This window comes from Protomyctophum bolini (genome assembly GCF_963924005.1).
Source record: "Protomyctophum bolini genome assembly, chromosome: 22".
NCBI lineage: Eukaryota > Metazoa > Chordata > Actinopteri > Myctophiformes > Myctophidae > Protomyctophum > Protomyctophum bolini.
Window position 1 is genome coordinate 6250954 of NC_137883.1, and position 252500 is coordinate 6503453.

The 252500-nt window shown below is 43.3% G+C and overlaps 4 protein-coding genes and 1 long non-coding RNA gene across 6 annotated transcripts in view; 4 read left to right on the top strand and 1 right to left on the bottom strand.

Annotated features, from left to right (window-relative positions):
• The window catches only part of igsf9a (immunoglobulin superfamily, member 9a), a 66239-nt gene extending 55848 nt beyond the window's left edge, over nucleotides 1-10391 (top strand). Inside the window, exons 17-21 of the mRNA XM_080755505.1 lie at nucleotides 869-1036; nucleotides 2796-2832; nucleotides 3368-6088; nucleotides 7347-7432; nucleotides 9382-10391. Of these exons, the coding sequence (XP_080611631.1) occupies nucleotides 869-1036; nucleotides 2796-2832; nucleotides 3368-6088; nucleotides 7347-7432; nucleotides 9382-9512 (3143 nt within the window). The 3' untranslated portion in view covers nucleotides 9513-10391. The remainder of the gene's footprint in view (nucleotides 1-868; nucleotides 1037-2795; nucleotides 2833-3367; nucleotides 6089-7346; nucleotides 7433-9381) is intronic.
• Nucleotides 10392-38564: 28173 nt separating this feature from the next.
• On the top strand, nucleotides 38565-217193 carry LOC308310283 (leucine-rich repeat transmembrane neuronal protein 4-like). The gene is made up of 5 exons (XM_080756558.1): nucleotides 38565-38690; nucleotides 61329-61457; nucleotides 113159-113254; nucleotides 165919-167690; nucleotides 217027-217193. The coding sequence occupies exons 2-5, from the start codon at nucleotides 61391-61393 to the stop codon at nucleotides 217090-217092; spliced, it is 2001 nt and encodes a 666-aa protein (XP_080612684.1). The 5' UTR covers nucleotides 38565-38690; nucleotides 61329-61390; the 3' UTR covers nucleotides 217093-217193.
• Nucleotides 118747-121455, top strand: LOC308310390 (coiled-coil domain-containing protein 39-like; the record flags this gene model as incomplete). Its single annotated transcript, XM_080756734.1, has 1 exon — nucleotides 118747-121455. The coding sequence occupies one exon, from the start codon at nucleotides 118747-118749 to the stop codon at nucleotides 121453-121455; it is 2709 nt and encodes a 902-aa protein (XP_080612860.1).
• A 7978-nt stretch (nucleotides 217194-225171) lies between the features above and the next one.
• Nucleotides 225172-227417, top strand: LOC308310156. The gene is made up of 4 exons (XR_013963464.1): nucleotides 225172-225236; nucleotides 225353-225505; nucleotides 225942-226034; nucleotides 226680-227417. It is a non-coding gene; the product is annotated as an uncharacterized lncRNA (long non-coding RNA).
• A 5065-nt stretch (nucleotides 227418-232482) lies between these two features.
• The window catches only part of LOC308310284 (putative flavin-containing monoamine oxidase A), a 103937-nt gene continuing 83919 nt past the window's right edge, over nucleotides 232483-252500 (bottom strand). The window contains exons 11-12 of one of the 2 annotated variants that reach the window (XM_080756559.1): nucleotides 239959-240059; nucleotides 232483-232900 (exon numbers count right to left, since the gene is read on the bottom strand). In XM_080756559.1, the coding sequence (XP_080612685.1) occupies nucleotides 232510-232900; nucleotides 239959-240059 (492 nt within the window). In that variant the 3' untranslated portion in view covers nucleotides 232483-232509. The remainder of the gene's footprint in view (nucleotides 232901-239958; nucleotides 240060-252500) is intronic. The other variant, XM_080756560.1, reaches the window with a different exon arrangement.

Consider the following 252500-nt stretch of genomic DNA (forward strand, 5'->3'; position numbering starts at 1 on the left):
ATCCACAAGCCCACACCACGACGAAGTTCTGCGTCTTTTGCTAGTGCGCCTGTAATCACTTAACACATTTAGTACCGGAACTGCATCAAAATAAAGGCGCTGCTTGCGCCGGAGTAATCGCCAGAGTAGTGATCGCTTCCATTTTGAAAGCCATGAACCGGAAATACTTTCTTAAAAAAGTTGACTGACAAAGTGCCATCACAATCTCCGATCATCTTAATATATTTATATACGCTACAAAAAGAGTTCATATTTTGCGGGAGAGACGGATGAGGAGCAGAAACGCAGCGCCAGCATATCGATCCATTCATCACCACGGAGAGCGCCCTGGATGAGGAGATACGAGTCATTCTTTCCGCCGCGCTAACATGGGAGTCAATGACAAGCTAATAGTTTCACAGAGCGTTAGCATACGGCAAGCGAAAAGCGAAATGCCAAAAAAAAAATAAGTAATTATTCTGAATATTATTATCTCGCCCCCGCGTCGTTTTGGACGTCGCTAGGACGTCCACAGACGTCTAAGGCACCTCTCGGTTCCAATCCTTATGACGTTTCAGGACGTGTTATGTACTAAATGTGTTAACCATCGCGTTCACTCGGGGCAGATTGCAGTCTATATACCATTCATTGTCAAAGGAATCCACTAGTGGATGATCAGAAGCAACGGAAAAAACACGGTTTGTTGGGTCGCGTCTGTAAACGTTCAAATTGTCACCAAATGGAAGCATATATAGGATTAGGAGACACACACACACACACACTCTCTCTCCGCTCCGCTGAATAAGCCTTATACACCAACGGAAGCATGATGAATAGGCCTCATACAAATAATCGCCGATTATTAATATTATTATTTATTATGTCACAGGAGTGGAGATCTATCCGGCCTCCTCCTCCCGACTCCTCCTTCCGTCCTCGTTGCTGGCCGGCGTGGTGGGCGGGGCAGGACTCCTGTGTCTGGCGTTGGTCCTGGTGCTGGGGAGCGCCTGCGTCCTCAGCCACAAGAGAGGACGGCGCCGCGCGAAGGAGAACGACGGTAAGGTGGACACACACACACACACACACACACACACACAAACTGTTTTACTTTTACAGTAAGAAAGACACTAGTTCAACAACTCATACTACCAATTCTTGATTATGCAGATGTAATTCATCAGACTGCCCCTAAAACAAACTTCTTCCCTGGGAATTCAGTATACAACCGTTTATGCAGATTTGTCCTTGACTGCCCATATTTGACCCACCACTGTACCTTGTACGAAAATCATCTCCCACCTCAAGAAGACAGCAGCACTGGCTGCAGTTCATCTTTAAATGTATTCATTTCAATTATCCACAGTATCTGAAACAGCTTATGATACCATACACTTGTACACCATTCAACTTAGACATTGCTCACAGGTTTATTTCAATATACCCACATCAGTTGGCAAAAAATCATTTATGTTCAAAGCTCCTTGTGACTGGAACAATCTACCTGTCCATATTCGTTCAATGACATCTTTTCATTTGTTTAAAACTGTGCTGTCCTCTCATCTGGAGACTATACCTGTTCATGTTTTCACTAATCATCACTGTAGCAGATCCATGATGCAATGATCCATGTGTTATGTCTACGTTAATTAACTAATTCTACAGTGATTTAGTCGGGGAAAAAATGTATTTTGGCGGCCTTGACGGTGTCGCAATGACTGTTTTCTTTTTCACTTGCTGAAAATAGCAGATCTACAAGCTCGCAACGCGTTGCAGCGCTTGTAGATCTGCTATTTTCAGCATGTAACTAATTGTAAAATGAATAGTCCATAGTCCCCTTCACTAACGTTTTAGGCTAGTTTTTATTTGTTGACGAAATGTCAGTATACTTAATCTTTTAGTTAGTTTTAGTCATCATAGCTTAGTTTTGATTTAGTTTCCATTTAGTTTTCGTCAGTGAAAAAAGGTAGTCGACGAACATTCTTTGACACACACACACACACACACAACACTACACACACACACACACATACACAAACACGTACACGCACACACACACACAACCCCGCACACACCCCTATAGCAATGACTCCTTTTGATGAACTACAATCATCGCACGTATCATCATTTATTCAATAAAATATCGAAAGCACTTTCAATCCGTGACATAAATCATAGCTCTCGTATGTATGAATTTGGCTGGTTGCACTTGTCCCCGCCCACTAATCGTCCATTCAGTTATTGATGTCATTTACATTACTCGCTAATTAGGGTCATTTCTCATTAGTGGCTGATGAATAGGAGTGTAATTAACCCATTTTGGGCGGGTACGCCTTTTGGTGTATTTAAGCATTACGTTTATGCTTTAGCTGTTGAAAAATAGCAGATCTACAAGCTCATAGCGCGGCACCGAGTGCCGCGCTATGAGCTTGTAGCTCTGCTATTTTTTGAAAAATCGTGCAAATGTGTCGCAATTTAAAGCAACATGTTCTTGCGCCACACGGCGGCCAATTACATGTATCTTTGGGCTCCTTGACATTGAAAATGTCTGAGAGAAAACACTGACACAGAAACCGTAGGATGTTTCAGAAAACTGCCAGGATTCAGGAGACATCTGTGTAGAATCGTCCTCGCGGTCCAAACGGGTTAACTTTTGGACACGGCTCGGTGCCTGGCGGGCCTTGTAATGGGATCATATTGGTGTTGTTTTTTCTTTTCTTTTCTTTTCTTTTCTTTCCTCGGTCACCGTGCTCGTGTCGTATAATGAGTCTGTGATACCGTCGTCTCACCCCCACCTTTTCTGCTCCCTTCCTTCCCAGATCCGCCCCCCGCCGTCTTCACACGTCCCCCGACCATGTGAGTAATAAATATCTCCATTTCTGTCGTGTCTTCGTAGCACCACCCCCGCTCCACCCCCGCCCGTTGTCGTATCGTATCTTCTTATGCCTCCTCTTGGAATTAAAAAGTTTGAATCATAGCTCTTGTCTTATTTCCCGTGACGTGTTCTTTCCCACTTCTTTTTTTTCTTGCTAATTTTCACACATGCGCACACACACACACACACACACACACAGGCACACACGCACACACTCACACACTCTTAACCCATTTTGGTGTTAGCATTTTGTCAAGCTTTAGCTATTGAAAAATAGCAGATCTACAAGCTCGTAGCGCGCCACTCGGTGGCGTGCTACGAGCTTGTAGATCTGCTATTTTTTGAAAAATCGAAGAACGACTGACACGGAAACACAGCCTTTTTTACAGAAAACTGTCACGATGTAGAAGACAATTATTAGAATCTGATCTCAGGTCTGCAGAATGGTTTAATAATGTTTCCCCCTCCCCCATCCTCTCCCCATCTCCCCTCTCTTCTCCCCCCTCCCGACACCAGGAACGCGTCGCCGCGTCCCGACAGCCCAGACAGCATGCTGAAGCAGAACCTCCTCCGTCCTCACCACCACCACGACAACCTCTATCCGACCACCTCGTCCACAACCTCCTCCGCCGCCACCGCCTCCTCCTCGTGCTCCTCCTCCGCGGGTCACTCCTCCTCCTCCGTCGACAAGGGCGGCCGCCGCGACCACGAGTATCAAGGCCATGAGCGTCGCCAGCTCCTCCTGTCTCCGAGCGACGGCGGCGGCCATTACCGCCACCACCACCACCAGCCCCAGAGGGTCGCCCTCGTCCGCCTCCAGAGGGCGGCGTCGTCTCCCGTCTCTCCCCCTCTGGAGTTCATCTCCCGGGGTCCGGACGGACGCTTCGCCTACGACGGCCGCATGTCGTCCTCCACGCTGAACACCTACACCAGGAGAGGCCTGAGGAAGGAGGACTCCTCCTCCGCGCAGAGGTCCATGTCCCTGCACTCGCAGCGGGGACGGGGGGACGGCGGCGGCGGCGGCGGGAGAGAGCCGCCGTTCGTGCTCTCGGTGGACCTGCCGCCGTCCCCGGACCCCGCCGCCGCGGGGAGCCGCGACGTGCAGCCGCGCGACATGGCCGAGTACCTGTCCCTGCACCACCACGACCGCTACACGCTGGAGGACGAGCTTATGATGGACGGCTACCCGCCGCCGGCCCCCGACCGGGACAGCCTGTACTCGGACACCACGCAGAGCTCGGCCTTCCCCCCCCCCCCACAGCAGCACCCCCCCGACGGAGACGTCTGCCCCCCCGGCCCCCTGCAGCCCTCCACCACCATGACCGCCAGCAGCCTGGTGCTCCAGATGGAACACGAGAGGGAGAGAGGCAACCTCAGCCGCTGTCTGACGCTCGCCCGGGAGAGGGAGGAGCTGGAGATGGAGCTACGGAAGTACACGGTGGAGAGGAGCGGGAGAGGAGGAGGAGGAGGAGGAGGGGGGGAAGAGAGAGGCACGACTGCCCTGGAGGCACCGCGAGGCAGGGAGGAGGACGAGGAGGAGGAGAGGAGAGCGTCGGGCGGAGTCGTGTGGCAATGCAAGGGAGACACCTTCCCTCACGGTCGTCCCCAACGCAGCCGGGGAAGCCGTGCTCTGTCGACGGTCCAGTGGGAAGAAGACCCGGCGCCGCAGGGCCCGCTCCACCGGCCCGTGTCGGTCGGCCCCTCGTTGTGTTACGACTCCGTCGCGCGGTCCTCCGATCCGTCGTCGTTCACCAAACGGACCTCCTCCTCCCCCCACGAATCCCACGAGGAGGCCGGCGGCGGCAGACAATCGTCCTCCTCGCGGAGATTAGTTCTCCCACATCTCTCCTCGAAGCATCGGAGACATCACGGCAGGGTGCCGCCGGCAGAGCCCGAGGGCTACAGAGGCTGCGATGATAGTTCTCCACCGTCCTCAGACCCGGTGGAGATGCAAAGGTGGAACGATTCGATTCGCTCCGGGGCGTCGTGGAAGCAAAGCGATCTCGGCCGCGACGGCCGCTCGTCGCGCTCACGTTCCTGCGGCGAGAAATACGACGAGATGTGTAACTTTCCCATCACCGCGGTGATGCCGGGGCCTTCGACAGCAGAGGCGGCGGTCCCCGGAACGTGCGTCGAGATGAGCGTCGACGGGCCGGAGTCGGCGGGCTCTGTGACGTCGCGCGCGGAGCCTCCGATCCACCAGAGCGTCGCCCGTCGTCGTCGTTGTTCGCAGGACGACTCGTTGACTCGGAGAGCGCCGTACGAGGGAATTAGCGAAACGAGCTTTACTCGACGCCAGAGCCCGACCCCCGAGGTGCAACTCCAGAGGAGACGCGCGACGACGAGGCCTAGCGGAACGCCGTCCTCCTCCCTCTCTCCACATCTCTGGAAGCCCGTGAGCCGAGAGCCGAGCTCTCGGAAGACGGACTGTTACCACCAGCGAAGCAAGAGCTTAGACTCCAAGAGGCAGAAGAGTCGCAAGAACTTCCTGACGCCCGACGCCTGGATAGACTCCCTCAGCCAGGAGAACTGCTCCTTCGCCTCCTTCAGTTCGGACTCCGCCTCCGCGGCGTCGTCGGCGTGGGCCCCGCGGAGCGCCCCTAGCTTGGAGACTAACCCCAAACCCGGAGCCGATGCCGGCGCTCCTCCTCCGTCCCACTCCGTACCACCGGAACCCCCTTCCGCCTCTCCTCCGGGGGAGAAGCGATCCCCCAGAGACCCTGCAGGCAGTGGGGGGGGTCCACCACCGCCACCGCCACCACCGCCGCCGCAGGAGGCTTCCGCGTACGACGAGGGCCTCAGCTGGCCTTCCCCCGAGGGCCCGGTGGACTCCCCGCCGCTGTTCCCCCGAGCGGGGGACAAGGTGAGAGAAGAAGGCGACAAGGAGGCGGAGGTCGGTGGCGGTGGTGGTCGCGGTCACGGTCACGGCGGCCAGGAGGAGGGTGAGGACGTCGCCTATGGGCGCGCGCCGGAGTCCGGCGTTGGCTACGGCGGCTGCTATGGGCGCGCGCCGGAGTCCGGCGTTGGCTACGGCGGCTGCTATGGGCGCGCGCCGGAGTCCGGGGGTAGCTACAGCAGCTACGCCAGCAGCGGCAGAGGGAGTTTGGAGCCCGCTAATGGACGCCTGTCCCTCTGCCTGTCGCCCACTCACACCATCTCACCGGAGACGGTAGAGGAACGTCGGGAGGAGGACGCCACGGAGGACAAAGTCCCTGACCACAGGGATCCACGCAAAAGGTACCAGATAGATCAGGGGCTGGGCAACTCTGACGACGGAGAGAGGCCACTGTGTGTCCACACACTCACTCCAGAGGGCTGCATTGCATGTCGTAGCAAAAATAGCCGATCTACAAGCTCAAAACGTTTTGAGCTTGTAGATCAGCTATTTTTGCTATTTTTGAATTGAAATACTGAATAATTTTTTGCTTTTTTTAAATTAGAATCCTAAAAAGTTACCTTTTATATTTTTAGTTATGATAACTTTATGAACTAAATACAAATTGTGCACAAAAAGACAATACTACCAATACTAGTCGTTAAGTACTAGTCATTTAATACTAGTCATTAAGTATAATTAAAGCGGGGCATGTTTGCATGTTTGGAATTGCAACAGCTGAACTCAATACTATATCAATTCAGTATTCTGATATTAACCTGCGGGCCGCATTGAGTGAAGGTGGGGGCCGCACGTGACCCCCGGGGCCGCCAGTTGCCCACCCCTAAGATAGACATGTGGCTCAGGAGGTACAGCAGGTCGTCCAATGGTCCCTGGGTCGGCGGTTCGAATCCCGGCTCCTCCTGTCCACATGTGGAAGTGTCCTTGGGCAAGACACTGAACCCTACCTTGCCTCCAATGAGTCGGTCGGTGTGAGCTCGGCCACCGTCGGTGTGTGAATGTGGGAAGTGTTGAGGACGCTGGCGTCGACTGTTCGCCGCTTCACCCCCCGACGTATGAATGAACGAACCGTTGTAAAGCGCTTTGAGCACTTGGAAAAAGCACTATAACAATGCATTTCATTATTACTAACCAGATACATTTCATTTCACCCGAGAGCATTCTGGCATCTCTGTGTAAAGAGAAAAACATTAAAGAGCATCACTGGCATTGTACAAATATAATACAGCAATAACAGCATTGTAGGAGAGAGAAATACTAGTGCCAAGTCGTCTGCACTGTTTAAGTCTGGGGTTAGAATTATTCATAAATATAACGGAGACGTGGAGGAGGAAGGAATCTAATTTGTGTAGTGTGAGTGTAATTGACGTCTGTGTGTGTGTGTGTGTGTGTGTGTGTGTGTGTGCCCCCCTCTCTACAATGATGGGGTGTGATCCATCACTCGTGTGTGAGTGTGTGTCGCGCCCATACGTGCATGCGGCGTGCATGTTTGTGTGATTACCCGGTAAACGTATACGTAGTACTGACGGTTCACTTCACACCGTTCTTCACGTCGTGCTCTCTCTCTCTCTCTCTCTCTCTCTCTCTCTCTCTCTCCAGAAGGCCCTCCGTGGACGAGAACTACGAGTGGGACGCTGAAGTCGACGTCTCCTCGGATGCCGGAGGCCTTGACGACGAGGAACGAGGTACAGCTGTGCTCAAATTAAATGTGCTTTGATTTCGGAGCAAGTACTCGTTCATGTCCAGATCCGAGAAGGGCAACTATAGCTCTGCAAGGCTTTAACAGCCTCCTCCTCCTCCTCTCCATTCACACTTGACCCATGGCAAACGTGATTGGATTTCTTTCTGGGTCTCTTCTCTTCTCACTCTGAATTTATTACATTGCCACAGTATTGCATGTGGTGTGAATGAGAAACCCGGCAGATTAGTGCTGGGGACTGGACTGTGGCGAGCGCTCGAGCAGCTGCACTGCAAAATTCATGACTGCTCATTTAAAGGAGACTTCCATGCTAGAAGGCTTTCTCACCTTTATTTGTAGTTGTTACGTCCCCCACCAAAGAGGTCCAGGTGTCATTTTGTGCAAAAGCGCATTATTGGCTATTTCCCCTAATTTTAGCCCTCAATTGGGTTTGGGTTTCTGTGCTAATTCGCTTATTTCCATCGAAATAAGTAGTAAAGTGTGCCGATTGGGATACTATTTACATTATGAAGAGAGGATATATAAAAAAATTAATAAAATAAAAGATTTATGAGCGATAAACACCCCAATGCCCCATTCAATTAATTGAGGGCTTATATTAGGGGAATATAAGCCCACCGAATTTGCATACCAAAGGTGCGAGGTTTGCAAGCCCTATAATGCGCTTCTGCACAAAATAACACCCGGACCTCTTTGGTGGGGACGTAACAACTACAAATAAAGGTGAGAAAGCCTTCTAGCATGGAATTATCTGCTGGTGTAGAAATGGTCCCTGTATAATATATACGCTTCGTTGACTGGGGGTCCTCCCAGGGGTCTATACTAGTTCATCCTTAAACTAAAATATTTTGAAAATATTTGTATTTAATAGTTCAACCAGCCGATCTACATCGACACGTTGTGAGCTTGTAGATTTCCTATTTTAACCATTTTGGGCGGGAAACCCTTTTTAGTGTTTTAAGCATTATGTTATACTTTAGCTACTGAAAAGAAAAAATTGTGAAACTGTAGTGCACTTTGAATATATATATTCTTTCAGAGCGCACGTTTTAAAAATCTTTGCTTCTGGGGGAGGTCCCTGGAACAACATATTTTCAGATGGGGGGGGTCGGCAGCCAATTTACATAATAATCTTGGGGGTCCTTGACATGGAAATGTTTGAGAATGACTGACATAGAAACATGGGTTTTTTCAGAAAATAATTTTGTAGAATCAACCTCAGGTCAAGAACGTTTGTCAACATAGTAAAAAGAAAAAAGGCAAAGTTGTTTAGGGATAAGGGGTTTAGCATGGACGAAAACAGAGCCCCAGATCTCTTTGCCGGAATAGCCTGATTGATTGATTGATTGAAATCTTTATTAACAGTTTGCAGAATTACAGTACATTTCAAGCACAAACTCAATACAAAGACTGTTAACTGTGAGTGGACGACCCAATTAAGCCTTACACTTGTTTACAACAGGGTCCACATTGTTCAATTCATCAAAACATTTAGAGACAAACAAATATACACTTCTATGTAGTCAAAGAACAGAACAGGAATTCATCATATAGGAAGCGAAAAGGGAAAAAAATATATATACAGTGAGGGGAACAGGGGGATAAAAGAAAACGAAAGACAGTGTAGGGCGCCTGCACACAACACCATGCGTTGATGCCATGTGTGCATATGTGCAGGCACCCGACACCACGTCCATACAAAAACATAGTACAACAACATAGCCCATCTGTGTTGTGAGCTTGTATAGTTAATGCTATTTCTGCCAAAATGTTAGCCTATTATTATCGCCGAACGCTTGCCCATTATGAAATGCCCAGAATGGGGTAATTCCTAGGGTCCATGTTGTTTTACTAACACTCGTTGCTACGATATACGTGCTTCACTCCACTGCACCATTCAAAGACAATCTCTCCGGTTCTCCTTCGACCATACAGGCGTGCGACCCTCCTCGGCGCCGCGACTGCAGAAGTCGGCCAGCATGCATTTCTCGTCGTCCTCGCCACCCCAGGGGAACGGTCAAGCCTACTTCTACGCTCGGCCCGAGACAGAGACCGTCATGTTCTGACAGTTCTGAGGCCCCCTCTCGACAGCCGGACATACGGGCGGTATGATGATGATGATGTGACATTGGCTTTATTGATTCATATCATTCACTGCCACGGACGTTTTGACTGTGCCCGTCTCCCCCGCGGCGTTGAGCCGTCGACCTACTTTCTGTTTTTTTTTTTTAGCCCTCCCAGAAGATGCAAAACTTGGAGGCTTTCCTGTAAATATCTGTAGAACAATGTTGGCTGTCGTTTGTCTGTCCCAATTAATAGAAGTCACCGTGATTCCCGGGGGCATATTAAAGCAAAGAGAATTAATGTAGATATAAACAACCGTTGTGCACTTATGCTGAACTCCAAACATTTTAGAGTTGTGGTCCGTCTATACGACACCACGATGTTATACTGATTTAATATTTTATATCGAGACGGTCTTGCCAAGACTTAATGAAATTGCCTGTATCTCAGTTTGTCCAATTTTCTTTTTTATGTAGATTCTTTTTTTGTATTCATTCGTCCAATGCAGTGTGACACTCATGACTTCATTACTTATAATATCTTTACCCCCCCCCCCCCACCAAGCATTAGCATAATAATGCTGCAACCCTGGTGATGATGATGACAACAATAAGAAAGGACATTCATTGAAAAGAAAAACATATATATATTCAAGAGATTGAATGCTAGTGTACATTGTCTGTGCCGCCTCCTCCTATTTCACAGGTCATGGTTGGCAAAGGAGAAGGAAAAACGTGTGGAAGAAAAATGCATTTTCTATTTTGCCTTGAATCCTTTTTCTCGAAGGAACTCCTGAAGCCTCAATTAGTATATGGGTCAGTTAGTTTACAAAGTGTCAGTTAAAAGAATGCCTCCTACTGTGGCAAGTGATTGCTGATAAAGTTCCATTTTCAACCGTTTGTTGCCACTTTTAGGGCCATGTATGGCCTTATTCATCCAAAGAATCGACCCTGCAGGGTACTGCAGGCTGCAGGGTAGGGTACTGCAGGGTAGGGTACTGCAGGGTAGGGTACTGCAGGGTAGGGTACTGCAGGGCACTGCATGGCATCCATGAGCGTTTAAATCTGATCAGTGGTGGAAAAAAGTACTCTGTTGTTTTACTTAAGTAAAAGTACCAATAGTGCAATTTAGAAGTACTCCGTTACAAGTAAAAGTACGGAATTGGACATGTACTTAAAGTACTAAAAGTAAAAGTACTCGCATTGCAGAATGACCCACTTCACAAGTTCAAAATGTGCACAAAGTCTATTGAAAATAGCCGATCTACAACAAGCTCACAATGCGTCGCGTAGATCGGCTATTTTCAAATGGCCGAAATGTATAGGGTTGAAGTGTTTTCTAATCAAAATTAAAATCTCCAAAGTAACTAGTAACTCAAGTTTTCAAATAGTTGTACTGAAGTAAAAGTACAAATTTTGGCTTTGAGATGTAGTGGAGTAGAAGTAAAAGTACTGGAAATTGGAAATACTCAAGTAAAGTGCAAATACCTCAAAAGTGTACTTAAGTACAGTACTTAAGCAAAAGTACTTCGTTACTTTCCACCACTGAATTTCCCCGAGTTCACGAATGATCAAACTCCGGAAAGTGCTGCCCTTTTGCAGAGTTTAATAATTCACCAAATAATAAGGAAAACAAGTTAGATATCGCTGTAACAGTTTCTGTATCTGGGATCAGCTTGTTCTTCTTACAGTATGAAGTAATGTGACCCTGTTCACAGTTATTGATATGGAGACCCAGCAGGGAAAAAGCCTGAATGCCAGGCTTGACAGCATTTCCCCCCTGGCCGGCAGCTCATATTTAGATTGACTGTCGCTGAACTTCTTTGGCAGTGTGTGTGAAAAGTGAATTTCAATTTTAGTAAAGGGTAATTTCATTGGGGGGGGGGGGGGATGTCTGGGGCCCGAAACGTATAAACTGCTGTGTAGTCAGGGGCGGATTTAGAGATGTTTACAATATGTTTATTATGTATTTAAACTGCCATTTTACCTCCTCCATCCTATACAATAAAAAAAATATTATATAATATTTTTTGTTGTGTGTCGTGCACATCCCTTGTGAACCTTTGCTGTGCATTCTCCTGCCAGAGTTTTGGCTTGTACAGTGTACAACAGTGCTGTTCATAGCTCATAGCTATGAGCTATGAGCTTGTGGGTCTGCTATTTTTGAAAAATCGTAAAAATGTGTCGCAAATCTTTGAATATATATTCTTTCAAAGTGAATGTTTTTAACTCGGGTCTAAATGGGTTAACTTTGACGAAGCGGTTTCTTTTGTATGTCACACATTATATAAACAGAAGGAAACAAACTCACCCACTTGTGAGTTGTTGGCAAAACGGTAATTTTGTTGACTATAGGATAATGTCTGAATGTTAATTTTTGCTTTGAAGCAAAGTGGGCTCGCTCGAGACAAGTCTTTTTTTCTTTTTAGTTTTTTGGCATTTGTTGCTTTATTAGATAGTAGAAATTCTTCCAACAAAGCTGTAGAAACATATTCATGTTTCTGTCAGTGAAACATGACCATGAATGACGAGCTGATCGATGCACAGAATCTGATTTAGGGGAGAAAAAAAGAAGTCAGAAACCTGCCTATGTTTATTTCATGTCAAGGGACCCCAAAAATGATATGCAATTGGCCGCCGACCCCCATGTGAAAATATGTTGTTCCAGGGACCCCCCCCCAGAAGCAAAGATATGAGTTAAAAACGTTCGCTCTGAAAGAATATGTATTCAAAGATTTGCGCCACATTTGAGATTTTTAGAAAAATAGCAGACCTACCTGTGTGTGTGTGCGTGCGTGCGCGTGCGTTTGTGCTTGTGCGTGTGTGCTCGCGTGTGTGCGTGCGATTCCACTGCTATTGACAATGATTGACTATTATTGACTATGTGCTCATCGCGCATTCAAATGGGATTCATATTACCCTTTGGGGTTATTGGTTCCATAAACCAGTCACAGAGATTATCCCCCAGAAAATTAATCAGGATAATGTCACAGTTTACCTGTTTCATCATTTCCACTTCAACTCTTCACATTCATATACATCCGTGCATGAAGACATTGTGGAGTGGAACAACAAACGTATTTATTTTGTGCGGCTTGTTTGTGGAAGACGGAATTATTATGACAAATAAAGACAGAGCTGAACATGCAGTGATCTGCCGGCACAGTGGCACTGTAATGGGGTTGTTGCAGCCTATTCATTATTCGATTCATGTATATATGGTAGCCTACATAACTGTGGTTTTTCCTGTTGAAAATGAGCAGATCTACAAGCTCATAGCACGCCACCGAGTGGCGCGCTATGAGCTTGTAGGTCTTGTAGGTCTTGTCGTGAAAATGTGGTGCAAATCTTTGAATATATATTCTTTCAGAGCGAATGTTTTTAAACTCAAATATTTGCTCCTGGAACAACATATTTTCATATTATATATATATATATATATATAGAGTTAATACAAATAACAATAATTGTGTTTGAAATGACCAAACCTGATGAATATCACTGGTATAGGCATGTTTCTGAAGTGTCCACAGCATAGACGAAATGGTACATACTGTATAAATGTTATAATGAGCATTAGTGAGGACCATTTATGAAGATTGGTTGAAAAGAATAATTGGTGATTGATTTGTGGTACATTTAAAGCAGTGGTTCTCAAACCTTTTTAGCTCAAGACCCAAACGTTAAATTAGACGTTTGCCCAAGTACGTCGGGAGAGGCTTATTGTCGGTATCTATCAGCCGGTATGGAATTTATTTTATTGTTTTTCAGAAAGAATATTATCTGTACATTCTTCCGTCGTATGTCCTTTAGACCTTCAGCTCCGTTGCAGCAAGCCAGTCCAGTGTGTCATTTATTGTCTAGGACCATTCGGTGGCCCGTATACTGTCCAGGTGTTGTTTAAAGGACAGTGTTCTGTTGAGCTTCACTTCGAGGCATGTCGGGTGAGGACTGGGACTGTATAGCCGGGCATCGTCAACACAACATTTCTGTTGTATGAGGGGCAGTCGAAACACAGCCGAAAGCTGTACGACAAAAATGTTGTGTCAAACCATGTGACTTCCATTGGAAATGCATTGGGAGCTTGCATCAGTAAACAAGTCTCATACATCTAGCATGCATCAATGTTGTATGCTAGATCGAAAGGTGTGAGTCAGGCCCTAGAAGGTAATTGATCTGAGTGAAAGTGGAAGGTTGTTCCAGTCAGATGGAGCTTTGTAGTGGAATGAGATATACTTTATTAATCCCCGAGGGGAAATTGAAGTGACCTGCTTCCAGATTCCGAGAATATCCTGTTGGGAACATGAGATAGGGATGTTGTGTGAGATAGGGATGTTGTGTGTGTGCCTAAGTGGGTATGGGGATGTGAATGGTTTCAGGGAATGTCTCAGGTATGAAGGGCAGTTGACGTGGAAGGAATATAGGTACCAGTGGTGTTGCCTTCTAGCCTTAGGCTGCAGCCAGTCAAGTGAGCTGTACAGTTGGCAGTGGTGGGTTCTGTGTGGGCATCTAAGAACAAGTCTGCACAGGTCCTTGTAATGATATGAGCAAATCGTATTTAACCTGTTGTGCTCCTGTTTGTAACTTGCCTCATATTATTATTCTTGCAGTAAATGACGTCTACTCTTTTAAGAACGCTGTCTTATTGAACTAACCCACAAACACAAGATATTACAGTCCTCAGACCTCTACTGCTTCCCAGAATGGTTTGCTTAGCAGAATGTTGAAGGCTCATTCTGCAACACTGCACCCGACTAATGGATTTGTTTGGATGCGATTCATTGGTTTCTTTCTTTATGGAAACCCAAAATGTAGCCCAAAATGCAAACACATTTGCAATATTGTGCCTGGAAAATATAGTAATTGAGGAATTGTCATTTAAGAACGGGTGATTAAATATACTCCAGATCTAGATGGTTAAATCATCTTCATAACAACATTCTAAAATGGGTTTTGCATGGATGGAGGCTATAGCAAATCCACCAAATTGAAAGCCCGAGCTTTCAATTTGGTGGTGTATTTGCTAGCGGATATATCTATAGCCTTTCAAGTTGTGGCTTTTTGATGTGATCCAAACTAAGACTATAGGTCTTTGCAGAATGCAGGGGGGGCCTCTGTATAACCGTTTGAACCTCAAACTCCTTGGAGAATTCTGTCCAACTGGGAACGGCGCGGACTCATTACATGCACCATGACTCTATGATGAATACATAAATAAATAAAGGAAGTGAAACAGGGGCTCGTGCGGTATTATATTCTCTCTTCGACCCGATACTGAAAAAGAAGCTGCCAGGTCAAGGCCTAAAAAAGGACTAGAACATCACACGGCCTCCATGTCGCTAATGCTCTTTTATGATAGCAACAACACTTTTAGAAAATGTTAACCACTCAAACCCCAGCAGCGTCCTCATTGTTTCACAGAGAATAGCAGATCGACCAGCTTAGTGACGCATTGTTAACCCAACTGCTATTGAAAAATAGCAGATCTACAAGCTCATAGCGCGGCACCGAGTGCCGCGCTACGAGCTTGTAGGTCTGCTATTTTTGAAAAATCGTGGTGCAAATCTTTCAATGTTATATTCTTTCAGAGCGAACGCTTTTAACTGAAATCTTTGCTTCTGGGGAGGTCCCTGGAACTACATATTTTCAGATGGGGGGTCGGCGGCCAAATACAAGTAATGCTGGGGGTCCTCAGAAACGTAGCTTTTTCAGGAAACTGTCTTCTAACTGATTTAGAAGAGAAAAAAATTGGGTTGTCGATTTTCTGCGGAAGCTTTCCCTACAATAATCGAAAATACACTACTATAAACTATAAAGCCCTGATGGACTCCGTTCAACCATAATGGAGTTATGTCATTCTCTGTCAGACTTTATCTCGTTACTGGTGAATCTCCATGCTTTTACATATAAATAATGGCTAGAAGAGCACAAAGAAAACGTTGGCCTTTTGAAAAAGTTTCTGAGGCAATATGGGTTTTACAGTACTTTGCTTTGCTTTTTGCTTCTTCTTTTTTTTCCTTCCCCAGCTGTCCAAGTATAGCAGGTATTATGTTTGTATAAAGGAGGATGCAATTAGTGGCCAAGGCGCAGCTGCTATTATCTCCTGCCAAGTGTAAAATGAGTACATTGAGTACAATTGTCGGCAATAGAAATATTGCTGTATTGTAATTTTTCGATCAGTCATTCAATCACGACATTCCGAATGAGGGCCTCGAATACACAGCGCGACGAGAGACATTAATTACCTCGCACAAAGCCTCCTAGCAGATTGGTGAAGTGCCAATTGGAAAGAAGGATCATTTAAATTGCTTCCAATGGTTGACAACAACAACACAGCATTCCACTTTAACCCCCTCTTTTTTTTGTTTTACTCTCATTGAAGATGTGCTTTTTGGCACTGACATTTTAAGAAATATCTGCTCGTAATGTTATCTCAAAATCAATAACCTTATACGGAGTTTCATAGTTCTGTTTCCAACCCCATTCCAAATGTATTGACTCAAACAAGTCGTAATGGAGTGTTTTATGTTTGCCCTCCCAGCCCGGGCCGTTAGACTGATAAGGGCTTATTTGTCCTCCGTGTCTGTTTTACAGAGGCAGGTATCCCGAAAGTTCTTTCGGGATTAAACTGACTAAATACGGTGGCCTTTGGGCAAAAACCTTTTTATGATGTCCTTTTAAAACCGTTGCTTTGACGTAATGGACAGGTTAACCTGTATCCCAATGGGATCCAATGTAAGCCTATTTATTGTTATTTTGTATTATGTTTTGTCACAAGCTGTCTCACACGCCTCAACCTGGCAAGTTTGGCATCTAAATAATAATAATAATAATAATAATAATAAAACTTTATTTGTATAGCACCTTTCATGACATGAAATGCAGCTCAAAGTGCTTTACAGAGCAATGGAGAAAAAAAAAGAAAAGCAAGGCAACGACATTAAAAAACAAGCAGTAATGCAATACAGTGAGGACATGAGTGACAAAAAATCAAAGATCAATTAAAAGCAATGTTGTAGAAGTGGGTCTTGAGCTGTGCTTTCAAAATGTCTACAGAGGCTGCCTGTCGAAGGTACAGTGGGAGCTTGTTCCATGCCGTCGGCCCGTAGAAGCAAAAAGCTGCTTCCCCGTGTTTTTTAGTTGCCATTTTTTAGGCAAAGCGAGCAGGCCAGCAGTGGAAGACCTTAGGGGGCGGTTTGGGACACATTTAGGCAGGCAGTCATGTAGGTACTAGGTAGGAAGGTGCGAGACCATTGAGGGCTTTATACACAAGTAAAATAATTTTAAAATCAATCCTAAAAACAACCGGAAGCCAGTGCAGTGAAGGCAAAACTGGAGTTATATGTTCTCTCATCGTAGTTCTAGTTAAAACTCTGGCTGCTGCATTTTGGACAAGTTGTAATCTGTCAGTTGTTTTCTTAGGCAGTCCTGAAAAAAGTGCATTGCAGTAATCAAGCCGAGAAAAAACAAAACATGTCATGTTAATGTCATTAAAATGTTCAAACTTTACCTTTTCATTTAGGTTTAAAGAGAAGTGTGCATGAGTGTTGCATGCGCACGCCGCTTAAAGACCTACACTACAGGTCACATCTTTTTGGCATCTACCACATGAATATGTGACTTCACTTGATTGAGTGACATCAACTTCAATACCGAATAGCCTATTTATTATTGTGTGTTTGTAGATCTGTTCAAGCTATACAGACAGTGTTGCGGCTGTTGCCAAGTCTGCTCATTATAAGCTACTTTGGGCTTGTTTATCTGTAAAGTTGCTTTACAATATTGAGGGTCTTTGAAATGAATTTCTTTGAGAACCACATGCTGTGACTGCTTTAAAACAACGCTCTAAAACAATAAAGTTTGACAGTCCGCCCTATAGTTGCTTATTTTGGACTTAGTTTCATGGTTGCTTGTTTCTCTCTCACAGCTGGCAACGGAGCTGTTTGTTTGGTTAGCTTAGCAGAAACACTAGCAGTCACCATGAGGCTGCTGCCAGTGCTGTCATGAATACATTTTTATATATTTTATAATAGTTATACAGTGTAGTTTATAGTGCTATTTGCTGTTCAACAACTTATGGATATGTGTGGCTGGCTACCATCGCTGCCTCTTTCTTTTCCTCATCTCTTCAGTTAGTAAGTAGTTTGTTTTACTTTTAAAATGTAGGTGTTTCTTTACTGTTCCATGTGAGCACTGTGAGGTGTGCAGCGCTCCTCCCATGCACACACACACACACACACACACACACACACACACACACACACACACACACACACACACACACACTTGCTCTACTCCTAATAATAATAATAATAATAAAGCTTTATTTATATAGCACCTTTAAAGACAGCGTCACAAAGTGCTTCACAAAATAAACAATAATAGTAAAACATCACACAAAACAGGACATTTTAAAACAATGTGAAAGAGTAATTCAAATACAAGCAAACAAACAATTAGGTAGACAATAGTAAGAAGCTTATAAGGCAGAGAAACAATCGGTAAACACAATCGAGAGAGATTAGGATTAAAAGCTAGTCTATAAAAGTGAGTCTTAACTCTTAAGTAGCGATTTAAAACGTGGAACCGACTCGGCGAGCCTGATTTCCTGGCATTCCAGAGGGTCGGGGCCCGAAAGGCAACTTGTGCGACGTGTTGAGTTCAGGGGCCCCTTTGGTAAAGCGCTTTATTGGAGGATGTCAGACTGCGGGCTGGTATACGTAAGGGGGCAGTAGGTCTGAGATATAGGCTGGAGCAAGACCTAGCCTGGCTTTAACCCATTCTGACCTGAGATCAGATTCTAAAAATGTCAAAAAGCCATGTTTCTATGTCAGTGGTTCTTCGATTTTTCAAAAATAGCAGACCTACAAGCTCGAGCTTGTAGATCTGCTATTTTTCAATAGCTAAAGCATGACATGATGCTAACACCAAAACGGGCTGTGGTGAATAGAATTGTATAATGAATTCTAAATTCAACTGGCAGCCAGTGCAGGGATGCTAAGATAGGTGTGATGTGATCATAATATTTTCTTCAACGAGTTAGGAGACGGGCAGCGGCATTTTGGACTAGTTGAAGACTGTGGATGGATTTTTTTTTTGAGAGACCGACGTAGAGAGAGTTGCAGTAATCCAAGCGGGAGAAGATGAAGGCATGCACTACCTTTTGTAAGGTCGGAAGTGGTCAGGAGTGATTTGATTTTTGAAATATTCCCGAGGTGGTAGAATGATGATTGAACGACTTTCTTTTTGTGTGGATGGAAACTGAGGTCTGGGTCAAAGAATACGCCTAGGTTTCAGTCAGTGGGTTTGAGGTTATTATTAGCCTATAGTTTTAAAATGTAACAAAATGAACTGAAGAAGACTATATTGAGTTGAATAAAATTCAATTTTTTTTTTTCTTCTTATAACTCTGAAGTACAGCCACTGTACTTCTCATAAGTTATAAGAACAGTACATGAATCAGAGCCTATTATAGAGCCTAAAAGTGGAGCACATTTATCTTTGGTCAAGTTGTTGAACCAGAACGAACAATTTACTTTCCTTGACTCCAGTCTGGGCTCATAGGTTTTTAGTTCTCTGGTGTGCTGGCTCTGGGAATGAGTCTGAGTTATTCTTATTCACAATGTGAACACATTAAAGTGTTCCCTCGACTGCACGAATGAAAGATTAAATCTGAATTGAGTCTTATTTCCTTTGACAGGAAAGCTACCTCTCATCTGGCTGAGTTGCTAAGGTGATGGAAAAATAACAAGATACAAGAGCTCCTCTGAAGAAACATTCCAAACGTATTTTGAAGGTTTTTTTTAGACAAATTTGCCATTATGCAAAGTAGTGGTGACGGGGTGTGGTTAAGATATTTCTTTTTTTAATGACATTGTTCAATTGTGATATCATCAAACAGATCATTTCCCAAAATTCTTGTCAGACCAGACTAGTTACTTTGTAGATTACAAAACATACAGTAACCACTTCAGCCGTATATGTATACATTTCAGCCATTTGAAAATAGCCGATCTACAAGCTCACAACACGTCACGATGCGACCCATTGTGATCTTGTAGATCTGCTACTGTATTTTCAAAAGATTTGTATACGTTCAAAAACATTCCGCACAATGCTTTCACTTTTAGTACTTGAAGTGCATTTTGAAGCCAATACTTTTGTATTTTTACTCAAGTAAATGTTGAACTCCGGACTTTTACTAAGTAACAAAGTATTCCTGTATCGCAGTATTGATACTTTTACTTAAGTAAAACAATTGAGTACTTTTTTCCACCGTGCACTGCCTACCAGCAATAAAGAATTAATGACCAGAGGGGAGGAATATCAAAAGCGTAGACAACTAGCTCATTTTAGGCAGGAAGCATCATGCTATGCTTTAGCTATTGAAAAATAGCAGATCTACAAGCTCATAGCGCGCCACCGAGTGGCGCGCTACGAGCTTGTAGGTCTGCTATTTTTGAAAAATCGAAGAACGGCTGACATGGAAACATGGCTTTTTCAGAAAACCGTCGGGATTCAGAAGACATTTTTAGAATCTGATCTCAGGTCAGAATGGGCTAGACATGTACCCCCCCCCCCCCCCCCCCCATCATCTCCTCTGCAACCCTGCACCTAGAGTACCGTGCCCCCGCTAACCTCAAATTATATCCCTGCATGCTGCAATGAACTTGTAAAATGGATTGTGTCTCGCCTGGTGTGAGCTGCATATAGTTACCATCCCCTAAGCTGGAGGGAGGAGGGCTGACTCACTGACTCACCTCGCCGCAGGAAGCAAGTTCTGTGTTGGCGGCCCGGTTCACAGCCGCCCGCCCACGCCGGTATATCCCTCCCGGCGCAGCTGACACCGCGCCGGTGACCCACCATCAATTCCTGTTAACCGATTTTAGACTTGAGCATACAAAATGTCTTCTAAATCCAGACAGTTTTCTGAAAAACCCCTATGTTTCTATGTGTCGGTGGTGTTCAATCTTTTTCAGGGCCCCCAGAATTATCGGTATTTTTGGCTATGGACCCCCATCTGAAAATATGTAGTTCCAGGGACCCCCCCCCCCAGAAGCAAAGATTTAAGTTAAAAACGTTCCCTCTGAAATAATATATGTCGAAACATTCGCACCACATTTTCACGAATTTTCAAAAATAGCAGACCTATACAAGCTCGTAGTGCCGCGCTATGAGCTTGTAGATCTGCTATTTTTCAATCTAGCTAAAGTATAACATAATGCTTGGCAGTTTGGAACACCAAAAGGGTGTTCCCGCCCAGAATGGGTTAAGAACAGTGGGAATGATGTGCACGGCAAGAGTCCATTTGTCTCCCAAGTTATTTCAAGCCCTCGGTGCCTCAGTGGCTGCTCTATACACAGCATGGTAACACAGCGTCCATGCTTCGCACCTGCACCTCCAGTCGTGTAACACATGTTAACCCATTCTGACCGGGCACCCGTTTTGGTGTTGGCATCATGTTATGCTTTACCTATTGAAAAATAGCAGATCTACAAGCTCATATCGCGCCACCGAGTGGCGCGATACGAGCTTGTAGATCTGCTATTTTTGAAAAATTCGAAGAACGACTGACATTTTTAGAATCTGATCTCAGGTCAGAATGGGTTCATCAGACCAGTGTGTGTCCAGTGGAAACCTCGTATGAATCTGATCTCAGGTCAGAATGGGTTAAGGATGCCTATAATTGCTCACAACAACCCCCACCTACTATATACACACACACCACAGTATATAAAATAAAATAGTATTACATTTTGTAGAATGTTTTTATGCCTCCATCATGTCCGACGTGTGGATCCAGATTGTAATCGAGATTGTAATCTGATTTGTTTAAATCAGTCTAAACGCAAACAAGTCACATTGTCACATTATTACTAACCCTACCCCAAACTTCACTTTATCTGCAAAAAAAAGCCGCTTGCGGTGGACACAAAAAGTGAAGGCGTGAATAGGATTTGAACCCACTCAACCCAGGAGTTATACGAATTAAAAGTCTATTGCCTATAAGTAACAAGCCATGCTACAGGAGCTGGCTGCTGGAACACATCTCCAGAGTCTAGTATATTATAACACGCCCAACTGGTGTAAAGGAAAAGGAAAAAAACGCCCAAAAACAAGCAACCATGAAACTAAGTCCAAAACGCCCATTCCCTAAGCCCTAACCACACCAAAGGGTCACCAATGCAACTCCTTGGGTCCAAACGGTTGCAAGGAGTTAACGCTAAAAACCGTCTCTACCCTTTGGTGTGGTTTAGGGCCGTTGAATTCCATGCGTTGAATCCAGGGGGGCAGTCAGAAAGATATTTTGTGAAGCCACTAAGGAAATCGGGATTTCCTGAAAGTTCATATAATGGCCTGTTGTGGCGCTGTCATTGGGCCCAAAAAAACCCATAGCCCCATAGAAGTCCATGTATTGGGCCCAACTTCACCTAGACTGTATTACCTTAATAAGCATGGTCATGAATACTTTCTGCTTCCAGTCACTATAGTTTAAAGTCTCATTTCTAATGTCATAATATTATTTTTGGAAAATGATGGTCCCATTTATAAAAAAAATACCATAAAGTCGCGTATGTTCTGAGGGGCGTGGCTACCGTTACAGTCTATGATCGGGATTCCCCACCCACTCGAGTCAAAATAAAAACCAACGGAGAAGAAGGGGGGGGAAGTCCCGCCTCGTTGTCTGGGCCAGCCAATGGCCAGCTGGGCCCAAACGGATCTAGAAAGATGGCGATGTACAATTCAAGGACTGACTGGCTTCATTTTACGTTCATGTTAGACCCGCGGAACGCTTTGTCCATATTTTCTACAGTCTATGGTTGAATCACTATAGGGTGCAACGTGCGACAAGACATATCACACCGCAGGGACAACGCTAAAACCGTCTCGACCCTTTGGTGGGTTTATAGGGCTTTAAGGCCACCTCCCGATAATCCCTGATCCTCACTCAATGGACAACTAGACCTGAGGGATCCAGGGAGCCCAGGGCATTTAAAGTAGGATCTAAAAATATGTTGTTGCCAGCCAAGGTGCCTGGACCACTGAGCAGATTTTGATGCTATATTAACTAATTTTGCTGCATGGGGGGCCCACTGGGATGCCCTCAAGGACCCCTGGGGGTCCATGCACGGACCGCAGATTTAAAGCACACCTGACTGAAGTATTCAGGTGCTTATTATGGGATCTTAAAATCGATTCCAAAATGTACAGGAATATGGTGCAAAATGCAGCTGATATAGACTTTCATCATTGGTTATATCAGTGAAATATACAAAATAGAGTTTAAATATTACTTTTAGTTTTTAACCCATTCTGAACGGGAACCCATTTTGGTGTTCAGCATCATGTTATGCTTTAGCTATTGAAAAATAGCAGATCTACAAGCTCATAGCGCGCCACCGAGTGGCGCGCTACGAGCTTGTAGGTCTGCTATTTTTGAAAAATCGAAGAACGACTGACATTTTTTTAAATCTGATCTCAGGTCAGAATGGGTTAATCAGACCAGTGTGTGTCCAGTGGAAACCTCGTATATGAATCTGATCTCAGGTCAGAATGGGTTAAAGCCCCATAATGTATTATAGCTCCACATTCCATCATTGATGATCTGTTTTATGTTCTTCATTTTACTCTCAATTGTATTTGATTGTGGTTATTGTTTTTATTTACTTATCTTTGCAGTTTTTTTTTTTTTTTTTAATTTCCCATCTGCCTCTTTTGGAAAGCACTTTGGATGAGCTCCTGTGTAATAAGTAAAACAAAAAGATTATAATAATAATAATCAACAAGTACACATGCGTGTGCCATTGCGTGGGCCATTGTAATTGGGCTAAAACAACATCATAATTTAGAGCAGGACAATGAGAGCAAGATTGAGAGCAAGATTGAGCAGTGTGCACCTGATGTGCGTCATGCATGGCAAAGCAATATGTAGCCGTGGCTACTTACAGTACCCTATGCTACACTTTCTACCAGGAGACAATGGAGAGGTCGAACTCATAAAAGCATGGCTTCAGCATCGAAATAATTAAGAGGAGCAGCCAGCCAAGCAGCCATTATCGACCCATTTCCAAACTCCCTCTCCTGTCTTAAGTTTTCAGAAAAAGACGGTTCTCAGTCAGCTGCTATATATATATATATATATATATATATATATATATATATATATATATATATACACCCTATCTCCATCAAAACTAGAACAGTTCCAATCAGGTTTTAAAGATGGCCACAGTATACGGAATCGGTCCTTTCTGAAAGTAACCAATTAGTCTGCAGCGAGAGCGCGCGAGAGAGAGAGAGAGAGAGAGATGTCAAACAGGGGTCCGTGGCCTAAAACTGGGCGTTGAGAATCACTGCTCTAATGTCTTCATTATACTTGTTAGTTTTGGCTGTGCAGCAGCTGGCTGCCATGTTGCAGCTGATGCACTCGCGTGCTGTTCCTCGCCATCCAGGTGTAGCGTGAAGAGACGCGGCCGCAATCGCATCACCGGTGGATCTGTTTTAATGATATGCACATTGCCATTAGGTTCCAGTGTGGCAGGCAGAATGTAACAAAAACATGTAGTCCTTTCTCAAATAATTGACCTCATCATTTTCAGGATGATGGTCACAAAGTCTATAGCCTAGTACCCAGTCATTCATTCATTCAGGCATGCTTATGGAGTGCCCATGGGGGGACACGTCAGCTCAACTGTGGACATCTTGAAGCCTGCGGGGACCGTGCACAGCCTGCATGGCGAGAGGGAGAGGTTGAAAATATCATAGCAAACACTCCCGGGCAGCTGGTTCCCACAGTCCTCCACACACACACACACACACACACACGCTCTGAGGACACGGCCCCTGGGATGCTCTGCGTATAATACGTCAGCCTTCCAGGGGTTCAGTGAGTGGGCTTTGCCTCCTCAGGTGTGGGCCTGACGTCTCCTTGTAGTTGTGCTACATATTCGTGTTCGTCTCAAACCAAGTGACGGATGTGTGTGAGTGTGTGTGTGTGTGTGTGTGTGTGTGTGTGTGTGTTCAGATTTCACTTTGTTGTCACACAGTGCAGGTTTACAAGTGTGAAGAGAAGTGGGATTTTTTTTTTTTTGTGTATAAGCTCATCATCATTTTGTTGAAAGGAGGGGGGGCAGAGAGTCGAGGGAGGGCAGGGAGAAATAAAAACGTCAAAAAGAACAATATAAAATAGGCAAACTTGATCCTTGCAACTTAGGGCTGTATTTTGCGTGTCTTAAGTACCAGGTCTTTACTTAACTTAAGACCTGGCTGGAGGCGTGATCAATGCCATTTGGCTATTCTGAGTGGCCAAAGAGCATTGACCATGCCTCCGCAGGTCTTAAGTTAAGTAATAAGACCTGGTACTTAAGACACACAAAATACAGCCGTTCGACTCAACTTGACTTTGTTCAATGCTTGATACTTCTTGCAGATGAGTCGAAATAATAACGTCCCATACTCTCCTTGGCCTCTTCTGACTCACCATGTTTACACACGTGTGCACGCACGCACGCACGCACACACGCACGCACTAGAAGTGAGTAGCTAAATTATTGCTGTATAGCCTATCTTTTAAAGTGCTGCATGGTCATCAATCTTTTAATTTTATACCACGTCTATCTATACATGAAAAGATGCCTGCATTGGGATCTGTTCACAGTGTCTGCCTGTTATGACAAAATAGTGCTGCCTAATGCTTTTTCTGCTGAAAATGAAGAATGAAAAAGCGGGCGGCACAATGCCCATTTTGTTTCCATTATTCTCATAAAATTGCTCACACAATTTTAGAGAGAGACCATCAGCTCAGAGACTTGTGGCTCTGCACACAAGTCTGTATTTTAGGTGGTATTTCGTCTAATACTCTTGCCTATATGGCCGCATGGCCATGTTGAATAATAAGAGAAAAAAACTGCACTCGCTTTTGGCCTTTTATTGTTTGGGGCCATGCAGAAGCGGAGAATATGCTGTTGGGAGAATGTGAATGACAGCGCGGTACAGGGCATATATATCAATAACCTTGTCTAGAAGCTGTCTGAAGTCTGGACGAATCTCTCTATAGTCTCTAGGCAAAGCAAGGGTCCATATATTTCATAACCTGTCATAAACTATTCTCAGCTTTTGAAAGCATTCTGCTTGTCCAAAACTATAGAGCTGAACTGACTGGCGCTTTTGTGTGTGCTATATTATGTTGTCGGCTTTTCATCATTCGTTTTAAGCTTTTAATGTAAAAAAAAAGAAGAAAAGATGACATGAACATGCCCTTATTGAATCTATGATAAATTATGGATATTAGCTCAACGGTGCACGGTGTGAATTAATGTGCATATGGCGTCTGTCAGTGTCAATTGACTGTCTCTCTGTTTCTCTTTCTCTATATCTCTCTCTCATACACACTTGCTCACGCACAAATGCATGGATCCTTTGTGCAAATATTCTTTCTAAGTAAGTATATGGCATATAACTACGTGTAGGCCTACAGTATGTTGACACGATCATCATATTACAGTACTCAAACATTGCTCAATAGTCTTCTGAGCCTCCTAATGTCTCCAGTGCAAGCATCGCACATGGCCATGAGACGGAATAGATTATCCTTGACATAGCCTATACTGTTTGACTTTGCCAGGTGATATTCATACCAGATAATGAAATGTATAATTTGCAAGTGCCTACTCTCCGCCGAGTGTATACTATAGTGCACTTGCCTCGATCAGACAAGGCATTTCAAAGGCATTTCCGTGAAGACCAGAAAAGTGCGCTGCAGGTCTCCACCAGGCCGGGTTGGCGACCCAGGCCTGTGTCAGTCGTCTGTCGTCATAGGTGCAGCATGTCCCTATTTTGGGCTTGTCAAAATCTGTCAAAATGTGACTTGAGATGCAATCTTCATTGACTTTTCTTCATTTTGGCACATTCAGGACGGGAACCCCTTTTGGTGCTTTATGTTATACTTCAGCAGAGCTATTGAAAAATAGCAGATCTACAAGATCTACATGCTTGTAGATGCTATTTTTGAAACATTGTGAAAATGTAACGCAAATATTTGTACATATATTCTTTCAGAGCGAACATTTTTAACTCTAATCTTTGCTTCTGGGGGGTCCCATGGAACAACATGTTTTCAGATGGGGGTCCGCGGCCAAATACAGATAATTCTGGGGGTCCTTGACATGAAAAAGGTTGATCACCGCTGACATAGAAACCGTTTTTTTTTTTCCAGAAAACGTTTAGGATTTAGGATTCGAACGTGCGTGTCTGCGTGTGTGCGTGCCTGCGTGGCTAGTCTGGCCTCAGATGACTATATCCTGCATCAACACCAACCTGCAGCTAGGGTGCCATTTGTCATAACCTTTGGCTAACCATTGACTTCACACAATTCCCCAAACAAACAAATTGCTAAACGCAACATCTGTGGTATCAAAATTCAGGGATGATGGCTCGACCACATCAAATTATCAGGCACCTGAAAATGTGCCTGGATAGGTCAGTCACTTGGTAATGTGAAAGATAAAGATGTATGCTTCTATGGATAAAGAAGATATGTAGAGAGGCGTGTAAAAGCTTGCGTCGCAGAAGTGATGCGTCGTGAGCTTGTACAGTAGATCGGCTATTTTCAGTGTGCGACACCTACAGACAACGGACCATTAATTAGGTATTGGCACTTACTGTACCCTGTTGTGTGTTGGTTGATGGTTTCATGACATCATTGTAAAATATACCATCTCCACCTTAGATACAGCATGACTTTGTAATTACGACCATGTCCTCGATTGTAACCCGGCCAGCTGTCTCTTGACATTTTCAACCCAAAAGAATTGTTTCCGATTCTTGACTCTCAAAAGCTAATAATCATCTCTGCGGGACAGTCTGATGAAAACACCCACTCTACGTTTCGTGGGAATCTTGAGTTAATTTGAATGCGTACGTTTGATGCCAAGAATGTATAATTAATGATGCCAATATGGCACAGTTATATATCACAGATGGCATTGGCAAGTGAAGTGATGATCACTTTATCTAATTTTGCATGAGGAGGCCAACATATCAAGCCCCATCAAAGTATCCCTTCCCCCCTCAGATATGAACAACTATTTAATTCTGACCGTGACCTCGATTGTGACCTTGAACATTCAACACAAAAGTTGATCACCTATTTTGGGCTGATCATTCCCTCCAATTGTTTCATGAAAATATGGCCATGCGTTAGTTTGCTAACACACACACACGCACACGCACGCACGCGCGTGCACACACACACACACACACACACACACACACACACACACACACACACACACACACACACACACACACACACACACACACAGAACAGTGGCAGATCAATTCTTTATTGATCCCCAGAGATCAGCAGGCCAGTGTTGTTTTGGCAGCACATTTTTATTCCATAGTTCTCATTTAGTTTTAGTCACATTTTAGTCACCTGGAATGTTTTAGTGTTTACTGTTTTTACACTACAAGCTTGTAGATCGGCTCTTTTCAGCATGCAAGTGTAAAATGATTTATACTGGATCTCTTGTCCACTAGTCCCTTCCTAACATTTTAGTCTAGTGTTTATTTGTTGACGAACTTGTTGTCTTAGTTTTAGTCGTCATAGCTCAGTTTTTATTCAGTTTCCATTTAGTTTTCGTCAGTGGAAAAAAGGTAGTCGACCGACGTTTTTCGTCGTATAGTTTTAGTCGACGGAATCGACACCAGTGTTGATTTTGTCGACTAAAACTACGTCAGCAGCAGCGACAGCAGTAATGAGTGAAACACAGTATCAGGCAGAAGATAATACAATCCATAGACTTATAGAGTCTGCACCGCGTTATGCCCGAGTAAACATAATGTATATTCTATCAATAAATATTAAATATAAATGTGCAATCTATCACCAGGTATAATATATTATGCATGTATGTACTGTACAGTATATCACCAATGGATATGTGAATGGATATATTATACCGTGTGTACAGACTATTAACCATACACGTTACACTGATATATACAGTGTCGACCGGCATTTAACAGTAATGGATACGATATGGTGTACTGTCAACAGTGAATATAATGACTATACAGTCTTTCAACAATTCATATTATAAATACGGGCGTCCGCTGCAGGCCTAGTATAGCCTCGGAAACACAGACATCTTTTATTTCCAGGGAGAAAACCGGCCTAGTGGTCCAGCATGATAGGCTCTGACCTGACTGCACGCATGTCTCCTCTCCCCTCCTCTCTCTCTCTCCCTCTTTCACTGTAACTACAGTATCAATAAGGGCACAAAAGCCAAAACCTGCAGCGTGGGTGCAGGAGCTTCATTTCCATCCACCAGCTGTCTTAAAAACCAGGAAGATATACCAATACCGACGTACGTCTGCCATGAGCGGCTTTTTGCCTCGCATGGAAGCCCAAGTGTGCTTATACACCCTGTCTGGAAGCAGTGATTCCCTCACCCTCTCACTCTCCCTGACACCCTCTCACTCTCCCTGACTCCCTGTCACTCTCTCTGACTCCCTGTCACTCTCCCTGACTCCCTGTCACTCTCCCTGACTCCCTGTCACTCTCCCTGACTCCCTGTCACTCTCCCTGACACCCTCTCACTCTCCCTGACTCCCTGTCACTCTCCCTGACTCCCTGTCACTCTCCCTGACTCCCTGTCACTCTCTCTCTCTCCTGCCATATTTTTAGTGGGTCACAAGGCCACCTGTCAACGGTCACCATGTCTACGTGTAAAACCGTAAAAGTGTCGCAGAGCAAGACACTTAATTCCATTTTGGCCAGCTTCGCAGAAACGGAATCCCCCCCCCCCCCCCCCCCCCCCCAGCATTTACCCTACCTCCAGGTCCTAAGTTCACGTGTGGGGGTTAGGATTTACTGTATGTGCTTTATACCAATTACATATCATTTACATTCCTCAGTGGAGCGGCTCCGTTCGTCACCTTGAATGATGTACAATTCTCAGCTATTTATCAAATCCCTAATCTCTCCTGGCAGATGAAATCCGACTGGAAAGTAAAAAAGCAATTTTGTTCAGTGGCTCTGAGATAATCATGCCAGCATAATACAAATATTGTAAGCTAATGTGAGTCTGGATGTGATCGACCCTCAGGACAGAGGATTTCAGATCCGTCATAATTCAAAGCCGGAATACACAGCAAAGTGATGGCAAGTATTATAAAAAAGAAAAAAGAAAAAGCATAATAATTATGCTGATTACATTTGAAAGGGATAAGAAGAACAATGAGAAATTGACTGGTTGACAAGATATCCATAAAGTTTATGTCACGAACAATAATTAACCTGAATTCATGCTAAACTGTTCTCAGAGTTTTTAATTTTCACGACCCACAAAACTCTGAGAGTATGCATCATCTCGTTTTCGAGGGGGTCCTGCAGCAACATACTGTACATAGTACAGCAAATACAGAACAATACAACAAATTCATTCATGCATACATAATCAAGGACAAAACAAACAACAAAGCTCTCCTAAAACTAGCCGCTCCCAGCCCACCTAATCACCCGCGACATAGTATCAATAAATCAATATATTCATGTAATGATATAAAGATGATGAACAATACACCGGAAGCACAAAGACAGGCCAAAAACCATAACAGACATGCAAATGCGATATCCTGCATTATATTGGAACCAAATTGGGCCATTATTGTACACTCTTGGAGTTGTATTGTACACTCTTGGAGTTGCATTGTACACTCTTGGAGTTGTATTGTACACTCTTGGAGTTGTATTGTACACTCTTGGAGTTGTATTGTACACTCTTGGAGTTGTATTGTACACTCTTGGAGTTGTATTGTACACTCTTGGAGTTGTATTGTACACTCTTGGAGTTGTATTGTACACTCTTGGAGTTGTATTGTACACTCTTGGAGTTGCAGGCCTGCAAGGGTCCTCCCTCGTACATGCTGCTCTAAAGGAACATTAAGCTTGGTAATAAAATTACCTGCAAGGTCACAGTTACATAATTCCCACAACAAGTGCTTGCGTGGCACACAAACATTACCCGTCCATCGCCACAGAGTCTATATTGTCCGACTATTGAAGACGGGGACGTGCAGAGAGCGCTAGAGAGGCAGGGGCAGAAATCCCGTAAGGAGGGCACTTTTGGACAAAAATAGCAGATCTACAAGCTCACAACGCGTCGCGCTGCGAAAGCAAACCAAAGCAAAGTTCTTGGTTTACCCAGGGAGGGAAGTGGACTAAGCTCGAGATGCAGCCACACCCTGCTCATAGAACATTTCATGGTAGGGGTTCAATGCCTTGCTCAAGGGCACTTCAGCGGTGGTCATTTTAACGTGCCGTTCCGGGGATTCGAACTGGCGACCTTCCGGTATCAAGACCACTCCGCAAACTGTTCGGCCATCGCTGCCTCAAGCTCTCAACGTAACACGTTGAGAGCTTGTAGATCAGCTATTTTCGGGTCACAACCCCAGCACTCTTTATCTACTGGAGGTGTACGACACAGATTTCTAAATTTTTTTGATGTTGATGTTAGTGGAAATGTACAAGGTTTGTCCTTTCAGCGGTCCTCTAAGCTACATATACAGTAGCCTCACCTGCCCCAGAAATGCATGGAGAATCAGTTATCACTGTACACCATTATTTAAAACCATTATGAATTGAATTGTATATGCAAAGCTTCTGGGAGTAGGCTAATTCATTCATTCAATGTCTGCACTAATGTTGCAGGTGCTCTTGAAATGAAAATCAAAAGTCAAAGGAGTCATACAAAGTGCACTTAGGCACACTTACATTTGATGCAAATGTTTTAACCACTCACTTCAGGACACACATTAAGAGTAAATGAACAAGGAAATCCATTTTCAATATATTTAATTAATTTTTGACAACATTTCAACTAATTGCCCCACTCTCATGGAAGCAGTGCACTCACTGCACCAACTATGACAGCATTACAGCAATTTATTTATACTTCAAGAAAGTCTTCAAAATAAGTTGTTTTTAACATTTTTATTAACGTTTTGCTGCACAATGACTCTCATTTTGAGAACTAAATAGACCAAATTGTGGCAATTGAATCTTGATTGCTTAAAAAAACAAGACACATTTTAAATTTGACACGATTGATGATTCGATGATGATTGATATTTGGTCAAACCGAACACAGATTGTCATTGGAATCTTTAGGATTAAAAAATATATATATATATTTAGTACTATTATAGTACTGTATGGACATTCTGTTTCAACTTTCACAGACGTGTCTCTACCCACTCAGCTACAGTCGCCCCATAGATTTAGGGCATCCAGCAGACACAGCATGCTCAAATTATCACATTTTGAAATGTGTTATTCTGGCCAAGTAATGGCTTTCCATAAGTGCTGATATAGAGTATATAAACAGCACTTAGATTTGTAGCACTCTGCTCCAGTCATTCTCAACAGGATTTGGGGGTTGTCCCCAGATGACAGTGAACTGAGTGACAATGTTATTGACTTTTGACCTTTTTAATAGGCCCCACCTTAAAAAAAAAGAGAAAAGACCATTACTGCATCAAAGTTAATCAACAAACTATGTATAGGTCAAACATTGGCCAAATTGTCAAATAAGAAGACAAACCTTATGAAAATAGCCAATCTTTTTTTTAATGTTTTTTTTGTGGCTTTCGCCTTTATTTTATATTTTTTATATAGAGGGACAGACAGTAGGCTGACAGGAAATGGGGGAGTGACATGCAGTAAAGGCCGTCGGGATCGGGAGTCGAACGCGCGGCACACTGCCAGGCCCGGCAACGGCCAAGGCCTCACAGCGCCTCACATTTGTGAGGAGGTGTGAGCTTGTAGATCGGTTATTTTCACGGAAGTTAGCTGTGGAACCGAGTCAAACTAAATGTACAGTAATACCTCAATATCTACATTCCAATTGACATTGCTTGTCAGGGCGAGGGGGTCCCCTCACTCCCCTGCACCCCAGTTCACATGATCATTTTGGGGGTTTCCCCAGTTCACATAATTTGATTATTTTGGGGGGTCGCGGACTCGCGGCCTGAAGATGTTGAGAACCACATGCCTATAACTACAGTAGCCCCAAAGTAGAAAGCTATAGTGTGCAGGAAAACGTTTGCGTTGGTTGCTTGGCAACAGTCAACTCCCCAGTCCAGTTGTGGAACTATTTATGTTAATAACCAATACATAGTGCTTGAGAAATGGTGCCTATATCACGCTCAAGGTGATGATTACTTCCGGCACTTGGCCTCGCGGCATGCCCACACAACTGAATCACAGCAGCGTATACGCCCTCTCATGTGACATTGCTTAAATGATTACATCTATCCACTATTAGAAAAATCCATTAAACATCTCTCTCTCTCTCTCTCGCCCTCCCCCCTGTTGTCTTAACCTTAAACCCAGCCAGTCTGTGCGCTGTGCACGCTGTGAGTCAGTCGGTGATTTATTTATTTATTTTTTGCCAATCACTGTTCCCCGCCTCTTGGTCTGCCTCCACCTGGGTAGGCCAGAAGCCATCCCAATGATTTCCTGTCACAGGCACTGCCTACACACAAGGGCCTCATCTCTCTCAGTAGTTGCTTGTAATTTTTCACCAGACACAGGAGTCCCTGCTCTATTAGGAACATTAATGCTCTCTCTCTCTCTCTCTCTCTCTCTCTCTCTCTCTCTCTCTCTCTCTCTCTCTCTCTCTCTCTCTCTCTCTCTCTCTCTCTCTCTCTTCTCTCTCGTTTGCTATATTTTTACTACAAGATGCTTAAATGTTGTGTAGAGTGTTGTGTGCTTTTATACTTGAGCTCGGATTGAGCTCGGATTTGAATGAAAAGTTCACATTTGAAAGAAAACAAATTATCCAACAGGTCGTTACATTTGTCATTCAAAAAATATGTTTTTTCAACGATTTTCTTAGTTTTAAGGGTAACTGTTGTATAATTGCAATATTACACTTGAGGGTGTGGTTTAACGTGATTATTGCCATGACAGTGAGTCGTAGTCGAGTTCCACAAGCATCACTGAACCACACCCTCTCGTGTAATATTGCTTAATTCTCACATTACCGGTATGCAAAGTTATGCATGGTATGAATTCTCTTCCTATCCTCTTTATATCTGCCGTCTGCCGGAGTTTAAATGGACAGGTTGGTATCAGTCAAAAGGGAGACATCCAAGAGGAAATACGTTTTGAAATGTCTATGGGAAAAATGCATTGGGATTAATTTCCTGGGCCACTCATCGTTCTGAAAGGGGGCGGGACTGCGATGCTCTGGCATATCTTCTCCAGCCAGACAGTTATCCTGTCATAATATGCAGAGGGGACTCGTGTTGTAGTTTTAACAGGACAAAAGTAGCCCTATACAATCATGGAGAGACCATTTTCTAAATTATATTGTTGTTGAGAAAAGTAAAGACCCTTTTTGTTTGGCACAAACAGAGGGGGGAAATACAATTTACTTTGAAAAATAAAACCATGAATGTCTCTTTGTCTATCTCTGTTGATTATTCTGTTATATTAAATTACAGTAAAAAGCAGCAAATTTGAACAAAATGATAGTTTTCACAACGTGCGCCCCTACTCATTGTGTCCTACAGAGGGCAATGTTGTCTGCAGTACGTCCTGAACGTGACGTCACCTGCTACCTGTTCCGGTGTCCGATCCGATGATGATGTTGTGTTGATACTACAGAGCAGAGCGGCAACACAGCCGTAACATTGCCGCCTGATACATTAATATGCCTACAAGGCTAAAGATAAAGTCTACCGGGTAAGAGTTCTATTAAATCTCCACCGTAACGCACTATGCTGAACAATAATATTGCCCACAACATGTATAATTGCCCCTATCTCAACAAATTCCAAGAGCGAGGTTCAGCATCAACACGCAGGTGCAACACATTGTTAATTAGCAGGCTGCGGTGTCTGGCGCGACATTTCAAGATTCTGTGTGGCAGAGAGAAAGAGAGTGCACTGCAGACTGAAGTTTGAACAATTGTGTTTACACTTGTGTTTCAGCTTGTACACGTGAAAAGGAAGCAACCCCAACCCGCCCTACAATGGCCATATCCCGCCCTATCTGTGTATCTTTTAGAAAAAACTTTGCGAATGCCCCAGCAGCAGCAGCAGCAGCAGCAGCAGAAGAAGAAGACGACAGTGTGACGACTTCATTATATGAGCCCCCGGATAACAACACCAGCAGCAGCAGTGTACAGGTAAACAATGCTACTGCTAGTGCTAACCCTGCCCTATGTTATTTAACATTTTGTATTATTGCAGATATTGTAGTAGCCATGCATACAAACAAACAAACAAACAAGTTTAGTTAGCGCAGTGTTAGTGGTGCTTTTTGTCAGTGGTGGAAGAGGTAGGCCTACTTATTTTTTCCTTGAGTAAAAGTATCAATACCACAATGTAGAATAGCCGCAATTTGCAACTCTAGATTTTTTTACAATTGGTTGAATCTAGAGTTGCAATAACCTCCATCGACTTCCTATGCATGTTTTTTGGTTTGTGACCTCCTGGTCTTAAATTACGTTAAACTCACCAACATTGCAGCTGTAGTCCAAGCTTGAATTATCCTCTTTCAATCTGGTGTCGCTTGTTTATCATAAAAGTCCCCATAAAAAAAGTTATGAGCTACTTTCTGTCCAAAATATTCCACAACTATTATTCCGAGCCGCCATCTTGGATTTTTTCAACGTGCCATAAAACAAGACGTGAGGGGGAGCGCTTGTTTAATAGCGTCCCTCCCTCCCTAGGGTGTCGGCCTCTTCTTTGGGTGTCTTACCTGCGCAGGTAAGATTCTATTAAACAAGCGCTCCCCCTCACGTCTTGTTTTATGGCACGTTGAAAAAATCCAAGATGGCGGCTCGGAATAATAGTTGTGGAATATTTTGGACAGAAAGTAGCTCATAACTTTTTTATGGGGACTTTTATGATAAACAAGCGACACCAGATTGAAAGAGGATAATTCAAGCTTGGACTGCAGCTGCAATGTTGGTGAGTTTAACGTAATTTAAGACCAGGAGGTCACAAACCAAAAAACATGCATAGGAAGTCGATGGAGGTTATTGCAACTCTAGATTCAACCAATTGTAAAAAAATCTAGAGTTGCAAATTGCGGCTAAATGTAGAAATGCTCTGTTACAAGTAAAAGTCTGGTATTCAGAATTTACTTGAGTAAAGTATTAGCGTAGTGGAGTAGAAGTATAGCTAGGCTAATTAAAAGGATTGGAAATTATTAATACTTACTTTACACCACTGCTTGCACAGGAATATTTTGGGAGATGCTTATAAAGTATAACCCTTGCAGTTGCTAAACTCTTTATTGACCCTGACCAACTGCTGTGCATTTATCACTTATCTTAACCCATTCAGGACGGGAACCCCTTTTGGTGTTTTAACTGGATTATGCTATTCTTTATCTATTGAAAAATAGCAGATCTACAAGCTCATAGCGATGAACCAAGTGCCACGCTACAAGCTTGTAGATCTGCTATTTTTTTTAAATCGTCAAAATGTTGCGTATATATATATTCTTTCAGAGCAAACGTTTTTAACTCAAATCTTTGCTTCTTGGGGGTGCCTGGAACAACATCTTTTCAGATGGGGCCCCGTGGCCAAATACAGATAATTCTGGGGGTCCTTGATATGACAAAGGTGGAGCGGCACTGACAGGTTTTTCAGAAAACTATTAGGATTAAGAAAACATTTTTGTAGAATCGTCCTCAGGTCTAAATGGGTTGAACCAAGAGATGAATATCTACATGTATATGTTGGAAAGAGAGGATTTCCCCTCTGGGTGATCAGTGCATGGAGTCCAGTGCAGCAGAGTTAATCTCTTAGATTATTACGGAAATCCTGATTACCATTTTATTTGATCCCCTCTGTGTGAATATATACTTTACCGTATTCTCACAAAGACTTTAAGCTTTTTCAATAACATGTATATGATAAGTGTAGTTTGATAATTTTCTACACATGCCAAACAATACCTTTCTCTCAAATATTCTCAGTGTATGTCGTCTCCACTGTGATAAAGGGATACAATTTAAATTGACAAACATTTTATTTATTGCATACAATACAAATGAATAAAGAAAATAACGAATGAATAAAGAACAGGTCAGCTCCATATATGGAGATCTAATGGTGGCAGCGAGGGAAGTGTCTTGAGTGTACAGGGTTTGATGAGTCTGGCCATATATTGAGCGTGTCTTTCTTGAGTGTACACTGACTGTACAGGGTTTGATGAGGTCAGATCAACAATGGAATGTCAGAACAGGTCAGCTCCATATATGGAGATCTAAGGGTGGCAGTGGGGGCAGTATCTTGAGTGTACAGGGTTTGATGGGGCCCATGTAGCCGGGTAGGGCCGGGCCTTAATTTCGGGCCTGTTGAGAATAATTCCGGGCGTCACGGCTGCACTAATAACTTTGCAGCGGGCCCCGATAGAGTTTGAATGGACGGGTATCGGCACGTGTGTGCTCCTGTCCGACACCGAGAGTTGAGATACTTGGGCAAAAACTGAGAAGTTCTGAAGCAGCAGACGGGCAGAGGCAGATCTTTCGGAGTTCCATTTTTATTGCACAACACAAATGCATACAGTTTTGACCTCTTACGTAGGACCAAAGGGCACAGTTATTTGTGGGCACCTCCTTGAAGGGACACGATCATCTCCACATGATTGACACCCTAACCTGCAGCCTTGGAATGCAAATAGCCCTCTGTCTTGGTCAGTGGCCGTTATCGCTATTTACGATGGAATACCAGCTGGAGACCCCTGGGCTGTCTAAACTCCAGTTGGTCAACATCTAAAGTTAACTTTAGCCTATACTTGAACAGTCATTAAGACCTATGGATGTGAAATAGCAGTGAACGGCGGTTCATTTATGAATAATATATACTTCACGCGTGTGCTTGTGTGAGTGTAGTCAGTGTGTGTGTGTGTGTGTGTGTGCTCAACAAGTACACCTATCACCATTAAGACGCCTGAGGGCGAGAAGCTGCAATCCAGCTACATTGGAAGTGACTGTTCATATATTGTACAATGAGATTTCTTTAACAATTAACACAATGATTGATGATGACACTGAAGTTGCATTGTGTCTGTCTGTCACCTGTCTCCCCTCTGCAGTGCTGGCACTCCTCTCTAGATTGGAGGGTGCTGTAGAGGAGGAGGGGTGTTTGTTCCTGTCTGTATTATGCTTGGTCTTGTTTATGTTGGGTTCTCTAAATGAATTGGACCTGTGAAATTGAGTGTAGTTGTACATTTAATATTCCTAAAATATAGTAGTGTGGAAGAATTACTCGTAGGCCTTAGTTGGCCGTGTGGTTGAGTTAATGAATGGCCTTGCTGATTAGAGGATGGTTTGCCCCACCTGTTTAAGAGCAGGATTGCTGCAGGTGGAGGCAGTTCAGTCTCACTTGAGGCTAGGTAAGAGACAAAGGGGGGGAACTGCCAGCCAGGGAAAAGCCTGTAACAGTTCCTGCTTGTCTCTTGAGTGTACATAGTTTTGAAGTGTTCATTTTGTTTTACTGGAACGTTGTTTTGGCCAGTATTATTTATATTTTGTACTTTGTCGCCGACTTGCACTGCACTTTCAAGGTAAATAAAAAGCCTAAAATGTTCTTGTGGACCTGTCAACTTCCTGGAGCTTCTGGCCGAAAGCCGTGTGTGTGTGTGTGTGTGTGTGTCTTTGTTTATTTTTGTGATACTCTCCCTATGGAATTAACAAACAACATTGGACTTTGTCTCTCAGTGCTCTTCCCTGTTTTCCCCTCCGTCTATCATATCGAGTCCACTTCTCCCCGTCTCTGTCTGTAGATGTGAATATCATGAGCCTCATAAAAACAATTGTGTCCGTCACCTCACCTCCCACGGTGTCCCACACTGCCATCTCTCTCTCTCTCTCTCTCTCTCTCTCTCTCTCTCTCTCTCTTGCTCGCAAAGCATACAATGTATATAGACGGTTCATAGGCTACACTCCTGTACATACTTCATAGGATATACATTGCTCAGCCGCTCTAATATTGGTGTCATTGTGTGTCTTTGCAGCCACGGCAGAGTTGATTGACGTTCCGACGTACAGTGTTCCATCACCGTGTCTGGTGCAGATCCGACAAGGTGGGAGAGAGACCGTGGGAGAAAACGGACCATCACCCCTCGACAGGACAATGACAACACCAGGACAGGTGAGCGGGTTGAGGGGGTTGCGTGTGTGTGTGTGTGTGTGTGTGTCTGTGTGTGTGTGCGCTCGCGCACAGACATGGCAATGATGGCGTCTTACCTCAGCAGTAGACATTTCGGTTCTTTATGTTCTGTGTAGGATGTGCGTGTATCTGATCCAGGAACAGATTAACCCATTCTGACCGGGCACCCATTTTGGTGTTAGCATCATGTTATGCTTTAGCTATTGAAAAATAGCAGATCTACAAGCTCATATCGCGCCACCGAGTGGCGCGATACGAGCTTGTAGGTCTGCTATTTTTGAAAAATCGAAGAACGACTGACATTTTTAGAATCTGATCTCAGGTCAGAATGGGTTCATCAGACCAGTGTGTGTCCTAGTGGAAACCTCGTATGAATCTGATCTCAGGTCAGAATGGGTTCATCAGACCAGTGTGTTGTCCAGTGGAAACCTCGTATGAATCTGATCTCAGGTCAGAATGGGTTAAGACTCACAGGGGCCCCTTGGGCTTATTATCTATCTCAGGGCCCTCTCAGTGATGCCCAGAATAGGCCAGTCGGGTGGACTCGCAAACGCAGTAATCGGATTGTAAGGCATTTGTTGGTCAAGAAAGCTGCTGTAGAGAACTGTTTACAGGACTTACACCGTAACAGGGTTCGAGTGTAATGGGTTTGATGAGGTCAGATCAACAAATGGAATGCCAGAGCATGGTCAGCTCCATATATAGGAGATCTAAGGGTTTGATGAGGTCGGATCAACATTATGGAATTAATTATGTACTGGCCATGGTGCACGCATACGCCTGGGTGACGGCAGACGGAAGACTGCCTAGGCGAGCACTGGTGCTTTGGCATGATCAACATATGGAATTATTCTGTTCTGGCCATATATGGAGCGTGTCTTGAGTGTACAGGGTTTGATGAGGTCGGATCAACATAATAATGTAATGTCAGAACAGGAAGGGCGGGTGGGGAGGGATATGGAGATCTAAGGGTTTGAGGTCAGATGTAGAGTTGCTGGCCGGCTCCTGCAGTCTAGGTGATGATCCAGTCTTCTCCATGTATGGCTATCCAGGGTTAGGTCAGGTGAGGTCAGTGTCGCGATCTTCATATGGCCATATATGGTGGCGTGACGTGACGTGTCACGCGGCATGATGTCATGGAGATCTAAGGGTCTCCGTGATGTCACGTGATGTCACGAGGCGTGACCATATATGGTGACGTGATGTCACGAGGCGTGACCATAACATGGAGGTGTGGGTGACTACTGACTAATGGACGGTTTTCATAGTAAATGCGACCTTCCGTCACAACAAGTTGAAATATGGAGATAGTGATACAAGGTTTCCTCCCGACAGCGCTGATTATTGTCTTGGTCGTAGTGATGGAAATAAAGATGGACTCCGCTTGCCTGTGGTTCATTTTCACATGGTCAGCCCATTAAGTAATGGGCACATGGGAATCCATTTTCCAAGCTATTCATATCAGTCAATTTGACCATGACCATTTAATTTGATAAATGGGCTGCATTATCTGTCTAATTTCTGAAAGCGGCAGCAACTGAGTCTATTTATGCCAGGGGTGAAGAAAAGGATGAATACGAGGGGTAAATATGTTATCGTATCAATCCTACTGGTTAATTAAAACGTCTATAATATATTCATATTAAAACGGATTTGTTTTGCCATCGTCGTCCTAGCCAGGGCAGAGCCATGGCTCACTGAGTGGTAGAGCAAGGGCTGTTGTTGGCAGAGCTATTTGGTGGATCGGTCTGAATCCACGTTAGCCTTATTATATAGGCTCGTTTTGAATTATGAATAAATGCACTGCCCTCCGCTCTCCCCAACTCGTGCGTGTGCGTGTATGTGTGTGTGTGTGTGTGTGTGCACCGTCAAATTACAAGGAAGGCCATTGTCTGCCCATGGTTATCTGTGCAAGCATAGGCCTATAAACGTAGACGCCCTTTCCGGCTCTGGAGCGTACATGTGCTCAACGGAGGTCTGTCTGTTAGTGCTGCACGATTCTGGCTCAAATGTGAATCTCAATTTTTGAAGAATTGAGATCACGATTCTCACACAATTCTCATTTTTTTCCCCATCAATATTTATAGAGAAATAAAAAACTTAAATGAATCGGACAGCCAACTAGTGCTGCACGATTCTTCACAAAATGAGATTGCATAGGTGTCTGAATCTAGATCTCGAACTTTTTTCAATTAATTGTGAAGCGCGTGTCTGTCTGCCTGCCTGCCTGTCTGTCTGTCTGCCTGCCTGCCTGTCTGTCTGCCTGCCTGTCTGTCTGTCTGCCTGCCTGCCTGTCTGTCTGTCTGTCTGCCTGCCTGCCTGTCTCTCTGTCTGTCTGTCTGTCTGTCTGTCTGCCTGCCTGCCTGCCTGTCTGTCTGTCTGTCTGTACTGTGTGACATCAATAGAACAATCAGCAGTAGTCACAATATAACTCAGGCTCTTATAGTCTCCGTGCGAGATACAGTACATCCTACAGTATGTAAACAATTTATTCACAGCACTGTTCTTTGATTTGACATTATGTTACTCCAAATGTACACTAACGGCATACTGTACATGTCTTCTCCAAGCAAACTCTCGAGCACAACATGCAATGACTTATTTCAGTTATTATTGGCCTGTCTCCAGCCCCTGAATCTCTAGCCATGCCCATTAAAAGAATATGTTCTTCTGGCGATGAAGTCAAACTAAATGTATATTCAGCCTGAGCGTCGGGCTAAGTTATTACCATCATTTTAACTAACTGAAAGAACCGTTGTTTTATACGGGTCTGATGGTGGTTTTAACACATTATGTTACATTAATGTGATTGATTAGAAACCCAACTCATATACCATGCAATACCATTCTGGGGGGGGGGGGGGAAACAATGTAGAACTTTTTCAAAAGTGCCTATTTTATCTACAAATGCCTAGTGGCTTCCCTTCCCCTAAGGGAATTGATTCATAGGAAGAGGGACAGTGGCCGTGGCACTATAGGTCAGACTCCAGAAGGCCCACCACAGGCAGACCACCCTCAAGAAAAGGTTGTTCGGACTGGCACCGTCTCCCAGTTGCCCTAAGGGTGAGCCCCACATTCTCAGCCTTCAGAAAGGACTATTAAAACAGTGGTTGAAAGATGAACCAGACATGTGATGAGATATTTTTTATAGACTATAGCTAAAGGCCCACTCTAAATTAGTTTTTAATTTACCGGTATGCTTGTTGTTGATTGTTGATGTGCCTTCAGTTAACTTATGTTGTATCGTTGTTGTAGTGTAATCTTTTTTTCTGGGGCAAATGTTTGCCGAAAATAGCTGACTAGAACTCTGTCTACTTGGCATTACTCCAAAGTATACCGTGTTGCTTGGATGACATTAATTTCAGTATGGTATAGAAACATGCTTTTAACAGTTCATTTATCATTGTGTTAACTTTTAATGTAGCCTATTTATTCATTGGAAAATAGCCCCCATGCGATAAAAGGTTCTATTTTATTTACTAAATTAAATTGTCCTTGGTCTCATTAAATACGCCATGATGTTTTGCCAACATTGACTCGATTATATCAGCGTTTTAATGACTAGGGCGAAAATGTAAACAAGCTACATCTAAAAAATAAAGCCATTAACAGGAGAAGGCTGTGTACTTATATTAAATATGTTTATGGGGGACGCTGTGACTAGACAGTGATGTACTGTATATGGTCCGTCACATCTCTAAACCATTTACTTACCTCGCATCCGCGGCGTCCTTTGTGTCATTCAGGGCCCTTTGGGGGGTACAGACGATGTACCGCAGGTCCGCAGCACTAAACATCTATTTGCCCGCAGGGTTTTTTTTTTATCTGCTGGGAATTCATGCATCTGCTTTTTACACCCCCCCCCCCCCCCCCCCCCCCTCTAGTCATGCATTCTTCATTCATAACCGATGGGGACATGTTTTATCCCCGTTTCTGGTCAGACTGAATGCATTTCCTTTTGGGACACGGAAGACTGATATGTTTGATTTGTTTTTGTTTTTTTTTGCTAGGCCGATGCCTGTTGGGATTGGGAACGATGGGAGTGCATGCCCCTCCGGTTAAGCATTATCCTACCCATTGTGCCCATTATCAGGTGCAAACGAACGCACTCTCTCTGGTCCTTTCTGCGCCATGGACAAATTCACTCACACATTTGTGGAAGAATATATAGAAGGATCACATCTCAATTCAACAATTTAATATGTTTTTTTAAAATATTTTTAAGGTGTGTGTGTGGACTGTGGGTGGGTGGTAAAGTGATGGGGGGCCCCGAGGCTCTCTTAAGCCTCTTAACATGGTTTTAAGAGGCTGTGATGAGTGAAGGGGTGATGGGGTTGATGGGGGGGGGGGTTGCGGTGGCGGTGTGGGCGGCAGTGACAGAATGGACAGTTGATGGGCTCTTCAGTTGACATTGAAACGCCCTCTCTTGTGAGACGGAAAAAATCCTGATCTATACTTTGTCAGCCAACCGTTTTGCAAGTTTTAAATGAGGCATAGTAAAGTGGACGGTTTGATCTGATGCTCATACTGTCCAGGTCGTAACGCACTTCTCATCAGAATCCCTATAGCAAGAGCCTTTCAAAAGGTTTCCCTGTCTCATTTCGGACCGAATACACCATCTCCCTGCTAACCCACCATTGCATCCATGATCCACGGCAACGCTCCCTCCTACCTCAAAGAATTAAGTCACCCTTCAACCCTCCACCCTGCTCCCTCCCTCCCTCCGCTCCTCAAACACTAACCGCCTCAAACCCATTAAGACCAACGACGTGCGCACCATGGGTGACCGGGCCTTAATTCTGCTCGGTCGCCCCCGAACTGTGGAACACGGCGCCCTGCTCCCCGCCCACCTGCGAGCACCACAGTCTGTTTGTTGACTCATTTAACCCATTCTGACCTGAGATCAGATTCGCACGAGGTTTCCACTGCACACACATCGTTCTGATGAACCCATTCTGACCTGAGATCAGATTCTAAAAATGTCAGTCGCTCTTCGATCTTTCAAAAATAGCAGACCTACAAGCTCGTAGCGCGCCACTCGGTGGCGCGCTATGAGCTTGTAGATCTGCTATTTTTCAATAGCTAAAGCATAGCATCATAGCATCATAATGATGCTAACACCCAAAATGGGTTCCCGGTCAGAATGGGTTAAGAAGAGAGGAAGACTTTCCTTTCTTATGTTTTTGTCTTTCTCATTTGCTCACTGTAGCACTTTGAAATTCCAACGAATGTAAAGTGCGTTATGAATCAAATCTATTATTATTGTTATTGCTGTTATTACTGTATAGGCCAGTTGTTCTCAAGCTTTTCATGCCAAGGACCCCCAAATTGATATGAATTTGGTCTCGGACCCCTATTGAAAACATTTTGGTATTGTGCCAAGGTGAAAAAAAATCATTCCACATTTTTCAAAAAACAGATTCGAGACCATTTTGGCTAAATGGGAGGGTCAGCGGCCGCGCCCTTATTCTTGTCGGGGACCCTCTGAAACCCGCTCGGCGACCGTTGGGCGGTCCCCTGGCCCCACCTTGACAAGCACTGCTGTGGGGCTGGCTGGGGATCTGTAACGGTGGCTGGAGCACGCGGTGGCGGGCCAGTATGCTCTGCTCTGTGAAGCATGTTAAATCATTCTGGGCGGGAACCTCATTATGTTACACTTTAAGCTTCTGAAAAATCAGATCTGCTATTTTTGCTCCTGGGGTCTGAAACAACATATTTTCAGATGGGGGGGGGGTCGGCGGCCTTTTGCATATAATGTTTGGGGGTCCTTGACATGAAATATTGAGAACCGATCGGCACTGATAGAAACATACAGGTATTTCGGACAATTTGAACTGATATTTAAAAAAAAAATGTCAGGTCTAAATGGGTTAAATCATCCTCTTCAGCAGGATATTTGTTCCTCAGTTATGTCACCCTGCTACTCTGGCAGAGTGACAGCCTGCCATCAATGGGTTTTATTAGTGCAGTTATCTCCGCCTGGGAGCTGAATATTTCCCCCCTTTGTGTCTACAGTAGCAGTAGCTCAGCGATAAAGCTATCAGCAGAGCAGCACACTTCTTCTCCCCCCCCCTTCTCCATGCGGGCTGAGCATTTGCCACATGGTCATACATCATAAGGGTGAAGAACTGAAGATGTGCTTAAGAATGCGGCAATCTTTTTGACAACTTGTTTTTGATTATGACAGTGATGACACATACTGCAGGTTTACTTAAAGGGACACTTCACCCCTTTTTGCAAAAAAATATATGTTAATGACGTTTAGAAGCTTTAGATCACTTTCCTGGGGGTATTTGTGTGTGTAATATGTGGTTTTAGATGTTTTAGATTGTAGCAGTGGGCCTGTTGTCTCTGATGTCATGGACACTGGTCTCACTACCTTCCTGGACTACAATTCCCATAATTCTTTGGTGCACTGCTCATCCTTGTGGATAGGGGGGAGAGCTGTCTTACTGAGACAACATGTAGTCCAGGAAGGAAGTGAGCCCAGTGTCCATGACATCAGAGACAACAGGCTCACTGCTACAATCTAAAATATCTAAAACCACATATTACACACATAAATACCCCCAGGAAAGTGTTCTAAAGCTTCTAAATGTCATTAACATATATTTTTTTGCAAAAAGGGTGAAGTGTCCCTTTAAGGAAAAGAGCAATATGGGGCATGACTTGTTGACTGATAATTTCTTCCCGCAGTTGTTTTTGTCCTGTTGTCTCTCTTGTGACATTATTTAGTTGTTAGTTGGGACATTCTTTTCGTCAAATAAGATGTGCATTTCGGTCTTGCTCCGCGTACTGCATACATACTGCATTTACTAAGTGGCATTTAAAATGAGGCAAATTATAACCATTGAGTCGAGTAGCTAAATGTAATCAATGCACACAGAAATAGTTCAGTTTGCTTAATACTTTTTCCCAAGGGGAGTTGAATTTACAGAGTAATTAGTTGAGTAGAATATACCCCCCCCATTTACCCCCAAGCCTGTCTTGCTCTCATCTGCAAAGTTTACATTTGGTAATGAATTAAGAGCCTTGTGTTATTAATTTCTTTTTTCCCTTTTTTTTTTGTGCTGACATCTCTATAAGCTAAGGATAAGCTAGGCCTAAATCAGGAAAAATGCAGACAAAGCACATCGCAGTCCAAGGAAATCTTAGTGAGAAGAGCTTTCAGTGAAAGATAACGGCAGGTATATTTTTCTCCCTTTGTATGGTTCATAAAATGTCCTGGTTTTGTTGTAATTATGTAAAAATGCTTTTAGGGGAATCTTTATCACATACATTTCTTTAAAAAAACAAAAGTTTTGACATTCACATGTGTACTGTATAAAACAAAAAACAAGTTTATAATGTGCTAGAACTCCTTATAAAGCAGTAAAAACAAGAGCGCCATGGGTGCATTGTATGTTAACCATGACAATCGAGAGGACCATTATGGTATTACTTGGTTTGAATGTGCAGAATGATCCTGAAACATGAACTTGTTTGTGTTAACTTTGTACCGAGACCCCTATGAAGCTTCTTTAAACCTTGGTAGTCAGACCAGTGAAACATTATATACTGTTTTTACCGGTATACAAAAAAATGACCTTGGACTAAAGATTGTGCACAACATACTGAAACTCATTCAGGCTGTCTTTGTACTGGACAGTTCTATGACGTTTCAATAAAGTTGTACTGGATGGGCGGGCAAGTGGTAGTCTCGTGCAGCCAGACAACTATACGTACTACAGCTCCCGAAATCCGAGTAAGGAAGCTGCCATTTCTAGTGTTCACGGAAATATCTTTTAAAATATCTTTTAGAGCTCATTCAGTCCTTTTCTGCTAAGCAACAAGCTATATATGCTCAGATGATTTCTATTATGTTGGGATACATTTGCGCGACTGTAAAGACGAAACGGAAGTGGCGAGGAGTCTCCACTTCTGCTTTATATTTGACTCATGACGGCTCTTCCGTTTCTCCAGACTGTATGACGAAAGCATTTGGAAATTGCGTCTGGTAACGCGAGACTAGGCAAGCGGGGGTACAGACAGACAGACAGACAGACAGACAGACAGACAGACGGCAAAGTGTTCCACACTGTTCCCCACCGAAGTTCTGGAGCCTGGTGCTCTCAAATGAGCTTATAGCAGGGGTTAAGTATTCTACGGTAAAACACAAGGTAATAGGCTGAGGCTCATAGTGTTTCAGAAGACCTTCTGAGGGTGAGAATCTAACAAAGACTGCGAAGCTCACAAATGACTGCAGACGAATGCCTTACAGTATCTATCTACCAGATGCAGGTTCTCTTAACCCATTCTGACCTGAGATCAGATTCATACGAGGTTTCCACTAGGACACACACTGGTCTGATTAACCCATTCTGACCCGAGATCAGATTCTAAAAAATGTCAGTCGTTCTTCAATTTTTCAAAAAATAGCAGACCTACAAGCTCGTAGCGCGCCACTCGGTGGCGCGCTATGAGCTTGTAGATCTGCTATTTTTCAATAGCTAAAGCATAACATGATGCTAACACCAAAATGGGTTCCCTGTCAGAATGGGTTAAGCCTCACACCAGCATGCCATGAAAGGCACTGTGTGATCCCTAACGGATAGACGGCATCGGATGCTTGCGTCGAGAAATGCTCCCATTGCTTTTTTTTTAAACGGCTGCAATCAAATTGCAAGAGGTGTCAGTCAGGTGAGTGCGTCAAAACCTGTTGACACGTCTCTCAGAGCTCGGTTCTATTTCGAGCGTCAACGCGAGGCACAGAGCACGAAAACACCATCTGTGTGTATTGACTTTCGCTGCATTGGTGACTCTGTTCAGTCTCGTAGTTGCAGGGTGGTGTATAATATATGTTTTGCGTTTTAACCAGTGTTGTTCAAGTTTAGTTATAGTTACTAGTCTGAAAAAGTAAGTAATTACTTTACTAGTTACTAAATTATGAAAGTAACTAGTTAATATTGTTACTTTACTTTACTTTATAAAACAAATATAAGACTTTCCAATTCAGACATTGTTTTCAAGGAAAAAATATTCCCTAATGTCAATGGTCCAGTTGTGGTTTGTTTTAAGCTCTATATAACACTTATGCCAATAGTACAATATCCAAAATCACAGACAATATCCAGCTACGAGCTTGTAGGTCTGCTATTTTTTGAAAAATCTTAAAAATGTGGCGCAAATCTTTGAATATATATTCTTTCAAAGTGAATGTTTTTAACTCGGGTCTAAATGGGTTAAGGGGCAAAAAAGAGCGGATCAAGTACAGAGCCGACCCCGGTCAACTAAATATTTATATTAATTATTTTAAGCCTGGAACCAAGCCTCATGACAAAAATAATGGTATTATATACTGTAGTATATCATATCATTTAATATTCAAATATGTTTTGACACAGAATCAATTGTTTTATGGTCATGATTGAACACTCAGAGTTACAGACCTGTAATTGTGTTTTTTGTTGTTTTTAAATGTGTTACCACTTATGCTTAACCTCATGTAGGCTACATACTGTACTGCATCTACGTACTGATCATACTACAGTATGTAGATATCTTCATTTTTGTTCTTGATGTTCTCTTTGACATGCTGATTTAATGTTTTCCCCCTGCTCAGGCAGGAATACTTAGTTGGAAGGACTCAGATTTGTCATAAACGGTTGTCTCTTTCATGACGTGACATTATACTAGTAATATGCTCATTATTGTTGAAAGGTCTTTAAAACCTCACCTGCAATAAGCTGGGCTGATCCTATCTGCAACGTTGCACTGTGAAATGACAAACATAATACAATACATAATACTGGAAATGGTGTTGAAATGTATGGCAACCTAGCATGCAATAGCCTACTGCATGTTCCCGGGGGAAGTCGACACTCCAATAGATGAAATCACTAGACTATGTGGCTTATTATTCCCCCACAGTCAGTGCCAGTGTTCATTGTTGTACACTGTTTTTTGTGTTGGAACATACATATACTTTAGGGCAGTGGTTCACAAACCTTTTCATGTCGAGGACCCCCACATTGACACCAATGAGCCCGCAGACCCCCATTTGAAAAGATATGCCAGGGGACCCCCATAAGAGAACATATTTTTACGGATCTAGCCGTGATTCTCAACCATTTTCATTTCAACCCCACTTTGACCTGAATTATAGGCTACGGACCCTCATTTAATGGCATTTATTTATTTATTTATTTTATTTTAAGACAAACAGACATTATACAACAAATTTAATGGCATTTCTATCTCTGGGACTGACGAATGTCTGACGAAGCACTGACGAAGGTCCTGGGACCGAGACGTTTGCTTTTTAATTGCACTCTTTGAGCACAGAGCACTTTAAGAGCATGATAAAATAAAGTCTCAGTCTAAGGAGTTTTTACTTCCATTTTCTATACGGTGAGCGACTCTTTTCCTGTCAAAGTATCTCTGGGACCCCAATTTATATTGTAAAATCAAAGTAAATGTAACTCAGTGTACAACGGGTCCATTTGGAAATACTCAAGTAAAGTAAAAGTACAAATACCTCAAAATGGTAACTTGCATGGTGATCACAGATGAGCTATAGGTACATTTTATACTAATTCAAATAATTATAATTAAATATTTCTCAAAATAAATAATGCAACCGGCTTATTGGTATCACAATAGATTCTTACACCGCCAGAACACGTGAGGGGGAAATCGGGGGAACATTTTTAAAACCCACCACGTCCGCCAGCCTCGGGTGGTAAATAAGGGAACAGAGATTGTTGCGATGTGGTCATAATTATTATCATAATGCAGTGGCTAATTAAAGGAAAGAGTGACTCGTATGTGCTTTAACCCCCCTGAACCATTAAGTGACCTGAAGCACTATCGTTTACTGTTGTATATAGACCGTTCATTTATTTATATGTAGCATGGTGTACGATTTCATGCAATGCTGTACATTCCTCCCATTTGTTGGCAACTGTGTAATGTACAAGGCTCCCACGAGGCCACGCTTCCAGCATGGCATACTCTGTATGGCCCTCAGTTCTGCGACAATAGTGGGCTCATCTGTGTGCTTATGTAACACCGATAAGCATACGTTCTTCCCGGCTGCTACTACATTCTCTCGCTTGTGCAACGGCACATATATATATATATATATATATATATATATATATTATATACATCACCCTGGGGCTGAAAGAGAGTAAATTACATTTGTTCCACTGTTGTGGCAGATCTACAGTTCTCTGGTCTGGTCTCGCTGGTGTTGTCCTGCCACAAGAGCACATGTATTATGTGCTGGATCTTTGTACCGATCCCGAGTGCTCTGAGAAAGGGGGAAGCGCTTCGAGGTAATTCAGTTGGCATTCAACCGAGTCTTTCCAACAAATACAGATCTTGATCTGACTTCCGTTTCACACATTATAGCTGAGGTTGAGTTCGCCTGCCGGTGCATGGAGATGCTACCGGAAATAATAAGAGCAAAATGACTCCAGCCGTAGCTGTAGAGAATCAACAAGGCTTGATTTATTCCTCATAACGGATACAAGCAACAAAAGGTTGGTGGGACATGCCGGATGCACCACGATGGATCTGAACCGACAACCTCCGCGGGCAGACACTTTACCACTGCGCCACCCAATCCTGTCAAAAAATGTCTGCATGGAAGATCATTGAACAAGCAAATATAAAGCGGACTAGCACGCTGAAAATAACCCTGTTATAACTGTTATAATGACAGTATAAATTAAGCATAAGAAAGTCTTTGATTTTAAAATCTGCAGTCATACCTCTCTTTTTTTCCAATTGTATTATTTCCAACTCTAAAGTGCCATTCACACTGAGCACTATAGTATAACTATAAAGATGATTTAAGCATTATGTTATTCTTTAGCTATTTTTGGAAAAATCGTGAAAATGTGCCACAAATATTGAGTCACAGTGAATATTTTTAACTCAAATCTTCAGATGGGCAACATATTTCAAATGGGCATCTGCGGCCAAATACATATAATTCTGGGAGTCCTTGACATGAAAATGTTTGAGAACGAGTGACATGGAAACATTTTAGAAGGCATTTGTAGAATCGACCTCCGGTCTAAATGGATTAAGAGACAATTGACTAAACTATTCAGGAAGATTTATTTTCAAGGTTTCCATCAGACACATCTATATTCCCCATGGGCTACCTGTTTGTATTTGATAGGCACTATCGTTGGAAACCTTCTCTGCATTATTGAGTAATGTCCTTAACAAAATGTCTGCTATACTTTTTGTAGCCTGGACAAAGTACTCTCAGCCCCAGCAAAGTATAGATACTTCTCTATTAAACTTCTGGTCAATTCAAGTGAAAGTTTCTCCGTCAAATTTTACTTGAGTTGGAGTACTTTCTTTTAAATATGCTTGAGTATTCAAAGTACTCAAAAGTACATATTTTTATATACAGTAAATAAATTGAAAGTTAGGGGAAAAAAATATAAAATATATAGTGAAATATAGCAGATACTTGTATCTGTATCTATACTTGTACTGTATATCAGCATTCAGTTAATTCATAACTTATTCATGTACATTTTGGTCTTGTCCTAAATTGGGAGAAAAAAGGGGTCACTCCTAATAAAAAAGGACTTTCAGAAAGATGGGAAGAAAGAGCCTGAGTTTTACAAAGTGAAACATCACATCATAGATCAACATCTAACTGATATAATCCATTCTCATATACAGTATGGTAATGATGCAGCAGCATTCCGTTTGTATTTTATTCCAAAGTATTAAGCTTCTTTTTTTCTTTTTTTTTTTCAGATACTGAAATACTGTTGAGCTCACTTATTATGAGAATGATAACATCAATTCAGGCATTTAGCAGACACTTTCATCCGAAGCTTGCAAAATGCAAGAATAAAAAGTGCATGGACCCACAAAATTGACAGGGTAAATGGCAAGTAAATAGAGTGGGAAGAAATTAATTGCCCGTTACCTTCCACACTTCTTTTTTTTTTTAATGGAAAATAACTGGTGATTTATATCAGTCACTATACTTTTTTACTTTGACATTTTTAAACGCAATTTTTTTTTTGTGGGCTAAAATTGAGTTTCAACTAACGGCTCTCATCAAACAGACTTGGGGAATAAAAATACTTTTTCTTCCTCTCTGTACACGAACTACTGACAAAAATACTCTTCTACATGCCACAAGAAACAATGCCACGGAACATGGGTCTCTGCCAGGTCAGCTAGGTTATTGTAGGCCAGCAATATTGATTTGTATTATGGACTATTGGTTGTCGGACTATTGGAATAGTGGCACTGTTGGAATAGTGGGACTGTTGGTTCTCTATTGGCTGTCTGACTATTGGCTGTCTGACTATTGGCTGTCTGACTATTGGCTGTCTGAGTATTGGTTGTCGGACTATTGGTTGTCGGACTATGTAGTCTGTACTGTACTGCATTTCGAGGGGGTGGGACTGCGACGCTCTATAGACATACTGTGTACTGATTTGCGTGATGTTTGGACAAAATCTGTAGGAGTATAATAAGTAAGACGCCCTGAGGGCGAGAGGCGAGGTCGCGTGCACACATCCGCGTGGGTGACGGCAGACTGCTGGGCGAGCGCTGGCGCTTTGGCATGGGGGGGGGGGGTCAGATCAACATATGGAATGAATTCTGTACTGGCCATTATATGGAGTGTGTCTTGAGTGTACAGGGTTTGATGAGGTCAGATCAACATAATAGGAATGTCAGAACAGGTCAGCTCCATATATGGGGGTCTAAGTGGAGGTCATATAATGGAGGTCTAGAGTGTCTTGCGTGTGTGTGTGCATGCACGCACGCACGTACGCAGCTTATGCAGTATACTGTATACAAGTAGTATACGTCCAGTATGTAGGCCTGGCCTGTATATTAATACCATTTTTGGCAAAATGCCCAAAATAGGGATGCCAGATTGAAAGTGGTAAAAATCACAAACAAAACCATCGGGACAGCAGTATGAAAACATGGGCATTTGCTTCCGACTGACAGCAGCTCTCTCCTAAAAGAAGACATTCAACGGTTGGGAAAAGTCATTTCAGAGAGGTTGAGCAGCTGACCTGAAAATAAGAAGCTAGCTCGGCCTCTTCTTCCTCTGTTGTAGAACCCTCTGTGACTTGTCATGGCCTGGAAAACAGATCCTGACCACACTGTCTCCAGCTGCATACCACAATAGTCTAAATAATGTATTGATTTATAGATCATTTATTTATTATTATTTTTTACTCACTGTTTGAGAGTGGCTGAAGGGCAATAGCAGGAGGCCAAGCTGGTTGTTGAGACTTTGACTTTCTCTGTCTGTTAGTGTTTGCAGACTTTGGGAAGGGAAGATGTAAACTGTCTGTTCACCCAATGTTCCATTTAGACCTGAGCTCGATTCTACAAAATGTCTTCTAAATCCTGACAGTTTTCGGAAAAACCCATGATTCTATGTCGGTCATTCTTAAACATTTTCATGTCAAGGACCCCCAAAAATATATGTAATTGGCCGTCGATCCCCCCCCCCCCCCCCCCCCAACTGAAAATATGTCATTCCAGGGACCTCACCAGATTTTTCAAAAATAGCAGATCTACAGGCTCATAGCACTTGGCGTTCCCGTCCAGAATGGGTTAACTGATCGGACTGATTTGATTGTATTCACCTTGACATGTCTTTTACAGTCTATTGTTTTTAACTGGTATGGGGTACACTGTCAGCAGGGGTCGGCAAAAGGCGGCCCGTGGGCCAAAACCGGCCCCTCAGAAATTATTTCTGGCCCGCGAAATTATTTTGAGAATTATGACAGTCCGACATATACGCTATTATGGCTATAATGTCCAAATAGATAATATTATTATAATAATATAATATTATTAAACTTTGAGGCGCGCAGAGCGAACAATGGCCTGCAGTGCACAGCTCACATGGACCTCGTCAAAGTGCTTCGTCTTTTGGGTGGAAATGTAACATTCTGAAGGTGATATGACTGCTATCCATGCTGCCTTCAACTTGTTCTCTAAATTATATTCTTTGCAAGCAAGCAGCCAAAATGTCACGGGCACGGCAAAGCCTTTGTGTAACTTCAAAGCGGCTTGGCATTAATATAAGAGACCCCAGGTAGGATAAACACATCGTTTACTGTCCACATTCCACTATAAACGGCCTGTTTTCAGTGTTTCAAAATGTGTGGCACTGTGGCAAAATGTTTAGCGCAGTCTTTTCATGCACAAGGCAGCAGTGCAATCATTCTATTAACGAGCAATTCTCTGCCATTCAGCGGTGTTGCACACTGAATGTCTGAATGTCTGTTTCGGCGCTGTAGTGCCGAAATGATTTCGGCTCGTCAGAAAATTTCAGTAGCACCGAAGAGCCGAGTTTAGGACGATACGCGCCCCCCCGAAACTCAAATGACGTCAAATTGTAGGCTCTACAGCGCTCTAAAATAGGAGTATGAATCGGCCCTAACTCATGCCGCCCGTCTTTGTGAGCTTTTAGATCTGCAAACTATATGAATCTCATGCTTTATGTATAATTTGTAGCCTACTTCAGGCAGAAGAGGTAGTTATATTTAAAATTCTAATGATTTGTAATGAAAAAGAAACAAATCAGCTACAGTTGATTATGCCACAATGCCACATGCATTTTATTTTGATCCATCTCTGCCTCTCCGGGTGTGTGGTGGTGGTGACCCAACTGTGCCACAGTGCCAACCCCCCCACCCCAATGCCGATCACTATTCAAAGTAGGCCTAATGCAGAGAGAGAGAGAGAGAGAGCATGAGGAGGCCGACAGTGCAGGGAGAGCATGGCATCGGTGTAAAGCTTGTCTTTAATGTTTAGTCTTTTAATGTTGAGATATTATATAAGTTGACGTTTTGTGACCGGGCCCCACAAAAATGGTCCTGGACAGAACTTGGCCCCAGGCAAAACCTAATTGCCTATAGTACAGTGTGGAGTACTCTGCTTTAAGTGAGTTTTATATATGTTATTCTTCTAACTTGACGCAACTCGAGTGCACTGAATGTTTGACTGTCAATAAGAATCCATAGCCAGACCTTCATCCGGTCAAATGGATGTCAATCTGTGAAAAGCTGCCTCCCAAGTTCTCACTCAGTGAGTGGCATACTGTATCGGTCCATATCTTTCCAGACTGACAGTTCCGTAACGAATGAGGAGGACCAAACAAGAGGGGTTACAAAATGGAATTGCTTCCTTGGTTCAGTAGACTGGGATCAATTTGTTGCAGGTCTAGCGAACACAGACATGCAGGTCTGTGTTAATGTGTGCAAATTACCGGCGGATACAGTAGGCAGGCTCTGGATTCAAGCTCTGAGCAATAAATGGAGACCAGGCTGGTGACGTGAGGTTATGGAGGAGATTTGCGGGGAATGTACAGTACTGTATGAACGCTTGTGGGTGTCAGGGAGCTGGCCACAAATTCAAAGACCCACTGGTGACCCACAATGGTCACCTTTAAAGCTGCTATAAGCAATAATATGTCAACATTTTAATGACTTTGTTTTTTATTTATTTATTGGTATAGGTATTCAGACAGCCAGCAATGAGTAAAACACTCCCAGAAAAATGTTAGGAAGGGACTGGTAGACAAGTAAGACGTGTGAACGCAGGAAGCGAACGAAGTGTTGTGGCAGTCTGACGCGCAGTCTGAGAAGGAGGCAAGCTGAGGTGGTCGGAATAGCTCATCACTTGTTCCCAAATTGCACACGCTAGTGGGCTACCTAGATACATACATGTTACATAATGTAAACAGACTGGCACAAGCATGCACACATTCACTTCCACGCAGCAAAAGACTACAGAGAGAGAGAGAGAGGACAGTGTATCCAATGAAAATGACTGGCCGTTTTCGAAATGTGCAATTGTGCAAAAGGCATACATACATGCCTTTGTTTTATTTGATTTCGTAATGGATGTTCACAAACACCTGTTATTACCTACAGTATGTGTACTGTCTTTTATCCCCGATGACAGCTACATGCCAAAACATTTTGGTTATACTATTTTGTAAAAGATCAAGTTATATCCCAGTATACTACGAGTGTGGATGAAATTCTGTCACGGCACGTGAAAAAGTATGGGAAACAAAGTCACCTGTGGAAAAGTATGAACGCTAAATTCTAGTTGGTAAGAATGCTGAATTACCTGTCCTGCAATTTAAAAAAAAGCACCTAATCTTGTTGTACCTTGGAGCCAGGGAGCACTGCTCATTGGAGAGGCTGCGCCTACAAGTTTTGACTGCTAATCTAATTCAGATTTTAATTAACACTCAGGATATTACAACTAAATGTTTAATACTTTCACATCTCATGAGTTTAACATGTCTCAGAGGAGTCTGTGAGGAGATGTGCCTCATCTGTATCTTTGCCGTTTTTCTTTGTTCAGTATTGAGATTCCGGTGTGTGAGGATTTATTTGTTATTAATCCCATTCATGGAATGATGCACCCATTTTGTACTGGCGTGTATATAATGATGATAATGATGATGATGATGATGGTTTTAAATAATGAGACCATGTAAAATTCAGTGAAAAACTAGATTAATGTTCTTCATCCTTCCCAAGATTCTTCAACCTAATTATTTTATGTTCAACACAAAAAAGTACTAAAGGAAGCAGAAATCCAACGCAGAAATGGATCACCACGGTACCATGCAAAAAACAAGAATTGATTAAATCAATTAATTACCTGCTGATTGTTATTATCTGCGGGGGTCCGCTATAACTGCCTCTGTGTCAGTTTCAGCGCAGTAGTTTAAGGTTAAGGTTAATCTTTATTTGTCTCCCTTGGGAGAAATTTGTCTTGGAGACAGAGTCACAGCTGCATACAAATAACAGACATGTTCACATACGAAAAGAAAAAACACCATGAAACACCCACATACACAAAAAAGAGATATTGCACACATTCCCTTGATAAAGTGCAACTATAGTCATTAAAGTGCATTCGTCAATCCCTGATTGAGCATTTTAGTTGACAGGGGAACAAAAGAGTGTTTGAATCTATTATATACACATCGTGGAGTTCTATACCTCCTACCTGATGGCATTAGCTCGTACTCTCGGTGCAGTACATGCAAGGGGTCAGATACAATATTCCGAGCCTGTCTCACCACTGCTTGTTCAAAGATGGTCTGGGGAGTGATGGGTGGGGTGGACATGCCCATGATCTTCCCAGCCATGTTTGCTAGCCTATTTACTTGAGACTTGTATTTCACAGTTAGATTGCCAAACCAGCTGGATATATCTTAGGATTGACTCTATACTAGCTCTGTAAAAGGTCAACATGATATTTCTACTGACTCCAAAAAGTCTAAGTCTTCTGAGAAAGTGTAGACGTTGGTGTATCTTAGAACACAGTGTTGTAACATGCGTGTGCCAGCTCAGGTCCTCATCGATCTGTACTCCCAGATATTTATATGAGGGGACCTGTTTGATGTTATGGTCATGGACACTAATTATACTGTGGTCTCCTATGGACCTGGGGTCTACTATGACCTCCTCTGTTTTGTTTACATTTATTTTCAGATGGTGTAGATCACACCACTCTATAAACTTGTCTACTCCCTCTGTATGGCTGAGGATGTTATTATCACTCTTGAGCAGACTAAGTATCACAGTGTCATCGGAGAACTTGATAATAAATTGATTTGGATGTGAGCTAAAACAGTCGTCCGTATACAAGGTAAACAGAAAAGAGGAACTGACTGTTCCTTGAGGCACCCCTGTACTACTCAGTGTCTCCTCTGAGAGCACCGAGTTAAATCTCATCCTCTGTGGTCTATTAGAGAGAAAAGAAAAATACCATTTAATTATAAAGGGGTTCACATTTAACTGAGCTAATTTACGCAACAGAATATCTGGATGTATGGTGTTAAAAGCCGAGCTGAAGTCGATAAAAAGTAATCTGGCGTATGCCACCTTACTTTCCAGGTGTTTCAAAGTGAGATGAGCTACTGTAGATATTGCATTGCATATTGCAGTTTAGGTAGGATCCAAAGTTCTCTAAGGTGGAACTATTGTGTTCTGGGTGAAAACTAGACTTATATTAAATTGTTAATAGGATCAATACAAGTACATTAGTAATGGTAACCCTTCCACAGTAGTAGCCTTTTCATATCTGTGATTGTTTTGCATATTATGTTCCTACATACTGTAATGCTTCATTTGCATATTGAAAAAAGTGAAATTTGTAATCTAATAAATCATTGTCTTCGTGTAAGTACTGAATTGGGGAAGTGTCATGGTGTTGGCAATCTAATATAGATATGGTTTTGCCATTTCCTAATTAACGTTCCAACTTTGGAGCTCTGGCTCATGGAGTAAGAACGGTAGAACCAAAAAGAACTGAACCGGTTGTTCCCATTGGGAATCAACTGGTGGGAAAGGGGCCGAGATGTCGAATGTGAATGGGGGTCTATGAGGTACTCTAAACATAGGGACATAGTTACGTTAGGACATAGGGACATTGCTGTTCCTTGGAGTGGTTGCACGACTCAAAAACAACAGTTTAACTTTTAATGCCTTCAAAATGTTCAAATACACTTTTGTTTTTTTTTACAAAACCCTTCCCCAGGCAGCAATCATTTATGCCTGAGTTTTGTACTCTAAATGCCCCGCTGAGTAGTCTGTAAGAGTTCTTGCCATTTGTTGTTGTCTGCCTACTAGACAAAATGTAAAAAATATGCTTATTTGAGGACATTACAGCTATCTTTTGCATGGCAAAGTGGTCTCGCTGCTTCTGTTTTTGCAATGTTTATAGTCCAAGCACTGCAGCACTTTGCATACTTATCTTACTTAACCACGGAATGGATCAAATGGAATACCAAATCAAGGATTCAGAAGATAACAATGTTTTTATTTATTTTTACTAAACATCTCCATATTTTGACATAAAGTACATTAATCCATTTTTTTTGTGTTGCACAAAAGATACAGATAAACATTTAAAAATAAACAATGATTCTTCACATCTACCGTAGCTCTTTGTCCGTTGGGTTGTTTTTCAATAAGAAGCATTAAAGATTAATTACCCTTTTCCCAGAATATGCATTGTGATCACTTAGTGTTCACAATGATCTGACACTAACAGGCATTGTGCTGTGCCACACTGCTATAAAATAGTTTTTCTAGGGGAAGTGTACTCACATTTAGAAACATTTATGTAACTCATTTGCATATAACTGGTGGGAGTGGGAGTGTGATCACTCCGGTAGATGATTGTGTTTCCACAACCCCTGGAGGTATTGAGAAACTTGACTCTAACCCTGCCTCATGCAGTCCCTCGACGGTGAAAATAGATCGATGTCTTTGGAATGCCCTCCAGAGTTCGGCACGGTGGCATGGTTAGCCTATAGTAGATGTGACACGAACCACAGGCTTTTACAAATGGTCAGAACACTTAGGTTGACACCAAACTATTCATTTGGGCAACCACGAGAGAGGTAATTTGATATTTCATACTTAGCGTGGTCTGGTAAAAGCAGTGCCAGAGATGGATCATGCGGCATATCATTAGTCTATGAATGAGTGTGCCTGTTTTGCTAATGACAGCGGAAGCAAGCCCAGGGCTTATCTTGCCATTTCCCACCTTGAGTTCTGCTGACTCCTGCTCTATACTGTTTGTCTTCAGGTAGACTGTATAGACTAAAGACCTCTGCTGTTCTTATTCATCCCGTTTGATCTTGGCATAATACAATTAACAGCCGATGGAGCGAATGGCGTTCAGCTCCGTTCATTCTCTCACTATTTTTGACGGCTCGGTTGTACAGTTACGTATAGCTATCAGTGAGCCTCCACCAATGTAATAATATAGTGATGTACAGCTGACTGGTAGAGGCATAATTTTCATTAACACTTTTTTTTTAAACTAATTTAATGAACACTTTATGTATGAAAGAAAAGCGTGAGCTCACTAATTTGCTTAACCTTTCAAGGAGTTTGGAACAATTAAGCCTTTCAAAAACATTGAAATCATGACATCAACTAGGGACTGATGACAATCTCACAACTTGTGTTGATAAGACACGAACGAACGAACGAACACACACACACACACACACACACACACACACACACACACACACACACACACACACACACACACACACACACACACACACACACTGTCTTGGGCAGCGGCAATGGACATGAACTCAGGCTTTAGTGTTTATGTCAGTCAATTAAAGATGAGGTGCCGTGATTTTCACTCTGAAACATGATCATCAGGTATTATTATATTCAAAACAATTGTACAGTATTCATTTTTGTTAAAATGTTTTTAAGAGGACACGCCCACAGGTTCATTAAGTGGGCCTGGTTTTCCTGATGGGTGGTGATCCACTTGAACTGAAGCCGCACCCACAGCTGTTGTATGATAAAGTGGGAGGGGTTAGGGGTGGGGATGATTATTGTAATGTCTAAACTATATCACTGTTTTTATCATTGACATGTTTGACTGTCAAGGTGTCGGCCTCCAGGAAAATTCCCTACAAAGGGAAGACATCATTGCACATAACAACCACACCAAGGGGTCTAACGAAGTACTGTCACCTCACAAACGCATGAAATCACGGCACTTCATCTTTTAAGATTTTAATCAACCAATCTGGCAGATTCTTATAATGTACAGTGAATACGTATATCACCTGACGGTTTGGAATTGATGAAAAACGTAATTCTCCCAAAATCAGCAGTCATGTACTGTAAAGTAGTCATATAGCTTACATAAGCTAGTCAAGGGGCTAAGCATGGGATATGGCTCTATGGCCCTTTGAAAGTGTTCATGCTTGTGTAGACAAACGTAAGCTGTACTAAAGTCAAATCTTCTTTTCAACAACGACAAAACAAAGGAAGTTTTGAACATTTTAAAACTGGTGAACGTAGCCCCCTGGAAATGCAGTACATGGGGATGGGGAGGGTAGCGAAGTTGGAAAGGAGTGAAAGAATGTCGGTTGTCTTTGGACTGAAACAGACGTACAAGAACAGCATACAGATCTTTCACTTCATGCTCAAGATAAGCCAATAACGCACTGAAAAGAGAAATGGTGCTTCTCTTCTATCACTCTTTTTTTTACTTTGTTTTATTGCTTGCCTGACGGTGAGCAATAAAAACTAGTTACATAGGATTGTCCTAGTAAGACTACCTAGTAAGACAGTGGGTATACAGCTTAGCTAGTGATGAAAGGACAGGCGCTTTTTTTTTTAGAGATGGGGCACACCAATGGTTAAGAACCCTTAGCGTCCCTATTCTGTGGCGAACATTCAGCAAAAAATGATCTAAAAGCTCTCTTAGGGCTAACTAAGTGAGAAAGAAGACCCTGGTCTTACTAAGGGGCCATAGTCGAATTAGTAGAGAGCTGGCCTGGGAATCAGAAGGTCCCAGGTGTGTGTTTGTCACCGCGCTCACTTGAGAAGCACTCAGCTGGAAATGTGAAATTCCCCCGTGGGATGACATGGGTTTAATTACCATTCATACAGGATTGAATTGGTTCATCTAGGGAGTTGTGTCTGCTGTTGTTTCAAATATATTGTCATTTATTTGTATTCTTGTATAATAAAAAATATTACATTATGAAAAATGGAGGCTATGAAGAATCAATCTAAAACGTTTAACCTTTTATTCATACAGGCGAGAGACGACATACAGATGTCACAGAGGAAGTCACAGAAAACGGAAGCAGATGGAAATGGATGATTTGCTGTGGCGACCCCGATGGGAATTTGCTGAAAGAAAAAGATGATGATACACACCACACAGGTAATTTCATTGGGACCTGAGGTCTCATTCTCAAGAGAGAACCTATTATATAGCATATTATTATATAGCATATATTTAAAATATTACAATGTACCAGTAAGACGCCCTGAGGCACGCATCCGCCTGGGTGGCGGCAGACTGCTGGGCGAGCGCTGGTGCTTGCCATGGAGGGTCAGATCAACATGTGGAATGAATTCTGTACTGGCAATCAGGAGCGTGTCTTGAGTAGAGATGGGTATCGTTAGGATTTTTATGAGTTATTAGTAGTTTATTGCTACACGGTTCCCTATTTCGGTTCCAAAATGTTATAAAATAACTTAAATTATGTTAAATGTTTAACAAAATACTATATATCTTACTGTAAACAACATCAAGGATAGGATAAAAAGGGAAGAAGATGAATAAATATATCTGTAGGAGCCGATAGGGAGAACCGTAATCATTTGAATGGGTACCCGGTATGCGGTTTGGTACCCGGAACCCAACCCGGTTTGAGGTTCTGGACCCACCCCTACTCTTGAGTGTACAGGGTTTGATGAGGTCAGATCAATATAATGGAATGTCAGGTCAGCTCCCTATATGGAGATCTAAGGGTGGCAGTGGGGGAAGTGTCTTGAGTGTACAGGGTTTGATGAGTTCTGGCCATATAGCGAGCGTGTCTTGAGTATACAGGGTTTGATGAGGGCCCAGGTAGGGCCGGTCCTTAATTTTTGGGCCTGTTGAAAACACTAGTTTTCGCCGGCTGCCGGGCGCGGCTGCACTAATAACTTTTTGGCAGGTCCGTCTAGAGTTTGAATGGACAGGTATCGGTCAAAAGGGAGACATCAAAGAGGAAGGACGGGTGGGGAGGGATCAACATATGGAATGTCAGAACAGGTCAGCTCCATATATGGAGATCTAAGGGTTTGAGGTCGGATTTAGAGTTGCTGGCCGGCTCCATACAGTATATGCAGATCTAGGTGATGATCCAGTCTTCTCCATGAATTGCTATCAAGGGTTTGATGAGGTCAGTGTCGTGATCTTCATATATGGAGACGGCCATATATGGAGCGTGTCACAAGGCGTGACGGACTGACGGACATATATGACGGTGTGACATGTCACGAGGCGTGAGGGTCTGACGGCCATATATGGTGGCGTGACGGATGGAACAACTGACGGGTTTAGCAGGTTTTCGTAGTAGGTCGCAACAATCGACTATTATGGAACTACAGCAAGACATGGATTAAAGGCAGTGCAGTACAGCAAATGCATATCTTAATATTGGGAAGTAGTTTACGTTTACATAATGTGTTATAATCCCTATAAAAGAAGCAACTTTAGTAGCACTGTCACATAATACATTGGGTCCAGAACTCCAGATATAATGATCAACACAAAGTTTGGATCTCTTTGGGAACCACTGGGAGTGGGAAGAAAAATGGTTTAAAATGCACACAAAAGATCAATATACAGTATAAAGAAATACAAACGCTGAATAAATAAGGAAATATACCTATACCTGGAGACTGATGCTATACTGCATGTTGTAGAAAGTGAACTCATAGGCTACTTTATGAAAGTTATTGCAGATTCTTGCAATAACAAAACCGACAGCTTAAAATAACATGCTGCATAGGTCCCGAAAACACGAAATACAGTTTCCAAAACATAGCCCTGCCATGGTGTCCATTAGCTGGAAATGTATTTCGGCAAGAGACGGTCTACTGTATCTCTTGCCAAGGAACTCATGCTAAGCTCTGCCCACCATATCTCCTCCAGGCTACAGGGAGTTCCTCCGTTTCTTTCGCTCCAAAAACAAAACAAGTGCAGAGCAAACTGCATGTGTCTGTGTGCGTGGGTGTGGGATTTGTAGGCCTGTACGTGTACATGCATGTTGTATGCACGTGTGTGTGTGTGTGTGTGTGTGTGTGTGTGTGTTTGCTCGCCCACGCATTTTGCATTTATAATGCATTTGTGTCTGTGTATACAAATTTGGGGGGTGGTGTGTCTGTCAATTGCCCTTATATCGTTGCTGTCACGCAGAAACCTTCAATCTACATATTGTTCAACTATTAATTTCCCTGTGAATAAATCCCCTTTCCACAAAAGGAGAAAGAATTGCCGGTTATATAAATATTGAGAAAATGGGAAGAATATTAACAAAGAGCTTCGGTGACGAGTAAAGAACAACATTGCATGCTTTGAAACAGATGTTCTCTTTTCCATATCCTGACAAGTAAACAGTCTGGGGTATACATTCAAACTGGGTGCGCATGCATTCTGCATGCCAAGGAGGCATTGTCTTTGTTTTATCACTAACCCATTTAGACCGGGAACGCATCTGTGTCACTTCATAGCGTTTAACCATACAGCACATTAGCCATTATTTTATACTTTAGCTGTTGAAAAATAGATCAGCTATTTTAGAAAAATCGTATGCAAATCTTTGAATATATATTCTTTCACAGTGAACGTTTCTAACTCCAATATTTGCTTCTGGCCGGTGGGTCCCGTAGTTAGTAGGAAGGAACAACATATTTTCAGATTGTGGTCTGCGGTCCAAATACAGATAATTCTGAGGGTCCTTGACATGCAAAGGTTTTGAGCACCACGGATAACGTTATTCAGAAAACTGTCAGGATTTATATAAGGCATTTAGTAGAATCTCGTCTTCTGCATGAGGTCTGAATGCGCTAAGAAGCTAGAGGCAACACAGGCAGTCTTGAAGTGCAGGTTACTAAGCCCAATGTACATACAGGATTAGCATCTAGTCCTGGGGGCTTATGCACTGTACGCTATACGTACGCCATGCTGTGATGTGAAACATCTACCTCTTAGCCAATCAAGTTCCAGCGTTCACCTGAGCCAGTTTCAATGTCACTCAATGGCAAAAAATAGCCTCTACAAGCTTGTGTGTGTGTGTGTGTGTGTGTGTGTGTGTGTGTGTGTGTGTGTGTGTGTGTGTGTGTGTGTGTGTGTGTGTGTGTGTGTGTGTGTGTGTGTGTGTGTGTGTGTGTGTGTGTGTGTGTGTGTGTGTGTGTGTGTGTGTGTGTGTGTGTGTGTGTGTGTGTGTGTGTGTGTGTGTGTTAAGAATTCAAAATATTATGTTCTGATGCCAAAAACAGTAGGTTGGCCTGTGACAAGCAACGTGATCATACCACACTGTCTTGAGTTTTTAATTGGTCATCATGGTAAATTAGCCTCAAGCCTGCGGGTATTCACATTTTCTAGTATTCTAATTCCACTTAATGGCTTATTTTTGTGATGCGCGCACAGAGCCCGGGTGCCAACCGAAATGCCTTCGTATTGAGAGCCACATTTTGAGAGAATGCGAGACTATGGAATTCTTTGGCAACTTGGTATATCTTGAGGCCACTGGGGAAAAGATTAAAGCTGACAACGATGTTGGGGGACAACATTGACCTTCAATAAATGCCCATGTAGGCAATTGATCTTGGAGCCAAAATGAGAGTGCACGTAAATTACACGCCCAGTAATAGAGTTTGAAGTTAGGTAATCCCATTCCGCCATCTGATTTAGGCCTCTGCAAAAAATCCTTCTTTGTTCGGGGGTGTTTAGTGGAAATTAATATCAATCTCAAGGCACACCTGGCTGGAGTTGTCACACCAGTGCCTTAATCCATTCTGACCGGGCACCCATTTTGGTGTTAGCATCATGTTATGCTTTACCTATTGAAAAATAGCAGATCTACAAGCTCATATCGCGCCACCGAGTGGCGCGATACGAGCTTGTAGGTCTGCTATTTTTGAAAAATTCGAAGAACGACTGACATTTTTAGAATCTGATCTCAGGTCAGAATGGGTTAATCAGACCAGTGTGTGTCCAGTGGAAACCTCGTCTGAATCTGATCTCAGGTCAGAATGGGTTAATTGGGACCCAACCTTCAGACGGGAACCAAAGAAATGGACGAGTGGTTCTCATTGACCGACTGGTCACGACCTGAAAATGCACGCGGCCCAGCCATCGGATGGGTGGGCAAAATGGGTGGGCAAACGCAAGTCCGCCCTGTTCTAGGAACGTTTGAGAACCGCTGAAATACAGTGATGCGGAAAATGGATAAAATATGAATGAATGGGTTATTTCAAATGTTGCTGCTATACAATTACAGTGTCATGGATGGAATAGGCTGGTGGACAGTGGACTTTCTGGTCCCTGGTGCTGTAGTCGATACTCGATAGTGAGCAAATCTGGTCCACCTAAAGGTGCTTGTACACAGTGGCGTGCACAGATAGACACTAGGAGGTGCTAGAGCCCCTTGCCCTTTTCCCTCTGGACAAAATGTGCCCTTTTGGATTTATTTATTTTGTGTACAGTATGTCAATTCTTGATAAAAAAAGCTTCTAATATATTATTTAGGCTCCAAAATCTATAAATCTCACCGGCCGGTTCCACACGCTGCACATGATGCCCTTTTTTCACTTGAGCACCTGCCCCTCTAAATGTCCCTGCACGCCACTTGCTTGTACACTTTGCTTGGCCATACGTTCAGTCATGATACATGCGTAATGGGAAAAGGTGACATTCAATTGTGACACTCCAAGCTTGCCAGACTATCAAGGAATAGTCTCAGGAATAGAATATAAAAGAGGAGAGGGTGGGGCACAGGGAGAGCAAGGCGAAAAGGAAAACGAACCACAGAGAGAAACATGTCGAGCATATAGAAATCAAAGACTATACCAGGTGAATTAATTGTGCTACCGTCACATTGTGCGACAAACAACTGATGTACTATCTACTATGCCAGAGCAATATTTGACCAAAAAGTTGAACTTGGTCTTTCTTGACATGAGTTGTATGCCATTTGCTGCCATATAGACATAGCAGATAGTGATGGATCCCCTAATTATATTGATGTTGGTAGCTGTTTTTTAAGTCTGGCTTTGCTGCTGTAGGTAAAAGCTTTGCTATGCAGACCTGGGATATATATCCGTCATCAGGGGTGCCAGAAAGGTAAAAGGTTTATCTCATAATTAGCTGTGCAGATTTGAGTGAATATAAAAACATGTACCGGTATTTACACATTGTCAGATGATTCATTACATCTTTAATCCAGTGAGTGAAGATTTTGGGGGGGGGGGAACCTTTCCTTCCAGTTACGCAATTGCGCAAAACATTTGTCATCTTGACAAATGGGTTTTGAAACCTATTCTTAAGCATTCTGGGTTATCTGGAGTAAGCCAAAATATGTGTGTCTGTAGACAATTGATTGCAAGGTGCATGGTGGCATAGTCTGTAGTGCTGTCGCCTCACAGCTAGAAGGTGCTGGGTTCGATTCCCGCTGGGGACTTGTTCTCTCCTCCGCGTCATCAGTGCCCATACCGGTTGGCGAAAGGGCCTTCCTGTGTGGAGTTTGCATGTTCTCCCCGTGTCCCATAGGGTAGGTACCCTCACATGTTCTCCCCGTGTCCCCTAGGGTAGGTACCCTCACATGTTCTCCCTGTGTCCCCTAGGGTAGGTATACCCTCACATGTCCTCCCCGTGTCCCCTAGGGTAGGTATACCCTCACATGTCCTCCCCGTGTCCCCTAGGGTAGGTATACCCTCACATGTTCTCCCCGTGTCCCCTAGGGTAGGTACCCTCACGTGTTCTCCCCATGTCCCCTAGGGTAGGTACCCTCACATGTTCTCCCCGTGTCCCCTAGGGTAGGTACCATCACATGTTCTCCCTGTGTCCCCTAGGGTAGGTACCCTCACATGTTCTCCCCGTGTCCCCTAGGGTAGGTACCCTCACATGTTCTCCCTGTGTCCCCTAGGGTAGGTATACCCTCACATGTCCTCCCCGTGTCCCCTAGGGTAGGTATACCCTCACATGTCCTCCCCGTGTCCCCTAGGGTAGGTATACCCTCACATGTTCTCCCCGTGTCCCATAGGGTAGGTACCCTCACATGTTCTCCCCGTGTCCCCTAGGGTAGGTATACCTACACATGTCCTCCCCGTGTCCCCTAGGGTAGGTATACCCTCACATGTTCTCCCCGTGTCCCCTAGGGTAGGTATACCCTCACATGTCCTCCCCGTGTCCCCTAGGGTAGGTATACCCTCACATGTTCTCCCCGTGTCCCCTAGGGTAGGTACCCTCACGTGTTCTCCCCATGTCCCCTAGGGTAGGTACCCTCACATGTTCTCCCCGTGTCCCCTAGGGTAGGTACCATCACATGTTCTCCCTGTGTCCCCTAGGGTAGGTACCCTCACATGTTCTCCCCGTGTCCCCTAGGGTAGGTACCCTCACATGTTCTCCCTGTGTCCCCTAGGGTAGGTATACCCTCACATGTCCTCCCCGTGTCCCCTAGGGTAGGTATACCCTCACATGTCCTCCCCGTGTCCCCTAGGGTAGGTATACCCTCACATGTTCTCCCTGTGTCCCCTAGGGTAGGTACCCTCACATGTTCTCCCTGTGTCCCCTAGGGTAGGTACCCTCACATGTTCTCCCTGTGTCCCCTAGGGTAGGTACCCTCACATGTTCTCCCCGTGTCCCCTAGGGTAGGTACCCTCACATGTTCTCCCCGTGTCCCCTAGGGTAGGTATACCCTCACATGTCCTCCCCGTGTCCCCTAGGGTAGGTATACCCTCACATGTCATCCCCGTGTCCCCTAGGGTAGGTATACCCTCACATGTCATCCCCGTGTCCCCTACGGTAGGTACCCTCACATGTTCTCCCCGTGTCCCCTAGGGTAGGTACCCTCACATGTTCTCCCTGTGTCCCCTAGGGTAGGTATACCCTCACATGTCCTCCCTGTGTCCCCTAGGGTAGGTATACCCTCACATGTCCTCCCTGTGTCCCCTAGGGTAGGTATACCCTCACATGTTCTCCCCGTGTCCACTAGGGTAGGTACCCTCACGTGTTCTCCCCATGTCCCCTAGGGTAGGTACCCTCACATGTTCTCCCCGTGTCCCCTAGGGTAGGTACCATCACATGTTCTCCCTGTGTCCCCTAGGGTAGGTACCCTCACATGTTCTCCCTGTGTCCCCTAGGGTAGGTACCCTCACATGTTCTCCCTGTGTCCCCTAGGGTAGGTACCCTCACATGTTCTCCCTGTGTCCCCTAGGGTAGGTACACCCTCACATGTCCTCCCCGTGTCCCCTAGGGTAGGTATACCCTCACATGTCCTCCCCGTGTCCCCTAGGGTAGGTACCCTCACATGTCCTCCCTGTGTCCCCTAGGGTAGGTACCCTCACATGTCCTCCCCGTGTCCCCTAGGGTAGGTATACCCTCACATGTCCTCCCCGTGTCCCCTAGGGTAGGTACCCTCACATGTCCTCCCTGTGTCCCCTAGGGTAGGTACCCTCACATGTCCTCCCCGTGTCCCCTAGGGTAGGTACCCTCACCAAAAACAGAGGAAGTATAGCGCCAAGGATTACATTAGATAATTGACACTGGGTGAAAAAATGGGTTGAAAAATCGTGGGATAACATTTTAACAAAAAAAAAAGAAGAAAGAAATTGATTGCAAAAAAAAAGAAACAAGCAAGCAGAAAGAAACGACAAACAATTGAACACAGCCAAAACATGCGAGAGCCTGAGGGTATACAGCTGATGCTTGTTTGGATCAAACACATGTTTTGTTACATATTTATCCAACAGAAAATGGTGGGTGAGAGTGTGAAAATTGCACCTCTTGCAGGCTCAACCTCACCCTGCAGCATCCTCTAGCAATAGATTGCTAGTTTACTTTATATGGGCGCTTTGTTGTGGAGCTTGATGGCTTGTTCTGGCACCAAGCCAGGACTGTCTGAATCGTTTGGCCTTTGTTTTTGTCCGGGCGGGGGGGGGGGGGGGGGGGGGGGGGGGGGTGATGAGTCTGTGGCTGAATGTGGTCATCGTCCCCGCTACCACATACTGCAGTGACGGGAGGGGAGGGGTAGTCAAGTGTCCAGCTTCCTTGTCACCCTCCCCTCCCCTCTGCAGCCACCTCAAGATTGTCCAGTTTAACTACAGAGCTTCAGCCTTCCTCACCAGCTTGTTCATTTCGTTGGCATTGCTTCTGTTATGTTATCCTCAGTGGCGTGCACAGATAGACACTGCCATTTTGGCAATGTGCCCCTTTGAGAAATAAATAAACCCCCCCCCCCCCCCCCTTTTTTTGTACAGTGTAAAGTATGTGGACCATGGTGACATTGATCAATTCTTGATAAAAAGCTTCTAATATATTTTTTAGGCCCCAAAATCTATACATCTCACTATTCTGTACGTAGGACAGACCTGTGCGGCTTAAGGATTCGAACCGAGCTGTACAAAGAACGTGTGAGGACGTCCTAGCGCATCCTCAATGATACAGGGCGAGATAAGAATATTCAGAATTTTTCCTTTATTATTTTTTGGCCCGTTCGCTACGCTCTAGGCAATTATTAGCTTGCCGTTGACTTACATGTTAGCGCGGCGGAAAGAATGACTCGTATCTCCTAATCCAGGGCGCTCTCCGTGGTTATGAATAGATCGATATGCTGGCGCTTCATTTCTGCTCCTCGTCCGTCTCTCCCGCAAAATATGAACGCTTTTTGGATCATATCGTATAAATTAAAATGATCGCAATGTAAGCTAGCAATGTAAAGTCATTTTTTTAAAGTAATTGTTTCCGGTTCATGGCTTTCAGAGTAAAAGCACTGAGACAACCCCGGCACCCCAGAGCTCCTATTTTGAAGCACTTCCGGCACTGGTAGTGTTAAGGCAACCGGCCGGTTCCACGCGCTGCTCAAGGTGCCCTTTTTTCACTTGAGCACCTGCCCCTCTAAATGTCTGTGCACGCCACTGGTTATCCCCCCACATTTATACCATGGCAAATAAGAGATACTGGAGTATTGCATTCACAGGAGGACCCCAATGGAAACAAACAAGCCATAGTGCTTGCTTTCTTGGGTTCAATCCTTTTAGCACAGTATTTTGTATGAATCTGTGCTTTTTGTGTGTGCACAAATCCCCAATGGGCACCATCTAGTTCATTTAACCCATTTTGGCCTGATGTCGACATTAAAAAAAAGGGTCTTCTAAATCCTGACAGTTTTCTGAAAAACATGTTTCTATATCAGTGGTGCTCAATATTTCATGTCAAGGACTGTTGGAGATAGGCTCTTGATAACAACCAACGCATTGTGCAGTGAGATACTTTAGAAAACCCTCTTGGAGCACTCTATCTCTGCGCGTCCTTTAATTGGTGAAGTTCTGAGAACGGACAAAGGTATTAAGGATTTAACATGGTATTCAATCAAATTCTATAAAGTTAAAAGTATTACAGATTGAATAATAGAATGAATATGAAATGTATTACATCAGATCTCATGGGCGTCAGAATTCTATCCCTTGCAGCTTAAGTACAATCACCAAGTGACAGTTCGTGAAGTCACTGGTCAAATGCTTTCCCTGCCCATTTTATACATCAACATGAAGCCAAATCGGTGGATTCCAGATGACGATTTCTGTATGTTCCCCTCGATACTTCTGCTTTTCCTCGGGGGTTATGCGATGGTCAGTTTAGTCGGAGAGTTTAGCCTGAAGGACAAAGCATAGACGAACCATACAACATAATAGAAATATGGAACTGCGTGATGCAGAGAGGCCTCTTGACCTCTCCTCTGGTACTTTTCCTTGCTTAACATCTGAGTGTCCATTTTTAGATTTCTTATCAACCAGCTCATATCAGAGGAGCCTTTGATGCTGTTTTGGGAAAACGCAGTCACGGAAATATGAGCATGCAGTGTATTCGTCATCCTTTGATTCCTATAGATTAAAGGTTAAACATGGATGAATCAATATCCTGATCAAAATGTATAATACATTTGTATTTAATCACATTATGCCTTTACATAAATGGCTCGTTATTTAACATTAATTATTTAGAAAATAATATGATCAACTGGGTATACTAATTGGATCTCTTTAACCAATAAACCAACAGGACCCAGACAATGATATGAAATTGGCCACCGACCCCCATCTGAAAATATGTTGTTCCAGGAACCCCCCAGAAGCAAAGATTTGAGTTTAAAAAGGTTCGCTCTGAAATAATATATATTCAAAGATTTGTGCCGCATTTTCACGATTTTTCTAAAATAGCTATACAAGCTCGTAGTGCGGCACTCGGTGCCGCGCTATGAGCTTGTAGATCTGCTAAAGTATAATGCTTAAAACACCAACATGGGTTCCCGGCCCAGAATGTGTTAACTCTGAGTTTATCACATGTACAGACATCAACATCTGCCATTGCTGTGCAGTGAGTAAGTGCTCAACAGCATGGAAAGTGAAGTACATTAAGTGACATCCATTCAGCATACGGCACACGTCTAAGTAAACGTTGATGAGATAAAGTAGACCAATTAAAGCATCTACCATTACGTTACTTATAAGAGTGTGCACACTATAGCTGTGCTCATCGAGGTAACGGAGAGAGACAGAAAGATTTCTATATAGTGTCACCGAAAGAAAAGACACGTCGGAGCTCTCCCATGATTGACGACACCTCTGGCCCTGCGCTTCGAGGGGCGCCCCGACCAATGGACTGAATAATGGATTCGCAAGATAACGGGTCGTATCTGCTTTCATCTGCTGTTCATATTCATGTCACGTGGTCCCATTTTGTAATCGTTAAATATCTCTTAAACCATTCTGAGCGGGAACCCCTTTTGGTGTTTATTTTAATTTTTTATGTCTTTATTTTTTTGTGGCTTTAGCCTTTATTTTTTATTATTTTTTATAGAGGGACAGACTGTAGGCTGACAGGGAATGGGGGAGAGAGATGGGGGGGGGGGGTGACATGCAGTGAGGGCCGTCGGGATCGGCAGTCGAACCCGCGGCACACTGCCAGACTTGGGCTACCGGCCAAGGTGCCTTAACGGTTTGCGGAGCGGTCTTGATACCGGAAGGTCGCCAGTTCGCATCCCCGGACCGGCACGTTAAAATTACCACCGCTGAAGTGCCCTTGAGCAAGGCATTGAACCCCTACCATGAAATGTTCTATGAGCAGGGTGTGGCTGTAAACAAGTCCTTGGCTTAGTCCACTTCCCTGGGTAAACAAAGAACTTTGCTTTGCATTGCTTTGCTTTGCCTGGACCGCTGAGCCACGGCCCAGGCCTCCTTTTGGTGTTTTAAGCATTATGTTATGCTTTAGCTGTTGAAAAATAGCAGATCTACAAGCTCATCGCGCGGCTATGAACTTGTAGGTCTGCTATTTTTGAAAAAAATGATGATGGTGAAAATCTTTGAATATCTTTCAGAGCAAACGTTTTTAAACTTAAATCTTTGCTTCTGGAACCGGTCCCTGGAGCAACATACTTTCACATGGGGGTCGGCGGCCAATTACATATCTTTTTGGGGACCTTGATATGAAAATGTCTGAGAAACGACTGAAGCCCAACACACGCCGTCTGTGAACGCCGTTCACGCCACGCCTGACGCTCCCATACGCCCGCTGTTCTATTTTCCAGGCGTTGCCGCGCGGCCTCCATCCGGGAATCCGTGGGCGTGGCTGGCCAGCCGCGGCGGTAGCGCGCCGCGTCCTGTGGGTGTTGCTGTGCGGCTATGACGCGCGGCAATACTGCGCCGTGTCGCCTCGCACCCGCTTCACAGACGGTGTGTGTTGGGTTTGACATAGAAACATGGATTGTTCTGAAAACTGTCAGGATTTAGAAGGCATTTTTAGAATCTGATCTCAGGCCTAAATGAAGGTCCCGTTGAGTTTATGTCAACAGCCCTTTTTATTGGACTTTAGATAATTTGAACCCCAGTACCGACGCATCAACATAGTGCATAGTGGGAGTTTCTCATGGGGTATCCACAGGTCGCCTATAGTCGGTAACTGGGGTAAGCGTGTTCTGTCCTGGGGCGAGTGTTGTTGTATTCTGGCAACCTAATACATAATTTGCCAGCATGAGGCACTGAAATAGCAACGTTTGTTACTGAATCATGAGACGTGTAAACATTTTAACCACTGAAGAGGCTTTGAAAACAACATTCCCTCCCCTAATTAGAGCCATCAATCTTACATGTGAGGCGGGCATAATTGACAGGATTTCAGGTCATGCTCAGTGTCTTGCATTTTGAAAGTCCCTCTGCTGCTCGTTTGCACATGACATAATCAAGGCTTGTTAATGAATGGGTAATTATTGGTTGAGTGCACTTTGTTGTCAAGTATTTTCTCCACAGACTTCACATCATTGAGATCTACGTGAGTGTTACTCGACTACGATGTCTAGTGTCTACTCCTGTAATGTACTATATGCACTTCTTGACGACGACAATTACTACGGTTTGAAATGCGATATGAAAAAGAAATGCTTGTCTCAAGGGTTTCGAGGAGGAAAGTAGATTACCTAATCCCGAGAGAGAGAGAGAGGGGGAAGAAAAACAAAAACAACTGAACAATTAAGCAGTGCATAACAAGGCAATGCACTCAGGCATCATTACTTTTTGACCGCCTGTGAGATCCAGCCTCAGCACAAACGCACGCACGCGCGCGCACACGCACACGTCATAACTTCCTCATACAAAACTTCCTTACAAAACTATAGCTTTTTGTTTATTTTCTACATAAGGCCTCACCAAGAAAATGAAAATGCATTCAACAATCTATCAATTTTATGTTGTATTTAGGATTAATGAGACATCAAGATTTTCTGGCTCCACCATGCTGCCGTATAGCCATTGTGGACCTTGCCCATAATTAATAACTCCTATATGAGTGATGAAGTCGCCACTGCAGTCCTTACATATTTCAAAAATGTTTTGAACCAGAACTTGAACAGTCAGTTTATGACACAGAAGAAAATCAACCTGGCACCCACAGTTGATCATATTAATTTATTTAATAAAGTATAAAATAACTTACGTTATTTACGTTGAGAATGTCTGAGATTTCTCCATGAAATGCATAGTGTCTGTCAGTCAACTGGGTGTGCTGGGTGGAGGCAGAGCGCTTATCTCCGCTAGGCCAGGTGCTCTTACCCAGCAGTGTTGTTTTCCTCGACTAAAACGAAGGCGAAAAATGTCCGTCGACTACCTTTTTTCCACTGACGAAAACAAAATGGAAACTAAATGAAAACTAAGCTACGATGACTAAGACTAAATATACTGACAATTTTGTCAACAAATAAAAACTAAAATGTTATGAAGGGACTAGTGCACAAGAGATCCAGTATAAGTCATTTTACACTTGGTTGCATGCTGAAAATAGCAGATCTACAAGCCCACAACGCGTCACAGCGTGAGCTTGTAGATCTGCTATTTTCATTTAAATTGTGCATGGCGTGCAGCCGTTAACTCAAAGAAGCTTGCAAAATGGCGTTTCTATGACATGCAGTTTAACTTCTTGCACTTTGTAGTGAAGTGAAAGGCCTTTTGGAGCACTCCCTTTTGTCAAATTAATCTCAAGATCATGTCTTCCTAATTTGGTGAACATTTGTAAAGAATCACTTCCGTGTGAACTGAGTGGTGCAACCCCCCCCCTCTCTCTCATTAGCAGGAAACAGTGCAGCACTATCTCTCTCTCTCTCTGTTTCTGGCACAATAGTGCCACTTTTGCCCCTACTGGTACACACAGTCACATAGGTAGGTTAACACGGACATTGCTGTTCCTTGGAGTGGTTGCACCACTCAACAACAACAACAAACGGTGACATGACGGTGACTGTGGTTGTACTGTAGATATTTGTGGTCAGAATGGAAAGAAAGTGGAAAGGCAACACCAACCACCTACAGTATATTATCGGAGACGTGCTGGCTAGACAACTAATAGTGTTTGAAGGGAGAGAGACACGTAACACACACACACACACACACCACGTATTGCTCCCTCCATGCAATACTGTATTGATTTCAGCATGCAGACAATCTGCCGTGAAGAAACCCAGCATGTCTGTATCACGTCGGAGTTATGAGTGTGATGTCTCCCTTAAAGATCCATTATGCTTCTAGCTAATCAAAACATATGTTTTAATCAATATGGTCCCCACATAACCATGTCGTTTAAACCAGTAAATAACCACATAGTTGGTTTGATGTGTGCGCGCGTGTGTGTATGTGTGTGTGTGTGTGTGTTTGTGTGTGCGTGTGCGTTCGTGCACATCTCACTGCAGGACTGATCAGCACTGTGATAAGTCCAGCAATAACGTTCTTGTGCACACTCCCACTATGCAATACCTATTTTATACTCTTTGAAATATTATATAAAAAGTTTTGTGGAATGAAAAAGATAGTAATGAATATAGTTTAGAGTAGACTATAGAGTGTCTCTCCAGCTCTTAAAAGTAAATAGAAGATGCAGTTTCAGGTCAGGATGCCAATTTTAATGGCCAATAAACAAGGAAGTGATGGCAGTGAAAAGGATGACACAAAGAAATGAATAGACAAAATTGGAACTGGAACGCACACTGAAGCTGATGAATGGGTACTGTCTGTCTCCCAAACAACCTGGAAATGTATTTTCTGTTTATTAACCCATTCTGACCTGAGATCAGATTCATACGAGGTTTCCACTGGACACACACTGGTCTGATTAACCCATTCTGACCTGAGATCAGATTATAAAAATGTCAGTCGTTCTTCGATTTTTCAAAAAATAGCAGACCTACAAGCTCGTAGCGCGCCACTCGGTGGCGCGCTATGAGCTTGTAGATCTGCTATTTTTCAATAGCTAAAGCATAACATGATGCTAACACCAAAATGGGTTCCCGTTCAGAATGGGTTAAAGGGCCGGAGAGATGGGGAGACTTCCTGTTTCTGAACAAACACTCAATAGCAATGAGCACTATCTGAATATTTTAAATATAAAATATCACTTACTGATTACTATCACTTACTTAACTTACATTTTATAATTGAAGTTGCGCTGAAACCTTGCCCAGTTTGGGAGTCAAATGTTCATGTTTTAGATATATAGGACATAATGGGACTGATGTCATTACTGATGTCACAGGCTGGCCACATGATGTCTGAGTTCCACATTGCAACCGCGCTGTTTCCAACTGATTCCTTAACCCATTCTGACCTGAGATCAGATTCATACGAGGTTTCCACTGGACACACACTGGTCTGATGAACCCATTCTGACCTGAGATCAGATTCTAAAAATGTCAGTCGTTCTTCGATCTTTCAAAAATAGCAGACCTACAAGCTCGTAGCGCGCCACTCGGTGGCGCGCTATGAGCTTGTAGATCTGCTATTTTTCAATAGCTAAAGCATAACATGAACCAAAATGGGTTCCCGTTCAGAATGGGTTAAAATATCTAGCTAAGATAATGTGCAGAATGTGTCTGTTGAATGCAGTTGACAAACCACATTGAATTACTCCCTCTATCAAGATAGAGGCAGTGGGTGCATTATTATGCCTCGTACAGTATTGACAACAACAACACAGTCCCCTTAATGTTTCTTTAGAAACACTACGGCAAATACTCTTTTCACACACATACTGTTTGCTACCTACTTTTGAATATTCGACTGTATTTGTGGAGCACTTGGAGAGTCAATTTGCAATTTAGGCATTTAGCAGACGCTCTTAATCCAGAGCGATTTACATTAAGCAATAACAAAAAAAGCATATGGCAATATATCGCATACATAAAACGTAGTTATCATGAAACATGCGTAAGCTAAGAATGTAACAGTGGAGATTCTATATAATGAAACTATATACTATACTATACATATATCTACTATAAAGTCCACGTGTAATGAAGCCCTTCCTTTGTGATCACAAGAATAATGAACACCAAAACTGTCCACAAAGTGCAATGTCGGCCTACCCGTTTTGATATTTGGTGACAGTGATTTCTTTGACGAGTGAAACGAATGGATTTAGAATTGTCATTGTCATCAATTGTCCCCAAATCACCCATGGCAGGTCCCCTTCATGACATTAACCCTGCCATAACCCCGCAGGAGCACTTTGCCTCTGTGTCCCTCGGGAAAGAAAAATGGCACTTAACTTCCCTGACTCCGCCACGGGATTACGGGAGTGCTGTGGCAATTGTCTCCGTTGTTCCTCAGCCCCGGTGCATTTATCATTGTAGCATAGTACAAAACCCAACTGGCACAGTGTGGATAAATCTGTTGTTTTGTCAGACTGAATTGACTTTATCCCATTCTGACCGGGCACCCATTTTGGTGTTGGCATCATGTTATGCTTTAGCTATTGAAAAATAGCAGATCTACAAGCTCATATCGCGCCACCGAGTGGCGCGATACGAGCTTGTAGGTCTGCTATTTTTGAAAAATCGAAGAACGACTGACATTTTTAGAATCTGATCTCAGGTCAGAATGGGTTCATCAGACCAGTGTGTTGTCCAGTGGAAACCTCGTATGAATCTGATCTCAGGTCAGAATGGGTTATATCTCCTCCGCCATGTAGCCTTTCATTGCTGCTTGCTCACAGCGCCGTAATTCATTCTTTTATTGTTTTTTAGAACAGCGTAGCACATTGTTGCTGTGTACTTGTCTAGTCTTGTCTTGCGTCCCTGTGTATCTCCTGCGAGCACAGAACGTGAAGCCTGCGTACAGTACATTATGAAGCCTTTGTACAGTGCATTATGTGCAAAACCTATATCAGTCTCTTGTGAGCTGCACAATTGGTAGTTTAAGAGCCATAAACGTCAAGACGTCTAATTGCCAATTATGTACCGGATGCCACATTTTTTAATTTTTCTTTTCTTTTCTTCATATTCTTTTCTTTTTATTTATTTTTTTATCCATATTTTGAAATGTCCTCTAATCTGGTGTACAGGTGATGACATGCACATTACCGGTACATGCATACTAGAATTACAAGTTCTTTCTTTCTTTATAATGGGAGAATTGGCACTCAAAGCCTAAACTGGTGACCACCAGGTGGCGAGAGTATGTATGGGGTATTATGTGTTCATTTTTATAACTGCCTGTCAACGTCTGACATAAAACGGGGCTAACTAGGCTTTCTGTTCAAGAAGAGTATACGTTACTACAAAAGCAGGTGTTACATAAAGGTGAATATCTCCAGAAGGAGTGGACAAGTTAAGCTTTCTTTTGAGGTATGCTGTGTATTCTCGCTATAAGAGACCATTTACTGTGGGCCTCAGAAAAGGTCCTTCGTTCAATGTATCACCCCTAGCACCGCAGCTCTGCCCGAAATGGCTAGAGTGTTAAAAGATACCGTATGGAGGGAGGGCGAGCTCCAAAAGTGGTATATACCACTTTTTGTAGAGTGGTATGCCAAAGACCTGCACTCTTGGATCTCGCCCCTCATGAAAAATTGAGCGCTAAAGTGCCAGCAGAAATGGCAGATTTTACTCTGAAAGGTCCCCCCTTCCGTTCCCCAACCAAAACCGGTTTATGTTTATTTCTTTTATTTATGGGGGACAAAGCTCATTAATCAACATGTCAGTTTTCACCTCAATGTGAATAAGCCAGAGTTAGCCAAAGCTACATTTCATCTGTATAGTCCCTGAGCAGGCTCTTAAAAAATGAATGATAAAAGAAAGACGGAGTGTTCCGTTCTTACCTCGCGCTGGTCACACTAAAGTCTCTCTAGAAGCGTTTATATTCCAAACGAGAGGCATGCTGAAGTCAGAAATGAAGACGGAACATTGTCCTTCTGGTCAAAACCATGGAGAGCTCCCTAGATTAGGAGATACGAGCAATTATTTCTGGGCCGTAAACAAGGAAGTGAACGGCAGCGCACATGCACGAAACGGCAAGGAGTAGGGGCCGATTTTTATTGTTTTATATCAATGAGAAAAACTTAAGACGTGTTTGCACACATGTCTGAGGCCACCTACGGTTTGATTAGGGGTTGTCTGGAATTCTCCTTTAAAAGCACTGAAGAAATGTTAACAACTTGAACCGTTGTGAGCTTGTAGCTTGACTATTTATCAGGGAGGATATTTAGTGTAGAGTGAAAAAGGGAGGCAGCTTAGTACAGTATCGAGCATGGGCGACTTCAGTTAAATAAGAATAGGGTTCAAGTGTAGTATTAGTAGTTTGTCCGTGTTTACTTTACTGTGACACAGGAGGGGTGGCATGCAACATGTCCCGAGGAGGACATTAGTGAACTGAATCCAGAGAGTTTACAGTTATTTGATCTGCAAATAGAGGGTATCATCATCTGGGTATCAATATCTGGAAGTTATTGCATGCGGGAACGCCTACTGATCGAGTGGCAAAAAACTACTGGCCCATACATCAAAACAGAAATGTCCTATCTGATTGCATTAAACGACATTAAACAATGTTAAACTCACTTTGACACTCGTTTTGTCACTTACTTTATTCATGGTTGGGACACTAATGCAGCCCCAGACTCTAATATTCAACTATGTTTGTAGAAAAGATGTAATGGGGCACGGTGGCACAGTTGGTGGTGCTGTCGCCTCACAGCTAGAAGGTCCTGGGTTCAATCCCGCTGGGGACGCTGTGGGCGCTGGCGGCGTGTCTCCTCCTCCGCGTCATCAGTGCCCATACCCGAGGCGGGGTTGGCAAAGGGGCCTTTCTGTGTGGAGTTTGCATTTTCTCCCCGTGTCGGCCTAGAGTACGTAGTACCCTCACAAAAAACATGCAGTAATCTTGGTCTCTAAACTGCCCACCACCTGACAGGGGGGGGACTAGGTTGGCGGAGGGTGTGTAGAACCCAGGATCACATTAGATAATTGACACCGGGGTGAAAAATGGGTTACAAAATCGTGGGATAAAAATGTAGAAAAAAATGAAAAGCTGTAATGGTGACCTTGTGATAAAAAAAACAAACAAAAAAAAACATGGTAACCGTCATCACGTTTAACAGCAAGGTTTAGTGAAGTCTGTGACCACATCTTGAATTGAAGATTGAATTCCAGAGTTACTTGATGATAATTATCGCAGCAAATGGGTCTTATCGGCTTGATTGTTTCCACCATTTTACATTATACACACTATTTCCACTAAAAGGAAAGCAAGTCAGTGAGCTAATGTAGGCCCACAACTTCCAGCGTGTACCTCCTCAGATGACAGCACTCACTCTATAGCTGCTGCTGCTTACTGGCACCATCAATCATCAAAACAATATTTGTCCTTGTGTGACTCCGAAAATATTGTACAGTGCTTATTCAGTGCAGTGCAATATTGGTCTTTTTTAGCTGCTATAAACTATTGTGTCATTTGCATTTTTATTCTCCCAGTTATGACAGTGATGGATTATGTCTAGTTAAACATTGATTAAAAAGGCATGCAAAGTGGAGCAAGCAGAAAAAGACATATTATAGTCAAAGCCTATAGTTTTGATTTATATGGATGGACAATGCCTACCAAATTACCAATGTACAACCTGCAGCAAAATACAGTCGTATACCGGTATTATTAAATTAGTTTTTATGTACAGTAGGCTACATTATGCTTTAACCCATTCTAACGAAAAATAGCAGATCTACAAGCTTTTTAACAATTAAAAAAAATCCTGTCGGCCTAAGAGTTTATCACAAATCTTCTGGTGGTCCATTGCACATACCATTTTCAGAAGGGGGGGGGGGGGGGCACTCCAGCCAAATATATCAATTTGGGGGTCCTTGTCGCGGAATCGTTTGAGAAATACTGGTTTTGAAGGCATTTGTAGAGTTGAAGTTGGGTCTCATTGGGTTACGGACAACTTATCGGCACTGGTAAAGTAGGCATAAGCCCAACACACACCGGGTGCGCAGCGACGCGGCACAGGCGTTGCCGCGCGGCAACGCGTGGAAAATAGAACGGTGGCGTATCGGAGCGTCAGGCGAGGCGTGAACGCGCGTCGGACACCGCCGGTGTGGGGATAGGTTAATTGAAAATTTTGACGCGCGGCGTTCGCAGACGGTGTGTGGAGGGCTATATAGCTTGCCCAGGTATATTCCTTCTGCAGTGCTTCAACAAAAGTGAGTACTGTACATGCCTCAAAGCAGATGCAAAGGAAAAGGCTGCTTTCTGCCGAGCTGCGTTTCAACAGGGTTTATATTTAAGCAACAAGGGAGTGCTATGTCGTGGGATGTTGACACCGGGTTGTTTGCGGTATAGGCACAGGTCTGAAGGCCGTGTCCTCGATCAGCACAGCTATCACACTATAACGCAACCTTGGCTGTGTTTTTTAGATTAAAAGGTTTAACGAAAGCTGTAAGAAAGAATGAAAATAAAATAAAAAAGAAAGTGAAAAGTACAGCAGCCGTTGCTAGGTTACAAGTCATCAAGGTGGATGTTATGGGAAGACGTAGAGACCTTGACAGTTGCTAGGGAACAGTTTGGGTCTTGTTGGTACTGTAACCTATACTGAAAAGTAGAATAAACATGCACCCACTTAGAATAATGTTTTGCTTTAAGTGTGAAAACATCTATCGGCACTTAGAAATAGACTGCCTCTAAGCCAATCCCAAGTATAATATTACACAATACAAATTTGGTTATTGATGCTTTTGTTGCACCAAAAAAGCCCATAGCTTAACAATCATTAGGATATATTGGACTTAAATATACCCCTGAAACCGGCTATCACCTTGGGATGTGTCTCAGAAGAATCTTTTGGATCAGTGGTCGGTCGCACAAGCTCACATTATTCTGTTGATTGAGGAACTTTTTGCTATAATCTGTGACTTGAGTGTAAATATGATCATAGTATCGCCAAACTCAGGTTGTGGTTTATCCGTGTCACTAGAGGAGCATAGCAATTATATATTCCTATGCCGAGAATAAAATCAAATAAGTATATCGGATTTTCCTAGCCTAGCGTGACCTTGTTTATGCACTTATTAACCCATGGCTGAAGGACTCACTTGAAAATCAGAGCCCATGGTTGAATGTCTCTAGAATGCTGCACAGCACTATGCTCGTTTATTTTCCTAGCATACGCTTCCTACAGCAGTTGTCTTTTTTTTTTAATTATAATTTCTTTTGCCTTTGTTGATGGAGATGGATTAATGGGCTGCCAGCAAATGGGGAGAGAGACGAGGGGGCGATACGCAGCAAAGGTCGTCGGGATTAGGATTCAAACACGTCGTCCAGATGGGGCCCAGACGGCTACGCCAGACGTCCAAGCCACAATATTCCGATATTCAAATTAGACAGACAGTCTTTGGTATAGAGGTAGCCACGGCAACTTACAAAGTGCAAGCCCCGAGTAAGTATGCCGCTTACTTGGCCCCAGTCAACCAACAGGGGAATGGTTGCGTAGTGCTAAGAATTCAAGTATATATGTGCTTAAAAAAAGTAAACTAGGTTTGCATAATAGACTTTGAAACTGGCATCTGTCTAATTAGCATACTTAATATCTGTGAGCAAGAAAACAACTTGGTTTGAAAACACGATTTTAAAGGCATGCTTAATCATACTTAACGACAGGGTCTACTTTGTGTCCACGGGTAATTTCACAACTGAACAAAAAACGTGGAGTTCCACAGGGCTCCGTTCTGGGGGCTCTTCTGTTCAAAATCGCCATGCTCCCACTGGCTCAGATTATGGAAAACAACAAAATACTTCCATAATTATTCAAATGCACCACATTTACATAACCGTATCACCGTGAGACTATGGTCCAATGCAAACCCTGAGTAAATGGGGTGAACAAATCCACAATTGGATGTGTCCGAACTTGCTTCAATTCAAATAAAATAAAAAGACAAAACTGAAATATTAGTTTTTAGGACCTTTAGCCATCCAGTAATCTTGTAGTCATGGACTAGCTCAGACCTGAATTCCAACAACCGCATTAACCCATTCAGGGCGGGAACCCCTTTTGGTGTTTTAGCATTACGTTATACTTTTGCTATTGGAAAATAGCCGATCAAAAATCGTGAAAATGAGGCGCAAATCTTTAAATATATATTCTTTCAGAGCGAACGTTTTTTAACTCAAATCTTTGCTCCTGGTAGGGTCCCTGGAACAACATATTGTCAGATGGGTGTCAGTGGCCAATTACATATATTTTGGGGGGGTCTTTGACATGAAAATGTTTGAGAACGACTGACATAGAAAAATGGTAATCAACAGTGCCCGCATACATTTCTGATCTTGTGCTCTGCAGGGACGTCTGCTTTCCTAAACCTATAGAGTCAGATATATAACTCTGATGATCTGAAGCCACCTGAAACGACTCTAAACTCAGATCAAACGGGTCATGACGGGGTTAGTCCTCTGTGACAGCTCCAAGAACCCCCCCACGCTCGCCCATTGCCGCCCACATTGCCTCTCCATATTTGGGTCTTAACCCAGGCTACTGTGAGCGTAGTGTGGACAAGTGCCTAATGTAGTAGACCGTTTCCAGGCAGCGCCAAAGTGGACTGCCGCAGCAGCCCGTTGAGAGCCAGTGTGCGTGTGGTACTCGTCTGATCGCTTTGGTCGGGTTCATTATCTCCCGTTTTTTCATTCTTTCAGATTGTTTCTAAATCTCAATTCCCCATTCGGTTTTGCATAACCCATTCTGACCTGAGATCAGATTAAAAAAAAAAAAAAAAGTCTTCTACATCCTGACAGTTTTCAAAAAATAGCAGACCTACAAGCTCATAGCGCGCCACTCGGTGTCGCGCTACGAGCTTGTAGATCTGCTATTTTTCAATAGCTGAAGCGTAGCGTGACGCTAACACCAAAAGGGGTTCCCGGCCCAAAATGGGATAAGGGTGCAGCATGATTCTTTCACATTGGATTTGTACAAACTGCTCAGCGTCATACATAATTCATAGTTCAACGGGCTCACAGGCTTTTGGGGTAATGCTAATTGAGTCGGAGTATCTCATATAGACAAATTGTTTGTGACTTCATCCTGTGCTATAATTACCGATGTTAAATGTGAAAAATATGGTACAATGTGTGTAATAATCCGTGTTGCTCAGGAAAGCTATCGTGTCGCACGCATTTTCAACTAAGTGTCCCCGCAGAGGAGCTCATGTGCTCGCAATTTGCGAGCTCGTTTTGACGGTTCTCTGAGCAAGCAGATGAGTGTACTATAGTGTCTGCCCAACAAAGTGTGACCGTGTTTGACTCCTTGTCCTTCAGTTTGATTGTTAATGTTGACGGTAATATCAATTCCACGTTTTTGACATTGTCTGCACTCAACGTTGTCTGCGTTGGATGTTGAACGCAATGTCCCCGTTTCTTGATTGTTCACATGCTCAAAGCGTCAAGGCATTAGCATGGAGTTAACGATCTCTATCTGTTGCCTGAAAGTCCTTATGATGGCGGAAAAAAGAGAGAAAAGATTGGCCTTATATTTTTTGACACTTGATTCTTGTCCCTGGCTATGTTGGGTCAACTTGGGTGAGGTTCACAGTTGTGCTGTAGAGATGGCAACCAAAACAGACAAAGCTTGGTGGCCTGGCCTTAACTGCTTATAGGTTTAGTTAGTGCAGTTAGTGCAGGTTTAGTTAGCTTAGGTTTAGTTAGTGCAAAAATGTTGAGCACATAATGGGCTCGAATCCAACCTTTATCTTGTCTCTCGCATGTCTCTCCTCTTACCCTTGGTTTTCTTGTCTGTTTACACTGACCCAAAGCATAAAGCATGCCGGAAATAAATCTCAACAAAATAAAGGTGAGAGACTCCACTCTCACTGTGGAAAGACACACATGAAAGTCTCCATACCATGACTGGGCCTTTCAGTGTCGTCTAATAATATAATAAAACTCTCCCCGCCGCCATCACCCCATACGTGTAATCTGGTCTCTTGTGAGTCATTCTCACCTTTTTTTGTTCTCCGCCGTCTCCGCTCCACTTCTCTCCTATATTATTAGCCCATTCTGAACGGGAACCCATTTTGGTGTTGGCATCATGTTATGCTTTAGCTATTGAAAAATAGCAGATCTACAAGCTCTCGGTGGTGCGTTACGAGCTTGTAGGTCTGCTATTTTTTGAAAAATTGAAGAGCGACTGACATTTTTAGAATCTGATCTCAGTTCAGAATGGGTTAATCAGACCAGTGTGTGTCCAGTGGAAACCTCGTATGAATCTGATCTCAGGTCAGAATGGGTTAATCAGACCAGTGTGTGTCCAGTGGAAACCTCGTATGAATCTGATCTCAGGTCAGAATGGTTTAGTGCTTCCAGGCAGGCAGGGGAAAAGGAGACGTTCACACAACATCTGGTGGAGTGGCGTGTGTTGACTCACCCCGAAAACTACACCTGCTGTACACCTGCAACTGCTGTGCATAGCACTTCCACAATGTCAACTGTTTTGAACTTTTCTAAATAAAGTGCCCTTTTTTTTTTTTTTTTACATTTACCCATTTTACCTCATTTTTAAACCTTCTTGAGTGCTCGGATCGCCGCCTTTTTTTGAGTGGTGCAACCACCCTCCAAGGAACAGCAATGTCCGTGTTCACCTATGTGACGTTAATGTGTGTATTAATGCGCAACCAGTATGACCATGAGTACCAGTAGGGGCGCTGTTGTGCCAGAAACTGAGAGGGAGAGAGAGATAGTGCTGCACTGTTGCCTGCTAATGAGAGAGAGAGAGAGAGAGAGAGAGTTGCACCACTCAGTTTAGACGGGTGTGATTTCTTTCCTAGTTTTCCAGTCCCACTGATCTTTGGAGCACCAGTCCACTTTTTTGCACCTCCATCGAGCACCCGGTTGACTCTCTTTGTGACTTTAAGGCTCAACTCATACTCTGTCGCGTGACACACACACACTGTCGAACTTTGGTATATATTATATTCTTTTATATTGGCCTAAAATATTGTCTATATCCATACGTTCATGAATCCACTTGCTGACCGGCTGACTCGGTATTGAGCAATCTTCTTTGGATGTGACCCTACCATTAACATCCTATATACGGAAAAAATGTCAAACTTTCCTCATGCTTTAAGTAGCAATAAAATAAATTGCTCAATGCTGACAGCCGGTCAGCAAGTGGATTCATGAATGTGTATATAGACAATAAAAAAATGACTAAAGTGTGCACTTTAAACAAAAGAAGCCTGTTCGCTGGCGGACTATCTCAAGCTTTGTGTTTCGTGCTTGATTTGTACAAATATATGTTCATGTAGCCTGTATGCATGGAAGAGCACCGGTATTAAAGTTGAGTTCTGAACAGTCAAAGGTTTGCGCCACTGATCTGTATATGGACATTTTCTTGATCACAGCCACTATTATGCCAGCAGAGAAACCCTATCAAGCTTTTGAGTTGAACTGATGTATTCCCTGTTCGCAGACATCCAATGATACATTTCTATATTTTCCGTGTCCCTTTTTAGTCTTACATCTGATTCATTCCCTTTTCCTGTCACTCCATGTTAATCAATAGCGTACACATGACGTTTTTGATCGAACTGGGTGGATAATTTGCTATTGCGAGAGTTGAGAGTTTCGTTTCCCGGTCTACCTGCCCCGAAGAGCTCCCACTAATTGTTCCTTTTAATAGGCATCATTTAATTATGTCAAAATTACAGTACAAAGCACAGTTTGGAAATGCGTTTCCGCTTTTGCTTTCAGCTATTTGCTTGCCTTATATTTTAAACCTGGCTTGCCTTCTAATTGGTTCTTGAAGGGCTTTAAATCCCTCAGAGATGTATAGCTCCACGGCGCTCTATATTCAACCGCGGGTATATATCGGAGAGCGAGCGGGCAGCAGCAGCAGCACCTTGCCTCCACTGAGATGAAGAGAGACAGTGGGTGCTTTCTCCAGAGAAACAGACAGCAGTATTCATTAGGACAGGATCATGGCAGCAGAATCTGCAGTTGGACTGCCGAGAGTATTTATATATATACTGTATGCACAGCCACAGCTTACCCGAAACGCTTAGTGCTGCCTGCTGCTGTCTAATACAGTCATTAACCCATTCTGACCTGAGATCAGATTCATACGAGGTTTCCACTGGACACACACTGGTCTGATTAACCCATTCTGACCTGAGATCAGATTCTAAAAAATGTCAGTCGTTCTTCGAATTTTCAAAAATAGCAGACCTACAAGCTCGTAGCGCGCCACTCGGTGGCGCGCTATGAGCTTGTAGATCTGCTATTTTTCAATAGCTAAAGCATAATGTAATGCTAACACCAAAATGGGTTCCCGTTCAGAATGGGTTAATATACTACACTACACGACACGCATACAAATACTCACACTCCTCTGATTTGACTCAAACATGAGCACGCGCACACGCACACTTACAGTATGACGTGCATGCAGCCTACTCTTGCATGCGAGAGTAGGCTGCATGTATATACGTCATGTGTGGGCATTGCCCGGTGACGTCACGCAAACGAAGAATAAGAAATTAAATGAATGTGCAATGTTGAAAGGGCTGGAGATGAGCTGTGATACTGTGTAGGCTGTAACTCGGGAGTCAAGGAGGAGAAATGCGTGCTCAATTCCACGCAAACCAATGCTCCAACCTTCCAAAATATTCTTCTTATTGTATTTACATACATTTACAAATTCTGGCCATGTGTGCCAATTATAGCATGTCCGACCTACAGTATAGTTGGCACCTGTACTGTAGTTGGCACCATACTGTACACTGTAGACACCGCATACCGTGTCTCTATGCAAGCACTGCACAAATTGTACTGAATTGTACGTTCAAAAAGAAAATAAACCGGGGAGGGTTTGTGTGCCGTTTTCCTTTTGCCGTCACTGTTAGAAAACGTCTTTTTGATGGAGTCCCATCCATGGAGGGGATCGGGCTGCGTTCAGCAGCTTTTGGCTGGTGTGCAGCGCGGCAGTCCAAAGTACAGTATACCGCTGGAACAAAACAAAGGGCTGTCACTGTACCCCACATTCTGTGTATGCTGTGTTTTATCAGGGAGGCGTTATTCTCAATCCTCACAGATACAGCCCCATTCATGTAGCAAGCAAGCGCGGTCGCTCGCTCGCGCAGACACACACTCACACACTGGTGTGTGTTTATTTAGGCTACATATATAATACATTACACACACATACAGGCATACGCGGATTACGCACGCATGCACACACACATGTATACCTATCTATAAATACACACGGGCACACACGCACGCACGCACGCACACACACACGCACACTCTCCGACATTCATTCCTGCCTGCATTCACCTCCCCCTCAAAAAGTACCATTGCGGGGGTTTGAGCTGAATTAAAGCGATGCACGGTGGATGCAGTGTACTGTCCACCAACCCTCGCCATGTTGCCTGCTCAACGCAGACAGACGGGAACGGGGAGAGAGAGAGAGATTTGATCGAGGCTGAGAGAATAGATGGAAGTCTTCAGTCAGTCTGTGTGTGTGTCCATGAAAGAGAGATTGAGATGGAGAGAGACAAAGTTATAGTGGCCTCCAGGCTCTCTCTCTCTCTGTGTGTGTGTGTGTGTGTGTGTGTGTGTGTGTGTGTGTGTGTGTGTATGTGTGCACGCACGCGCACGCAAAAGGGAAATTGAGAGACACTGCTTGAATAACCAGTGGGAGAATAAGAAATTAAATTAACATGCAATATTGAAAGAGCTGGAGATAAGCTATGATACTGTAGGTTTGTAACTTTGAGTTAAGGAGGAGAAGCATGCTCAATTCTGTCCCAATTTATCCAATGCCCAGAATGTCAGAATGTATTATCACGTCGCAGGTTCATAGGTGTACAAACAAAAGTGAAATTAGTTTTTATTTATCATGATTCATCATGACCAATAATCACCCATTTATGCGTTTCCTCTGTACAATATCACTGTTCTAATACAGTATACTACTATTATTAACATACTGTTGTGTATATACTCCAGTGGTTCCCTGTCAAGCACCCCCAAAATGACACTCATTGGCCCCCGCGGACCCCCCCCCCCCATTTGAAAAGATATACCAAGGACCCCCATAAGAGGAGATTTTGACGGCTCGGTGGTGGCGTTGGCTCAGCGGTAGAGTGGCCGGATGGTTAACCGCAAGGTTGCCAGTTCGAACCCTGTGGTCTCCCCCCCAGAGTTAGTGTCGAAGTGTCCTTGAGCAATGGCACTGAAGCCCTAATTGGTCCCGATGTGCAGGTTGGTTCCTTGCATGGTTTCCGTCGCCATCGGTGTGTGAATGTGTGGGTGAATGTAATGCACAATCTATGTAAAGCGCCTTGGATAAAGGCGCTATATAAATGTACCATTTACGGCTCTATAGCAGTGATTTTCAAACCATTTTCATTTCAAGGGACCCCCCGGTTTGACCTGAATTAGGCTACGGTCCCTTAGTTAATGGCTTTTCTATTGCATGTATATTTTAAAATCAAAGTTAATGTGACCGAGTGTACAAATGGAACCAAATGGACACTTATCATTTAGCTTGCGGGGACCCCCTGGAACTCCCTCAAGGACCCCACTTTGGGAACCACTGGTGTATACCATAGGGTGGTGGGGGGGGGGGGAACGCACATCTTCTTCTTGACCTCCCGGTCAAGAAGAAAATCTACCAATCTATAAATAGTGCTTGTGTTCATTCATATAGGGGGGGGGGTGCAAATTGAGCTGCCATGCGACAGCGCAGACTTATAGCCGGCACGTCTGGACTCCTGGCTCGCTGCCCTCCTCCACTCCCTCCTATCCCTTATCCTCCCACAGTCAGTTTGCTCGCTAATCGCTGTACCAATTCCGGGAGCCTGACACAGTGCCCATATACAGCCAGCCTAATCCTTCACGCTCTGACCTCGTCTCAGGGGCCGCGGGAGGTCTCCGTAGATGACCGCGTTTCTGACGCGGTCTGCTTGCCGCATTTGCCATCGTAGCATTGTGTATAGACGCCAATGCAGGGGATTTTCCATGTGCCATACTGATATCTACTGTAGCCTGCTGAGGTATACACTCTTCTCATCCCATACGAGGCATTCCAGGCAGGCAGGCAGGCACGATGCTGTTCCGTCAAGGCAGTCCAGGCACTGATATATTTTAAGTCCTTGACGATACCTCCGGCAACCGTCCCAGCAGCAATGGTCTCTGTCCTCGGTGTAAAATGCCATTACTTTAGTTCTTGGCATTGAGGTTGAGGCCGATCTTGTGCTGCACTCCATCTTAACTGCCAGTGTAGTATAGTTCCCTTTCCCGTTCTGTGTCGGAGACGTAGAGCATTGCCATCTGCTTCTGTAGTCTCTCTCTCTCTCTCTCTTCCTAATTGGGACCAGTGTGAAACTCCCTGCCACTGATTGCGAGTCTCAGGGCATGGTCCATCACCACAATAAACGAGGGCAGGGTTTCAGCGGGGTTTCACCTTTTGTGGGATTTAGTCACACTATAGAGCGTCGCAGTCCCATGACGACGACTGGCCCAGGAAATAATTCCCCATGCATATTTCCCCGTAGACATTTCAAAGAGCATTTATTTAAAGATCCGTATAAGCCTCAAACAAAGCCAACTCGGATTTGTGACAAATCATGATTGTGACAAATCACAACAAATATTTTGGGCCGAACAAATAATTGTTCTTTTTCTTCTTATGTAATTATTTGTTCGGCCCCAAATCTTGTGTTTGTTCTGATTGTGTTCGGCTTTGTCCGCGGCTTTAAAGGTCTTTAAATAATAGGGACTGCGACACTCTATTGTGGCACGATTCCGACTACAGCTCGCCGCTATCGTTATGCACCACCTTCCAGTATATCCTCCTCAGAGCCACTATCTGCCCCACTCAGGGCTCAGGCCATTCTGTGAGTTTCTCCGCAGGGCGTCTAAGACCACTGAACACGACTTTAATTTAATTTCACTGATGTTCTACGCCAGATAAAAAAGAATGTAAGGGTGTTATTATAAGCTCACAATGCATTATGCTTGTAGATTTGCTATGTTTGGTGCGTGACACTCACAACTAGATATAAATCACTTGCATTACTTGGCGTGTAATGCAGTTCAGCAGTCCTGAAACACTGTTCGATGAGGAAAAGGGGTGGGGCAAAGCTACACTAGAAGTCCTATACATACTTACTATAGGGCATAGCAGTGGGTGTGGCTTTCTGGTTCCACTGACAAATCGGCTATTTTCCCATAGAGATTTACCAAAATATTTATATCAATTATATTAAGCTTTGAATCAAGTCGTCCAGAATCCTATGGTGAATCATGCCTATAAAACGTTTGATTTGTTTTTTTATGTTATAATAAATTATTATATTATTTATAATATATTGTTATTATAAATTATATGTAATTGGTCGCCGACCCCCATCTGAAAATATGTCGTTCCAGGGACCACCCCAGAAGCAAAGATTATGAGATAAAAACGATCGCTCTGAAAGAATATATATAGCCACATTTTCATTAATTTTCAAAAATAGCAGATCTACAAGCTTATAATGCTCAAAACACCAAAAGGGGTTCCCGCCCAGAATGGGTTAAGTTCTCCGTAAACCGTGACAAACTGAAACGAATCGCCATCAAAATGTAATAACTGCTTCCTTATATGACGCGTGACTCTTGTGCAGCGAAGTTGTTAAAGGGACACTTCACCCTTTTTAGCAACAAAAAAAAGTCAACTATGTTTAGAAGATTTAGAACACTTTCACAGGTTGGTTTTTTTAATGCGTGTAATATGTGTTTTTAGATATTATATAGCGCTAGACTGTCTTGAGATATTGTCTTCACAAACCAAAGTATGGCCTCCAAGTGAGCAAAGCCGGGAAAAAGCAATTGCACATTCCTAGCACAGTGATGGCCTAACTGTGTTACATCAGAGTCCTCAACAATCTCTGACTGATCACAACCTATTTAATATTCTCAATACTATGCTGTGTGTGTGTGTGTGAACAACCTCTTGTGGTCAAGGACATTGGATCAGGTCCACCATGCTGCAGAACGAAGGCCGGTGTGAACAACTCTGCTACATGCAGTGGTGGGAAGTAACTAGGTACTTTTACTCGAGTACAATGTTGAGGTATTTGTACTTTACTTGAGTATTTCCAATTTCCAGTATTTTTACTTCTACTCCACTACATCTCGGAGCCACAATTTGTACTTTTACTCCACTGCAATTGTTTGAACTTTTTAGTTACTAGTTACTTTGGCGATTTACATTTTGATTAGAAAACATACAGCAGGCCCGGGCGGTTGGTTCAACCACCTGGGCACCTAGGCCTGACTCACACCTTTACAACAGACTGACTGATGTATGCTTGTTGTATGACTTGTATAGCTGATGCAAGCTCGCAATGCATTCCCAATGGGAGTCACATGGTTTGACATTTGTGTTGTATGAGGGGGTGGGGGGGTGGGGGGGTCGAAACACAGCCGAAAGCCGTACAACACAAATGTTGTGTCAAACCATGTGACTTCCAATGGAAATGCATTGGGGCAAGATGTATCACACCCTTTGTGTACATCTAGCATGCATCGATGTTGTATGCTAGATGGAAAGGTGTGAGTGAGGCCCTATAGGCTGCTGAGCCAGCCAGACAAAAAATATCTTTAAAAAAAATGAAAAAAATACATACAGTAACCACTATCAACCCTATACATTTCGGCCATTTGAAAATAGCCGATCTACAAGCTCGGCTATTTTCAATAGATTTTCGAACACATTTTGAACTAGGACATTCTGCAATATGAATACTTTTACTTTTAGTACTTTAAGTACATTTTGATGCTGATACTTTTGTACTACTCACTCAAGTACATTTTCAATTCCGTACTTTAGTAGTTCTAAATTGCAGTATTGGTACTTTTACTTAAGTAAAACAATTGAGTACTTTTTCCACCACTGGCTACAGTACATGAATATATATGACTTATGAAATGGTGCCCTAAGCAATGATATGGGAGTAATTGGGTGGAGTAGCAGGCTGGTTGGGTCAGTAATGAGATTTCCCAAATGCTCTTTTTCCAGATCTTTTTTTAATCTCACCCCTGACTTCCCCATATTTCGATAAATAACACTGAAACTAATACAAAAAAACGAACCATTTTCACAAAATAAAAACTAAAGTAAACTAGCAAAACCTTCTTTAAAAAAAACATTTTAGACTGATTAAAACTAACTGAAATTGAAAACATGAAGTCAAAATGAACTTTAACTGCACAACTGTGCTTAAGTCTGATTCCCATGTCACAACATGGAGCGTGACATTCGCTAAGTGCATGGGAGGCCGAGAACACCGACGGGATACCTGTCGGCACATGCGGCATTCATGGCAAAACTGTACCTTATGCTACTTATTCACGTAGCGACGGAGACGGCTCTAAACATAAGAGCGTTTTAGGAATGAAAATTAAGATGAGAAAGCAAAGCTTCCAAAATTAGCGAATTACTTCCAAAAGAAAGAGGTTATGGCAGCTCTAGTCCTATATAGTCTGCAACAGAAGATTGACTTCTGCGAACTGACTGGTGGATATTATATTTACAAAGATGACAGTCACATAACCTTTGCATTTTTGATGCAGCTGTAAGTATAGCAAATAGACTTTGGAATCAAGGGTTGCCGAACCATGCGGCCCATTAAGGACACTCGGGACCCTGACCCATGTTTCTGTAGCACGAGGCAGCTAGTATGTCGCAGGGACTTACCCCCAAATCCAGCCTTGATGCGGAGTTCCAAGCAGGGAGACATTAGGTACCATTTTTATAGTTTTTGGTATGACTCTGCCAGGACTTGAGCACCGACCACTCGGTCACAGGGCGGCCACTCTAACCACCACAAGGCCACACTGATCGAATTATTCTTCGGCGCTTAACCCATTCTGACCTGAGATCAGATTCATACGAGGTTTCCACCGGACACACACTGGTCTGATTAACCCATTCTGACCTGAGATCAGATTCTAAAAAAATGTCAGTCGTTCTTCGATTTTTCAAAAATAGCAGACCTACAAGCTCGTATCGCGCCACTCGGTGGCGCGATATGAGCTTGTAGATCTGCTATTTTTCAATAGCTAAAGCATAACATAGTGCTAACACCAAAATGGGTGCCCGCCCAGAATGGGTTAAGAGAAACGTTTAAAGTGAAAACTATCCCACGACGATGCTGATTGCTTAGAACAACCATCACTGCACGTTTTTTTGGGACGCCTGCATGGTTTTAGGGATTTTCTTAACTATACCAGAGACAGTGGCATCTGCTGAATATTCATTTCCTGAATTAGAACGGATTAAAGAGGAGGAATATAAAAGCACTGCTTGTGTCAGTAATTATGTGCAACTGTAATCGGGTTCAATTTGGAGAGGGTTAAGCAATTTAAGATAAAGTTCCGTCCATTCGTACAGAAACAATGTTGAGTACCTCAAGTGATAGTATGTCAAAGGATCCAAGGCACACTGTTCGAAAAACTAAACTAAACTAAAACAAACGTATAGTACAGGCGGTTAGAATCCCGACTCCTCCTCCTGTCCACATGTGGAAGTGTCCTTGGGGCAAGACACTGAACCCTACCTTGCCTCCAATGAGTCGGTCGGTGTGAGCTCGCCACCATTGGTGTGTGTGTGAATGTGGGAAGTGAGGACGCTGGCGTCGACTGTTCGCCGCTTCACCTCCCAATGAATGGATGAATCATTGTATAGCTCTGTGAGCACTTGGAAAAGCACTATAAAAACAAGCACTTCATTCTTCATTAGATGCATAGCCCTCTACTTACTCTCCACTTCTATACTTGTATACTACTCGCCTGTTCCTAGTGGCCTAATAATCTAATTGTGATGCCCATGCACACCATGGCTCAAGAATCCACCACTCCTGAATGAAGTGTCTGGTGCAACGCACAGGTCCTCGCTGTACTCCTGGTGAGAGCAGGAGTGGACCTGGGTGAGACGTAGTACGGGCCCGGACAGGAGGCAACCCACAGAGCCTATAGTCCCTCCACATGCCAGAATTGTACCTCTAGTCTCATAGTAGTTCCAGAGCGGTTCCAACGGATTGTGTGGCCCTGGTCTTTCCCTATTGGGTCTGATTGCGGGTAGCTACTGGGACATAGTCGGGACTTGGATCACCCCGGCTGGGTCACCCGAGTGAGAGGGGTATGATGTTCGCGAGACCCGAAACCCCCGATGACCTCGGGATACATCACTGAGGATACGTCCCAGTTGCTTGTTTGTTCTGCAGTACATTTCACTGTTATGGGTCAGGGTCATTTTAAAGCTGCTTCAAAATACGTGTGTTCGCTGATGACATACAAAACCAGTGTAAATCTTAATTCCATTTGTACACTCTCCGACTTAAATGGACCCAATGAGGACCCAATGAGTAGGAATTCCTATACAGACACAAAGGCGGATGAGGGATATATAGCCCAGTAAATGCAGATGGCAAAATGCACTTACTTTGGGAATGTTACAGTGTGTCGGGTGCAAAACGAGGCCTTTTCGAGTGCCTCAGATACATAATAATTCCCTTTTAGAGCAGTACGTGGTTCCCAAACATTTTAGCTGGAGTCCCAAAAGATACATTTGATGTGTCCCCGGCCCCGGGGAACACAAAACTGCAAGCACATCTACAAAGTTTACAATTTAGGCATTTAGCAGACGCTCTTAATCCAGAGCGACTTACATTAAGTACTCCTATGGGCTGGGACGTCAGTCGGCTGTCAGCAGCGGGAGTGTTGGGTGGGAGTCGGACAGAGGCTCCATGTCCTCCCAGTGGGGGCTCTTCAGTGGCAGGTGAGCCAATACAACGGCAGTGACACAGAATCCACGCACGCACGTGTGGGGAGGAATTAATTGGCATATAATGCAGTGTTGTTTTTGGCAGAAAATTTCTAGTTTAGTCATAGTCTTTGGACTGAAAATTCATTTAGTTTTAGTCGCATTTTAGTCACCTGGAATGTCTTGGTGTTAGTCTAGTTTTAGTCGACTAAATGTCATCAGATTTTAGTCGACTAAAATGTATTTTGGCTGGTCTTGATGCCGTCGTAATGAGATGTTTTTACACTTGCTGAAAATAGCCGATCTACAAGCTCACAACGCGTCGTCTTGCGGCGCGTTGTGAGCTTGTAGATCAGCTATTTTCAGCATGCAACCATGCCAACCAAGTGTAAAATGACTTATACTGGATCTCTTGTCCACTAGTCCCTTCCTAACATTTTAGTCTAGTTTTTATTTGTCGACGAAATTGTCAGTATATTTAGTCTTAGTTTTAGTCATCGTAGCTTAGTTTTCATTTAGTTTCCATTTGTTTTTGTCAGTGAAAATAGAACATTTTTCATCTTAGTTTTAGTCGACGAAAACAACACTGATATAATGACTAAATTGGGAAGAAAAAGGCTGGGGGAAAAAGCACCAAAACAAAATGTCTTTGCATCGATTAACGGTATTAGCAATGTATGGCAATTGTAATCATTTATGTAGGCTAATAACGTTGCCACACAGCCACGAGAAGCCAAACGATAGGATTCGAATGTGAGGAAACAAAGCATCTGCTGCTCATATATGGGGAATCCATTATTACACTGTAGCAACAGCAGGTGAGGAAATAATGAAGGAATGCAACATAATCAAAAGGAGCCGGACTGCTAATGGTTGTTTTGCTGATGGCTGTAGCGGAAATTACTGCTGACTGGAGTCACGGCTCCACTATTGCACACCTTTAATTCCCCACTTCTTCAATTCCCCCTATAAACAACCGTGCCTCAATTCATTTGCCTGAAATATAGAATTATTATGGTGATGATGAAGTAGCTAACCCAGGGCAGTGGGCCGCTAAACTGTAATGGGAAATGTCCTATACTACGTCGACGATGCTTTGGGCCATCAATTAAATGTGGCAATAAGGTGTGCAACACTTCACTGCATGCGTACATTTTCTCACACTGCCATAAGGGTTTCAAAATGCACAGGTGACCTTTTGTGAAATCCATGCGCTGAATAAAAATAAATGGTTTCCTCCACCTGTAGTTATGTGTTTTAAACAATAGGTGCAGAGCCCCCCCCCCCCCATTATTCCAGGAGCACGCGATGAATCAAATGGCGCCTTTTTCACTGCATGACACCAACTCGACTCGCAGATAAGGCGATATGGAAAGTCAATGTACCTCAGTGGTCATCGTAGCGACGTCCAACTGTGGGGGATCGTTTAACCCATTCTGACCTGAGACCAGATTCTAAAAATGTCTTCTACATCCTGACAGTTTTCCATTCTGACCTGAGATCACATTCTAAAAATGTCTTCTATGTCAGTCGCTCTTGGATTTTTCAAAAATAGCAGACCTACAAGCTCGTAGCGCGCCACTCGGTGGCGCGCTACGAGCTTGTAGATCTGCTATTTTTCAATAGCTAAAGCAAGACATGATGCTAACACCAAAATGGTGTTAGACGTGATGCAGGCAATAGATGGATGAGTAGATAGGTATAGGGATGGATGGATGGATAGATAGGTGTGTAGTTTAGGGCCGTGGACCGTTAAGAAACCAAACTAAATCCAAACTCTTTTCAAATGTATTTAAGCAATAAGCCACGAGAGGTCTCAGGTTACCGGGTATTTTACACTGGCTGGGGGCGTAGGCAGACCCGACGCGCAGCGGAGGGTCTTCTACCCCGCAGCCAGTGTAAAATACCCGGTAAGCTGGGGCCTCGAGTGGCTTATTGCTTTTCTAAAACGGTTACAAACATTATAGCAATATTAACCTAATAAAACTATTACATTCACACAATTATCTACGCTTTGCGCCACCAGAGCGAGCGAGCCAGAGCCACAACACTTCCTTGTTTTGCTCTGCAAGTAGCCTATGTGACGGGAGAATAGCGCTTGATATCTTTACGGGGCTGCCTGGAGCCACACATTCACAGTCATATGAGACGGGCGGTGCTTAGACGCCCGCACGGCATGTGTTTGTAAAGCAATGAAGCGCTCCCCTTCCCCAGTTCAGCTACAAGGCTGCAGTTTGATACAAAGTGATTGAAGGAGTGGGTTATCGGTGAGTTTACACCGGTCACGTGACGGTAACCAGCCAATCAGAATGAAGTATTGGGACTACACGTTTTAGAATTGTATTTTGACAATGGCTACTATTTCAGCAGCACACCGACTTTCCAGGATGTATACATCTGTAGTTTTATTCCCAATTGATGATGTCACTCACTGGTAGGCCAGGTGTCCAAGTCGTGTCCTCTGAGACACCGAGGCCCTCATTTAACCGTGTGTACGCCAAAATATGGGTGCACACCGAAATTACCGACATTTTCGGCATTTACCATTTCCGCCAAAGCTTGAAATTGAACTTGACAAAGTTCAAAACTCACGTCTGGTCGGGAGCTGCCGTACACTTTGTCCTCACCTGTTTTTCTGTCGTAGAACAGCGGAGCAGCATTTTTTGACCAGCTGAGAGGCTGTGACCATGCAGCATCTAAACATAGGCTATTCACTCCTAATATATTTGAGCACCTATATGCAAAACAACAGTGTGTGTGTGCCTATTTGTTATTTAATTCATGGTTCACAGGTTCAGGTTTTCGTTCACTAATATATCTTGTTGTATATTAAATTAAAAATACTTAATTTAATATACAACTAACAACACACAGTGACAGTTGCTTGCAAATTGCGATATGTGCGTGCGTGCGGGGGGTGAGGCGGGCAGCAAGGGAAGCGAAGCGAGAGGAGAAACAGACAATCTATTTAATTAATGCAGGTTTATTTATTTAAGATATAACAAGTTGCGTGTGCGTGCGTGCGTCTGTGTTTGTGTGTGTATGAGAGAGGGGGCAGCAAGGCAAGCGAGTGAAACTTCTTTTCCCCCTGTCACCGCATGTTTTCAGGGTCGTATTGCATGCTGTTCATGACGCAAAAACGAGGGCGAGGCTTGATTTTCATAGGGCGTGCCAGATAGATTTCAGCCGTCTCATTTATTAACGTCGGAACGAAATGAAGGAAGGACCAGCTGTTTGCGACCACTTCATAAATGCCGTGGCGACGTGGGTGTACTACGAAACCTACACTCGAATTTGAGGCATTATTTTACACTGAATTGATACATGAGGGCCAGAGTGTGTAGACAGAAATGGTGGCATTTTATAATGAGCATTAAAATGAGGACCAAATTACATGAAGATGGGTTGAAAATGGGTGAAGTGGTCCAATTGGCACCATGCAGTGGTACTGTATGACTCTGGTATATGGTCACTGGGCCTGTGCCGGCGCGCGGCGTACCTACTCCATAGGTCATTCTCACATGACAGTGAGAGGCGCGCTTGATTCGTGTGTCTTCGTGTCCCCGCTGTAGTGTCAACCTTTATGATGGTTGCTTCAAAGACTATATGCTTACAAGCAAGGCTGTGTCCACTCTGCAGCGCCTGTCGTGACTGATCGTGCCTCACTTTCTACATTGCGAAGCGTGGACTGCGTTTCTATTTTTCTACATATGCGAAGTGGATTGAGGGGCTCAAATATTGCACCCAACATGAAAGGAATTCAGACTAACCCCATAATGGGCATTGTTTAACCCATTTTGGACTGAGGTCGATTAAAACGAAAAAGTCTGTGGTCCTCAACCTTTTTCATGGCAAGGACCCCCAGAAATATCTCTATTGGGTTACAGACCCCCATATCAAAATATGTAGTTCCAGGGACCCCCCCCCCCCCCCAGCCAATATTTTAGTTAAAAATGTTCGCTCTGAAATATATATTCAAAGATTTGCGCCACATTTTCACGACTTTTCAAAAATAGCAGACCCACAAGCTCGTAGCGCGCCACTCGGTGGCGCGCTATGAGCTTGTAGATCTGCTATTTTTCAATAGCTAAAGTAGAACAGAATGCTTGAAACACCAAGAGGGGTTCCTGCCCAGAAGGGGTTAAAGAGAGGCTAAGAAGAATAAAAGATAGACAGGGAGAGAGTGGGAAGATGTAAACAGTGAAAGAAAGGGAGCGTGTACTGTACGTTAAATTAGGCGGCTTCCTGGCGCCTGCGTGTAGTGCAGTGCCCGAGACATTTTAATTGAGGCAGATTTAGAGAAGTGACAGAACGGAGAGGAATGAGGCGCACTGAATGAGTTTATTAATAAAACATGTTACAGCTGAGCTCCCCCACACGTCTCTGTCCTTTGGAGATGGCTCTGTCGCTCTCTGTCGTTTAATATTTTTTGCTACCTGGGTGCAAGAAAGGAAAGCCGGCTTCACTTGTTGTACTTTCCTGTAACTTCACTATAATTGCCCTGTCACTTTGAGACAAATATAAACTCGAGAGGATAGTATGCGTCACCGACCTACCTTTCTGGGTATATAATACATTATGTGACTTGTTTTTTTTAATGATTTGTACATTTGTTAATTAATACTAGAGAGAGAGAGATGAGGCATTAAGGGCGAGCGATAAAACGAGCCTATAGTTAGTTTTCAACGAGACCTGCATTTTTGCTCAGAGAAGTCGCGGTGCGACAATGCAAGCGCATTCACGTGAGCGCGGTCCCCGTGAATTTGTTTGCGCGCGTGCTCGTTACGCGCACACGCCCGCGACTCACCAGATCCTGGATTCTGTTTAGCTTTTTTTTTTTTAAGCTTGCGTTGTTGCGCCCCTCTTCAATAGCTAAAGTATGACATAATGCTTAAAACACCAAGGGGTTCCCGCCCAGAATGGGTTAAACAAATTTGTGCGGGAGGGAGGCCTTACGTTCCGTTTCCCGAAGCCAGTTAATGAGACACGTAAGGCTGTGCTCTAGACATGTGTTGTTCCCCAAAGCCAGTAATGCCAAATTGGCTGCACCTTGCGTAGCCAGCTAAGGCTTTCTGGAAACGGGTTACCTGCTGCGTGCGGCCTTCTGGGCATGTGCGCATGCAATGCACACCTGTGCACGACCCACAATCTCTTTGGGAAACCTGGCCAATGGAATGAAAAAAGGGGTTTACTATAACTTTACTTTTCACGAGGGAAGTGCATTATTTTTGGCCTTTATACAGTGCTGATGGGATTAAGGGTGAACACGCAATTAATTGCAGAACAATGCAGCCGTTTACGGACTTGTGGCCACAACTTGAGAAAGTTTTGAACCGTTTGTGTACCCGTTGTTTGAACATAGTACCATTATGTTATGCTAAACGCACCGGCATTAAAGCACCGCAGTCTGACACAAATATGACCTCAGGCTTACAACTATAGGATTGTATAAAAACAGCAGACATATTAAAGTAATTTGACTCGCTTGTGCCTGTTGAGGCTGAGTCCCATGCTGGAAAAAAAATTTATGTGAAGGACATCTACTGTATGCTTGCTCTTATCAATGATGAGCAAGGCACCGCGCTTGCTGTGACGCATTTGAAAATAATGAAAAGATATGCTTTTTCAAGGAGCCATAAGCTCATTATATACATCATACAATTCAGCTCTCGTTCTGTGCAGAACAGAACGAAAACAAACACAAGTTCATGCCATACCCGGTCGGCGGTTATCAAGCTATTAATTTTACATTCCACAGTAAAGGACACGGATTCACTTACGTCTCACAGGTCACGGTCAGTGCAACCACACCATTGTCTAGTTTCACTCTCAACCTAGAATTATATTCTCACTGTAAATTAGGTGAACACTTCGTTTTTTTTTATTTTTAATAATGTGACTGTTGAGACAGCATGAAGAAACTATCAAATCTGCACACCGCAATGATGCTCCCATCACGGGTTTATATTAATTTATCGGCGGTAACGTTTCGAGCAGGGAGTCTCTTCCTCAGACCTCACTGCTTAATGGTTGAGACAGTGTACACCATAACTAATCAGATGTGCCTGGGCAAGCCTATCATGATCGTACATCATCACAGAATACATCAAAATACATGCAGGGCAGGCGAGGTGCCCCGCTAGCTCAGTGAGTTATAGAGGAAAGAGCATATAAACAAGGCCTGAGATGCAACTGACCTTGGTTCAAAGCCAACTTGAGGCATTTTACTGATTGTTTTTCTTCACTTCTTCCCCCCTCTCTCTATTTTGCCTGTCTCTCTCTCTCTCTCTCACTGTATTCATCAGGCACTGTATGCATTCTATCTATCTATCTATCTATCTATCTATCTATCTATCTATCTATCTATCTATCTATCTATCTATCTATCTATCTATCTATCTATCTATCTAAAGATCATCATTATTTCAGAATACTATCATCTTCTTGAGATTCTGTCTTATAAATCACTTATAAGAAACCAGATGTGCGATACCATCTCCTAACTGATCTTTGGGCTTCTAAATACTAACAGAATGTTGGTGAAAGGCAGAGGCCTGAAGTGTCTTGTAAAAAATGCCAGCTCTATATTCCCCCCCGTATATACAGTAGTGGATATTTTGGTGACTGGGAACATTTAATTAGTAAACAGACCATGCTCAGACATGTTCAGTCCAGAGGCAATAATTTGAACCGCATCAACCGTTCCCATGTTCATCGCTCCGTGCCCGAGTTACGAGGCATTTGGATATGACACACGGTCCATTAAGTTATTGTGAGTGAGCGATGGCATAGTGACATTGACTCACTTCTAATGACTTAGCTGTCCATACCTAAGCAGTAGCTGCAGCGTATACAGGGACAAGAACCGCACACTGCCATCAAGGAAGAACAAACCCAAACAGGTTAAAAAGAGAGAAGGATCCGTTGGCAGTGGGCACACAAAAGTTTAAAAAATTAGGAACGTCTTTATTGAATTAAAAGGCAACTGCCAACATGTTTCGACCTTAATCAGGGCAAGAATGAAGGACAACATCAAACATACTCATTATAAACTGGTTGGAATAACGTGTTCCTTCCACGCGCTACGTCCAACCAGGGAAACTCCCCCCTGTCAGGTGTAAAGGAGTGACTTGGACACTCAGGCATGAAGGAAGCATGAGTTCAAGTCCGTTGCTCTCCCCTTTGTCCCCCATATATGGGGACTAGGTTGGCGGAGGGTGTGTAGAGCCCAGGATCACATTAGATAATTGACACAGGGGTGAAAAATGGGTTACGAAATTGTGGTATAAAAAATATATTAAAAAGAAAAAACATACTCATTATATAGCAACAGGACACACAGCTTTGCAATGACATAATTGGCAGTGTCGGAGGCACGCGAGTGCCCATTGGTTAATACAGTCCGTAATAACACGGACATGCCATTAGGCACTCAATCAACAGCTGACGCCACACATGTGTGCGGCAGCCAGAGGAATATATAAGCAAAAAGCCGAGCACCGTCCAAAATATTCAACGAAAGGAAAAAGGACACTTTTTTTATTAGATCATTAAAAACCCAAACAGGTGTGTTGGATGTGCTGGTGGGGGATGGTATGGGAGTCCATATGCCTTTGGACATCTGGTTATGTCCTTCATGCATATAGGACTGAGTATAGGCTGACAGGAAATGGGGGGTCGTGACAAGGCCTGAACCCCCATGACACGCTGTCAGTCTATAGCCCGGAGCAGCCAGACTTCATCCGCCCCTAATTGCATATGCATAATGCCCCGAGGTGCAGCGCAGTGGTACAGTTACAGTATATTAATATCGCAACGCGAGGCTACTGTCAGGCTACATCGTTAGCCTATGGTGCCGCTACACACCAGTGATCCGGATCATTGTCTCCACCAGGCCGAAGGCGTGGCGAGAGAGTGTGTTTTGCACTCTGTGTGTGTGTGTGTGTCCGTCCGTCCGTCCGTCCATCCGTTACCAATCTCTGGCACCGTTTGGCCCGATCCATGCCAAACTTTGCACACGCACTTCCTGGATGCCCTCTGCCCCCAAATATTCCTCAACGGCCTGTTATAGCGCCACCATGAGGCCGAAACACATTTATTTCCCGTACACATTTTATCCATACATCACACAATTCGGTATACGCTATCTCCATAGTCATGTGATCAACACGGATCTGCACCATTTCCCATCTTCCATCCTGATTGGCTAAGATTGGCTTCCAAAGCTCACATGATTGGTCCCTTTCGAACAAAATGCCACAATTCACGCAGTGTGCAATTTCTGTGAAAATATACATGCACATTTCCACTATAGGCCGAGGACCACATGGCACAAATTATTTTCCAAATCAGCCTCACGGTGGCGCTATAACAGGCCAATTCCTGTTTTTACCTATAACTGCATCGATCTGTATACAACTTATGTATGCGCACTCCCTAGAGGCCATGGAAAAATAAATCCCTGCATCTTTCACATCTGCCGGTTATAGCGCCACCATGAGGCCAATTTCTGCAAAACACATTGTTTATAATATAAACAATGTGTTTTGCAGAAATTGACAAAGAATCTGTGCGACTAATTCATCCAAATCTCACGCAAATCGGCGCAACTGATCTCTGCAGACGAGTCTGTTTCTCAGATTCTACACTGATTGGCTAAGATTGCCTTCCAACGTTTTCAGGAGTGGCCCGTTTTGTACAAAATGCTGCAAATGTCCTGCTCATCCAGAATTCTATCCTCAGAGAAAAACATGTTTATATTACTCCTAAACATTTAGCCAAACATCACACACACACACACACACACACACCTATCCTCCTGGTGGAGACCTGTGTCCAGAAGGGCACTTATTTTTAGTTTATTTTGTATTTCCGGTATCTTATCCCCGCTTCTGGTCAGACTGAGTATAATTGTTTTTTAAATGTAAAATATATGCTAAACCACATTATGACATTGGCCCCCACCATTAATATGTTGGGGACATTTTCAAAACGTCCCCAAAAAAGTTGTAAGTCAATACACTAAATTGCTAAAATGGCACATCAACAACACGTGAGCTTTTAAATCGGTTATTTATCATACGATGAAGTAAGAACATGTCCCCAACCCCTCCTTTTTGTCACACCCTGAATCCAACGGTGACAACTTCTAAAGGTTGTCCTCTCATAAATTATTATGAATTATGAATGGGGCTATGACGTATAGAAATCATGAACATTGACCCGTGTGGGGAAATGTCTGCCATATTTGCAACAACACATAGAGCAAATTAATGCCTTGTGAGGCACTGTAATTTCCAACATCTAATTTCTCCTTTTTAATTGATTCCTTTGTGTAACGGTATTGAAATGCATAACAGCAGCTGTGCTGATGGACAATAAATTATTTTCAATTTCATCATTCCCTTATGGTAACGACGACAGGCCCAATAACACAACATTGCAGCAGTTGCTTATTGCAAAGATGTATTCCATGAAATTGTCATGTTTCTGCTTGACTGCGGGTTGTTGTAATCTCCTCAAAGTCGGGGTAAATAAATTGCATCTTAACCACCTCTCTGTTCATATAGAATAATGTGGTTATCCAGATTAACCCATTTTGACCTGAGATCAGATTCTCAGATTTTTCAAAAAATAGCAGACCTACAAGCTCGTAAGCTTGTAGGTCTGCTATTTTTCAATAGCTAAAGCATAACATAATTCTAACGCCCCAAAAGGGGTTCCCACCCAAAATGGGTTAACGGCTTTCATGTCGGCAAGCCATGGGGAATGCAATTGAAAAGGTGTATGTGTATGCTTTCTACAAAGGAGATATGTGGAACATGCTCGGTGTGATTGAAAAGGGTATTGCAAAAAACAAACAAACAGATAAGGACGTATAGACTATAGAGTGGACATATTTCATTAAAGAAATCAAATGATAGAGAAAAATGGACCGGGTGCTATCTGAATAACATATGGATACATTGCTTCTGCAATGTCTCCGTATATATATATGCCTGCACTGAGCACCACTGTACGCAGGAGTTGTGCCTCTTTGCAGAGCACTCTCTGTCTACAGCTTGGACATCTGTCTGCCTGGAAGGGTTGGGGAATGAGCGTATAAAGTCAAGATATGGGGGTCAGTTCAGCCCATAGAGTGTATGTCATATTAGTCATTTATAGCCTATATGCCCCCTCCTGCTGGCCTGGGATCCGTCCAAACAGCAGCACGTCGAGGAACAAAACCTTATTATTATATGACGACAGGGTTCTCCTTTCAGGCAATGTCACACGGGGCGAGAAATCAATGCGGCCCTTATCTTGTCTGCTGTCGCAAGACTATAGGAACAAGCGCTTGAAAGAGGGCCGTGGTTAGAGCAGTTGAAAGTGGCCGCTCTCCTTTTACAGAATCAGATGCACACATAGGGTGGCAGGGATGTTGCTGTCATCTGGGCCGACGGATTGACTATACACGCCCCCCCCCCCCCCCCCCCCCCCCCCCCCCCCCTGTGCAGTCTCTGAAGTGTCACCGGAAGACGCGGCTTATACTTGGAAGCCGGAACACTGTGATTGCTAATTTGTCGTTCTCCAACTCGGAAGGAAAAGACAGAGAAGACAGACATTGCAGTCATAGCAAGCAAACACGAAAGTGCAGCACAGGCCAGGCCAGGGTGACGGGGGTTTACTGTATGGGAGCTCCAGGTGTGTGCCTGTGGATTTTGTGACAAATTGAAATCACACATTTGTACAAAAAGTTATTAATTATTTTTTATTTGCAATAACAGTACTTTGTTATTACCCCATTAACGGAAGCAAATTCTATATCCTAAAATACATATTTTAACCTCTTTCAAACCTACTTTGGGCATGTCATTATAGCCAAACATGACATTTTTTACGTTTTTTTTTTTTTTATGCTTTCACACATCTTTAAAAATAGTGAAAAAGCTCAGTCATAACGCACTGCGCATCACGATACGTTATGAGCTTCTACATTGGCAATTTCGCTATGAATACAGGTGTGCCTTGAAAACCATTGCTCTAAAGTAGCAGCTATAACTGCCACTCGCATACATACGGTATCACATTTGAGAGGATTTACTTCATGCTCTCAAGCTATCTTTCGTCCGGCTGTATAATTATTAGAGTGCTCCCTCCCCCATGATGTCAAACCAGGACATGAACACACACAGTTTCAGACAGAAAAGCCCTTTACAAGATATCTTCATTGCTAATCCCGAAAATTGGCTTACGAGCAATCAGTACAAAATATGTAAGTACACTGTGTATATATACACCATTGTTTATTGCCCTGCTGTGTCAAAGTCTATTCCCTTCAGTTACCGCGCCAGATAGATTTGTAAATATGTAATTTTTAATTTTATTTTATCCCCTTGCGCCCCCCTTCTTCTTTCCTTTCTCTTTAATGGAAATAACAAAACGATGGAGCTTGCACTAAAACAAATTTTCACCTGCAATTTTACACCTGGAAACCTGTGACGTGATGAATAATAAAGTTTATTCTGTTGATTCTGATTTGTATACTCTAGTGGGTTTTGAAGGAGAGATGCTCTCACGGCAACGAAAAAGAAGATGAATAGGGTCCCACTGTGAAAAACACCGTTCAAATAATGTGACACCCACAGTCACGGCCAAATAAAATACATCTCAAAGGGGTGGACTAATCTAGCGTATAGTGCATCACGGTTCAGCATGTTGAAATAATTAAATTGCTTCCTTAAGGTCCTTTCACACAGGAAGTGCCTGACGCGCCTAGTAATTCATTTCCAATGAGATGCGAGCGTTCAGATAGGGCAGACCGGGCAGTCTGACAGCCGTTGCGGCAACCGGCGGGCGTTCGTGCTCGTCTCGCACGCCCACATCTAGAGTTTAATCTTTTTCCTATACGCGATGTGTAGAAATACATCCATTCACATGAGGGAGTATATACTGTACAGTATATACTATATAGGCAACAGTGTGACCCCATGGATCTTAGATCATTATGCTGTAAATATAGTGGTTCTCAAACCTCATTTCAAGGACCCCCAAATGTATATATTTAGCCAGAATATTTTGTGCCAGGGATACAAGATTTGTGTTGTTAAAAATGTTTAAAAAAATATATTCAAATTCTTTCACAATTCTTTTTCAAGAATACTTGAAAATAGTTGCTCTACCACCAGTCACAATGTGGGGTGTTGTAAGCGTGCTAGATTTTGATGCATCAAATTAAAAACATTTAAAACTCATCTTTTACTTTCTTTAAGTAACACCCTAAAACATTGAACCTTGGTTGAAAGAAATACAGAGTTGTCCTTTAAAGACGTACAAATATACACAAATGAGAACGCGTACACTATGGAAAAGTAAGGGGAGGGGGGGACTTACACTTTTTTACAGGGGCCAGTTTTTAATTGCAGCCGCCCGTATAACTGCTCTTTGAGAGCGGTTTTGAAGGAGTCTACGGATTCACATTTCTTAATGACTGTTGGTAGGGCGTTCCACATTTTAGTGGGATAGGAGCAAAATGAATTTAAACCCCTTGTTTGAGACGAATCTGGGTTGCACGTGGTTTGTTGAACTCCCTCTGGTGTTGTGATTATGGAAGTATTTTGACAAATGCATGGGTATCTTGGTGTATAGCAAATCTTGTAGACCAGGCCCCATTGCACGTTGCTGTACTCTGTCGTCAACCCAATGCCATTCCAGCCTATCACAATGTGCAGGGGTGAGGTGGGGTTCTGGGAGTACAAAAGCAAGGTGGTGAAAAGCAAGGTTTGCCACAAAACTATTGTGTAAAAACAGCTTGCTGCTGTGCTCCATTAGCTCCTACTTCTGTTCATATTCTATTGTGTAGGCAAACTGAGATTGATTCATCTTAGTAAAAAAAAAACACTTTTCTGGGAAAACCTGTATTATATGCTACATTGATTTCATCTGCACCATAGACCATTTTTGTCAAATAGGTGCATTTTGAGTACAATGCCTTAGTTGAAAGTGTACAATAGTCCACCTCGTTGCCATGGTTACGTGACATAAGAGTTAAAGCCACATGAATGTGGTTTGGTTAGACATATTATTTTGATGGAACGGAATACCGCTAATTTGCGAGTGTTTCATTATAAGCGTTATTATGTGTCTGCCCGGCGCGAACAAATAACTCGTTTAACTTCACGCTGGCTCTCTTAATTGTTATCACCTTCAGTTGTGTTTACATGTCAAATTGCCTGCTGTCAAAGTGGACCAATAAGATCCGCCTGGAGGGAGCCTTTACTCATTTTATAGCAGTTAGGGGTCTAGTGTCTTGCTCAAAAGCGCTTTTCTAACGCCAGGGATTCGAACTCGGGCCTCCCACGTGAAAGTCCAACATCTAGAACCACTAGACCAAAGGGATAATCCCTATGGACCGGGGGATATGTTGTACTTTTTGAGGTCATCAGGCTGAGGCTCTGAGCCACACTGCTACACTTTGATATCGAACCGTGAACCTTCTGATACTCAGGCGCCCACTCTACAGTATAGCAACTAAGGGTGGCAGTGACTGCTTGGGAATTGTAATCTTCACGATGTGATCAGTGTGTGTGTGTGTGTGTGTGTGTGTGTGTGACCCGTGGCTTCCCTGTGACGTTAGGGTTTGGGGTAGGGTGTCCAACTAATGCCTGTCGGACAGTGATCTAATTTATCTAAAGCAGCGATTGCTGTAGAGTGTAGATGCAAGAATCCAGCGAAAGTTACATATCCATGCAACTGCGGACTGAAGCACACATATACCTCCAGGCCGCATTCCCCACCCAGGGCTGTGTCAGTCTAGTGGGTTGCAGGTGTCATGGCGGACCCACGGAAGCTGAATGGAGAAATAGCATTTTTATGACACACATGACACACACATTTCTTTAATTCCAGTGTCAACCTGTACAAACATCTAGTCTTTGCAATTGGCGCGAACATTGTTCTCTTGGAAATTGGAGCTGAGAACGGTCGGGTTGGCTGAGTGTCACGCATGCAAATGTTTTTGCTTGTAAACAATCCGTTTATGTTCTGAAAGAGATGGATAAGTGTGTGTAAATACAAGTGTATTCTGTGTTTTAAGTGTCGCATTGTGTGTGTGTTCTCTCTTTGAAGTTATCGCGTTTCAGAGTGCCATGTCTTGCAGCTCATTGCATCATGGGAATAGACAAAGCATGGGTCCTTTTTTTTTTGTTTCTGCAACTGCCCGTGCACAATTCCGTCAATTCCATCGGGACACATTCTGTTCTACAAGCTGCTCATCGCTGTGCATAATGTAGATTGTTCTGTTCTGACATCGGAACTGATACCCGTTAGTTCAGGTATTTCACATCGGTATGCAGTGCATTATGCCTCTGGTCACTGGTGTCATGTGATCACGATGTAATAACAATAAAAATAATAATACACTTTTTCTATAGCACTTTTCATGTCATAGAATGCAGCTTTACAGGGCAAAAGGAGAAAAACACAAACGTAAAATAGCGTCAAAACAAGCAAGACACAGTGACATTATTAAGACGGTAAAACAATAGCAAAGATCGTAAAAACAGCAAATCAGGCAGTGAGCATGGATAAGAAAGAACACACAGCTTTAAAAACTCAACTAAAAGCAAGAGTAAAGAGGTGGGTCTTAACTGTGTTTTAAATATGTCTGTCTAAGCTGAAATGGGAGTTTATTCCAGCCTGTCGGCCCGTAGAGGCAGAAAGCTGCTTCGTCGTGTCTTTTTCACAGAGCAGGCCAGCAGTGGAGGACCTGAGGGTGGGGGGCGGTTTGGGAGTTCTGTTCTGTGATTATGCGTACATGTCAATAATGTCATTACAATTGGCTATGATAGACATCCAAAGTTTGTGGGCCCTACTTGGGAAACCGGGTCTGGCAGAGATCTGCACTCTTTTTTTTTTAATGTATTTTGGTAGGGTGGTTTACTGATTTATTGTTGTCTACAGAGATTAAGCTTGAAGAAGAAGACAAGTTATCGTGTACCCGTAAAACAGTAGGCTGGTGTGTGTGTGTGTGTGTGTGTGTGTGTGTGTGTATAGCCACCACCAGAGGTACTGTAGGCAGGCCATCACCTGTGAGTGGCGATATCAGGAGCAATGGACCATATGCAGACCGCGGCCATCTTTTTATTTTTATGTTTTGTGGCTTTCGCCTTTATTTATTTTATTTTTATGGAGGGACAGACCGTAGACTGACAGGAAATGGGGAGAGAGATCGTGGTGGTGGGGGGTGGGGGGAGGAGACATGCAGTAAAAGCTGTCGGGATCGGGAGTCGAGCCCCCAGACTGGATTACCAGCCAAGGTGCCTGGACCGCTGAAGTTAATGGCAAGGTGCTAACACAGTGCAACGTCCCATAGACAGCCCATTCATCCAAAAAGTCATATCTGATTGTATTACACAACGTCAAACACACCAACATAGCAGCTGTACGGAAAGCTTGAATTATTCTCTTTCTATCCTCAAAGTGTTTGTTTCATAAAAATCCACTGTAGACATGTTATGTTACTTTCTATCCTCAAAGTGTTTGTTTCATAAAAATCCACTGTAGACATGTTATGAGCTACTTTGTGTCCTTGCAGGTGATTCTTTTTCTATGTGTTGCAGTTTGGAAGTGCTCGTTAGATATCACTCAACTGCCCTGCGTACCACCTGTTTTGAATTTGCACATAATGCAGGAGGCAGCAGGACATGTCTTTACTGAAAACGAGTGCTTCCAAACTCTGATGGCAAGACGGCCACGGTCTGCAAATGGTCACAGCACTTTCTAGACGGGCAGATAGGAAGACACCAATGTTTGGGTCCTGACAAGCTGACACCGGTTTACAGCATGGGGGGATTGTTTGTTGGTTGCTAATGGTAGGCACGGCTTGTCATGTTTCTTGCTTACTTCAGCTTTTTGTTTAGTGATAATTGTGCATATGTTACAGAACTAAATGTTTGCATCGTACATCTGTAGCCATTGCTGTTTTTTAAGATGGTGCAAGCTGGTACATGTAATGTGCTATAGGCCTATGTTTGGTGGGTATAGAGAGAACACCTGGTAATCAGAAGGTCACTGGTTCACCTCAATCTCGGTGTCCATACAGCGATCATCATTACCATCTGAGCAGCCATCAGCTGGGTAAAACTGACTGGATCTGAATTTCTAAATTACACGGTATAAATATATGAATAAATAATACACACACACACACACGCACGCGCGCGCGCGCGCGCACACGTTTGTACATTAGTGGGTTGAGAAAACATGCGACACTGTAAGTAACCTGTTGAACAACGGTTAGAGATTGTGTCACAATATATTGCATGTATGCGTTGTGCATGTAGGACTGGAGTACAGTGCACAGCACATTGTTGTTTTAGTCATAGTCTCTTCAATAGTTTTCATTTAGTTTCAGTCACATTTTAGTCACCTGGAATGTTTTAGTGTTAGTCTACTTTTAGTCGACTAAATATAAGATTTTAGTCGACTAAATCTACAGTTGATTTAGTCGACTAAAATGTATTTTTAGTGGGCCTTGATGTTTTTACACTTGCTGAGAGCTTGTAGATCGGCTATTTTCAGCATGCAACCAAGTGGAAAATGACTTGCAGTACACTGGATCTTAATTCTTGTCCGCTAGTCCCTTCCTAACATTTTAGTCGAGTTTCTATTTGTTCATTGTGTTAGGGTTAGGGAAATTGTCAGTATATTTAGTCTCAGTTTTAGTCATCGTAGCTTAGTTTTCATTTAGTTTCCAGTCAGTGAAAAAAGGTCGACGAAAACAACACTGCTGGTGTATAGGAGTATACATCCAGTAAGAGTGGAGCCCTGCAGGCCAGCTGGTCAAGTCAAGTTGCCACTACATGGAGGGAATGTTCATTGTATTATACTGGCCATAAAACCTTTTACGCTACTCCGCCTACAGCTATTGTCCAACACTCACAGAAATCATTGCACATGACATTACTGTATCTACCCTGTATATGGAGTCATGTGATGAACACGAGTTTTGATATTCCATACCGATCGCCTATAATTGACGGCCGACATTTGCGGAGTGGCCTGTGTTACACAAAAAATCATGAAAGCAGCACCTGATCAACACACATTGATGGGCCTCTACGCAATGATACAGTATGCACACCTCTCCCCTTTTATTTCATTTTTAATAAAGTGCTAAAGATCCTCCATAACTGGAATAATTCATTACGGGGTGGTCTATCTAAGAATAACCTGACATTGAATGACAGATGCGGTCACTGAAATCATAATTTCATTTCATTTCATTTCAGCCACCCGAGACAAGACCAGATACAGCTGTGTTATCAATTCTATCATCTACTCATCTGCGCCGCTCATTTTTCATGGACAAGTCGTCAGGAAGATTGGTGAGTCATACCATTTATTTCTTCGCAAATTGATCGCCAATTTAATAAGCCAGGAGAAAAGTAAGTCCCAGTAAATGAGCAAAACTTCGCAGATACAGTACATTGAATAGGGAGAGTCAGGTAGGGACAAGGGACGTAATATTATGAGCACAGAGGGGCATAGAGAGCATATCTTTGCACCTCTAAAGTGGCTTTCTGTGTTTGTGAGGAAAGTTTAGAGAATATTATATTAAAGGTGAGCTTCGCCATTACTCTGACTCGGATTCTGAGCGCACCTTTTACCAAGGAAACAGCCAGGGAAAACCACGAGACTGGAATTCTACAGTTTTCCTTTCTTTCCTTTCCTTTCCTTTCCTTTCCTGCGAACATTTCAACCCCTTGCGTAGAGGTGCATGCGCCCGAATGAGCAGTGAAAATGTCAAGCCTGAAACTCAACAATGAATTGCAATGCGGAAAATAAAACCTAATTGTCTCCACCAGGCCAAAGGCGTGGCCGAGGCAGTGTTTAGCACCCTGTCTGTCCGTCCCGACTCCCTCCGTGTGTCCGTCCGTCTGTTTGTGGACAGCTAATCTCCGTGCGCACACACTGAAACTGTGCACGCACACACACACACTCCCTGGATGCCATAGCAGAATTCTTCACATCGGCCTGTTATGCACCACCACCACTTCAGAGTGGTCCATTTTGAACAAAATGTCTCGAATCATGAACGCAGCGATTCCACTCACCTCTATAATGACTGAATTCCGAACACTGCTGGCCCACAATAACATACCATGCCTGGCGGAGGCCGTGTGTGTGTGTGTGTGTGTGTGTGTGTCAAGTAATAGTATGTCATCAATGTGCTATATATATATTTTTTCTTCTTTTGTGTTAAGCATGTGCAGCAGTTATATCTGGTTGGACCATATAATGTAACCTAATTCTGATCAGTGTTTGGGTCTATTGTGTGTGTGTGTGTGTGTGTGTGTGTGTGTGTGTGTGTGTGTGTGTGTGTGTGTGTGTGTGTGTGTGTGTGTTAAGAATACGCCACAATGTTTACCCACACTGAACTGAATTGTTCAGATTTGTCACAGAAAAAAATGCAATTAAGGGAATTTGACGCGCCAAATGTCTTGGCTCCTCAAACTATGGCTTTGTTCAGGCTCGGGCAAATGTGACACTTACTTGCGACGGAGCTTATTACTTCCGGCAATTATCAGCTATAAATATAATCCAACTAAATCCAGCTGACTTGTTTGGAGAGAACCAGGGAGGTGATAACATCCTTCTTCCAAATACAGAAACACTCTGAAGATTTAATTGTTCCTGTTTGATCATGCTCCGGCCAAAAGTTAGTATATTGTTTTTTCCAATGTCCAGTGTGTGTGTGTGTGTGTGTGTGTGTGTGTGTGTGTGTGTGTGTGTATATGGCTGAGGGAAGTAGGGGTGCTGGGGGGGCTGGAGCAAAATAATAATACTTTTACTAGGCCTAATAAATATGCTGTATCACAGTATCGGCGCCTTATCCTGGTTAATTGCCTATGTGTCAGTTTGCTCATGCGTGTGGAGAGGGAAAGTGAAAGCCACTTTTCCACCTGAAAATGAGCGAAAATGCGTGTGTACGAGGCGCGTAAATAGATATCTCTGTGTGTGTGTGTGTGTGTGGCTCTCTAATTGTTATCACCTTCAGTTGTGTTTACATGTCAAATTGCCTGCTGACAAACGGTCCATTACGGTGAAAAACAGGAATAACAGTTCCTGGAGGGAGCCTTTACTCATTTTATAGCCCTAGTAGTTAGGGGTTTAGTGTCTTGCTCAAAGTGTGTGTGTGTGTGTGTGTGTGTGTGTGTAGCCCTAGCAGTTAGGGGTTTAGTGTCTTGCTCAAAGTGTGTGTGTGTGTGTGTGTGTGTGTCCTTTTTACTTCTTAAAACGATTCCCTGATGGAGATGTCATACCGCAATGTATGTGGGAAGCTGGTTAGCTGTCCTCTCTCTCTCTCTCTCTCTCTCTCTCTCTCTCTCTCTCTCTCTCTCTCTCTTATCCATCTCCACCAGGCCATACGCCAGGGGCTGAGATTATATATTTTATGCCCTGCGTTTGAACCAATCTGTGATTCTGTGCCACACTTTTTGTGCACGCCCCCAGTATAGGCCAAGGAAGACACTCGACACACACACACACACACACACCCCTGCTGCACCTCTCCTCCCATATCGGTGCACGGCATGTCCCCAAAACATCAAACGCATACCGGGTGGAGAAAAACACGCCCCTTCGCCCTTTGGAAAATGTCAAATGGCCTGTCTGCTGCGCATGCCTCACACCAATCTGCCTGCCCCCGAAAATATTGGTCTTAAACCCATTGGTGCACGGTAAAATGAAGTACATTTGCTTGCATGAGTACTGCACTTGAGAAAATGCTTTAACCCATTTTGGGGGCGGGAACCCCTTTTGGTGTTTTAAACATTGTTATAATTTAGCTATTGAAAAATAGCAGATAGGTCTGCTATTTTGGAAAAATCATGAAAATGTGGCACAAATCTTTGAATATATATTCTTTCAGAACCAAGGTTTTTTTTAACTCAAATGTTTGCTTCTGAGGGGTTCCTGGAACGACATATTTTCAGATGGGGGGGGGGGGGGGGGGGGGGTCAGCGGCCAATTACATATCATTTTTGGGGTTCTTGACATGAAACATTGAGAACCACTGATACAGAAACATCTTTCAGAAAACTGTCAAGACATTTTTTTTAAATGTCGATGTCGGGCCTAAATGGGTTAAGTATATAGTCAGTCATATAGGCCGTCGGTGATGATGATGGGTTGCACCTGAGTGGGTCAGGTTTTCTTACAGCGGCGGTGGCGGCTGTGCATGGACAGCCCCGCTCCGGAGTGGCAGTCTTTAACCCATTCTGGGCAGGAACCCATTTTGGTCTTAGCGCTATGTTATGCTTTAGCTATTTAAAAATAGCAGATCTACAAGCTCATGGCGCGCCACCGAGTGGCGCGCCATGAGCTTGTAGGTCTGCTATTTTTGAAAGATCGAAGAACGACTGACGTAGAAGACATTTTTTTAGAATCTGATCTCGGGTCAGAATGGAAAACTGTCAGGATGTAGAAGACATTTTTTAGAATCTGATCTCGGGTCAGAATGGAAAACTGTCAGGATGTAGAAGACATTTTTCAGAATCTGATCTCGGGTCAGAATGGAAAACTGTCAGGATGTAGAAGACATTTTTCAGAATCTGATCTCGGGTCAGAATGGAAAACTGTCAGGATGTAGAAGACATTTTTTAGAATCTGATCTCGGGTCAGAATGGGTTAGTGCAGTCGGCGCAGACAAAACGAGAGGGGACTGTCTGGCACAGGAGTGGGGGCTGCTTCAACGCAGGTTTCCTCTCCCGTCTCTCTCCGCCTGCAGCTGAAGAGATGTGTCTCTCCTCGGCACGGCGAGTTCCTGCAGCAACGGTCTGCCTCCCAAGAACTGCTATGTTCTTCAAAACAATGTATTTGGGGCTGATCTAACATCCTGACCTATGGCTATACTTTAAGTCTATACTTATTTGTGTTTTATATAAGCCGATAATGCAGTGATCCGGTGTGTGTCCAGGAGTTTGTCCAGGTTTCGTACCTGTGTGTGTGTGTGTGTGTGTGTGTGTGTGTGTGTGTGTGTGCGCGCACACGCAGGTGCGCGCGTGTGTGCGCGCAAACACTGAGTGTGTCACTCTCTCTGTGGATTGTTGCAACTTGAGTAAAAACATTACACCACTTCTCAATAATTAAAGATGTGCTACTCTCTGCTTGGAAGCTGGTTCACATCGATCTGCTGTGCTGCTGTAGCATATATACCTGATCTGGACCCTCCAGCCTGGCATGATGCATGGATGACACCCACTTAGTAGAAAACAAAATGACCTGAACACGGCTTTTGATGAATCTCTCACCCTAACGGTGTATTATGGTATACGGCGATGTCAGGGAGTGATAATCTGAGTTGTTGAAGTCCAACTCGGCCCACTGTGTTCTACTCAGTATAATGTACTGTGCTGAATGTCACTTTAACTTAAACTTAAACTAAGCCAGTCCTATAATAGAGTCCCGGCCCCTTTCATGACGACGCCAGGCCCAGGGAATGATTCCCAATGCATTTCAAAGGGTATTTATTCAAAGACGGTCACGCCGCGGACAAAGCCAACTCGAGTCGTGTCGAACTCATGACAACAAACACAATATTTTTGACCAAACGAATAATTACAAAGAAGAAAAACAACAACAAAAGTGTTTGTTGTCATGATTTGTCACGACAAGAGTTGGCTTTGTCTGCGACGTAAACTTTAAACTCTTTAAATAAATATTTTTTGAAATGTCTGAGGAAAATGAACAGAGAATAATTTCCTGGGACCTGCGACGCTCTATAGCACTATCGTAAATGATACACCTGCATGAATGTAGACAATTATCTCATGCATTGATTACATTTTCTGTTGGCTGGTGCTTTCGATTTGTCTCTCTCAACAGTACATCGTTCACATAATACACACACAACCTCACACGCGTGCGCACACGCGCACACACACACACACAGCCAATATACTGTTTTGTATACATATGCACCCATGCAAAATCACTGAACATAATGCATGCATAAGCACATACTGTAGACATACAGTGTACTATAGTCTAAAGATTCTATTACGATTAATCTGTATGAAACTGCAGATTGAAAAACTTTTCTTTTGAGTTCAGAATACAGGATGCCCTGCCAGAGGGCATTTTCTCAGTTGAATCAGTTCGCTATTCTCCAACGATACACAGAGTTAGTGAAGAAGAGTGGAGTGGAACGTCTATAATGTGCCTTTCTTAATGTTGAGCTCTTTTTGCTTATGATGTTCCAGAGTACAGTATATGGAAAGCAGTTTGTACTTTGGGCGATATCGATGTCCGATATAATTCATTTCTGTTATGGGTTGATAACCGGTATTTCCGATGTCGATATGATCTCATTCTGTATTGAAAAATTATACAAATTTTGTCCATTCTGAAAAACACATAGGCAAGTCTTGAACTTAAATACCTTCATATTTAATATTGTGAGCTTGTAGATCGGTATTAAACAAACTGCGCCGCCCATAGGATGGTTCTGTATACTGTGGGGACCTCGTGTTTTTGTATTGTCTTGTGTGTTATGTGCTCTGTGTTGTTTTTGATGTGGATGTTTGAACAGACTGTGAAGACGAATATCCTTCGGGTCGGGACAATAAAGATTATTATTAAACTCAAGCTGTGGGCATACAATACAAATCCAGGACTTGCCTGCACAAATGGGCATTGTTCAGCAACAGTTTGTGCTGTGTGTGTGATGTCTTAGCCAGTGTAGTTTGAAAGGACGGAGATCGAGATATATTGAAAGAGATCGAGTGACACAGCGAGAGAGAGTGATCGAGCCTGAGTGAGTGCCGGAGAAAGAGAGTGAGGGAATTGTGTAAATGTATTTCAACGGTGTAGGAAGATGTTGAACACAGTTCGTGCTGAGGTAGGCTGGGCTGAGGGCTTTGCCCTGCCCATTCTAAATGCTGAGAACCAAGCTTTGGAAGATGAGATTCAAATGAAGGAAAAGTTAAGTATACAGTTGGACTATAAACTTCGAGGATGGAAGGACAAGATAGAAGCCATGTCTGAACATTCGAAGAACTTGGATCAAGCGCTGTCACAAACTCAGGCTCTCCGCATGGCTCGACACAGAGGGACAGACTCGGAGAGGCACATCAGAGCCATTGCAGAAAAGGAGGCGGGGCACCTGCGTCAGGAGATGGGACAGCTACAGGTTGAGGTGAACTTTTTAAGGGAGAAGAAACAGTCCGAAGAGAACGACATCTTCAAGTCCAACCAGAAACTAGAGGAGCTCCGTAAGCAGCTGAACTGGGACCAGGAGACCCTGGAGGCCTGGCTGGACGACTCTGCGCGCAAACGCGAGGACACCATGGCCATCGTCAAGTACGCCCAGCAAGATGAGAGCAGGATCAGGTTTCTCACTGCGGCTTTAGAGAACAAGTCACTGGAAGCTATTAAAAAGCATAAAACGCTGGACAATGCGGTGACCGAGACGATGTCGGCGCAAGTCAGTTTCGACAACTCTGCCGAGCATTTCCGACAGGCTCACCTGGAGAGGCAGGAACTAATCGGTGAGTGGGAAAACACCATTGGACAGATGAGGAAGCGAGATGACGAGACGCAGCAGTGTTCACTGCAACTCGCTCAAGTCAACCAACAGATTGGGGTGAAGAGCTATACAGTTAAAGAGAAGACGACTCTTCTGGAGAACCAGATCGAGGACAACAACGAACTTCAGAGGAAGATAATCGCGGCCAGCCATCAGATGGAAAAAGTGGAACGACAATACAGAGAGCAAGAGACAAAATGTGCTAGTGTGAAAGTCACATTGGAGGCTCTTAAGCCCTCAGTGAGCAGAACTTCCACGGACGTGGAGTCAATGAGGTTGCAGATAACCAGCGAAAGTGAAATCATCCAGGACAAAACTAGCAAGCTAAAAGAGGCCAGGCTCCAAAATGCTGCACTGGGGGCAAAACTGATGATATTAAGGGAAACGGTCCTCAGCATGGAGGAGCTGGCTGCCCAGATGGACCAACTCCTCAAAGATGATCAGGAGAACTTGTATGCATTGGAGATCCAGATAGAACGCCATGTGGAGGCGCTGTCCTGTGCTCAAGATGACCTGCACACTCTAAGGGTGAAGGAGAAAGACATGGTTGCCCTGCTGATAGCGAACAGGTCGGCACTTTCGGGCCTGGAGAGCGATCTCGGCAAACTGGACCAAGACCTCCTACAGCACGAGACCGCCATCTACAAGCAGGACTTCCAGATCCAGCAGCTGCAGAGGAAATTTGCTCGGCAGGAAGAAGAGAAGAGCAAGGAAGAGTTGATTTTGGTGAAGAAGACAACTGAGCTGGCTGATGCCGTCGACAAAAGTAACCAAACGTCCAACATGCTGAAGCCTGAACTTATACAACTGGAGTCCGGCATCCTCCGCATGAGGAGAGTATTAGAGAAGACGGGAGCAGAGACGAGAGATCTCAACACTACGGTAGAGGAGCTCCGACATTACATTGATAAAAGGGACAAGGAGGTGGGGGGCATCCAACGTAAGAAACAGGACAGCATTGTGGACTTCAAAATCCTGGGTTTGCAAATCAAGCAGCTGAGAGCTCTGCTCTACGAAAACGAAGACGGAGTGCTGTCTCAGGAGACGAGGGGGAAGAAGATGCGAATGCTCATGAAGGAGAGGGAGAAGGAGATCAGGGACCACAGGGAGATGCTCAGCAAGCAGGTCAAGACTAACGAGCAGGAGAGGCAGATGGTCTGCATGAAGGTGAATGAGACACAGTCTAAGATTGACTTGATGATGAAACGCTACGAGATCCTGACTTTTTCTATGTACACTCCAGAAGGAGAAGAGAGGTCAGAGGCTTACTATAAACTGAAGGCTGCGCAGGAGACAGAGGAGCTCAAGCGAAAGGGAGACAGCCTGGACAGGGAAATCCGCAAGAAGGAAATGGAGATGAGAGCGTTTCAGAACTTGCTGCACCTCGCAAACAGCTGTAACTCCAGGTACCGCAAATCTTTCACTAGTGCGACTGAGTGTAGGGCAGAAAACCAGAACAAGCTGAAGTTGGAGGAGCAGGAGAGAGCGGCTATGGAGAAGGTAAAACGCAAGAAAAGACACATCAAAGAGCTGCAGGAAGACATACAGCACATGGGCAATCCTGGCAGTCTCCTGCAAAGCAAAGTTTACGTGCAGAATGAACAGATGGAGCAGGCGGAGAGAGAAGTTGCCAACCTGAAAAAAGGGCTGGCCTCTCAGAATGAGAAACTCGTCCGGGTCACAAAACAGTGCTCCAGGCTGATCAAAGAGATCCGCTCATCCAATATGACCAGAGAGGAGACGTTTACAGAACGAGACATTAGCCTGGGTGAGCTCAGAGACTTCAACAAGACGGTCAACAACTTGCTGCTGGAAGTCATGGATGAATATCCAGATCTTAAGTTGGCGCTGCAGATGTACTTTCTCCAGGCCAAACTGCCCCTTCCATCGGCAGCTGCGTCCAGCCGAGGCTCTAGGACCGGCTCTGCCCGCAGCTCCGTCTCTCTGATGTCTACCATATCTTCAGCCAGCAGAACTCCCATGACATCCGTCATGTGATCCTCCACAGGCGAGGCCAATGGACCTGGGGCTGTGCCTCTCTGTGATCCCACTGGCTGAAAACGGAAACAAACGGAAACAAAACACATTACAACGACAATACTCCGCTAGCAAGGTACAGTTGAGGAAATTCTGTCAGGTTTTCACTTTCAACACAGACTGCAGTGTCAGTATCGGGGCACCTAGGCAGAGTCATGGGGATCCAGTCTCATCTATAATAATCCAATAAATAATAAAACAACAAAGTGGTGTCTAATAACAGCGTGGCGTCCATGTGGTTCTCAGACAATTGGGAAGCTACGTATGACTCCATAGCTGGGCAAGGTTTCAGCCTGATTTGATGGCCATTGACTGCCATTATAAATTTAAGTGAAGTAAAATATAAACGTATGAATCTATATATAAAACAAGACTGTGGCAAGACTGTGGCTCTCATGTGTCTATGATAGCAGTGTCGCCCCTTTGAGTTACATTTAAAAATTAAAGTTAAATATTTTAAACAAATATAAAACCTTAAAAAAAATGCAAGGAGATAAATCCTTGGCCTTACTGATGGCATCCAAAACTGGTGCTGAACAGACAGATGGACAGACAGACAGATGGAGACAGACAGACAGACTGGGGAAGAGTATGACAAGGCGAAGAAGTTGCTGACGTGTGGAAAGAGCTATGTGGAAAAGACAGGGTTGTTCTGCAACATGTCAACTTCATCAACCCTCATGCTTTACCTCATAATGCTTATGGACGATCCTGAGACCAATGGAGCACCCTCAACATTGTTCCCGGTTACCGAATACGGAGTTCTGACATATACAGTACCTACAGCTAATGGCGTACCAATTTCCTCGAATAGGGCCTTTTATGTGCAACGACTGCAGAGCACGCAGTACGAGGTAGTCTTAGATTAGAGATGCCTTTCTTTTTTTTATGAATCAAAATTAATTAATCAAGGTTTTGAACCTATAGTATATAATATATATATAATAGTAAAACATACTGGGTGCATTTATTGAAAACAAAACAACATTCCCAGCTATTACATATAGCATTAATAGCCAATACAATTCAAGTACACACAAAATGTTAACAAAAACAGGATACATTTCTGTCATAAATATTAGAACAATTTGACCAAAGTAGATGGCAAAGCTGACACCCTAGCATAAAACCTTAAGATAAACAAAATGGTACCAGGGACCAGGGTATCTTGGTAAAGTAGTACTTGTATCACTTGTATTCCCTGGCCCTGTATTTTGAGATCAGACTTCATCCAGTTGTGCCGAACCCCCCCCCCCCCCCCCCTCTCTACTGTTGTAGACCGGCTTTTAATTGAGATAGACTGGCTTTTAATTTAGTACTCCTTTTGGTGAAGAAGACTTCAACGGGATCCATCCAGTTCCCGACCCTCTCCTGTGAACAACACAGAGGTCATGTAGACAAAATCAGTACACTGCAGAGAATAGTGAAGGGGGTCAAGAGCACAACGTTTCCCAAGACTCGGGGCATTATTATAGGACACCAAGGAAGCTTGTGAAAACTGCGGCTGCATCCAAGCCCGGGTCACGACTCAACGCAGCCATCCACTGAGATGTTCGACATCGTAGCAGGAGTACCGCAGCGGGGACTCGCACCGTACCATCACGATTGACCATACGCTGAAGAAAGCCATCGGAGAGAGACCAAGACGTAGGCTTTACCCTGTCCCCAATGCAAGAGTCTGTGACTACCTCCAGTGAATGTCACTGACCTGGACTTTGCCGACGACATAGTGCTGTTCTCAGATACAGTGGAGCAAGCCTGCACCCCTCTATTGTCATCGGAGAATGAGTGTCACTCTGAAGAATCTCAATCTCAAATATGCAGGAAAAACCAAGGTCACCGACACCACTGTCCACTCCAGAGACGGCTACAGGCTCAAAACCACGACTGACTTCAAATATCTTGTTGCCTGCATCAACGGAAAAGGACCTCAGGACTGGCGAGGTCAGCGGCGCTCCATAGCATTAAGACATTGTGGACATCAGCCAAAAGGTGACTGTTTCATCAATTGAGTGAGTCTTAACTCTATGATTCAGAGGCGTTGAACCTCAGACCTCATGTAACCACATGCTGCACATGGCCCTTGATGAATCGTGGCATGACCATGTACGTACAGTAACAACCTTTAGGACAGTATGCTGACTGTAATAGACCAGCTCAGGGAGTGTCATCTGAAGTTTGCCCGACTACCTCTAATAGTGTCTACTCTAGGGCCTTTATTTGCCTCAACTCCAGAGGCCTTTATTGGATGGGGATTACATTAAAGAGAGGGACAGGCCTTTATTTATTTTTTAAATAAATGGATCAGAAGGCATTTGATCTAGATTTTGTGTCAGTTTGAACCCAGTAAAAATAAACAACCAACCAACACTGGGGACATTTATTGAAACAAAACAACAATTCCTCACCTATTAATGTACATACGGTAACATTAATAACCATAGCCAATAAAAAATGTAATAAATTGCCATCCATAAATATTAATATACCGGTAAGAAACAATTCAAAAAAACATGCTAGCATTAAACATTAATAACAAAAATAAAAAGGTGCTACCTTGTGGCACTTACATAAACCACCTGTTTCCCCCCCCCCCCCCCCCCCCCCTCCCGGCCTGTACTAGAGACGAGCCTCTATTTGTTTGTGTCGATGCAGTTCCGCTAATTGAACAACATTTTAAATGACTCAAACGAGTCAAAACAAAAGGCAAAAAAAGTTTAGGCATAAGGGCCGGGGTATAAAGACACTGACACAAATGGGGCCAATAATCTCCACCTTCCAGGCGCTTTAGATAAGGATGAATTATAATTGTATTCAATAATACTTTGTGGTAATGTAATGATTTTCTTTGTTAAAACAATTTTTTGTTAAAATGTTGGTTCAATATTCTGATAATTACTATTAGTCTTTCTGGGCGGGAACCCCTTTTGGTGTTTTAAGCATTATGTTATACTTTAGCTATTGGAAAATAGCAGATCTACAAGCTCATAGCGTGGCACTGAGTGCCGCTCTGCGGGCTTGTAGGTTTGTAATGTTTTTAACGCAAATCTTTGCTTTTGGGGGAGTTCCTGGAACAACGTATTGTCAGATGGGGGTCCTTGACATGAACATGTTTGAGAACCACTGACATAGAAACATAGGGTTTTTCAGAAGACATTTGTAGAATCGTTGTCAGGTCTTCTCCTTGCTGCGAGAGTGAGGTCTAGCCAACACCAACTCGGGATTCCTGGATCGCTGCCCTCCACAATTTCCTATATCCAACATCAGGTTCTTGAGCTCTGCAGTGTTGTCAGCCAAGCTGTCGCGCCGCAGCACGTCTACATTAGGTGGTACGCTTCTTTCCCCTCCTGGCTTTGCCCTGGGTTGGCTCCCATAGGGTCAGGTCTAAATGGGTTAATAAACATAAAATGCATGTCGAGGTGCGTTGCCAATTTTCAGAGAATACCCATTTTCAGTTTTATAAAGTTCCAGTAATAATATTATTATTATTATTATTATTAGTATATACATCTTTGTCCCCTTTCAGCCAAGGGTCCTTGAAATTGGCTTAATTCTTAGATTTTCACCCTTGTTTGGTATCAGTGGATGTGACGGTGAGGTTTTCTGCACTAGCCACTAGCTGAAAAATACTTGCTCTTACTCAAGAGTGGCTCATGGTTAGATGTATTCATGAACTAAAATTGTCAATGCTAAGTCTACCCTAGTTTTTAACACTTTCGTTATGAGTCTGATTCATCTTTTGAACTGAATTTTCAGGCCTTAAAATAAACAGAATAAAAACAATAGAAAAATAAAAAGCACACTTGTGATATATTTGATTGGTTGAGCACGGAATGTGATGTATGATGATAAGACCGCCCCTCACCTCACACGGGTGTGATTTTTATCCTCTCATTCCGTGCTCAGCCAATCAAATAAGTCATCACCATGGGGTACACACAAACACAAAGCTGGGCAGAGGAGTGGCTAGTATGCGCGTGACAACATCATCGTACCCGGAAGTTATGCGGTGTGGCAAAAAACTACGCTCTGGCCTTGACAGCCCATACATCCAAACAGAAAAGTCCTATTGCATTTGATGACTTTAACCCATTCTGACCTGAGATCAGATTCATACGAGGTTTCCACTGGACACACACTGGTCTGATGAACCCATTCTGACCTGAGATCAGATTTAAAAAAAATGTCAGTCGTTCTTCGATTTTTCAAAAATAGCAGACCTACAAGCTCGTATCGCGCCACTCGGTGGCGCGATATGAGCTTGTAGATCTGCTATTTTTCAATAGCTAAAGCATAACATGATGCCAACACCAAAATGGGTGCCCGGTCAGAATGGGTTAACTTTAACCACAGCACTGTGTGTCAAGGCCTAGTGAATACTGTCATTTAATTGACCTACTGTGCCTCTGCTACGTTGTCTCCCTTAACGTTAATAGAAAGAGAAAAAAACACAAGCCATAATTGACTACTCGCTGCCCTCTAAAAGTGTAGTTGACCCACAAATGGAAATTCTGTCATTATCAACTATAGCCTCGTGCCAAGTTGAAACTCAGACATTAGGCCTATACCTTATCCACGCATCCAGCAAAATTCCACTGTAGCTTTCTCTAAAACAGTTTATAATTATGACACCGATTTAGTTTTTATAGTTCCAAAAACTGCAAATATAAACGGTGGATATATTCCCTTCTGACCGTCTGACAATGTGCTGGGCTGTCTACGGCACCATCTGTACTGTGTTCCGGTCAAGGGCGGTCCGTACCGTACCAGGTGGCGATGCTGCTTTTTGTAGAATGACCTCGGTGTGCTGGGATTCGCACTGGATGTTTTTATGCAACAGAGGCAATACACAGCTGAGACTCTTGAGGCTTTTTGACGACGTACTCCGTGGCCCCATTTGCAGTCCTCGGCCATGACCAGGCACTTGATATCACGGACATCTCCACTATGCAACACTATAGGGCCTCCTCTAGTCCTCGTTCAGCGACCCTTGGTCTTTCTGACATTAAAGGAGAATATCGGACTAGAAGGCTTTCTTACCTTTATTTGTAGTTGTTACGTCCCCCACCAAAGAGGTCCGGGTGTTATTTTGTGCAAATGTGCATTATTGGCTATTTCCCCTATACCACAAGCCCTCAATGGGGGTTGGGTTTTTAGTGCTAATTTGCTTATTTCCATCGAGAAATAAGTAGTAAACTAAGTAAAGTGTGCCGCTTGGGATACTATTTACATCATGAAGAGAGGATATATACAAAAAAGCGATGGAATTGGCACTAAAGCCCAGTTCAGTTCAGTTCAGTTCAGTTCATTGAGAGCTTATATTAGGGGAAATAGCCAATAATGCGTTTTTGCACAATAACACTTGGACCTCTTTGGTGACGACGTAACAATTACAATTATTGGAAGTATAGTGGCCTTCTCAACGTTGCCCACCCCTGGCTTAGAGCCTGGCTGTTCTCATGACAGAGTTAGCTGATCTTGTCCCTTGTACCGTCATTGTTTGACACTCCGGGCCACCTGTGGTTAACTACGTTGCTTTATATAGGAGAGGAAAAGAAAAGCTGTCATACAAAAATACTGAAAATATATCTTCTTCTGAATGTCGTTTCTGAGGTCTTTGAATGCAGCCTATACAATGCAAGTGGATGCACGCACGCACATCTTCAAAATGGCCGCGGCCACTGTCCCACTTTGACTGTTGTGCTAACTGTTGATGAATTGAACATGGTGGACCCTGTTGTAAACAAGTGTAATGCTTAATTGGGTCGTCCACTTGCAGTTAACAGTCTTTGTATTGAGTTTGTGCTTGAAATGTACTGTAATTCTGCAAACTTAATACATATTTAAATCAATCAAACGAACGGTAGCTAACGATTCGGATAACAATCACACCTGTGTGAACTGAGTGGTACAATTCCCCCCCCCCACACCTCTCTCTCTCTCTCTCTCTCATTAGCAGGCAGCAGGCACAGCAATACCCCTCTCTCTGTTTATGGCGCCCCCTACTGGTATTATTAAGTCACATACTCGTGCTCATGACAACATGATACAGGTACACACACAGGTACACGGACATTGCTGGTTGTAGGAGTCAAAAACATGGATTAAAGAATATAAACCCTGGTTAACCCTTTGTTAGGCAATATAATAGAAAATGAACGTCAAATCAATAATCAATCAATGTAGTACAAACGAGATTAACAGTTTTTAACTGTACTGTACATAATCTACATTTTCAGCAGCTTCCAAATAAATTATGCACGTGAATTTACATCACAAAACCAACCGTGAAACCCATTAAGTTACAACACACCACCACCGTCATGTCGTCCCCATACTTGATGAGGCTGGAGCTGTGGTTGGCCCATAACGCAGTCGAGTGTATCCAGGGAGTTGAGGAGAGGACTCGGCACAACACAGGAGCCCTGAGGGGCTCCTGTGTTGAGGGTCAGAGGGTCTGATGTGATGTGATGCTGCCCATTCTCATCACTTGGCGGCTTGTCAGGAATTCCTGTATACACTAAGTTGAGTCAGGCCCAGGTCTCTGACGCTTTGTGTTGTGTTGTGTAGGAAACTGTTGTGTTGTGTGGAATTCTAAATTATTACCGAGCATGTCGTCTGAGCATCTTTGTACACTGTGCAATCCTGAGTGTTAATTTAGCTCAATTTAACCTCTGTTACAAATGGATTTCATTATCGCTGAGGATTTGACGGTCTTTCTTGTTCCATTATGCTCTGTTCTTGCCACCCGTCCAGTCCAATTACGGATCACATGAATGAGCTTTTACGAGTTTAAAGGGAAAGAGTTTCAATTAGGTTCTCTGCGAGAGGACTTTAAAGTACCCCCTATCCTGTGGGAGTTGCTGCCATATTGTTTTGAAGTGCAGTAGGCTATAGGCAGAGTTGAAAGACTGCGTGTGTTGTAAAAGCTTTTTGATAAGATTAATTAATTGCAAATCAATTGGCACTGGACACGGTGGTGAATAGAGACACAGTTTAATTATCTATGACTTCTGGTTTTATCTTTGCTGACAATACCGTTGTGCCTAAGCCTGATGGCAACACTGAAACAAGAGGTTGTTTCTTGTCTTGTCCTGCCCACCTTTATTTCAATGTTTCGGTGTCAGAAGTCAATGTTGCATATTATTCCTGACATGCCTCATTTATTTTTCTTCACTTTGTCATTCTATACCTGAATATGAGTGATGCTGTGTGTAGTATGTGGCCACAGTGAGCTGAATTGCTGAGCTGTATCGCAACTTGAAACGATTAAATACTGCACAGGGTAAATAAATCAAATATGTAAACACGAAATATGGGCAGTGCATGAATTATGACAAGAATGTCTGCAAAGAACTGTAAACCTTCTCCCTGAATTACACACTGCACAAAAAAAATGCATCTTGCATCAAGAGTTGCCAATGCCGAGATTATGTTTTGCTGTCTGTCTGTCTGTCCATCCGTCCGTCCATCTGTGTAGGCCTACAACTAATCTCTGGCACTGTATATACTCAATTGGCGTGAAACTCCCTGGAGACCAGTGTAGAACCTCTGACCCAAATGTTTCACATCGGCCTGTTCTAGTGTCAGGACGTAGATTCTCCTACCGATTTCCTCCAAACATCACACGCACCAGTACACCTCATCTCTATAGTCATGTCTTCAAGAACATTTTTCATATTTCATTGTTATTGGACTGACATCAACCTAGCCTCGGAAACCCAGACGTTTTTATTTCCAGGGAGGAAAAAAAAGCCTGGGGCCGAGTCCACTTCAATTTGGCATACACATACAGTAGCGCAAACGTCGCTCACGCTCTGCTGATTTCTGATCGTCTGCACCTTTGTTAAATTGATGCACACACACTCCTCTTTCTCTCTCTGTCGCTCTAATTAATTAGTCTCATGTCCAGCAGCTGTGTGTAATTTCTCCCGGCGGATCCTGCCATAAAGAGCATATAAGTGAGTTCCAATCTAACATCTACCTGGCCTGGTGGAGACCTGTGCTCTGAGCAGTCCAAGGCTCATTTTTTCTAGTTTAGTATATAGTCTTATTATGTAACATACATATTTAAATATATGTTATTGCCAACATCATCATGAGAGACGTACTTGTAAGGCAATAGCATAGTCCCTTGTTAACTGTGCCACATGTTTTATCTTGTGTCTCTGCAGGAATGCCATGCATAATTTTCCGTGTATGTTAATCTCATAGAATAAAGCATTTCCGAATTCTTAAAAAAAGAAAGAAACAAAGACAGCACAGGCACTGACAGATCTGTGACGTTCACCACATGAGGCCCTTCATTAAATGGAAAATCTATTAAGTCTCCCCTACGCGGTTACAGTGTATTTTACATTCACCCATACAGTACATCCACCCACCAACGGCGAAGGAAACCGCATGTTTCAGTGACGCAGTGGAACGTCCCCTTGTTTTGTTGAAGTGTGTGGTTGCTGGACTCTCGGGGGTTTTAATGCAGATGTTGGACCAGTTTTTACTAATGTGATTCTTCACGACCCTGCTACGTTTTGTCCCACATTAGCCACAGGGGAGGGTACAGTAGTTTACATTTGGACATCTACAGTTATTGCATACGCATGCTGAAAATATTTGAAGTGTTAGGAAAGAAAATCTTTTCAGATTGGGGGGGGGGGGGGGGGGGTCCACGGCCAAATACATATCATTTTGGATTTACTGATTAAGATGGCATTTTGTATAGGATCGGCCTCGGGTCCCAGTGGGTCGAAGTGGTTAAATCTGTTCTAGATTATTGTTCTCACGAAAAGACCCCCATTTAACCCATTCTGACCGGGCACCCATTTTGGTGTTGGCATCATGTTATGCTTTAGCTATTGAAAAATAGCAGATCTACAAGCTCATATCGCGCCACCGAGTGGCGCGATACGAGCTTGTAGGTCTGCTATTTTTGAAAAATCGAAGAACGACTGACATTTTTCTAGAATCTGATCTCAGGTCAGAATGGATTAATCAGACCAGTGTGTGTCCAAGTGGAAACCTCGTATGAATCTGATCTCAGGTCAGAATGGGTTAATTATCGTCAGACAGCTGCTTGTGAAATGAAATTACGGCGAAGCACCACAGGGGCTTGGATAGTGTACACAGCTAGTCAGCTTCCATCACGTCACGGAACACGCCAGAAGAAGTGAATCTTTTTTTTTTTTTCTTCTCCCTCTGCGTATGCCGTGGATCATGTCTGTCATGTGTCCTTATAATAATCAGTGAAACAGCTTGAAAATGTTCCTGCGCATGTCTCACCACAGGATAGATCCCAGCGGTTTTTTTTTTTGTTGCCCTGAAAGGCTTGCGAGGCAGCATGCCCTCGTTCTAGCTTGCAACTGGGTATTACTAGCCCCCCCAATCCACAGCAGGCCTAATTATGCAACATGAGATCATGCTAGGTACAGTATATACACAGTGTAGAGTATGGACAGCAGCGACACGCTTTGATCTCGCCGCAAAGTGCCCTATGGGCGATAGTTCCAAACATTGCTTCTATATGGATGGAACTATCCCATTGAGATAGAATGACCGCATTCCATTGTTGCAATGGGAGTCAACGCTATAGAGCGTCGCAGTCCCGCCCCTTTCTTGACAACGCCAGGCCCGTGAAATGAATCCCAATGCATTTTTCCCATAGACATTTCAAAACGTATTTATTTAAAGACCTCTTAAAGCGTCGTACGAGGCCAACTCTTGTCGTGACAAATCATGACGACACACACAATATTTTGGACCAAACAAATAACTACAAAGAAGAAAAACAACAAAAAAAGTGTTGTAACCTGCCGTTTTTTTTTCCTACTTTCTAATTCTTTCTTTGGCCCGAAGAATTATGTTTGTTGTCACGACAAGAGTTGGCTTTGTCCGCGGCGTAAACGTCCTTAAATAAATCCTTTCTGAAAAGTCTATGAGGAAAATGAACGGGGATTTATTTTCCGGGTCTCTCGAGGGGGTGGCGGGACTGCGGCGCTCTATAGTGTCGCCACTCTCTTACTATATTACTCTGGGTATACCCACTAGAGTTGTGTCATCACTCAGGATGATCACTCTGCCTGTATGTGACTAAAACTATGACACAAAATGTTCGCTGACTGCCTTTTTTCAATGACGAAAACTACATTTAAAAACTAGACTGGATAAAATTAAGACTATAATATTGTAACGTTTTTTAGCACCCTGAGCTGGATTCGAACTGACTTATTTCATCAACAAATAAAAACTAGACTAAAATGTTATAGGAAGGGACTAGTGGACAAGAGATCCAGTATACCGGTAAGTCCTTTTACACTTGGTTGCATGCTGAAAATAGCCGATGTACAAGCTCACAACGCGTCACGCTGCGACGCGGTGTGAGCTTGTAGATCGGCTATTTTCAGCATGACATTTAGTCGACTAAAACTAGACTAACACTAAACATTCCAGGTGACTAAAATGTGACTAAAACTAAGTGATAACTATTCAAGAGACTATATGACTAAAACTAAAATCAAAATTTGCTGCCAAAAGCAACACTGCAATGCCCCACACTATACCACTTCTCGTTCGTATTATACCGAATATATATATATATATATAATATTATATATATTAATATTAACAATAATTATATACAGGGCCGATTTGCCCAGACACATATGACGTGAATTTCTCCTTTCATTGTCAATGGCAAATCTGACAAAGAGCCATGGGTCTAACACCAAAACATTTTAGATGACTAAATTATGATTAAATTACATTTTATTCAAAAGAGTATGACTAATTAAAACTAAATCAAAATGTGTCTTGCAAAATAACTTATCTGCAAACAATGACCATGAAAGTGAAAAGCATCTACAAAGGAGAAACTGCCACATTATGGTCAAAGAAAGGTTGCAACATATACCTGCATCATGCGTGCTTTAGGCTAATATAAGCTCTAAACAGATAAACAACACAAACGGAAATCAAATTCTAATCAGCTATGTCTGGCAGCAGCTGTCGTTACTGTCATCTTTGTATTTTGTACTCTTCTTTCACCCCACATTAATTAGCCTGCTCTCTCGCTCTCTCTCTCTCTCTGTCTCTCTCTCTCGCTCGCCCTCTCTCTCTCTCTCTCTCTCTCCTCCCCTCCTCTGTTTCTCTCTCCAACCCACACACGCACGCCCGCACCCCCGCCACGAGTTAGCGCGCGCGCACGCAAACCTGCTCACAAATGCACACACACACAAGCCGACGCCGTCACACACTAGTGCCAGCTTGGTCCGGCGGCAAGCCTATATTCTATCCAAGATCGCAGCACCGCATGCATGTAGCCTACCTACCCTCTCTGGATGTTTGCGCATAAAGAATGACCGTCAGTCGCTAGATCAGTTTCAGTTAATCACGATGGCTTTCCTTTAACTTTGCAACGAGAGTTATAGGGATCATTTTCGTGCAGCCGCGCGCTCTTCTCCCCGTGAGCGTTTTCGGTCGGACAAATCCTTTTCCAGGCATTTTTTCCACTTCAAACTTGTCAATATAGGATCAACTATATGACGCTATGATTTAGACCGTCTCCACAAAGTTGTCGACTGGAAACCATGGGCACAAATTCGAATGTCATGATGATGGACATCATGGGGGGTTTGGTCATATCGCTGCTTGAAGTGTTGAATTAGGATGAAGGCAGGTGAGTCAGCCTTGGCGTTTGTCTAAACGCGACGCGCACAGACCCGAGCATATCGCCCGCGGTTTGACGGTGCGTATTTTGCTGCCGGAGAGCCAAGTCGTGCATCTGTGCAGCGGCGGATTGCGCCACGGAAACCGGGGGAATAACGGACAGATGAGCCGACATGGGTAAGTGAACTTGTTTCAGAAACGATGACCACGGAAGCGTACCGCATAATATACTGACTAGTGAGTCAGGTCATTTCACAAATTATCACCATCAGTCATGCAGGAGCGCCAGTTGTGGTCTGCGCTTTAGGCTACAGCGGGGCACGAAATAGGTTGATTTGTTGGCACAAGTCCACCGTATATAACTGGGTGTTTACATAGCGGGAACGAACGACTTTTTTTTACAGCCCTTTTCTTGCTCAAATCCATGCAGACTCTTTTGATTCCACTCTCCCTTAAATGGAGCAGAATGCATGTTGCTATAGACTCTGATTTATTTATTCTTTTAACTGTACGGGATCTTTCTTTCCAAAATGGAAAACTGCTTAGATTATGCTTTCCTATTTCATGCGTATTCATTTGCAAGGGGCCAAAAAAATAAACGCTCAAGATCGACAGTTCCATTGCTTGTATATGCAGAAATGCATCAGATAGTTGTACAGACAGTAACATTCCATCTATAGCTATATTCTCTAAATGCACTGGACAGTGGAGTGGACAATATAGTGTTAAAACATAAGCCGATACCCTGCAGCAGCATGAGGTGTATATAGACTTTAGAATGTAAAGGTTTAACTGTGTGGCCCTGTTGCCCACTCAGTCTCAGCCAAATGCATGTATAGGCAGCCCACTAAGGATGAATTGCCCATGCACTCTGTGCAGTAAAATTACATTATCATTCATTTGTATAAGAATATAGGCCTATTATTGTTTTTTATTATGCTATAATCACTCAGAAAAACCTTTCACACAATTATGCAGCCTTGCAGGCATCCCTAGTAGCCAGTGGAGCCAGCACCAAACATTTGAGAGGACCTGTGATGTCATTAAATACTTTTTATTTGTATTTTTTTTTTCTTTCTATTAATTTGGTCATTAAGGTCCACAGAATGAGAGGTCTGATCTGCCGGAAATATTGCGAAAAAATGTTATGGCCATTTTTGTATCCCCCCACCATAACTGACCAATATGGCGACATTTTATCATACTTTAATTAGCATAGTAGCCTTGCCGAGCCATGAGGCCCATAGGGGGCAGGAGCCTATCTCCTGTTTCTGTAGTGTGAGGCAGCTTGATGTACAAGTACACCCCCTGGACATGACGCTAGTATGTCGCAGGGACTTACCCCCAAGGCAACCCTTGATGCTGAGTGCCAAGCAGGAAGGCATTGGGTCCCATTTTTAGTCTTTGGTGTGACCCTCTAACCACAAGGCCACTGAGCTGGTTTATGTAGCATGTGACATGTCAAACTAGGGGTTTTTCATGATTCTGAATCCATTCCAAGCATTATTTTCGCACGAAAAACACTCCTTGGGCTAAATTTGGCCATATCCACTGTTTTTAGGCGTGTTTTTTAGGAGTGTTTTTTGTGCAAAACTAATGTTTGGAATTGATTCAGAATCATGAAAACCCCCTAGTTTGACATGTCGCATGCTACTTAAAGTATGATGAAACTTTGCATTATATTGGTTGTCTATGGTGGGGGGGCGGGATACAAAAATGGCTAACTTATTTTCATGATGTTTCCGGCAGAGCAGACCTCTCATTCTGTGGACCTTAATGACCAAGTGAATAGAAAGAAATTCAAATAAAAAGTACTGTATGTCATGACATCACAGGTGAATCCTTAACAGTTGAGCTTTTGGGCCTGTGGCTCCCCGGCTAGGCTATGCTTCCTCAACGCCCCTACACACCTGCCACCAGTTGGGCAACTCATGAGGAGGTTTGAGGATTAAATTGAACCTATACCTACTGTATACAGTTTTAGAGTTAAAACAATGAATTCTCCAGATTTTACTGCTTTGGGAAATACGCCCATCTAGGCTATGTTTGGCCCATGACACCTTTGTATAGGACAGAGTCTAGGGCAGTAGGCTATTAGTAGGCCATTAGTAAAAATGACTATCCAGTTCTCTCTCTCTCTCAATAAATCTCTGTCTCCAACAGAATCATCAATCATTGTTATTGTCACGTCACAGGTAAACTGTACAGGTGTGAAATTTGTTTTTGTGCGAGCTCCATTGTTTTCTGTTGTTTCCATAATTATTTCCATAAAGAGAAGGAGAGAAAAGAAACGGAGAAATGTTGGGCAGGAGGTGCAAGGGGGAAAAGAGAAACAAAGTATCTATATTTATACATCCACGTGAGGTTTATGCATGGTGCATACACACGCACGCATGCGCAGACACACACACACACACACACACGCGTGCGCAGTCGCGCACGCACTGTGACTGTGAGGCTGATATAAATCAGTGACAATGTTATTCTCCTGACATCAGGGCATCTCACTTGTTGGAACGATGTGGCTGATTATCCATGGTAGAAGAGAGGGCACCACGCAGCCAGACGGATGCACATCCTCTGATTACAATTGCTGCCATTATGATTAGGGATGCAACTAACAATTATAATCGTTGCTGTCGGGAGGAAACCTCCCAACTCCATTTTTTTAAGGTTTTAGATTAACTTTTTTGCATAAATCGGTGCTAATGAACACCCTTTACGTCTGTGTGTTTCGAAAATATTGAACCAATGGAAAGTAGTAAAACGCTTGGGACAAAACCTCTTAACTCCATTGGACCCTCAAACTGTCTGCTAAAGCAGCTAACTCCACCACCGCTCCCCCTCTCATGGAAGTAATTGACAATATATACACTCAGTTTAAGAGGTTTTAAGAGGTTTCTTTCCGACAGCATAGATATTCACTATAGCGATTCATTTGATGATTATTTGTCGGATTACAGCATTTGATGAGTCAATTTTGACCAAGAACATAAAAAAGATAAAAGTACAAGATTATGATAAAAAAATCTTATTACATGATACATAATGCGCAACATTTCAATTTGATTAGTTCCACACACTAAGTAAGCAAAATAAGATTAGTTAGATACATACATTTTCAGTTCAACTAATTACTGTGCAAAACCATGACACTGAAACTACACATGAACTCTTTGAGAATATTGCAAACTGTCAATGTTTCACCATACCCACAGGTCAGAGGCTGGTTATGACTTCTAGTCTTGCATAGTCGGACGATAAAAAAAGATCCCACCTACTGTACCGTTGATTTCGTCGACTAAAACGAAGACGAAAAATGTTTGTCAACTGACGGAAACTAAATGGAAACTAAACTATGATGACTAAAACTAAGACTAAATATAGGCTACTGACGATATCGTCAATAAATAAAAACTAGACTAAAGTGTTAGGAAGGGACTAGTGGACAAGAGATAAGTTACACTTGGTTGCATGCTGAAAATAGCAGATCTACAAGCTCGCAACGCGTCGCGGCTATTTTCAGCAAGTTTAAAAACAGTCATTACGACGGCGTCAAGGCCCGCCAAAATACATTTTGTTGGACTAAATCAACTGTAGATTTAGTCGACTAAAACTAGACTAAATCTAAAACATTCCGGGGTGACTAAAATGCGACTAAAACTAACTGAAAACTATTCAAGAGACTGCTAAAACTAAACTAAGCCCAAAACAACACTGGGACTCACAGTATAAATGAAACCAAGACAGTATAAATGAAAATCAGACACGTAATGGGGGTCCATTGTCTAATGCATACAATTTAGGCATTTAGCAGACACTCTTAATCCAGAGCGATTTACATTAAGCAAGAACAATACTACATCATACTCCAAAGTGGGGGTCCCTAAATGGTGATGCCACTGGAATAAATTGTAGTTGTGGATGCACCAATGCTACACAACTTCAGATTATCTGAAGTCCAACTTTCAGTGATTCATTTGGCCTCTATTTGCATCATTATAATTTAGCCTTTGATGTTGCTGTACCCAATGTATCCAATCTGAATGCCATAATCACTGTAATAATGGAAACTAGAATAATGGCATTTTGAACAGCTAATACATAGCTTTTGTACTGCTTTTCAAATAATGTGTGTGCACAATTAAATTTGCCTTGCATTTTTGTTGGTTTAGGGCAGGACTGTGGAAGGACTATGCTAGTCCTATTCAATTATTTGTGCTACAACATATCATTAATGAATTATGATTTGTAACCAAAAACATTGATATTGCCTGTCGCTTGGCTTGTTCACTTAACCTAAGGCCAAAGGATGTTCCTAGAAAAAGAGAGGGGAATCTGCACACTCGTATGCTCCAAAAGGTTTATTTATTGACGACGTTTCGAACAAACCTAACTCCTCTGATAGGGGAAGGACATTGACAACAGTGTGGCTGGAAATTAGATAGTCATGTAAAATTGGCACTGCTTAATAGGAGGCAGTGCGGTGAGGCCTTAAATCAGGTTAATGGTTGATTTTAAATTGAACTTATTCGGCCTCAGTTTCAACTTATTTTTCCAAGCCGGATAAAATTAAACTAAAATCTCAAACGTCATATTTCCATTTTTGAGGGGGCGCTATAGCCACGCCTATGCACAGCTCTGTGTGTTTGTACCACGGAACGTGGTGATTCGATTGGCTGGTGAATCACGATAAGAGCGCCCCTCACTTCACGCAAGTGTGATGTTTAATGATATGTCTGTCCAAATGGTGACTGGTGTCAGTTCATCTAAAGTGTGAGCGGCGTGAATGTTGTTGGTACACACAGACTGCACAAAAGGCTTTCCTGCACTGGAGTCCAGTGGCATTTCTGTCTCTCATGATTCAACCAGGCATCCCCCTTCCAGATGGCACCCTACGTGACTCGCTTAGGTTGCCTATATGCCTAGAAATGCTCCTGACAATGCTGCCAAATGATTACAATTTGAACAATGGTTAAGCCAGTGCTTTTGTCCTATAGAGTAGGCCTATGGTTTTTAATTCATAAGGGTCTGTGGTAGGTAACATACAGTATAGGATAAGTTCTATGACATAAAAAATACACTGATAAATATCTTAGCCGTGAATATCGAAGCTGTTGCCACCAAAGTGGACTAATCACAGCTCACACCACGATGTGCATGTCACACAAACTTGTAACGTAACTTGCAGCTGAGAACAGACCATGACATTGCACAAAACGTATAATGATTCATTCGTGGACTTAACTGAAGACCACGTTGAAATGAACAACTTGGACAGGAAGGCCAGGAATCTACTGTATATCTTGTTTTTTTGAGCGGAGCTAGTGTTTTAAGACCCATATACAGATGCGTTTTGCTGCTGGAAAGCCCTGTTATGCCCTGTTAAAACAGGAATAAAAGTATAAGATGGATGAAAACGCTGTTCTCCCTTCAGCCTTCCTCTGCAGAATCAATGTATTAATTCACAAATCAATATTTCTCTTCTCTGTTCTTTCTCGATCAATCAAATAACATAGTCACATCATTATTTTCCTTTCATGAACGATGACCATCAGAAAGCAGGGATAGTTATGAGTCCAATAGTGAGCGAAGCACGGTTGAACCTTCAGAAAACATACTCGACTATTGTTCAAGCACCGCCACGAATGGCATCCACACTTTTTGGAACTTAGCTTGTGTATTCTGACCGTCATGACGGATTGGTTCCAGCTCAGCAATGGAGAGCATCTCGTTGAGCCATCTCTTGAAACATGGAGAAGTTGGAGACTTCCAGTTAGTATAGATTTGTTTTGCCTTAAACCCATTCTCGGGGCGGGGAACCCCTTTTGGTGTTTTAAGCATTATGTTCTTCTTGGAAAAAAAGCTATTGTAAAATAGCAGATCTACAAGCTCATAGCGCGGCACTGAAAAATCGTTGAGCTACCTTTCTTTATTATGTCTTACGGGTAGTATTGTATTTGCCACTTTCTATTAATATGAAGTTTCAGTTTTCAGGCATTAAGAGAAAAGCTTTAGATTTATAGAGGGTAAAAAGGTGGGATGAAAGAATGCATGACGTCTGTCTGTCTGTCTGTCAGCACTGCAGTCTCTTTCCTTGACTGGAACTTTTCATGTTCTTCTCCGTGAGAGCTTCTCAGGTGAACTTTCAGATTAGTTTTTTTTTTTTTCCATTTTGGCTGCATCCCACAAATGTCACCGTCGCTCTTCATCACAACACATGTATTTCTGTTCACTACGGGGTCAAGGTCAAGTCAGTCAAATACAGTACTGTTATAGGACTGTGTTGATTTCTGCCTATACAGCTTCAGCTGAAAGGCTCATTTGCCTGCATTCTGCTGCGCAATCACATCAAAGCATGTTCCTTTTCTGTTTCTTTGGCGTTTTACAGCACCTGGCATCCGCTATGTTGCATTTCTGCCATCTCGAGGCGGCAGGCCCGTGTATACTCGGTCATTAGATTACAAAAGATCCGTGGGGGAAACGGTGGGGGAGAGAGAGAGATTTCTAACGTTTTGTCTGTGCATTTTTTTTTAGTGGTGCAACCACTCAAAGGACACTATAGGACACTATAGACAGCTATGCGTGTCCCTGGGTCCCTGGCCGCATGGCTGGGCCTGTCCGAGCACGAAAATAGCGCTTCGTTGGTTTCCACGACCAAGTGTCACTGTTGTGCAGCCTAACACACATACACACGTATTGACTGTATATATGATGATTTACAATTACAATACAGTGCAGGGACAGTACAGTAGAGGGACCCCCTGGGGACCCCTACACGGTAACTCTAGATGTTCTGGTTGTTCCGGGGACCGTTTCGGACGTGGGGCGGCTTGCCGGAACCGGGCCGGCACCCTGGCCACGTTCCTGTGGCTCTGGAACTTCCGGGGACCCCCCACACGGAGTTGCACCACTCACTTCAGACGCGTGTGATTTTCATCTCTGTTCGGTTGTTCCGGACTGTTCCCAATCCCATGTACACTAACGTACGTTGCCGTATACGGTTGGTACAGTATACCCCCTGGCGACCTTTGGTAGTAGAGAGAATGAAAAGCCTCCCCCTGGTTCTAGACCCCCTCTTTCCCCAGGAAATAAAAAGTAGGTGACATCGTGCAAATGGCAACACTGAACGGCTGCCAACATGACGACAACAAGATGCTAAGAACAGAACAGCTTTGTAAACGAGTCCTCGTTTACATCAATATTCAGCTCTGAGATTGTAAAGCCTGACCACAAGAACAAAAACAGACTCCAGAACAGCTCTGAGATTGTAAAGCCTGACCACAAGAACAAAAACAGACTCCAGAACAGCTCTGAGATTGTAAAGCCTGACCACAAGAACAAAAACAGACTCCAGAACAGCTCTGAGATTGGAAAGCCTGACCACAAGAACCAAAACAGACTCCAGAACAGCTCTGAGATTGTAAAGCCTGACCGCAAGAACAAAAACAGACTCCAGAACAGCCTAATCTTACTTCCCTATCAAATGTTATGTTAATGCTGAAAATATGTGTTGGGATTCGTCAGTCAGACCTGCTCCACTGGAGTGATGGCATATAATGTATCTGATGGATTTGCGCAATGATGACATTAATTATTTGGGCCAGCTGTGTGGACTCGACAGTGTGGTTGCATTGCATATTCACCTTTAGCTAAGCCCCGCCTTCTCCCACTTAGACACTCCCACTTGGACACTTTCCAGCCGGGCTCATTCATTCCAATGTAAATAATATGGATTTTACACATTAAATACTGGTTCATTTTTGGGAACCAGACCTTCAAAATCTCTTCCAAATCAAAACAAGAAAACTATGTGCGTGACATTACTTTTTTAAAACAATGTTTTATCATAAATAGGAAAACTTGTGTTGGTGGAGAGGTTTGTCTAACCCATGGCATGCTTAGCTGTGATTGGACCATATCAGTTTGGGGAGGGGCTTAGCTATAGGTCAATTGAACACCTTTTCCATTTGACACAAGCATACACAAGTACCGTAAGTAACATTTGAAAGTATGAATGCGGATGTAAAAAGCGTTCGTGCGCTCCTCACCCCAAACGCACAAGAAAACATGCCTCCATTAGTATGTCCCCAGCTTTACTGTGTCAGTGTCCTTTGTATTAGACCACTCACCAGATATAGTGAGTGACTACAGTGAAAATTGATGGGGGAAAATGAAACAAAGCTCTGAAAGAATGTATATTCAAAGATTTGTGCCACATTTTCACGATTAAAAGTAAATAAATAGCAGATCTAAAAGCTCGTAGCGCAGCACTCGCCGCGATATGAGCTTGTATATCTGCTATTTTCCAATAGCTAAAGTATAACATAATTATTTAAAACACCAAAAGGGGTTAACCCGTTCAGAATGGGTTAAATGCGCAAGACCCCTGGGAGATGGATTGATGAGGTGGAGCTTACATTTACCCAGAACGTGGGTGCTCATATCAACTGAGTTAGAGTTTTTTTTTCAGTTTTTTGTTTTACTTTATAGTACAACCAGAGTGATCTAGTGAGAGAGTGGTGACATGCTTTGATCTCGCCGCAAAGCGGGTGCCCTATGGGCGATAGTTCCAAACATTGCTCCTATGGCTGGAACTATTCCATTGAGATAGAATGAGCACTTCCACATTCCATTGTTACAATGAGAGTCAACGGGAGTGTCATTACTCTCTTACTAGATTACCCTGAGTACAACATACATGGCTTTGCCTTTTAGTTTTAGCCTTAGTTTTAGTTACAGCAGCTACAACGTCAATTTTAAAACTGTTTTTAATATTTAATATCATATTGTCTATGTCCCTCAAACGTATTTCTAATGGTTTGAGCCTCAATCACCACTCTGATATATATCCAGTCCATGGCATTTCTTTGTTTTGCTTCTGAAGCTGTTTTATCTGCAGTACCACAACGTACTGAGGTCTTGGGGGTGCTGATATGCAACTTATTTAATATTTGAGTCATTATAATACTGATGCTAGATAAACACAGGCTTGTTTCCATTTCATGCCAGCTTGGAAAATGAACAATGGCGGACATTGTAAGCAAAGTGGAAATGCAAATTTGGAACTGAAGACTGAAGAGAGGGAGGAATTCCTGAGAGCAATTTCCATAAAAGCCCCTATATGATGAGAAATCCTGATTGTTCAAAATTGCATATTTGTGGGGATGGAAAATACTCAGGGGAGCTAAAAAAAAAAACACAAATAAAATTGATAAAGTAGAATTGTATGTTATAGGTCCTTTAACATGCACCTTTTGTAGTCATGTATCCCATAGCCTGGAGTCAGGTTATGAATTCATAAAAAGAATGTGAAACACACTCCGGAAATTGAGTTCCTTGGCCTATACTGACAGGCAGCATGCACACATAATACATACAGTAGGCTTATACATACAGGAGGACATTACATGCCTGAACCCTTGGCTGACAAGTTTGCCTCGACAGCCTGCGAGTCTGTGGATCTTACCGTTGCTGTGTGGGCCCAAACCTTGTATCTCCATATTTCAGCTTTTCATGCTTTTTCTTACATTAATCCAATCTGGGCGAAAGCCCCCTTTTTGGTGTTTTAAGAATTATCTTGTACTTTAGCTATTGAAAAATAGTAGATCTACAAGCTCATAGCGCGAGCTTGTATGGGTCTGCTATATTATTTTTAATCATGAAAATGATTGAATATATTCTTTCAGAGCGAGCATTTTTAACTAAAAACTTTGCTTCTGGGGGAGGGGGGGGGAGGGTCCCTGGAACAACATATTTTAAGATGGGGGTCGGCGGCCAATTACATATATTTCTGGGGGTCCTTGACATGAAAATGTTTGAGAACGACTGACAAAACACAGGATTTGGAAGGCATTTGTAGAATCGTCCTCAGGTCTAAATGGGTGAATCCCCTATCACCCTATACGTATAGCGGTAATAGCTGATCTACGAGCTTGTAGATTATCTCTTTTCTCTATTTCTGATGCGTTTCATTTTTGAGTGGCGCAACCACTCCTACGACCAGCAATGTCCGTGTGTCCGTTTCTATGTGACCCGTGTCTCTGTGTCTGTTCACCCATGTGACGTCAATGAGCACCAGTATAATGACTCTTGAGTACCAGTAGGGGCGCTGTTGTGCCAGAAACAGAGAGACTGCTGCAGTTGCCTGCTAATGAGAGAGAGGGGGGGGGGTGAAAGTGGTGGACTGGTTTTTGCGAACGCAGTGAGCACTTACTATGAGACCTACTGTAGCAGATCATGTCTGTCTGTGTGTCTGTGTGTCCCCCTTTTGTGCCCATATATGGAGCTGAGTGATTTGTTTGTGATTGATGCAACACACTCCATATTTGGACGTATAGCTGCTTTGGGGACTCCTTATATGGTTATGGCTGGCCAAGGGCCATGATGAACGCAGGAACGTGGACAAGGCCCTGCTTCGAATGCACAACAAGCTGGAACATGCCAACGAACAAGTATAACTACGTTGCGTTCGCTTCCCGCGTTTGCGCGTCTTACTTGTTATAAATATTTAACCAATGAAAAGTAATAACAAAAGCTTCTGACTAAAATAATGACATTGGCGCCGTTGGAACACGGGTTATCCCATCAGCACGCGTCGCTTCTCGCCCTCAGGCATTTTACTGGTTATCGCTGATGTCACTACAAAACAAAGGATCATGTCCATTTTTGGTCATTTGTATTGTGTGTGTGATGTCAGACCATGAGCTCCCTATATATATATATATATATATATATATATATATATATATATATATATATATATATATATATATATACTGTATATAAGGTGAAGATAGGAGGGGTTCGAGCAGGACAAGCTAAGCTCCAGAAAGAAATGGACAGTTATACGAGGGCGCCATGCCCCTGGAGGATCGTGGACGATTGTGGGGGCGCCTTCGCACTGGGGGCCATTGGAAGCAGTATTTTCCATTCCATCAAAGGGTTCAGGGATTCACCCGCAGGGATGAGAAACAGAATGATCGGTAGCCTCACGTCCATCAGGACCAGAGTCCCACTCACGGGAGGTCAGTTTGCTGTATGGGGAGGCCTCTTCAGTGTGGTCGACTGTGGTCTCGCACGACTGAGACAGAAGGAGGATCCCTTGAACGCAATTGCGAGCGGGGCCATGACCGGAGCCATCCTTGCTGCAAGGAGTGGACCATCAGCCATGGCTGTCTCTGCAGCCATGGGTGGAATTATGTTGGCACTGATAGAAGGTGCTGGAATCATTGCCAATAGATATTCTTCACAGCTCCAGACTAGTCCCCAGGCTCATCTTGATGTTCCTGCATTTCACCCTGTTCTCTAGACAGTTTACCAGTAAGACGCGCAAACGCGGGAAGCGAACGCAGCTGAGACCCTGCAGATCATGTCTGTCTGTCCCGCTATTACTGTATATGTGGACCTGGCCCCTTTTGTGCCCATATATGGAGCTGAGTGGACCTGGCCCCTTTTGTGCCCATATATGGAGCTGAGTGATTGCTGATGCAACACACTCCATATTTGGATAAATGTGGACCTGGCCCCTTTTGTGCCCATATATGGAGCTGAGTGGACCTGGCCCCTTTTGTGCCCATATATGCAGCTGAGTGATTGCTGATGCAACACACTCCATATTTGGATAGCGGGACAGACACACACACAGACAGACATGATCTGCTAGGTCTCATAGTAAGTGCTCACTGCATTCGCAATGAGCGGTGTTAGCGCTCCAGCATTTGATTGTGTGTTTTTGTCTAAGTCTGTCTCTCTCTGTCATAGAGCGGGAGACATGAAGACTCACTCTACTAGTGTATGTCTCTCTATCCATTTGACGTAATCATTACGTCATGACTTCACCTCCTTGACAGATATTCCATGCTCTGTCTATATAACTGGTGTCCTCAACTTTTGAGGATGACCGTATGATTATCTACTAATTATCATTTTCATGCGTGACCATATATGGAGGCGCGACACGACACGACTGACGTGAAATGCAGGTTTTCATAGTAACTGTGACCTACGGTGGCAAAAAAGAGATCACTGACACGTTTAATATTCTTTTATATATATTGTTTCCTTTCCAAAAATGTTACAAAATAGCGGAAATGGTTGCAGTTTACCCTCTTATGGCCACCCTAATTAACAGTGGATTGTGCCTTCTACCTGCACTATTCATGTGTTTAATTCATCATTTTAATGCCAATAGAATCTGTGACATATACACTATATCTCATTCTAACGCTGTAATCCTATGGTATTAGACACTGAGTCCTGATGGTGGCGGTAACTTCACCATTATGCTGATTTTGACCGAATAGAGGGAATCTGGCGATGTAATTTCCGGTCAGCTGATCACAACATCCGCTAGCTTTCTGCACTGTGTTACACAGTCAGATGTCCGGGATGCTAAGCTATCATCAAGCTAATCAAGCCCCAAATATCGCTTTTTACGCAGTGATGCACATAAAGACCGCGCGCGTGCGTGTACGCGAGGATTTCGGCTGGTTTTAGGTAGATTACATCGGCCAAACAAGCAAAAGGTTTCTACATTTTGCTACATTAAGCCCCCGATTATAGGGAAATGGTTTGGGAACCACTGGTGTAGGTCAAGCAAATAGACTTATCGACTTACAGTAAGAGAAAGTTGTATCTGTGTGCTTCAACCCATGCACCTCCATAGCCTGAATCCTAGCCGTTAGCGCAGCCATGTCAAACATACGTCCCGCGGGCCGAGATGATTTAATCCGCCCCCCCCCCCACTTGTAGAGCATAAAATGTATGAGCCTGCCAGAAATATAAACCAAAATGCTCAATTCCAGTTCTGAGCTGCCCTCCCTAACTAGTCTGATTGCTGTCAGCTGTGCTCAATTGAATGGACTGTTAATGCGACGCATGTCGTCCCCTCCCCCCCCTCTCTCTCTCTCTGCTAGCCTGGCGCAGCCACACTTCACCCGCCCCTATTGCATAATGCATATGCCCTAATATCCCACGTAGCCCAGCCCAGCGCAGTGGTACAAGCTCATAGCGTGAGTGGCGCGCTACGAACGACTGACATTTTTAAAATCTGATCTCAGGTCAGAATGGGTTAATCAGACCAGTGTGTGTCCAGTGGAAACCTCGTATGTGTCTGATCTCAGGTCAGAATGGGTTAGTATCGCAACGCGAGGCTACTCTGCTGCTGCGTGTCGAAGAGTAAGCTACTATATACTTCTCCAGCACAAGGGTCTGTAACCGAGGAACATTCAGGTCACAGCTGACAAAAGAAATGATCATATGTCTCACCACTGCAGATTATACATCATTATAATTTAATGATGTTATGAAAATAACTTCTCAGAAACTGGTCCCTGATATGCAGGAAGCAGCAAGTGAAAACAGTGAAATGTCATGGTTAAATAACTAATTAAGTATTAGTTATTGTTATTCACTCATATTTTTTTAATGTTCCATTGTTCATCACTTCAATAAATAAGCAGGCCTGCGTAAAACCAAGGGTTGTGTAGCCATTTACACATTTCTGCTGAGACAGTATTTGAAATTGAAATATTCTATTTTCAAATGGTTTATTGGCGCTCCATATAAATAAAAAAAATAGCATCTCTCATAGCAAATGGCTTCTAGGCTACAGGTATAATACCAATAATAAAAGTCAATAATGTAAGTAGTTATTCTTATTATAATGTGTGTGATGTAGTGTAGGTAGTAGCTACCCCAAAATGAGTTTGACATCCCTGCGTTATAGTGGGTCCTGGGGAAGAGCACGTACAGTATATAGTAATGTGAACTTATTTACAATACTTATGCAGCTTTGAGATGTATATGTCGTCCTATAGCCTGAAAACCAGACGAATCTGCCAGTGCATTTTTTTTTTTTTTAATATCCCTCTGCAGATTTTGTCTGGCCCAGCTCGGTTGTGATTGTATTTTGCTGTTTGTTTTTTACCGTAAAAAAGAACTCTGCATTTGCTAAAGTTATAGGATTCAGGCTATATGAAGGTGCAGGGGTTGAAGCACACATGCCAGATACAAGGTTGAATGCTTATCATTAGTCTCTGCCTACAGGCACATGTGAACACTGCAATGTGAAACAGTCCACTAGGTTAAACAGATGAACACGTACGCATACCGTAAAACATTACTGAATCAAGGGCTTTTTGGATGTGAGGATCAAACCTCGTGAAAGCACAGACAAACTCGCTTTGCATGGCCTCACTCACACCTAAAGACACACTTGTGTCCTGTGTCTTCTGTGTGTTATGGCCTCCTCAAACCATGTGACTCCCATTGGAAATGCATTGAGGAGGCCATAACACACAGAAGACACAGGGCACAAGTGTGTCTTGCGTGTGTCTTATAGGTCCAAGTAAACGACAGGCGTTCAGCCTGGAAGCTGACCACGATCCAGCTCTAGATGCGGGCGGGTGAAACCAGCACGAGCGCGGCAATTTCACGGGTGGCTGCGCCCGCTTGTCGCGCTCCGCCCATTAGAGTGTCCACGCCTCTCGGCTAGTCGCCCGCCTCTCATTGGAAATGGATTACTGTAGTCGTGCCAATCGCTCCACGTCTGAAAAGGCTCTTTAATTGAATGCATTTTTTTCCAAAATAGGCCTAAATAATATGGTAATATATTTTTAATATAGCTATAGTGGATGTAGCCTATACTCTCCATACTGTTGTTATTATGTCAACTATACAGACTAAATTAATGCCAGTTTTTTTTTTCAATTTGATCATCGTCATTCTGGCTTAATCAAAACCAACTTTCTTTTAATTAGTTAATTAATTTATTCAATAGGCTTCATATATATACAGAGCTGACACATAACCAGACAAGCCGAGTTTGTTCTTGGCCAATGACAAGAAACTCATTACGGCGGAGACATCAAGCTGGGTGTTTTTGGTTCCGCCTTGACATCGAGACATTTCTCGAGAGTCAGGAAATACTGGCAACTTACTGTACTGGGGCTGCTGCTGTTTGGTACTGTGCACAGCAGAGGAAGGACATGCTGTGTCCAATGGACTGAAGAATGGGCTTACGCTGTCTGGGGAAGGAATGGGGAGTAACACACTTCATATCAGCACGGGGAGTTACACTTCACATCAGCACGGGGAGTTACACTTCATATCAGCACGGGGAGTTACACTTCATATCAGCACAGGGAGTTACACTTCACATCAGCACGGGGAGTTACACTTCATATCAGCACAGGGAGTTACACTTCATATCAGCACGGGGAGTTACACTTCATATCAGCACGGGGAGTTACACTTCATATCAGCACGGGGAGTTACACTTCATATCAGCACGGGGAGTTACACTTCATATCAGCACAGGGAGTTACACTTCATATCAGCACAGGGAGTTACACTTCACATCAGCACGGGGAGTTACACTTCATATCAGCACAGGGAGTTACACTTCACATCAGCACGGGGAGTTACACTTCATATCAGCACAGGGAGTTACACTTCATATCAGCACAGGGAGTTACACTTCATATCAGCACAGGGAGTTACACTTCATATCAGCACAGGGAGTTACACTTCATATCAGCACGGAGTTACACTTCATATCAGCACAGGGAGTTACACTTCATATCAGCACGGGGAGTTACACTTCACATCAGCACAGGGAGTTACACTTCATATCAGCACAGGGAGTTACACTTCATATCAGCACAGGGAGTTACACTTCACATCAGCACAGGGAGTTACACTTCATATCAGCACAGGGAGTTACACTTCACATCAGCACAGGGAGTTACACTTCATATCAGCACAGGGAGTTACACTTCACATCAGCACAGGGAGTTACACTTCACATCAGCACGGGGAGTTACACTTCATATCAGCACAGGGAGTTACACTTCATATCAACACAGGGAGTTACACTTCATATCAGCACAGGGAGTTACACTTCACATCAGCACAGGGAGTTACACTTCATATCAGCACGGGGAGTTACACTTCATATCAGCACAGGGAGTTACACTTCATATCAGCACGGGGAGTTACACTTCACATCAGCACAGGGAGTTACACTTCATATCAGCACAGGGAGTTACACTTCACATCAGCACAGGGAGTTACACTTCATATCAGCACAGGGAGTTACACTTCATATCAGCACGGGGAGTTACACTTCACATCAGCACAGGGAGTTACACTTCACATCAGCACGGGGAGTTACACTTCACATCAGCACGGGGAGTTACACTTCACATCAGCACGGGGAGTTACACTTCACATCAGCACGGGGAGTTACACTTCACATCAGCACAGGGAGTTACACTTCACATCAGCACGGGGAGTTACACTTCACATCAGCACGGGGAGTTACACTTCATATCAGCACGGGGAGTTACACTTCATATCAGCACGGGGAGTTACACTTCATATCAGCACGGGGAGTTACACTTCATATCAGCACAGGGAGTTACACTTCACATCAGCACAGGGAGTTACACTTCACATCAGCACGGGGAGTTACACTTCACATCAGCACGGGGAGTTACACTTCACATCAGCACGGGGAGTTACACTTCACATCAGCACGGGGAGTTACACTTCATATCAGCACGGGGAGTTACACTTCATATCAGCACGGGGAGTTACACTTCACATCAGCACGGGGAGTTACACTTCACATCAGCACGGGGAGTTACACTTCACATCAGCACGGGGAGTTACACTTCACATCAGCACAGGGAGTTACACTTCACATCAGCACGGGGAGTTACACTTCACATCAGCACGGGGAGTTACACTTCATATCAGCACAGGGAGTTACACTTCACATCAGCACAGGGAGTTACACTTCACATCAGCACGGGGAGTTACACTTCACATCAGCACAGGGAGTTACACTTCACATCAGCACGGGGAGTTACACTTCACATTTGTCGCTGTCGGGTAGAAACCTTGTATGTCCCCAACTGTTACTTTTCTAACCCCTTCAGGGCGGGAACCCCTTTTGGTGTTTTAATCAATATGTTATACTTTAGCTATTGAAAAATAGCAGATCTACAAGCTCATAGCTTGTAGATCTGCTATTTTGGGAAAATCGTGAAAATGTGCCTCAAATCTTTGAATATGAATAGAGGGTATGCGTGTGACATCATCATCAAACCCGGAGGTTATGCAGGAATGCCTAATGAGTGGCAAAAAACTACTTTCTGGCCTTGACAACCCATGCATCCAAACAGAAAAGTCTGTTTCTGATTGCATTAAACAACATTGAACAATGTTAAACTCACTTTGCATGTTGATTTGCCACTCGGGATGTGTCTGTGTACTAATGGGTCCAATAGTTATTATTTAATATTTAGTCACAAGCTCTTGTTGATACTTTTCATTGGTCGCAATTGATAAGTACAGTAGACGGTAGAAAATAACAAAAGTAGCTCATCTACAAGCTTACAACACGTCATGATGCGTCTCGTTGTGAGCTTGTACATCGGCTATTTTTGCTTGTTTAACGTAACACTGTTGTGCAACAAAAGAATATGGAGATACAGTACATGGAGATATGTTCCTTTTTTGCCGATATGAACATTTTTTTACCAAATTCCATTCATCGTAGCCATGGTGTCTTGTACTTTCTCCTTTTGTCTGGTGGATCACATTCAGCTTCTGACAACACGACTGATAGAGAAGAATACATATTTACATATCCTGTAGAGTTTCTGTCGCATGTTGCAGTTAAAGCGTTTCAGCATTATAATATACTGCATTGAGGCATGGCTGTGTGGACACTCATCTAAAAGAAGAGATTATGTCTGTGAATATAATACAATGTCGAACATTGTATGGACACTGTTACTAAGAAAATATTATTTAGTTAGTTAGTTAATTAATTAATTAAGGAAGAATATCTTGGAGATTTGTTTCGGACAAACGGCGCCACCGACGTCCAACCATATTGTATTGTTTTTGCAGAATGTGTTGTTATAATTGTACTCTGTCCCACGCTTCAAAATCATTTGACACATCTTAAATCAAATGTATTGAAAGTCCCCCTGGAACCATGGGATTCACATGTGGCCCTTAGTTGTAACGCGTGCAACAATTCAGTCACATGCATGATTAAGAACATGGATATTTTCTTAACGGCTATAAGCCTCTGTATTTAAGGCTAGCGGTAATCACACGGGAATAACATGATTTACAATGCGTTTAAGTAATACCAGCCACGCTTCATGGGCACTTTAGTAATACACTTCCTGGGTCGATGGTTCATTTAAAGGCCATTGTTGAATAGTTGTCTTGATTTGTGGCTAAATTAGAATTCAATATGTAAGTAATTTTAAAGAAAACCATTTATCTCCGTTCCATTAATCCCCCCCCCCCCCCCCCATCTGAAATGCCAATGCCTAGATTGCATACGTCAGTGCACATATTCATGGCATTTAGTCTTGAATGACACATTGTGAGGATTACATGATTCTAAAACAAAACGGACACGTTTTTACAGTCACAGATAGATAAATAATAGATAAATAGAATAATGTAGGTAAATCTATCAGTGATTGACAGTACTGTAACCAATAGAGATCTGCCGATACTGTATTGGCATCAGAAAAGTATCGGATCGGCCCTTATTTGTCATATCGGTATCTGCAAATATGCCAGTCTAACCACCAATCAGACACAGGGGGTAAGGGGGTTGACACTATGGCAGGTAAATACAATGTTGGGGCATGTGGAGTTTGCTTTCGAGTTGCCCAAACTGCAAGTGCACATATGAGTGAGGAGTCTGATATAAAAACAGCACGATATATATACTAGATAGCTATATATACAACACAAGATCGTATTTGGTAACGGTATCGGCTAACACAGAAATTGTGGGATCGGGAACGAAAAAAGTGTATCGAGACATCCCTAGTTACTACTGTACGTAAAGGAGAATTCGGGATTAACCATTTCCTTGACCTTAATCTGATTATTTATCAAATATCTGGTTATTTTATCCAGTAACTAGAGGTGAAAAATGACATAACTCCAAACAGAACAAAGTTTCTTCCGCCTCCAGTGAGAGGCCGTTAAACCCCGCCTCCCTGCTTAAAGCTGCAGTGCGCTTGGCGTCGGTATATACCCAGGCTTTTGTTTTCTGTCGCATTTGGCTCAAAAATGAAAAGCCTGGGGAAACCCATTGGAAATTCTGGCATATAGGAAGCCCACTTCCTTGTATTTCGCTAACCAATAACAGTGTAACAATGACATTATACTTTTTTTTTCTCCACCCCTACATTATCATCAGAATCCTGCAAGAAAATGGCTACTTCGGAAATTCTCCTTTAAGTCCATATTTGAGTGGTGCAACCACTCCAAGGAACAGCAATGTCCGTGTTAACCGTGTGTGTGGCTATGAGTACCAGTAGGGGCAAAAGTGGCGCTGTTGTGCCAGAAACAGAGAGAGATAGTGTTGCACTGTTGCCTAGTGCTTAATTACAGAGAGAGATAGAGAGAGAGAGAGGCAGGGGGAGAGGGGAGTTGCACCACTCAGTTCACACAGGTGTGATTTTTTTATTGTTTAACGTCTGTCTGTCTGTCTGCAATAATCTACAGAACAGCTATAAATGCACAACTAATTTAGAATATAATTAACCTGTAGTAGCAAGTAAATCACTTCCCTAATTCCTGTCCATAGTGTTCATGTCGAAAAATGTATATGTACGCTTAGTTTCAATATTATTATATATATTTATATATATTCTGGGCAGAGCACCAGGCTTGTGTCACCCCTTCCTTCCTATATAGAATAATTGCTGTTACAATGTTTTGGCCTGCTATCATTGAACCCATTTAGGCCTGACGTCAAAAAAAAGTCTTCTGAAAGAATATATATACAATAATATTATACAAGCTCGGCGCGCTATGAGCTTGTAGATCTGCTATTTTCCAATAGCTAAAGTATCACATAATGCTTAAAACACCAAAAGGGGTTCCTGCCAAAAAATGGGTTAAACCATTGTCTAATAAATAATCTGTGTCATATACTGTACCCCTCAAAATCACAGCATGTCGTCAAGAGTAAACACAAGCGGCACCACTCAAAGGTACTCCCTAGTACAGTGTGCACGTGGGACACCGTCTTCTGTCTCCAAATGTACCGTATATGCGGTAGTTCTGTACTGTATATGCAGTTCTACTGCACAGCAGTTATAAAATAAGCTTTTATCATAAATCTGTCGTTTTTATACGACTCCCATGTTTTCGTGCGTGAGTTAAGCCTGCTACTCTCTCCAATTTTCAAATTAATGAGCATAAAATAATGGGTTTTAACCCATTCTGAACGGGAACCCATTTTGGTGTTGGCATCATGTTATGCTTTAGCTATTGAAAAATAGCAGATCTACAAGCTCATAGCGCACCACCGAGTGGCGCGCTACGAGCTTGTAGGTCTGCTATTTTAGAAAAATCGAAGAACGACTGACATTTTTACAATCTGATCTCAGGTCAGAATGGGTTCATCAGACCAGTGTGTGTCCAGTGGAAACCTCGTATGAATCTGATCTCAGGTCAGAATGGGTTAAGTGTGCAAAAGGTACTTCATTTCAATATTGCAACGCCAGTGTGTCCAATTAATCACCGTTGCATGATGGGGCTCGGGCCTGGTAATATGTCACCTGGTTCTGTGGCCCGAAAGTATTTTTAATTTTATGTGCCTTAAATCTGAGCGAACACACTCAATAATGTAATATATCACTTGCACTGTAGTGCCCTAGAATATTCTTTTTGCTTGCCTAAGCTCTATCACATCAGACACTTTTAACCCATTCTGAACGGGAACCCCTTTTGGTGTTTATATATAAGCGCTATGTTATGTCATACTTTAGCTATTGAAAAATGGCAGATCTTACTTGTAGGTCTGCTATTTTTGAAAGAATCGTGAAAATGTGGCGCCAATCTTTGAATATATTATATTCTTTCAGAGCGAACGTTTTTTTTTACTCGACTCGTGAGATCAAAAACGGCGGCCAAATACATATTCTGTGGGGTCCTTGACATGAAAAAGGTTGAGAACCACCGACATAGAAACATTGTTTGCTTCTTTCAGTTTGATTTACATTTAGAATCGGCCTCTGGTCTAAATGGATTAAACCCTTGGCTCTTGTGTCAGAGGAAGACAGTAAAGAGGAAGGTGGTGGTTGGGGGAGGGGGAGGGGGGGGCCCAGGCAGGCAGGCAGGCACTCGGTTCACATTTGAAGCTTCCAAATCGCTAAGCCTTTAACCCATTCTGACCGGGCACCCATTTTGGTGTTAGCATCATGTTATGCTTTACCTATTGAAAAATAGCAGATCTACAAGCTCATATCGCGCCACCGAGTGGCGCGATACGAGCTTGTAGGTCTGCTATTTTTGAAAAATCTAAGAACGACTGACATTTTTAGAATCTGATCTCAGGTCAGAATGCGTTAAATCAGACCAGTGTGTGTCCAGTGGAAACCTCGTATGAATCTGATCTCAGGTCAGAATGGGTTAACATGTTCCAGGTAGTCTCCGCACATCAGAAGTATGCTGATTAAAGCTTTTATAAGTGGACTATCGCTGGGCAGCTTCTTTACAGCAGCCGTTCTGAGTTATCTGTATGGCGTGCGTGCGCGCGTGTCTGTGTGCGCGCGCATGTCTGTGTGTGTGTGTGTGTGTGTGTGCGCGCTTGTGTGTGTGTGTCACATGAGATGATTTAGCCCTCTATATCATATGCACGCACGTGCTATAATGTGTCCTATACCGTATGTGAAAAGATAGCTATATAGAATAGGTATATTTTGTCTTCAAATGCACTTTTCATTTCTCCGAAGTGCTTCACCGCCTCAGCCTCATACGTAGCAGCGCTGCTCTGGTTTAGCCCACTCGGGCACTCTGGGTAATGGCCTCTGCGTCGGTGCTCCAGAGCGCCATGCATTCAGATGAAATATCAACTTGTCGCTTCGCCAGGGGGAAAAGACGGGGCAGGTTTGACTGCTCTCCGACTTCAGTTAGCCCATTCTGACCCGAGATCAGATTCATACGAGGTTTCCACTGGACGCACACTGGTCTGATGAACCCATTCTGACCTGAGATCAGATTCGAAAAATGTCAGTCTTTCTTCGATCTTTCCAAAAATAGCTAAAGCACAACGTGATGCCAACACCAAAATGGGTTCCCGCGCAAAATGGGTTAAAGGAAGCTCTCGGTCTTAGAGGATTTCGAGAGACGGGTTGCTTTGAAATAACCTTAGTTGGTGAAGTTGACGCTATTGTGAAGGAGAACGCCTTGAACATGATGATAAATCTAAATGCCAATGAATACATTTAAGCGCAGTATACACTGAAGTGAAAAGTCATTTCTGGGGAGCCAGGAGGACGTGATGGAAAAGGGAAAGTTGCACATTTGATGTTTTTTTTTCTTCTGCAAAGCCTAGTGGTTTGGTTTCCCAACAATTAACATTTATCATCTGCTCCTTTGAAGTGCATGCATGGACAAATAAACCCTTTTACAGCTTTTACATAATTATGCCCTCTGCTCTAAACACAATTGCAGTTGAACTACAACATGATGCACCCTGGGATTCCATACGTACATAGCAGTTTTTGACATCACTTTGACTATTTAACTGCATGTGCGTATGTGGGTTCACAGAAGGTGAACACACACACGTGTCTGTCCATAGGCCTACTGCAAGTCACTGTTGATTTTGACAGCACATTTTGATTCTTGTTTTAGTCACCTGGAATGTGTTAGTCTAGTTTTAGTCGACTAAATATAAGATTTTAGTCAATAGTTGACTAAAATGTATTTTGGCGGGCCTTGATGCTGTCGTAATGGCTGATTTTTCACACAATTTCAGATCTACAAGCTTGTAGATCGGCTATTTTCAGTATGCAATCACATCTACAAGGACTTGTAATTTACTTATACTGGATCTCTTCTGTTGGACGAAATTGTCAATGCATTTAGTCTCAGTTTTAGTCATCATAGCTTAGTTTTAATATTAGTTTCCATTTAGTTAGAAAAAACGTAGTCGACGGACATTTCTCGCCATAGTGTTAGGCGACGAGATCAACACTGCTGTGTAAGCAAGTGTGCACGAGTCTATATGTGCGCTGGTGTGAACATGTTTGGAAGTGAGGGGTTGTCGCTCTCTGTCTTTCTTATCTGTGTTCCTCCCCATTAGACATCCCAAAGAGACAGATTGTGTCCTAACGATTGGTTTAACTCCGTTCGTCTGAAGTGCTGCTGATACATCGCCCGCCAAAGACCCATGTCTTGGGAGACCATTAAGCCACCTTGGCAGTGGTGGTCTGTGGGGAGGTCCCCAAAGGGCCTGATAACATGATATACCGTATAGGAGAGAATTGAGTCGTATACTGTCGGGGCTCGCACAGCCTGCCACACCTAACGACCAGTAACGACCGGGTGGTGATCAATCTGAAACAATCCGATGCCTCCCCTTCAACTGTAGTCCTTAACCCATTCTGACCGGGCACCCATTTTGGTGTTGGCATCATGTTATGCTTTAGCTATTGAAAAATAGCAGATCTACAAGCTCATATCGCGCCACCGAGTGGCGCGATACGAGCTTGTAGGTCTGCTATTTTTGAAAAATTCGAAGAACGACTGACATTTTTAGAATCTGATCTCAGGTCAGAATGGGTTCATCAGACCAGTGTGTGTCCAGTGGAAACCTCGTATGAATCTGATCTCAGGTCAGAATGGGATAAAGGCCCCCCTCAGGGACTCTGATATAGATACGACGAATGGGCTTTCATCGCTCTGGGTCTGCAGAGAGAGAGAGAGATCTACGCCGACACTATAGGCACACCATGCACACTAATTAAAGTGGCGCTGGCTTGAAGACCTGGCAGAGTGTTGTGTGATTTTCATTCATATCGTTATATCTAGCCTGGGGGGGGGGGTAATTTCTTTTTTTTTTTAAGAAGCTGAAATATGCCGGAATCGCTGTTGAAAACTCCCATTTCTTTTTTTTTTTTTTTTCCTTCCCGAAGGATTGTGAACAGACGTCACAGAATGTGGCTTAACCCATTTTGGCCTGACGTCGAACTAAATAAAAAGAATCTTCTAAATGCTGACCGTTTTATGAAATATAGCTATGTTTCTGTATCAGTGGTGCTCAATATTTCATGTCGAGGACCCCGGAAATGATATGTAATCGGGCCACCGACTCCCCATCTGAAAATATGTTGTTCCAGTGACCCCTCGGAAGCAAAGATTTTAGTTTAAAACGTTTGCTCTGAAAGAATATACATTCAAAAGATTTGCCACGCATTTTCACGGGGTTTTTTCCCAAAATAGCAGACCTATACAAGTTCATATGAGCTTGTAGATCTTCTATTTTTCAACAGCTAAAGTATAACACACAATGCTCTTAAGACAACCAAAAAGGGGTTTTCCCCGTCGGGAATGGCTTATAATAAAATTAGTGACCTCAGCGGTTGAGGGCTCTCCGGAGTCTCGCTGAGGGGCCTCCCTAACTGCTCCAATGGGATTACCGTTTAGGTGAAACTGATGACTCATTGGATTATACGGAAGGATGTCGGCCCATCTAACATGGCGTCCCCCCCCTAATGGCGCTGATGGAAAGTGGATGTGCGTGCGGCACCACTATGGACACTTAAGCCATTTTAGACCTGACACACTTAGATTCTACAAAATTGTCTTCGAAAATCCTGACAGTTTTCTGAAAATGTTTCTGTGTGTCAGTGGTGCTCAACCTTTTTCATGCCAAGGAAACCTCCAGAATTGTCTATATTTGACCGCCGACCCCCCCCCCCCCCATCTGAAAATATGTAGTTCCAGGGACCTCCCCCCCCAGAAGCAAAGTTTTGAGTTGAAAACGTTTGCTCTGAAAGAATATATATTCAAAGATCTACAACACATTTTCGCGATTTTTCAAAAATAGCACACCTATACAATTAAGCTCGTAGCATCTGCTGTTTTTCAATATAGCTATAGTATAAAAGTATGCTTAAAGCAGCAAAAGGGGTTCCCGCCCCAAAATGGGTTAAGCCTTAAAACCACATGAACCCTAGCGGGCCCCTTTCTGGGCACGTCGTAATAGGCTTAACATTTGGTGAAAATGGCAGATCTATAATAACGCACGCAACTTGCGCTGCAACATTCTAGATCAGCTATTTTCAGTCCTCAAACTTTTTTTAATTGGGGAGTGTACCAATGGAACCCTCTCAGAGGGTCCCAGGACCCCACTTTGAGAGTCATCGGTGTATATAAGGAAAAAGGAAGGGACCAAGTACAGACCCCTGGGGGACCCTGCATGAGCTACAAGTGAGCATGTGGAGTTAATCATGTTAAAGTCAGATAACACTTCAGAATAGGATGACTCTGAATATTGATACAGTGACATTGGTCACTGATGGCAGGTAACCTATGAGTCAAGTCTAAAATACTTAATACTTAAGTGTGTGTGTGTGTGTGTGTGTGTGTGTGTCAACAATGTGCTGTATATATATATATATTTTTTTTTTAAATATATACTTTCTCTTCTTTTCCCTCTGTGTGTTAAGCGCATGTGCAGCAGCTTGGTTGGACCATGTAATGTATAACCTTATTCTGACCAGTGTTTGGGTCTATTCTGTATACGCCTCTTGTGCAGATCCAAATAAAAGAAATCAAATGTGCTGAAAACCAACCCAAGGCTATTTCGTACTCGGACAGTCCCAGCCAGGGACGGACACACACAGCTGTCTATTGGAGTGGTCCAAAAAATTTTGGGCCTGTGGCTCCCCGGCTATAAGAAAGATGTTGAGTCTTACCGTGTAACCCTTTCAAGTAAACAAAAGAGTATTTTTTATATATATATAATCTTTCACTGGTTTATTTGTCACAATAACCATTCCACATTAATGTTCTTTTCTTCGTTTGATAACCTCTCTGTCTGCCCCGGCCCTGACAACCGTGCTTAACACATTTAGGCCTGACCTCGAAAATGTAAAAAGAAATCTTCTAAATCCTCCAGTTTTCTGAAATGAATATTTTCATGATTTTTCAAAAATAGCAGACCTACAAGCTGAGCTGGTTCCCGCCCAAAATGGGTTAAATGACATAATAGCCACCGGCAAGAAAATGTGTACAGAAAGTCAAACAGAAGAGAGAGCAAAAAAAGTTAAATTGTCAATCTGCTCACACTGCCCCGAAACCAATTTGTCAACTAAAACAAGAAGAAAAACACCAGAAAACATGTGCTCCACATAAAAAAAACTAAATAAAAAACAAAACAATCTCTAAAAACATGTGCTCCACATAATAAAAGCTGGCATTGCTGAGTGTTGATGTCCATGTGTTTGTGTGCGCTTGGCTGTGTGTGATTCAAATGTTCATTCAAAACTCGTCAGGAAAAAAAAACTGTTCCAAACAGTAATTACATGGCCAAGAAAACATCCTCTAAGTGTGTGTGGGTGTGTGTGGGTGTGTGGGTGTGATGGGGGTAGGAGGGCAAGGCAGACAAGCGATCTTTCTCTCCATGGAAACACGTTTCTGCCACTGCACATCAGAATTTCCTGGATGGAGATATCTTTTCCACAAGATGTGATTGATTTGTTCATGCCAGCACAACCTTTTCACCGCTTCCCTCTTGACAGAAGGCTTCTCGGTGGCCAGAACATGTAATTCCCTATACACTGAAGTGGAGGAGGAGGGTGTATACATGTCATTCACAAGCTAGCATGTCTGTATTCCCCTGCACCAGACACGTTGCCAAGGATAGGTACTGTACTGTACTGTACTGTACTTTAGGACACGTTGCCAGCCCAAGGATTGGTACTGTACCAGTGTTGTTTCCGTCGACTAAAACCAAGACGAAAACATGTCCGTCGTCGACTACCTTTTTTCATAAATGAAAACTAAGCTATGATGACTAAGACTAAATATACTGACCATTTCGTCAACAAATACAAACTAGACTAAAATGTTAGGAAGGGACTATAGTGGAAAAGAGATCCAGTAACAAGTCATTTTTACAGTTGGTAGCATGCTGAAAAGAGACGATCTACAAGCCCACAACACGTCGCAGCGTGACACGACAATGTCTATTTTTTCAGCAAGTGATAAAAAAAAGATCATTGCGACGGCATCAAGGCCCGCCAAAATACATTTTGTTCGACTAACTAACTAAAAACTCTTATATGTAGTCGACTAAAACTAGACAGGTGACTAAAATGTGACTAAAACTAAAATCAAAATCTGCTGCCAAAAACAACACTGTACTCACTGTACGTCATTGGTTATCAAGGACCCCCAATTTTATATGAGCCTTGCGGAATCCCCCATTTCAAAAAGTATGCCAAGGAACCCCCATAAGAGAAGATTTTTACAGTGATTTTTCAACCATTTTCATTTCAAGGGACCCCCGGTTTGACCTGAATTAGGCTACGGGCCTCCTGTTTAATGGCATTCTTTTTTTTAATCTCTGGGACCCCAATGTATATTGTAAAATTAAGTTAATTTAACTCCCGAGTGTACAAATGTATACACTCTCAGAGTTACAGACCCATATAAGGCTCCATTTGGTTCCTAACCATATCATTTAGCAGGGGACCCCCTGTGGGACTGCCTCAAGGATCCCCGGAGCCCACTTTGGGAACCACTGCGGTACGTGACGTCACCGTCATAAAAAGTGCTTCTGTTCCACTGTACACATTCCAGGTTATATAAAATGATGGAGCCCCAAGTAAGGTTTAATTTCAGCCTCTCTGTGTCTCTGTGTGTGTGTGTGTGTGTGTGTGTGTGCGTCTCTGACTCTGCCCTGCGTGGGATTGTTTTCGTAATCCCGCCCACTCCCGCTCGATATCTGACCATTAGTACAGCCTGGTTTCAAATAGTTTCGCCCGGTTTGTGTTCCACCACGCTCTCCTGCCCTCCACGCATTTTAACCCATTTAGACCTGAGGACGATTCTACAAATGTCTTCTAAATCTTTACAGTTTTCTGAAAAACCCCATGTTTCTGTGTCATTTTCATGTCAAGGACCCCCAAAAAATATATGTACGTGGCCGCCCACCCCATCTGAAAATATGTTGTTCCATGAGACCCTCCCAGAAGCAAAGATTTGAGTTAGAAACATTCGCTCTGAAAGAATATATATTCAAAGATTCGCACCACATTTTCATGATTTTTCAAAAATAGCAGACGTATAAGCTCGTAGCGCGGCACTCGGTGCCGCTCTATGAGCTTGTAGAGCTGCTATTTTTCAATAGCTAAAGTATAACGATGCTTAAAACACCAAAAGGGGTTCCCCGCTCAGAATGGATTAAGTACCGCACGCAGCTCACGCAATATTTACTTCACTTCTCAGTCTGGGGCAGTGTGGATGGGCCGGTTTTTGGACACCAGCTGGAGCCCAGAGATTCTGATTGGCCTGTGGGCATTACATCTCCTCTCCTCAATGTAAAAATGTAAGTTATACTTCCCTTCCTGGCCTCGGTACCCATGCAGGCTTTTATTTTCGTGTTTCGTGTTCGGCTCAAAAAATAAAAGCCTCGGGGGGGCAACGTGACACATTTCCTGGTCTAGGAGAGTATAGGAGTGGGAGTGAACTTACAGTGCAGAGGGATGGCGGCGTCGCTTTCCTCCGCTGATTGGAGGTTGCTCCAGGCGTGCCCGCCCCTCTAGAGCAGGCTACTGTCCTTCCTATGCTGTTATCCGTTGGGCACTTTCCAATCATCTAAGCCAGGTGTGCCCTACGTAACAGGGAAACATCGGAAATCAGGCTCCAAATGCAAGACTGCAAGACTGAGAAGCGAAGTGTGGTGGGAGGGGTAGGAGACACTGAACGAGTGCCTCAGTCTCTCTCAGGCTACAGCTTGAGAGAGAGAGAGAGAAGGGGAGAGTGACTGAACCATTTCAGCACCACGGCGGCATGGACAGAGACACAGTGGACTGGGCTACAGTCTAAAGGGGAGAGTGAGTCAACCATTTCAGCACCACGGAGGCATGGACAGAGACACAGTGGACTGGGCTACAGTCTAAAGGGGAGAGTGACTCAACCATTTCAGCACCACGGAGGCATGGACAGAGACACAGTGGACTGGGCTACAGTCTAATTCATGCTTCGTCGCACAGCAATTGTCGCGCACCGCTCTCGCTGTGACACAATCATGCGAAAGTATGTCTATTAAAGCTGCAATAAGCAATAATATGTCAACATTTTAATTACCTTTTTTTTGGGGGGGGGGGAGGGGGGTATTCAGACAGCCAGCAATGGGTACAACGCTCCCAAAAAATGTAGACGCTGTGACACATCTATAGGGGCCGCAATCTGCATTCAAAGATGTTCCTAGAAGCTTTGTCATTGGTCGAAAAAAAACCCGGTCGCAATGACTAACCAATCGGGGAAGTAGACAGGCAAATCGACCAATGACAAAAGCTTCTAGGAACATCTTTGAATGCAGATTGCGGCCCCTAGATGTGTCACAGAGACTACATTTCTTTTGGGAGCGTTCTACCCATTGCTGGCTGTCTGAATACCACCAACAAAAAAAAAAGAAACGTCATTCAAATTTTGACATATTATTGCTTATAGCAGCTTTAAAGGGATAGATGCCTACAGTATATAGATTACCTGTCGGCAACATTTCAAAATGACCTTCTGCTCCCCGAGACCATCGCTTACTGACAATGTAACGGACCCGTAACACTGTGGTTCAGTGTTGTTTTTGGCAGCAAATTTTAGTTTTATTCTAAAAGGGCCTTTCAAACGGGAAGCGAGGAACGCACGCGTTGTTGCCTTGGATCAATGACAGGTCTCCTCCAGGTCTGTTCACGAGGGGCGCAACAACGCAAGTGTAAACTAAAAAAAGATAAACAGAATCCAGGTCTGGTGAGTCGCGGGCGTGTGCACGTAACGAGCACGTGCGCACTCACGTGAGTTTTAGTCTTAGTTCTAGTCATAGCTTAGTTTTCATTTAGTTTCCATTTAGTTTTTGTCGGTGTAAATAAGGTAGTCGACGGAATCAACACTGCTTTTGGTTACATTTGTACACTTGCGCTAACAGCCCATACTTTCCAGACTGCCCAGTGAGAAGCCTGTACGTGTGGTGTATAGGGAGCTTCTTATTTTGGAAGGGAGCTTTTATATTGTAGCTCAGCTACTTTTCCTTTTTTACCACACAAATCCTTGGTGTCTAGTACTGATGCAATAGGTTGTGTCAAGACACAAGGCACACGTCAAGACCGGTAGAGTCACAGAGCAGAGATGCATTCCCTCCTGGTGGCTGGCTGGCTGGCTGCAACATAAAAGACTACAAAAGACTACAGAACCCATAGTCAGCATCAGCAAGGCATTCAGGTCAGGACAATGGTTGCTTCCCAGCTAAACTATATAAGCTGATTGCCCTAGTGAGGGAACTGAAATGGAAGGGAACCATACTGTAGGAAGAGAGGACCGAGGCCAACGGAGGAACGGGGATTTCATTGTGGTACAAAGACGGCAAACTATAGAATTTTGATTGAAATGCCTCTTTTACTTTAGTTTGGGCTTCTGTCTGCGTGAAGGGGAAGACTGAATACACTTAAGTTACGTCGGGAAAACAACACTTTACTGTCTCCAGATCGAGAGAAAATAAATACTTCTGCTGTTTTTTTTTAATAGTAACCATCCATTGCTAATGAATTGATCTCGCCCCCACACACAATATGTTAGTTTCCCTGCATGTCCTTCACAGATATATCTTTCATCTAACGCGCCTTATATATAATCTGTCATAGCCATAGTTTCTCTCATGATTAAAATTCTGAGCACAGCGAGAGGGCCTCATATGCAGTTATATTTTGAATCCAGTGTAGCTTTGCTAAAGCAAACAACTTGTTGACAGTTCTGGGCACTCGGCAGTGGAGGACGTGAGGATATATGGGCGAGAGAGAGAGGAGAGTCTGAAAGCTTCTCTCTCTCTCTCTCTCTTTGATTATGGCTTTGCACTTGTGAGTGTAATTCTCTGTTTATTTCCCCGCCGCCCGAGGTTGGCGCTATAGAGGAAAGCCATGGGGCTCAACAGAATCAGCAGGGACCGTCATCTGTGGAGCATGAAGCTATGCACATATAGAATCTCATGGCAATCCAATCCAAGTCTCGTTTGTTGCAAAATGTGAGGAAGAAATGTTGACCTTTAAGGCAGTGGTTTTCAACCAGTGGTCCGGGCAGAACATTTTGATTAAAATTTTAGTCTGTCTTTTGAATAGTTTATTTAGTTTTAGTCACATTTTAGTCACCCGGAATGTTTTAGTGTTAGTCTGGTTTTAGTCGACTAAATATCATAAGATTTTTGTCTACTAAATCTATAGGTGATTTAGTCGACTAAAATGTGTTTTGGCGGGCCTCGATGCCGTTGTAATGGCTGATTTTATACTTGCTGATTTTATACAAGCTTTGTGAGCTTGTAGATCGGCTATTTTCAGCATGCAACCGAGTGTAAAATGACTTGTACTGGATCTCTTGTCCACTATAGTCCCTTCCTAACATTTTGGTCTAGTTTTTATTTGTTGACGAAATTGTCAATATATGTAGTCTTAGTTTTAGTCATCATAGATTAGTTTTCATGTAGTTTCCATTTCCGTTTTCGCCAGTGGACATTTTTCGTCTTGGATTTAGTCGACGAAAACAACACTGGGTCCGGGGACCACCAGTGGTCCTTGAGGGGGTTCCAGGTGCTCCCCAGCTAAATGCTGGCGTTGGTAACAAAATGGACCATTATTAGATCTTTATGTATGCATGTAACAATACTTTTACTCCTGAGAGCGTAAAATGACACTCTCAAAGTCTTTGGTAGCACGGTACAGTTTTTATACAGTATATGCAGCAAACCTATAGTCACCAGAGAAGTTACGTTTTCTGGAAATGTTGAATATCTATTCTGCTGTGTGTGTGTGTGTGTGTGTGTGTGTGTGAACCAAAACAAATCACACTTGTGTGAAGTCAGGGGTGCCTCACTTCTTTCAAACAAACATTAAAAGTCCATAGACTTGCCTGCCACATGGCATAATTTCTGAAAAGCCAGACGTTGGTGCCCCTCAAAAACATATATGATCTGGCAGATCCAGATGAATATGGTTTTCATATACTATACTGTATGTGTGTATGCACCAGGGGGGCAGTCAGACAGATATTTCGTGAAGCCACTAAGGAAATCGGGACTTCCTGAAAGTTCATATAATGGCCTGTTGTGGCGCTGTCATTGGGGCCCAAAAAACCCCATAGAGGTCCATGTATTTGGGCCCAACTTCACCTAGACTGTATTACCTTAATAAACATGGTCATGAATATTTTCTGCTTCCAGTCACTAGTTTAAAGTCTCATTTCTCATGTCATAATATTCTTTTTGGAAAACTATGGTCCCATTTATTAAAAAGAAAATTACCATAAAGTCGCGTATGTTCTGAGGGGGCGTGGCTACCGTTACAGTCTATGATCGTTGTCTGGGCCAGCCAATGGCCAGCTGCGGGCCCAAACGGGAGCCAGCCAATGGGCCAGCTGGGCCCAAACGGATCTAGAAATATGGTGACTTATACAGTGCAAGGAATTACAGGCTTCATTTTACGTCCATGTTAGACCCGGGGAACGCTTTGTCCATATTTTTTTACAGTCTATGGCAGGGGTGTCAAACTGGTGATCCACGGGCCGCATGACGACGTCTTCTGCGGCCCGCCTGCCTCAAGCAAAAAAAAATATATATATATAATTTTTAATAGCCAAAAAATGCACACATACTGTCTCTCCCACTCTCATACTGTCTCTCTCTCTCTCTCTGTGTGTGTCTAATAGGTCCATTGCTGTATGACGGACAACTGGCCCTCGTCCTCGTCCCCCTCCTCCTCCTCCTGCTGCTGCAGCCTCCGCTGCTGCTGGGCTTCGGGGGCGGGGAGCGGACCTGCCCCGGCGGCTGCCGCTGCGAGGGCAAGATCGTCCACTGCGAGTCGGCGGGCTTCCCGGACGTCCCGGAGAACATCTCGGCGGGCTGCCAGGGCCTGTCGCTGCGCTACAACGACCTGCACACGCTGCTCCCCTACCAGTTCGCCCACCTCAACCAGCTCCTGTGGATCTACCTGGACCACAACCGCATCTCCGCCATGGACAGCCGCGCCTTCCAGGGCGTGCGGCGGCTCAAGGAGCTCATCCTGAGCTCCAACGGGATCACGCTGCTGCACAACGCCACCTTCCACGGCGTGCCCAACCTCCGCAGCCTGGACCTGTCGTACAACAGGCTGGAGGCGCTGCAGCCGGGCCAGTTCCACGGCCTGCGCAAGCTGCAGAGCCTGCACCTCCGCTCCAACGGCCTCACCGGCGTCCCCATCCGGGCGTTCCTGGAGTGCCGCAGCCTGGAGTTCCTCGACCTGGGCTACAACCGCATCAAGGCCCTGACGCGCACCACCTTCCTGGGGCTGCAGAAGCTGATGGAGCTGCACCTGGAGCACAACCAGTTCTCCCGCATCAACTTCTTCCTGTTCCCGCGCCTGGCCAACCTGCGCTCGCTCTACCTGCAGTGGAACCGCATCCGGGCGGTCAACCAGGGCCTCCCGTGGACCTGGTACACGCTGCAGAAGCTGGACCTCTCCGGCAACGAGATCCAGAGCCTGGACCCGGCCGTGTTCCACTGCCTGCCCAACCTGCAGGTGCTCAACCTGGAGTCCAACAAGCTGTCCAACGTGTCCCAGGAGGCCGTGTCGGCCTGGATCTCGCTCACTTCCGTCAGCCTGGCGGGCAACGTGTGGGACTGCGGCGCGGGCGTGTGCCCCCTGGTGGCCTGGCTGCGGCACTTCCGCGGCACCAAGGACACCACCATGATCTGCAGCAGCCCCAAGCACCTGCAGGGGGAGAAGATCATGGAGGCCACGAGGAGCCACGGCATCTGCGAGGAGAACAACGACTACTTTCAGACAGAGACGCCGCCCTCCTCGCCGCCGCCGCCGCTGACCTCAGAGCCGGTTTCCGAAACCACCGCCACGCCGGACCCGACGTTCACCCCCGCCAGCCAGCCGTTGTCCCCGCCCGCGACCTCCTTTGGACCTCGCGTCCCCCCTCCCCCCCTGCCGGGCAGACCTCAGCCCCTTCCCCACCCGAACCTCCCCAAGCACGTGAGCGCCGCGGCGGACCCGAAAAAAGACACCGCTCCTCCTCCTCCTCCGCGCGCTACGCGGCCCACGCTCAACGGTCCGCTGCTCACGCCACCACCGCCGCTGCTGGAGATAGAACACATGACTCTGCACAAGGTGGTGGTGGGCAGCGTGGCGCTCTTCCTGACGGCGTCCCTCGTGCTGACCCTCGTCTACGTGCTGTGGCGGCGCTACCCGGGCGCGGCCCGGCGGCTGCTGCTGCGGCAGCGGTCGTCGTCGGTGGTGGTGGCGCGGCATCACAAGCGGCGGAAAAAGAGCCCGGCGGAGGAGCTGCAGCCCGAGCAGAACCTGAGCTCCCAGCTGCAGGAGTATTACATGAGCTACAACCCGGCCGCGGCGCCCGAGGTGCTGGGCAACGGCACCGGCGGTGGTGGCGGTGGCGTCGCCTGCACTTGCACCATCTCTGGTTCCAGGGAGTGTGAGGTATGAGTCCATCCGTCCGTCCGTCCGTCCGTCCGTCGCATCGAGCTAAAAAAGAGAAAAAGAGAGAGAGAGTGACCCCCCCCCCCCACAAAAATCTAAACACAAAGGCGAAATCGACGGAGAGGTAAATCCTTTTCGTTCAGATATATAGCACTGTAGAGAAATTGGGATGCCTTTTTGAATGAGAGTTAAGCAACCCTTGTCTTTTTGGTTTCATAACACCGCTTACCTTTTAAAATCTTCAAGGTTTTCTTTTCCAGTTATTTGAGAGTTTTACCTTTTTTTTTAGATATAAAACTGGAAAATATAAATGAGGTTGTGTGAACCAAGGGGACAGTGGTCCACTGCTTATGTTCAGAGCACTGCATTTTTATAGTTTTTTTATAGCCGAGAAAGGCCCTTATTACACCTGCTGCCAGTTACTTTAATATGGAATTGTTTGCTTATCCAATTTGAATATGGCCGGGTTTTTGCACCACGTTATTATCATCATCATCATCATCATCATCGCATCTTTTGATCTATTGTTTGTTTTTCGTCACACATTCTATCATTTTAAAAGCACACTTTGTGCACCTGATGCAAAGCTTGCCTCAGTGTGCATCATACCTTATATAACTGTCTACGGAACCCTGGCATGGCTCACAGAATGTTTTAAGATGCTATCAAACGTGGCATTTTAGGTACATTATGTTGGTATTCACAAGGTGTGTGTGCGCGTGTGTGTGTGTGTGTGTGTGTGCGTTGCGTGCTGCGTGAAAAGAGATGTTAGCGGGCAATCATGGGCACTAGATTTGCCCGTAAACCGCAAGTTTAGCAGGCAGTAATATATACAGGTGTGATGGTACAATTCGGGAGTTTACCGGAGTTTGTTGGAAAGTTTATAACGGGAGTTTCCTGTAATATACACGTGCGTATTCCATGCTTTTCGCGCACGTGTACGCGTGTGTGTGTGTGTGCGTGTGCGTGTGCGTGCGTGCGTGCATGCGTGTGAGAGAGAACACTCACAATGACCCTGTTGGTGGCTCCTCCAATAGTTGTCATGTCAGTGAGCACCTTTTCAGTCACTATACAGGTCCAAGCCCGTCTCTATTGATGCTAGAGTACTGTACGTCCTGGTGTTGTGGAATAACGGTACAGTATACAACATCAATCAATGGCAAAATCACAGCGGGGATTGATCAAACCGCATCGATCGGCCAACAGTTGGATACCAAATTACACAGTGCAAGAAGCTGCTTGACAGCTCATTAACCCATTCTGACCGGGAACCCGTTTTGGTGTTTAGCATCATGTCATGCTTTAGCTATTGAAAAATAGCAGATCTACAAGCTCATATCGCGCCACCGAGTGGCGCGCTACGAGCTTGTAGGTCTGCTGTTTTTGAAAAATCGAAGAACGACTGACATTTCTAGAATCTGATCTCAGGTCAGAATGGGTTAATCAGACCCAGTGTGTGTCCTAGTGGAAACCTCGTATGAATCTGATCTCAGGTCAGAATGGGTTAAAGCAACTAATAGAAAAATACCAGAGCACGTACGCTTGAATGCCCATTATCGTCTCCTATATGGTTGGCTGAGTTTTACTGTCTACATCATGGGGCCTAATTCCGCCCACTGTATAACTTGCAGATTTTTTCCCTCCGGTACATTTTTTTAACCCATTTTGACCTGAGAAAAGATTCTATACAAAATGTCTTCTAAATGGTGACAGTTTTCTGAAAACCCTAAACCCCCCACCCCCAATTATGTATGTAATTGACCGCCGACCTCCATCTGACAATATGTTGTTCCAGGGACCTTCCAGAAGCAAAGATTTGAGTTAAAAATGTTCGCTCTGAAAGAATATATTATTCAAAGGTTGGCCACAGTTTAAAAAAAAAAAAAAAACTATTTTTCAATGGCTAAAGCGTAACATAATGCTTAAAACGCCGAAAGGCGTTCCCCCGCCCAGAACGGGTTAAATGCTTTACCTTGCACTCTGTTCTGTGGTATACACTATACGCGGTAACGGCTGATCTACAAGCTCACAAAGGCACCGCGTCCTCGAGGCACTGTGAGCTTGTATATACCGTATAGATCAGCTTATTTTTGAGTGGTGCAACCACTCCTACAACCAGCAATGTCCGTGTATGTACCTGTTTGTGTACCCGTTTGTGTACCTGGATGAGCACGAGTATGTGACTTATTTATACCAGTAGGGGGCGCCAGAAACAGAGAGAGGGGTACTGCTGTGTCTCTAATGAGAGAGAGAGAGAGAGAGAGAGGGGGGGGGGGGGGGGGGGGGAATTGCACCACTCAGTTCACACGTGTGTGATTTTTTTACAACACTGTACGGCTGAAGTATTATTCGGGGCTTCCACAAGTCTTTGGCCTGCCGGTGACGGACTTTAGTGTAGAAGCTTTTTGTGGGGGGTGGGTGGGGGCGGGGTTGGGTGGACAAAACAGTCAGTACTTTGGTTGTTATTTATAGGAGATTTGTGGTAATCTGTAAAGAGGCGAGGCAGTACACGTACTGTTATCCCCAGAGCTTATGGTTTTATATATATATACGGATCTCTTCGCGATGATAAGGAGCATATTTATATCCTTTCCTCTTACGGCGGGGTAATTACGATCACCTTGCCTGAATGTTCAGAGCGGCAGGGACGTTTGATCTGGAGATGCACGCTTCAGTGCAAATGTAGCCCTTTGGAATCAAAGGATGCGCACCTTGAGTGAGCCGACTGGAAGAGATTATTCATGAAGCGCGTGCGTGCGTGCGTGCATGTTGTGAGGGAGATGTATTCGTAAGCTTAACTTAAGGGAGTCAACTTCCAGAGGAAATCCCCCTACTGCGAATGTGCAAATGATTAATAAATAAATAAATTAATAAATAAACAAACAAACAAAGAATGTGAAGAATTTCACCTAAACAATATTTGTGTCATTTCTCCCCCCTGTACCAGTCGGCTCCATTTCCAAGCCATTCTTTCGCACCCCTCTCCAACTGTGCATGACCAGCGGGTGAACCGAAGCAGTCGAAGCACCATTAGTTTTCATAACAAATCTGGCATCTATCTGAGCTGTGAATACACAGTTGACACTGTAGGAAATATCCCGTCCTAGTATCTCTCTCCCTTTGCGAGCAAATAAAGCAGCTATAGGCACCGAAATGTTCATTAAAATTCTTCTTCTGGCTAAGCTTCTCATATGGCAGAGAGCGTGACTAATGCTTTTGCACTCCATCAATGCTGTATGCCCTTAATCCTTTCAGATACAGAAACTAATTATTACCTGTAATGTGATTTAAGTGCAGCAACACTGAAATCCAGAGCTCGGATATGTTTTGGCATGCTCCCCTGACACTCGCACGCACGCACGCACACACACGCACGCACACACACACACGCATACTATTACTACAGTTACAGTTTTTTGATGCCTCCATGCTCCACCTGTGACAGCCATATGGCCTGAGGCATTACTGTATGTTTCCGTCTGTCTGTCTGTCTGTCCATCCGTCCGTTCGTTTGTACATCCATCCCAACATCGTGCGTGCGATAATCTCAAGAGCGCCTTGAGGGAATGAAGTGCCGTGTTGACACAAACGTCCACTTCAAAGGGTCAAAGATGAATTGATTACAAGTAGATGGGGCAAAAGGCTGAGGTCATTCGTGGCCTCATGTCTGTTCCATTCATGTGGAGGTGATAAACTCGATTGACACCTTGGGTGAAAATGTCACGGCATTTGGCCACGAATTGGCCCCGCTTTGCGACTGATGATTGAAATGATTAGTAGTAGGTGCAGGTCACCGTGACCTCACAGAAGCTGTACATTAAATCCCTTTTAGATGTCTCCCCCCCCCCCCCCATCTCATTCTCCCAATTTCCTTGTAAATCGGCTATTTTCCGATCGGCTTGTATAGATCAGCTATTTTCAGCATGCAACCAAGTGTTAAAATGACTTATACTGGATCTCTTGTCCACTAGTCCCTTCCTAACATTTTAGTCTAGTTTTTATTTGTTTGACGAAATCGTCAGTATATTTAGTCTTTAGTTTTAGTCATCATAGCTTATAGTTTTCAGGTAGTTTCCATTTAGTTATTTCGTCAGTTGAAAAAGGTAGTCGACGGACTTTTTTTTTTTCGTCTTAGTTTTAGTCGACGAAAACAACACTGTTCCATGTGGGCTGGCCTGGGGCGGCATATAATAATTATGTCAGCAGGGAGTTTCTGGGCGGGAGGAGAAGGGCGACTTAACCCATTCTGACCTGAGATCAGATTCTAAAAAAATCTCTTTGAAAATGACAGTTTTCTGAAAAAGCTATGTTTCTATGTCAGTCGTTCTTCAAAAATAGCAGACCTACAAGCTCGTAGCGCGCCACTCGGTGGCGCGCTCTGAGCTTGTAGATCTGCTATTTTTCAATAGCTAAAGCATAACGTAATGCTAACGCCAAAAGGGGTTCCTGCCAAAAATGGGTTAAGACTCCATGCCCTCCCGCTGCGGGGCTCCCTCACTGGCAGGTGAGTCTGCAAGATACGGCAGTGACAACACTGTGTGTGTGTGTGTGTGTGTGTGTGTGTGTGTGTGTGTGTGTGTGTGTGTGTGTGTGTGTGTGTGTGTGTGTGTGTGACTGTGTGTGGGGGCAGGATTCAGTTGGCATGGCAACAACAAATGTATTTTTTTAATGCATGAGTGACGAGTGCTTAAACAGCCAACAACAGTTGGGCCCTACAGCGTGATATTTTGGAGTGAAATGAATTGAACATTCAGGAGTAAGCTAATAGAATAATAACCGCTTCATCTTGCCTAATGGGTTTATTTTACATTTGGCTACAGTCGCGCAGTTGGTGTCCGTGGCTGTGTGTGTGTAATGATCTTGCAACAAAATGTTGCATTGTTATATGCGTTATACAATGACGACAACGTTTTTAATAGTATTATAACCTTCATTATTCTATTATTTCTTACCCTATTCTCCCTTACGAGGACATATTTAATGGCTTGGCTGATAGGACAACAATAGGGTGACCAGCTATATTAGTTTTCTCTAGAAAAGAAAAATGTCAAAATAACCTAAAATGGCGGATGTTCCATACATTGTGCATTATATGCATCCATAGAACTCAAGGCAGTTTTCTCCGTGGCATTTCAATTTATCGTGCATGTGTTGATTGATTGATTGATCATTTTATTAGACAATAAGATGCAAACAGTACAGCCAGGGTACAGTCAAGCACAGCATTGGTCCAAAAGGACAGCACCGAAGAAAGACGTACCTTGCGGTCTTGTTTCCATTCGGGTCCCATGCATTCATTCACAATGACAACAAACAATACGTTTCTCAAACACATTAAATCTATATGTACAGGTTGGAATAGAAATTCATTAATAAAACATAAAGGGGGGTACTTCAAAGGATGAATTGCTTTGAGTGACGGGTACGTCAGCTCTTGCCATAGTAGCGTATTCCTTCGAAGGGTCTGGTAGAGACGATGTATTTAGTCAAATATCTCAGTTTTCCCATGAGATTCAACAGGAGATGTGACAGGATGGCATTCACAGCACAACAAAAAATGCAGGTGTAATTTACCACACATTGCACCAACACCACAATTCACCTGCGTCAGAAGCATGATATTTATTTGAATATTATTGTGATCTTGGTAACACTTTAAAACGGTGGTTTTCAACCTTTTTCATATCAATGAAATTTAAAAAAAGAAGAAAAGAATACATTATTTTCTCGAGTATAACAATAAACCAAATGGAGACGGACCCCTATAAGGTCCATTTGGTTTCATGTTGCACTCGAGAGTAAAAAATCCATGAGGGTCCATTTGGTTACCAACTCTCCCTGAAGGACCACCGGTGGTTCAGCCACACGGACTGAACGGACTGGTCTCCTTTAGTAGAGACTACTCTGTTTATACACATAGGCTTTTTTTTTTTTTATATGCACACATATTGTACCATGTAGATTAGTCATGTACTATGCACTTTCTTCTTTTAACTGCAATGATGAGCCTGCACAAACAAGAATTTCACCCATGTTACCTGTAATGTGATGTGACAATAAAGTTTGATTCTGATTCTGATTCTGGTCCCCCTGGGACCACTGGTTGAAAACCACTGCTTTAAAAGATAAAATGTAGGAAGGAAATATTAAAAAAAGAAACGCTGAAAACAGGACATCATTTGGAATTCAACTGACTGTCCCCGAACTTGGGATGTCTGGTGACTGTACAACACTCTTATCAACAGTTTAACGGACCAGTATGTCTTCAGCGATGTCGAAAAGGGGAACTATGTCACCATGCAAGCTCCTAAAATTAGAAATCAGTGTGTCTGTCCTGCTTCGGCAAATGTGTTAGCATTTTCCGTGAGCACTGCACTTATATAACTCGTAGCATATTGCTTGTGGAATCAGTATTTTTTGCCTTTCCTTGTTAATTTAACAACAGCATGCAGTCCTGCTTTAATCACAGAATGCATTTGGGAGAAGAAAAAAAAAATGAACACGTGTCCATCTGATAGCTATACCCATATGGATTGTCTTTCTTGGGCCATACAGTAATCATATTGGCCACATTAAACAATTTAATCAATTTAGAATACTATATTTATTACTTGGAGAGATGAATGAACAACGTCGGTGGCAATGCAATCAATTCCATGATTTCCATCTAGTTTCATAACCAAACAGTTTGGGAAACCATCCTGATCTAAAGTCATTCCCCTGAACACGCAGTATAGAGCCTCGATGGTGGCATCAAATTTCCCATTTTACGCCTGATAATATTAATCTGTATTAAAAAAAAAAAACCCTCCTGTGTTTACCCAGTAAAGAGCCTTCTGAAAGATCAACGAAGCATGCGTTTAAAATTGTTTTCAAGTATCACTTGAATACCAGATGTGGCTGCGAAGTCTGAGAAAATATGGTGAATACAAGATTGCAAACAGGCTCGCAACCTTTCAAGATGATCTACAATTATATTATTTAAGGGAGAGGAATGCATATATATATATATATATATATATATATATATATATATATATGTTTATATATATATATTACTGATAAGACTTATCATTGCTGTCAGGCTTGTATCTCAACTTTTGTTAAAGTTTTGAATGTGAATGTGGTTGAGTGCATGTCTGTGGATTTAAAGCAATATTTAACCAATGTAAAGTAGTGGATAAATAACTACTACATTGGAACACAGATGTCCCATTTCCTGAAAAATAACAGTTTTGTACAAACAGGGTTAACACCCGACCGTGACCGTATGCCTCTATAATTTACCCATTTCGACCTGAGGACGATTCTACAAATTTATTCTAAATCCTGACCGTTTTCTTGAAAAACCTATGTTTCTATGTCGGTGGGTCTTCGTGTCAAGGACCCCCAGAATTAGCTGTATTTGGCTGAAAATGTTGTTCCAGGGACCTCCCAGGAGCAAAGATTTGAGTTAAAAACGTTGAAACTCTGAAAGAATATATATTAAAAGATTTTTGTGTATCTTAGCGCGACACTTTGAGCTTGTAGATCTGCTGATTTTTCAATAGCTAAATAGAACATAATGCTTGAAACACCAAAAGGGGTTCCCACCCAAAATGGGTTAAGCTGTAGTTTGGGGTCATTTTTGGAGACTATAGGCTTTATGATATTGATAGTCTGACATAGCACTCAGAAGGAACAGTATATACTAGGCTACTATTGAGACAATAATAATAATAACAGCTTGAATTTATATACTGCCTTTCATGAACCCAAGGACACTTTACAAAATGTACCAACAACAATCAACAACTGTAATGCCATAAGCCTGAGAGAATAAGTGTCTTTTCAAGGCGGCCTTAAAAGAGTCCAATTCTGACCTGAGATCAGATTCATACGAGGTTTCCACTGGACACACACTGGTCTGACTAACCCCATTCTGACCTGAGATCAGATTCTAAAAATGTCAGTCGTTCTTCGATTTTTCAAAAAATAGCAGACCTACAAGCTCGTAGCGCGCCACTCGGTGGCGCGCTATGAGCTTGTAGATCTGCTATTTTTCAATAGCTAAAGCATAACATGATGCCGACACCAAAATGGGTTCCCGTTCAGAATGGGTTAAACATCTCAAGCAGGATTTGGATGAACCTCATTGGCAATATCATCAATTACAATTCTTTGTTTTAGCTTTTGTTTTTAATCTATCCGCCGTCCTATGACGCTCAGTGAATAATACTACTGTAGATCTGTAATCTCACAGAGGCATTGTGAGTTTACAGCCTACAGGTCTGCTATTGTCGTGGCACAACAAAGTGTAAAAGGGATACTTTGTTGCCAAAAAGAATACTAGATGAGTTACACTACGAATGAGTTGATAATCGTAGATGAGTTATTTAAATGTAAGATGAAGTACTGCATAACCAACCCACAAGGGGTACCATTAGAGTTAGACCCGGCCTATACCCTGGCCTTGATACGAGATATGCATGTATGCATGCACATTGGCACTGTACGTCCCTCCTGTGACACGTGTGTTGGTTTACATGCGTGTCTCTGTGTGTGTGCGTGCATGCGTGTGCGCGTGCATGTGTGTTATGTGCTTGGTTGTGTCTGGACTGGAGAACCAACATGGCCGATAGACCAAATAGACAGAAATGAAGCCATCTTATGATCAGCGTCCGTGACATGATAATTATGTCAAGTCATGATATGAAGATAGGTTGAAAATGGGTGAAGTGGAACTTTAAATGTGGAGAACAAACTTTATTTCAGGCACTGATTTACTCTGACATTGTACATTTTTGTCACTCAAAATCCCCATTACATGGGAAATCCCCCATATATGGTGCCCAGGTCTCGTGGAGATCCCTGAAGTCATGGTAAATGTGACCTGCTGTCACAATTAAGCCCATATATGGAGATCCCTGAAGTCATCCATATTGGCCAGCAACTCTACATCTGATATCAAAACTCAAACCCTTAGATCTCCATATATGTCAGAACCTGTTCTGACATTCCATATGTTGATCCTTCCCCATCCATCCTTCCTCTTCGACGTCTCCCTTTTGACTGATACCTGTCCGTTCAAACTCTAGACGGGCCTGCCCCAAAGTTATTAGTGCAGCCGGCGAAAACTAGAGTTCTCAACGGGCCCGAAAATTAAGGCCCGGCCCTCATCAAACCCTGTACACTCAAGAGAATGTCCCCGCTACCACCCTTAGATCTCCATATATGGAGCTGACCTGTTCCGACTTTCCATAATGTTGATTTGACCCCATCAAACCCTGTACACTCAAGACACTCCTTATATGGCCAGTACATGATTCATTCCATGTTGATCTGACCCCCCCCCCCCCAATGCCAAAGCGCCAGCGCTCGCCCAGCAGTCTGCCGTCAACGAGGCGGATGCGTGCGCGCCCTTAGGCCTCTTACTGCTTATAGTTAATGTATTAATTGTTTGTTTGTTTATAGGAGGCGGGGGTGGGGGGGGGGGATATTATGCTTAGGGCACCACAAAGTGGAACACCGAGGGCCAGCATAGTGGCACTCATTAAAATGCAATTATAGGTATATCTGTATACTCATTTCATTCTCCATTTCCTCCTTTAAGCTGGTCTTAAAGAGAGAAAAAAAAAGCTCATCAAAATTAATGAAGAATGGTTACAAAATACTATCCCTGAATCGGAGCTAAGCTCTCCCTGTTTTACAATTTAACCCATTCTGACCTGAGATCAGATTCATACGAGGTTTCCGCCGGACACACACTGGGTCTGATTAACCCATTCTGACCTGAGATCAGATTCTAAAAATGTCAGTCGCTCTTCGATTTTTCAAAAAATAGCAGACCTACAAGCTCGTAGCGCGCCACTCGGTGGCGCGCTATGAGCTTGTAGATCTGCTATTTTTCAATAGCTAAAGCATAACATGATGCTAAACACCAAAATGGGTTCCCGTTCAGAATGGGTTAACCTCCATAGAGGTTTCTCTCATCATCCTGGGACACCCGTTGTTAATTTCAGTCAGGAATTCTGGTGATTATGAGTTTGTAGTTGCTCAGCGTGTAACCTTTTATATATTCATTTCTCAGGTCCTAGACTCTCGCTTCTACGTTTTCACTCATCTGGAATCTGTTTTCTGCTGCTCTTAAATTATACAACATTTGCAAGTCTTGATTCCAATAGGGTTTATTAATGCATAATCTTCTTGGCCCATTTGGAGTATTTGTTTGTTTTTTTAAGACGTTTATTCAATTCTGCGTATTAACAAGCACAACATTTATCATCATGCACATTTGTATGCTCTTATTTAACTTCGGGAAGTCGTCGTATTTGATATCTCACATTATCCCATTCATAGCAGATCTACAAGCTCGTAGCGCGCCACCGAGTGGCGCGCTACGAGCTTGTAGGTCTGCTATTTTTGAAAAATCGAAGAATGACTGACATTCTTAGAATCTGATCTCAGGTCAGAATGGGTTAATCAGACCAGTGTGTTGTCCAGTGGAAACCTCATATGAATCTGATCTCAGGTTATGCTTACAGTATAACTTCATCAGGATTCAGGGTCCAGAGGGATGTCAATTTGAATAAAACATGATGCATGATGCTGCTGAGCAAGAGCAGAGTGCAGGATTTTTCCTCGTGAATCTAATGATTTGACAAACGCAGTGTTGTTTTTGGCCGTACATTTCTATTTTAGTTTAGTCATAGTCTTTGGAATAAAACTTCGTTTTGTTTTAGTCACCTGGAATGGTCTAGTAACGGCCTAGTTGTAGTCGACTAAATATAGTGAGATTTTAGTCGACTAAATCTACAGTTGATTTAGTTGACTGATACACTTACAACACACTTGCTGAAAATAGCACTGGCGGCACTATTTCAAGTGTAAAATGACTTGTCTTTTATGTATACTGGATCTCTTTGTCCACTATAGTCCCTAACATTTTAGTCGTCATGGCTTAGTTATCATTTCGTTTTTTTTTTAATTCCGTTTTCGCCAGTGAAAAAAGGTAGTCGACGGAACATTTCTCGTCATAGTTTCAGTCGACGAAAACAACACTGGACCCGCGCAGTGATTTTTGTCCCCGCGCGTCCTCTCCAGTCGAGTCAACTTATATATACCAGGTATAACAGGCCTCGGTGCATGTAGCATCGTCCACACAATGCTGCTCCTAGATTTCCCTTCGTCATCGCGTATATTCAGTAAATTGGTTCTCCAACAAGTAAATGACACTCGTACCTTTAAACACCTTGACAGCTTTAGATTCAAAGGTGACATATATACAGTATACCGAGGCTGCCGGGATGGTTTCATTACCTTTTGGAGCATATAACGCCAAAGTATTTGCGCCTTTTTGATCCACGAAAATCCCACCTGAAAATGGTTCCATGGCTTGTCGTCGAACCGAAACATATGCTACCGTCGCGATCCGGAACAACAACAACAGGCAGAGAGAGCTGCTGTAGTCCAGTTTAAACTGCCGTTCACTTGCATTGAACTCATTTTCCAAGAAGCCCTTGCAGCCCAGAGCACGGGTCTGGGCTTGCGTGGAAAGCGGGTTATGACAAATTCTTTCAGCACAAAATGCTGCGTTCAAGATCGGGAGAGTTCATAAAATAGCGATTCTCGGGTATGGCATGGAAAGGAGAATAGGGCATTTGCATTTCTTTCGCCATATAGTAAATGCTGCATTCATGCAGGTCTGGAGAGGGCAGTTGTTTTACAGACGGGTAAAAGGGGCAGGGGCTGAAGCCCCCTTTGATGTCTGTGTGCACGTGCCTGGACAGAAGTGTCTATATGCTCATGGACTATCTGCCAGGTATCTAATATCTAGATGGATGCACTGTAATCATACTATACTCTCCAGATTGTTGCTGCAGCAGTCTGCTTACATCCTGCATTGACATTCTCTGTCACCTGTCATCAGAGTAGCAATTGCTCTTGTTTTTCCGTACACACCAATGCACACACATTGAATATTCACATCGCATATTGAATGACGTTAGCTTTGAACCCCCAATTTCAGACCACATTTACTGATGTCTTTCCCCCATAGATCGAAATGCAGATGTCACTCTCTGTTGAGCAGACTTTGTTACTGATGGCTCCAGTCATCCTATGCCCCGACAACATGCCTCTTTAATAGTCTCTTTAAACGTTCTGCCGTCTTCTCTTGCCATCTTCTAACACGATACATTCTGTTCTGTGTTATTGTTATGTTATGTCATTTGCTTTGTTGTATCGTCTAGTCATGAACCTTCCTGGGAGTAACTGCGCACACGTAGCTAGGTGTAATGTTAGAGACCACAGAAGTGAACCTTTCAAGCCCGTTTTCTCAACTCACTGTTTTTTGCAAGACATTACTCAATAAGCCATATCTCCAAAACTGGTGGGTCAAACTGAACAACCAATTATGTCAATTTGAAGCTATGATTCCCTGCTTTCACATGACATGACATTGACAAAAAAACAATACGATGACTTAGCCTTGGTCAGAAACGGTCACAACAATTGCCCTGTTGCAGCATGCAGCCAATACAACACAGTCCAGGCAGGTGAAACTTGCAGCCATTTTACACAAATAAATGTCCCTTGAAACTTCAGCACCATAGACAACGAAAGGAAAGGAAGTTCTGCAGTGAGAGAAAAAGAAAATAAAGAGAGGCTGTGTATTATTATTCTAATTGAGGTAGAGAGCATGATAGAGAGCACGGTAATTCTGATTCACATACACAAGCACAAAACAGAGCCGACTACACCAAGACTGACATTAGGACTTTAACCAAAACATATTCTAACCTTTTAATAACGTCCAAAGCTTGCTTCCCTCCTCCATTCTAGAGCCAATCCAGACAGTCTTTCCTGGGACATTAGTGCTTCTCTCAGATATGTCTTGATGATTTTCAGTTTTTAAAAAGACCTCTCAGCACTTACCACGGTGACAGGTAAAAAAAACCTAAAAAGTAGCCACGTCTGTGTGACACACTGGGCACAATGGAGGCATTTCTTCAGTAACACAACAGGAATTAATTTAGCGTCAAGGAAAGGAGCTGTGATAACAATAAAATTGTGTAAAAAATATACATATTTAGCCCCATGTTCGAATCCCCCCTTTCAAAAATAGCTAAAATCGCTAGAACGAAAGAAAGCAGCAAATGAAAAAAAAATAACACTTTTACTTTCTCTAATAACAACCTAAAACATGAACCTTGGTTGAAACAAACTAAAGTTGTCCTTTAAGTAAAAGTACCAATACTGCAATTTAGAACTACTTCGTCACACGTAAAAGTACGGAATTGAAAATGTACTTGAGTAAAAGTACATCGGCATCAAAACGTACTTAAAGTACTAAAAGTAAAAGTACTCATTGTGCCCAATGTCCCATTTCACAAGTTCAAAATGTGTACAAAATCTATTGAAAATAGCAGATCTATACAAGCTCACAATGCGCCGTGTTGCGATGCATTGTGAGCTTGTAGATCGGCTATTTTCAAATGGCCGAAATGTATATAAGGTTGAAGTGGTTAATGTAATGTTTTCTAATCAAAATGTCAATCTCCAAAGTAACTAGTAACTAAAGTTTTCAAATGTATAAAGTAAAAAAATGTGGCTCTGAGATGTAGTGGAGTAGAAGTATTGGAAATTGGAAATACTCAAGTAAAGTGCAAATACCTCAAAATTGCACTGAAGTACAATACTTAAGTACAGTACTTAAGTACTGCGTACGTGCATGCGAGTGTCATGGCATTCAGTTCCATTCACACTACATAATAGTTGTCAGTGGATCAATTCCAGCTCCCACTTTCAGTCCCCGCTGTACTGTACTGTACTGTACTGTACTGTACAGTATTGTCCTCGTTGAATGGAGGAAGGGAGCGCTGCTGCCGTGGTCCTTTGTTTGTTGAACTGAATACAGGTTCGTTGGCGAGGTTAAATCATGAAATATAATAAATATAATAAAGCAGAGGATCTCTGCAGCACTCTGTATTGTCCTCGTCGTCCGGTGAGCCAGTTGGGTACAAGAGCAGATGCAACACAGGCATGTGTGTGTGGACTGTGGAGGACATAAGGATAGGCTACTGGCAAATTGGGAGGAAGAAAAAGTGGTAGAAAAAGAATCGGCTATTCTATCGATGGAATGCACCATAGCAAACATGTCTTCTATTTTCTTTAGAAGGGTAAATACAGCTTATACAGAGCATTGAGACAATTGCATAACATGTATGGTATGGTATGTAATGTACGTATGTCATGACAAATTCCAATATTATTTTTTTGTAGGAAGCATAATTATACGACTTGAGAACTGAAGATAAGTTGGGTCCAGAGAAGCTAGACCCAGCTTATGACTTTCATGTAATCATTTGTATATGCGTTACATTTGTATCGATTGATGGCGAGCTCTACCGATTGGCCTTGGTTATGTAATGAATCGCATAATCATCATCTGTTGTTCACACAGATTGTTATGGCCCCAAGGCCATAACAATGTACTGTTTGCCGGCAACATAACCTATACATCCTAATCTCATCATTTCAAAACACAATCTTCTCCCCTCGCCTTTTTTTGCGAACCACTGAAGGGCGACTATAGCAGTATAGCTGGAGTCTCTCTTTGCAACACTGTTGCTCATTTCAGGCAGCGTTTAATAATTGAGAAGCTGGCGTCAGCTTGGTTTAACCCATTTTGGGCGGGGACCCCTTTTGGTGTTAGCATTACGTTATGCTTTAGCTATTTAAAAATAGCAGATCTACAAGCTCAGAGCTTGTAGGTCTGCTATTTTTTTGAAAAATCGAAGAGCGACTGACATAGAAGACATTTTTTAGAATCTGATCTCAGGTCAGAATGGGTTAGCTTGATGAAAGCACCAAGTTGGCGGCTGGCTCGGCAGGTTGTTGTTGCCTCTCATTACCGCGGCTGTGTGCGGTGTGCAACACAGCCTGTCCCAGTGGATGATGGGTCGCGGCATGCCGCAGGAACGGCAGCTAATGCACACTCTCCCCGGCCGTGGCTGTGATGCAATAAGGGAATGTCGAGGCCAGGAAGGAATGTTATGGGGTCAATCCCAGCAATACACCAGGGACAAGAGATTTCTAGCGTGTCTTGTATAGCTATTTGTTCTGTGCCTTGACTATCAAATACTTCCAGGCTTGAAAAAGCCAACCTGGAATCTCGAATGTTTGGTTCTGCTATAGCTTATGTTGTATTTACAACTAGGAAAGTGCATTTTATAAATGATCTAAAATGTGGTCCCCTCTTTATTTCCTTCTACACCAAACCTCTTGTTCACTTGTTTATGACATGCCCAGAATCGAGACTCAAGGGTTCATGGGCTTAATAACCACGTATGCTCTATTTACTTAATCGTATACAATTTCCACACTAGTCGTCGCATTGCTGTGCATTGTGAGCTTGTAGATCTACTCTTTTCACTATGAAAACAATAGGATTATCTTGAAATCTTTCTATAGGGGTATATATGCGCAATGTATAAAGTGAGTGGCAAGTCGAGTGGCAAAGTGAGTTTAACGTTGTTTAATGCAATCAGAGATAGGGCATGTCCAAAATAGGGATGTCGGGGTAAAAGTGGTCAGACTGTAAAAGTCTGAGCACACACAGCAGAGCGTGTTTGGAATGTATGATAAGGAAATTCATTTTAATTAGGGGTGCACCGATGTATCGGCCGACGATCGGTAGGGGCCGATGTTCGCCTCGTTAACTGCCATCGGTGCATCGGTAAAAAACTTGACTTTCACCGATGGTAATGGCCGATGGTCTGCTCTGCAGCCAAATCCGGCAATACACCCTTGTACGGAGATGTATAGAGCGGCTGTGTGTCGCAGTGATATTCCTCCTCCCCTCCCCTCACACACAGGCAGTGGGCACCGTTTCAACTCGAGACAGGACAGGACAACTACATAGCCACACACATAGCTGTCTATAGGAATGGTTGCACCACCAATATATATATATATATATATTCAAACATTGCTATCGGCTAGGTAATTTTTTTAACATCGGTATCGGCCAAGAATTTCCACACCCCTAATTTGAACACCATGAGAGAAGTGAAGTGAGAAGCTAATCCGAGTTGGAGGACTTCATAGACACAGTATCAACAGGCTCTGTGATTGCAATTGTTTTACTGCTCTTGAGATCACAAATGAACGTTCCGTTGTCTTTTCATAGTTTGCATTATTCATGAAATGGGCACAGTGCATAATTAATTGAATGCTCCGAGCTTGTAGAGAGTGACAAATTCACAGCTTCACCTTGGGCACACGAAGTGTGGAGCCTTAAATGTTTCTATGTATAGACAATAATTCTCTTCTCTCTGACCCGTTTCAAATAATTCTGCTGCTACCCAGTCCCAGAGTTGACGTAAAAAGAAAAACTGCAGTAGCAGTTTGCTGAAAATGAGAGTTAAGGCAAGTGATAGTAAACTTAGAACAATTAATGATACTGGATGTTATTGAGAGGGTTTTTTTTTAAATTCTGGCCAGAAATGGAAACATAAATGCTACAGCTGAGAAATAATTTAGAATATAAACCTACAAGAACTGTACACAGTATAAAATGTACGTTTGTACGTAAGTCAGCATCCTACTATAAATGTGCCACCACGTCTCTGCGTGCGTGCGTGCGTGTGCGTGTACGGTTGTAATGCACGCAACCCGAGAACCGTTTGCCCCACCGACTTCACAATCGACACACGCATTCCACACCCCCGCAGGGAGTGCAGTGCCCGGTATCGAGTCGGTCGGACCCACGGTTCTCCAGAACCACCACCAAAAGGCTCTGCTCAGGCTCTGCCAGTGGACCTAATCAGCCTAGGGCCCCTCACCTGTGCAATTCCCAGCCTCTGCTCAGCCAATTGATTTGCCATGGCAACCACACACCTGCCAATTGATTACTTAACCACTACACAGACAGAGGCAGGCGGATACAGAGATCTCCATATACAGTATGGGCACAAAAGGGACAGACATATGTGGTGCTATATGACAAGTTGACGACGGTTATTATTAGGTTCCCAAGTTGCATCGTTCCCAAGTAGGCCGGTGGCCGACGGGCACGTACAGGTCTAGTCATCATAATGATCATCATCATTGTTATTAGTATTACTGTATTATTCACATTTTTGTCACCTGGTACTCATCAACCGTATAGTTTGCAAAGTCATGCCGCAATCGCACAACCGTGAACTACCGTAATTTTGTCTGTTTGGTGAATATTGACGAGAACATTATTTCAAGTGTTGATTTAATTCTGAGAGTATATACAACTTGAGATAAAAGTACTTGAGTACAAGATTGAAAATCAAGTGTTCTCCCGGAGAGATGCTGGGTGAGAATAGTGTATATTAATGGTCAGGCCATTTTAGGGAGTTTGTTCTGAATGTCTCTCAATGGTCAGTGTTCGTGGAAATAAAAAATGCATCACTCCAACCAAACACTCCGTCTTTCCCCGGGTAATGGGAGGGTGGGGAAAAAAACATTCCTCTTTGAAAATGTCTTTGTTAACCACTAGGAAAGCCGATAAAGCCCTCGAGGGTGCTGCATCACGATTGGACTCGCACTTATAGAGAGGAACACAATGAAATCCTCCCGTGTCTGAGAGTGTCCAAATCGCTCCATTTGACCACTCCGAGTCACAGACTCCTGTGTGGTTCGATTTTAATTAACACCGATTCTTACTCATACTTAATAGGGCAATTACAGATCAATGGTCTTTTGTTTCCTTCTGAAAGGAGCCTGTGCACTGTGTTTATGTCTAAACCGAAATAATGCAGACGAAAATAATACAACAAGAAGGTCGAGTCTTCTATTGACGCTAGTCTGGCAGTCGCTCACAAATCAATCCCGAGTTACAAAGAGGGTTGTGTGCAGAACATATTGACAAGTTGATATGTGTGCTATTCACAGCTATATGAAAGTGTAGCTTGCTGTGATGCAACATGTCGGTAATAATTTCATATTTTGTTCGTACAATATTGTATTGCATCCAACCTTCGTGAGAGACGGTGATGAAAGTCAGATGGACTGAACATGAAGTTCATTTTAAGTGAGGTTTCTTTTTGCCTCTGTCTGGCTGTCTGTCTGTCAGCAGCTAATCATGGGCACTGCCGCGCTGGACCAATCGGTGCGAAACTTTGCACGCAAAGAGGAAGAAGAACCTCGACCACCAAATGTTTTAAATTGGCCTCATGGCGGTGCTAACAGGCGGCTACTTCACGTTTTGGCCTCTAACGCTTCAATTTGTTTTGAGGATAAAAAAACATCACACTGTGAAGTGAGGAGCGCTCTTATCATCATAGATCACATTCCGTGCTCAGCCACTCAAATCATCACAAATTCAGGCCAATCACTTTTGGCGTCTTCACTTTTCTGCCCTCGTTCTTTTTTTTATCCTCAATATGTACTTTGCTCACTCAGCCAATCAAATCATCGCTACGGGGTGATCAGCCAATCGTAATCATCGTGTTTGTGTTCACACAGCCAAAGCTGGGCATAGGAGGTGCTAGCGCCTCTCAAAAATCTGTTTTTGTTTAGAGTTTTGTTTTATCATGACAATAATAGGGACGCTTTTCCCCTTTTGCAACCAGATTATTATTTTAATGATGTTTAGGACACAAGAAACACTTTCCCGGGAACACACAAACTTAATTATTTTTCTGACCATACGATGCAACTTTCAAATTACTACAAATACTATTAACATTGAGTGTCTCTCATACAGAATTGGAGACAGATTTATCTGTCAGAACTTTCACCCGATACCTAGAACTACCTAGAAATCATCTCATTACAAGGGGCTGTTATCACCCATTCGTTCAGTATGGATCCCTGTGGCCTAGCGGGAGGCTCTGGTATAGAGCGTCGCAGTCCCGCCACCCCCTCGAGTGACCCGGAAAAGAAATCCCCGTTTATTTTCCTCATAGACTTTTCAGAAAGTATTTATTTAAAGACGTTTACGCCGCGGACAAAGCCAACTCTTGTCGTGACAAATCATGACGACAAACACAATTCTTCGGGCCGAACAATTAATTAGAAAGAAGGAGAAAACGGCAGGTTACAACACTTTTTTTTGTTGTTGTTTTTCTTCTTTGTAATTATTTGTTTGGTCCAAAATATTGTGTTTGTTGTCGGGATTTGTCACGGCAAGAGTTGGCTCTGTACGACGCTTATAAGGTCTTTAAATAAATACGTTTTGAAATGGATTGGAAACTATTTCCTGGGCCTGGCGTCGTCATGAAAGGGGGCAGGACTGCGACGCTCTATATAGGTTGTTGTGTAATGGCACTTTTTGATATTACTATTAGTAAGTAAACAACATCAGGAAGAAGAAGGACTCAACCGTCAGGATTCGAACTCCATTCTTTTATTGTATATGTCATCACACCGGAGAGAGACTATAGTGTCTCCCTCCAGAGCTTCCCCCAGCACCCCCTTACACACATCTCCCACACACATTCTATCCTTTCAGCAGTGTACAGAGTTTCAGGAGTAACAAGAGATGGTCATTCCTTAAATGGACTCTATTCTATAGTTAACTCGCACAGTTTGAAATAGGTTTACACGAGTCGCGCAGTCTCTAATGAGTTTGTCAGTGAAGAACAGGTGGTAATTAGAGTGTTAACCCATTCTGTACGGGAACCCCTTTTGGTGTTTTAACTATTGAAAAATAGCAGATCTACAAGCCACTCTGTGGCGCGCTACGAGCTTGTAGGTCTGCTATTTTTGAAAAATCGTGAAAATGCTGCAAAAATCTTTTAACATAATTCTTTTTTTTTTTTTTTTCTCGACGTCAGGCCTGAATGGATTAAGTATCATCTACTAGTAGGCTACGTTAAATGAATCAATACCATAGTGTTTATATGCATTTTCGCCACCGCAGTTGCTATAGCATTTCTACTGTATGTGCACTGCAGCCCATTGAGACCGATGTCACTGCATGTGTTGTCGCGGCCCGGCGGAGTCACATTGTAACGCGGCACGGAACGCCGTTCCAGCACCTGCCTCGGCAGCGTGCTGTGTTGTTTTTGGCAGCGAATTTAGAGGTTTTTGTTTGAGTCATAATAGTCTCTTGAATAGTTTTCATTTAGTTTCAGTCACATTTTAGTCGCCCGGAATGTTTCAGTCTAGTTTTAGTCGACTAAATCTACAGGTGATTTAGTCCAGTGGTTCCCAAAGTGGGGTCCGGGGACCCCCAGGGGTACCTGAGGGAGTTCCAGGGGGGACCCATCTATTTTGTTCATGTTCATAAAGTGCTAAAGTGTTTAAAGCAGTGGTTCCCAAACTTTTTCATGTCAAGGACCCCCAAATTGACACTACTTAGCCCGTGGACCCCATTTTGAAAAGATATGCCAGGGACCCCCATAAGAGAAGACGTACACATTTAGACGTCTACATTGACGTCTACATTTAGACGTCTACATTTAGACGTCTGTATACATTTAGACGTCTACATTTAGACGTATACATTTATTTGTTATCCGTGTTGCGAGGATGAGGGGGTACCTGGAAAAATATCTACCCCAAAAGGGGTACCTGGTCCAAAAAAGTTTGGGAACCCCTGATTTAGTCTACTAAAATGTATTTTGGCGGGCCTTGATGCCGTCGTAATGACTAATTTAACACTTGAAAAATAGCCGATCTACCAGGTTATAGATCTGCTATTTTCAGCATGCAACCAAGTGTTAAAATGACTTATACTGGATCTCTTGTCCACTATAGTCCCTTCCTAACATAGTCTAGTTTTTATTTGTTGACGAAATTGTCAGTATATTTAGTCTTAGTTTTAGTCATCACAGCTTAGTTTTCAGTGGAAAAAGGTAGTCGACGAACATTTTTTGTCTTCATTTTAGTCGACGAAATCAACGCTGGCAGCATGCCTCGCTAATCATTTGACTTTTACGGACCTACTGAACCATAATTAGCCCTTCACTAAGTCCCTCCCCAACCCATCCTTGTCCAATAGGCACGTTGGCAGCGAAGAAAGCTTGACCTGCCGTTAAACTAAACTATTTGGATTGGCATTGGACAATCACTTTTTGGGGTGGGATTTAGTGAAGGGCAACGGTGATAAAAGCTTCTTTCAATAGGATGACAATTAACGTGTCACTCTAGTGTAGTCTGTTTGACATGCATTAGTCTACGGACCCCCATGTAATGGCATTTCTATCTCTGGGACCCCAATTGTAAAATCAATGTTAATTTAACTGGAAGCATTCCATTTGTACACTCTCAGAGTTATACAGACCCATAAGGGTCCATTTGGTTCCAAACTATCATTTAGCTGGGGACCCCCTGGAACTCCCTCCAGGACCCCTGGGGGTCCCCGGACCACACTTTGGGAACCACTGATATACAGTGTGGCTTTGGCAGTCTATTGTTGCTAGGAGACGAAACCCATTTCGGAGCTTAGCTAGCTTACAATAACAGATGTTTCGCTGATGGCTTACATCATTTTCCAGGCCAACAGTTTTGCATCTGTACGAGTAACGTAAAGAAATGTCTTTATGTCTCTGTGACAGGCAGATGTGAAAAATGCATAATACAAAGTTGTACACAGATCGGCGCAGTTATAGCTAGAAACATGATTTGGCCTGTTATAGCGCCAACATGAGGCTGATGTGAACATTTCTAAGTGGCATTTCTTCCTTTTTGCGTAGGGGGGGATGTGCATGCATAATTTCACAGACTGTTCATGATTTGAGCCATTTTGTGGGGCCAGTCGTGTAAACTTTAGATGTCAGTCGTATAGCCAATCGGGATGGAATATGAAAAATCAAACAGATCTGTGTTGATCACATGATTATAGAGATTGTTGTGATGTACAGTATGGATGCAATTTGTGCGAGTAATGCATTTCTTTGAAGGGAAGACCTCCGCACACTCGACTTACTAATAACAACAGGTGCGTCTGCGTCAGGTGAAAAATCGTAAAAATGTGCCTTTAAATCTTTCCAAAAAAATTGTCATGATTTAGAAGATTTTTTTTTTCTTTTTCATTTCCACAGTCAGGCTTGAATTAATGTCCAAAAAAATGCAACGTTTCGGTCTTTCGACCTTCCTCGGGCATCTCATGTCGCAGGAAATGTGTTTTGCAAAAAAACGGCCTCATGGTGGCGCTATAACAGGCAGATGATTGCCCTTCCCCCTATACAGCTGTCCTCCCATCCTCTTCATCCAGGAAGCTTTGAAGAGAGGGTGGGAGTCATACAACTAGCCCCCCCCCCCCCCCTTCCCCCTAGCCGCTGTTCCACTCGACAGGCATTCTTATGAAAATCATTTTGAAGAACGCTCTCATTCACACTGACAACTTTCCCCCGCTACCTTGCAACAGCTTAACGGAGCAATCGTTATAGAAGCGCAGTGCAATGTTCAATCCGTTTCCTTCTCCACTTTCATAGTTTTGTCAATTTCTTATTTCCTTTTTTTCCCCCCGCAAATCGACCTCTATGCCATTAAGGGATCCCAAACCCGCCGCGTCTAACGAGTCGTCATCAAATTCTCACGGCAAATATTATTGGGCGTTATTGGGGGCCATGATGGTGTTTCCAAAGACGGAAAGTGCGTGCGAGCCACACCTCTTTCATCCAGCCAAACTAGAACGCGAGTAGAATGAGAGAGTGAATTATAGGTATACAGATCAAAACCGGTTGAAGCGAAACAGACAAAACCCAAGGTTTATTTTTAGTTATCCAATATACACAAGCGGCCTCTTAACTGTCTAGTGGGTGCAATTTCATGCCCCTTTGCCTTGATTGCAGGGTCACCCTTAAAATGATTTTTTTCTCTGCAGAGGACGTGCTATAGATGCCGCATTCAATAATATGAAGCAAATTGTATAAGCTTTGTACCTCAGGCCTGCACACACACACACACACACACACACACACACGCACACACACGCACACACACACACACACACACACACTGCGCTGACATGCATGCCTAACGTATACTACACAAACACTGCAATGGTGTTTCTGCACACACATACTCACTACTCAGGCAGACACACATTTTCACCACAATTCCAAATGAGCGGTATATTAATAGCAGCATATGGAGCCAGGCTTATAGCCCTGGAGCTAAGATAAATAGCGTTCTTCAGTTGTCAACACGGCCGACAGAGGAAATATCTTATAGCTGATTGTGTGTGTGTGTGCGTGTGGGGGTGTGGGTGGGTGTGTCTGTGCGTGCGTGCATCATACCAAAAAGGTGGAAAAGCCTCACTGACACTTTATATAAAAGATCTTCCTCCTCCATCGCCCTAAATTGAATTTTGTAATCTCTATACCTGCAGGCTTTGGCTGACACTGTATACAGTATACTTCATCTCAGATATCTGTAGCACCAACCCACCCACCCACCCACCCTCCCTCATTCTCTCACAGGACACAAACATCTTAATCTGCTATACTCACACATGCACGCGCGCACACACACACACACACACACACACACACGCAGACGGTACTATGCATGCAACCTGCAAGCACACTGTATGGGTGTAAGTGACACGGTCAAGCTGCTGCTTAATGGTACAGAACACGTACTGCTAGGCACGCAAATGTCTTACTTTGCACATTCCTCGGCGATGGTGAGTGTGTAATATTTTGCTTTTGAAGAACGAACATACGTCGCATGGATGCAACTAACTGGGACGTATCCATTCCTCAGTGATGTATCCCAGAGGTCATCGGGGTTTCGGGGTCTCGCGAACATCATACCCCTCTCACTTGGGTCAGGGTGACCCAGCCGGGGTGATCAAGTCCCGCGACTCACGTCCCAGTAGCTACCCTCGATCAGACCCACTATAGGGAAAGACCAGGGCCACACAATCCGTTGGAACCCACTCCGGAACTACTCCTACTCCTACGTCTCACCAGGTCCACTCCTGCTCTCACCAGGAGTACAGCGAGGACCTGTGCGTTGCGCCAGACTCCCAGCGCCAGACACTTCATTCAGGAGTGGTGGATTCTTGAGCCGCAATGGTTTCCGCAGGCTCCACTTTGCTTTCAGCGTTGCCACCACAGTAAAAATTCATTAGTATAAAGTTCATTAATTTGGCATCCCCGTTTGGGTAAATGTTTACACTCTCAGTTGTCGTTAATGATAATATGTCTGGCAGAACTGTAGAGATAACAGTGTGTACTATATCCGTGCAAAGATGAAAGAAACGGGAGAACGACTCCTATCTCTATCTTGTGCCCTCCACTAGATCAAACCCCAGGTCTCTTCTTGATTTAACCCATTCTGAACGGGCACCCGTTTTGGTGTTAGCATTATGTTATGCTTTAGCTATTGAAAAATAGCAGATCTACAAGCTCATAGCGCGCCACCGAGTGGCGCGCTACGAGCTTGTAGGTCTGCTATTTTTGAAAAATCGAAGAACGACTGTCATTTTTAGAATCTGATCTCAGGTCAGAATGGGTTCATCAGACCAGTGTGTGTCCAGTGGAAACCTCGTATGAATCTGATCTCAGGTCAGAATGGGTTAAGATTATGCTCTCTTAATCCCGGTTTATACTTATAGTCGTACGATGCGGCTTCGCTCACGGAAATAGCCAATCTATAAAGCTCACGACGCGTCGGAGCTTGTACTTCTGTGCACTTGAGCCGTCGTACGATGAAGTATAGCAAAATGGCTTTTTTCAGTACCGGTGTCCCGTCCCCCCCCCTCCGTACAGGAAAGAGAAGCTACTGTAAGGAGGCTTTCTATACAGTACATCATGGCAAAATGTCAAAACTGCGAAGGGTGAAAGGGGCGATAACCAAATATGTCTCAGCCTCTGTATAGGAGCTGGTATATACACTGAGCTGGCACTAATAGCTTGCATGCAGTCAAAACCTCCCGACACATTTGTGTACTCTTGACGCAGACGTGGCGTGTGTGTAACATGAGACAATTTCACAGGATCACGCGTGCAACGCCTGTCGCTAATACGCCTGTTAGGTTGCCCGCACCTCCGTGACTGAACGCTTCTCCCATTGGATGTGTGTGGAAAAAAAGCCCTTAACTCTCCATTTGTGTTGAAATTTCTTTATTGATTGACTGATAACCCCTTGAGATGAACCATCTCGTTGTCAAGGTGGATCCAAGAGAAACTATTTTGAATGGGCCAAAATACATTTAGTTAAGTTTAGCTTTCTCCTGCTGTCTGTGTGTGCAAGGAGGGTCAGTCAGTGAAGCTTATTTAAGCAAGGAGGGGGGAAAAAACGCAACAGATAGCGCTCAGAATGAAGCTGTACATACAGCACCACCAGGTTCTATTTATACCACAATGAGGCTAGGATCATCATAATGTGCAATCAGCCAGCAAATGGCATGATATCAACACCCAGAATGGAAACATGAAAAACAGCTACTTACAGAGAGGCTTATACTCGCTCAACACGTACACACTTCCATTGAAGTATTGAGAAAGAGAGGCGAGCTGTCTTCCTTTTTTTTTTCTTCAGACTGCAGGCAAATCCGATTTGTTTCTCCAAAAAAAAAAAGCTCCATCTGCATTGGTTGCCGTGGCAACGGCGTAATGCCATATAGGCATGAGTAATAGGTATACTTTAACTTAACTTATACACCGTGTAGGACGATGGTGTCACTCGCTGAGAAAATAACCCATGCTACAATTCTGTAGACCGACCAGGCTATCTTCTACCGAGCAACACGTCATGTTGGCAAAGTCTAAAATCAGGCTTTAAAGCTACTATAAGCAATAATATGTCAACATTTTGACCAAAAAATGTCCACTTAGGATATATAGGCCAATAAGCCTATAAGGCCTCAATCACACTATTGAGACGGCTGTCTTGTCTGTGTTTAATGGCCGCCCCCCAATGCATTTCCAATGGAAGTCACATGGTTTGACCAAACATCTCTCTCTCTCTCTGTTTCTGGCACAACAGCGCCCCTACTGGTACTAATAGTCATACTGGTGCTCATTAACGTCACATAGATAGGTGAACCAACACGGACATTGCTGTTCCTTGGAGTGGTTGCACCACTCAAAAATGTTTGGTGAAACCATGTGACTTCCATTGGAAATGCATTGGGGGGGGGGCGGCCATTAAACACGGACAAGACAGCCGCCTCAATAGGGTGACCGAGGCCTTAAGGCTTTGTCAAACTTTATTAAATTGTACGACGCGCTTCGCCTTGCACACACACACACACACACACACACACACACGTTGCAAATTGTTTCTTTTCATGTATGTTTTATGCACTGTCTTTCTTTCTTCTTTCTCTTCTCACATGGACATAATTCATGAGGTTTAGGCTCTTAATTTTTCCCTTTGCAAATGTTTGAATTATTAAAGTTTGGTTTCCAGGGGGAGCAGAGATATGTGTGGATATCGCACAGTTTGTAATGGTGCCCTACAGGCATATAAAGCATAATGCTGGTTGGCTGCGTCACGCAGGGGCTGACGCTTCCCACAGAAGTCATCTCTTCCTTAACCCATTTAGACCCGACGACGTTTCTACAAAAATGTCTTCTAAATTGTCAAAGTTTTATGAAAAACCTATGTTTCTATGTCAGCGGTGCTCACCCCAAAATATATATGTAATTGGCCGCCGACCCCCCATCTGAAATATGTAGTTCCAGAGACCCCCCCCCCCCCCAAAAGCAAGGATTTGAGTTAAAAACGTTTGCTCTGAAATAATTCATATTCAAAGATGTGCGCCATATTTTCACAATTTTCCAAAAATAGCTGATCTACAAGCGCGCTACGAGCTTGTAGATCTGCTACTTTTCAACGGCTAAAGTAATAACATAATGCTTAAAACACCAAAAGGGGTTCCCGCCCTGAATGGTTTAAGTTGACTTTCTACTTAGATTGGCCCTGGGTAGTTTGAAACGGGTATATTTTGTTCCACTTTGATGAAAGATAGGACTTTTTTACTTTATCTTTCCATTTCTTTTCTTTCTTTTTTTATCTTTTGTTTTTCAAGGTTGTGATAATTAGTTGGATGAGGCATTCTCTTCAAGGAGAGTCATTCCAGGACTGCGCTGGTGGATCACAACAACCATATCCCCCCTGTTCAATTCTAGGGAGAGCAAGTGGTAGCCTGGCTTCTTGGCCAGACTCATATCACACTACTGTCATCATCTCACACTGTCGTATCACACTGTCATGGACCCCGCCGAAGGCAATTATTATTATTTTTTGCCACCGGCAAACTATTCACGTCGTCTGGCCACTGCGAGACATACAGTAAGCAACTGCAGCTGTGCTCTATTCTTGGTTGAAACGGATCTGGGTTGCTATACTGTACTTGGACCACATTTTTCCGTCTGCATCCAATCTTTAGCCGATTTACAAGCTCACAGTGGTATTTTTGGCAAACGTTCACCCCTGGAACCCCCCCCCCCCCCCCCCCCCCCAAGGATAGATAGATAGATAGATAGATAGAATAGATAGAATACTTTTTTGACAGTTTAAGAAAATTACAGAAAATGACATAATTTTTTTTAAACCGCCAAATGGACTTAGACACAAAAAAGCCTTCGCTTGTTTCCATTGTGGTCCACTTTGTAACATGAAACTATACACATACATACTGTACAGACAAAACAACCATGGAACATATAATAAATAATCCTTATATATAAGGCTGGGAGCTATATACATAGGACAAGAGGTATACCCTGAGAGAATAGTCCTGAGCATGGGAGATGGGCTATCCAGGGTCGGAAGCTAACTATGACCAGTGAGTGTGTAGATGGAGCCATGATTTCAGGTCTTTCCTAAATATTGCAATAGAATTTAGGGATTTCAGGGCTGGAGGGAGTGCAGAGTTAACCTGACGCTGCCAGATCCAAAAAGCTTGCTACACAAATTTGTTTCACAGCTTATTTGGATCTGGGATCGCGGAAGAAAATTCGATGACGGGGCTGTTCCTTTTTTTCAAGATACATGGTAGATGATTGGATGGGAGCGTCTGTCTATCACCGTGTGGGCGTGCAAACACAACCAATCATATCGACGTGTCTATATACCGTCACATCCGCATCCCGCCTTTAGCTCACGCTGATTGGTTCGGTACGAAGCAGATCTGACTCAGGGCTCAACTCCGTCAGAGATCCCAGATGAGTGTTGTGTTGGGGAATATGTTTCCGCAATACCGCCCTCATCTGGCAGCGTCAGGTTAGTGCAGAGTAGTGGCTGCGTAGAAAAAAAACATTTTTTTCCCATGAGTGTCCTGAAACTGGGGGGAACTAGATCATAAGGACTTCCTCTGGTTGAGTACCTGTGAGCATCCCTCCTGCCCATCCCTCCTACCCTCCTACCTAGGATCTTGAAGGACCCCTGGGCTAGAGTAGACCCCACTTTGAGAATCGAGGGTTTAAAGAAGATGGACTTGAGAAAGAGAGAGCGATCAGTCCTTGAATGAAAACTGTGGCTTTGTCAAGCTAACTAGTGGTGACTGGTGAGTCATTTATAGCATATACAATCACAGTGGTATCTCACATACAGTATGTACTAAAGATTCATATATGGGCCAGCTCTGCAAATCTGGTCGTAGACACTTACCGATTAGTCTCACGGGACCCCTCTTTCAGCACATACTGTAGTATAGCCACGTTTTATGGACAGGCAAGGCAACCGCCTTGGGCCCTGACGCGGCGTTGATACATTTTAATTGTAATGTATTGTACGACGACATCTCAATGGGTAACCTCCCTAAAGGCAACCGATCTCCGCCATGTCTCCCTGTGGGGGATCTGTTGGGAAGTGAAGAATCAAAGAGAAAAAGCGAGTGATGTATTTTTTTTTTTTTTTTTTTTTTTTACACGTCAGGTAGCCTAGTTAATTGGTTCATTCAGCTATTATTGAACTTTGGTCAGGAGGCCCCCATGGGATTCTCTGCCTCGGGGCCCAACAGACTTTAGCATCAAGTCAAGGTTCTGTCTATACAGAAGTGCAATTCCGGTGTTTCCGTGTTTTATGTCACTCCCTCTTTCTCTCTTTGATGTTCTATCAGAGAAGCTCAAAAGGTACCCATAGCGGCCTATAGAGAAAGTGTGTGGCAGGAAAAAAAAGAGAGGAAAATAATAAGTAAAAACAAGAATAGCTATATATTTTCTAGATTTCAGAGACTATTACATTTGTTGCGTGACACACACAATAGCAGACCTACAAGTGGCGCGCCACGAGCTTGTACATCTGCTATTTTTCAATAGCTAAATTATTAACACAATGTTTAAAACACCAAAAGGGGGTTCCCGCCCCAAAATGGGTCAAGAAAAGTTGCTCTTGAGAATGGTCTCTTATTAGGAATGACACGTTATGCAGGCATGCCCCTGCAGTCACAATACACGAGAATCTTTGCAGCTTTTTTTCAGAACAACGTTTATAGTAAAAGTAAGCTCATTTTACAATTTGTACATCTTTCATTAATTACAGAGCGGCTTTATTGTATAGGCCTATTCATCGTCCAGTTTTCGGCGATGAGGTGTACAGTATACCACCGAATAGGTGGCCACCTCTTCACGTGAATCTGGACTAGTATGAATACACACTGCTGCGAAAGTGTGGTCTATACAGCCAACACCAACTCGGGATTCCTGGATCGCTTGCCCTCCACAATTTCCTATATCCAACATCAGGTTCTTGAGCTCTGCAGTGTTGTCAGCCAAGCTGTCGCGCCGCAGCACGTCTACATTAGGTGGTACGCTTCTTTCCCCTTCCTGGCTTTGCCCTGAGTTGGCTCCCATATAGGGTCGATTTACTTGCCTCAACAAGTTCTGGGTGCCTGAAGCAGTGCCCTGCCGGCCTCATCCTTCTCTCTCTGTCTTTGTCTGTGACCCGTGGTAAGTCGGTCCCCATAGAGGTCCACATTTCTGATGCGGTCCGTCCATGTGACACCAAGTGCCATTCGTAGTATTCCTGTGTAGACTCCATCCAGGGCTTTTTCCTGTTGTACTGTGAGGGTCCATGACTCGGCCCCATACAGCAGTACTGACTCCACAGTAGCTATGAACAGCCACCATTTTGGGTGGGAACCCCTTTTGGTGTTTTAAACATTATGTTATAATGTATCTATTGGAAAAATAGCAGATCTACAAGCTCATACCGCGCTACGAGCTTGTAGGTCTGCTATTCTTCAAAAATCGTGAAAATATTTATTTCAGAAAACTGGAGGATTTAGAAGATTTCTTTTTAATGTCTGATTTCCACACTCTCCTCATCCCGTGCAAGGCTTTCCAGGCAAGTGCTCTCTGAACCTTCAGATCCTATGAATAATGGGGATTAATTGTGGCCGATTTATAAATACCTTGGCAAACTTCAAGCAGATCACTTTGGGGGAGATCTTTTTCCCTTCTTTATCAAATCGGTTCAAAGTTTAGCCCCGTGCTTATACTGAACAGTAGCCTACAGTAAGGGAAAAGGCAGAAAACATACACATGATCCCAAACATACTAGAAAAATCACACCTGTGTGAACCGAGTGGTACAACTCCCCTCTCTCCCCCCCCTTCCTCTCTCTCTCTCTCTCTCTCTCTCTCTCATTAGCAGGCAGAAGGCACAGCACTACCCCTCTCTCTGTTTTTGGCGCCCCCTACTGGTATTAATAAGTGACATACTCGTGCTCATGACCACTGGTACATACATAGGAGTGGTTGCACCACTCAAAAACGTATGTACAGTAAAGAAAATGAATGAAATCCATGAACCCGTTTTAGCTGGATTTAGGTGTAATGTAATGTTTTTCCCCAGACTTTACAGTGTGTGTTCTCCAAGTGGGTTCCTTAATGTGGCGGTTCCATGTGGACCCTTTCAGGTCTATAATGGGTACAAAATGGAACCGAAACGGGCCCAGGCTCATTTGGTTCCATTGTGTACTGTACACCTTCAGAGCTATGTGGCTGCCGTCCTTGGAACTATAATGCCGTGAGAACAACTTGTGTGAACGGTGACAGTGTGGGTGATCATAATTAAGCTGCCTTTGTCTACACATCAGTCTCACATTGAGTCATCGGTCTCGAGTGCGTGACACAAGAACTAATCATTTCCATCAGTCGGTTCTTTTTAACCCAAGCCATTTTTTCGGACCGACGCATGGTGATTTCAACAAGTGTGTCGCGCGACACTTAACCCATTCTGACCCGAGATCAGATTCATACGAGGTTTCCACTGGACACACACTGGTCTGATGAAGTTTTCGTCTCGTTTGGGTTGGAGATGGTGTTATAGTGGCCAGAAGATGTGCAGGATTCTCCTGAAGCTCTTAATAGTTGTGGAATGATGACAGTTTGAAGATGTCTTTTTCCCAGTATTCTGAGCCGTAAGGTTGAAGGAACACAGCTCCGCGCTACAGTTTTATCTTCGTGTACTTTACTATGCTGTACTGGGATGACATCCACACATTCTGATGGGGGTTTGTAGCTCTGCCGAGTATATACTGTTGGGATATCTCTGCCTGCTCGCGCTCGTCCGTTCTATTACATCACATGCTGTGTACATCGTGACAGTACTGCCCAAGTATGTGAATTCTTCAATCCAGTGTTGTTTTCGTCGACTAAAACTACGACAAATATGTTTTCGTCTACTACCTTTTTTCACTGACTAAATCTAAATGGAAACGAAATGAAAACTACGATGACTAAAACTAAGATTAAATATGTTGACAATTGTGTCAACAAATACAAACTAGACTAAAATGTTAGGAAGGGACTAGTGGACGACAAGAGATCCAGTATAAGTCATTTGTGAGCTTGTAGATCGGCTATTTTCAGCAAGTGTAAAATCAGTCATTACAACGGCCCGCCAAAATACATTTTAGTCGACTAAAATCTTATGACATTTAGTCACTGAAACACTAAAACATTCCAGGTGACTAAAATGTGACTAAAACTAAATGATAACTATTCAAGAGACTATATATGACTCAAACTAAAATAGGGATTTCCTGCCAAAAACAACAACTGCCTCAATCGAGGGTATAGGTTTCTCCAGCTATAGCATTGGTGATACAGGTATAGCACGCTGCTTGGATGGACATGCATGCTGGTGGACATGGGAGACCGCTGCCAAGTCATCTGCAGAGTCAAGGTGCTATAATTATATTTGTTGAGAAAAGCATCCCTTCCGATGTCTCTGCGTTGATCCCCAGCTCTTTCTCGCATCACCAAAAGTCTATGAATGTGTTGGAAAGTAGCGCTGCAAGGCTGACATCATTGGCCTCATTCCTGTCTCGACTTCAAAACTATTCACTAGTCAGGGTTTCCTAAACTTGGCAGGGTGTGAAAGCTCTTGATTATTAAAAAAAATGAGCTGCTGGTGGGAGTATATTATGTGCCATAAACTATCCACAAAGTTGATGTGGAGCTAGAATGCCCATTTTGCGCGTTGATCCAATCAGGTGGGCACGGCTAGTGAATATCCCGGTCAACGCACAATCCTCTCCCTTTCCTAAAATCTGCTTGTTCTTGTTATATGAGTGAGTATTGTGTGTGTGTGTATGGGCGCGGCAGGCACGTATACGCGCCAAGACGCGTTAAGAAGACGCCTGGTGCAGGCGTCTCTTCCTGTTTTTTTTAAACAGCTGGTGGATGGAAATGATGCTCGCGCGCGGCTACGACCTTGCGGCATCGGCAAAGCGTTTCGGGTTTTTTTCACCGGCGCGTCAATCACCACTAATTCCACTAATTGATTGTTGGCCTATAGGCTATGTAGTCTCTTCAAACCAAACACCTGTGGTCTCTGGCATAGAATTTGCAGTAGGCCTATTGCTTGTCCACCTGTATTGGTTATGTTATGAGTCTACAGTATGTAGTCGTTATGTGAGAGCGCTTGGGCCACGGAAGCCAGCTTTTGGTATACTGTAAGTCATGTTTTCTCAGATTAGAGTATACCGGTAGATAATGATTAGAGGATAATCTTTATTTTGTGTTCGTTCGCTTCGTTAGTGCATGGTCAAATTCAAGGATTATACTGTAGGTTCAGCATTTATTTATCCCAGTTGCTCCGTGTGTTATTTCTGTGCTAAATATCTTTAAGTTATTAATCAAAAACGGGTTGCATCTCCAGTTATCTCCAGAGTTGTTTTTTTTAAACTCTTTGGCACTCCGAGCAGAGGCGGAAAGTTCTTATAACGGCAGGGGGTTCAAGCAGCCACGCATCCCTCCCCCCCCCCCCCCCCCCCTCCCCAGCGGTGGAAAAAAATCGAGTTTAGTTTTTTCGAACAAAAGCCACCTTATTAGCATTTGAATGCGGCATGCGCGGCGGCCCAACACCTATCTTGTAAATGTAACCCCTCGTAAAGGTATGTGACTACGTGCATGACAACATGACCACTGGGGAGGGGAAATTTCAGTATTTTGCCAAAATGCAGTGGGTTCAGTCGCGCCTTTGCCAAAATGCCAGGGGGTTCAATCGCGCCTCTGAACCCACGGAGTTTCCGCCACTGACTCCGAGGCATTTAACAGATGCTCTTATCCAGAACGATTTACAAAGGGAATAAAGTCGCTTAAAAGGCATAAACCTTATATAGTCAACAATGGCAAGGTTGAATGGTCATGTTAGGTGGCTGGAAAAGAAGCTCCACCCATGAATGGATGCCGCGACGGCCAGATTCCGGGAAACGTGGAGCTTAATTTCCATCCACCAGCTGTCTTAAAAACCCGGAGAAAAAAAAGACGCCGGCAGGCAGCAGAAAACGTCCGCGCCTGTCTGGTACTGTGGGTCTGGCAACAGCTAGACAGAGGCAGACGGACGGATACAGAGATCTCCATATACAGTAGATCTGTACAATGGGTGCTATCTATGACAAGTTGACAACTGGTATTATTAGGTTCCCAAGTTGGCCGACGGGCACGTACAGGTCTAGTGTTAGTAGAGTGCAGGAAAAAAATCACACCTGTGTGAACTGAGTCGTGCAACCCCCCCCCCCCCCCCTATCCCTCTCTCTGTTTCTGGCGCCCCCTACTGGTACTAATAAGTCATATACTCGTGCTCATGGCCACATGGGTACGCACAGGCATCGCTGGTTGTAGGAGTGGTTGCACCACTCAAAAAGAAAAGCAATTCAGTGCTACGAGTACAAAATGAAGTGGGATACTGCAGGTAAACATTAAATGTACTCCTTACAGCACTAGATCAGTATAATTGTTAATACATTAGCTTTCTTGTTCTGTACAGTCGGCTTACAGTAAAGGTTAGTATTTGTCAAGTCTGAGCGGATATTTGCGGCAACGGCGCTGCTAACGGCACATGAAGCATTCTATCCTGCAAAAAGGGCAACAAAGCACTGCCAAATTGTTTGTTTGAGTGTATCAGACATCTAAAATTAAATTTATTGTGCACTACATCATAGTTTAAGAAGAGGGAGAGGGGGAGAGAGAGAGAGAGGTAGGGGAGACTGTGAGCGGCCGGGGCAGGGCTGGGGAAAATAGCTGCAGCCTTCTAATGTTGTCGTCCATCACAGGCATAAATCATAATCACCGTGAATCATAACACTCATACGGACGGACACACACACACGCACGCGCACACAAACAAATCTGCACGCACGCACGCACACATTTCATCGGGGACATGCTCGGTGTGCTCCCGGCTACAACTCACTCATTGCATCAAATTTCCTCGGGGAGATCTTTGAGCTCTATACGCTAAGATCATGGATTGCATTTCTCAGCGTGCTAATGCATACAGACGAGATCTCTCAAAACTGTACTATACGCCAGTTAAATGACATTTATACATCCCCTCTCTCTCTCTCTCTCTCTCTCTCTTTCTCTCTCTCTCATTTTTTTTTCATTGTACTGTATGGCCTATTTTTGTACTGCAGCCTACATGTTAATTATGCATGCACGTACACACGTGTGTGTGTGTGTGTGTGGGGGGGGAGTTGGGGCAGCAGAATATTATGCCCTCTATTCTTTGTCACACTGATAGCGATGATATCCGATCTACAAGCACACGTGTCGTAATGCAATGGCTTTTATTTTGTATTAAATTGTTAAAATGTGACATTATCAAACATCTGTCTAATAAATGTATTCAAGTCAGTCTGACCAGAGGCAGAGATATAAAATATAAATCACCAGAGGGGGTTCATATGTAGTCTCTCAAGACTAGGACTCGCACGGGTTTTCAAATGGTTCCACCCAACCACTCTGTGCGACAGAAGGCCTGAAAAGGCTTAGAAACTACAGAGGATATCCCCTCCCTGGAAGCATAATCTAGGCTGGTGCTTAGCATAAATGGAAATTCAAAAGATTGTGCAATTGGCTGTCTCTCGCTTGGGAGACTGCAGGGTTCAGTATGTGGTTCTCGAACGTTTTCATGTCGAGGACGCCTAAATGAATGTGTATTTGGACCACGGACCCCCATTTTATTTAGTTTCTAAAAAGCACAACGATGCTTTGATGACTAAACCAGACCCCATGCCTTCTTTCGACTTGTCCTGAAGTGTCACCACAAGATTTGTGTCATTTCCGCATTAATATTCAAGGTTGTTGTTATTTTTAAATTGCATTTGCGTTGTGAGCTTGTAGATCGGCTATCGGCTATGTGTGTGTGTGTGTGTGTGTGTGTGTGTGTGTGTGTGTGTGTGTGTGTGTGTGTGTGTGTGTGTGTGTGTGCAGTCGGTGACTCAAGGCATATTGTGCCATATAGACACTCTAATAATATAATGTAGCTTTGTCAGCTGCATGCCTTTAGTATGAGTCTCCTGTAGATGTGTGAACCCTGTCGGTGTGAAGTTTTCCTTTCCAGCTTCAGCTATAATGTGCGTCTTCAGGCAAAAATACTGCACTTGCCATCAAGATTATTATTTTTTCATTCCTTCGTGCACTTGGCACTACCATTTGGGCATTTATGCATTGTGTTCCCTAAATAGAAATGAGGATACATTTCGAGATAAGGACTGCGGCAGTATATTTGCACTCTGCAATGAGTCGTTTGATCTAACTTTGATCCTTTATTAGACACTCCATGTAAATAACCGTAAAGAGGAAAGATAAGAGACTTGGCTTCATGAGATAATGGCATATTCATTTTAGTTTTAGTTTAGTTTTTTAGTTGTTTTGTTGGGGGAGTTTAGGATTGGACTTTTAAAGGTAGACTGTGGGCGACTGTGGCTCAAGAGGTAGAGCAGGTCGACCAATGATCCGTGGGTCGGCGGTTCGAATCCCGGCTCCTCCTCCATGTCTACATGTCGAAGTGTCCTTGGGCAAGACACTGAACCCCAAATTGCTCCCGATGTGCTGGTTGGTGCCTTGCATGGCTTCCGCCGCAATCGGTGTATGAATGTGTGTGAATGGGTGAATGTAATGATCACAATCTATGTAAAGCGCCTTGGATAAAGGCGCTATATAAATGCACCATTTACCATTTAGAGCAACACATAATTGACAACTTCAGATATCTACACACTACAACAGAAATATATGTTAAAACACTGTATTTGTACAACACATATCTCACACCCAGGTCATACTATGGCGACAATTAAGTCAGGAAACATCTGACATGTTGTCAATGTCAAACATTTGCATCAAACGACGACAGCATTGCATAAAAGTATATGTATAGTCTGTTTGACAGTATAATTATCATTATAGTTGGGTTTTGTTAGAGGAGCACAATGGAAGTATAAGGCCTAGGGGCTGTATTGTGTTTTTTTCCCCCCCCTGTGATATTGTAGGCATAAACTTTAAGGCATGTTGATGAGACGACATGATTTATGGTTCCAATCCCATCGGTATGCAACACTGCTCTGCACAGGGCACTCACAGGCTATAGCGCCCGCTCAAAGCCTGCCTCGCACGGATAAACACACTCGCGTCTGCTTCTCCCGATGCGCTTGCTTTGTTTTAAATGTTTTCTGACACATCGACCTATATGCAGGTATTGCACTGTGTACATGTTGAGAGTTGGAAAACACAAAATGAATTTCATTTTCAGTTATGACTCATGACGTGACGTGGGACTACTCAGTACGGGAACATTAACCCATTTTGGGTGGGAACCCATTCTGGTGTTGGCATCATGTCGTGTGTTAGCTATTGAAAAATAGCAGATCTACAAGCTCATAGCGCGCCACCGAGTGGCGCGCTACGAGCTTGTAGGTCTGCTATTTTTTGAAAAATCGAAGAGCGACTGACATAGAAGACATTTTTAGAATCTGATCTCAGGTCAGAATGAAAACTGTCAGGATGTAGAAGACATTTTTATAGAATCTGATCTCAGGTCAGAATGGGTTAAGAAGCATCATGGCTCATCGTCTCAACTTGACACTGTATCACTATATCTGGGAATGTAATGGGAATGTGTAGATTTTGTAAAGCACCCCGGCTCTCCTAAAGAAATGTTGGGGACGACGGGGTGGAATGTGTAACTGTTCAAACATGATTTGAAGAACTATAACATAGGTACTGCATTTTTTTCCTTCTCCACATTAGTTGAATTTCCAACATTTGAAATGATCAGTTAAAAGACTATAGTGTGACCTTGTTCAACAACTATAGGGTGAGATGAAAACAACAAATTGGAGCAGCTTCTCGTGTTGACAGACAGAAGCTATAGGTGTTTATTACCTTTTTACTTCCAGAGGATGAGGATTATTTTTCTGTCAAAGCGAGGAGGGACCCTATCTTTTGTAAAAGCTATAGCTCCTTCTAGCATTATTATGGATGGTTTTGTTCATGGGGCTTTTTTTTCCTGTTGCTTTGAGATTTGTTTAATGATTTATTGATATAAGCTGAGCTATGAATTACTTTGATCTGCCCCACCCCACGCCCCACGCCCTCTGTATCTATCGAGTGAGAAGATTAGAGCAATCCCACGTCCATCCTATGGGGGAATCAGTACACACACACACACAGTATAAATCCACAGCCATAGGAGTACGCACACGCACACACACACACACACACACGGTTGGATACACATTTATGATTGCATACAAATAGGCACAATCAGGTTTGCACGCACGCACACACACGCACGCACAGACAATCGCTTCCATGCCGACGAGGTTCTATCGGGAAGCATTGTGTTGCACTTGTCTTTCCCCGTGATTAATTTGCTATTGCTTTTTACAATAAAATGACATTGAAATCGTTTACGAATTCTCTGCCCAGCGTGTGCTCATTGACGGGGGGGGGGAAAGAGGAGGATAGCATGCTGCTTCAACACTGGAGTACAGGCAATGGGTGGGGAGAATACAATGGGATAATTGGAGCCCTGAGTGGAGAAAGAAGCCGTGTGATCCAGTGGAGAGGACCGGAATTATCCCATTCTGACCTGAGATCAGATTCTAAAAAAATGTCTTCTACATCCCGACAGTTTTCATTCTGTCACCTGAGATCAGATTCTAAAAATGTTCTTCTACATCCTGACGGTTTTCTGAAAAAGCCATGTTTCTATGTCAGTCGTTCTATACGGTTTTTCAAAAATAGCTAGACCTACAAGCTCGTAGCGCGGCACTCGGCGTTGGCGTGCTATGAGCTTGTAGATCTGCTATTTTTCAATAGCTAAAGCATAACATAATGCTAACACCAAAAGGGGTTCCCGTCCAAAATGGGTTATATCTGTGTTAGTTCCAGCTCCCTGACACAGAGCAAACTAATTACATCATGTTTGCATTGCACTAATTACTGCTCTAATTAAAAGCTCATCAGGACAATTGAGACAGCGGATGAAAGAGTAGGGCAGCCTTGCACCTTCCCCCCCCCCCACCCCCGAGACCATGTTACCTGTTTCTTGAAAAGAGCAGGGATTATTTTAGTCTTGAAGACTAGAATTTGTGCTTCGTCGTATGGCGGTCGCTGGCCGCTGAAAATAGCCCCGTCTGCCGGCTCACAGCGTGTCACATTCATCCTGACGCGTTGTGAGCTCCTACAGCCCATTTTGGGCAGGAACGTTTTAAGAATTATGTGGTGCTTTAGCTATTGAAAAATAGCAGATCTATAGGTCTTGTAGGTCTGGTATTTTTTTTTTATCTTGAAAATGTGCCGCAAAACTTTGAATATATATTCTTTCAGAGCGAACGTTTTTAACTCAAATCTTTGCTTCTGGGGGGGGGGGGGGGGGGGAGGTCCCTGGAACCACATATTCTATTCTTATGCATTCTTATGCATTCTTTAGAAGGCATTTGTAGAATCGTCCTCAGGTCTAAGTGGGTTAGATACGACGGAGCAAAGAAAATCGTTCAGAAGTCCGTTTGTGCCGCACCACGTCGCGCCGCGCACGTTCGCTCCACTTCTATGTCTCTGCATATTGACGTTGTATGCAATCGCGCCACTCCAACCATCCAAGTCTATTGAGACGGCTGTCTTGTCCGTGTTTAATGCCCCCCCCCCAATGCATTACCAATGGAAGTCACATGGTTTGACAAAAACATTTTTTTGTTTGATGGCTGAACAGCCGTCTCAATAGTGTGATTGAGGCCTTTGAACGCACCTTTAGAAGTTGCTACTCTTTCATCATCATGAGGGACAATTTGCATGATGGCTGCGGTAGTATATAGGGAGCTGAAGCATTTTGTTGTGTGACCTTCAGCTGGGATTGTTGTGTCCTGCAGACTCTTCCAAGTTGTATTATACGGTGTTCTTGCTGTGCTAAAATGCGTTTAATGTGTTGACCAAGGCAAGGGTGCAACACATTATAAAATTAGCAACTCCCCTGTCAACGCGCACACGCGCACACGCACAGGCACGAGTGAAACAGAAAATATTATGTACAGCAATAATTTCGCAGGAATAGAGACATTTCAACTTAAATATAAATTAAATCTACATAAAATATACACATATAGCGTTAAACGGAGGTGAACTTAGAGGTTCATTCTGTGCGGGGGAGGTGATGTCAATCTGCTGTATGTATGCGTTGCCTTGATCTTTTCAGTATAGCTAAATATGTCCAGCTGCCTGTGGTGATTCAATCACTCATGCACTCAACATGTTATGTGGCATTAAGTGTTAATGATAGGCTGCAGCACTCTTAAGTGCCTGCTGTGTGTGTGTGTGTGTGTGTGTGTGTGTGTGTGTGTGTGTGTGTGTGTGTGTGTGTGTGTGTGTGTGTGTGTGTGTGTGTGTGTGTGTGTGTGGCAATTAACCCATTCTGAACAGGAACCATTTTGGTGTTAGCATCATGTTATGCTTTAGCTATTGAAAAATAGCAGATCTACAAGCTTGGTAGGTCTGCTATTTTAGAAAAATATAAGAACGACTGACATTTTTAGAATCTGATCTCAGGTCAGAATGGGTTAATCAGACCAATGTGTGTCCAGTGGAAACCTCGTATGAATCTGATCTCAGGTCAGAATGGGTTAAAGAGCACACAGGTCTCTTAGTGTTCTTACTAAAGTTGATTGCAGTGTGTACGCGTATAGCCGTCTTCAGCTCTCTCTCTCTACCTGAGAGGTATAGACAGAAGGTTAACCCATTCTAGTCCCTGGAACTACATTACATTGATTTTGATTGATTGATTCATTAACAGTTTGCAGAATTACAGTACAACTTCAAGTACAACTCAATACAAAAACTGTTAACAGTGAGTGGACGACGCCATGAAGCATTACACTTGTTTACAATAGGACCCCCACCATTTTCATCAAAACATTTAGAGACGTACGAATTGTAGCATCTGACCCAGACCAAGACACAGGAGACGGGTATTCAGTGGGCTCAACCGCCCGGTTATTTGTTTGTTCAATCACAGGAAAAGATAACACAAGGAGAACTCAAAATTGTCTTTCTAATCCTGGCGGGGGGGGGGGATAACCAAAAGGTTCTCTTCCCAGTCGGGGGGGGGGGGGGGGGGGGGGAATTGGGGAATCCAACCTATATGGGACTCCGTCCTCTGTCGCCCCGGCAGGGGGCTAACAGTGAGTCCTTTTCCTCCTTCCTACTGTATGTTTCGCTCCTTTTTGGTGCTTTCACTCATTGCGCTTTCGGGAAGCGCGTCCTTTTTTTATGCCCCGTGCATCTGCCGCCAGCTATAGCCCAACCGCCTTGGTGAGAGGCCAGAGTCGGAGTGAGAGAGCGACGGGGACATTTGTAGCTTCGAGGCGGGTCGGGTAAAAAGGGAAAATAAATATATATATACAGTGGGGGCGGTGGGGGGGGGGATTCAGATTTTACGGGGGCCAGTTTCGAATTGCAGCCGTCCGTCCGTATAGGTGCCCTTTGAGAGCAGTTTTGAAGGAGTCAGGGGATTTGCAAGTCTTAATGACAGTCGGTAGGGCGTTCCGCATTTTGGTGGCATATAGGAGCGAAATTAATTTAATCCCTTGTTTGTACCGAATCTGGGTTGCACGTGGTTCGTTGAGCTCCCTCTGGTGTTGTGGGAGTGGACTTCGTTGACATTAAGGAAGTATCTAGACAGGTACATGGGTATCTTGGTGGTGTAGCGAATCTTGTGGACCAGACCCATTGCAAGGTGCTGTACTCTGTCGTCAAACCCTAAGCCATTCCAGCCTGTCAAAGTGGGCAGGGGCGAGGTGGGTTAAGGGGAGTGAGGCCAAGTAGTAGCCTGACCAGTTTGTTCATATTGATAATATTGTCACCCACTCTAACCAAGAAAAGCCATCTGCCTTGCTGAGATTACTATTTGATCTAAAGAGAATGGATTCAGTTTTTCCCTTGACATGAAAATGTTTAACCACTGACTGTCGGGATTTAGAAGGCATTTGTGGAATCATCCTCGGGTCTAAATGGGTCATGAAGTGAAGTCTTCTCAGCCTGTTTCATGAGCGTTAAATCAAAGTTCCGCTCGGTGACGTGCTAGATCCCTCGTTCATTATACAACGTCAACTAGCTCAGCTTTGGCGGCTGAAAGTTGGGACAATTTCAAGCGGACTCTGGAAAAGCTCTGGAAAATGCTTAAGCAAGCGAAAACCCAATGCGTGGTGATGACTTGCACATGTGGCTATTAAGGAAAATGTTGGATAACCTGAAGCCAATCCCTAAATAGGCTATTTAAAGGTTAAGTCACACACTAGATAAGAGGGGTTTAAGAGGGGAAAATGTATAGAGGCAACCGTGGATATAATATGACTGGATGGCTGGGCGTGCCAGCTGATCTTGGCATGGAGATTAATTCATCGTCTGTGGCTCTCGAATGAGGCCAAACTGACAAGCTTTCGCTCACTGCATTATAGCAGTCATGAGTGGAACCTGAAGAGGTTTGCTGGGGTTTTAACCACTTCAGCCCTATATTCTTTGTAAAACTGTAGAACTGAACAGTGAACACACGTACGGGCTAAGAGTAATCACCCAAAGCTTGTTATTCCATATAGATTGACAGTCACACAACAACACCGTATTAAACACAAAGTCCTCCATTCTAGTACTTTTCTGTTCTCTAAATCTCTACCGTCACCACGTGTCCCGTTGCGTCCTATATTGTATTTTACGCGATTAAACGACGACACTGTATTATTTTTGTCAGCAAATCAATTAGATGTCACAGCAACTTCAACCTGTGTGATCTTATTTCAGCAACATTAGATATCGAAAAAGTAAACTTGGACAGGTAACGGACGGACTATCCTACATGAAGAGGGGGTCTCAAACTTTGTCAGGCTGCCTGCATGCAAGCCACCCTCTGATCACAGAGCAGTGTGAGAGCACGTTGCTTTTCTGTTTACGACGGGGGGAGGGGCAGTGAGTGCACTGCACTGTGCTGCAGCAACACTGCCTGAATTGAAATTGAAATTGACTGTGGCTGGCCTGGCCTGAGCTTAGGAGAGTTTTTTTTTTTTTTTTGCTCCGCACTTAAATGCAGTGCAGTGCGTGCACGTGTGTGTACAGTACGCGTTCTTTTGCATACGGGACTGTGCCTTTTCATTTGAATGTACTGTACATCTTTTGTATAGTACCTACCTGCATTACAGTGTTGTATAAATTAACAGACAATTAGAGTATGTCCTGAAAACTACAAAATACAATATATCAACAAGTTGTTTTGAAAATGCCAGAAAATGCTATGTATTTTTCTACAGTACAGTACAGTACATACTGCATGCCTAACACACTAATTAAACCTATACTGAAGGACTAACGTCTCGAGCCGAAAGAATGCTCTATAGTGACAGTACGGTAGTTAAATAAAAAAACAAGGACGGGTGCAGACTCATATTAGCAAAAAAGAACTGTCCCCACTCACTGAAGCAATTAAGTTTTGCGTATTTAATGTATTCAGTCTGACAAACAGCAGTCTGACTGCAGCCGGTCTCACAAAGCGGATGTGTCTCGGCTCCCCTGGCCTTAACCAACGCCGCGGAAGGCCAGCCGAAATGCGTCCATTTGTCAGACTGCTGCTGTGCTATACACCCACTTGCTTCTGTGAGCGGCGCGGACCGTTCCAACACACTAAAGCCTGTAGTACAGTTTGGACAAAACTTCACCGAACAATGCCATTGTTCTCACCCTCCAGAATGCCCTCTATATACCAACCTAGAACTGAGGAACACATAGTGAGAATGCTGTTCACTATACACTAACCCAGCAGTCAACACCATTGTAAACCTGCAAGGCTGTCACCGCAGGCCGGCTCAGAGACCTAGCATGTTGTTGTTGTGGTTCCTGACACCATGAGTACACCAGGTATACAGTAGCTGCTTTACATTGACTCGGCTCTGGGGCCCCCCCAGGGTCTGTACGTGTGCTTCAGCCCTCCCCCCGTCCTGTACTCCCTGTTCACGGGGTGACTGTGAGGCCACACGTACAGCACGCATAACTCAAACTCCATCATGAAGTTATGCCTGACAACACCACTGCCATTGGCCTCATTACAGAGACAACGAAGAGACAGCTCATATACCGAGAGAGGATGTTGGGCGGTTTCAGGACTCGGGGGTGACATAGGTGTTTTTTTTTTTTAATGCTATGCTCACTTCTGAGTTTTGGACTTATAAGACCCGCCCGCTAGACTAACAGCGTGGCTTGCTCCATTGCTCGAGCCACTGACTGAGGCGTTGTGCACGGCAGTGTCTGGATCTCCCTTTGGCAAAATGTCACAGAGGTTTTGCTATTTCTTCCAAAAGGTTGTGTTTGTATGCTCAATCAAATAGGGATTACAGAGGTGTACGGTATAGTGTTGTTGTGTACCTCCTGACCTACTCGGGGGGGGGGGGGGGGGGGGGGGGAGGAGGAATGTGTCCCCAATATGGAGTCGCTGCTTTCGCCTCGGCGTCCCCCTCTAACACACACACGATGTTCGGCGATAGTTTGAAAATATCTTGGAGGTGCGAGAACTATATTGCTTCGAAAAGGCACTGGCAAATTAAAGCTCCTCTGAGGTGTTTCTTATTGACCTGCGAAAGAGGAACACAGTGTGTGTTTTGGTGCGGGAACCCATTTTGGTGTTAGCATCACGTCGTGCTTTAGCTATTGAAAAATAGCAGATCTACAAGCTCGTAGCGCGCCACCGAGTGGCGCGCTACGAGCTTGTAGGTCTGCTATTTTTTTTTAAACTGTCAGGATTTAAGACATTTTTTGATCTCAGGTCAGAATGCATTAAAGAACCACCATTCTTCTGTGCGTTAGAATCTGATCTCAGGTCAGAATGGGTTAAAGGAGTCTGCATAGAGAGCACAACAGGACTGCAGTGGAGAGAGAATTCGAGTTCCTCAGGGTTCACGTCAGAGCAAGGACCTGGGCTGGTCACAGCATGGGGCCACCCTCACCGCTTTAAGCTCTATATATATGTCGGGCTCGCCAGCAGGTTCTTCAATCCATAAGAGTATTGAACAGACAGTGACATTGACTATATGGACTGTGACCCCCCCCAGACACGCTCACAATAGTACAGTGGAAAACCCACTCCACAGTATTCAGTTCCCTAACTTTCCCATGCTAAGGACCCCCCAAATAGCCATAGAGACTCGATCTGGCTGTCGCAATGCGACACGTTGTGAGTAGATCTACGTTTTTTTTGTTGTTGTTTTGTTGGGGGGGGGGGAATGTTTGAAGAAGATTTCGACAGTAATGATGTGACCCAAATAGCTGTGCCAGGTTGAAAGTTGTTAGACTTGCACGATAATCTCATGAATTTAATTTAAAAGTATGCCTTTTCCTTTCCAATCTTGGTTGCCCCCCCTGGTGGCCACGGCTCCCACCTTTGGTCTAGACAAATTTGTTTAATTACATCCATCCATCCATCTTCAACCGCTTATCCGTAGTCGCGGTCGCGGGGGCAACAGCTCCACCAGACTTAATTCCCTCTCCAGAGCAACATTAGTGACTTCCTCCTGGGGGATCCCGAGACGTTCCAAGGCCAGCGAGTTGACGTGTTTCCTCCAACTGCGCCTCGGTCTGCCCCGGGGTCTCCTCCCAGTAGGACGTGCCTCATACTCAAGGACCTCCCTAAGGAGACACCCGAGAGGCATCCTAACCAGATTCCATTTCCAGGCAAAGAAGCAGTTACATTGTCATCGCATACGCTAAGTTATTTGTTCACAGTGATAAACTACTTCTAAGGCCGGATCGACAGGCAATTTTAGCTAGTTTGTAGCCTAACTAAAGCAATTATTCGACAATGACAATGGAGCAACAACTTCTATTCCTTTGAATTGATCTAAAATGTCTTGTTATAGAAGAAAGATGATCTGTGGCCACCAAATTGAATAATAAGCCACCACTTTAGCTGTGAGTCAATAGCATGGTCCATATCAGGGCTGTATTTAAAGTTAACATCCTAAAGATTGTTAAACTGCTTGTATTGGTGCAAGACACAGCAACACTTATGCATCATTAATCTCAATTTAAATGTGATGAATTGTAGCTCGATAAAAAGCAATTTCTTTGAATGGGAGCCTTACGGGCAATAGTCTCTGTCTTTCCCCCGAAGGGAACATGTATCTTTTTGATGACACAGCTGAAGGTAATAATAATTCCTATATACCGTCCAGTTCCGTTAACATGGGATTGCATTTCTAACACGGTCTGCTAACACACTTTGATTAAAGTACCTGTGCCAAATTAGTCAGCCTGCCTTCTGCATGCTGTGCAAAACCTTTCATGAGATTCTACATCCCAAATTACAAATACAAAAACAGAACCTGGGAACCAGCCAGCAACTGTACAGCAACACAGTCGTCAATGTTATGTTTGGATGTAGGTATCATTATGTCAATCAATCTATTTATCCATACATACGCACGCACGCAGGCATGCACGCAGTCTCACGCGCACACACGCATGTGCACGCGCACACACTGGGGCCTAGAGGGCGAGGTTGCGTTGTGTGTCCAAAACTGTTACTTTTCAGATAATGGAAAACCTGTGTTTCAATGCATCCAATGTAGTTATTATTTTGTCAATTAATACTTGTCATTGGTTAAAGGGACACAGCCTATTTTTATATACTGTACGTATTGCATATTTATATTTTTAGCCCTCATTTCCCTCTTATCAGCCACTATATCATTCTGGCTGTATTTTGCTTTTGTTCCACCTTTTATGTTGACATTATACCACTGTTTATGTTGACATTATACCACTGTTTAGGTTGACATTACACCACTGTTTATGTTGACATTACACCACTGTTTATGTTGACATTATACCACTGTTTATGTTGACATTACCACTGTTTATGTTGACATTCATCACTTGCAGGGACGTGTTTTTCTGTGTGTTATTTGAAAGGTGGTGTAAGGGATATTTGTGTCATGTCGTCATGTGAAAGTGTCTTGAAAATTGCCCATAGCTTATTGGCAATTTCTTTGGGAGATTTTCACCAAAGTGACATGCCTGGAACAGAGAAGTCCCTTAAGAAGGGCTTATATAAATAATTAACCAATGTAAGGTATTACCTACAGTATAGCGCTTGTGACTAAATAATAATTACATTGGGTCCACTCACTGGAACACGGGCACCAGACAGCGACCATATGCATCATCTGTCCTCAAGAGTATATTTACTCCAAAGCCATTAACCCATTTAGACCTGAACCCAGTTAGACCTGATTCTACAAAAATGTCTTTTCTGAAAAACCTATGTTTCTATGTCGGTGGTACTCCATGTCCATGTCAAGGACCCCCCGAATTATCTGTGTTTGGCCGCTGAGCCCCATCTGAAAATATGTTGTTTCAGTGACCACTGACCGCCCAGAAGCAAAGATTCGAGTTAAAAACTCATGAGTACAGTACAATACACAGTAGGCTACACTGTAGCCTACTGTACTGTATCGTGCAGTGTTCTGTAGCCGCTACAGAACACTGTACGATACAGTACAGTACAACTACCATAATCATAAGTGTAGTTGCGTCACTCGGTTCACACGCACACATGTGATTTTGAGTTACAAAGCGCTTTGTACAGCATCACAAAAAGCATCACATAAAAATTGCGCAAGGAACGATGAAAGAGCATAAGATTATAATATTGTGACTGACTAATACTACTGTAAAAGCTGCGATAGAGGAATATTAAATTGTCGTCCTGTAATGGCCGCTGAAGTCGATTGGTGCCTTTCAGTGGAGCCATGTCTCTGCCGTGGCATAACCTGACTGAGAATTTTCCAAGTAGGTTGTTGGAGTTGTCACTGTTTTAGGTTTATACAGCATACACACATTTCTCTAAAACCTTCGATACAAATGGGAGTTTAGAGATACTGTAGGTCTAAAATAGTGTAGAACTCGAGGGGTGCGTGTCTACATTTTTATTGTTATTTCACACTTAATGTCCGGTGGCGCAGAACCAGTGGCGAGGGGACGATTTATGATGGACTGAATGTCCGGGAAAACTGAAACCTTGACTCCTTTAATCAGTCTTGTGGGGGACAGTATACCTAGGGGACGAATGGATGATTTCATGTGTAAAATAATGTCTGTGAGGGGTTCTGTATAGCCCCATATACTGTGACCTCCCCTTTAGCTGTAGCTCTGGGACACTCAGTCAGTCACATAGCATTGCCATCCAGAATTGGGGAGTGAGTTTGCGGTGAAATTGTGTATTTTGTGACAGAATTCACCAACGTTGTATAACATAAAATGTAATAGGTGGTCCGGGAAGTTCCACAGTGAAATAACTTGTCTAAATGTGTATTGTTTTGACAACCTATACAACACCAAGTATGCTGCTGATTAGGAACATGCCTCTGTGTTAAATATACTGTATACTTAACTGTTGTTTTATGTATAACACCCCCCCCCCACACACACACACACACACACACACACTGCGCTAAAGGGCAATTGAGACAGCAATCGTTGCATTACCATTAGCACTGTGCGAGGATGCACAATGTGTCTACTGTAAAATGTTATGGCAAGCAAGTTCAATGGAAGACAATTGGGAATTTCAATTGAATTACCTCGGCTTTAATTAACATTATCAAAGAGAGCGCTGAAAATGTTATTCAAAATTAAAATAAACATGAGCTGCATTTTACAAAAACACACACTCGTACTGTGCACGCACGTGCACACACACACACACACACACACACACACACGCGCGTGTGACATTAGGTAAAGTCACCGTACTTCAACCTTCTAGTGAGGGGGATTTTTATCGCCTGCTTAATTGCTCACCCTAATTTGCTTTGCTGGCATTATCACAGCCCCATTGTGTTGTGATGAGATTAACTCTTATCACAGTATTAATTAACTCCATGTTGGAACCACCAAGTTTGTCACTGGCTAGAGAACAAGCTTGTCAGTTACTCTGTGTGTCTCATAAGGAGGGCTGTGGGCAGTTCAGAAACCGTCCTCCAGTGACATCATCGATGGGGAATACAAGCTAATAGCTAAAAACTGCAGGCTTTCTAGTCCTGAAAAGTTGCAATGCGAAAATTGAAGCCAATCGTTCTCACGATAATGAAAATCTAAACATTTTTGTTTAGATTTTCATTTTCATTTTCAAAAAAACAAAATCTTGTTTAAAAAAGAAATCTGCCTAATGATGATGTCACTGGAGGACGGTTTCTAAACTGCCCACAACCCTCCTATGAGACAAAGGCCCAATCCCAATCCGCTCCCTTGCTGACTCAATGAGCCCTCAATGACTTGGCTGCGCGTTCATGTGAAGTCTGCGAGGGCTTGAGGGATGTCCCAGCTGTCTAAAAAAAAACGGAAATGCCACAAAACACAGCTTCTTCTGTCCGTGCATGGAATCTAAAGTGTGCTCAGACCCACTGATTTACTGATGTCAAATGGGACATCCCTCAAGCCCTCGCAGACTTCACATGAACGCGCAGCTAAGTCAGTGAGGGCTCATTGAGTCAGCAAGGGAGCGGATTGGGATTGGGCCACAGACAGTAGAAACGAATCTTGCCATGTAATCATAATCATTAGTGAGGACCTATTACGATGAAGATGGGTTGAAAAGTGGCTAAGTGGTCCTAAGTGCCATGTCTCTTCTGTTCTCTTTCACAGAATGAGTACACGTGTCCAAGGCCACTACCTGGTGCCTGGCTGAGAGAAGCGTCGACCATCCATTAACTACAGATGGACAGTTTTTGAATGGACCGGCCAGGAATCGGCACTATAAACGGAAACAAAGAAACGAATAAGCAGGGACAGATGACCCGGATGGACTCTTCTCTTACCCCATTATTCGCCAGAGTCGAATAAAAGGATATCCTCTCAGACTAACAAAGCGGAAAGAAAGGGGGGGGGGGGGGGGGGGGGCTAGCGTGAGAAATAATGTTAGTTTCCCCTTCCCCCCCCCCCCCCCCCCTCAAGGTTTTATAATGTACTTTTTGGCCCATGTGGTACTTATACCTGTCAGCTTTGCTACATTCCATCACTCTTTGTCACTATACACGTACCGTGTTGAAAACGGCATAGGCATTAATTACCATATCAAATAGCCCGGTTTTTGTTACGGAACAGAGGTTTGACAGACAGTCGCCCAGCCCCTGGCCCCGACGGTGGATGCTAATGGATGGTTTACTGACCGCATCGGCTAATTGACTCGGTGAGGATAACATGGCTTTGTTTAACCGCAGACTATAAAGACTGAGCCAAATCCTCAGGCTCAGGCTGAACAATGAATCATTAATGAACGTTCTTCGAACAATTAAGTAGCTCTGACTTGCTCTGCTAACGAAGCCGTGTTATAATTTCAAGTGGGTTGGAACATTTTCACTTCCTACGTGGATATATCAAACCTTTCTTCTCTGTGGATTTTATTTTGTTTTTTAGGAAGGAACTCTTTGAAGGAAGGTGTAACATTATGCCACCCTTGGCGCTGCAAAGATTCACCAATCAATAACTGTAGCTTACAGGAGTGTCTGAAGTTTATGGGACACTTAAAGAGTGCAAACCTACCTATTGCCAATTAAGCAAGTAAGTTTTTATTTATTTTTTTATCATTATTATACTATTATCACTCATTCCCTGGTGTCATTTGTGTGGGGACTGGAGGACGAAGGCATTCAGACAAGGAAAGGAAAATGTCGTTTCCACAAAGGGTATAAAAGTGTAATATTCTGCAATTATAAAGCTGTTAATATGTTGTACTTTATGAATATTGCCTTTCTACAGTTTCCAACACCAAATACCAAACAGTCAAATGGCTTTTTGTCTCTTCTACTTGAGAATAACATTCTGTAAAAGAAAAAAAAGTGTAGCTCTGTTACACTTTAGCCCCATGCACACAGAGTCTGATTCTTTAGTACAAGGAAAAACAGACAACAATTTTAATCAAACGCATGCTTCTCTGTGACTATGACCCTCTTCGATCCTATACTGCAAAATTGCCATCCGAATAGTGGCTGCGGTGGTGCATTATTTACATTTCTTTCAAGTTCACCTATTCTTTATTCCAGGGATTCTCTCTTTTTCCCCCAACAAATTTGACTGATTGACCAATACAATAATTTCATCGGACTCTGCGTGCAAGGTCCTTTACAGTGGATACTTTATGCTACACGTTGTGCGATGCAGACGTCTGTCACACACTGAAAATAGGCCATCTACATCAGAGCTCACAATGTGACGCGCCGTGGCAACTTCCGAGCTTGTATATTTTTTGGGAGCAAGCGTCGTACAACCAGAGGCCAAGAAACGGGTCTCTGCCTTCCTTAAGAATAAATAAAGTTTTAAACACATTGTTGAAGCCTCAACTCCTCTTATATCCCGCAGCGCTCCATTGCCAGATCAGCTTTTCTTATGTGTAAAATAATGTACTACTGTATGTGTCTTTGTGGAAAAATTGATCTTGAAATGACAAATTGAGGAAGAATATGTCGATATGAAACGGACGCGCACTGCTGACTTTTTTTTTTAGGACTCATGAACACACCAATTTGCTCTTCTTATGAACTGATCTATGAACTTTCAAAGAAACAAACATCTTTTGCGAGAGATATTGCCTATTGCTTTTTGAAATTTGTTTTCCCTTTGTAGACTATCAGATATCTTGTGTTGCCTGCACCATACTAGTATGTTTACCCGAACTGGGGTGCGCACGCTTTTCCGACACACCAAAGGTCCGAAGCGCGGGGACATGCAATGTGAAAATGCGCTGCTCCCGTGCCCGAACTGGCGGAGGGCAAAACAATGGAGTCTGAGGGGTACTCAAAATGTTTACCATCATTATTTCATCTCACTAGTGGTCTTGCAATGTCTACACTTGCTTCTAATCTATGAACAAAGCGCAAAATCTGCCTTGGAAGAGCCGACTAATCTAATATACGGCAACCTTCCCCGTGTTTCTTCACTAGTCCGAACCAGAAGAACACAGTTTGCCGGCCACTGCTACAGAGCTGACGATGAGGTCATATCTTCCCTTCTTCTCTGGAGTCCTGCCTCAAAGCAGACCAGGGGTAGAAAACTGTCGTTCCCCTGATGTCATCGCTATAGGGAGGGACACGTGCATCAGTAAGCAGGAACTTGGGGGGGATGGCAATGAAGGACCGGAAAGTCTTGGCACGGCGTTGTGAAATCAATGATCTCGACCGCGGTCGAAAAATGATGATTGTTCGTAAGAAGAGGAGCAAGTGTGTTACATGCTTTGTCTCATAACCTACAAAGTGGCTAATTTAAATCGCTGTGCGTACCCGCGCGTCTAATCTGTAATCAATTCTTACGTTATATCACAGAAGCTCATAGAGTTGTGAATTGTTGGTCTCGTCTTAAAAAAAACACTTGTTAGATTTCTACATTGGGAAAAAGGTAATTTTATATTGTACATTTCTGCTCTCTCCCCCCCTAAACGTATTGATATTTAGTAAATCGACTGTATTATTTGTTCACTGTTTTATAAAGAAAATGACTTTATTGTTGAGCAATATGAATCGGTCTAATTAAAATATTCATGAATCATTTTCTTTTTTTCTATTCTATTTCAATGGGAATACCGTCTATCTATACAGTTGTGAAGATGCAAATGGCAGCACGTGGACTTCCAGGGTATATATACAACATGAAATAAAATCAATCGACGTGATGCATGACCCACATTCCCTTTAATGAGCGAGCATGTTCAAAATGTCTGAGAGCTTCCGTGTGTGTGTGTGTGTGTTGACTTGGACATGGACATGTGTTTCATGTCTTATATTACAGACAAAGACTTGATCCCCTTCCCGACAAGACGACGACAGATCTTCGGCAATGAGGCCATCATCGTGTCAACATTAGGCTCATTAATTCATAGAGCGAAAACATTGATCTCAGTTCGACGATGCTGTTCCTGATGATGACACCGACTGTGGGCACCCGTTAACGTTCTGCTTTCCCACCAGCTCTCTAATTATGCCGGCCTGTTATAATGACTCGCATATCCGAGAGGGGTGGGGTGGGTTGGGGCGGATTTGATCTGCGTTCGCTTGCACTCGGAATGTGTCAAAGCTGTCAGCTCAGGGGGACAGATGGCCGAACTGCCTGGCTCTGCCTTCAGTGTTTTTACATCCCCCCCCAGCCACACCACCACCCCCAGTGCCTCGCTCTTGGTTTTCATCTTTCTCTTTTAATACAACCTGTCCCCATTTCTACCTCCCCCCGCCCCCCCCCCCCTCTCTCTCTCTCTCTCTCTCTCTCTCTCTCGCTCGCTCACTCACTCTCCATCGTGGCCTCTCTACTCTATCCATCTTCATCTCTCTTTTTCCACCCGCATCTGTCTTCTTGGCGTCTATAACGGCTCACTTTCTCGCTGGCGTCTTTTCCATCTTTCTGTAGCTGTCTCCTATATGTTCTCTCTATCTCAGTGTTTTTTTGTGTGTGTTTGTTTGTATGTGACTGCCCATATACAAATCAGACAGACAGACAGACACTTAGTTGACCCGAGTCAGGTCTCTCTATACGAGCCCCTCACCTGATTTAGCTGTATACACTATAATATCATCGGCAAAGAAAAATAGCCTTCGGCTAGATCACCTATATATCTCCGCCGTTTGCCCCCAAAGGGGGTGCATGTAGTCAATTAATAAAACCAATAGTTTTCAGGTCTTTCTTTGCTCTCTGTGGAGCCGAGTCCTTCCTGTCTTCTCAGCCTCCCTCCATCATTGGGACTGTGTGTGTGCAACAACACAGGCAGGGCTGTATCCTTGCGAGCGGCCGCCATGCATTATTCATGCTGTTGAAGCTTTATGTTGACCAGAGTCCAGAAGAGTTTCCAGTCCGTGACACTTCCTCCACTGCAGGGCCCTAGATATACCGCTATAGACCGCTGGTTCCCAAACTGTGGGTCGGGACCCTTTTTTATGGGTCACGACTCTGAGTAAAAAAATCCCCCTTTTTCTTCCTACAAAATACAGTATACACACAATATTTATTTTTATTATTATTTTAAAAAGTAAAATAATTAAAATGAAAAACAAACATCTAAGAAATTCCATAAATGCAATAATGATAAAAATTAAGAAATAAGAAATAATTAAGTGTGAATCTATAGTGAACTATAGTGAAACTAGATCTATACAAGCACAGAAGGCGTTGCTTTGGGCTGTTTTGTGAGCTTGTAGATCTGCTATTTTCACTAGTTTGGGTCTCGACCTGAAAGGTGTGGGCACCACTGACTAGAGTAAACAAACGATAAGCTACAGAGAAATGTACGGTACTGGGATACTGTACGGTACTTTTTACCAACCCTTACCCACCATATCACATTATAAAACATTGCCACTCCCTGTGACATGTACTGTGGTGTAAAAAGCACTCACATTTTTAAAGTAAAACTATTAATACTGCAATGTAGAAATACAAGTAAAAGTTCAGAAATTGTACTGCATTCAAAATACAGTGAAGTAAAATACCTCATACAGTACTTAAGTACGCACGCGCGCGCGCACACACACACACACACACACACCTTGCACCTTGCTGCTTCAAGGTAATTTTCCGCTTCAAGGTACACTGTCAGAAAGGATTTTTTTCTGTTGTAATATTAATTGAATATCTAAAGTAAAATGTAATCAATATAATTGCTTGCTTTATTTTGTGCCTATTATTTGAGGTAACATTACATAACAATGTCTATATATGGAATCCACTCATTATAGTTAAATACAATATATTTATTCTGATGATTACATTTTAATCTAACGTAATTTTATCTATTAGTTTTTAAGGTTTGAAATCGTTCTGAGAAAATTGCATGAATTCAAATGAATTAATTAAGTAGTTTGTAGAATTGCGCAAGAGAACTCCCAGAATTCCCTGGTGCTCACTTCCTGCAAAACCCCGGTTTGTTTTCCCACACAAATTCTCTCTACTTGGATGGAGCAGTGCAGAAGGCTGGTTCACAACTTCACATGGTTTGCAAGACATTATTCTCCTCTTGCACAAAGTCTAGTAAGGGGCGGAGTCTAGCCAAGTACACAGGCCGGGGCTTCCGCTTTACTTCCGCGTCTATGCAAAACAGATTTGCTTCAGTAATATCATAGCTTTATTCCGATACTGTTAACTAAGCTAAATTGTTCGTTTTTGTTGTACTTTTTTTTGTCCAAGTCTGTGTTTATGTTGTTAATGTACGTACCGTTCGTTTTCATCGTTTGTTTTGTCAGTTAGTTAGTTACCGGTAGTTAAGTTTTAACATGAAGAAAACCACGGTGAAGTTGATGAGGAGGGCAGTGGGCTCTACCGAGCATTGCTCAGTGCCTCTTTGCACTGCATCAGCTCGGTTTACAACATTGAGTTTTCACCGTTTCCCAGAAAATGCTGAAGTAAGGGCTAAATGGATTGTTAACATTAGAAGAGACAATTTCACCGTCACTCCTCGGTGCTACGTGTGCAGTAGGCACTTCACGAAAGAAGACGTGATAGAGACTCCAGGTGGACTTCATCGCATTAGAAAGGGGGCCTTGCCTGTGTTGTTTGAGTGGAATAAATATGTCCAACGCGTTAGTGTTTGGCAGAGGAGAGAAAGACCTACTAACTGCCCAGATCAGATGGCGATGGATGGTGCAGCAGCTGCTGGAACTGTCATGGAAGTGACCACGACTTGTGACCACGACTACTGCACACCCCCTGAACCTGCCGCTGTTGACCTCGCATTGAGTGAGAGGGATGACATGAAGGATGTAATCACTCAACTGAAGAAGCAAGTGGAGGACTTGTCACTGAAATGTAGGTTTGGACTACATCGATTTGAAGGCTCAGACTCACAGACTAGACACTTCACAAGGTGAGAATAACTTGCATAAAGCATACCAATTTCATTTATTTATTGTGTACATTTATTTATGTAAATGTCATTACATGAAAGTAACCTTGCTCATGGTTATAAACAATGACAATCCTAATTTGTCCAAGATTTGCTACCTATGAGCACCTGGTGGTGTTTTGGGAACTGATTGAACCATCCACAGCCAACATGATCCGAGTCACCCGGGCACGGAGAGCCCAGCAGAGGAATGAAGAAATATTTATTCCATGTACTTACTCGGTAAGTTTACTCAGGCTGTTTTAATATTTTGTACTGTGCTAATCGTTACTGTATAATCGCTATACCAGAGGGGTAGCCAACCTAGCACTGGGGCCAACATTGGCACAGGGGAGGGTAACACTGGCATAAGTGTGTGAGAGGGAGAGAGGATCTTTTAAAAATAAAATAATTTGTAGTACTCTCACATATGTGTGAGCGGTGGGACCTTAGGACCTGGGAGCTCAGAGCAGGCAGCAGCAACAGCCTTTATATAGTGAGAGAAGCTCTCGTGAGAGCAGAGAGAGTCGCGTTTGTTCTCGTCCGTCCGTGGTTCAGTCCTGGGGTGGTAGCATTCACCGGTAGCCAGCACCGTGCGCCCAAACTTTACGAAAGAGGTATGTCACAAAGCGGGTTATGCTTTATCTGTTTGTTTCATGAGTCTGTTTATATATACTTATCACTGTCACTGCACTCCATAGTTTCTGGTGGTGCTGTGCAGCAGGACGGCTAGGAACCAGCAACTACTGTGTATGCACTTTAACAAGAGTTTATAGGTAGGAGTTAACTTATATGTTGTTTAATAGCAACCAGAGGTTCGTGTACATACTAGTTTATTGCATTTACCCAGCATGGTGGTTTATGACTAGACCCACATGGTGTCTTGTGATGTGTAAATAATATGCTTTTCTGTATTATATTGTAGACAGACCAGACAGACCCAGACCCTGGTCAGCCCATGCTCCTGCCGTGGGTGTACATGCCTCGGCCTATAGGTAGGAAGATGGGCTTGCCAGTACATTATATATGTATTGTTTGTAATGATGATGGTGCTCAGGGAGTAATTATATTTCTATTCTGTATATTGTAGGCTGACTGGTGACACACATCGTGGTCAGCAGGCAGCCGCTGCTCTTCTCCTGTATTTTATTTTACTGATAGTTGCTACTCAAGTGCCTCACCAGTTATCGTCATAGTCTGAGCTGTGTACCTATAACAATAATGACCGTGCTGTTCCCTTTTCCCTTTTTCTAAGTGTGTAGTGTGTTCACAACGAGTGTACTTGTATTAGTGTGTGCGCATATTAAGCCGCAGTGGTTTTAACCTTTGTAGTGGACTATTAGTTTTAGCAGTGTGCTGAGTGCTTATTATTATTATTATTAAACTTATTGTCCCCGGTCAATGAAAGTGTTGGTACACACCGTGTTGTTGATAAACATTCTGCTTATTTAAATAAAGTGTTCAATGGTTGTACACACAAAAAGCCTCTGTTGTCTCGTTCACCTGAGCTTGGGTCCCCACAGTAACAGTAAATGTATGGTTGTTTCAGGGTCTCTCCCCTTAAAGAGAGTGGCGTAGTCACATTGATTTATTCCAATACATTATCAGTGTCCATTTGGTCACATTTGGCTAGACTGATGCATGGGGGGGGGGGGGTTCCCCTTTCACAACATTTTACAAATCCCATATTGGGACATGCTCTGAACATTTTCAGTATTGGGATTTTTTTTTTGCTTTAAGCCATGGGGTCCATTTGGTTCCATGTGTACACTCTCAGAGTTACAGACCCATAAGGGCCCATTTGGTTCCAAACTATAAGTTAGCTGTGGACTCATGGGGGTCCCCTTTAAAAAAATATTTATCTCACAGTAGTGTTTACGCAGCATCCGCATTGTGCTCAACTGAGAACAGCTTGTCTTTTTGTCTCCCTTTCAGGTGACGTAGAATTCCTGCTGTTCCTACTTTCCAGTGGTCAACTGGACATTTTGTGGTGACTGAGGTTGGATTAGCATTAAACTTCTCTGTAGTGTTTACTACGGTAATGTCTTACTCATGCAGTTTACAACTAACGTGATATCTTTGTTGCCTTGTCTTTTTGTACCTTTTGTATTTCAGATAAGTTCAGAATTCATGAGAATTACCACCGTGCAGCTGGAGCTTACTTCCATGTCGGCGTTGGACCCGTACACTCCCAAGCTGCTGGATCTCTTCCGTTCCAGAGGTGGAGCCCAGGGAGAAAGGTTGAAGAGCATATTGGGACTGCTGGAGGTAGATCAAATCTAAACTCACTCGCTCTTTAAGTGTTAACCCCTTTTGTTGTTTTAAGCATTATGTTATGCTCTAGCTGTTGAAAAATAGCAGATCTACAAGCTCATAGCGTGGCACCGAGTGCCGCACTAATATGAACTTGTAAGTCTGCTATTATTGAAAAGTCTGTGAATTCAGAGCAAATGTTTTTAACTCAAATCTTTGCTTCTGGGGGGGTCCCTGGAAAAACATATTTTCAGATTGGGGTTGGCGGCCATTTACATATATTTTCGGGGGTCCTTGACAGGAAATAGTTTGAGAACCACTGACAGAAACATGAGGTTTTTCAGAACTTGTCAGGATTTAGAAGACATTTGTAGAATCGTCTAAATGGGGTAAATGCCACTGTATTCTGTAATCATTGATATAGGTCTCTCTCTCTCTCTCTCTCTCTCAGCACGGTGTACCTGAGAAGGACAGAGATGTTGTGGTTCGGGGCCTCTTGAAGTACGTTCGAGAAGATGCGGGGAATCTCATCACATTTTTCAACGTAGGTGAACTTTTCATGTTGTCTAGTAGGTTGATGCAGATGTTTGACACATCTGTTATCAGCACTACACATCTTTGAACTGTACTGGAGGGATGAACAACATTTCTTCCATGCTACAGGCTGTGGAATATTATAATTGGGCAGCATAAAGCCTCACATGGTCATTATAATCATCCTTCCTTTTTAAAGTGGATAAGTGGTTTAGACCATTGGTTCCCAACCTTCTTATACTGAAGTACCACCTCAGAAAATATTTGGCTCAGGAGTGTATACCTGCCCTTTCTGTTCCATTCTTAAGTCAATAATTCTGCTGCTCTGACAAACTCACTAATCGGCACAACTGATGATATTTCTAATGATGAATCTGTGTGTTTTATGCTCAATTCAGCATGGCTAGATACTAACCTATTTCAACCAGAAGATGGTCAATGGTCAGAACTACCTGTAGTAAATATTTCATCCCCCCCCCCCACTGATGGCACTCTCCTCAAGAATCCCTTTGACAACCAGTCTCATAGATGACTGTTGCAGGCTGGCCACATGATTCATTTGATTGAGGGTTCAGGCCAGGGCCTGTTAGTTTGATATCTATGCTTACATAATATGTGGATGTTTTATTAAAACGATGGCAATTTCATGTTGCAGGACACTGACAACTTGGAGGAGATGCAGGAGCGGCTCACAGTGTGTACACTGTGTGTACCTCTTCGACCAGTGACAGCACAGACGTCTGCATTGTCCTGGAGGGTGTGGAAGTGGTGAAGGGACTTGGAACAATCGCCAGGGCCTGCTGTGTCCTCATCGGTTTATGCTATGCGCTCAACCTCAGTTACCAAAAGCTGTTAAAGTACACCTTTGAGATTTTCCAGAAACTCTTCTTGGAGCTGGATTCTGGCAAGCTAACCCCAAAGGTCCTGAACCTCAAGATGAAGCTTCTGTCTTAAGCATTTCAACTATGGATACAGCTTACAGGCACTGGCGATTGTTCCAAGGCCAACTGCTGTTCTAAAGACAAAGCAAAAAAGGTATCATCCTCCCCTCCCCACTTCCTCGTACAAGAGTATTGATTATATGCACACGGCTGCCATCTTGCCAGCAAGGTGCTACCTAGGTGCAACTTCCCATAGACGGCCCATTCATCCAAACGGAACAGTCCTATCTAATTCAAATTATATTTGACGTTATTTAATACAATTAAATAGGACTTTTCTGTTTGGATGAATGAGCTGTCTATGGGAAGGTAGCACCTTGCTGGCAAGATGGCAGCCGTGTGCATATCATCAATACTGTTATTGCACTGTTATTGAGTTAAAATGTTGTATGCCGGTGAATTGTGAAAAAGTTTAAATGTTAAACAATTTAAATGTTTTAAAGTATTTAGTGTCTCAGTTTTTGAAAACTCAGGTTTTTACATGGTAGTCAGACCATGGTCTGGATTGAATGCATTTTGTTTTATGCACTTTACAGTTATGCACTTTGTTTGTGTCAGAGGTAATAAACCATGTGAAATCGTGCTGGTGTTTCCTTTGTTGTTTGAAGGTCACAATTGTTTTAGTCAATTTTACAAAACGGGGTATTTATTGTATGTTGTACAAGTTTAGTGGTTTAAGGTCACAATAGCTTTTATCAGTCAGATCTATGATGATTTTTGCACTACAGGTTTGCAGTCACATCATGAAATCAATGCTAAATTAAGTGTCCCATGTTTGCTTGGATATTAATTAATATTTTTAATTATATTAATGGAAGAGTATATTTTTGCTTAGATGTTAATCATTTTTTTAATTATATTTATGAAAGAGTATATTATTTTTGATTAATATATACACAATATCTTTGCTTAGATTTAATTGATTTAAAAAAAAAAATCCAGGCCCATGAATTAGAGGATAAAGCTCACATTTTACCCAAATAGTTGAATACACAAAAGCTAAGGCACTGGTACTGGTACTTCTGGTTTACCGGAACGGGGTTCAACTCCCTGCAGTGCCCTGCTCAATGTGTGTATTTAACGAAAATTGCGGAAAACACGTGAAATTGCGGAAAACACGTGAAATTGCGGAAAACATGTGAAATTGCGGAAATTGAAAATTGCGGAAAGAATTGCGGAAAACACGTGAAATTGCGGAAATTGAAAATTGCGGAAAACACATGAAATTGCGGAAATTGAAAATTGCGGAAATTGCAAATTGCGGAAAACACATGAAATTGCGGAAATTGCGGAAAGAATTGCGGAAAACACGTGAAATTGAGGAAATTGCGGAAAGAATTGCGGAAAACACGTGAAATTGCGGAAATTGCGGAAAACACGTGAAATTGCGGAAAACACGTGAAATTGCGGAAAGAATTGCGGAAAACACGTGAAATTGCGGAAAGAATTGCGGAAAACACGTGAAATTGCGGAAATTGCAAATTGCGGAAAACACATGAAATTGCGGAAATTGCGGAAATTGAAAATTGCGGAAATTGCGGAAAAAATTGCGGAAAACACGTGAAATTGCGGAAATTGCGGAAAGAATTGCGGAAAACACGTGAAATTGCGGAAAGAATTGCGGAAAACACGTGAAATTGCGGAAATTGCGGAAAGAATTGCGGAAAACAGGTGAAATTGCGGAAATTGCAAATTGCGGAAATTGAGGAAATTGCGGAAATTGCGGAAAACACGTGAAATTGCGGAAATTGCGGAAAGAATTGCGGAAAACACGTGAAATTGCGGAAATTGCAAATTGCGGAAATTGAAAATTGCGGAAAACACATGAAATTGCGGAAATTGAAAATTGCGGAATTTGAGGAAATTGCGGAAATTGCGGAAAGAATTGCGGAAAACACGTGAAATTGCGGAAATTGCAAATTGCGGAAATTGAAAAGTGCGGAAAACACATGAAATTGCGGAAATTGCGGAAATTGCAAATTGCGGAAATTGAGGAAATTGCGGAAATTGCGGAAGAAATTGCGGAAAACACGTGAAATTGCGGAAATTGCGGAAATTGAGGAAATTAGAAATAGCAAATTGTGGAAATTGCGGAAATTGCAAATTGCGGAAATTGTGGAAATTGAAAATTGCGGAAATTGCGGAAAAAATTGCGGAAAACACGTGAAATTGGGAAATTGCGGAAATTGCAAATTGCGGAAATTGCGGAAATTGCAGAAATTGCGGAAATTGAACCAATGAACCATGTAAATACAACAAATTGAGCAGGGCACTGCAGGGAGTTGCACCCCGTTCCGGTAAACCAGAAGTACGACACCAGTGCCTTAGTTTTTGTGTTGTCATTTACAGGTCCTTTCGTTGAAATGTAAATTTTACATTTCAACAGTAATGTAATATATAAAGAAGAGAAACACAAAATGATTTGACCAATTTATTACCAATCTCGTACACCATTGCTCAAGCAAGATCCTTGACCCAAATACAGCCACTGCATCTTACCTTTTCATTAAAGTAAAAGTAGTCTGAAGAAAAGGAACAGTTCTGTTCCCCGAGTTGTTTTGGGATATTTTGGCTGAGATGGCTCCGTTTGTCAAGTCTCAAGTCAGTGTGGAGATTACCCAGTGTCTCCCCTGCCCTGCCCCTCCCATGGCTCTTTACAGACAGGCCGACGGTACACAGACAGCAGCCTCTCCGCTGACCGTGTCAGTGTAGTGTTACTGCAGGAGTGTGAATGAAGTACCGGAGTGCGGTCACTGGAACAAAGCCACCGTATTAGCATTCTGTTCTGTGAACACCGTAAAGGTGTGTGCCTATAGTACGTGACAAAATGACCAGGGGGAGTCAGTGGGTGCTATTTGGCTTACTATTGCGTCAGTGGGTGCTTCAGCCCTCAAGCACTCCCAAAGTTGACGCCGTTGCCTCAGTGGCTAAACTCCCCGTCGGTGAATTATGTCCCGACAATGACCACCTAGCCAGATATTATCCCTTACATAATTACGCGTTACCGCATTTCGGTAATATATTACGTAATATATTGCGTTACGTAATGCGCATTACCCAACACTGCATACTTACACCTAGAAACCACATTCAAACTTTAAAATGTTCATCCTACGGAGGACATGTTTGCCTGAAAATGAATCTTTGAAATGTTTCATAGTTTTAGTACACTGGTAGCAGTATAGCCTATACTGGAGTAGAGTGTATTTGTGTCTGTGTGGATGAGGTTTGGAAATGTTTGGGAGCCAACTTTTTAATTTTCCTCTCCAAGGTACAGTACAAATTGTGAGGGTGTTATTTTTGTGTTAGCAAGGGTTGCCCCTCATTTCACACACCAGTTGGCCCCAGAGTCTGCAATTAGCTGATGGCTTTCTTTCTTACGTCTGAAATGGAGAGATGGCCACGCTGCATCTGAGGGGGAGGTTTCATGCCATGTTTGGTGTCATCATTCACGCCCACAAACGCACACATCCTCAGGCAGACAGAATAACCTTCACAGAGAAATGCTCATCACTTACCAAGTTACAATGGTGTAACCCGGCACTGAAGCAGACCATCGGAATGCATTAAAATGACCACAGGACAGCAGCTGACAAGGCAAACTGCCAATATCCACCCCAGAAACCACATTACCACATGCATGCCTTAAACTGGGAATGACATTATATCGCGAGAAGGAACCGCCGAGCAGCTCAAGCCAGAGTCCCGGAAATAGCACACCCTTCGGCTTGGCTCTGCCTCTCCATGAAGTCAGGTGCGGCGACTAGTAAAACAAAAGCAATCAGTATACGACACAAATTGCAGTGAGTGCGAGTCAGGCCCATGAGGGATCCATTGCTCTTGTGGCGGTCGCCCAAAATGACCAAATCAGTCAGTTGAATGGTGTCCAAAACACCGACATGTACAAAGAGACGTTGTGGCCCGCTGGCTCTCGTTCAGTCTGGACCGGCTTAAATGAAGCCAGGGAGAACAAGCGGTTGATCCCCGTGCAAGCTAGTGATAACAAGGACAAATAACAAGCCAGGGCGCTGATGGAGTCACAGACTGCTGTCCAATGACCGGTGGGGTGTTTGAGATATCCCTCGAGGGAGAGGAATGGGCACTGACAAGAAAAACCTTTCGATCAACTGTGCAATCCAGCGATAGCGATTAAATCACTTTCCCCGGGACGTTATCATTGTCTGACTGGCTCATCCATCTTATCTCCGAGTGTGTGGGCGTTTAGTGTATACATGCACATGTGCACGTGGGTGTGTGGGTGCGCGCGAGCACTGATGCAGGTGTGTGTGTGTAGTGTACGCACAAGTACATGCGTAGGTGGGTGAATGTGTGTGCCTGAGAGGATGGCTTGATCTGGGCGGTGCGCCAAGCTCACTGAGTGGGTTTTCGCTGGAAAAGTGCACACCGTTTTTACAGCGAGGCTCCAACCATTATGGGCTCAATGAAACCCAGAGTGTATCAATGGAAATTTAAGTCACAACAACCATTATTGAAAAATATTTCTCAAACCCTAAATGTAAAACACACTTCTAAAGACAGTATAGTTCTTCCCCATAATCTGCATTGCTTTTTTTGTTTGTCTTAAAGAACATATTGGATACATTAAAATGAGGCCACAGGAGTCCTGTCCACTCAATTAGGAATGATATTTTCCCCCTGTGTCTTTTCCCTTAGGAAGTTATTTGTTCCAACAGAATCAATCTCCGCTTGATTTACATCACGGGTCATTTAATATCATCATTAACATAATTTGCAGTCAAGAGGGGGGCGGGGGTGCAGAAAGTATCTTTGGAGAATCGAAGTAGGCCTACATTCTCTGTTCTTTCATCTGTTGTACACAATTGATTATAGTATAGTATAGTATATTATTTCTACAATGTTTGTAAAGCAGATGATTACTATACTGTACTCTCTCACTGTTCAATGTAAATGTAGGTTACAAAGTATATGCACCTTCAGTGGTGTTTCTCAACTCTGGGTCTTAATTTTCACGGACATTCCACAGAAATGAATGGATGTCGGCTATAGATTATACATAATATAAAATGTGTTACAGTGCATGTGGAACACCAGGAGGCTACATGTGTGAAAAGCGGAATGAGGAGTGTCCAGTCTTTAAGCGCGAGACCAATCGTATACTGTAACATACAGTATGGATATAATTTATAATACAGTGCTTACTGTATACAACCCAAAACAAGACAAGGAGAAACCCAACACAATCAATACAGCCCAAAGACAAAGGCTACTTAATTCCAGATTAGCTTCTACATAAATACATTAATAACACTACATCACATTATTTCACAACAACATGCGGGCTATAGCAGCGGCCCCCAAACCCTCACCCTAGAACCTCCCACGGGGCAGCACACCTAAACCTAACCTTAACCCTCTCCCAACCCTTATGTCTAACCAATGACTAGTCTAAACTAAGTATGCACCCCTGCGGGCATTTGTTGCTGCCCTTGGGTTTCAACGACATGGTTTCCACAATAATAAGTTGTACCTCTCGGTCAACGTATACAACAACTATGATTTCCATCAGCTCCTGCCACCAGTGGAAAACACATTACACTTGGCCACGCATCTCCACATTAAGCCGTGGCCCTGTGCCATCCACCTCTGGCAGAGCTGAGGGCGAGCCAGCAGGAGAGCTGCAGCGACGCTAGCGGACAGCGTCGCTACGACGAGCGCCGCTCCGCTCAGGTACGGGAATTTGGACGATGGCGGTGACGTCGTCGTCAGCCACGCTGGGACGTCCGTGTCTTCGTGTTGTTGCCGCTGCTGTGCCTCCTCCTCCCGCTCCTTTGGGGTCAGCGCCACGGGGCAGAGTTCTGCCAGGACCTCCAGAGCCGCCCGCCGTCCCGCCTGCACCGCACCGCTCATGTAGCCGCACCAACGGGTGGCCGTCTCGGTGCCCGCCCAATGGATCCTGAAACGTGAATATCACACGCGCACGCGCACGCACACACACACACACACACACACACACACACACGGTTCGATTTGCTGGGGTGGATAATGGATAACACTGTCAACAAATAAAAACTAGACTAAAATGTTAGGAAGGGACTATAGTGGACAAGAGATCCACTATAAGTCATTTTACAATTAGTTGCATGCTGAAAATAGATGATCTACAAGCCCACAACGCGTCGCAGCACGGCACGTTGTGGGCTTGTAGATCGGGTATTTTCAGCAAGTGTAAAAGCAGTCATTATATGACGGCATCAAGTCCCGCCAAAATACATTTTGTTCGACTAAATCCACTGTAGATTTAGTCGATTAAAACTAGACTAACGCTAAGACTTTCCAGGTGACAAAAATGTGACTAAAACTAAATGAAAGCTATTCAAGACACTATGGCTAAAACCAAAACGTGCTGCCAAAAACAACACTATAGTCGGATAATCATGCCCCTCATTGTCCACACAGGTGGTGTTTTATCCTTGCTTTTGGTCATACTGAATAAAATACATGCTCTCCGTTTGGGAAATGCGTGCATGACGAGTGAAGATCTACAAGTTGACGGTGTGTGGCGATGCACTGCATTGCGAGATGACTGCCACGGGCAGACATGCTTCTTTCTCTGACAGTTCAGGTGCAAGACAAATAAAAGGCTGAAATTCTGTCAGGAAACTGGATTCGCGCAACACTAGCAAATCCATCAATGACACTGGTTATTTGAACAGATACAGACCGTGTTCACCATTCAGATGAAATGTAGGCCTGGACCACAGTGGAAAGCGTGGGTGAGCAAACACTTGTTTTTTCAGTTTCTTTCTTTCTTTTTTCTGCTTTCTACACAAAGTGTTTATTCCGCTTGCAAAGAAATCATTTATGCATAAATACCGTGGGGTCAATTTATGCTTGGTGCTTTGCTCCTTTGTTGCATTGTGCACTCTCTCTCTCTCCCTTTCCCTCTAAAACACTCCCTCGCATTTATGAAATGTTTATCTATTTAGGAATAATAGAAAAGTGCTCTGACCAGACGACCCAGAATTGCCTTAAATGGGCTGTATAGGCAAACACTTATTAGCTTGAGTGAAATACTAATCACACCCTGCCAGTCATCAGGGCATCATTAGCTAACATTAATTTGCACACTGCAATGTCATTATTACCCCTGTACAGAATAAGTAAATAAGCCGATTAGGCTAGCATGTTTACGCACAGTGCAATTAATGACCGAAGATGGCGTGGCCCTTATGATCCCTTTGGCATTACCCTTCACATCACTATGTATTAGCGTCACTTGCTGACCTGTAAGTCCTGTGGTTAATGACCATGTTTATTCCATTTTAATCTACCCAGTCGAGAGTCGTATATTCAGAGTAAGGCAATACGAAGATAATGTTCACAGCGTTTATTCTGTGCGATACATTCACGTGGAATTAAACTGCCGTTTGTGTCATGATGGGTGCCGCAATTAAAACTCAATGTCTGCCAAGGACTTAATTAACTGCTTTTTTATCAAGTGACGATTTAAGCAATATTACACGAGAGGGGGTGGTTTAGCGTCATTAATGCAATGTTAAACCACCCCTCTCGTGTAATATTGCAAACAGTTACCCTTAAAACAACAAAAAGAAATCGCTGAAAAAAATGATGGACCGTGGGCTATAGCCCATATCGTACGGCATACTATAGCGCGCCGTTTTTCTTCATTTTTGAAGATTTGTAAAAAATTACGAAATGACAAAAACGATGGGTTATAGCCCATGTTTTTTGAAATTTTGAAAAAAAAAGTTAGCCTCGTTTCTCATCATTTTGGACCGTGGGCTATAGCCCATATCGTACGGCATACTATAGCGCGCCGTTTTTCATCATTTTTGAGGATTTGAAAAAAATGACGAAATGACAAAAACGATGGGTTATAGCCCATGTTTTTTGAAATTTTGGAAAAAAAAGTTAGCCTCGTTTCTCATCATTTTGGACCGTGGGCTATAGCCCATATCGTACGGCATACTATAGCGCGCCGTTTTTCTTCATTTTTGAAGATTTGAAAAAAATTACGAAATGACAAAAACGATGGGTTATAGCCCATGTTTTTTGAAATTTTGAAAAAAAAAGTTAGCCTCGTTTCTCATCATTTTGGACCGTGGGCTATAGCCCATATCGTACGGCATACTATAGCGCGCCGTTTTTCATCATTTTTGAGGATTTGAAAAAAATGACGAAATGACAAAAACGATGGGTTATAGCCCATGTTTTTTTAAATTTTGAAAAAAAAAGTTAGCCTCGTTTCTCATCATTTTGGACCGTGGGCTATAGCCCATATCGTACGCCATACTATAGCGTGCCGTTTTTCATCATTTTTGAGGATTTGAAAAATATGACGAAATGACAAAAACGATGGGTTATAGCCCATGTTTTTTGAAATTTTGAAAAAAAAAGTTAGCCTCGTTTCTCATCATTTTGGACCGTGGGCTATAGCCCATATCGTACGGCATACTATAGCGCGCCGTTTTTCATCATTTTTGAGGATTTGAAAAAAATGACGAAATGACAAAAACGATGGGTTATAGCCCATGTTTTTTGAAATTTTGAAAAAAAAAGTTAGCCTCGTTTCTCATCATTTTGGACCGTGGGCTATAGCCCATATCGTACGGCATACTATAGCGTGCCGTTTTTCATCATTTTTGAGGATTTGAAAAATATGACGAAATGACAAAAACGATGGGTTATAGCCCATGTTTTTTGAAATTTTGAAAAAAAAAGTTAGCCTCGTTTCTCATAATTCTGGACCGTGGGCTATAGCCCATATCATACGGCATACTATAGCGCGCCGTTTTTCATCATTTTTGAAGATTTTAAAAAAATGACGAAATGACAAAAACGATGGGTTATAGCCCATGTTTTTTTAAATTTTGAAAAAAAAAGTTAGCCTCGTTTCTCATCATTTTGGACCGTGGGCTATAGCCCATATCGTACGGCATACTATAGCGTGCCGTTTTTCATCATTTTTGAGGATTTGAAAAATATGACGAAATGACAAAAACGATGGGTTATAGCCCATGTTTTTTGAAATTTTGAAAAAAAAAGTTAGCCTCGTTTCTCATCATTTTGGACCGTGGGCTATAGCCCATATCGTACGGCATACTATAGCACGCCGTTTTTCTTCATTTTTGAAGATTTGAAAAAAATTACGAAATGACAAAAACGATGGGTTATAGCCCATGTTTTTTGAAATTTTGAAAAAAAAAGTTAGCCTCGTTTCTCATCATTTTGGACCGTGGGCTATAGCCCATATCGTACGGCATACTATAGCGCGCCGTTTTTCATCATTTTTGAGGATTTGAAAAAAATGACGAAATGACAAAAACGATGGGTTATAGCCCATGTTTTTTTAAATTTTGAAAAAAAAAGTTAGCCTCGTTTCTCATCATTTTGGACCGTGGGCTATAGCCCATATCGTACGCCATACTATAGCGTGCCGTTTTTCATCATTTTTGAGGATTTGAAAAATATGACGAAATGACAAAAACGATGGGTTATAGCCCATGTTTTTTGAAATTTTGAAAAAAAAAGTTAGCCTCGTTTCTCATCATTTTGGACCGTGGGCTATAGCCCATATCGTACGGCATACTATAGCGCGCCGTTTTTCATCATTTTTGAGGATTTGAAAAAAATGACGAAATGACAAAAACGATGGGTTATAGCCCATGTTTTTTGAAATTTTGAAAAAAAAAGTTAGCCTCGTTTCTCATCATTTTGGACCGTGGGCTATAGCCCATATCGTACGGCATACTATAGCGTGCCGTTTTTCATCATTTTTGAGGATTTGAAAAATATGACGAAATGACAAAAACGATGGGTTATAGCCCATGTTTTTTGAAATTTTGAAAAAAAAAGTTAGCCTCGTTTCTCATAATTCTGGACCGTGGGCTATAGCCCATATCGTACGGCATACTATAGCGCGCCGTTTTTCATCATTTTTGAAGATTTTAAAAAAATGACAAAATGACAAAAACGATGGGTTATAGCCCATGTTTTTTTAAATTTTGAAAAAAAAAGTTAGCCTCGTTTCTCATCATTTTGGACCGTGGGCTATAGCCCATATCGTACGGCATACTATAGCGTGCCGTTTTTCATCATTTTTGAGGATTTGAAAAAAATGACGAAATGACAAAAACGATGGGTTATAGCCCATGTTTTTTGAAATTTTGAAAAAAAAAGTTAGCCTCGTTTCTCATCATTTTGGACCGTGGGCTATAGCCCATATCGTACGGCATACTATAGCGCGCCGTTTTTCATCATTTTCTTTAATGACAGATGTAGTCACGAGTCACGACCACAAACGTCCCAAGAAACTAGCTAGCCTAGCCACCGAGTTTGCTGCGCTCTGGGAAAACAGAGCAGCTGAATTCGTGTTCGGGGGAAAACTCCCCCCCCTAAGAAGCGGCCTGCTCACTCCTCATGCATTGAAGGAAGCATGAGTTCACTCACTCAGTTCGGGGCTATACAGACGTATACGTATAAACACAGAGACGTGGTGCATTTATATTAGGATGATGGAATCAATCTAAAAGAAAAAAAGTGTCCTTCACAATTTGGCTTATCGTCCCTCAGAATAGGGACGCTAAATTGGTAATGTCCGAATTTCATCCTCGCGTAAAACGCAGCAAACGCTGCGAATTGTCATTTTTCAAGACTTTTGTTGATTACATGTGTGCCGTTATGTGTGTCAAGGACACACATAACGTCAAGTATGTCCTTGAGAGGATCCATCTCCCGTATGAGGGTATAGGAACGGTCCCGTCCGCTCCTCTTCTAGCCCATTTTGACCCGGGATCAGATTCTAAAAATGTCTTCGACATCCTGACAGTTTTCTGAAAAAGCTATGTTTCTGTGTCAAGTCGCTCTTCGATTTTTCAAAAAAATAGATAGCAGACCTACAAGCTCGTAGCGCGCCACTCGGTAGCGCGCTATGAGCTTGTAGATCTGCTATTTTTTTCAATAGCTAAAGCATAGCATAATGCTATAACACAAAAAGGGATTCGCGCCCAAAATGGGCTATAGTCGCGCTATATGCAATGAGCTCCCTGTTCTCTCCCTGTGGACGTAATGTCATTATGGAAATGCGTTCCCTGAACGCCCACCCCCCCCCCGGTTGCCTCTCTTCGTTATCCACCTCTCTCTCTCTCTCTCTCTCTCTCTCTCTCTCTCGTTCGTTCGGCATTGTGCATCTCCTAACAGGCCATTAGAAATGGATTAACCCATTTAGACCCGGAGGACGATTCTAACTAAATTAGCCTTACTTTAATCATCACAGTTTTATGAAGAAAAAACAACCCCCGTGTTTCTATATGCGAGTCGTTCTCCAGCGTTTGCATGTCAAGGACTCCCAGAATTATATGTAATTGGGCCGTCGACCCCCCCCCCCCCCCCCCCATCTGAAAATATGTCGTTCCAGGGACCCTGACCCATGAAGCAAAGATTTGAGTTAATTCGCGATTTTTTTCAGAAATAGCAGACCTGCAAGCTCGTATAGCGCGCTACGAGCTTGTAGATCTGCTATTTTTCAATAACATAATGCTTTATTATAACACACCCAAAAGGGGTTCCCCCCCCCGCCCAGAATGGTTTAAGGGGCCGTCGTCCCATGAGAATGCCACGTTTGGCCCCGTGTCCATTTCTTTAGAACTGGACTAATGCATGTTAGCGGGGGCATAATCACTGCTGTTGCTCTCCATTCTGCTCAGGTCACTGCTCTGTAGGCACACGGCGCGTCTAGTATACGCAGTATGAAACGCTCTGTGTTCATTTAACTCCGACGAGAGAGAGAGAGATCTATAGCCAAGGGTGGGTCCATCTGGTTTCCACTTTGTTCCCTCTCCCAGAGAGACCCTCGCAGATTTGGGTTCCATTTGTACTCTCAATTTGGAATTGGAGTGGAGTGGGTTATGTCAATGTGAGAGATCTTTGGCGGGCAGCCTGCAGTTCAGGTATTTTGTGTCGTGCTCATAGCGCTACGAGCATGACCATATATTCTTTCAGGGGGAACGGTTTTAACTCAAATCTTTGCTTCTTGGGGGGGGGGGGGGGGGTGTCCCTGGAACAACATATTTTCAGATGGGGTCGGCGGCCAATTACATAGTTTTTTTAATATTTAGCACCACTGATATAGAAACATAAGGTTTTTCAGACAGTTGTCAGAATTTGGAAGACATTTTGAAAATTTCTATGTCAGGCCTGGACTAAGGCCGTTTCTAAAAAAGCCTTCTAAATACCGACCTAAAGTTTTCAGAAATTTCTCAAATCTATTTTCAAAAATGTTATATTGCCATTTACTATAGCAACAAGAACCTCCAGAAGGAGCAAAAACACCAAAAGGGGTTCCCGTCCTGAATGGTTTGGATTTTTTTACAGGACATACAAAAAAATGTATGTAATCTACCTGTAGATTCATATCACAAAGACCTGTATCAACAACGATAAGAATGCGCTCACACACACACACACACACACACACACACACACACACACACACACATTGACAGGTGGGCGTTTTAAAGCACACTGCTGTTCTCCCACTGCATATACGTGTTGCTTCCCCTTGCTAACCGTTACTATACCCGACCGAACGCCCAGAGATTGTGAAAATATTGTTAAAACCGGCTGGCTCAGAGAGAGAGAGAGAAAAAGAGCGAGAGAGACCCACATTATATCCCCCCGCAAGGCTATAGCATAGAATCCCACCAGAGATTTTTCTCCTGTTGGCTGGCAGCCCTGTGCTATCTCCCCAGGAACACACCTGCTATCTCAATAAAGGAGAGAAAATCACCACTGGGGGTTGGACAGCCAATTACTCTTTAAAGAAAATAAGTAGGCCTATAGAGAGAACACACACACACACACACACACACACACACACAGTACCATAATGTCAGAGTAAGGAGCAAGTTTCTCCCTGGAGAGAGAGAGAGAGAGAGAGCGTTGCAACATGCTGGGCTTCGATGGCCAGCTGTAGGTACTAGGGCTGATTACCTGCCGCAGGGTTTCCTCAGGCTGGGGTGGTAATACGTTAGCAGGCCCGGTGCCATGACATTAACAGGACACCCCCCGCTGTAGTCCTCCTTCGCCCAGTCCTGTAACGTACACATGTACACATACAATATGATGACAATAGCGGTGTTGTTTTCTTCGTCGACTTTAAAGGACCACTTCACCACTTTTCAACCTATCTTCATATAATAATCATGAACAAAAAGGCAGTCTGTGTCTCGTAGGACGGCTGTGGGCAGTTTAGAAAACGTCTTCCAGTGACATCATCATTAGGCAGATTGTTTTTAAACATGATGAACAACAATATGCCAATATTCCCCATCGATGATGTCACTGGAAGACGGTTTCTGAACTGCCCACAGCCCTCCTATGAGACACAGACCGAGTAGAAAAAAATGGCACCATTTCTTTCATGATTATTAGTGAGGACCTATATGAAGAAGGTTTGAAAAGTGGTGAAGTGGTCCTTTAAAACTAAGACGAAAAATGTTCGTCGACTATACCTCATTTCCACTGACGAAAACTATAAGTGGAACTAAATATAGGCCTGCTGACAATTTCGTCAACAAATAAAAACTAGGCTAAAATGTTAGGAAGGGACAGGAGATCCAGTATAAGTCATTTTACACTTGGCTGCATGCTGAAAAAAGTGTAAAAACAGCCATTACGACGGCATCAAGGCCCGCCAAAATACATTTGTCGACCAAATCAACAGTAGATTTACTCGACTAAAACTAGACCAACACAAAGACATTCCAGGTGACTAAAATGTTACTAAAACTAAATGAAAACTATTCACGAGACCATGACTAAAAGTAAAATGGGCCAGTGTAGCAGTGGAACATTGCAATGAGTCAAAGCAGCACAGCGATGTCGGCCCGAGTAGAGCGGGTCTTGTTTTAACCCCGACGTCGAAATAAAATAAAAAATCTTCTAATTCATGACAATTTTCTGAATAACCTCATGTTTCTATATGAGTGGTTCTCAATATTTCATGTCAAAATATATGTATTTGACCGCCTTTCAAAAATATGATGTTCCAGTGACCTCCCAGAAGCAAAGATTTGAGTTAAAAACATTCGCTCTGAATGTGTAGGCCAATAGGCCAATAGGGGCCCAATACTATGTATATATACTTGTAAAAGACAAGATGTGAAGGCTTGTGTACTATGTAAAGCTGCAACTTTTTAGAAATAAAATGTTATACAGATTTAACCAATGCGTATGGTAAAGTATCCTGATATAATATAACTAACTGCGGTGGTTGTGGGTGGGTGGTCTTTATTTTGGGAACTGTAGATAGTTTCATGTGATAGACCTATTTCTGTAGTTTTGGTGAAACTCGTCACTCATTAACAGGCGATCTGTCCAACGGCAGACAACCAGTGACCATTAACACGCTTAATCTCTGCATTTGAAGGCATTGTTTATAGTGAATGATCATATTCACATGTAGCCTATTAACCCTATTTACACTTCAACCAGGTGAAAGAATGCAGGTGTACTTCATTATTTGCATTCAAATTACATTGAATGAACGTTCCACGTTCCTTCACCACACCACAATCTGAACAAAGGTCTCACACTGTAAGGTTTCCATATTTAAATTAACATTAATGTTGCTGTTATTGTGTTTGTTCAGATGTTATACTCTGTTCACTGGACACATGACTGTTTGATATGAATACTTATTAATGTTTACAAAACATTAATATCAAATGTATAAAATAAACGCATGCAAAGTCAGTTGAGAGAGAAAAACTATAAAATAACAAACAAAACACAGTATGAGCAGTTGTTTCTTCACCAGAGCTGTTTCTATACTTGGTTCTGATGTTACTGAAAGAATGTGGACAAATCCTAAATATTAATCTGTACATAATATCCATACCATATAGTTTGATAACACCAGTCTCCAGTAGGAGTCCCAATGGAGAGTTTGGTAGAAAATACGTCATTTTTGGATGAACCACTATACTGATTTTTAAGGTTTATTATAAACCAGCAGTTTTATATGCACCACATGTGGAAGAACTCCCAGTAAACAGCAGGTATGTCGTCACTCTTATTTATGAAGTCACAATTACAGTTCTGTTTCTCAATGCATTAGATTGAGTTTTATACAGGTTTAATGTTTGTTTTTAGTTCAATGTTTGTTTTAAAAACGCAGCATAAAATAAAATACAAAAATAAATTAAAATACCCTGAGTAACAACTTACAAGACAACAGTGAAACACTCTGTAGTGAGAAAATCGAGACACTAAGGCACGTGTTAACTGTTAAGAGATAACAATGTGTTACTCATAATTACTCATTATGAGTCATTTCAGGTAGATTTGTTTTTTAACAAAGTGCAGACACAAGCCTGTTGAAACTAATTCCACGAGTGCTCCTCATTCCCTCATTTACATTTTAACCTGGGGAAAGAATGTGGGGTTTGTTCATTATTTAGCATTTGAATAAACATTGAATTGCAGTCATCACAACTCTATTGAAACTAATTCCACACACCTGAGTGCTCCTCATTCCCTCAGAGCAACACAACCTGAACAATGACTTAAAGACATAAAGTTGTCCAGGTTTCCCAGATTTAGACAATACAGTTGTTGCTGTTATTGTGTCTCTGTTGTTAATAACAATGTAATGATGGATATAGGATATAGTTATTACACAGATCATGACTTATCCTGACTTATCCTGGTCATATTAATGCCTTATTACACTATGGACACATTACACAATGGGATTTCACTGTAAATATAGATAAGCTATTAAATGAGAACAGTAGAGCACAATTGGCTATGAGACTTTGATGATTTGACAACATACTAATTTGTTGTTATAGGCATTGACCAGTCCTGTACAGAAACCCCACCACTGTAGACAAATAGTGTTTTGGAAAACTGTTTTTCTTGTTGTTTCTATGTTACTGAAAGAATGTGGAGCAATCCTCTTATGAATCTGCTGCAGTTTATAATTAATATCCACTTATTCAATATTGTTAGACTATACATATATTATCCAGATATATATTGGATACATATTCTCATATTAAATATGAAGCTTACAAAGCAATCTCACAGTTAGAAGTTTATTTCTAGAATGTTGCATAGAGCATAGAGCTCAAGAGTTCATATATTGTTAAAACATCTGCATTAATTCATTTATAAGACGTCTACACAATTACAGATTGTAGAAGTCATTGTTATTTTGATCACCACATCAATACGGCATGCAATTGTGGACATAATCTTATCCAATACGACAAACTAAATATGAAACGTTTTACGGCCTGAGAGGCTAAATGTCATGAGGTTCAAAGGCTGAATGAAGAATGGTCCTTCATATGAAAAGGGTTGAAAACCACTGTCCTATTATGTCAAGTAAAAGTATCAATACTGCAATGTATACACCAGTTCCATGTAAATACCCAGAATTCAACATTTACTTGCACAAAAGTATTGGTATCAACATGTACTTAAAGCATACCACAAGTACAAAGTATATAGTTTCAAATGAGTCAAATGCATTAAAATCATTTGGAAAATAGCAGATCTACAAGCGTGCGATGTGACGCATTGTGAGCGTGTAAATCGGCTATTTTCAAGTGGCAGAAATGTATATAGGGCTGATACAAATCTACTACTAAGTAACTAGTACTGTAACTAAAGTTTTCCTATAATTGCAGTCGAGTAAAAGTATATTTCCCTCTGAGATGTAGTGGAGTCGAAGTGAATGTAAATTGGAAATACTCCAGTAAAGAAAAAAATGAAATCTCAAAATCGTACTAAAACGTACAGTAAATGAGTAAAAATTACTTTACACCACTGGTTGTGACCACAGGTCACATTTACTATGAAAACCGGCATCTCCCGTCCGTTAGTCACGCCTCCATATATGGTCACTACTCGTGACATCACGCCTCGTGACTCCATAATATGAAGATCACGACACTGACCTCATCTAACCCTGGATAACCATACGTGGAGAAGACTGGTAGATCTGCTATTTTTCAATAGCTGAAGTACAACATAATGCTTACGACACCAAAAGGGGTTCCCATGCACCCAGAATGGGTTATACTGTAAACTGTATAACTATAACGGCATTGCACGTTTATACCGCACATACTGTAGGCGCACATCTTTTTTTTAAACTAGACATAATAATTATTATCCGCCAAGGTTTAGTTACATTTCTGGACTCATGCAAGCAATGGAGTTCATCTGTCCGCAGGGGCAGGCACAGCATTGAATTTAGCCCATTCTGAACGGGAACCCATTTTGGTATTAGCATCATGTCGTGCTTTAGCTATAGCAGATCTACAAGCTCATAGCTACGAGCTTTTTGAAAAAGCTCGAAGAACGACTGACATTTTTAGAATCTGATCTCAGGTCAGAATGGGTTCATCAGACCAGTGTGTGTCCATGAGTGGAAACCTCGTATGAATCTGATCTCAGGTCAGAATGGGTTAGTAGCTTGGCACAGTGGGCAATAGGCTACAGTACATGCTCGGAATAATAACCATCAAGTATTCAGCCAAACCATAGTATAAATAGTATTGTATATTTGAAAATGTACTAAAAACTATCTGGGGGGCCACAAAATGGGCCTGGTGCAGCTGATAAACGTATTGCAGTGGTTCTCAAAGTTGTATGGGGACCTCCAGGGGTCCTTGGAGGTTAGAATATAATATATATTATATTCCAATTAATTAAAATATAATGTACATTTGAGTAAAAAAAAAAAAGGCAGCAGTAATTCTTTATTAAGAAGAATTCATTTTCTTATTTTTCTTAAACATGCTTGTTGTTACATTTATTTCCATCAATAAATCAAGTGTAGCTCGAGTGTCCTTTGAGAAGCTCAGTCAATTATATGTGCTAAATAGTTGCCCAATCATAAATAACCCTAGGGGTTTTGTGTTTTACAAGTTTTAAGAATCACTAGAATTCAGGCAATGTTAACACCACACCCCTCTCTCTGACGCCCTGTGTCCCTTCCACAGCCCTCTGGTGATATTCTCACTCCTGTGCGAGTGTTTATAATTCCCAGCAAATAAACAAAACAACGTAACTACTCACCGACACAAAGCCTGCTAGACCTTGGTAAAAGTCTATTCTCGAAGCTGGGAAGCATCTCAGGTCCCCAGCTTCTCTCTAAAATGCACTTTGTGCAATTTTAATAACGCAATGTACCCTGAATTTACTGGGCAGTCATTTCTTCTACTACGGCATTTCCGGGTTTTGCCTGCGCCAATCTGGTTGGATTCATTTTATTTAATGATGAAAATAGTGCATTTTAGAGAGAAGCTGGGGACCTGAGACCCAGCTCCGAGAATAGACTTTTATCAAGGTCTAGCAGGCTTTGTTTCGGTGAGTAGTTACGTCGTTTTGTTTATTTGCTGGGATTTGAAAATCCTCGCAAGGGAGTGAGAATATCACCAGAGGGCTGCGGAAGGGACTTCCACAGGGCGTCAAGAGAGAGACTCGCTGTAAGCACTGGACCAGGGCTACACACCCCCCTGTGTGGCCCCCAACTTTACGACACCCTTTTCCCACCACATGGAAAACCTGCCAGAACTGCCCCTGGATGTGGACATCAGGATCATATGGTGAAGTGCCACAATGAGAAACTGAACTGTGGGGCCACCATAATACTAATTATGCAATAATTCCCCCTCATTCTTTTTTTATTATCGTTTGTTATACATTAAAGGTAAGGTAAGGGCAGGTATGGTAAGGTAACGTTTAGTTATAAAGTGCCTTTCTAAACAAAGTTAGGTGCCATACAAAGAATAACGACATTTTAAAAAGTGGGAGGGAAGTAAAAAAAATCAGACCCGTCTGAAGTGGGTGGTACTGTACTGTACTGTACTGGCCCTCCTCCCTGGCCTGTGTGTGTCTGTGTGTTAGGCTGTGCAACAGTGACACTTGGTGGTGAACAAACGCTATTCCCGTGCTCGGACACAGGGACAGACCCAGGGACACCGCCACACACACACACACAGTACATTATCTATAGTTTTTGAGTGGTGCAACCACTGCTATAGACGGCTACGTTTCTAAAACATTACAAGGTATAACGTGCATGAAAAATGGGTTTCGTGCACGTTGACTCTGCTTGTATCGATGCCAGGGGAAATTACGATTAGTGAGGCTGCTACAATGTCGGAGGAGCCCCGAACAAAGACATAATGTTACACTTATGGACCTTGAATAATTGCACCGCAAATATTAATTATGTGAACTGCACCGCACTGACCCAAATTAGAGAAGGGGTGTACCGTAAGACCCGCACGCACGCACGCACGCAATTCCACTCTGTTCACTTTGGTGTGTGTACTTTATCTTCTCTCTGTTCCTCCTGCACTCAAGACAATCAAAGCTGAGCTCCTTAACTTGAAACTCAAACTTGCCATCATAGAAAGCCGTGTACTTTCAGTGCAGCGTTCTCCTCATACATACTATAATATTATGTGCAATGGAGAACGGCATTACTGTATTTTCAGACGAAAAAAAAAAGGTTCTCAAGATGTTGTATATGTTGCAGGTGAGACAGGCTTTCTACTAAATCTGCCCCAGGGAGTCACCAGGTGAGACAGGCTTTCTACTAAATCTGCCCCAGGGAGTCACCAGGTGAGACAGGCTTTCTACTAAATCTGCCCCAGGGAGTCACCAGGTGAGACAGGCTTTCTACTGTATCTGCCCCAGGGAGTCACCAAGGGAGAAGGACTCACTCTGTTGGGCAGAGCGGGGCACGTGACCTAGACCAGTGGTTCCCAAACTTTTTCATGTCAAGGACCCCCAAATTGACACTAATGAGCGCGTGGACCCCCATTTGAAAAGATATGCCAGGGACCCCAATAAGAGAAGATTTGTATGGCTCTATAGCAGTGATTCTCAACCCGTTTAATTTCAAGGACCCCCAGTTTGACATGCATTAGGCTAAGGACCGATTTAATATAATAATAGCATTTCTATCTCTGGATCGACCCCAATTTATATTGTAAAATCAATGTTAATCTAACTGCGTACACTCTCTTTCTGAGTTACAGACCCATAAGGGTCCATTTTTGTTCCATTTGTACACTCTCTGAGTTACAGACCCATAAGGGTCCAATTGGTTCCAAATTATCATTTAGCTGGGTGCCCCCTGGAACTCCCTCAAGGACCCCTAGGGGTCCCCGGACCCCACTTTGGGAACCACTGACCTAGCCCACAACAAACACACCAGTGGTGGAAACTACTCACATTTGAAGTAAAAGTACCAAAAGTATAAAGTACTATACAGAATGTCCCGTCACACAAGTCGTCAAAAGCATAACATGTATCACCAGAGGGCTATACCAGAGGGTATACACATATTTTGAAAATGGCAGATCTACAAGGTCACAATGCGACACATAGATCTGCTATTTTCAAATGGCCGAAATATTACGTGGTAGTTGTGTTGTAATACTAATCAACATCTACAAAGTAACTATAACGTTTTTAAAATAATTGTAGTGGAGTAAAAGTACAATATTTGCCTTTGAGATGCCAGATCGGTGAGTCTAGAAAGACGGGGGTCCTGTGAGGGAAAGGCAAAAACAGTAGGGGGGGGGGGCTAGTGTAGAGCCCTTAGGAATCTGGTAGGGTTTGAGTGATTAAATAAAATATTATGCAACGGTGTTGCAACATGCACTCAAATATCAAATTAAAACACTTCTGGGATCATTTTCACATCTACTCTGGCTTTTGTGAGCTGGGTTTACGCTGTGTCTGACTTGGCGTTTGACGTTGAATGAGCACATTGTTTGGGGCGCACGCCAAAGCCAAGAGTCGACATGAAGCCAGCAACCTTGCTGACTTATAGGAGCCATTTAAGGTCAGAGAGCTAATGAGCCATCTTTTTTGGAAGACCGTAAATTAGTGATGAACCGAATATTCGGCCGCAGAAAATATTCGGCAGAAAATGGCTAAAAATGCATTTTCGGCCTATTCGGTTTCGGCCTGAATAGGCAGAAAATATAACACCGAATAGTGTATGCAATTAATGCGTTCAAAAGACCTGAATAAATGTTTTAGGACTCATAATAGTGATTCTTATTTAAGTTAAGTTTTGCCATAACCATTTATTTTGCCATAAATCAGGTAGCTTTAAGGTACGGCCATGACAACGGTATTCGGTTTCGTCCAAGAATTTCCCTTTCGGTGCATCCCTACCGGAAATGTTCACTTAAACATCCTGATAGGCTCTGCAACCCTCTTTTGAAGTCCTGCAAGCAGGAAGTCTGATATTTATGTTGGAAAGAGAATAGACAAATGGCTGGATTAAAAGCAAAATTTGTGTCGGCCTCACCCATCACTTTTAATGTGCCCGGCCCCACCCAAATTGGAAATCCTGCCATGCAATGCACCTCTAGTGCAAGTATAGGGTTTTAGGGTTTTACAACCGACCAACTCCTGTTTCCGACACTCAAGTCTAAACTGTTGATATCCTACTGTATTATTTCCCCCTTGAGGCTCATAGTCAGCCAAGGAAGAAAGCCATTATGTCTCCCTGGACATTTTTCTGCCCCAAGCTTCCCCGGGGCGATTTGTTCCTATTCATACAAAACTCTAGTTATATGCCACGTGAAGAGCAAGCAAACTCAGGACTGACATCATGCTACAACAACATACTACAACAACCAACAATTTGAACAGTAAAATCCAGGTGTGTGCTTGCGTGCGTGCGTGCGTGCGTGCATGCAATGTCCAATCATGCCTTAGGCTTAGGGCACATGATTCTGGCTGTTGAACTGTAGATCTCATTACGTTGTTTATTTGGTCTTGGGTCAGATACACAACACACATAGGCCTACTAAAAAAAATCTATAATTGTCAAGCTCAGGTTGATTCAGGGATATAAGCATACCTTTGGGCAAAGCTTGGTTATAGAAAGCCATTATGTACATAATGTACTGTAGATTGTAGAGGCCTACATAAGTGCTGTTTCTCACAAGCCAAAGTAACTGCCCATGTCTTCTGAAACTCTTTGTATTATACACCAACATGCGTGCTATACTGACATAGTAAGCTGAAATAAATTGAATGCAATGCTATTTAAGAGATATAAAGTTTGGATTAGCTGTGTTCTGCCAGGTGTCGAGGTGAAATCGTTGTCATTAACGGATCTGTCCAATTAACTAATTCACATACTTTCACCACATGCTGTTATCTATGTTCATTTTAATTAGATGGTATTTTTCAGATATCAGGATACAGTTAAACCCAGTGAACTTACTGGGTACTGGGATTAGACTTTGATTATGACTTAAGATATAGATACATATTACGAATAGCCCTTTATGTTGCACGGCTCACAATTCTACAAAAATGGTTAGATGAGGAGGATCCCCCTGACATACAATTATGGTATGAAAAACTCATGTCGATATTGCCAATGGAGAGATTATCATATGTATTAAAAGGCAATCTTACTGACTTCGTCAGAGATTGTTCACCTATTGCAAGATTTTCAAAAGAGGAATGGAAAAGAGTAATATGTATGGGTGTAACAGTATGAGAAGAAGTTATATGAGTATGTGTATGTATATATGAGTATGTGTATGTATAGGTATGCAAAGATATGTATGTATGTATATATATAAAATATATTTATGTGAATGTGTATGCATATGTGTATATATGAAGTACCAACTATATACCTGACTACTTTTCTGTACTATTTGCTGGCATGTTGTTGTTGTTGTTGTTGTTGTTGTTTTGTTTTGTTTTGTTTATGTTTTGTTTTGTTTTTGTTTTATGTACGTCAATGTGATCTATGTCAAATAATTGAAAACCAAATAAAAAATCATTGAAAGAGATGGTATTTTTCAATTAGCAGTGCTTGGTCAAGTTATCCAACCAAAAGTAAAGAAAATTATGATTATAGTTCTGTCGACCAAACGTTTTTCATGAGATTCACAGCATAAAGTGTGCAGAATCAGATTATTCTCATTAACCTTGTGGTTAATGGCACGAGAGAGATGTGTGTGTGTGTGTGTGTGTGTGTGTGTGTGTCTGAGCGAGCGAGCGTGCGTGCGTGCACATGCATTGACCTGTACATAATACATAATGTATGAATTTAGTATACATACAGCATGATGCATTTATTATGTGTGTTATGTCACTTATGTGCCCTCTTCCCACAGAGCTGCCCTCCTCTCATGGAGGGCAACTCTAATTTGAACACGTGTCTCCAAAGAACCGAGCTTGATCAGTATCTATTCTTCAGTAAAACAACTCAGATTTCAGCGATGCTGCGCACGGTGTTGCAGGTCCTGATGGAGGGAACTCGAGTTTGTAACTAGGGGTTACAACCGCTCACACACACACGAGTACCGACACGTGATACGTTACTTAATCACATGCTTATCCACGCAGAACACAGGGGAATTCATTATACTCCCCATGTTGGTGAAAGTGGAAACACAAAGCTCTCTACAAACACAAACACAAAGCCCTCTGCATATCACACTCACTGAGTGCGATATGCAGCCTCTATGGACTCCAAGGGGGAATTACAGAGCCGGCTTGTTTTTGACAAGCCAGCTCTGCCCCTCCAATTCACACACGCCCAACACATTAGGCCAGCCAAATTGAGACACACGTAGGGGTGGGTCCCGAACCTCGGCACCAAGTACAGTATGTACCGAACCGAACATGCCCGGGTAACGGGTATACCCATTACAATAATTCAATTTCGGTTCTCTCTATCGGTTCCCACGGACACGCAGTCACACGAGTCTTTCCCTTTAATAGACGCTCAGGGAACAGAGCTGATCTACAAGCCTACATCGCGTTGCATCAGCGACGCGTTGTGGGCTTGTGGCTTGCAGAGGCGGAGCTATCTCTCTGCGTGGAGTTAGTTTAGTTGTCGAGGAGTCTAGAGACAGTGACACGCGCTGCGCCTGGCACTGAAGCAACATCATTATTAAAGTTTTCTTAAACGTAATTTTCAAGTGAAGTTTCTGGGAGGAAACGTTTTAAGAGAGGGGACAGGAATCTGGCGCCTCGCCTGAGTCTTCACTGCATACTGGCGCAGCACACACGCTGGCATTGAATCAACATGACGAGAGAGGAGGAGAGAGAAAGCGTTGGTGCACTCACATCGTGTGTGTGTGTGTGTGTGTGTGAGTGTGTGTGAGAGATTGTGTGTGTGTGTGTGTGTGTGTGTGTGATCACGGCGTAGGGTCCAGGTGCCCAGTCAGTTTAGAGCTTGCCAGTCTAACTTCGAAGAGAGGTGGCGAAAAAACAACAAAAGATAGCCTACTTTGGGCAGCCCTTGTATTTCTGTTAGTAGCAAACCACAGCAAGCAGGCCGCCTTTGTTTTCAATGATCCCCCCATGCCCATTAGCACGTCGATCGGAAAACCCGTTCTCACCTATCGGCCGGAGATGCTAATTTGCCCAGTGTGTGTGTGTGTGTGTTGCTCTCAGACATGCTTTTATTTGTTATTGGTAATAGGAGAAGAACAGCCTACAACAACTGGGTAAATACAGAATAGATATTATATTTAAAAGAATCACTATATTATCCACAAATGGCTCAATAAAGGAGAGGATGTTATACTGTTCATTATACATGTCTTAGATTGACATTGAGCTCTTTTGTTAAATAAACATTTGACCTCTTATTTAAGTTATTTTATACCATTTTGGAACCGAAATATAGGGAACCGTTAAGAACCGGAATCGATACCAGGTACCAGGTTGTCTGACCGTATCACGGAAGCAGCCCAGGGGAGGGCAGCCCTATACGCGGCTTCCCAAAGGAAAATAGCAGATATACAAGCTCACAGCTTGAGCTTGCAGATGGGCTCTGTGAGCGTGTAGATCAGCACCCTTTCAACACGCGGCAACCGAACAATGCAGAGATGCCGTTTCAAGTAAAAGGCCTGTATTCAAGCTTTTACTTGAATAGAAAAAACTAAAGTGTTGGGTGTCGAAATATACTATAATATAGAATACAAGTACTCATTATGAGTGACCCAGAAAAAAAAGAAGATCCACAAGCTTACAAATCATCTATTTTCGAATAGCCAAAGTCAAATAATTGTAGTGGAGTAAAAAGTACAATATGTGCCTCCGAGATGAAGTGGAGGAGTAGAAGTGTCAATTATCCAAAAAAATGGAAGTACTCAAGTAAAGTAAAAGCACCTCAAAATACAGAACAGTACAACAGTACTGTACTTGAGTACATGTACTTAGTTACCTTCCACCACTGGGCTTAAGTCATACCCTGTGCTTACATGCGAGCAGCGACTATATAGCATATATATAGGTGGAATATAGATACGGTTGGCTTCCAGACAAGCTGCCATTGCTCCTCAGCACTCCACTTACTCAAAACTACGTAAGCAACGCCCACACGGCTGGCTGCGGTGACAGGGAATCCAGGCGTGGGCGAGCGACAGTGCAGGCGCAGTGCGTGACTTGGCGACACATACATTTACATTATATTTACATTACATAACGACTGTACGTCTCTGCCG

Excerpts from the sequence above, each read along its gene's own strand:
- LOC308310283 (XM_080756558.1), top strand. The coding sequence starts at position 61,391 with ATGATTTGCTGTGGCGACCCCGATGGGAATTTGCTGAAAGAAAAAGAT. Across the intron at positions 61,458-113,158 it reads TGATGATACACACCACACAG|CCACCCGAGACAAGACCAGA; the intron begins GTAATTTCATTG and ends ATTTCATTTCAG. Across the intron at positions 113,255-165,918 it reads ACAAGTCGTCAGGAAGATTG|GTCCATTGCTGTATGACGGA; the intron begins GTGAGTCATACC and ends TGTGTCTAATAG.